Source organism: Lissotriton helveticus, chromosome 7 (assembly GCF_964261635.1).
Source record: "Lissotriton helveticus chromosome 7, aLisHel1.1, whole genome shotgun sequence".
In the NCBI taxonomy this organism is placed as follows: domain Eukaryota; kingdom Metazoa; phylum Chordata; class Amphibia; order Caudata; family Salamandridae; genus Lissotriton; species Lissotriton helveticus.
This window is the reverse complement of record NC_136068.1, coordinates 753870725-754159082: the sequence shown is the minus strand read 5'-3', so window position 1 is coordinate 754159082 and position 288358 is coordinate 753870725. Positions and strand designations below refer to the sequence as shown.

General features: G+C 44.1%; 2 long non-coding RNA genes across 4 annotated transcripts; both read right to left on the bottom strand.

The window, feature by feature from the left end:
* Positions 1-54987: 54987 nt before the first annotated feature.
* Positions 54988-58807, bottom strand: LOC144767018 (uncharacterized). Its single transcript, XR_013598026.1, has 4 exons — positions 58742-58807; positions 57639-57743; positions 57290-57416; positions 54988-57039 (listed from the first exon to the last, which is right to left on the bottom strand). It is a non-coding gene; the product is annotated as an uncharacterized LOC144767018 (long non-coding RNA).
* A 100407-nt stretch (positions 58808-159214) lies between these two features.
* LOC144767017 (uncharacterized) lies at positions 159215-277343 on the bottom strand. Of its 3 annotated transcripts, XR_013598025.1 has the most exons (8): positions 277241-277343; positions 271215-271396; positions 268120-268269; positions 226364-226421; positions 221487-221544; positions 171514-171638; positions 166239-166425; positions 159215-159538 (listed from the first exon to the last, which is right to left on the bottom strand). It is a non-coding gene; the product is annotated as an uncharacterized LOC144767017 (long non-coding RNA). The 3 variants fall into 3 exon arrangements; XR_013598023.1 differs by lacking the exon at positions 166239-166425; XR_013598024.1 differs by lacking the exons at positions 166239-166425; positions 271215-271396; positions 277241-277343 and adding an exon at positions 268583-269649.
* Positions 277344-288358: the final 11015 nt, after the last annotated feature.

Genomic DNA, 288358 nt, shown 5'->3' with positions numbered 1-288358 from the left:
TGGCGTAGGTATAATGTAGCGCAGGGGTTTACAAAGTGATGCATATACCTAGATGCGTCACTTTGTAAATATGGTGCAACAAGGCACATTTTTTACGCTGCTGGTGCGTCACAAAAAGTGATGCACCGGCGGTGTAAAAGTGACGCACGGCCTCATAAATGAGGCCCTAAGAGTTTAGCGCAGAGAAATGGCCACTTTCTAGAAGTGGTATTTCTAAGCTATTAATGACAAATCCACCTTTACCACAAGGGAGGGGTTGTCATTATGAATCCAGTGATAGTAAACAGTATGAGACTGCTCCATAAGCCACTACTGCAACTTCAGCCATTCCTCCATGTTAACCTAGGAGAGAAGCACAGGCCTTGACAAGCATATTTAAATGCCAAGTTAAATGACAGTGAACTGCATGCTCAGGTCCTGCATTGGCAGGCCTGAGACAGGTTTGAAAGGCTACTTATGGGGGTAGTACAATCTGTGCTGCATTGCCATTAGTTGCATTTGAAGTATGTATGTATGTATGTATAAAAGGTTTTATATCGCGCACTATTACTGGGGAGTATCCTGGCGCGGCGAGAGAGGCAAAGACAGATGACAGGGATCGGTTTAGAAACTGGTACTGAATAGGTGGGTTTTTAGATTCTTTTTGAATTGGGCTACTGTTTGACTGGAGCGCAGATGAAAGGGGAGGGCATTCCAGGCGCGAGCAGCAACCACAGCGATGGACTGTCCCCCTAGTCTTGTTCGCTTAAATCTGGGAAGGGTCATTCTAAGTAGGGAAGATGACCGGAGAGCTCTAGTGGGGACATACAGAGTGAATCTTTTCTTTAGGTTGGATGGTCCTTGGTCATGAATCGCTCTGAACGCCAGTACCAGGGTTTTAAAAAGGATACGTTGTGGAACTGGGAGCCAGTGGAGGTCGGACATATGGGACCGGACACTCTTCCATCTGGGGACGCTGCAGAGGAGGCGTACAGCGGCATTCTGAATGACCAGCAGGCGTTTGGTCAGATAAGCAGGAATGCCGCTGAACAGGGAGTTCGCGTAGTCCAGTCTTCCCAAAATGAGAGCTCGGGCAACAGTCTCCCTCGCCTCTCTAGGGAAGTACAGGCCCTGGGTATATTTTACAGGTAAATACACATAAGCCAATCAGGTATACACCAATTATTAGAATGTTTAGGAAGAGCGCACATGCTTTAGCACTGAATGGCAGTGGTAAAGCGCTCAGAGTCCTAAGGTCAACAAAAATATACAACAGGAAGGGGGAAGCAAGAGGCAAAAAGTTGGGGGAAGACCACTCTAAGGATGACAGGTCTAGTGACTTATACAAGTAGGGGGAATTTCCAACTTTTGCAGAGGGTTGCAATGAATATAGGGTCTGTATACGACAATTCTTTGTCAATAGTAGACAGATTATGCTGTCAGATCAACCAGCTGCGCAGCACTGGTTGAGCCGAAATCCAATTAAATGTTATCTGCATTGTTGATTTTAGGATTTGGGAAGAGATTGACCTCAAATTTATAAACATTTCTGATGAAAACAGTCCGGCCACACACATTAGGATATTGCTTCATTGCACAACCTCCAAAGAGGTTAACAAAATCTAACGGTCTCTACGAGGAATAATTGCAAGCAGTGAAGATACTTTGAAGTACGCATAAAAACATATTCACTGGGGAAAGCACTGGGAGAAAAAGTTAGTTGCTAAATTGCTGTAAAAGTATTGATGAAATTGTGGATGTGTAATAAACTGGGTTGCTTGCAGATGCCGCCTCCCCCGCTGTTTGTCCCCATTTGAACTGCTAGATGCTTTGGTAATTGATCTGAAAGTGTGCTGGGCCCTCCTAACCAGACCCAGGACTCGTGCTCTTTACCTTAAAACTGTAAATGTGAATTGGTACACCCACTTGGCAAGTACTTTTACCCCCCATTTAAGGCCCTAGTATATGGTACCAGTGGTACCCAGGGCAGGGATGTAAAAGGGGGACCAGGGCTGCAGCATGTATTGTGCCACCCTCAGTGTTCCAAGTAAACCCAAAGGCTGCAGGTCTGCCATGTTAGCCCTGCTCAAGCATCTTGTCTGCTCGAGTTTGATCCTGCACACACCATGCGTGACAGGGTCACATCACTGCATTTAATGTATGTCAGTCACCCCTAATGTAGACCTTCTATAGCCTAGGAGGAAGGGTGCATGATATTATACATGTGGAAATATATTTACAAGCATATATTGCCCAGTAGTAACATTCTAAATGTGATGCTGCCACATGTGACTGGGGATCCTTCGGATAACATGGGCTGGCACGTGGGCATTACCTATATGTCATAATGTCCCGGCCGAGTTCTTTCATGTTTGGTGTCAAACACCATGCTTTCTGACATGATTGTGGTGTAGAAACTTAACCACCATGTACCTAGGTGGCACTTTAGACAGTGTCCACTAAGTTAACCCAGTGTTCTCTTGCCTTGTCAGGCTTTTTTGAAACTTTGCCGCTAAGACGGAAGTCTTACCTCATGGGGAGTGTGAACTGCTCCCAGAGGTCAGAGACAAATTACCTGAGTGAGCAGGAATTTACACCCCACAAAGGATGGCTAGTGATTACCACTGTAGGGGAAACATCCTTTACAATGCAACTTTTACCACGCAGTGCTTTTACATCGCAACTTTTACAATGCAAACCATTACAACGCATTGCGCTGGGGGGCGCTCTAGGATAGGGAATAGATTTAATTTACTATCCAACACCTTCCCTACTATCCACGGGGACTGCAGTTGGAATAGTAAATTAAACTATCCAGCACCCCTCAACACTATGCGTTGTAAAGGCATGCGTTGTAAAAGTTGCGATGTAAAAGCATGCGTGGTAAAAGCATGCATTGTAATGTCACTGTAGCAGTGAGCCTCAAAGGCTTCACTGGCACCACTGGCCAAAGAAACTGTCCCCCACTTGAGGACAAAGCCTCCACCTTCCCCAGGCACTGCTTTTCACAGGCAGGTGGGGAATTCCCTATGCATGAGGTGTCCATCTTCACAAGGCTGACCACACTTCTAGAGCTGGCAGCTGAGGGTTATGACTCAGGATGTTTCTGGTCATCTTGAATTTAGGTTAGAAACAACGTTCTGACTCGTCTTAGTGACATACATCGAAAGGATGTCATCACTACTGGGGCGGATTAGCCACAGGACTAGATGTGCATTGGCTGCTAATCCTCACACCCACTAACACCCCCTAAATCCAGGTTTTAAGGGGCACCCCAGACAACAGAACCTCAGATCTAACGTGATACCAAGAAGAGACCTGTTTCCACAACAAGGCAGGACTCCACAAAGAAAGACGCTAAGCTCTGTACCTGTGGCAGCCACCCTGCACCCACTGGATTCCGACTCGACCAAGGCAAGAGGCCAGTTCCAAATGGAAGGTGAACTCCTCTGCAAACTCCAAACTTCACGGGAACTCCCTTAGGCTAGAGGAACTAGCCCCCTGCATGCGGCAGGCACAAAATGCAAAGTCCACAAACTTGAGTCCTGTTCCCTGAGCCGTCCAGCATGGATTCTCAAAGTCCTTGCGTAGTTGTCTTCTGGGAACTGTAGTCCCGACCCTCAGTAAAGCTCAACCAACCACCCATGTGGCTCCATCTTCAATATCCTGCATTTGTTTTAACCCTCTCTTGTCATGCCTGCCAGCTCCTGTGGCCGCAGATCCAGTCCAGTGCCACGGATAGTCAATAGTACCACTGCACCTGAGTCCCCGGAACCAGGTAGATCGGATTAATCTGGAGTTTCCTGTTCCAGGGCTAACTCCTTGCTTGAGTTCCAAAGGGTTTTGCTCAACTCACCCAGCAAGTACCTTTTTGCAAAGGTGGCAGGTCCAACACTGCAAGCCTGATTGATAACTCCGTTTGACAGCTAAAGGGCACCTTTGCACTCCACTACCCTGAGCCAGGTAAAAGTGTGCTAACTGTCATGAACTAGTTTAGGGCCTCACAAGACCTTAACTCTGAGCGTGTTCCTAAGAACTCACTCTTAAAGTAACCAATTGCATATATGTATTTTTCCCATTGACAGATGCGGCGATTGAGGCTGCGGATGTATGCTGCTCTTGTTACTTATTTTAATAGCTGAATAATAGCTGATTTTAAAGTGTGCTTGTAACTAAGCGTGTGATGTATTATTTGCTCTGACAGTCTGTACTTCTTCGTAGAGCATTCTTACCTGTGTGTACATCGCTCCTGGCCCCGTTCCGCCCCGGCATAGTGCCGTTTGTGCGGAGGGCCGTCCTTTCGAGCGCCATTTCCGGTTCTCAGCACCACTTCCGCCCTGCACCTACACATCGCAGGTTAGCGGTCTAGTGGCTCACTTCTGATTTTTATATCATGGCGACCTGGCGGAAGCGCAGCGGACGAGCGCAGCGGACGAGCGCAGCGGGATCGCCGACTTCGCGCCGAAGTCGAGCCTAAGTCAAGCCCGTCTGCGCCCGTCCGCGGCCGGTCGCGTCCTGCGGCCACATACTCTGCCCAATTCTTTACCTACTCCTCTGCTGACCTTCTTACACTTCAATATGCAGTGCCCCTACCACTTCGCGCGACCAGGGCTGCCCAGGACTGTGGTATCTTGGTCTCCCCTGACTCTTCGGTTCCTGCGATTTCCCCCCTACGCCCTAAGCCTGTATCATTGCATCACTCTACACAATCACCAGGGACTTCCCCCTTGACCGTGCTGTACCTTAACACCCGGTCTATGGTGAAACACCAGCTTGAAATTTTTCATCTACTAGATGACAGTGCCGTGGATATTCTACTTCTATCCAAGACCTGGCTGACCGATGATTCAGTTCCTGACATTCTCGCCGCCATTCCTACTGGCTATTATATTTTGCAATCTAACCGTCCAGTGGGACAAGCTGGTGGGGGGGTTGCAGCTATCATCCATACAGAGCACACCTTTACCACCCTGGCTTGCACTGCGATCCCCAATACACAAATTCTTGCAATCAAATTTACCTCCATTAGATCTTCTTTTATCGGTGTTCTTGTGTATAGACCCCCTGACTACATGCCCTCCTTTCCACAACAGGTCGGTGTCCTCATTTCCCAACTAATCATCAATAACGCCAAAGTTATCATCATTGGTGACTTCAACTATTGGCCCTCTGACCCTCGGGAAAGTCGCTTATCGGAGGAATTCTCGGACCTCCTCTTAAGCATGAACTGCCGTCAATTTATCAAGACACCCACTCACTGCAAGGGTCACATTCTGGATCAGGTCTGGACGGTAAACCTTGAAATCTCGCCTCCTTTAGTGATTCCCTGCTCCTGATCAGACCATTATTTCATTTATTTTTCTTTTGACTTATCTACCCCCTGTCGTCGTCCCCCTTCGACTAATGTTCTTGCCCGTAACTGGAAGAAAGCTAATTTGACTGAATTTCACTCCATGTTGGCATCTACCGCTCCCTTGCTCTCCGGCTCAGTAACTCATCAGGCCTCTGCCCTTGAACAATGGTTGCTGTCTGCATGCAACTCAGTCACCCCTTTGAAAACTATAAAATCCATGCGCCCTCATGACGCCCAGCGGTGGTTCACCGATCAAATACAACTTGATAAACCTGCTCTTCGCCAGGCCGAGCGTCGTTGGCGACGCAACTATGACCCTCAACTTAAGCTCGAATTTGTGAACCGCCTAAAAACGTACAAATTTTCCATCCTCTCGGCCAAGACAATTTACTTTTCCCACAAAATTATGGAGTCTGCCTCTAAGGCAAAAGACATATTCTCCATAGTGAACGAGCTTTCCCTTCCAGACCGGGTCACCCCTCCCCCCTTACCCACTAAGGTTCTATGTGACTCTTTAAATAATTATTTCTTGGATAAAATCATCACTATTAAAAAACAATATTCCCCTGCCCCCATCCCCTCTTCTGTTTCCTTTACCACCCAATAATCCACAGCATCTAGACGCCTTTCCCCCTATTTCTATTACTGAGTTTCACAGGCTACTGCATAAAGTTAGTTCCGGCTCCCCCAATGACTGCTGCCCTCCCCAGATCTTCAAAGAAATCTTCCTGGCCTGCCCTGACCCTGCCTTGGCACTCCTTAACAACTCACTGGCTACTGGAGTAGTTCCTGACTCCTTTAAACAGGCAGTGGTGATATCCATTTTAAAGAAATCTAATGCTGACCCTACGGTCCTGAGTAATTACAGGCCCATCTCTCTTCTCCCCTATTTAGGAAAGATCTTGGAGACCTATGTTACGCGCTGTCTGAGCGCCTTCATCGAGTACTCGTCCTTTTTAGATCCCCAACAGGCCGGTTTCCGCCCCCTTCATTCTACTGAGGCGGTCATTGTGGCTGTTATGGACACTCTAAGAACAGGTGCTGATAATAACATCTCTCAAGCCCTCGTCCTGGTGGATTTGTCGGTGGCTTTTGACACGGTCGATCATTCTATATTGATCGACCGTGTCATTAATGCCGGCATTCAGGGCATAGCCCTCGATTGGGTCAGATCTTTCCTAGACAAGCGCTCCCAAGCCGTACATCTCTCCACTTTTTCTGCTCCTCTCTCTCTTCTCTCCTGCGGAGTCCCTCAGGGCTCCGCTCTATCCCCTTTGCTTTTCAATCTGTATATGCAGCCCCTTATAGTTTCTCTTCGCAAATCCTCTGCAACAATTTTCAACTATGCGGATGATTTGCAGCTGATCTTTCCTATAGACACCTCTCCTGCCTCCCGCATTAGTTTTCAAACCACTATGTTAGACATCTCGAACTGGATGTCTCATAGCCAGCTCAAATTAAACCCTACAAAGACTGAGCTGGTGCTGGTGGGTGGATCCGCCAACCCATGGAATGACAGCTTCTGGCCCCACTCACTTGGGATCCCCCCGCCCTGTCAACTCTGTGAAAAGCCTCGGTGTAGTCATCTCTGGTGACCTCTCTATGAAGCCTCAGATTAGTGCTGTAACATCATCCTGCTTCTTCCACCTTCGCAGGATACGCAAAATCTGTAGATTTCTCACCAGAGATGCACTTATCCTCGTCATCTTGGCTCTTGTAATGTCCAGAATTGACTTCGCTAACACCCTATATGCAGGGATCCCCGCTTACCAGCTCCATAGGCTGCAGCTGATACAAAATCAGGCTGCTCGCTTAGTATTTCATCAGCCTAAGCACCAGCACGTCTCGCCGCTATTACGGAGCCTGCATTGGCTCCCGGTGGCCAAACGTTGCACTTTCAAACTTGGCTGCACAATATTCAAAGCCCTCTCCAATCTTGCGCCCGCCTTCATTTCCTCTAGCCTGAAGCGGTATACACCCACGAGACACCTTCGCTCTTCTGCTGACAATCTCCTGCTCATCCCTCAAGTCCGTCGCAAGAAACATGGCGGCCTCCGCTTCTCTTTTTTAGCCCCTAAATTCTGGAACTCCCTTCCTTCCTCTTTCCGCCACTGTCCTTCCTATGAGTGTTTTCGTAGGACACTGAAGACTTTCCTTCTTAAGTTGGCATTTGAGTAAGCCTCTGCCCTCGCCCTCCGCATCTGTTATGAGCGCCAAGAAACCGCTTCGGTGAACGTGCGCGGTATAAAATATTTTAACATAACATAACATAACATTGACCGCAACATTTAAAAGTACTGATTTATTTAATACTTTTAAATTGATAACACCAGTTATACTGGATGTATTGATTTTATTTTGGTGTCTAAAATATATAAATATCAGAGCTATTTTTACAAATTGGTGTTTGATTTCTCTTCTTGTCAATTACTTGTTGTCCATGTTGGTGATGTGAAATGCTTAACACATGTTCCTCTATGTAGCCTGTCTGCTCTTTGCCACTCTCCCCGGATTGAGAGAAGGATTGAGAGAAGGTGTACTTGGAGAGTACACGAGGACATTATGTTAGAAAATTATATGCTGTTTTTTCAATATGCTCTTCACTAATATTTTTTTCTTCTATTTAGGTTGCGTGCAGGGCCCATTATCAGGAAAAATGCACTCCTGGATAGTGGGACATTCTTTCATAAAGTGGGCAGCGAATTTTTCAGAACAACAAATTTATGGCAGTTCCCTTGGACTTCCAAGCGTTGGGCATGAAGTGTTCTGGAAGGGTAAAGGTTATATGCGGTGGGCAGGTTTGTTTCCTATTTTATCCAAACTGTCTTCTTCTCAGGTTTTTCCTGATATGCCAGTCATCCAATTGGGGGAAAACGATTTAGTGTCTTTTACAGGTTTGTCTCTCATTATGCAAACGAAGCTGGACCTCGCCGTTCTCAAGAACAATTGGGCTGGCACATGTTTAATTTGGACAGAATTTATATATAGGAAACACTGGAGAGGGGCAAGGAGTCACGCCACAGTGGAAAAGGCCACATGTAAGCACAACCGGGCTATGAAGGTATTCTGTTAAGTCATGGGCATTAAAGTGTTGTCACATAGCAACATTACAGGATCTGAGGGCCACTTATTTCGAGACGATGGTGTTCATTGATCCCAACTGGGACAGGCGTATTATTTGTTGGAACTGAGGAATTTGCTCACTAACTTATGGAATGAAAATTTATGGTGCAATCAAAGTCTCTAATGTTTTTTCCTTTTCAGCAATCTGTAAGGTGGGGCCAGAAAAACTCTTAGGTTTTCCTGAGTGGGGCTTTTTGGGGGGTGGAAAGTCTAGAGTGGGCTTATCCATCCTTTGGGGGTAAGGGGGAAGGACAGAACGCAGGGGAGGGGAAGAAAAAAGATGGGGTTTGCAATTAAATTGGATTTATTCTGGAAGATTCGTTTGAGGTGTTTGGGGTATTTTTTATTCTCAAATGTTGAGGAGTTTTGTGAAGATAATTCGGGGTATTTTTGATGCCAATGTTGTTTATAAAGTTGTTTGCCTAAAGTGATGAAAATGTACCTGTCTTAACAAAGTGGCCTTTTTTGCTATAACAAGAATTAGTGGGTTGTGATTATTGCATGATGGGGACCCAGGGGGAACATGGCACGAGCCGGCCTCCCCCTGGGTTTCTTCGCATGGTGGAATGAGCCACGCTCCACGATAGGTGTAGGTAGGGGAGGGGGCAGGTTTTAGGTAGGTTATATATGAGGGAGGCTTTTGGCGGAAAGACACTTGTGGCGTCAGAGCCAAGGGTGTTTATAGACCTTTGTTGAATAAAAAATGAATTAAAAAAAAGCCTTTCTCGACACTCTAAGACAGGTAATGAATTTTCCCTACCTTTTCTTCAATAGAGGAGCTTTTTGGGGGGTGGATAGTCTGGAGCAGGCTTATCCATTCCTCGGGGGTGAGGGGGGAAGGACAGAATGCAGGAGAGGGGAAGAAAAAAGAGGGGGTTTGTAATTAAATGAGGTTCATTCTGGAAGATTTGTTTGAGTTGTTTGGGGTGCTTTTTATTCTCAAAGGTTGGGGGGTTTTGTGAAGATAATTCAGGGGATTTATGATGTCAATGTTGTTTATAAAGTTGTTTGCTTAAAGTGATGAAAATGTACCTGTCTTAATAAAGTGGCCTTTTTTGCTACAACAAGAATTAGTAATTTGTGATTATTGCACGATTGCCAGAGCAACGCCGACCATGAGCCTGCCAACACGCTCACAAAGGACAGGCAGAAGCAGCAAGACGTGCTGCAGACGAAAAACAGAGGCACCACAATGAGATCAGGCAGATGCTACGTGTCTGCCGATCTCCCGCCAACACAGCACCGGGCCGCTAAAGAAGTGCTGCGCGCCCCTTGGTGACACAAAATGAAGACTTTTCCAGGACCTATACCCTTTTGTATGGGGGCCATCTTGTATTGGGAAAGAAAAGTCAAGTTTGGTAATTTGGTTGTACATGCATGGAGATAAACTCATACTGTGAGAGGAAGAAAGGTGAGGAGGTAATATCTGACTACATGAGTGATTATTCCAGTGCTAGATAAAGAGCTGTAGGATGAAGCGCACCACACTATGTGAGTGAGGGCTTCAAGCACCTTTTGAAAAAGTACAAAATGCTGCTTGACTACACTAACTGTTGTAGCCGTGAATAAATATTGTGGGCTGTTATTCCCTCTTTACTGTAAAAGGTGAGTCCTTTTGACAAATTGTTTGAACAATTCGTACGAAAACAATGTTCACCCAAATATCGATTAATTTTGCGCCTGTGAAAATACCATTTAAAACCATAATTTCAGTAGGGTTTCATGTCTTCTTGTTGAGGGACAGAAAAAAAAGAATTTAACATGATCCTTTTTTTAAATACTCTCCAATGAGAAGAGCCAAAAACTTTGCTTCAAGTTTTTATATGTTCATTCCTTTTACTTGGAAACCATCCACCATGGAGTCCAGCTGGGCTACTTCTGAGGAAGAATGATTATGGAGTGAAGTCATATGTTTGACAGCTTCCCTGTGAAGAAAACATACATAAATATTTGGAGCCCAAGTTCGAATATTTAGGACTTTATTTCCAAAATGTTGCGGGGTTTTGTAACTATGAAATGGAATACTTCTTAAGTGCCTTTCCCAGTCATTCTGTAAGCCTCGAAAAAGCCACTGAACAGCTGAGCCTCTGGCTTGCCAAGCTATAAAATAACCTAAGAGACCAAACAATTTGCAACACATAAAAATGGGAATTATTTTTGTTTGAAGTCAAAATTTGATTTGAACAGCAGCAAGATACTTCAGCAGTGTCCAAAAATAAGATTTAGCTGCACTCTGGACCCTATGCAGATGCAGTGTGGTGTTAATTACCCCCATTGTCTTATTAGGATTGGATTTGGAGAAAAAGCATCTGCTCCAATAGCAACCTCAACAACAATGAACATTTGCCCTTGTGTTTCTCGCACTGTAAATTTCTATCCTTGTTTTGATTAGTGACACACTCTTAAATATTTTATAGCCTCTCTCTGGATTCTTAAAAACTGAGATAATTAAGTTAATTTAAATAAAACACTTTATTTCTGGTTTGCTTGTTGTTGATTGAGTAACATTAATTTGAAGGTTAAGTGCTAACAGTAGGATGGCCAATTGTCTTGACCTTTGATGGAGAAACCATTTTTTGGGGGAACATTTTTTTTATATGCTCTGTAAAGTACTTGATCATGGACATTAGCAGTAAATGTTCATGAACAAAGCATTTTACATGGAATTTAGAATAAGTTATGAGGAGCACAGCTCCATAATTTGCTACAGCATGTCCTTCAACATGGTTTGTTAAACTTCCCACTCTGTTGTTATCTTATTTTCCCTATAAGGCACCCTTACAGTTCTTAGTTTGCAAAAGAAATGTGCCAGGGCCCCCTTCATAGGCCAATGCAGCTTGCACTACCCATTGTCCCTGCAAGCGCTGCCAATGACAGTATCAACACAACTAATAAGTATTACACTCCTGTGAGTGTGACAACTTTGACTATTCCTGGCCCCTAAAGCTAAAAGAACAGTGTGGGTGGCAAGTATTAGCCATTTTAAAGTATATTTAATTAATAAACAACTGTTGTTGTGCACATCTCTAAATTAGACAAACAGCGCCACCATGTGGCAGACTGCTTTAAAGTGCCAATGTTGACAATTAAATGCTGGTGCCTAGCACCAGAAAATACTGGCTCAAATGAAGCACTGCCCTTACTCCCACATTGGCTTTTAAGACAGAGCTCGAAGGCCGATGTAGAAAGGGTGAGCCAAAAGACCATTGTCAGTCATAACTATTAAGCAGGCTGAACTAGCAAAACATACGCATATTATGTACCAAGCATTTTGACGAAAAATATCAAACAAGACGAGGTGACCACGGCCGAACTAATGAAGAAACCCGATTCACCCCAAACATAGAGAGATTTATAAGCAAATTGGAGTATTACAGAACATTAGCATACTGACAATTACATAGATAAGAAGACTTTGATTCAGGCGCGCTGCGCCAGAATCCCCCCAAATAAGGACCACATGTTTAGGTCAATCAAGTCAAGTCATCTTTTGAAAAATGTAAGCATTAATTTGAATTATAGATGGTCTTCTGTTGAAATTTGAAATTTTCCGCTAATTGTTTGTATTTTTCTGAATAACTCAGATATTCGTGCATTGTAAAAGATTTGTTTTGGGATCCACAAGGTGGGTTGCGAGTGATTGATAGTATGATGTATGTATGAATGTGGTAATGAGTCTGAACACTAGTATGAATGTGTCACTATATGTGAGTATGAAAGAGGAGAAGCTGATGGAAGTGTGTTGAAAAAGGGACACAAATTAGGTTCCGAAAAATCTTTCTATGGGGAATTTTGGATTGGGTATATTGTGTGCAGAAATGTTGTAAAGATTTGTATTTTGAAAAAAACCTCTTTTTGAAAAAATAAATTGATTAATTCGAACTGAAAAAGCGGTTAAAGAGAGAATGCTTTTTTTCATTCCCTCTTTTGCAAAACTAGAAAATAAGTAGCAGCATTGGCAATTTCTGTTGTTCTTTTGTTATAGTGGCGCGGCCTTGCTGCGTGGTAGCCAAACCCTTTCATTAATAATCAACTTTCTTAAAGTGGCATTTTCAGAATTGTAATTTAAAATTTGACTTCAACATTAGTTTGCATTTTAAATTAGGATTTCATAGACACTACACTTTAATCCAGTTATACATTCGCACACTTATAACATGTAATAAGGCAACTCCAATGTTATCCCATAGGAGAGATAGGCCTTAAAGTAAAAACGATTTTAAAAGTGTTTCACTGCCAGGATGTGTATAACTTAAAAATACATGTGGTGCTTTTTAAATGCATTACAACCTGCCCTCCAAACTGTCTAGGGCGTACCCTATTGGTGACTTATATTTATTAAAAAGCAGATTGGGTATGAGCCAATATTGCCGGGTTTAGAGGAGAGAGCTCATCCACTTTAGAGCTGGTTAGCATTGGGAAGGTGCTCAGAGTCCTAAAGCCAACAAAAACGAGGTCAGATAAAATAGGAGGATGAAGGAAAAACGTTTGGGGGTGACCCTGCAGAAAGAGCCAGGTCCAACAATTCACTATTAGTGTAATAAAGAATACAGAACAATTATCTGGAATATGACCCTCCCTGGCAGCAGTGGTATGTATAAAATGCTTTAAATGTATGTAGCGTGAATGCTTGTAGGTGAGAGTGATTATGTGAGAGAGAGTGTGTGTGTGTGTGTGTGAATGTCTGTGTATGTGTAAGCACGTGTGTAAGTGAGTGAAAGTAAAGGTCAAATTGCATGTGACATCACCTCCACTACCCCAGGCATTTTGGTGCATTGACGTTCATGGTATGTGTCTGTGTGTGTGCGCATGTGTGTGCATGTATGTGTTTGTGTGTGTGAATGTGAATACAGATTGCTGCATATTGTGGGCATCCTTGGCATGATAGCCATCCCAATACACTGCTGGAACAGAACTAAATGTTGAGCCATTGTTAGAACTCATGAGAGCCGTCAAGTGAATCTTCAGCCAAGGTAATTTGGGGAATGTTTTGATGGCATATAGAAAAGGTACTTGAAAGAGCAGCACCTTTAGAGAGGCAGACATGATGTTGGTCGGGGGCAAAAAATGAAATTCCCCTCCGGTGCTGTTGAACCGTTGAGCTCCCCTAAAGGACAGTGTGCGCCCTACATATGTGGTCAGACAAGTTATCTATGACGTTAATATGTGCTTTACATACAGTGCTCTAGGCAAACACCAAAAGTGGATATTTTTCATTGTATATAAAACACAGATGTGTGCCATGCCTATTTCGAATTTCCATTATGTTAATCATTGGAATGACAAGGCCTTGTACGAATGTTTGGTTGGTGAAGTGGTAAATAAATAGTGATATGGTAATGTGTGCATTACATATTTGGTTATGCTGAAGTGGCCATGGTCATGTGCTTTAGAGACTTGACAACGTGGAAACTATCATGGTTATTTTGAGTTACCTACAGAGCAACATGGAAAGTCATACAAGTTTGTGTTTCACAAACAGGGGAATTGTGGAAACTGTTGTAGCTGAGGCAGAAGAGGTATACCATAGTAGGGGTATTGTGGAAACTTTGCAGTACCTGAGTTATTTGAAGATGTGTTATGAAATCTGCTATGCCTTATGTATGCTTTACCCACACAGGGATCCTCCCCGATAGACTGACACTTGAGCAGCGATGTGGAAAATGCAACAGCATTCTTGCTAAGCTGACACTTTAAGGAGCATGTTATTTGCAGCCTCGAATGCTGAAGCAAAACTCATATTTTAGATGTGCCCTGACAATGATTGTCATTTTTTTGCAGTGGAACACAGTATGTCGCATAATCACTCTGGTGGTTCAAATATATTTACAAGAGCTGTGTGTCAGGAGTATAATTTTCTCACAGGCACTGCTGCAGACAATTACTTCTCATGGGCACTGAGGCAGACTTTTAGGAACCTATCTTAAGTGTCTCTGCGCACTGTTGCTATTTGCGGTTGTCTAAGATTCACACCGCTAAATTTATGTACACATATAATTCACACCTTATAACTTTCAAATTGAAAAGTTTATCAAAAAATCATCAACAAAACCAATCAAAACTTTGTACACATTTCTTCTGAAACAATGTTTTTACATTCAATACATGATTGAAAAAATTAAACAGTAAGACAAAAATCCTTCAAATCCTTTTACATGGATGACTTTTCTTTGAAGCCCAATGCATTTCAAGCTCTTGGAGCTCTTCCTCAGGGGCCTGTGAACTGAATTGTAATTATCAATTACTCTCCTGATATATTATGAACAGAACACCAAATGATCATAAGGTACAGGGTTTACAAACAACTAGTGACTCAAAATCGTGTTAATAAAGTTAAAACCCAGATTGCCCACACCTCTGAAAATGTGCAGAGAGGTGAAACCAAAGAATAATAAATGAAATAGAATTAGAAAGGAAACTAACTCACTGGTATCGCAGTCACCAAAATCTTCAATCTAAATCATGAAACAAACATGAGAATCACAACATTGCTCCCTCGATTTCTGCCTCTGAGATTGTACCTGAGATCAGCTCAACGCTCGCTGTCACGCCCCTTACCTTACGTTAAACTCTCAATGCTGAAGCGGCATATTCTACACTTGTGTCAATCTTCCTCTTTCTGCAAAACAAGGGAATCACTCAAATACGGGTTATGAAACCCTTCAAAACAAATTACTTCTAATCTGCCGTTTTTTCTTTCAACCGCTTACCTCTATAAGGTAGCCTGAAATTCCCAACTTCCGCTCGATAGCTCGTTTCTACACACTGACTCCTAATCGGTTCTCCGACCAGCTGCACTTAATCTTCCGTGACCTCGCTACTTTCACAACGTTGAAACGTGAACTAGAAACTAACAGAGGACTTAACCAAGATGCTGGTGGACACTGAACCACGAGCGCCATGTTAAAGGGGTTAAAATCGGCGAAAAGCATGTGAAAAAAAATGTAGAATCTAAATTCAAACACCCAAAAAGAAATAGTGAAAAGAAATAGTGAAAAGAAGTACAGTACTGAAGACTAATAGCATTTCCTGCAAAATTTTCGATATTCAAAACAGTCTATTTTAAATACATGCATCCATCTAATGCAGATACAACAGGTGAAGAGGCCTCATATGAAACACGATAAATCTACTTTCTCATTTAATCCTTTTGGTTCCTGTGTGGCCAAGTACCTTATCCAGTGTATTTCTCTTTGGAGGAGGGATCTGGTTAGATCCACCCCCTCGTATGTTTTTACGACTTCCAATATGGAGAACCTGATTTGGGCTATGCTATGGCTGTTCTCATTCCAATGTTTTGCTAGATTACTTTTCACATTTTTGTTTCTTATTGTGCTTTTATGTTCTGTTATTCTCATTTTTAATTTTCTCTCTGTTTTCCCTACGTAAATTTTACCGCAGGGACACTTAATGAAGTAGATTACATTTTTTGAGTTACAATCCCCATCATAATGTAGTTCCACTTCTTTTCCAGTTTGTGGATGGTGTAACTTTTTGCCTTCAATCACATTCGAACAATGTACACAGTTTTGCATTTCTTCATTCCTCTGTAGGACACCTCTGTTTCTCTTCTGGGAGTCATCAGTAATTCTTTTAAGTTCTTTGATCTGGTGTACGCAAATATTGTTTTTTTTATCAAAGATTCCATTAAAATCGTCTTCGTTCTTTAGGAGATCCCAGTGTTTATTGATAATTGTTTTCAATTTCTGTGACGAAGTGGAGAATTTTGATACGAACACATGCCTGTCCATAGTTTTTTTAAGTTTCTGAGTTAATAGATTTTCCCTGCTGTATGTCTCAATCCTACTTTTTGCTTTTGACAAAATTTCATCAGGGTAACCTCGTTCTTTATATCTTTGATGTTGTACAATGAGATTCTCTTTAAGATCCTCCTCATGTGAACAGATTCTTTTGATCCGCATGTATTGTGATACTGGTAGATTGTTTTTTAGATTCTGAGGATGAAAACTTTGAAATAATAAAGCATTGTTCACGTCTGTGTCTTTTCTGAAAACTCTCGTTTTAATCAGTGAATCTTCAATATTAATCACAACATCTAAAAATGGCAATTCTCTGTCGCTGATAACATGTGTGAATTCGATGTTGTCTACACAATGATTCAGTCTACTTATTTCAAATTCTAGACTTTCTTTTGTTCCGGACCATAGTACAAATATATCGTCTATAAATCTGCGATATAAGATCACATGTTCATTCCAGGAGTTGTTCGTGTAAATATGGTCTGCCTCAAATTTTGCCATAAAGGTGTTAGCATATGCCGGGGCCCCAGCAAATCCCATGGACGTGCCATTCTGCTGTAGAAAGAACCTTGATGACCATTGAAAATAACTATGGTATAAACAAAAATGTAACAATTCCAAAATGAAAACTTTTTCTGCCTTTACCGAAGGTTGTTGTAGCAGAGCCCACTCCACGGCCTCCATTCCGGATTGATGAGGAATAGAAGTGTACAACGACTTCACGTCAATTGTACACACCAAAGTAGAACGTGTGAGTTGGATCTCTTTCAGGGTCAGTAGAAAATCGTTAGTGTCTTTTATATACGACGGCCATTTCTGTACAAATGGCTGAAGGAATTTGTCAATATATTGACCCAGTGGTTCAAAGACTGTCCCACATCCAGTCACAATGGGTCGCATAGGTGGATCTTGTAAGTTTTTATGCACCAAACTTACAAGATCCACCTATGCGACCCATTGTGACTGGATGTGGGACAGTCTTTGAACCACTGGGTCAATATATTGACAAATTCCTTCAGCCATTTGTACAGAAATGGCCGTCGTATATAAAAGACACTAACGATTTTCTACTGACCCTGAAAGAGATCCAACTCACACGTTCTACTTTGGTGTGTACAATTGACGTGAAGTCGTTGTACACTTCTATTCCTCATCAATCCGGAATGGAGGCCGTGGAGTGGGCTCTGCTACAACAACCTTCGGTAAAGGCAGAAAAAGTTTTCATTTTGGAATTGTTACATTTTTGTTTTTACCATAGTTATTTTCAATGGTCATCAAGGTTCTTTCTACAGCAGAATGGCACGTCCATGGGATTTGCTGGGGCCCCGGCATATGCTAACACCTTTATGGCAAAATTTGAGGCAGACCATATTTACACGAACAACTCCTGGAATGAACATGTGATCTTATATCGCAGATTTATAGACGATATATTTGTACTATGGTCTGGAACAAAAGAAAGTCTAGAATTTGAAATAAGTAGACTGAATCATTGTGTAGACAACATCGAATTCACACATGTTATCAGCGACAGAGAATTGCCATTTTTAGATGTTGTGATTAATATTGAAGATTCACTGATTAAAACGAGAGTTTTCAGAAAAGACACAGACGTGAACAATGCTTTATTATTTCAAAGTTTTCATCCTCAGAATCTAAAAAACAATCTACCAGTATCACAATACATGCGGATCAAAAGAATCTGTTCACATGAGGAGGATCTTAAAGAGAATCTCATTGTACAACATCAAAGATATAAAGAACGAGGTTGCCCTGATGAAATTTTGTCAAAAGCAAAAAGTAGGATTGAGACATACAGCAGGGAAAATCTATTAACTCAGAAACTTTAAAAAACTATGGACAGGCATGTGTTCGTATCAAAATTCTCCACTTCGTCACAGAAATTGAAAACAATTATCAATAAACACTGGGATCTCCTAAAGAACGAAGAGGATTTTAATGGAATCTTTGATAAAAAACCAATATTTGCGTACACCAGATCAAAGAACTTAAAAGAATTACTGATGACTCCCAGAAGAGAAACAGAGGTGTCCTACAGAGGAATGAAGAAATGCCAGAACTGTGTACATTGTTCGAATGTGATTGAAGGCAAAAAGTTACACCATCCACAAACTGGAAAAGAAGTGGAACTACATTATGATGGGGATTGTAACTCAAAAAATTTAATCTACTTCATTAAGTGTCCCTGCGGTAAAATTTACGTAGGGAAAACAGAGAGAAAATTAAAAATGAGAATAACAGAACATAAAAGCACAATAAGAAACAAAAATGTGAAAAGTAATCTAGCAAAACATTGGAATGAGAACAGCCATAGCATAGCCCAAATCAGGTTCTCCATATTGGAAGTCGTAAAAACATACGAGGGGGTGGATCTAACCAGATCCCTCCTCCAAAGAGAAATACACTGGATAAGGTACTTGGCCACACAGGAACCAAAAGGATTAAATGAGAAAGTAGATTTATCGTGTTTCATATGAGGCCTCTTCACCCGTTGTATCTGCATTAGATGGATGCATGTATTTAAAATAGACTGTTTTGAATATCGAAAATTTTGCAGGAAATGCTATTAGTCTTCAGTACTGTACTTCTTTTCACTATTTCTTTTCACTATTTCTTTTTGGGTGTTTGAATTTAGATTCTACATTTTTTTTCACATGCTTTTCGCCGATTTTAACCCCTCTAACATGGCGCTCGTGGTTCAGTGTCCACCAGCATCTTGGTTAAGTCCTCTGTTAGTTTCTAGTTCACGTTTCAACGTTGTGAAAGTAGCGAGGTCACGGAAGATTCAGTGCAGCTGGTCGGAGAACCGATTAGGAGTCAGTGTGTAGAAACGAGCTATCGAGCGGAAGTTCGGAATTTCAGGCTACCTTATAGAGGTAAGCGGTTGAAAGAAAAAACGGCAGATTAGAAGTAATTTGTTTTTGAAGGGTTTCATAACCCATATTTGAGTGATTCCCTTGTTTTGCAGAAAGAGGAAGATTGACACAAGTGTAGAATATGCCGCTTCAGCATTGAGAGTTTAACGTAAGGTAAGGGGCGTGACAGCGAGCGTTGAGCTGATCTCAGGTACAATCTCAGAGGCAGAAATCGAGGGAGCAATGTTGTGATTCTCATGTTTGTTTCATGATTTAGATTGAAGATTTTGGTGACTGCGATACCAGTGAGCTAGTTTCCTTTCTAACTCTATTTCATTTATTATTCTTTGGTTTCAGCTCTCTGCACATTTTCAGAGGTGTGGGCAATCTGGGTTTTAACTTCATTAACACGATTTTGAGTCACTAGTTGTTTGTAAACCCTGTACCTTATGATCATTTGGTGTTCTGTTCATAATATATCAGGAGAGTAATTGATAATTACAATTCAGTTCACAGGCCCCTGAGGAAGAGCTCCAAGAGCTTGAAATGCATTGGGCTTCAAAGAAAAGTCATCCATGTAAAAGGATTTGAAGGATTTTTGTCTTACTGTTTAATTTTTTCAATCATGTATTGAATGTAAAAACATTGTTTCAGAAGAAATGTGTACAAAGTTTTGATTGGTTTTGTTGATGATTTTTTGATAAACTTTTCAATTTGAAAGTTATAAGGTGTGAATTATATGTGTACATAAATTTAGCGGTGTGAATCTTAGACAACCGCAAATAGCAACAGTGCGCAGAGGTTAAGTGTCCTAGACACTTAAGATAGGTTCTTTAGAGTAGGCACGGTTTGGACAAACGTGCCACCTCGGCAGCACGCTTGGAGTAAAGGAATAATCAATAAGCAAGTTTGAATAAAATTTTTTTTTAAATTTCGAGTGCTCCTCCCATCTCCTATTCATTTTGAGACTTTTAGGAAACCAGGGGCATATTTATAACCCCTTTGCACCACTGTAGCATCCCGTTTTGAGACGCTCCTGAGGTGCAAACCTTGAAATCATATCTTTGAGGTCACTTTGCATGACTTTCAATCAGGGCTGGACTGGGAACCGAAACCGGCCCTGGCAAACTGCTCAGTCAGCCCCCCTGGGGGGGGGGGAGGGGTTGCGGCTGAGCTGTTTGTTAGGGCCGGTTTCGGCTGATTTTGTTACAGGGGGCCGATATTGGCAGCCCCTGTTAACAAAAATGGCCCCCAGGGGCCTAAAACCGACCCCCAATCTGGCGGTCCACCAGGCAAACACCCAGTGCCCGCTACGGCCAGTCCGGCACTGCTTTTAATGACCTCATAGATATGGAGTAAGGTAAGGCAGCACAAATCACTGCATTGCCTTACTCTGCGCTAGGCAGGCACTCCATTGTGGTTGCAGTGAGTGTTTTCACACAACACCCATGGATTTTGATGTTTCCTCTTATTTACAAGACCATGTAAGCCTGGGAATGTGCCAAAACCTTACGCCTCCTGAGGTGAGGCGCAACAAGGAGAAATAACTTTATTTCTCCTTGTTTATTCCTCTTCCTATATATGGTGTATTTTGCAACACACATAGAAAACGGAACACGGCTCAATGGATTGTTTATGTGCAGGAAGATTCCAGCACTTCAACAATCCTGTCAACACAGGCACCCTTGCGCCATGGTACAAGGGTGCCTGCGTTGGTGCTAGGCTACCGAAACAACGCCAGTGCAGGGGAGTTGGACAGGAATGCACTGTATTGAATAAATACGGTGCATTCCAACCCTTCACCTTGATGTAAGGCAGCACAGCAGCAAGGTGACTTGCTGTGCTGCCTTACGCCAAATCCCCATAAATGAGAGTGCATGCACTTTCCAGCTATATCCCTCTTGTGCTTCTGCCTACAAATATACACCTCCCTGGCACTGATGCCTACTTTGTGTCCTGCAAGCTCTGTGTCGTGTGCTTCTTTCCCTTGTCAAATTACAGTCCCTGTGTTTCTTTCTCGACTGAGTGCTTCTTGCACACCCTTCGTGTTGCTTCATTCCTGCGCACCTCTTTCTTCACTACCAACGGAGCCTCAGAAGGTGGAAGTGAGACGCAGAGACTGCCCTGCAGCCGGTGCAAATAGCACTTCGACTCCATTCAGCATTCTAGCAGCTAGTTTCTCAATGTAGATACTTCTGAACAGACGAAAAGGCACATATTAGCCTTTTTAGTTTAACTTCACTTTTCTGTAAAACCCACCGTTTTTTCTTCTTCCGGAGGACGTGAGTAAGGTGGGGATTTGTCCAGCCTGTCCTGAAGAAGAAGCGTATGCTTCGAAACATGTCGACAACACATACATGAGGTGATGTACATTAACATACAAATACCTCACTATCACCTTTTTAACAGTATCAGCACGGGGGCCCATTAAAGTTTTTTGTAGTCCTCACGTGCCAGGTATTTTTTAAACTGCACATAGTTACTTTTTCAGACCACACCACTCACTTTAAAAACACACTGAAACCTCACACGCACCACACATAGCCATATATTAAAAGTGCTCCCACGTAGTCGCCGTGTAGCAGCACGCCGCATCCTGTAGAGGGGTGCTACGACCCCAATGATGAAGCATGACACCAAGGGTCCTTTTTGTGTAAGGGGTATTAAAAGAACACAGTGTGCTGCCCACCATTGTAGGGACCACCAATAGAACATCTAATAGTGGATTATATTTTGTTTGAATCTTCTCTTTCTTCTCCTTACCCTCTCCACGTTGCTAACCAGACCTGCCCACTTAACGTTGCTCACACAGCATACCCACCTGCTCAAGCAACAAATTGCTGTCAGCCCCTCTCCCATTCCCGCTTCTTCCGTTTAATTTTTTTAAATGTATCGATCCATCTTGAATCGGAAAATAAAAATAAAAAAATATGCCTGCAGGCAATTCATAGGCACACATCTAGGGTGAACATGTATGCCCCTACAAAATGAGGTGGCTATCTGCTTCATCGCAGCGTATTTATTTACTTTTGACTCTGCTGCATAGCATGTTGGCGGCAGGTCAGGACTGGCCATAGCAGGCACCGGGTGTTTCCCTTTTGGGCCGGAAGGGTGGAGGCCGGTTTTGGAGCGGTGGGGGCTGTTTTTTGTAAGTGGGGGCCGGTTTTGCAGCAGTGCTGGAAAATCGTCCCCTTGTAACAAAAAGCGCACGGAGCAGCAGTGTTTCCGTCAGCACCCCATCCCCTCACCACCTAGGGCCAGTTTGCAATCCCTGTCTGGCCCTGGTTGCCGGTGCTGTACACCATGAACAAAAACCCTAGGCAATGCCAATAGGTCCCAAAGCCGAGGCCTATTGGCCTTTCTAATACTTGTTAAATCAGAAGTTCTCCTGTTAAGTACTGAAATGCAAAAGTAATCTCTGTATCATGAGCCTGTGCTGCCCCCTGCTGTTTTGCTGCTTTCTAATATAGACCTTTAGGTTTTTTTATTGAGTTCTTGTTACTTCATAATCGTTGTATTTCCTCTGCAATAGTAAAGGAAATGATTCACTGTCACAAACATTGGGCGTATTATTATTGGTATAATATTCTACAATGCCTTTACCTCTGATACAGAATTCTGAAGGGCATTGCTACCTCGTGTCTGAGTTTTCAGTGTACATTGTTCCACATCACATATCAAGTATTGCATGTGTTTCTATAAACGCGAAAGTGGACATACTAAAGGATTTTTAGTTCACAATTTGTGATGGCCACACCGCAGTGTGGTGCGCATGGTTAGCATGGTGGGTTTTATGTTACTGCTTTGTACTATCCTGGTCAGAGAGAGCTTGAGGAAGTGATGGGCACTGTGCAGCAGCATCCGACAACAGCTGCACCTGTGGCACGGCTCTTAGGCCCTCATTATGTGTGGCCTGGTTAACTGCAAGCCCCTGTTGCCGTACATATCCAGTTAGGAGTTTGGCAACCAGCACTGCACCCCAGCAATTTTACCACAATACACGTTGGTGGGTCTAAACTTAGAGACAAGCTTACCTATAAATGTTAGTCTACACAACAGGTCACTTGGAATGGGATGGCTGCGGAACACCACGACGCGTAGCCTCAGGTGATCGGAGCCCCGCCCCCCGGTAATGGCGGATCGTACCTGGTGTGTGTGCGGGAGGCTGATGTTCTCACCTCTCGGCTTCTGAAGAAAAGATAGTGGCAGTGCGGCAGAGCTTGACTCCGAGGAATTATGCAGAGGAGCTCATTTGTTCCCCACGGTATTTGCTCTCCCGCCTGAACATTTTGAAGCGCTCTTTACAGATTAAGATCTCCTACCAGGGAGGTAAGGAGAGGCGGGCGAGAGAGATTTTGGAAAAGGGGGGTGGTGATGGACAGAGTTTCTGAATGATGCAGAATACTCTTACCAAGTCAATAGATCTTGGTTTTAATCCATCACCGTTTTTTAGCTCACTGCACCATCCCAGCTGAGAACCTGGCTATATGCAAATTAGTCTGTTCCTGTCCCATTGCATGATGGGAACAGGGCAAACCAAACTACCAAGCCAATTCTTATACTGGGAAGGAAACACGCTTCCGGGGACCGGTTTCTGGCATCACAGCCTTCTTCGGCCCGGCTTGCTTGAATCCTGATGGTGCAATGAGCAAGGGACTCACGTCTGAGTATACCCTCCCACACATAGTGTGGATAAAACCAATTTTGGAAAAGGGGGGTGGTGATGGACAGAGTTTCTGAATGATGCAGAATACTCTTACCAAGTCAATAGATCATGGTTTTAATCCATCACCGTTTTTTAGCTCCCTGCACCATCCCAGCTCAGAACCTGGCTATATGCAAATTAGTCTGTTCCTGTCCCAGTGCATGATGGGAACAGGGCAAACCAAACTACCAAGCCAATTCTTATACTGGGAAGGAAACAAGCTTCCGGGGACCGGTTTCTGGCATCACAGCCTTCTTCGGCCCGGCTTGCTTGAATCCTGATGGTGCAATGAGCAAGGGACTCACGTCTGAGTATACCCTCCCACACATAGTGTGGATAAAACCGATTTTGGAAAAGGGGGGTGGTGATGGACAGAGTTTCTGAATGATGCAGAATACTCTTACCAAGCCAAAAGATCATGGTTTTAATCCATCACCATTTTTTAGCTCACTGCACCATCCCAGCTCAGAACCTGGCTATATGCAAATTAGTCTGTTCCTGTCCCAGTGCATGATGGGAACAGGGCAAACCAAACTACCAAGCCAATTCTTATACTGGGAAGGAAACAAGCTTCCGGGGACCGGTTTCCGGCATCACAGCCTTCTTCGGCCCGGCTTGCTTGAATCCTGATGGTGCAATGAGCAAGGGACTCACGTCTGAGTATACCCTCCCACACATAGTGTGGATAAAACCGATTTTGGAAAAGGGGGGTGGTGATGGACAGAGTTTCTGAATGATGCAGAATACTCTTACCAAGTCAATAGATCATGGTTTTAATCCATCACCGTTTTTTAGCTCACTGCACCATCCCAGCTCAGAACCTGGCTATATGCAAATTAGTCTGTTCCTGTCCCAGTGCATGATGGGAACAGGGCAAACCAAACTACCAAGCCAATTCTTATACTGGGAAGGAAACAAGCTTCCGGGGACCGGTTTCTGGCATCACAGCCTTCTTCGGCCCGGCTTGCTTGAATCCTGATGGTGCAATGAGCAAGGGACTCACGTCTGAGTATACCCTCCCACACATAGTGTGGATAAAACCGATTTTGGAAAAGGGGGGTGGTGATGGACAGAGTTTCTGAATGATGCAGAATACTCTTACCAAGTCAATAGATCATGGTTTTAATCCATCACCGTTTTTTAGCTCACTGCACCATCACAGCTCAGAACCTGGCCATATGCAAATTAGTCTGTTCCTGTCCCAGTGCATGATGGGAACAGGGCAAACCAAACTACCAAGCCAATTCTTATACTGGGAAGGAAATAAGCTTCCGGGGACCGGTTTCTGGCATCACAGCCTTCTTCGGCCCGGCTTGCTTGAATCCTGATGGTGCAATGAGCAAGGGACTCACGTCTGAGTATACCCTCCCACACATAGTGTGGATAAAACCGATTTTGGAAAAGGGGGGTGGTGATGGACAGAGGTTCTGAATGATGCAGAATACTCTTACCAAGTCAATAGATCATGGTTTTAATCCATCACCGTTTTTTAGCTCACTGCACCATCCCAGCTCAGAACCTGGCTATATGCAAATTAGTCTGTTACTGTCCCAGTGCATGATGGGAACAGGGCAAACCAAACTACCAAGCCAATTCTTATACTGGGAAGGAAACAAGCTTCCGGGGACCGGTTTCTGGCATCACAGCCTTCTTCAGCCCGGCTTGCTTGTATCCTGATGGTGCAATGAGCAAGGGACTCACGTCTGAGTATACCCTCCCACACATAGTCTGGATAAAAGCGATTTTGGAAAAGGGGGGTGATGATGGACAGAGTTTCTGAATGATGCAGAATACTCTTACCAAGTCCATAGATCATGGTTTTAATCCATCTCCGTTTTTTAGCTCACTGCACCATCCCAGCTCAGAACCTGGCTATATGCAAATTAGTCTGTTCCTGTCCCAGTGCATGATGGGAATAGGGCAAACCAAACTACCAAGCCAATTCTTATACTGGGAATGAAACAAGCTTCCGGGGACCGGTTTCTGGCATCACAGCCTTCTTCGGCCCAGCTTTCTTGAATCCTGATGGTGCAATGAGCAAGGGACTCACGTCTGAGTATACCCTCCCACACATAGTGTGGATAAAACCGATTTTGGAAAAGGGGGGTGGTGATAGACAGATTTTCTGAATGATGCAGAATACTCTTACCAAGTCAATAGATCATGGTTTTAATCCATCACCGTTTTTTAGCTCACTGCACCATCCCAGCTCAGAACCTGGCTATATGCAAATTAGTCTGTTCCTGTCCCAGTGCATGATGGGAACAGGGCAAACCAAACTACCAAGCCAATTCTTATACTGGGAAGGAAACAAGCTTCCGGGGACCGGTTTCTGGCATCACACCCTTCTTCGGCCCGGCTTGCTTGAATCCTGATGGTGCAATGAGCAAGGGACTCACGTCTGAGTATACCCTCCCACACATAGTGTGGATAAAACTGATTTTGGAAGAGGGGTTGGTGATGGACAGAGTTTCTGAATGATGCAGAATACTCTTACCAAGTCAATAGATCATGGTTTTAATCCATCACCGTTTTTTAGCTCACTGCACCATCCCAGCTCAGAACCTGTCTATATGCAAATTAGTCTGTTCCTGTCCCATGCATGATGGGAACAGGGCAAACCAAACTACCAAGCCAATTCTTTTACTGGGAACGAAACAAGCTTCCGGGGACAGGTTTCTGGCATCGCAGCCTTCTTCGGCCCGGCTTGCTTGAATCCTGATGGTGCAATGAGCAAGGGACTCACGTCTGAGTATACCCTCCCACATCCTCCTAAATCGGTTTTATCCACACTATGTATGGGAGGGTATACTCAGACGTGAGTCCCTTGCTCATTGCACCATCAGGATTCAAGCAAGCCGGGCCGAAGAAGGCTGTGATGCCAGAAACCGGTCCCCGGAAGCTTGTTTCCTTCCCAGTATAAGAATTGGCTTGGTAGTTTTGTTTGCCCTGTTCCCATCATGCACTGGGACAGGAACAGACTAATTTGCATATAGCCAAGTTCTGAGCTGGGATGGTGCAGTGAGCTAAAAAACGGTGATGGATTAAAACCATGATCTCTTGACTTGGTAAGAGTATTCTGCATCATTCAGAAGCTCTGTCGATCACCACCCCCCTTTTCCAAAATCGGTTTTATCCACACTATGTGTGGGAGGGTATACTCAGACGTGAGTCCCTTACTCATTGCACCATCAGGATTCAAGCAAGCCGGGCCGAAGAAGGCTGTGATGCCAGAAACCGGTCCCCGGAAGCTTGTTTCCTTCCCAGTATAAGAATTGGCTTGGTAGTTTGGTTTGCCCTGTTCCCATCATGCATTGGGACAGGAACAGACTAATTTGCATATAGCCAAGTTCTAAGCTGGGATGGTGCAGTGAGCTAAAAAACGGTGATGGATTAAAACCATGATCTCTTGACTTGGTAAGAGTATTCTGCATCATTCAGAAGCTCTGTCCATCACCACCCCCCTTTTCCAGAGGCGGGCGAGAGAGGCCACGCCGCCGGTTGCAGCACTTTGATGCTTGCGCGCTGCATGTTTCACTCTTTGGCTACATACACATGCGAAATGAGAAACCCAGAGAAGGTAGGCTAGAAAGCCCCAGCCTGGATTAGTCCCTCAGCTCCGCTGAGTGGACGTGTGACAAGCTGAAGGAGGGGACGTGCAGCAACTAGGCCTGTAGTTGAGTGGGAGCGTGATAATACAGTCTGTGGTGAAAGGCGGCATGGCATTTTAAAACAGGAGCCTGCAGAAGACTGGAGGTGAGGGACAGCAATCTGCGAGGGCTGAGATGGAGGGGCCCTGGGGCCCTATGGCTGCAGTGCAACTGAGGCAGTGGGTGGATGGAAGCAGCATGAGAATGCCGACTCGAAAGAGTTAAAGAGGCTTTAATGGTGGAGGCCTCCCGAACAGCACAGAACAAGCCCCGGCTCAAAACAGCGGAGACAACGAAAGCTGCCCCCCACCCAGTTGGGAACGGGTGCTCCAGGATACCGAGGCGCATAGACTGGGAGGTAGAGGGGGCAAACAATCTGCAACAATGAGGCCTCAGAACCTCTAGGACCTGGAACAAGTGGGAAGGAAGAAGTCGAATCTGGAGTCAACAGATACCCAGCGGCAAGAAAAGTGGAAAGCATTGGGGAACTCGTGCTAAAGAAGGGGGTTACCTTCTACCCCGGAGAGAACAAGAAAGATAAGATTCTGTAGAAGCAGACCCAGGAGGGCCTGGATGGAGGACAGAGCACTGGCCTGAGCCGAGGTCTTGGCACAGGAGTTCGAGCTCTTGCTGCACCCTTGCTGGCTGCTTGCTGGGGGAGGAAATCAACATAGACTTCTCTGCAACATCTCTGTATTTGTTGGCTCTGCTGTTAATCGGCAACAGTTCTGACTCTGGCCTCAATTGTTGGTCTGCTCCCGTAAGAAGCCTCGGCACACCTCGCTTTGACAGGCAATAGTTTAGATACTGGCCCCATTTGGCTTTTTTCATGCAAAAGTGCCTCCCCCTGCTCTTTAGCAGTTGGCTATATGCTGGCTTTATCCTGATTCAATCTCATCTTGCATTTTGGGAGAAGTAGTGTGTAGAAGGTCGTTGAGAGCACCATCAGGTGTTCCTGTGTAAATATTCTTTAAGCTCTTTCTACACTATCCTGAGGTGCTGTGAGGAGTGACAAGGAGGCGCCAGTATGGGGAAATTGCTTAATACTCACCTTAAAGCTAAATCTCGTTGAGGTCAGGCAAAGGAGGTTAAAGAGGCAGCCACATTGGCCTGTAAGGAGAATGTCCCGAATCTGCTTGCCCTCGACTTGACTTTTGAGAGTTCAGAGAAAGAGGAACTACCCTCTGTTGCTTCCTCGGATCAAGACTCCGTAGCGGGCTTGGTGGATAAGAACATAGCTACAGCTATGCCTAAGCTAGCTCCACAAGAGATCTTGGGGTCTGAAGGCCCCAAAAAGGCGAAAGCAACAAAAGAGGCAAAACAATTTGCATTATTTCTGAAAAAATCAACTTTGCAGTCCCTTCACCTGGCTCAAGTCCCGCCCTCAAACTCTCTAAGGAACCTTCAGGTGCCATCTTTCCATCGGCTCTAACAACACCAGTAGCAGTAGATTTGATCTCTTCGAGTTTGATTAAATCGCAAGCGAATCTGAAAGCTGGTCTCACCGCAATCACTGAATCACATCCGAACCAAACGGTAAACAGTCAAAATATCGAGTAAAAAATATCGAATGGACATAATATCGAGTTTAAAATATAGAATGGACAAAATATCAAATGGACAGAATATAGACATCAAAAATATCGTTTTTAAGGTAAGTAATGTTATATCGAATGTTAAAAATATAGAAAGTTAAAACATCGAAGTATACAATAGAGGTTATTAAAATTATCGAATTTTTAATAATATCACATTTTTTATAGTTTTTTTATGTTATTATATGTGTGAAAAGTGTGTATTTATGTTATAATTAATTTTAATTAATGAATTTTTTATTTTTTATTTTTGAGTAGTTTAATTCTGTAGCGGGTTGTGGGTTTATAGGGGAATAGAGTGGATAGTAATTTATAATTACTTAAATATGTAAATGTATTTATTGGCATTCATTTTTAATTAATTGTTAATTAATTTATATTTGGTAATTAATTAAATTTCAATTGGCAATTAATTTTAATTAATTGATTAATTGCTAATTATGTTTATTTTACTAATTTATTTTCTGTAGCGGGTTGTGGGTTTATAGGGGAATAGGGTGGGAAGTAATTTATTTATAATTAATTAAATAATTCAATTTATTTAATTGTATTTAATTTCAATTAATTGTTAATTATGTTTTATTGATTAATTAATTAATTGTTAATTTGTAATTAATTTGGATTAATAGGTAACTAATAGTAATAATTATTTTTAATTTGTAAATTTAATTGATTAATTATTATATTATATTAAATTGGTAATTATTTTTAATTAATCTTTTATAGATATTAATTTATATATTTTAAAATACAATATGAAGTATTTACTTTCCCTACTGTTGCACCCACTGGAGTGGAAATAGTAATTTTTACCTCTACGCTATCCAACGCTTTCCCTACTGTTGAACTCACTGGAGTGGGAATAGTAATTTTTACCCCTACTCTATCGAACACTTTCCCTACTATTGCACCCACTGGAGTTGGAATAGGAATTTTTAACTCTACGCTATCCAACGCTTTCCCTACTGTTGCACCCTTTGGAGTGGGAATAGTAATTTGTACCCCTACGCTATCCAACGCTTTCCCTACTGTTGCACCCACTGGAGTGGGAATAGTAATTTTTACCTCTACGCTATCCAACGCTTTCCCTACTGTTGCACTCACTGGAGTGGGAATAGTAATTTTTACCTCTACGCTATCCAACGCTTTCCCTACTGTTTCACTCTTTGGAGTCGGAATAGTAATTTTTACCCCTACGCTATCCAACGCTTTCCCTACTGTTGCACCCACTGGAGTGGGAATAGTAATTTGTACCCCTACGCTATCCAACGCTTTCCCTACTGTTGCACTCACTGGAGTGGGAATAGTAATTTTTACCCCTACGCTATCCAACGCTTTCCCTACTTTTGCACTCTTTGGAGTGAGAATAGTAATTTTTACCCCTACGCTATCCAACACTTTCCCTACTGTTGCACTCACTGGAGTGGGAATAGTAATTTTTACCCCTACGCTATCCAACGCTTTCCCTACTGTTGCACTCACTGGAGTGGGAATAGTAATTTTTACCGCTACGCTGTCCAACGCTTTCCCTACTGTTGCACTCATTGGAGTGGGAATAGTAATTTTAACACTCTTGCTATGCTACGGTAAAAATATTGTATATTTTTTAATAATATTATGTTAATATATATATATATGTTTTAAGAAATAAAATTGTATTTTTTTTATAACTTAAATTAATTATTTAATAATTTTAAGGTTATTTAAGTATTTTTAAGTATATTTTAGTTATTTAAATTTAATATTTTTTTAATTTTACATTGTTGTTCAGTGTGGAGCCAGGGGAGAGACACAGCCACGACGGCGGACACCATGTGCGGGAAAGACACAACACTGGGCGGACGCAGACATTGGGTGCCTGAGAGCCGTGGTGGCGTCTAGAGAGTCCCGAGGAGTCGGCTGCGGCGGTGACCGGGAGCTTCGGAAAACAGTTCTTTTCAAGAATCTCTCTCCTACGGCTTGAACAAAACCGGATCGATCCTCACCCTTGAACACCCATGGACAAATCTGATGAATTCGCTATTTCGTGAAACTGGGCTGATAGAACTTTACTGTTTCGCCGGATGACTCCAAAACACACCTGAACGGTTGATATCCACTGTTGTATCATCTAAACTCAACTTTAAACAAAAGGAAAATATGAAGAAGCTGGTTAAATAGCTGTCCGAATACTGATAATACTATTTCCCATATCGGTACAAAGATTGGAAGCGAGCTATCTTCGTTCAGCTGGTCCCAGGGAGATGCAGAGGGACTCAGGTCCAGGGGTAGATCAGCAAGCCCAATGAGCACCAACAACTGACCGTCCGTCCGCCAGTGAGCGTCTGTTGCAGGCCCATACGATTGGGGCCACTCGACTTTGTGATTAGGTCTCCTCCAGAAGGTATACTATATCTATAACACTGATTTAGGGTACGGTATGATCTACATGCATACATTTACCATCCCTACATGAGTAGTTAAGGATTCTTTGGTGCTGATGAAATGCTATGATCTTCGCTAGAGGTTTTGTGCTGTTGCGCCTTTCCTGCTGTTCTCTGTGGGTGACATTTGCTGCAGGGAGAAAGGAGCAACAGAGGAAGTCCCTGAATCCTTAACGAGCAATATCGAGGGAGCCCGCAACGCCATCTCCCCACCGCAAGGACTACGTGTCCCACAAGACCTGGGAACTGACACCTGAGGCCAATTAGCATCGGCTTCATTACCTCTCGCCACACCCGCTTCGCGGGTGCCGCTTCGCGGGTGCCGTTTCGCTAGAGGTTTTGTGCTGTTCAGCCTTTCCTGCTGTTCTCTGTGGGTGACATTTGCTGCAGGGAGAAAGGAGCAACAGAGGAAGTCGCTGAATCCTTAACGGGCAATATCGAGGGAGCCCGCAACGCCATCTCCCCACCGCTAGGACTACGTGTCCCACAAGACCTGGGAACTGACACCTGAGGCTAATTAGTATCCGCCTATTACTCTATACTACTGACTGCACTACCCGCCTCGTGGGAGCGTGCCGGGAGAAGCCCGGGACAAGGGCGGGACCGTCTTTTGCCGTCCTGGGCCGGACGAGGCTGGGCTGGGGCACCCCACCTTGGTCTGTATCCTTGGAACTGTAATATTGATTTGTAAGGTCCATTTCTGTGGCGTGTTTGGTTCAGAGTATAGTTTCCCTTAGGTGCTATGGCGTCACAGTTGGTTAAAGGGGGGAAGGCTGGCCTGAAATCCATCACAGGTAGCCTTATGGGGACACTGGACAATTATATTACGAGGGTTTCGGTAGCTCTAGACCACCAGATAGTCAACGTTTAAAAGAGGCTATCATCTGAGCTTTTTACTAAACGGTCCTCCCTGGGTCCTATCCAGCATTGTTTAACGCCTGAGAACCGTATTAGCCAACGCTTAAGTGACCTTGGTTTACCAGAGTCTAGTATTGAATTAGATTCCCTTGTGAACATCTTAGAGAGAAACAACTCATCAGTTATCCATTTGGGGTGTACTAAACAAGCAGAGAATCATGTTAGTACGTCATCCCCAATAGGTTTCTCTGCATGCCCCTTAAGGGATTCACCGACGCAAACAACTCGAGTTGTAGGTAAAAGGAAAAGAAGAGGCGGTGGGTTGAAAGGAAAAAAAGCTAAAATTCAGAAATTAGCTACAAAGGGGGTTCAGTATCAGGGTTCAGGGAATCCAATAGACCTTAATATAATAGCCCAGACCGATCCCATGGCAAAACCCCCACTTGTCTTGCAGGGTAACGGGGTTCATTTGGATCATGTTGAACATCTGATTCGCTCTCTAATACTCCCCTTGATTGAGAGACTAAAGTCAGTCGCAGCAAGTTTAGGTGAATTAGAAACAGTCACTAAGGCTAATTTCGATATGTTAAACTCCCTAGTTGAGACACAGAGAAAGCCTCTAGAGCGTAATGTCACTTCCAAACTAGTAGATACTAGGGCTGCTCAAGTACCCTCTCTTACACAGAAGGCAAAAAAGTCGGGTACCGATAATGTTGTGAGTTTGCCGGACGCAGGGGGTATAAATATGTGTATGACCAACAAGGGAAACCAAGGGGCTCCGAAAACATATCAGGAGACCCGGACTGATCTACAAGGGGCCCCGACATTACATCAGGAGGCCCGAATTGAATCACATAGATTGGGTTCCGGGCACTTATGGTCTGGAAAAATGGATATAGGCACATGTAATCAAGTGACTCTAGATCTACCCCCACAATGTGCTCCCCTTGTTCTGGTTATGGCCAATGTACCACCTCTTCGTGCCGGTTTAACTGAGGAATATTGCCAGTTAAAGAACAAGGCTACCCATTGGCTCTCAAATAATCTGGAATCTGGCGAGGAGGTGGGACACAATATTCTTATGGCCCGCAGGGTAGCATGGCTGGGGAGTTCAAGGAAGAACAGAGAAGGTGACTGTGTAGTCTTAAATTTTAATAACACAGTATCAGTGGCTAGGCTCCTCTGGGAGTATGAACAGAATTTTCAGCCAAGGGGAAATGGTATTGAAATCTTGCCCCTCGGGTTCTTCTATAAACCTGGGCCCCATGGGGCACCTACACATAGTAATTTTACAAGACGGAATCCCATCAATCAAACTCGCACCACAATGGGTCCTGGGGGGTGGCATATATCCCATCAGAAGCTAACAGGTCCATGGGGTAGAGGGTTCCAAAGGGGTCTAGGTGAAGTGGAGGTCACGAACAGATTTAATGTATTGTCCGGGCGTAATGAATGTGATTGACTTGGATCAATCCAAGTTGACTGCACTCGTCTACATGACTCTGGGTCTCCTGACAACCCTGCTACCCATGTAGTTAGAAATGAGGGGAATATTAATACCTTGGAAGTGGTGGGTCACATCACTGATCCTGTGACTCCAACGATAGGATCCTGTAAAGGATCAACATATCCTGACATGACCAGTGTCGGGAGACTACTGTCATGGAATATAGCGGGATTTAGCCATAAGCAGGATTCCCAAAATTGGATGGATTTTATTAATAGCTTCGATATATGTTTATTCCAAGAGACATGGGTGTGTGAACCTTTATTTCAACAAGGATATTTGAATTACTCTGTACCGGCAACCAAAGGTCCAAAGGGTCGCCCCATGGGTGGATTAACTATTTGGGTACGGCAAAATCTACCCATTAAGGTTAAAGTGGTAGAATTGGGCAGCAAGGACATCCAACTGATAAAACTAGATATGGGTCTTCAAGGGCATCTCCACATATATAAAGTGTATGCTAAGGGGAGCAAGGGTGGGAAATCCGAGGTCTTAGTGGCTTTGGCTTCACTTGTGGAAATCCACTCTTTGGATAACAGTATTGTTATTGCCGGCGACCTAAATCGCACATTTGAACCCCTGGATATCTCTGATGATTTTGTAGGGAGAGTAGAGGATATGTAATGGGGGGTCCCTAAAATCGATCTGGTCCCTGTGAAACGCTGAACAGAGGATATTATATGTTTAAATACCATCTGTCTAGAAAAGGGCCTTAGGGCATTAAATGGGAGAACCAAGAGCGACAGGGGGGGGGCCTGTACCTTCGATAATGGACGCAGTAGAAGCAGGATAGACTATGTCCTGTGTAGTCTGAAACTTTGGTAATCAGTATGTGATATGGAAGTCAAGATGAGGATTGAAAGTGATCACAATCCATTGTGCGTAGAGCACAAATGGTGGTCACCTTTAATAGTGAGCTTAAATGATGAATTGAATGTCCCTCTGTCTGTTCCAACTAACGATATGCGCAGGTTAAAATGGCCCTGCGTATTAGCCAATCTTGAGTCTATGGCCAGTATAAATATTGAGGTTGACAAGGCGATAACAGCCCTGGAACACGTGAATTTAGTAATTCCAGGGTCAAAGGAAGTAACGGTTATTCACAATAATCTTTTTCTCACAATCAAGTCACATTTTCAGAAGGCATGCAAGAAAAATAAAAAGGTACCTGACAGGCCGGCAAAATGATATAACCTTCAATGTAGGAAAGCTCGGCTATCCCTGGGTCTGGCCATCAATAGTAGGAACCTGGTAGCAATCAGAAGTGCCAGAAAGCTCTATCAGGATAGTATATCCTCAGCCAAGAAATTGTGGGATGAGCTGCACTGGTCTGAGTTGAGAGAAGCTTGTAGGGCAAAAGACTCCAGACTTTTCTGAAACATTGTTAAATGGGGTAGGGGTGGTGCACCAGACTGCCCCAGTAACAGTGTCCCGTAGGGGGCTTGGGTCAACCATTTTAAACCCCAATACGCTGAAACACTACCGTGCAGTGAGAGGGTTGGGATTACGGCTGTGTATTTTAATGGAAACTTTGTTAGCCTCAAAGAGGTAGAAGTGGCTTTATATGCCGTGGCTAGGGGCAGAGCCCCGGGTTTAGATGGGGTCCCGGCGGATCTTTTTATTAATGACAAGGATCACTGGGCAAAATATATCTTCCTCCTGGTTAATGCTATTGCCCAAGGGGCTATGGTACCAACATCTTGGAAGGGTGCGATCATCATACCCATATACAAGAAAGGTGATCGGTCATTGCCCGGGAACTACAGACCGATAAGCTTGATTGCTACCATCCAAAAGGTGGTGGGGAGGATGATCGTAAACAGGCTTATGGATTGGGTTGATGAGAACAATGCCCTATCCCCATACCAAGCTGGATTCCGGAAGGCCTCCAGTACAGTGGACCAGGTGTTCTGCTTTACCTTGCTGCGGTGGGGAACGGTGGTGCTGGGCGAGGGTAGCCTGTATGTTGCTTTTGTTGACTTGCGGGCTGCCTTCGACCTGGTACCAAGGAGAACGCTATGGGTGGTCTTGAGGAACCTGGGTCTACCGGAAGATTTATTAACCATCGTTATGAGGTTATATGAGGCTAATTTTGCCAAAATCCAGTGGGGCAGGAATGGAGAAGTTACTGCTGACTTCCCGGTAGAGCGGGGTGTTCGCCAAGGCTGTCCAATGGCTCCCTTGCTTTTTTCACTATTTATTAATGGGATAGTTGCTCGTATGTTGGAGTGGAGAGGTGTGGCTCACTGGTTAGAGGCGGCAGACCTGTAAGCAGAGAACGGCCCGGGACCAGGCTTCAATTCCCGACGCGGCAGGGTCTTGGACCAGTGTCAACGGACTCGATAATTCTCGCCTCAGTGCCTACTCTAACCAGGGAACACACTCGGTAACTCTGGGCATTAAGCTTGCCTCATCTGTACAACGGCCCCCCACAGACGCCGGGGATGCCTGGTTTCACCCTGGAGATACCCAGAAAGGGACCATCTCACAAAGAAAACCAGGACGGGTTCCCCAGCGGTCTACAGCGCCAGGACACTCGGGTAGAATAACAGTGCGCTTTACAAGTATCCCACATTTACATTTTACATTTACATGTTGTCCGTTAGTGTAGATGCGCCCTCTTTGGCGGGCATCAAAGTTCCAATTTTGATGTTCGCCGACGACACCCTAATTTCGTCTAAGACCCCAAGTGGCTTGCAACGTGCTCTTCATATCTTTGATGATTTTTGCGGGGAGCACGGTTTGGAAGTCAACGTGGCTAAGACTAAGTTAATGACTGTCAACTGTCATCGTAGTTTTAGACCCAAAATATCTATGAACAATTGTTTGTTAGAGGTTGTCAAAGCTTTTACCTATCTTGGCATTTACATAACGGATGATTTGAGATGGTCACAGCACATCGATATGGCGGCCCTAAGACGTAGACAAATATCTGGAGCTCTGGGGGTGGAGCATAGAAAATCGAAATCCAAGCCAATTAAGCCAGTTTTGGAGGTTTACGAGGCCAAAGCTCTAGGGTCTGCTCTGTACGGCGCAGAGCTGTGGGGCTTTGGGAAGCTCCATTCAATGCAGAAATCGGAAAACAAGTTCCTTAGGGCAGTTACTGGCCTTCCCAAAAGTACCCCATTGCTCCCTCTTAGACTTGACTTGGGGAGGAAGGCAGGAGGGGATTTGGCGAGGTTACGCCCTGTTCTATATTGGAGACGGCTTTGGACGACTCCGGAGATCCATCATTATGCGGAGGGGTTCCTAGCAGTAATAAAAGCAGATGTCTTCCATAGAATAGGATGGGTAAAAGAACTTAGAATCACGCTTTGTGAGCTTGGTCTCCAAACCCTATGGGACAAGCCTTTAGGAGAAGTCTTTCCGAGTCAAAAAGCATTGAAAGGGCTATATTGGGATTATGCGGCCCTGCGAGATTGGAGAAAAACTGCTGCTGACTCTATGACTGGTCGTTTCTTGGAAGCTAAATTGTATCCTATGTTGGAAGACTACTGGGATAGTATAACAACGCCAGGGGACAGGAAGCTCCTATTCCAAATTAGAACAGGTGCGCTCCCTCTTAGATCGCTTACAGGGAGGTGGAGGAGTTCTTCCAATATAGAATGCCCTGTATGTGGAGCTTCAAAAGAAAGCATAGGCCATTTTTTATTTTCCTGTAGGGCTTATGTCATCCCAAGACGACTTTGGCTAGCCCCAGCGTGTAGAAATCTAGGTACTACCAGTAGCCTAGTGGCTCTGAGAATCATTTGCACCAGCACTTTCATGCCCCTGGTTATAGCAGTCGCTAAGTACCTGAGATTGCCATGGTCTAACAGACAGAGAATTGTTGCCAAGAGTTTGCCCCTTCAAGCACCCCTTTTAGCAATCAGAGTTACTAAGTAATTTTTTAGTATTTATATTGTATTAATTATGTATTTTATCTTTTGTTAATGACTGTCAACTAAAAATGAGGTATTTATCTAATGTGGTTTTAATATATAAATGTATGTATGTGCTTTTATGAGAAATTTACTTGAATAAAGCCTCTTTTGACTTTGACTTTGATATTTTTACAAAGTACATATTTTTAAACGATATTTTTGAAGTCGATATTTTGGAGTCGATATTTTAAATGCCTATATTTTTGTAGTCGATATTATGTCAGTGATCCGAACCAAACACCCAATCAGGCTGAGACAACATCTCTAACTCTGCCGCTCAATCAGGAAGGGAGCCAAGGGGGACATTCAGAGTCTGTGGAGATCCAGGAGAATTCCGATGTTCCAGATCTGACCGTAATTACATCTTGTCCCCCCAGCACAACTTCGACTCCTCAAGTTAACTCACTGCTTCAGATCCAGGCTCAGGCCCCTTACGAGAGACTCTACCTTCAACTAGAGCAAGGTCCCCTGAGGAGATTTTGGAAGGGAGCTCTTCTCCGGCTGTGGACCCTGCCCATATTATCTCTAGTTCTAGTTCTAATCCGGAACTAACTGGTGAATTTCAGATGAGTGTCAAAGACATGTTAAACTTAATCCTGGAGGAAGTCCGCGAGTTGAAAAGAACTCAGAAAGTCGAACTTGCCTCTATTCATCAACGTCTAGAGAAAATTGAAGGCACAATGACATCCATCCCAGTTAGGTTCCAGGAGGCGGAAGTCAGGATCTAAGCCTTAGAGGACCAGATGACGATCATAATGGGTGAGGCCAAAGCGGCGATTAAAAGCAACCATGCCCTTGAGAACAAACTATAGGAGTTTGAAAACCGCTCTCGGAGGGCCAATTTCGGATAGTTCGAATTCCGGAAGGAATTGAGGGCTCCCAATCCTTGCAGTGGGTAAATCCATTTATCAAACAAAAAGTCATCCCAGAGTTTGAAGGTGATCTCACCATCACTAGGGCCCATCGTGTTCCTGCCCGCCCGTTTCCGAATTCCACGCTACCACGGACGATTCTGTTAAATTTTGCAGACTATCCCATAAAAGAGAGGAAACTGTCTAAGGCAATCCAGCAGAGACCATTTCCAGTGAATGAGACTGCAAAATGTCGCATTTTCTCCGATATGACAGCTGTGGCAGCACGTAGGAGGAAAGAATTTGTGAAGATGCTTCATTTATTTAAAGCTAATGGGGCACAAGCATCCATTGCCCAGCAGTCCAAATTCAGGGTCCTGGTGAAGGTCACATTTTTTATGTTATATTATTAAAAGAGATCTCGCAGGGCCCTGAAGTCTAGGGGGAGAGCCCGTTTGTTGTGATAACCATAGGGGCAGGGACACTGGGGGTTAGGGGTGCTGAGCAATGCTTACCCGTTGCTTCTCTCATTGATAGGTCCACTCAAGGCTATAATGTCATTTAGCTACTATCTGATTATAGTAGACACTGTATTCTTATTGTGCATGCCTGCTTGTCTATATATTCAATTGGTTGTTTTTTTACATTTTTGCTGGGAGGGGATCAGGGGCAAGATCATCAAGTGTAATTACATGACACCCAGGTTAGGGGGGGTGAAATGTGGTTGGTGTGGTTGGAGGGGGGGAGAGTCCACATTTCAGGGGGGTGGGTCACAAGGGGCAGGTGGAGAGCATAAGGAGTGAAAAAATGAAGTCCTTTTTTGTTTTTTGATTCCATTCAGGTCTTATACTCCTGTTTTGATAGCGTGACTCTTGGTAGGATGTTTAAGGGGCTCAAGACTGGCTTTAGTTTCAACCATGGCTAGTAAAGAACTGCTGAAAGTGGTATCTCTTAATGTTAACGGTTTCAATAACAAAAAGAAAATGCGGGCAATCAAATCATGGATTAATACCGAAAACCCGGCAGTGATTTTGTTACAAGAGACTCATATACCAGCTGTAAAACTGCCCGAGTTTTCGATGTTCAGATCCTGGGCTGTCTATAGGGCTTTTTCTTCAACCTCAGCCTCCCATAGAGGGACAGCAATATTTTTAAGCAAAAAACTTCAAGCAGAGGTTGTTAATTTTGACATAGATCTGCACGGGCACTGGTGTTGGGTTACCTGTTCTCTTAGACAAAGTAACAGACCGTTAACGTTTGTCAGTATTTATGCCCCGGTTGAGGATAATCATAAGCCCTATGAGGATCTTTTTGAGTCCCTAATTCAGGTTCCTGGGGAGTTGGTTTTGGGGGTGATTTTATTATCTTAATGAACCCCAAAATAGATTTGTCTGTGAAGGGTAAAAAGCAGTTGAAACCTAAATCCTTGAGAACTCTGCAACATTACAGAGCAACCTTGGATCTTCAGGATCCTTGGCGTATGGCTTTTCCAACCAAAATAGCGTAAACTTGCTGGTCAGGCAGATTTCGTTCTTCATCACGGATTGATTTTTTCTTGGTTTCACATAAGTTGAGTTTTAGTCCACAAAGATTCCTATATAATCGATTCTCTGATCATGCCTTGTTGGTTCTTGAGCTATTTTTAGGTAACGGCACTAGGTCCCCTAAACGGTGGTCATTGAATAGACTATATTTGAATGAAGAGGACTGGGTGAACTTTATGGGGATAGAGATGAATGAGTTTTTTTCACGAAATATTGAGTCTGCACCTTTGAGTGTGGTATGGGACACACTTAAGACCTTCATTCGGGGGTTAATTATTGGCAAAGATGCAGAAACTTTAAAAAAAATTAAGGAAGATAAGAGAATCTTGGAGCAGAATATCCAAGTGTCCTACTCTGCTTTTTTAAGTAACCCCTCCATCTCTAATCACCGGCAGTTGGATCAGGCTAAGCGTGCTCTCAGTGCTAATTATTACACTCTGAGGGACGCCTCCTTTCAACAACAGTTTAATGATTAACTTCCTCGTGAGACTACGCCACGGCGTAGGAAGTTCTGCATTCTAAACCAGATGACTGAAATAATAAATTGGTGACGCGGACTAAGCACGCAGTATCCAACTTCTTTTTCGTGTCCAAGCCTTAACAAAAGAAGGAAACTTAAAGATCCAAATTCCTCACGTACCCGGTGTTAATAGACGATCAAGTGGACGCTCAGGGGTTCATAATTGTTTTAAAGATTGAAGGTCCTGAAGATGGCCTTAAGGATTTTACAACAATAAGGCCGAAACGTCGACTTATAAATCCACATCTTTTCAAACAGATTTATTCTGCACAACGTGATTTTTGTTTGTAATCAGCAAGATTCGCTGTTATACATCTATAAAGAGTGGATCACAACGCAACTGGATTTTAAGAACAATTAATTTACTTCTTGTCCATTTGTATATTGTTGATTTATTTTCTTTTTTCGCTGAAGATAAAAATAATGTACCCTGAATGATGAAAACTTTACATAAAGTTAAATTTCTTTAAATCTATTCCCCGTGTAGCTTTTTTCCTTTCCTTGTGAGTATTTACCACTGTGTCAAGATTGAAGTGAGGAAATAGATTAATAACAGGTTTTAATTGAATTAAATTGGTCCCAATCGTAAAAGTCTAGATCAATCAACCACCTGTAACTTAGGTATCAACAAATTCCCTTGTTGGCAAATCTACTAAAACAAGTTTCAGCCCAAGCTCGCAAGGGTTTATTGGGTCACCCACCTCGAATATAATCTTTTCAACAACATCGCCAAAAATCTTATGAGGAAAGCAATTTTATGGGCAGGTTCTTAGCTTGACAGGTTAGGGAGCAAGCCGCCTCAAATCAGATTAAGACACTGAAATGCCTCTCAACTGCCTCATGCATAGACGACCCAGTTAAATTTGGGGAAATAATGCTACGGCATTATGAGTCCATCTATGGTCAACACCAGACCGTGGATATGACCTTCTTAAAAGACTTTCTGCAAAACAACCGCCCCCTAACACTTTCGGATTTTGAGAAACTCTCTATGGCAAGTCCCTTCCCTATGGAAGAGCTGGAGGGCGTTATTAAAAATCTTCCAAATGGGAAAGCCTGTGGCCCGGATGGGTTTCTGCCAGAATTTTTTTAACTCTTCTTTAGCTCAGTGGTGGAAATGTTTCTTCGTTTGGCGAATTCTATGCTCGAAGGGGGGGGGGAATACCAGAGTCCTTTAGACAAGGAAACCGTTATATCGTACATAATTATATAACATGTATTCCAGCCCTTCTGCCTCTAGCTGCTCAGCCAGAGTGTGTCTTGGTATTAGAATGTTGGTGTGCCTGTGATGCGTGGAATGCCTGGGTGACTGAGTGGGTGAATGTGGCAGTTGGAGATGGGCTGAGCAGCTAGGGAAGCTGCTCCTGGTGGGGCTGGTACCACACTAGGCTGGCTGGAGTCATCTAATATGTAACCTGATCTGAAGACTGAATAAACAAGTCATGAACATACTACCTGGCTCCGGGTTTCTTTCCACTAAGGACACAACATAATTTTGGCGACAAGGACAGTCTTGAACCCTTGTGACTCTTGGTTCAGCAAAGCAACTAAGTAACAAAGAAACTAAGGAACTAACAGAGTAACAAAGAGATCCTACAAGCAACTTCAAGTAAAAAAAGAAGGTATTTCCAGGCAACCCAGCACCAGCCCCACCAGTGTCCTTCCTATGGACAGCCCCTACGAGCAGTGTCACCACCAACTGACACTTCAGCCTGGGAATACATCTGTAACTCTGAGCTGGTGATGTAGCGCAACTACAACTGATTTTGGGTGGTCCAGCCACAGCAATGAATAGTGAGTTGGTTGAGTAGTTTATCTACAGCCTCATCTGGAGTTCCAGCCACTTGGTAAAGTACAAGATTGACTGTGAGTTGGATGGGTAGCATCTCTACAACCAGATGTAGGCGTACCAGCCACATCACGCTAAAGTGTGAAGAGTGTCTTTTAATTAAAGTGACTTAAAAGAGTTCATGGCACAATTTTTGGGATGTCCTTTTCAAAAAGCACCAGTTGTCTGTGTTCCAGTTACAGCGCTCTACAGAGCCTTCAGTGTCTTTAAATCTTTGGCACTATGTGAGATGTCCAGACATCAAGCGTAGAGACTATTTTGAATTTATAGTCTTGTAGAAGTAAGAATTTACAATGTGCAATGGCTGCACAGAGAAAGTGTGCTGGTTGGTGCTTACAAATGACAGTTGCAGTTACCCTTAGTGTCTTCAAAACCTCAGTGACAGTGACATAGTTAATAGTTTTCTAAAATGCTGTCTCTAACGTTAGCTGTCACCACTCTCTGTTTATCTGCCTGTGATAATGTCTCTGGAGAAAGTTTGCTTGCAACTTGCACTACGTGTTTCTTGCGGTAGTTACTGCTTATTTTATCAAGGTTCAGCCTTTTATCAATAAGAAGCTCCTCCAGCGGCTCATTGTCAATAAAGTTTGCGTGATTCATAACAGCTTCATTGAAGAGGTATGAAGCCTAGTTTCAACGTGGATGTTTCAACGCAATGTGTCTCTACTTGCTCATCTTATGCAAACGTTTCAGGTAATGTTTCCTTTTTCGAACATCTGATGGGAATTCTTCGTCGTGTCAAGACTATCGGAGACCACGTGACGCCAGGACTGGGATAGTTCTTTACCAGAACTTGTTTTGGAGTGATGATCCTTCGTTTCATGTATGTCGAAGGAAATTTCCTTTTGTTTTTCCTCCATTGTACTTTGTTCTTCACTCAGAGAGTATGTCATTTGTAAGAGAATGTCTTTACAGGTATTACTTTGGGTGTACTTTTATCTTCACGACATTTTAGTTCACACTTCAATGTGTTTTGGGCTTTTATTGTAATGCTATTTTTCAGGTGTGGTGAATACATGTCTAGCTTTTTTGCTTTGTGCTGTTTGTTTTCTCTACTGCAGGGAAAGTCTTGCCACATCTCGGGTGAGAGATCACTCACCGGCGTGTTCATGTGTGTCTATTCTTAGGTGTCCAAATGCTTTTGTACAAATATTTTTTAAGAGTGTGAGGTGTTTCTTGTACAAGCTTTTTGAGTAGTGATGCCACTGGTTATAGTAGGTACAGTTCCTCCTACATATTTGTGTATTACTCCTTCTTGGGGTACGTAACCTTCACGAGGGGGTTTGGGTCAGTTTCCCTTATGGATGCTTTCTATGGGATAGTTGTGTTACTCCTTCACGGGGTAGGTAACCTCTACGAAGGGGTTGGGACATGGGTTAGTTCCCACTTGTTGTACCTAGGTTAACCCTATGAGGGTTGGATGTGGGTATATTCCCTGTAAGTTGCGCGCAGTACATCTGTACTTTCCTTTTTGGTTGGTGTTTTGGGTGACGACCCATTTGTTCTTGTTTCCCTACACATGGGATTGAGTTGTAGGTTACTTTACCTTTAGCACTATTCGTGGTATGTTTTAGGTCATTGTGCTTCATGTCACAGAATTTATGGAACTTAATTCAACGTTCTGATATTTGTTATATCTTCTCATGAAGGGGGATGGGGGAGTTTGCAATTAAATTGTTTTTATCTTTATCGTCGTTCCTTTACTGTATATGGTTCTCTTGTGATGTATTATTATCATCGCTGTATTCTTGAGATTAGAAATTTGTTCTTTAATGATTCTATCTTCATTGATGCTTACTTTTATTGCATCCTAGCGATTTGAAATTTGTGCTATTGTTGATCTTTATTACTTTTATGATTCCATCTTTGAGATCTGTAATGTAATTGTAATGTGATGTAATAGTTTTCTTTTGTTTAAAGAAAAAGAGGTAATGTTATATCCTACATAATTATATAACATGTATTCTAGCCCTTCTGCCTCTAGCTGCTCAGCCAGAGTGTGTCTTGGTATTAGAATGTTGGTGGGCCTGTGATGCGTGGAATGCCTGGGTGACTGAGTGGGTGAATGTGGCAGTTGGGGATGGGCTGAGCCGCTAGGGAGGCTGCTACTGGTGGGGCTGGGACCACACTAGGTTGGCTGGAGTCACCTAATATGTAACCTGATCTGAAGACTGAACAAACAAGTCTTGAACATACTACCTGGCTCCTGGTGTCTTTCCACTAAGGACACAACATAATTATAGTCAGCTTTCCGAAAAAAGGCAAGAACAGCAAGTATCCAAACTACTATCGGCCGATAACGTTGCTAAACTCTGACTAGAAAATCGTTACTAAATTGTCGTCACTCCAGTTCAATCATCAGGCAGCACAATTGATACATTTGGCCCAGAACTGTTTTATCGCTGAGAGGCAACTAGCATTTAACACACACTATCTATCGGAGGCGTTAGATTATTTTGAGACTCAAAGGATACCCATGTTAGTCCTTCTACTAAACGCCAAGAAGGCTTTTGACCTTGTTGTTTGGGAAACCTTGTTTAAAATTCTAGATCACTTTGGTATCTCTTCAAAGATCACGGCTCGATTCATAATTTGTACAATAATGCGGAAGCTAATGTAATTGTTAACAACTCGGTGGTCGGACGGGTCAAAGTAAAAAGGGGCACAAGGCAAGGGTGCCCTCTGTCACCGGTTTTGTTCGCCTTTTTTATCGAACCATTGGCGATAGCTATGAGAAACTGCCCTGATAGTGGATACAAAACATAACATCAAAACCATGAGCCATACTGGGGTAATAAAATCTGGTGTGGAATTTGGGAACCAACACATAGTAAGAGACCCTACCCAAAACAGCGATGTAGAGGAAGAGATAAGTAAGTTAAGTGAAGAAAAATATGACAATGAAGCAGGCCAAAAAGAGGAGGCACAACGCGCAACAACCCATTCTAAAGTCAAGTTAACAAAAAGACAAAGAAAGCGCGCTAGGAAAGGGAGGGCACAACTTAAATTCCAACCTTCAACAGACATTCATATGTATCCCATCTTTCACCATACCACCTCTAAGAAAGAGAAACCAGCTTTTGAAGTAAACACTTCAAAGCATAAAGACAAGCCCCTATACCAATCAGCCCAGTCAAGTGCAGCGAATGGAAATAGCCTGATTACAGAATCACCAACCCGCCCCACGTCCACAAAATCAAAACACACACAAGGGAGTAAACATTTGAATAGCCAGACAAAGCAACAAAAAAAAACATACAAACTCAGGATAAAGACAAGACTCAAGATGAGGTTGACGAAAGGGCTTTAATCCAAGAGGCCCGTGTAAATCGGATAGTAATGATTCACCAGACAGACGAAACACAAATATCCCAGGTTAAACCAGCAAATCAAGACATGAGGTCTCAAAATGACCCAATCAATGCAGATATTAAACAAAATATAATAGACAAAAATAACCAAAAGCAATCCATAATAAGAGTAGTTGAAAAGGAAAACATAAGAACACCAATAAAAATTAATTCAAATGAAGACGGACGAACCTGCAGTATTCATCAAGCAAACAAACAAACAGCGTGCACTCAGATATCCCAAAAGACGAACATTGACAAAAACACAGACAGGATTAACGAACCCATCATCGCAGACAATAAACAAAATATAATAGACAAAACTAACCCAAGGCAATCCATAAAAAGAGTAGATGAAAAGGAAAAGATAAGAACACCAATAAAAATTAATTCAAACGAAGATGGACAAACCTGCAGTATTCATCAAGCAAACAAACAAACAGCGTGCACTCAGATATTCCAAAATACGAACATTGACAAAAACATGGGCAGGATTAACGAACATATGACCGATCATAAAAGAACAGACAATTCAAATGAAGAAATAACAATGAAAACTCTGAGTCGAGGGAGAAGAATAAATGTAAATGGTGAAACAACACAAGACACAAAATCAGAAGAAGAAAAAAAAGCAAAATTGAGTTCACAAGCAGAAACAAACTGGCATTCATCCCTGAATACCAGACAACAGGGGGCCGAGACTTCTTGAACAGAGGTAATATAATGTGGCTACTAAGAGAAATCCCAGAACTGGAAGACATAGTATCGCAAGATCCTTAACCACCTGGTCGACTAAAGACATAGTTGATAGAATACTCGCAACGAGCATGTCTTTTGAAGCCTGGGGCATAAAACTAAGACGGGAAGAACGGAAAAAATATCCATTTTCACTTTTAAAAAACATAACCATAGGTAAAAAGAAAATGGAAGAGGGGAATACCCAAAAATCATGCCTAAAGGGAGCTCGTTCAGTAACTCCGCAAAAAATATCGCAAAATATAAGAAGACATGAAAAGGCAGTGGTGCAAGGTGGCGCTCAGGAACAGATTACTGATTGGTCCTGGGTGGCATCGGTTTTGAGCAATAAATGTCCCTAACAAGTCTAGATATTTAAAGGAAAATAGAACATCACAACCACGGTTAATAGTTGACAACGATAAGGAATCCAGTGCTGCAAACCCACATATGATCAGCCTCTGTTCCTGGAATGTTCATGGTTTTAATAGTATGGGGCATGACCATGAAACTGCAAACTTCTTGGATCAACATGACTTAATATTGCTACAAGAAACTTGGAACCTGCGCCAAGTTTCCATCCCGGGTTATATCGAGTTCCACGTCCTCGCCGAAAAACTCTCAAAATGTGGTCATCCGAGAGGAGGCTTATCAACGTATATGCCCAACAATACAGATGGCAAGCGGAAGAAGTAGACACTGGGGCAAACTGGACACAAGCAATAAAACTTACGGAGAATTTGGACTCAGGTTCATGTATTTGCAACCTATTAGTGCTTAATGTTTATGTACACCCGGATAAGAAAGAGAAAAATGAAAAGCTGATAACACTACTAACCTTGATCAGGGCTTTGCAAAGTACTCATGAGTCGCATTCCATGATTATTTCAGGGGATTTTAATAGCAATCTAACAAAAGATGACAAAATAACTAAAGCTCTCAGAGAACAGGGCCTTCTAATCGTGAACAAGAAAGATAATGGGGACAGTGACATACCTACAACCTTTGTAAGCGGCAATCGGAAGTCAACAATAGACTTCACAATAATGAGCAACAGCTTGATATCGATGGTGAGCTCATTTTCGGTGGGGCAACGAGTGGAAAGCGATCATTTTCCTCTAATCACCAAAATAAAAATGTTGGTCGGCAAAACGAAAAAACAAAACACCGTCATTCAGTATACCGAAAAATTCAATCTAGTAAACTGAAATGGGGAGGGAAGGACATAAAACCAACAATGGATAAATTAAAAAATGAACTGCTCAGATTAACATCGGGAGAAAAAGAAAACCCGATAAAAACATGGGAACATCTATGTGAAGCAGTAACAAGAAACCCCCAATCACAAATCAGAGTTCGAGAAGAATCAATACTGGGAAAAAGCCTTGGTATAACATTACCTTGAGAGAGAAAAAAAGGAAAATCGCACGAGAAGTCCGGAAGCAGGTACTAATGATAAAAAGTCGAATAAAACCAGATAAGTCAAAATTGAAAGTCATGCGGAAAAGATACAAGATCATGCTGAGTAGCACAAAAACATCGTATCAAGAGGAAATGTGGACAAAATTACTAATTGCTGGGAAACACAAAAATGAAGAAGTGTGGCTCAATGGTTAGAGCGGCAGACCCTGATGCAGAGGTCTAGCCTGGGACCAGGGTTCAATTCCCCGCCTCGGCGGGTCTTGGGCTAAAAAATTCCACGGACCTGATAATTCTCGCCTCGGTGCCTATTCCAATCATGGAGTCCCACTCTGCAACTCTGGGCAATAGCTTGCTTAATCTCCACAACGGCCCCCACAATGCTAAGGATGCCTGGCCTCCACCTTGGGGGTGCCCAGGAGTGGACACTTCACAGGGAAAGCCAGGATGGGTTCCACAGCGGTATTCGTACAAGCGCCTTGAGACCCTTGTGGGTGAGTAGTGCGCTATACAAGTGTCAATTTACATTTTACATTTTTATCATTAACAAACTGACAAAGGGTAATACCCTAAGACAGAAGGCAGGCATTGGAGAAAGTAAGTGGATTCAGCATGTTAAAAACATGTTTATTGACAGGGTGGATGGTCAAAACTGGCCCTGTATATCAGAGTGCAAATTATGAACTAGAAACTACGAACATGCGGGAACTATCTTAGGAACAGGACATAATCCACCAGAAGAAACTCTGAAGCTAACTTCGGGCTGTGGAAATGGGAACATAGGGAAATTTGAAAACACACTTGCTAATAATTCAGAAAAATTAGTAGACATCGTGCCTGACACCCTAGTAACAACAGACCAGCTCAAAGCTATAATAAATCACCTGAAGAAAGAGGGTGCAGCGGGTCCCAACGGGCTTCCAAACTCTATCTTCAAACATTCGCCTGAATTCTGGGCAGAATATTTAACACCATTCTTTAATTCAATTTACAACCAGAATAAACTGCCTAGATCCTGGAACGGGAGCATAATTCACCCCATTTTCAAACAAGGTGATCATAATGAGCCAAGGAACTATAGGCTGATTTCGCTGATGGATATGGAGGCAAAATTATATGGGTCATACTTACTATCACTCCTTCAAGACTGGATGGAAGACACGAACATAATACCAATGTTCCAAACGGGTTTCTGGCCAAGGACCGGCACATTAACAAACTTGATAACCCTGGCCCTCCTGAAGGAAAAAGCTGAGAAAAGGAAGACGAGACTGTACGCTTGTTTCATAGACTTGCGAGCAGCCTTTGACAGGGTGAACAGAATCCGTTTATGGGAAAAACTAAGATGATGGGGCATCCCGAAGAAGCTACTGGAGGCTATTTAAGGCTTGTATAGTAACACCTGGGCTCGAGTCAAATTGGGAGACGGTAGCAGTGTAACGGCCGAAATCAGAACACAACAGGGCTTAAAACAAGGCTGTGTACTGGCCCCAAGCTTATTCAACCTTTTTTTGGCAGACATCGTCAGCCATATGGAGGTCAGGGAAGGCCACCCACCCTACTTGTCAAAAATTCCAATCCCCTTCCTGCAGTATGCGGATGATATTGTCGTTCTGAGTCAAACGCCAATAGGCCTGCAATGGATGATTGACAATTTGGTAACTTACTTGGAACACGAATGTTTGGAACTGAATAAAGACAAAACCAAAGTGGTCCGCATCGTGGATCCGAAAAAGCCAACATTCAAATGGCACGCAAATAGTACCCCAATAAAGGAGGAAACATCATACAAGTACCTAGGTCTGAAATTGGGACGAGGCCAAACGAACAAAGAACACAAAACCGATCTAAAAGCTAAAGCACAGTCCCTGATCTACGCATACCGGCAATTACAAAAAAAACTAAGTTGCCCAAATTATACACACCTGCTAAAAGTGATAAAAGCGCAAACCCTACCCACTTTGTCATACGCATTGGTCACCTGGTGTGGGAAAGAAGCGGGGCTGTTAAACAGCTTACAAACAAAGATATACAAGGCAGTCCTAAACCTGCCAAAATCGTCAGCTCCGGCGCAGGTTCATCTAGAATTTGGTCTTCTGAATCAGAAGTTTCACAGTATGGGAACCTTTGTGAAACTCTGTCATAAAATACGCATGTCAGAAGAAGGTTCACTGGACAACCTGTGCTGGAAAGAAATCGATAACCAGCAGAAACTACACGCGCCGAACAGTTGGGGAGATTTCTTGTCCCAATCCTTGAACTGTATAGGAATTGAAGAAACTTGGGACATGATGCCAGATAGACATACCTCTGACAAAATTGCAACCAACGCGGTCAAATGGGAATCCTATCTGGAAGATAAAATAAGTACCGCAAAACGACGACACGGGTGGACCGTGATAAACTCATATTCCGGGATAAAGCCACAGACTTATCTGGAAAGCCACTTCAATAGGTTCCTAAAACAAAGATATATAAATCATCGACTAGGCATACAGTTTTCAAAGGACTTATTACCATCCTGGAAAAATTGTCACACTGACCATCATTGTCGTCTATGTGGATATCACAATGAAACATTAACTCACTTACTATGTGTTTGCCCGGCACTTAAGGATCTGAGGAGACTGCTTTTAAAGAACATTTTTAACAAACTGAACATTCGGACATGTAGGCATGCTGTAATTCGATGGCTAGATGGATCATCTCCTATGTTGGCTTGCAGGGGGGTTAAATATATGATGAAAGCACAATCTCTCTTACAGCAAGCTGTACAGGGAAGTATAGCACCAAATTGAAATATATGATATTTATTTTCATATGGCCAACAAATCCTAATAGTTAACATTTACACATGTGTTTTTAACGTTCTATGATGATCAAAATGCATTTTGTAATAATTTTTAATAATTTTATACAATAAAAATTGACTTGACTTGACTGCCCTGATATCCGTCCCCCTATTCCATCTATGGCAAAATTGAAATTATACGCCGACGATATCATTAGTATTATTAAACCAGAAATAGACGTTCAGGCCAAAGTCTTCCAGGTATTTGAAGACTTTGAGGCACTTGGGGGGTATCGCATTATAAAAAGAAAGACCGAAATGTTACAATGCGCTGTTGCAGGTTTGGATCTGCACCCCGATATCCTTGCTTGCGCCAACACTCATCCTAAAAGATATCTTGGAGTATATTTCTCTGAAAGAGTTTCCGATTTATATCATCTAAATTTTCTTCTGCTTTTGCAGAAAAATCAGGCCTTGTTTTCACACTGGAACTCTTTGCCGTTATCTATTTTGGGCTGGGTCGCCTTGGTTAAAATATCTGTTCTTCCTTTGTTTAATTTTTTGTTTTCAACCATTCCTTGTTGTTTGTCAAGCGCCTTTTTCACCCAAGTAGAGTCTATGTTTACATCTTTTCTTTGGGCAAAAAAAGCATCACGTATTGCACTCAGGACTTTATATGAAGAACAGGATCAAGGAGGCTTAGCCCCCCCGAATCTCAGGGATTATTACTTTGCTTATTTTGCTCAGTATTTGTCTAGATTTAAATCTCAACCTCAGTCAAACCTTTCTATTAATTTCTTTATGGAATTAATGTGTAAGGTGAGTCAAATCCATTCCCCATTGTTTATTTTCCGACCCCCTAAGCGGGTTCGCTATAAATGCCTTCATTGTTTTTTTAGAAAACAACAGGCACTTTATCAAAGATATTCTATTTGAGTAATTAATTCAACCACTTTACTAGCTGATATTTTACCTTTAGCAGGGATCACACAATCCTCAGAACTCACTCTAAAATGGGCATCGGTAGGATTTTGTAAGGTTTTAGACTTTCTGAAGAATGGAAAATGGCTGACCAGGATCGAAATGGCACATTTAATAGTCAATGACTTTATTCTTTTGGGGTCATATAACATCTTCCTTAAATTCCTCGCTGAGCTAGATGTCTCTCAAATTAGCGAACAACATCAGCTAACTAACAAACCTTTAGAAGATCCCTCTGTGAGGAAACCAGGGGCATGGAAAAAGCGCTTAGCCTCAGTCAGGGCCCTAGATCTTGGGCAGAAGGCTATTAAAAAATGGAAGGATTGCGAAGACCTAGAAATCTCAGCTAACCTGTGGTCATCTATTAATAATCTTAATTTTAACACGCTTAGAGGTGAGAATTGGCATAGGATGCTTTTCTTTAGCAAATGGCAACTTCATCGAACTCCTTTATCTTTGTCGAAAATGTATGCCAATCATCCACCACACTGCTTTCGTTGTGTGAATTTTCCTTTAGCCAATTGGTCACATATAATGTTACAATGCCCTATGATCCAGAAATTCTGGAAGGATATCTTTTGTTATTTGGAAATCGAATGTGGCACTCAATTAGCAGTGAATGATTTGTTAACTGTTATTGGTTACGACCCTGACCATTCCCTTTCTCACCACTTGGTTAAATTTCTATATATTGCAATGGCAGTAGCCAGATCACTTATACTGCAAAGGTGGCGCACCACTGTGATTCCTTCTGTGCTCAAATGGGCCCATAAAATGAAAGCAGTTAGAAAAAGTGAATGTACTTATGCACTACGTGTGGGGGGTCTTAGGAAATTTGGGAAAATATGGGCTACATACTTTGACTGAGATTGAGAGGGGGGATTACCTTATTTATTTGGTTAAAAAACTTCTTCGTGGGCTTCCCTGTATTTATCCCTGACTTTATAATGCTTTGTGTATTATTTAGGATATTGTGGAAATTTTTTGTTTGCCCAAAGGTCATTTTTTCGGATGGATGTATTGGTTGTAATGGATTTAATGTATTGTTATTTTTGGACTTCAATAAAAAAAACAACAAAGAAAAACAGGTCACTTGGAATGAGAGCTTTAGCAAGAATGACTGTTCCACTCTGACCTTGTCGGCCAGGAAGGCAGAGATCATGCAGCGAAAACAGGAGATCCTGTCTGACACATGTCAGTGCCATTTATGCACCAACTGAAGACTGAATCTCAAAACATTTTTAATTTGTGCTATTGCATGTTATTAGTGGTAACCAGTGCACTGCTTGGTGAAAACACATTTTACTAAATTTTCCAGAAATGCAGATTTCTGGTGGTGTTGATATGTGCCAAGAATATCTGTGTTTATTTAAGCAAACGGACTGCATTTGAGGGTCAACAGCACCAGGTTACAATAAAACACCATAATAACACAGCAACAATACAGCTCGACGTAACAACATAACAAAACAAGGTAACATTACATCCACCACAAACAAACAACACAAAAGCATAATGCAATGCTCCAACAAAGTACAACACAACGGTACAATGACACAACGTACCAACACACTGAAACAACACACCAATATCTCAACACATTTCAGCCTAACCTTACAACTGAACTGTGTTAGGTTGTGTTGTATGTATGTCTTGTGTTGCGCTGCTGTGTGGTGCTGCTGTTTTGTGGTTGCCTTTTTGTACATTTTTAGGTTTTGCCTAGAGAGTGCATGCACTGTCTCTTCGAGACATTTTGCTTTCAGTGGGTTTGGAGGCGATCCACTACTTTACCATTGCTTGACTATATCATCACTTTCATTTGCTTGCTTCTTATTGGTCAGCTGTCAAATGCTTCCTTCCTTTTCTTGTGTTTGTCCCTCCCATAGAGCATGGACACTTTACATGTGTCATTCCACTGCTCATTTTTTTGGTGCAAATTTTATGGGGGGGGTTAAGCACATGGTGTAAGAGGTGCACTGTAGTTCAACTCTCCATGTGTAGTTTTGGGCTCTTCAGTAAAGTGGTAAATCACGAGATCGAAGAGGCTAATTGAAATTCCGGCAGGATTTATTTCATTTTCCCATTCTAGCCTGTGGCTGCGCTTGCATTAGCAGACAGATATTATGATGAAGCATCAGATGCTGCATGTTGCATATTTCTGCCTGTGCACCTGTCCCTTGGGAAAACATCCTCTACCACGATGGCTTTACTACGCGCTACGTTTACAATGGTACACTTACCACGTAAACGTCTTTTCCAAGTGTATGCCGTCCACGAACGACTTTACAACGCAAGCTGCGTTGGATTGCACAGGCACATCTTCTTCACTGGAAACCCTTCTACGACTGGTCTCATGTCTTTTAATTTTGCAAATATTTACCATTATCTATATGAAAATAGTAGGCTAACCTTTAGGTGGGGGATATTCGGGTATTAGGTGGGGTAGTGTTTTAATACCTGGTTATTTTTTTCTGGGTTGAAAAAAAATACCTGCGTATTATAATTTGAGTGTTATTCCATTTTTTATGCAAACATGAACACTATTTTATAAGAAAATACATACATAGTGTTTTAATACCCAGGTATTTTTTCTGTTCTGGTGGAAAGAATCCATAAGTATTACATTGTAAGTGTCTATCCCTTAATTTTGACAAAAATAGAACAATACTCAACATCAAATTACTACGCTAACCTTTAGGAGTGGGATGCTTGGGATACAGGGGTATTGTGTGGGGTAGTGTGTTAATACCCAGGTATTTTTTTCTGGTGGAACAAATCCCTGAGTATTAAATTGTAAGTGTCTATCTGTTAATTTTGACAAAAAAAAGAACAATATTCTCTAAGAAAAAAATCCATGTTATCCTTTAGGAGCTGGATGCTCGTGATATAGGGGTATTGGGTGGGGTAGCGTTTTAATACCCAGGTAATTTTCCCCTTTAGGAAAAAATACCAGAGTATTACATTTATTTGAAAAAATGATTTACAATCAATTATCATAAAAAAAATAGATCAATGCAATTGTTAATAACATTTTGGACATTTTAAATCTTTTTAAAAAATATATAAAAATGAATATAACATTAAAAAATGAAAAAAAGCAAATAAATTCAGCCAGTTAACAGTGAAAAGATTTATTTGTTGAGTAAATATCATTTATTTAAATATTTTTCCAACAATGTATCGGTTAATTTATAAAGAAGCACAACCAATATTTAATTGCAAACTCAAAAACATTTGTCAATCTTTTCTTAATATGATTTATTCAACTGTTTAGCGATAAGTATAATGGATAAAATAGTCCATTTTAATTTTAATAAAAACTTCTTAGACGCACACTGTTTAACGTTAGTTTCTGTAGTTGGTGGTGCCTCTCAGACTGCAATGGCATGAAGACGGGGTGTGGTTAGGATAAGAACTTTTTTTTCATTACATTATAACATGGGGTACATACATTTACTGTAAGGAAAGATGTGTGAGATAAAATCAAACACTGTGGAGAGTATGTTTTTTAATTTACAATACCTACACTTTAATCCCCATGCAGGTTGCCGTAACATACACACTTTGGGACAATTAATTTTTGGCTATTAAACTGTTAATAAAAGCAATCTTAGATGAACACTGACAGATTCATTAAACCATACCTTGCCTAAGTTTGAAAATTTTGAAAAATTGAAAATTAAAAAAAGTGCTTCAAAATAAAAGCAATGAACCACAATTGATGTGCCGTCAGTTCTGAAAAATGTAGCAAGTTGGCAAGACTGCAAAATAATTTTTTATTTGGAATTTGGGTAAATTTGAAAAATGCCAATTAAATCTTTTGGAAGTTGTGTAAAACAGGCGATTAATTCACATGGTGATAATGGTCGATAGAAATTAAGAATATAAGCAGTACTTTCAAGATAGTCAGATGTGCCCATTAAAGGAAATTGTTGAATTTTAGATTGAAGCCTTTCACACATCTCTTTGCTACGTCGTGACACTCGAGGATTTAGAGTACCTGAAAGTGACTGAGCCATCCTAATTTCTTGGAAACTTTGTTCTTTTTTCAAAATTTCCAAGAAATGATAAAAGTTTGGATGAATCTTACCAATTGATTTATTAAAAGAGTTATGCCATCCTTCGATGGAATTGTTTGTTTGCTCCTCCCTCTAAGCAAGTTAGGTAGCAGTTCCACCACTCAATGGGGAACCATGGCTTCCTCCTGCGAACTGACCTACTCAGATGGCCAATCCAGGTTCCCTCAAAATAATTTAAAAGAGGTGCCAATTTCTCTTCATTTGTTGTAAAATAATCTGATTGAACAATTGTAGTGTAGAAGTCATCTACACATTCAGGAGGAACAAAACACAAAGCTGTTATTTTTTAAAGTTCATATTGAAGTTTGCTGTCTGACACATAATCTTCTGCTAAGAGTGTTTTCTGAATTGTTCTCCAATTCGCCTGGTAAAAGTGAAAAAAGCATCCTTGTATTTGGGTTTCAGGATATAGTTTAGAAATAGTATGTATCATTTGTATCTCAAAATCAATGATTACTGTCCTAGGACTTTTGTTCAGAGTTTTGGATTTTATAACTGATAAAAACTCAGCAAAAGTGGAAGATTGTCCATCAGGCAGCAAACCAAATACTAAGGGGACAGTTGTGTTGTTAATATTGCCATGAATAGTATAAATTCGGGTAAAAGGATGGTGTGTAGACTTAAAAGTGCCCTCCATCATTCAAATTTCAGTATTTTCAAGGATGGCCAAATTACGTGCTGTAGAGAAGATTAAAAGACTTTTAGAGGTTAGTAAAAGTGACAGTCTGGGGTATGTTAGTATTGGAGCAAGTTTGTGGTCTTATTGCATGTGGATTGATGGCCTGTTTTGTTCTTTGGATCATGCGCCTTAAATTAGGGATTGTGGGTATATTACTGGCCACATGCATGGGGATGTTTTGCGCAACTTCCCGTAAAACTGAGCCACAGGGTTCATTGGAGGTGGCAGCCAAAATTTTTATCTGCTGTAGATTTTCCCTAACTTCTATCTCCATTGCAAAGGCAGAGCGGTTATGCTCTGTGGACCTCTCCACTATGACCCAGAATATCCGCTCTGCCTTTGCAATGAGATGAGAAATATTCTACGCACCTCCAGTGACTCCTGGGCTCAGTTAATCTTTCTTTGCAGTAAATGTAGCCACCAAATTTCAATAACCCCGCTTTGATTGTAAGTAACTTGCTCGGCGACTGGAATATACTGAGGATGATTCTGTAAAAAAAGGATGAGGAAAAGTGAGTGTAAATTTTAAGAAGCTACTGTTGTGTTTTCGCAGAAGTAATGGTTCCATAATAGAATTGTAAAAAAAGAGGTTAATTTAAAAAAAGAAAAGAGGCGAGAGAAAGTTTAAACAACACATTTTAAATTTGCAAACCTATTTATCGACAGTTTTATTTTCCTGATATTGAAAAGTTAATTATTGTACTTTTTTAGTAGACAAGTTAAATGTTTGCCCTTGTACCTGAGGTTTGCATTTCTTAGATCTTTGGAGGTGTAGTTTTGTTTTCAAAAGTATTTTTAGATGAGCTGCTTTTGCTGGTACTCTTTTCACCTCTGATAGGTATTCCTGGTATTCTTCATAGTGGTAGCTGGAATGAGAAGTATCAAGAAAACAATTAGAAAAGTTTGTTTAGAAATGTTGTTTAACCTGCAAAGTAAAACAAACAATTTTTAAGTTAGTTTAACATTCTCAAAATTTTCAATATTACTTTAGAAACCCTTAATGTTTAAAGATCATCGGATTTCGATGGTTGCTCCTGCTGAAAATAAAAAATGTGTTAAGGAAAAATATGAGGTTGTATCATTTGTACCTGAAGATTTTTTGTTATTTTTTTATGTTTTTCTCAGCAACTGATGTTTCAGGTTTCACTTCTTTTTTCCCTCAAGATTTATAGAAATGGCTTTCTGTGAAATTCCTGGTAAGAAAAACAAACATGAGGGTCAAGTACATGTTTCAAACATACTTTAGAACTATTCCATTTCTTTGAAATAATTTACTGAGTAAAGATAACTTACTTTGGCTTTAAAATCTGTTTCAAACACTTTCCCTGAGGTAAGTACTCTGCGGAGTAAGAATATAAAACCTGGCCCCCAGACACTGACCAACACCTTCCCTGAGGTAAGTACCCTACGGAGTAAGAATATAAAATCTGGCCCCCAGACACTGACCAACACCTTCCCTGAGGGAAGTTCCCGGCGGAGTTGGAATATAAAATCAGAACCCCAGACACTGACCAGCACCTACACTGAGGGAAGTACCTGGCAGAGTAAGGATATAAAATCTGGACCCCAGACACTGAGCAACACCTTCCCTGAGGTTTGTACCCTGCAGAGTAAGCTTATAAAATCTGGACTCCAGACACTGACCAACACCTTCCCGGAGGTAAGAACCCGGCGGAATAAGAATATAAAATCTTGCCCCCAGACACTGACCAGCACCTTCCCTGAGGTAAGTACCCAGCGGAGTAAGAATGTAAAAACTGGTCCCAGGACACTGACCAACACCTTCCTTGAGGGAAGTACCCACCTCAGATACAAATTCTATCACTGTCTCTCAGTTACTGTACAATATAAATTAAATAAATGGTATTATTTGAAAGACAACCAACCTTTCTCTGATATGTTCTTACTCTGAGAAACCTTTGACAGGAGACTGAATAAAATACAGTTTTTTTTCCCCATAAAAAAATTGTCCAGTACATTTTTGTAGTACAAGTAGAATTTTGCCCCATGCTCACTGACAACATTTATTCCTTTGGCATCTTCACACCCTCTGCTACATGTACTTGTATATCATATGTCACACACTTAAGTTGTGAAAATAAATTCCAAAGTACGGTTTTTAATGTTACAAATATGTTTTACATTTCACTATTAAAACCAATTTAATACAACGATACATAAAAATCTTTACCTTGCCTCTCTGATCTGTAGATAACTGTTCTTTCTATGAACTTGCCACTTTTTAGTCAAAAGTCCTGAAATGTATAAATAACAAATATTTTTTTCAAATACGTTACAGGGAATAAAATATTGTTGCTTGACTTCTTTCAGTGAAATCAATATCCTTACTTTTGTCACTAGATGGCAGTGTTGCTCCAAATGAGAAATTATTTTCTCCGGTCAATGACAACAGTGTGTTCCCTTTAGATGACGGCGTCGGCGAACCACTGATGTCAAAAAGGTGGATGGCCCTTTCTTTATATATGTTTTTAGGAGGGTGAACCACAATTATAAACAAAATATGTTTCGGGATCGACTTTTAAAAATAAGTAAAAACGTGACTAAATGTATATTTTAAATTACAGTTTGAAAATGGTAAGTGACCTTTGAAAGGTATTTCTGCCATCTTACTTGTAGAAACGTTTGTAAAGGTCACAGAAAGTGATGAGAGACAAACGTACACAATACTTACATGACATTGGTCAGTTAAAGAAAAGGAATATGTTAATTACAATGGAATGCGAGGAATGGGCCGTTTTATGTGTTTTGATGGATTACAGCAACAATAAGAAGCGTGGTAAAAAGCAGCGTAATAAATAGCTGCGTGGTAAATGTCAGCATGGTAGTGGCTCATGCGTAGTAAAGTATGCGTTGTTCTGCCATGCGTGGTAATAAATTACGATGTAAAATCATACAACTGTGTCCCATCACTTCCAGCTTGAAAACCATATCACTCATGAGTCAGCTTGTTGAGCACAGCCCATGCTACTGCAGCGTTTGTAGTTCATCAAGTGTGGAGTAGGAAGGGAAACAATATTTAAGATACACTGGAAGTGCATTTTGAACCAGATACAACATGTAGCAGACCTTTTTATAGCAGAACTTCTCACATGAGCTGGGGTTGGGCAAGCTTGCGATACAAGTTGGCCGCCCCGCTAACGCGCTGAATAGCCTGTTTTGACCATGAGCAATATTATGACGAAGGCTTGTTTCGTCATAATATGTGTGGCAGCTTGACAACCCTAGCGATTCCTTTTAGGACGTTTTCTGGGAGGTTTTGAGTCAATTTCTCTTCAGCTGCTCTTCTCCAGTCTCTCAGTTCCAGTTCTGCTGCAGTTCTTGTCAGGAAGGCGGGATTAACTTCAGGAAAGGCCATGGCTAAAGGGTAAAACACTCCCAGAACTGGTATTAGCTGCTGCACATTCTTCTTAAGTTGTGAATATCATTTTCTTTGCTTATATATTTCTAATTCAAACGAGGCTTGATTTAAATATAGTTAATTAAGCCAAAATGGAAGAAAAAAATTTCTTATTGGAAATAATAAGTGTAAACAGACTACATCTCTTGCACCAGTAAAATCAAAAATTATTGATTCAAAAGATCCTTCATTATCTACAGTGTTGGAGGAATTACAGGCTCTGTGTTTCAATGCTGTCTCTATTGCATCAGAAATTAAAAATAATCGCAAAGACATGGCTATTTTTTCAATTAAAGTTTCTGATAATGCTATAAAAATTCAAGATAATCTATCCAAAATTGACAGTCTAACACCTATGCCAGCAAAACTTTTGTCAATGACCAATCTACTATTAGATTTAAAAAATCGTAATCGACAATATAACCTTTGCACCTTTAATTTACCAGAAAAGGTAGAATGGCAGTATTTATAGAAGTTATTGTCTGGTCTTTTACATTTAAAGCTTTAAAGTTTTTAGAGAAATTAAAATTGAGAAGACACATAAAATTCCTCCTCATGGTAAACCTCATCATCACAAACCGCAACAAATGTTTTTTAAAGTTTTGTGCCATCATCATTTAGGGGCTCTTTATGATGTCGGGCTGAAAGCCTCAGGACCGACCAACTTGTTGTGACTGCCAGATTATGATGCGACCGGATTCCCATTGTTTCCTATGGGAGCTCATGTTATGCCCCACAACCATCCGTAACACAGGCTCCTATGGAGAAATGGGGTGAGTGCGGAAAACCATGCACCCTGTCGCAGCACCCCACGGTGCCTGCCACAAGTACATGGATTTACAGGGGGTCCCTTAGGTACCCTCTCAGCCATCAACCATAGGCAGGCCCCCCAAAGTCACTTTCCAACAGCCTTTCTGTGTCAGACAGGCCGCGGAAAGGCTGTTGGAAATCGGCATAGTAATCCAGAGGGAGGAAACGATGTCCATATGGGTGTACAATGTGGTTCCGAATGACATGAATACTCCGTGAGCCGGTCAGAACCGAGTCGGAATGACTGCATGGTTTACGTTCTGCCTGCGAACATCGTTATCGGGCGGTCAGAATGTAAACTGCCCAAGTTGGTCAGAAGGGCTCTGATGCGGTCGAGGGGAATCCGAGTGTTGGAGGAGGCTTTCGCCTGACATCTTAATGAGCCCCTTAGTGACAGGAAAGCAGCAAGGGAAATTCCATCCTTAACGGTGAATGGTAAAAAAGATCTTTATTTATCAAGACTTTGCTAAGGAAACTGTTAAAATATGACAAGAATTTACTGATCTTCGACCAAGAGTAAGAAGTTCCGGTTGTATATTTGGTCTTTTTGACCCATCTACAATGCGAATATGAAAATATGTTTTTTCCAAGTCATTTCAACATCTGGAAGAACTTCTTGCTTTCTTAGAACAACAATCTACATTTTGTATGGAAACGAATGGACCTGATACTTGAATCCTGTGCCATCATTTTTCCTTATTATAACTTGCCTTTCTTCTAATACTCAGCTTTGAGGGTGTTTTCTAGGTAGGCCATTCTTGTTGTGCATGCGCATGATTCAGCTGTATTATTATGTTTTTATGTTCTCTTATTTATGTTTGTCCCCGTCTTCCCTTTTTCTTCTGTCATTTGTTTTTAAAGCTACTTTTCATTCTTCTACATTTTCATCATCATTCCTTTTCTTTCCTCTCTACTTTCATCTTTAAATATGGGTAATATAAATAATATAAAAATTGTTTCTTTGAATGTTGAAAGTTTAAGACATCCTGTTAAACATCTTAAAGTTTTAGATTACTTAGCAAGACAGAAAGCAGACATTTGTGAGCTCCAGGAGACTCATATTGATAAACAGTTTTGACTTATATGAAGAAAACGTGGGTTGGTAATGTTATTTCTTCTCCTACAGCTAATAAAAAAAGGGGTGTGGCTATTCTTTTTGCCAAAAGATTACATCTAGGTATATTGAACCAATGTTCTGATGCAGGTCGTTATATTATAGTGAGGATTAAAATTGATAACACAATTCTTCATTCAATTAAGGTAAATGGTTCGACAAATTATTATCGACATTTTTGGTCTCTTTTTACTTTTAGGTGCTCAACTAGAATGTTCTTCTTATCGCTGGGGTACATTTTAACCTCATATGTGATCTTTTATTGGATATTACATCACAAACTAAATATCGTCCACCAAAGCTTTGTTCACTGTACAGTCTTTTTTTAAAATTTTTAAGTTGGTTGATATTTGGTAGTTACATCACACAAGAGAGAAATATTTATTCGTTTCCCATACATTAATTCTTTCAGTTTCGATTATACATAACATAGATATTTTGGAGCACACACTCATTTCAGTTGTTCCACAACTTAGCACAACTCAGCATGCTTAATCCAGATGGCGAAAGAATACCAATATTGTCCTTAATGAAAATAATAAACTAAAACTTTTGTCAACACTTCATGATTATTTTACTTTTAATCCAGAAAGCTCTACATCCATTGTACCTCGATTGAATGCATTTAAAGCATATATCAGAGTGGTAACCATTTCTCTTATGACCCATGATAATAAATCTTTTAACCTTAAACTTAAAGATTTGGACAAACGTTGCAAAATTTGAAAGACTCTTTACAACACCCAATGATCTCAAATATAAAATACAATTACAAAAACTTTGTTATGAATTCAATTCAACATTAAGCAGAAGGGCTGGTATAAATCTTTCTAATAATAAAGCTAAATTTAGATTTCTTGCTTATGGTTCTCGAAGATCTTTGGCAAATTATCTGCATATTGAAAATGATAAAAATCAAATGAATGCAATTTATGGTTTGAATGGGAAGATTGCACTATCCTAAAAAGATATAGTTAATGATATTTTAAATTATTATTCAACCTTACACAATAATCCTCCTCCTGAAGATTTGTCACTTATTGATTGTTTCTTGCACAGGTTTACCAAAAATATCACAAACAGATAAAGATGTTTTAGATTTGGCTTTTTTTCAGTAGAAGAAATTGATGTGGCTATCAAGTCCCTTAAATTGCATAAATATTCTGGTCCAGATTGCATTCCAGCTAAATTTTCGATGGAATTTTCTTTACAACTCATACCTCATTTGTTTATGTTTTTTCCTATTTTAGTTTCTCAGGAAAAACTTCTGGGTCTTTTTCTGAGGCAATGAATATAGTTCTTCCAAAACCTAACAAATATCCTACTATTATTTATAATTATCTCCTTAATATATCAAGATTGAAACTCAAAAATTCTTGCAACCAGGTTAACCTCTGTGTTGGATTCCATTGTACATACTGATCAATCTGGTTTCATGAAACATAGATACTCTGTAAATCATACTATAGTGTTATTACATGCTATTGATGCTATTGAAAAAGGGTCTTCTTTATCCTCGCATAAAGTATTGGCATAAGATGCGGAAAAAGCTATTGACAAAGTTAATTGGAAATATTTATGTCATACTAATTCATGTTTAATTTTGCGGATTCATCTATTCGTATGATATCAGCACTTTATTCTAGCCCATTTGCTCCACTTTTCATTAATGGTCAAATCTCTAATCAATGTTTCCCTTTTAAGGGGTACTAGACAAGGTTGTCCCTTCTCTCCTTTACTTTTTATTCTTGTTATTGAACCTTTACTCACTGCTATGAGAAACTGTATAGACATTAAGGGTATTAATTTTAACAATGTCATTATAAAAACTTTAGCCTAAGCTGATGATGTGCTTTTGTTTGTTAATATTCCAGAATCTTCCCTTCCTCCTTTATTTGATCTAATTTCCCATTATTCACAGATTTCAGTTCATACGATAAATACTAACAAAAACTTAAGTTTTCCCTCTAAATGTTCATTGCACCCCTGATATGTTACCCAAAAAGGAAATAATTTGGCAAAAGGAAAAAACTTAAATATCTTGGTATAATATTTTCCCAAAAAATACCTGATTGAATAGGACAAATACAAGTTTTCTTTTTGTAAAACTGGAAGCAGGGGGCTACAACCTCAACCCACTTTCTGGTTATATCGAATTACCAGTCTTATCCAGTCCTCAAATGCCCAGGAAAAATCTATATTTATAAACATATGTTTATCAGTCCACTCTCTACAACAGACCCTGTACTGCAAAGGTGTGTGTGAATAACAAAGAAATTATGTGAAGGTGAGAGTCCCTCACATGCGCTTCACCAGAGGAGCTGCTGGTAGGTTCTCACCAGTTTGCCCATGTTTCTTATCATCGGTATGAATGTAAATTTGTCTCAAAATTTTGGAGGGAGATTTGGGATGTCATTAAAAAATATTCAATTTTTCTGATACTCTTTCGTATAACATATTGATTGGTAAATCGGTTGCTCTTTCCACAAATATATGAGATTTTTTATTGTCCGCTGCTTTTAAATCTATTACTGCAAGTTGGAAAGATGCTTCTTTATTATCACTTCATAAATGGAGGTCATGGATAATTTTCACTAGAAGAGGTGCAAATTTGTCTTTATTAGGTGTGATTCATAACAATGTTAATTATCATTCATTTTGGAATCTGATTTATCATTATATAGCTTAACATTTATAAATACATATTTTTAATGAGTTATTTATTCTTTGATGTATTAGGAATTTAAGGTTAATGTAAGTAGCTCTGACGTTTGACATTTATATTGATGATGACAGGTATTTTTTGCCCTCACTTTTTATTTAATTTTCTGTTACATATCATATCGTTTTATAATTGTTATTTTATAGGTGCAATTTTTATATTAATGCTTATGCTGGAGATTCTTCTATGAGAACCTGGTTTGGACCTATTTTTGTATTGTCTTTGTTTTAATAGAAAATTCAATAAAATATACTGAACACAAAAAATATTACTTCTCCCCTGAGCTGAAGAGCTGAGTCCCAATGGTGATAAATGCGGGTGCCAATCTAGTAACAAAGGAGTAACAAATCCTACTGCAGGACAGGAATGTGGGGCTTATTTACAAGAGGCCTGTGCTGCCGGATCATCCCGACGCGTAGGCCTCTCAATCATATCTATGAGGCGACACAAAGCCGCCCTGCGTGACTTTGCATGGTCTCATAGATGTGGAGTTAGGTAGGCAGTGCAAAGCGCTGCTTTGCCTTACTCTGCGTCAAGGAGGCATTCCATGGGTGTTGCACTCATAGATTTTGATGCTGCCCATACATACAATGACATAAAGCAGGAGCAGCGCCAAAACCTTACGCCTCCCCAGAGCAGGCCTAAAAAGAAGAAATGTTTCCATTTCCCCTCATTTTTCCTCTTTCCATGTGTGTTGCATTCTACAGCACAAATAGAAAAGTGTCCCTTTCTGCTAAAAAAACAATCATTCATACAATGCAAGGGTGCCTGCATTGGCCAAGGCAGCTAATTGAGCACCAGCGTGGTGAAAGAGGACTGGAATGTGCTATATCTTATAGGTACGGCACATTTCTGCCCTTCTTTTCTTTGGATGCATCACAGAAAAGTGACTTTCTACACTACCCTGGGTCAAAAAACGAGTAAATAAGCCCTGTGGTCTCCTACTCAAACCTCAGTGCCCCCTGATTTGTCAATAGAAATAGCAAATACTTAGGGTCAACTGGGCCCCAGTGTCACAGAACCTACGGCCCAGAGCTAGATGCATATCTGAGCAGCTATAATGCTGATCTTTTACAATTGATTAAGGCCAAGGAGACTCCTAACAACTGCTTCAGATATTGCAGCCAGCGCTTTTTACTTTTTTAAAGCAGTGCAGACATAGCTAAAACATTGAAAGAGCTGAGAGCTTTCTTGTAGGTGAGATCTATTGGCTTTGCAATGCTTGTGTACCGTACTGTCACTTAGTTGTGCTGTTGTAAACATGTGTTTGTGTGTATTTGCAGTGTATTATATTGCTGTATTTGCTGTGTCACTGTGTTCTAATGTGTTATTATTCTGTTGGTTCTGTGTTGGTTTGTTATTTTGTGTTGTGTATTTTTGGTTTGCATTACTGTAATGTCTTGCACTTTTATGTATGTTTCTACGTTGTAGATGTGTTATTATTTTGTGTTGTTGTTTTGCATTTAGCTATATCGGTAGAGAGGTATGTTCTTTTATGTGCCGGTGTGTTTTTACATTTACACCATTGTATTTTAGTTGCACCTTGCTTGTGTATTGTCAATGTGTTTAACTATTGTTCATCTGTTGTGTTTCCTTCTGTTGTTGTTGTTTTTGCTGTGTTGTGTTGTGTTTTGTTGTATTCTCTATACGCTATATTTTGCTCTATTGTGTTGTTCCGTAGTTCTTTCAGATTTCAAAAACAGTTCTTGGTTTCCAGGCAAATTCAGCACATTTCACTAAAGTTAGAATGCCAATCAACAATTAACACCTGCCAAAGATTGAAATATATCAGCACCCCATCACTTCAATTATTTAAGGGACCAATCAACACAAAATTGTAGCCATGCCCTACATTAGCCCCTTCCACGCTCACTTTGGAATGGAGTACATCAATATTTGGTGTGGGCATCCACAATCTGATAGAACCGGGTGGGAATTTAGGGCCACGATCTGACAACTTTAGAGATTATTCAGCTTTCCTCTCTGTACATTGAAAGGAACCATCACCATGGTTCTTTTCAATGTGCAAAAAGTTTGATGGACGGCCACTGGCTGTTTTAACGACCCTTGAATAAACTTTTCCCAAGTTTTTGTTTTTCACATAGAAACTCCTAAAGTGGGAGTTTGCTTTTTAAAAACAGAAAACGAATGACACCCCCTGTCCAAGCCCTGGGACATTTATCCCAGGGTGTGGGGATCATTCGTTTTTTTTTACCCTCACAGCCAGAAAAAAAAGACATTACAAGCCAGATTGATGAACAATTGGCGCAGCGCAGCGAGTCACCTTGCTCTGCTGCGTCACTGGGAAAGGACAAGGGTACACTGGGGCTTATTTACAAGCCCATTGCGCTGCCAGTGCATCACTTTTAACATTGAAAAAAGTGAAGTACGGTGTAAAATATTATCCAAGGACAGTAATATAAATCCAGAGACAATAAATATAATCCAAAGGTATGTCTTTAATGGAGCTTGTAAATCAGCATCCACATTCATCCCTGTGCATCTCTTGAATCCCTCCTGAACATTCCCCTAGCTTTGACATTCCATTTCATCTAACATTATGATGTCGTTTATACATCATTACATTCTCGCCCCTCCCCCCTAAAATAAGTAAAATAATTCAAAAATATAATTTTTAAAATAAACAACCTAAAAAAAAAAATATATATATATATATATATATATATATATATATATAATATATATATATATTTATATATATATATATATATATATATCAAAATTGTTCAATTAGTCTTTCAGGTCTTTTTTGAAATTCTTTCTGATCTTCTTTGTATCCATTCATCTTGCTGATTATTTGGTTGTATGTTTCTTTGTTCACTGTTTAATGCAACTTTTTTAAAGAAAGACTTATTTCTTGTTATTAGTCTCCTATCATTTTCTGCAGTCACTGCTGTGCCATGTATTTTTGTAACTTCTAAAGGCATTGGGTAAAATCTAGTTTGTGATTTTCTTACTTGTTGCTGTTTGACTAAAACCAGATCACCAATTTGATAATCTTTATTTTGATAGGTTTTTCCTTTTTCTGCATAGTATTTCATTTTTTCCTTTGCTTCTTAATCCTTTTTTAGCACATCATCATGACTCAGCTCAGCTCGTCATGAGCGTCGAAAAGGTTAATAACAATAACAAAAGCAAAAATGAAACAGTGGTTGAGCGCACAGATCTTCACCACTGTTGCTACGTTGTTACAGCAATCACACAGCAGACACGTGTTTCGTCGCTTTACGACTTTTTCAAGGCTGTTAATAAGATGATACAACAAAGTTTCAGGTATTTTAAAATAATTCCAATTATTAGAAAGGTTCATAACAACTTGATGTTTTTAGTATATCCTTTATCCCATCAAGGTCCAAAAAATAGGATGAAAAAGAATTTGAAAAAGGTGAAAGTAGTTGAAAAAAAGGTTGACACCTATGCATGTGAAACAATATTTGTTTAGTACATGCTCAAAATTCATGCAAACGCAATTACCGGGAAAGAAAAAACCCTTTAGAGTGTGAAAAGACAAAAAAATCGTGATGTTTGTTAGCAATAGAAACCATCAATAAAAATAAGAAATACCTTGAAATGTACGTAGTAATTATCTATGGTAAGATAGTGCCTTATTGTTAATCCAAGAAGCGCAGGGTATGGATAAGATTGTCCAGATTCCTGTATTAAAGTTGAGAATGGACCGACACTGGGAAAACACACAAAAGTATGCATTAACAATCCCCACTGTGCGTGTCCAAAACAAACAACTATTGCAAAAGGTTGGCCAAAACTGAATTATAATCACTAAAAAAAACATTCGACATCATGCCCCATAGTACAGACTTGCCTGATAGACCTTTATCGACATGTCTTGCAATAGCACTCTATATTTCTGCATTAAGCACCTTGTCTTCCAATGGGATACAACACACTTGTGATATATTACACTAAGGCCACTTCAGAAATATACTAATGGAAATATACTTTCCATTAGTCTCTTCTTAGTCGGTTTTAAACGTAACATATTACTTAAAATCTCCTTGCCTCCAAGTATCAACGCCCTGCAACGTCCTGCAATTCCGAATTCTATTACATGATTCCTATCACTTAACATAGTCACATTCGTTATATAAAACGAAAATTCACTTACTCCGCCAACAACGTATTCAAGGCTTGGTCCACATGGATACAGCGGTTATTGGACAAGCTCCTTGGGTGCTTCTGTGGCTGCCCAGGCGCAATAGGCCCACAGTGTGTTATTTTTCAGAGACCCTAAGAACCATTTTTAACATATGGGATGCTCTCACCAAGAGTAGCATCCTAAGGACTTCCCCGTCCCCATCACGCCCTTCTTGGGCAACCCAGACTTTTCTCCAGGGACTTTTAGAGGGAGGCTTGTACAGTGGGACAAATGGGGTTGGAGGATGCAATGGGACCTCTTTGAGGGTGTGAATATCAAAATGTTCTGAAAATGCAAACAGGATTTTCAATTACAAGAAAATAAACACTTAGATTATTTGCAGCTTCTCCATTGGTCCATGCATCTGACCAGTAAACTAGCAGACACTCATTCTTTAACAGAGTGGGAGACACTATTCAATACCTATGGTGGCCCACAAAGGTTTAGTATCTCCCATTTATACTCCCCTATCTAAAAAGGAGTGGCTCTTTATGACACTATGGTCGAAAACACTTCATAACGTCATTCCTAGGGCAGCCTGGGAGAAGTTATGGTCTGATATCCCCTCACTTCATAGGAGTGTGCAGAACAAAGGAACGACGTACAAGATCATGACATTGTGGTACATCACAACAATTAGAAAAGAATCCCCCGGCAAGCCAGGGGATTCTCTTCTAATTATAATTTTTGCCCTACCCCAGAAACTGTTATCCCATATGCAAGGGGTCCTATTTTATATAATGTGGTATGCACGCCTGTTAAATTGAAGCAGATCTATGGGATGGAGGGTTTGCGGGTTGGTGGGCGATTATTCATATGTGTGGTAGTCGTGTCCCAAGCTGACGTGCTATTAGGAAGAGATTCTTAGTCAGGGAGGTGATGGGATACCCACTGAACCCTGACCTCTCATTTGTAGTTTTGTGGGTTTGCCCAGTGGAAATGGTGACATTACCCAAAGCGGACTGGAGAATAATATTCAATATGCTCCTCGCTGCGAAGCAGCTCCTAGCGCTGTGCTGGGAGGGCTCAGATAATCCCTCTCTATACAGGAATGGACTGGCGGTCTGTGGACATTAATTGTCATAGAGAAATTGACATGGATCCTTGCCAATATGGACTATAGATGTGATATACAACAGTACTCCTTAGTGTCTGATTTCTCAGGCAATGGCCCGGAATGCAGCTGTATCAGAACTTTAGGTGCTTACTTTTGGTGCCCTAGGGATAGAATCTGATAATCCGCTCTGTGTATCTTTATACTATTGTGTACCTAGTGTATGAAGCATAACTCATCCTGGTCTTCATTGTTCTTACTATAGTTTGCTTCATTAAGCCCAGCTTCAATTTGCCTGCAAATGTGCTGTGGGTTACAAAGGGGCGAGGGCTCCCCCTTCCCTGCTTGTCCTTATATGTTGTCAAATGTAAAACTGAATAAAACAGATTGGGAAAAAAAGAAAGCTTTAACTGGGATGACAAACGAATGTATGACGTTACAACGCATACATTTACAACGCATGCCTTTACAACGCATACCGTTACATTGCATTTAAGGTAAGTATTGGATAGTATGGGGTAAAAATTACTATTCTAACTCCAGGGGGTGCAACAGTAGGGTAAGTGTTGGATAGTGTAGGGGTAGAAATTAATATTCTAACTTCAGGGGGTGCAACAATAGGGTAGGTTTTGGATAGTGTAGGGGTACTATGCATTGTTATGGTAAGCGCTGTAATGGTATACGTTGTAATGCCTGCGTTGTAGTGACATGCGATGTAGTGTCATGCGATGTAGTGTCATGCGTTGTAATGCCTGCGTTTGTAGTGACATGCGTTGTAAAGGATGTTGCGATGTAATGACTGTGTTGTAAGTGTAGTGTGATGTAATGGTTGGGTTGGAAAGGATGTTTCCCATGACAAACGAGGTCAAAGGTCTCAAATTATTGCTAATGCTACTTTTTTGAAAGGCTCTCTAAATTTAGGGTCAAATGATGCATTACTCGAATAATCTTTAATAATTTGTATATTTTCCATGGCGGGTGATGTGAGAAAGTGGATTATTAGTTAGAGGAGATGTGAGTCCACACCAAGTAATAATGTCACAATTTCGTAGCAGGTCCAGTTGGGTCTCAATAATTTAAACCAGAGCTGAACCCTTGGTAGCTGTAGCGAAAAGCAGGCAGCTTTAACCTTGGAAAAATGTGTAAAGAATGTATCAGTACCAAAACAGATAAAAAGTAGAAAACACAACACAGTAAAAATCCCACTTCACTTTATAAAAATAAAGTAAAATTAATGACCAAATAATAACTAAAATGACAAAAATCAGATGTAGGGAACTGGTTATTTGTTTGAGCTAGAGTGAGTCCAAGTCAAAAGTTAAGGCTAACCATGAGCTACCACCGGTCGTGGGCAGGAATCAGGCACCAGGTTTGTCACAGTGTCAAGTTTACATTCTAACTTAGAAGATTTTCCGGAGAAAAGTCCTTGTTGATGGGTCATCGGCAGGTCGAGCTGAAGTCTGGGTCTAAAGAAGGGCACAATGACGGTGCACTAGTCAACTTCAGTTCCTTGGTGGTAGCCTCAGCTCAAGAGATAAACTCACTGTGGTCGCCATTAACAGCAGACGAAGTCCATAATATGAACCCAGATAGGTCTTATGAGTGGTCCCCTACTGTTTGATTTTGTTAGTGAAGCCTCTATATGTTTGGACTTCTAAACTTTTCTGAAAGTCAGAATCCTTTTAGCGAGGAAAACCTGCAAGTTGCATCTGACAGGTTATTCGATGCTGGCAGTTATGGCTTTAGTGTAAGTCCCAGTATCCCCTGGTCCTCTGGAGGAAACATTCTGAAGATGTTTCTAGGTGTCCAGTTTTGCAGGTTTTAGGATCAGATGAGTACACTCTAACACCAACCAAGGGTCTGGGACGTCTTGAACACTACATGAGGATTATAATTCATTCTCCCAGAAGCCACTAGAATAGTCCAGGGCAAATCCAGTTGGAACTCATTACCTGGGCTCTTGGAAATAAGGCTTCTTGCAGCTTTTATGGCTCTGTAGCTAAACAGGTCAGACAACTGACCCTTGGAGTCCACTTCTCTGTCCTGGGCCCAAGTGGGAGCAGGACCACCCTTTAGGGTTTCTCTACAAAAGTTCAACAGCAGGTGCAGAACTTCTTCTTTCTTCCATAAGTGTTCTGAAGAGGGAAAAGGGTGCCACATTTATGTCCAGTGCCAGCCTGCAGTGAGGAAAAACTACAAACCTCTCTCTAAGCAATGGGGTAAAGGTTCCCAGGGGTCCCTTTACCTACTTTGTTGCCCTTCCTGTTACAGTAATCTATCCCACAATGCCCCTCTCTACCTCAAATCAATACGGCTGTGCATTTATTCCCTTGTGCAGAGCTCTCTGTGCCTACCCAGAGGTGTAGCTATGACAATGAGCAAACCCTTCCTAAAGGTCACTGAAAACTGGTTCTGTGGGCAGCCCCTTTCTCGCTTGGTTGTTGCCTGGCTGGCTAGCAGGACAAGGAAGAGTGAAAGCCTAGGTGTGAGTTACATCTGTTTGTGACGTGGTAGTCAACTTTTGAAATATAATCAAGGCCCTGGGCACAGCCAAGATAGCCTTCTGTCAGGGGAGAAACATCCGCCCACACCAAAGCCCTTTGTCCACTGCCTGGAACAATACACATCTCACCACAGGACAGCCATTAACAGCGCGGTGACACTGAACATTGGCAGAAAGACACATTTGGCTTAGGCAGGAAAACGGCAATTTCCTAAAAGTGGCATTTTCAAATTAGTAATTTAAATTCTAGCTTACCTATTAGGTTGGATTTCAAATTACTAGCAATTTGAGTCCTTGAATCACTGTTCTAGCTATTCCCAAACTGAAGTTATGTATTTTAAGGTGTTATAATGCAATCCAGGGCTCTTCTAAGGGTGAGCCAGATTTGCCACAGTGAGAAACAACTTTAGAGATTTTCCAGTGCCAGGACATGTAAAACGTAAGAACACATGTCCTAAGTTTTAAATACTAATGCACCTTCTCATCTGGGGATTTAGGGCCTATCTTAGGGGTGAGTTATAAGTATCAAATAGAAAGGATTAGGCCTGACAAAAGGTTTATTTTTTCAGGTCGAATTTGCAGTTTTAAAACTGTGCCCTCAGGCTGCTGTGGCAGACTTGAAGACATGTTTTGTATTGTCACTCATTTAGTAGCCCAATAGGTATCGCAGCTCACTAGTGAAGTTTAACTAGCAGGCTCTGGGCACACTAGGGACTTGTAGATAAACTAAATGTTCTAATGTGGTTTACGGTTTTAAGAGTCAAATCACATGCAATGGGGCCTGGTTAGCAGGGTCTCAGTGTGCATAGTCTACCAACCAGCAGCATCAGTCCAAAACAAATGTGGGTGATTTTCTCTCATCTGACTATTAATCAAACTTATTAAATAATCTTAGGCATCCACATACATGCAATTATTCTATTTATTGGTAATAGTCATGGGTGAAATCTACAATGAAAAATTAACAGGTTCCACCATAGAGTCTTTAAATATTTGTTTTAATGACTTTGACAAATCTCCCACACTCACAATACATTTTAAACCTTGTATTTGTCAGGTAGTGTTTTTCCTTCAGAATGTTTCCATGTTCCAGTACTTTCATACATGCCAATTGGTCTTATAAAACTCCTTGTACTTCAGTTGTACCATCATCTATAATTGTACCTTCTGGTCTATGCAAAACAGACACTGTGATGTGTGTCATGCTTGGACAGAGATAGTGTAAAACATGTTGACAATGATATTCCTCTGTGAGAAACTTGGTTAGTGGTTGAAGGGGGTGAAACCCTACTCAAGCAACAGCTGTAATCCTTGTGAGGGTGAACCTCAAACACTCACTAAATAAACCCACATTACTGGTATAGTTAATCATAGCTCTTTGCTTTTGTCAAACTTTAGGCCTAGGACATAGTAGTGTATACTTTGCTCATGTTTGATTTTTGTCCTGTGCAAAACATATTGTTCAAAATAAGTTGTAAATAAAATTGTGATCATGCTGATTTAATTTTGTGTCCACTTTAAACAAATACATTTGTCAAAAAGTAATGTTAGTATCAATGTTGTTGTTTGTTTATTATAGTTTGCAAAAGTTGTATTTTTCAGAATTGTGGCTTAAAATTAGACTACAGCATTAAAGAGGATTTTAAATTACAATTCCATAAACAACAAACATGACATTTCTACCTGTTCCCAAATAAAAGTTAGCACCTATTAAATGTAATATGGTAATCAAATGTTATCCTATGGCAGAGATAGGCCTCACAGCTGTGAAAAAGAAATGTGTGAGTTGATAACTACCAAAACATGTCAAATGTGTGCATATCCAACCTTTTAAATATAAGATACCTTGCCCTATGGGCTATTTAGGGCCTACCCTAGGGGTGACTTAAAAAGGGAGTTTTAGACTTGGCAAAAGCTTTATTTTGCCCCAAGTCTAATTGGAATTTTAAAACAGTGCACTGGCTGAAATGGCAGGCCTGGGACATATTTTAGAAGGCTGAGTAAGTGGTTGCATAATAAGTACTATAGACCCACTAGTGCCATTTAATTTACGTTGTACCACATTACTAGGGACTTATATGTAATTTAAATGTGCCAATCATGTGTAGGCCAACTTTACCATATTTTAGAGAGTGAGCACAAGCGCTTTAGCACTGTTTAGCCGCAGTAAAACACATAGGGCCAGATGTAGGTAAATGTCATTTACCGATTCGTAAATACCGAATTTTACCGATTAGGTATTTACAAATTGGTAAATGCTATGTAGGTATTTTTTCAGATTTTTTTACCGAATGTGTGATTGGGTAATTACCGATCGGTATTTAACGATTCGGTAATTGATTCCTATGGGCCTTGAGGCCCATAGGAATCAATGTCAATTACCGAATTGGTAAATACCGATTCGGTAAAATTACCGATTTTGCAAGGGGGAGAGGGTGTCACTTTGACACCCTGTTGCACCCCTGATTCTGGCTTGTGTGCCATGTGACACACTACATGCCCTTAGGGCATGTCTGTGTGCCACATGGCACAGGTGTACATGCACAGATGTGCATGTACACAGGAATTCGTTATTTACCATGACATAGTATGTCATGGTAAATAAAGAATTCTTAAGGCCATGTGGCACTGTTTCCAGTGCCACCTACATGTAGATTTACCGATTCGGTAAATTTACCGAATCTGTATTTTACAGAATCTGTAGATTTACCAAATCGGTAAATTTACCGATTCTGTAAAATATAGGCCCCCTACATCTCAATCACCAAATACCGGTAGGTAACGGCCGAAATCGTCCGTTACCAACCGGTATTTGGTGACCTACATCTGGCCCCATAGAGTCCTACAGCCAACTAAAATGGGTTCAGAAAACAGGAAGGGTTAAGGAAAAAAGTTTTCCCTTTTTTGCTGTTTTGTAATTCTTGAAGATGCCATTTCCCCTACATTACCACAGAAATGTATTTACTACCACCAGCATATGTTCCTGGAGATATATTTGGTTCCTACAACCGAAGATTCACCAATTAAGTCAGGTAGCAATTATAAGGGACCAAAATGTCACCATCCCCTAAGGGTGAGACCCTTCCAGTGTTCCTCATTAGCCTTACTCTCAATACACTGTTACCCGTAATTTGTGGACATCACAATTCTTTGTATTCACCATATCCCAGAATACCATTTACCTTTTTGTTGAAGCTCTCTCACATTTTGGCAAAGTGGCATAGGACACATCATGCCCTAGTTCTGGTTGTTTATGCCTCTCTGTAAAGTGAGTTCATTTTTAAAACATCACACAGCATAATTGAGACTATCATTATGTTTGCAATGCACAGCATTAAGACTTTTATGAGAGAAAATCATGACAGACTTCGGTGAGTCCCATTAGGAGTCCTTTTCAACTCAACATGTCAAAGTCTGTGTTATTGATTCCCCCCACACACACACAATAAAGGAAGAGTCCAGATATGATATTAAAGAAGTTTGAAATAATTTATTTCTAGATTAATATGACATTCAAGAAGTTTGAAATAAATTCATTTCTAGAAAAAGACCATTAAAAACAGGACGCAAATGTAATCAAGGAATTCAAAACAAGCTTAAGTTTTGATTGTGGACACGCCTGCATATAACTCATGTGCTACACCATGGTCAAGATCTGATACCTATTTAATGTATTGAAAGTTTTTTTCACATTGCTCAATGCGGCCAAAATGTTACTGTGAAGTATGTTTAATAGTTTTTTTTATTTTTTATTTTTTATTGAAGTCCAACAATCATGATACAAATAGCATAATACATCCATAAAAAAAGATTATCTTTAGGCATAAAACTAGAATTGCAAGATTAAATAAGTACTATACAAAGCAGTAGAAAATCAGGAACAAATACAAAAGACAAAGAAAAATAATATTAACTTTTAAACATGGATAAGGCAGTGACCCCTCATGAATTTAATCAAGATATGTCGCCCACATTTTTTCGAACTCCCTAAGCCCCCGACGTAGTGCATAAGTGCATTCACTTTTCTTGACCGCTTTCATCTTATGAATCCACTCTAACACAGAGGGAGTCAGATTGGTATGCCCCCTTTGCAAAAGAAGAGATCTGGCTACGGCCATAGCTATGTATAGAAATGTAGCCAATTGAACAGAAAGGGAAAGATCTGGATCAAAACCAAAAATAATTAACAACTAATTCACTACTAATGGGATGCTACAAACAGTTTTCAGATAACAAAAAATATCCTCTCAAAACCTCTGAATCTTTGGACAATGTAACATAATATGTGACCAATAAGCTGTAGGGTGGTTAATACAACGAAGACAATGAGCGGATTGATTGGCATACATTTTGGAAAGGGCAAGAGGAGTTCGGTAAAGTTGTCATTTACTAAAAAACAGCATCGTACGCAAATTTGCACCTCTTAATGTGTTATAATTCAATTTATTGATAGCTGACCACATGTTGGCAGAGATTACGAAGTCTTCCTGATCAGACCATTTTTTAATTGCCTTCTGTCCAAGATCCAGGCCTCTAACTAAGTCTAGATACTTTTTCCAAGCCCCCGGTTTTCTGCCTGGCACATCCTCTAAACGATCATGGACTAGCTGATGGTGTACAGCAATTTGAGATACGTCTGGTTCGGCAAGGAATTGATGGAGGATGTTGTATGACCCCAAAAGAATGACATCATTAGCAATCAAATGCGACATTTTGGTCATAGTCAACCTTCCTCCATTCCTCAGAAAATCTGAGACCTTGCAAAAATCAGCTGAGACCCATTTTGCTACAAGTTCTGAGGATTGTATGATCCGTGCCAATGGTCGGATTCCAGATAATAGAGTGGCTGAATTAATTACAGGGATAGAATATCGTTTAAATAAGGCCTGTCGTTTTTTGAAAAACCATTGAAGGCACTTATAGCGAACACGCATAGAGGATTTAAAGATTGTCAAAGGGGAATGGATCTGACTTTCCTTTCACATTAAATTTATAAAACTATTAATAAAGAGATGAGATTGTAAGTGAGATTTGAATCCAGTTAAAAAATTTGCAAAGTAAGCATAATAGAAGTCCTTGAGGTTCGGAAGAGCTAGGCCTCCCTGATCTAATTCTGCACATAAAGTGCTAAGTACAATATATGCTGATTTTTTTGCCCAAAGAAAGGTTGTAAACATAGACTCTACTTGGGTGAAAAAAGACCCTGATAAGCTACATGGGATGGTCGAAAACAAAAACTTAAACAGAGGCAAAACAGACATTTTAATCAAAGCCTCCCATCCCAAAATAGATAAAGGGAGAGAATTCCAACGTAAAAACAATACCTGCAATTTTTGAAGGAGTGGTATAAAATTCAGGTGATATAAATCCCTTATATCTTCAGAAAAATATACCCCTAGCTATCTTTTAGGATTAGTATTGACACAAGAAAGGATATCGGGGTGGAGATCCAAGTCAGCTCGACCACATTGAAGAATCTCAAGGGAGCGACCCTTGACCTTGCCTAAGTAGGTCCCTCTCCCCCGCTGCAGCTCCACCGCTGTTATGCCGCCTGTGTGCTGCCTGTTTTGCTGGTTGCTGCCTATTTTGCTGTCCTGCTGCTCTGACCCTGAGGTCGGCCCCGCCTCTGTTTTGACGCTCTGCCCGGTTTGTCTGCCCCCTTTCGAGACTGTGCCCCTTTCTTACCTCTGTACCCGGTTGCTGACTGTGCCTGTCCTCTCCGGTGCTCCTTGTCCCCGCTCCCCCCTCCCTCGCGCCCCGCTCCTCACCTGTTCCCGACGGTGATTCCCCTGCGGCCCGCTCCCCCGGTGCTCATTCGCTGCCCTTCCTGCCTCCCAGCTGAGCCTCTCTCCTCACCTTCCCATAAATGGCAGCCGCTGCCCGGTAAGGAGAGTGACCTTTGACCTTGCCTAGGTAGATCGCTCACCCCGCTGCAGCTCCACCGCTGTTTTTCCGCCTGTGTGGTGCCTGTTTTGCTGGTTGCTGCCTGTTTTGCTGTCCTGCTGCTCTGACCCTGAGGTCGGCCCGCCACTGTTTTGCCGCTCTGCCCGGTTTGTCTGCCCCCTTGCGTGACTGTGCCCCTTTCTTACCTCTGTACCCGGCTGCGTGACTGTGTCTGTCCTCTCCGTTGCTCCTTGCCCCCGCTCCCCCCTCCCCTCGCGCCCTGCTCCTCACCTGTTCCCGCCGCTGCCTCCCCTGTGGCCCCACCCAGGCCGATGCGAGGCCACGCAGCGGATGGGCGCAGCAGGGGCCGAAAGTGCGCCTAAGGCAAGCCCGTCTGCGCCCGTCTGTGCCTGGACCGCGCCCAGCGCCAGAAGCCCTGGACCACGCACCAACCATGAAGCCCGCATCCAGTACGATGCCAACACCCTCATCGCACTCAACCACGGACAACCACTCAGCTGCCATACGGCCACCCCTAAGCGCACCCACGGCCCCTTCACCTGCTGGAACTGCAGCTTCTCCTGCATCAAAGACACCAAGATACCCGCCATGATGGAACCCAACCAGCTCCGATGCATCCTGCTCAACACCCGCTCCACACGCAAACACGCCGTCGAGCTCTGGGACCTACTCGACACCACATCAACAGACATCGCCTTCCTGACCGAGACCTGGATGAACGAAGCCTCCACCCCAGACATCGCAGTAGCCATCCCCGACGGATACAATATCACCCGCAGAGACCGTGCCAACAGAGTCGGAGGAGGAATCGCCATCATCCACAAGAACACCATCAGGGTCTCTACAAACACTGCCGACACCCTCAACACCGCCGAACACATGCACTTCCAGATCCACACGGACCCCAAGACCACCCTAAGAGGCACCCTCGTCTACAGACCACCCGGACCCCGTCCCCAATTCTGCAACTCCATCGCCGACTTCATCAGCACGCACGCACTGACCTCCACCAACTACATCCTCCTCGGCGACCTGAACTACCACCTGGAAAACAACGACAGCAATTCCTCCACCCTGATCGACAACCTCACCACCCTCGGAATGAAACAGATCGTCACGACACCGATCCATATCGCTGGCCACACGCTCGACGCCATCTTCTCCTCCAGCCCCCACGTTACCTTCAGCCACACTTCCGAACTCACCTGGACCAACCACCACTGCATCCACTTCATCTTCCAAAAACCCGTCACACATCACCGCACCCTGCAGATCCCCCGACATTGCTGGGGCACAGTCACCATATATCTTTTATACTAGGATGTATTAGACAAGTAACCTCTTTGATAATGTTTTCTAGCTTTTAGGAACTGATTTATTCTGTTCTCCTATGTAAATGTGTTTTGCATAACTGCTCAAATTAATAATATGCACTCAATACCCGCTTACAGGTGGGGGGAACACCGTTGGGATTTCTTTTCTTTTCTTTTCTTTCCACTTGGTCTCTGATTCGGTTACCTATGGATAACTTATTTGCCATTGACTTTATGGTTTCATCACCTTTCCCTTCCAACCCATTAATATTTCTTTATCAAGCTTCTTATAGCTTAACGTGACCATTGTATCTTTGTTATATATTATGAGTTGATAGGATACCACGCTACTCGTTATAGGTGTTTAATATTATAATAGGTGCGACTGGAATACCTTCGCTGGGTTTGTCAATCACGATAGGGTTATTTATGATTCATTCTTAAGTTTTTTAGCGAACATAATACATTTTCAGATTTTTGACCAGAATAATAATCGACTCTTGAATCATAATCTGTGTTTTCTTTACACTTAGTTTTAGTCGGACGTCTATATACAGTTACATCCTACATGATATTATATTGATACACGGCAATAATACTGAGTTTGACATCCACATTACAAGATGGAGGATGCACTCACTCGTTATGCCGTGTCCCACATTTATGGATTATGTTAGTCCGTCCCTTATGTTAACTACATCGGCAACTTAGTTAAAGAGGTAACTCAATATGGCGCTGATGTAAACCGCCGATAGTTGCATAGGAGCACTTGGCCCGTTCTCCGTACTCGGAGGTAAGTTTATTATCATTTAACAGTTGCTACCACACCTTACCGGGCTTTTAATCTATCCTGCACCCTTTATATAACTGTTTGCTTCGCAATACGAGTTTTACTTTAATGGTTTATATTTTACATTTTATTTCGAAATCTGACATCGCTACTGTGGGTGTCTTGCTTACCGCTTATTTCGGGAGTAGATTAATCTGTTATTCCCTGCATAATCACTTGGAATTGATTTTAGGATGATTGAGTATGGATATATAAATATACAAGAGCAACTTGTACCGTGTGTCTCCTTAGGTTGCTGGCAATACTGATTTTAATACGGAACGCCTTTACTCTATGAGGCTGTTATTTTATGCTTATGACCATGGAAGGATTGAAGACCGACATTACATACTGAAAGAACACTGACCCCCCGTATTATATTTGGAAACTTACACTTTATCAGTGAGTTCTTCCTTTTCTTCTACATTTATACTGATTAGAGATGGTTTTTATAGTTAATTGGCAAAGCTCATCCATGAGGATAGATGCAATTTAGATTTTTGTTTTTTTTGTATCTCATCTAGTTCCCTCCGGTGTTTTACGTGGACCCAAGTAGGCCCACTGTATTTGTACTTTGACTTACTGAATCCAGTCTTAGATGAGCTTTTCTTCTTTTTTGTTGTGATTTTTCAGTTTTTCTTTTTTCTTTTCTCTTCTCTCTCCTCTTTTCTTCCCTTATTGGCTTTGCTTTGACTTATTGCACGGTTCGGATCACTATGGGTACACACAGCACTTCTTATCCTTCAATGGAATATTGAAACTTTCCCTTTACACATTATATGGGTCTATGACATGACTATCTTTACCCTTACTAACCTTGTGGTCTATGTACAATGTTACAAACCCTGGCATGTTGTCTTTTGGTCATGTTATTTAGGATTGCCTATTTCTTCACTTGGTTTTCTATTTTGGCGTTCCTTTACCTTACTTCAATTGGCAATTGTAAGAGCCTATATATATTATTGACATGATGTTTTATGCATTTGCGAGTTATTATGACTCTCTATAACATGTTAATGCTGATGCATTACAGATTGTTAGACTGTATTTTCAACTGGAGAATGAGGTCACAGTATGTTCTTTTAATATTCTGACCCCAAAGTCAGGCCACTTTGTTTCTTTGTATCAATCTTTACGGGTATCATGGTGTCACCTATAAATATGTATTTTTAGAACGGTTGATTTTTTCATAATGAACAATTATCTTTGGATTTACACTTTTGTGATCATGTGTATTGTAATATTCTAACCCTGAGGAAGTCCGTTGGTTACCATACCAGGATTAAACACGTGTTGGCGGCTAGTGTTTGTTCATTTGAAGAAGATTGAAATAAATGAAGATGACAATGAGGACTATCGTCTGATTGAATTGAATTGATGGACTTTAATACTTGGCTTGAAGCTCAGGATATACTGTTTGTTTTTTTGCCTTACATCTGTGTTTTATCAGTGTCTAATCCGTGGAGGGTGACCAGGATCTTATCCTTAGAGCTGAACATATTATGGAATTCTACCTGTGTTTCTTCCCAGCGCAACTTAACACTCATTCATCTGTCCCCTTTTTTGTTGTTTAAATTTTGAGTGTGCAGCAGGGGAGTCACTGGCAACTGTGCCAACTACTATTTAAGATGTGTTCTAGAAATGATCGTAACAAAGTGGCTGATGATTTGTTTTAAAGTCTCAAGGCTGGTGCTTCGGTTAATAAAGCCGTGGCACAAGGCACAACCAAAGTAAATGATGGGTTAAAATCAAAATTTATAAGATTGGAACGCCTGAAGAAATAAGAAATCAGTAAACGATGAGACGGAGCTACACTTAAGGAATATCAAAGACTAGATAGAATTCCACGTGGGCTCCGCTCACAACTTTTTCCCACGTACGATGATCTGGAGGAGGATCTTCTTTTAATATGGGAAAAAGAACTTACAGATAATTCTATGAGGTTGATGAATCTACTTATAGAAAACTCTGATAGAAAAGTCACTAAGACTATTCAGGAGGTGGACATTTTGGAAAAGGAGATAGCAGATTTACAAAAGGTGGAAGGGACTAAAAAGAACTATGAAATCTTGAATCAGATTTTAGACAAGTATGAGGAGGACATCAAGCAAAGAAAAGCACGTAAACTCAAACGTGACGAACTTGATTATACCACTGGCAGGGTCTTTACCTTTGCTAAGCGTTTTGACGCATTGGTCAACAGCGATACGCTTAGCAGGGATAAAAAGATGTCATCAACCACTAGTCTCAATACTGTATCCTCCAGTAGTATATCTGTTAGTGAAGATGAAGGGGCAAACAGTGCAAGTAAAGAATTAGCTGCTGGAGGCTTATCCTCTTCCTCATCTTTTTTAAAGGAGGTACAGCGCATTCGGATTGGCAATTCGAGACAGCGGGACCAAAGAGGGGAAGGCACTGCAGATCTAAGAGAGGTAAAAGGGGCGGCCGCAAGTGCAGGCGAGAGAACACAGTATCAGACCAGGTCTTGGAAGGCAAACCAGGGGAGATGAATACCTCTAATGATATCGAGATAATTAACTTATCAGATAGGGATCTCTCTGATGACACAATGTCAGCACTTAGGAAAGGTTTGAATTCCTGCCCTACTGGTATATGTGATGTAATTGATGTCAAGTTCGATGTCTACAAGTTTATTAGACAACTTTTTTGCAGCAAATGGTGGTGATAGAAATCAATCTTCTAAAACAGTATTTGGGGATGTAACTATTCATGATGTCCAAGCACCTAAATTATTACTCTCCATTACAGAGAATGAGAACGATCCTATCACGCTTCAACATGTTTTACAGGAACTAGACTGCTGTACAAATTTCAGTAATGATAGTGGACTGAAAAATAAATCCAAATGGACTCCACATTTAGCCAGTAGTAACAATATAGATGCGTTCCACAAAATCATCATTCAGGAACTAAATATACTAGAGGGTAAGATCAAGAAATCGAAACTAACACCTCACGTTAATAACTTGACATCACATGGAAAATTGGCACTTAAAGCATTGGCAGAAGATTCCTCCCTTGTAGTGAAAGAGGCTGACATGGGAGGGAATGTGGTCGTTATGGATAAATCTAAATACGATCAAGAAATTTACAGTCAATTACACAATGAAGTCTGGTATGCTGAATTACCATCCAATCCAATTTTTTCAATTATAACGAAAATCAATGACTATTTGAAACTATGCCATCATGAAACTATTTTGACTGATGATGAATACAAATATCTCATATTGTACCAACCACGTTATCCATGCCTATACACCTTACCCAAGGTGCACAAAGATGCTACCTGTACCCCCGGTAGGCCTATACTATCAGGTGTAGGAGGGCCTACAGAAAAATGTGCAGAGTTTGTGGATATTTATTTACAACCATATGTAGTGGGTCTTGCCTCTTACATCAGAGACACAAAGGATGTTCTCAATATCCTAAATGACTTCACCTGGGAATCAGAAATGATTCTGGTGACTATGGATGTTTCACAACTATATACCAACATTGGGCATGATAAGGGTATTCTAGGACTAGAGTATTTCCTATATAGAAGACCGGTGGAACTTCTAGATCATATGAACATGTTACTGGCAATGTCTAAACTTATTTTGGATAACAATGTTTTCCTTTTCAAGGACAGATGGTATCGCCAGAAATGCGGTGTGGCAATGGGTTCTAGATTTGCGCCGTCTTTTGCCTGCCTCTATATGGGGTGGATGGAGACGGTGCATATCTGGGGCCCAGGGGGTGCCTGCTGGCATTCATATATCAATTATTATGGAAGATTATTGACGATCTCCTGTTCATTTGGACGGGTAGTGAGACACAACTCTTGGAGTTTTTCTCATATATGAATAACAATACATATAATATGACCTTTACCATCAATTACAGTAGAACGGAAATAACTTTTCTTGACTTAACATTATATGTACATGATGGCAGATTATGTAGCAAATTATTTAGGAAAGAGACTTCCTGCAATGCTGTATTACATGGCAGTAATTCACATCCGAAATCCCAAATCAATGCAATCCCCTATGGGGAATTTTATAGAGCGCGACGTAACTGTAGCGAGGACACTGAGTTTTTGATTTGTGCTTCTGACATTGAGAATAGATTTCTGTCTAGAGGTTACAGACATGATGTGGTACATAGGGCTAAAAGCAAAGCCCTTAAATTAAAAAGAACTGATACACTCCAACACAAATCTAAGTCTATTGCACCTAAAAAACCAATAAGATGAATCACAGGCTATAATATCTGGTCAACACAGCTTTATCAGATTCTAAAAAAATATTGGTTCATGCTCACCTCTGATCCCTCCCTGAAAGAACATATACCATCCCACCCATCAATTACTTACCGCAGGGGTGTAACAATTAGAAATATGATCAGTCCCAGTTACCCCAAAATCATACATAAACCATCATGGTTGGACACCCTTAATAAGGGTTCTTTTAGATGTGGGAACTGTAGCATGTGCAGACTATCCCTTCATGGCACCCGTTCGTTTGAATACAATGACTCTGGTACTTACCACATTAGAACACACATAGATTGTAACACCACCTATGTCATTTATGCCATCCTATGCAAATGCAATAAGGTTCACATAGAAGTACCATTAGGAGACTTAAGGACAGGGTTGCCGAACATTTCAGAGCTCAAAAAAATAGGGAAGATAGGGTTCCAATAACAGCAATGCACTAAATGTACTTCTCAGACTGACCACCTATCAATGACATTTCATGGCATAGAAATGGTTCCCAGGGATGACAGGGGTGGGAATCGTGAATTAAAATTGAGACAGGAAGCACGCTGGATCATGCGGGTTCATGCAGTCGAGAGGGGACTAAATTTTGATGAGGAATTGCAGTACTTTTTAGGCTGATGATACACTAGAATGCAATTACAGGTTATTATTTACATCTGATGACTACTTAATGATATCCCGTGTTGATACCAATATGTATTCCTCTCTATCTACAGTCACCATACGAACGTCATCTTTTGGTGTACTGTTTACTAAGGGATCGATTGTATTATAACCTAATAATGGATATTTCCAAAGGACTATATTTATATCTTTTATACTTGGATATATTAGACAAGTAACCTCTTTGATAATGTTTTCTAGCTGTTAAGAACTGATTTATTCTGTTCTCTTATGTAAATGTGTTTTGCATAACTGCTCAAATTAATAATATGCACTCAATACCCGCTTACAGGTGGGGGGAACACCTTTGGGATTTATTTTCCTTTCTTTTCTTTCCACTTGGTCTCTGATTCGGTTACCTATGGATAACTTATTTGCCATTGACTTTATGGTTTCATCATCTTTCCCTTCCAACCCATTAATATTTCTTTATCAAGCTTCTTATAGCTTAATGTGACCATTGTATCTTTGTTATATATTAAGAGTTGATAGGATACCACGGGACTCGTTGTAGGTGTTTAATATTATAATAGGTGCGACTGGAATACCTTTGCTGGGTTTGTCAATCACGATAGGGTTATTATGATTCATTCTTAATTTTTTAGCGAACATAATAAATTATCAGATTTTTGACCAGAATAATAATCGACTCTTGAATCATAATCGGAGTTTTCTTTACACTTAGTTTTAGTCGGACGTCTATATACAGTTACATTCTACATGATATTATATTGATACACGGCAATAATACTGAGTTTGACATCCACATTACAAGATGGCGGATGCACTCACTCGTTATGCCGTGTCCCACATTTATGGATTATGTTAGTCCGTCCCTTATGTTAACTACATCGGCAACTTGTTAAAGAGGCAACTCAATATGGCGCTGATGTAAACCGCCGATAGTTGCATAGGAGCACTTGGCCCATTCTCCGTACTCAGAGGTAAGTTTATTATCGTTTAACAGTTGCTACCGCACCTTACCGGGCTTTTAATCTAGCCTGCACCCTTTATATAACTGTTTGCTTCGCAATACGAGTTTTACTTTAATGGTGTATATTTTACATTTTATTTCGAAATCTGACATCGCTATTGTGAGTGTCTTGCTTACCGCTTATTTTGGGAGTATATTAATCTGTTATTCCATCATAATCACTTGGAATTGATTTTAGGATGATTGAGTATGGATATATAAATATACAAGAGCAACTTGTACCGTGTGTCTCCTTAGGTTGCTGGCAATACTGATTTTAATGCGGAACGCCTTTACTCTATGAGGCTGTTATTTTATGCTTATGAGCATGGAAGGATTGAAGACCGACATTACATACTGAAAGAACACTGACCCCCACGTATTATATTTGGAAACTTACACTTTATCAGTGAGTTCTTCCTTTTCTTCTACATTTATACTGATTAGAGATAGCTTTTATAGTTAATTGGCAGAGCTCAGGATCCATGAGGATAGATGCAATTTAGATTTTTGTTTTTTTTTAATCTCATCTAGTTCGCTCCGGTGTTTTACGTGGACCCAAGTAGGCCCACTGTATTTGTACTTTGACTTACTGAATCCAGTCTTAGGTGAGCTTTTCTTCTTTTTTGTTGTGATTTTTCCGTTTTTCTTTTTTCTTTTCACTTCTCTCTCCTCTTATCTTCCCTTATTGGCTTTGCTTCAACTTATTGCACGGTTCGGATCACTATGGGTACACACAGCACTTCTTATCTTTCAATGGAATATTGAAACTATCTCTTTACACCTTATATGGGTCTATGACATGACTATCTTTACGCTTACTAACCTTGTGGTCTATGTACAATATTACAAACCCTGGCATGTTGTCTTTTGGTCACGTTATTTAGGATTGCTTATTTCTTCACTTGGTTTTCTATTTTGGCGTTCCTTTACCTTACTTCAATTGGCAATTGTAAGAGCCTATATATATTATTGACATGTTTTATGCATTTGCGAGTTATTATGACTCTCTATAACATGTTAATGCTGATGCATTACAGATTGTTAGACTGTATTTTCAACTGGGGAATGAGGTCACAGTATGATCTTTTAACCCATTCCGCGCTCATGACGAGCTCAGCTCGTCATGAGTTACGGCGCTCGTACGCTGATGACGAGCTGAGCTCGTCATGTAACGCGGCTTTTTGAAAAACGCAACGCCCAGCGGGAAAACCGCTAGCGCGCATGCGGTTAATATTCTGACCCCAAACTCAGGCCACTTTGCTTCTTTGTATCAATCTTTACGGGTATCATGATGTCACCTATAAATATGTATTTTTAGTACGGTTGATTTTTTCATAATGAACAATTATCTTTGGATTTACACTTTTGTGATCATGTGTATTGTAATTTTCTAGCCCTGAGGAAGTCCGTTGGCTACCATACCAGGACGAAACACGTGTTGGCGGCTAGTGTTTGTTCATTTGAAGAAGATTGAAATAAATGAAGATGACAATGAGGACTATCGTCTGATTGAATTGAATTGATGGACTTTAATACTTGGCTTGAAGCTCAGGATTTACCATTTGTTTTTCTGCAAAGTCACCAAGGAACTACTACAAACACACCTCGCACTCAACCCACCGACCAACCCCACCAACCCCGAGGAGGGGGCACACCCTCAGACTCTGGATGGAAGACTGCACCAACACCCTAGCCCCAATGAGACAGCACACCAACAGAGACACCAGCCAGAGAGCCAGCTGGTTCACCCCGGAACTCCTAGCCTCTAAGCGCTCCTGTCGGAAACTGGAAAACATCTGGCACAACGAGAAGATACCCGACAGCCACGCAGCCCACAAAGATGCCATCCCCAACCATCACCACCTCATTAGGACAACCAAAAAGGCCTCCTTCAAAGACCTCCTCGACAACAATGCACACAACTGCAAGGAGCTCTTCAACGCCGTGAAGGAACTCTCAAACCCCAGCTCCTGCACCAACGACATCCCACCCTCCCAAGCCCTGTGCGACGCCCTCGCTGCCTTCTTCCACCGCAAGATCACCGACATCCACGACAGCTTCAACCCGCGGATTAACCCTGCCGACCACACCGGACCCACCGATCCCCGCCGACCACAACCTCCTCACCACATGGACCAACGTGAACACCGAGGAAACTATCAAGGCCATGAGCACCATCCACTCAGGCACCTCATATGACCCTCTTCCCCACCACATTGTCAACAAAGCCGACAGCTCCATTGCACCCCACCTGTGTAACATCATCAACCTCTCATTCGAGACCGTGACCTTCCCTAAGAGCTGGAAACACGCCGAGATGAACGCCCTACTGAAAAAACCCAAAGCGGACCCGAGCGACCTCAAGAACTTCCGGCCCATCTCCCTGCTTCCGTTCCCAGCAAAGGTCATCGAGAAGATCGTCAACACCCAACTTACCCGCTACCTAGAAGACAACAGCATCCTCGACCCCTCCCAGTCAGGCTTCCGCAGGAACCACAGCACCGAAATCGCCCTCATCGCCGCCACAGACGACATCAGAATCCTACTCGACAACGGCGAGACAGCAGCCCTCATCCTCCTGGATCTCTCCAGCACCTTCGACACCGTCTGCCATCACACACTACGCACACGCCTCTAAGACACAGGAATCCGCCACAAGGCCCTGGACAGGACCACCTCCTTTCTCTCCGAAAGAACCCTAAGAGTCCGCCTCCCCCCGTTCCACTCCAGAATCACCAATACCATCTGTGGTGGCCCGCAAGGATCATCCCTCAGCCCAACGCTATTCAACATCTACATGGCACCACTCGCACGCATCGCCAGACAACACGACCTCAACATAATCTCCTACGCCGACGACACCCAGCTGATCCTCTCCCTCACCAAGGACCCCCTCATCGCCAAATCCAACCTCCACCATGGTATGAAGGCCGTCGCCGACTGGATGGAAGAAAGCCGTCTCAAACTGAACACGGACAAGACGGAGATCCTCATCCTCGGGGCCAACCCCGTAGCCTGGGACGACTCCTGGTGGCCCGCATCTCTGTGCACCCCCTTGCACCAACCAACCATGCACGCAACCTAGGATTCATCCTCAACTCGAAACTCAGCATGACCAACCAAGTCAGCGCAGTCTCCTCCACCTGCTTCTACACCCTCCGCATGCTCCAAAAGATCTACAGATGGATCCCGACAGACACATGAAAAACCGTCACCCTCGCCCTCGTCAGCAGCAGACTCGACTACGGAAACGCCCTCTATGCCGGAGCCCCGTTCAAGCTCATCAACAGACTTCAAAGAATCCAGAATGCCTCTGCACGCCTGATACTCGATGTCCCGCGCCGAGACCACATCACCCCCCACCTGAGAAACCTGCACTGGCTCCCCCTCGACAGAAGAATCTCCTCCAAACTCCTGACCCAAGCACACAAGGCACTCCACAACACCGGCCCCGCCTACCTCAACAACCGACTCTCATTCTACGTACCCAACAGGAAACTCCGCTCTGCCGACCTGTCACTGGCCACCGTCCCACGCATCCACAGAACCACTTCCGGGGTGCAGGTCCTTCTCCCACCATGCTGCCAATACTTGGAACACCCTCCCTCTCTTCCTACGTCAAACTGAAGACCCGCAGACGTTCAGGAGACTACTCAAGACCTGGCTCTTCGACCACTAGCAGCGGCTCCCCCCCAGCGCCTTGAGACCATCAGGGGTAAGTAGTGCGCTTTATAAATCCTCTGATTGATTGATTGATTGAATCTCAGTTTTACTTTTATTAATACGTTATCCACCTAAAGCCTTGAAATCTTCAAAAACCTGAAAAACTTTAGCCTAAACCTCTATCTCAGGTTTAATAATAAGCATGATATCATCGGCATATAGCTTTATTTTTGCCATAGACTGAATTGGAGGATGAATATTAACACAATTCCTAATTGCTATTGCCAGCGGTTCAATAAAAAAAGCGAATAAAACTGGCGACAAAGGGCACACTTGCCTTGTGCCGCGTTTTACTTTTACCTGCCCTACCACCGAAGTGTTGATAATTACACTGGCTTCGGCATTGAGGTAAAGAGTATGGATCAGGGCCGAGATTTTAGAGGAGATGCCAAAATGTCCTAGAATTGTAAACAATGTCTCCCACACAACAAGGTCAAAAGCCTTTTCGGCATCTAATAAAAGGACTAAAGCGGGTATCCTCTGAGTGCCAAAATAGTCCAACGCCTCAGTTAAGTAATGAGTATTGGTGGCTAACTGCCTACCGGCAATAGAACCATTCTGGTCCGGGTGAATCAAATGTGCTGTGTGTTGATTAAACCGGAGCGAAAGCAGCTTAGTGACAATTTTGTAGTCCGAGTTTAACAATGTTATCGGACTATACAAATTTGGGTCCTCACTGATCTTACCTTTTTTTAGAAAACTGACTATGTTGCCTTGTCTAAAGGATTCTGGTATTGCCCCCTGATCCAACATAGAGTTAACCAAGCAAAGAAAAAAATCTGCAACTGAGCTATAAAAAAGTTTTAAAAATTCAGATGGAAACCCATCCGGGCCACATGCTTTGCCATTCGGCAGGTTCCTAATGACTTCCTCCAGCTCTTCCTTAGTAAAAGGGCCAGCCATGGATAGTATTTCTATATCCGAGAGCGTGGGTAGATCATTATTAAGCAAAAAACTATTCAGAGCGGACGAATCCACCTACTGTTGTTGGCCATAAATGGACCCATAATGCTGTAGCATTAATTCACCGATGGGTCATCTATACAAGAGGCGGTTAGGGGACATTTTCACATGTTAATCTGATTAGAAGCAGCCTGCTCCCTGGCCTGCCAGGCTAAAAACCTGCCCGTAAAATTACTCTCCTCATATGTTTTTTTACGGTATTGATGAAAAAAAGCTTCACTCTAAGTATAGTAATTTGAGCTGAGATCGTGTTTAGCCTGGTCCAGTCGACGCTGGTTAAACAAAGAGGGGTTATTAAGGACTGCAGAATATGACTCTTGGACCTTCCGCTCCAAGATTCTTTTACTTTCTCAGACTTTTTTAACATTTTCTGCTTCTTTTCCAATAATTAACCCCCGAATAAAGGCCTTAAGAGTGTCCCAAACCACATTAAGTGGTGCAAACCCACAATTTTGCAATAGAATTGATCTCTGTCCTGATGAAGCCCACCCATTCCTCTTCATTAAAATATTGTCTATTTAACGACCATCTTTTAAGGGTCCAAGCGGGGTCTCCGACTGGTAGCTCAAGCACCAACATAGCATGGTCAGAAAATCCATTCTGAAGGAATCACTGCTGAGAAAAACCCAGCCTCCGAGAGACAAAGAAAAAATCAATGCGTGACGAGGTAGGGAATCTACCAGACCAGCAAGTATATGCTAATTTCTTTGGGAAGGCCACCCGCCATGGGTCCTGTAGGTCCAGGGTTGCTCCATAATGTTGCATGGTCCTTAGGGTTTTAGGCTTCAGTTGTTTTTTAGCCCACGCTGAGGAGTAAGTTTTAGGATCCATTAAAACATTAAAGTCGCCCCCCAGAATCAGCTCACCCGATACCAGAATTAGGGATTGAAACAACTCCTCGTAAACCATAGGATTATCCTCAACTGGGGCATATACACTGACAAACGTTATTGGTCGGTCTCAGTCTCTGCCTAGAGATGCAGGTAACCCAGCACCAGTGACTATACTTATCTTTATCAAAGTTACTACCTCGGCCTGAAATCTTTTGCTTAAAAATATTGCAGTCCCTCTATGGGAAGCTGAGGATGAAGAGAATCCACTATAAGCAGCCCAAGACCTAAACATAGAAAAACTGGTAGGGTCCCTACCAAAAACCCCACAGGAGACATCAGACCCATCGGGGATGCAAGCTCTTGTAAAGGTGCAAATGGGGGTGGGGTCGCACACTACTCACACACCAGCGGGATCAGCCCTGAGGACTGTGGTAAGTGTAGTCGTGTTCCGCGATGCATCTTCTTTCGATTCTCTGCTATCTTCGCTATCTTCACCATCCCTGGAAACGTGTTTCGGGGTATTTACCCCTCATCAGCAGGGATTAGGCCGTGTTCTGGGGTTGCCGGTGGCTGCCAAATATTGCCAGGTTTAGGACCACTCATGCGCGCAGGTGCGGGGTCCCAGGCTCATCAGCCAACTGCCGAGGGAGCTTTAACATTACAAATGGGGTTGGGGTCGCACACTACTCACACACCAGCGGGATCGCCCCTAAGGACTGTGGTAAGTGTAGTCGTGTTCCACGATCCATCTTCTTTCGATTCTCTGCTATCTTCGCTATCTTCACCATCCCTGGACACGTGTTTCGGGGTATTTACCCCTCATCAGCAGGGATTAGGCCGTGTTCTGGGGTTGCCGGTGGCTGCCAAATATTGCCAGGTTTAGTACCACTCATGCGCGCAGGTGCGGGTTCCCAGGCTCGTCAGCCAACTGCTCGAGGGAGCTTTAAAGGTAAAGGTGTCTGGGCCAGAGGCTGAGTTGGTAATTTATCTTGAGGAGTTGATGTTGTACTGAGAGCACTGGAGGCGATAACGACCTGTCCTGGTACAAGAGGGATTTCTAAGGATTCCGCGATTCCTGGATGCCCCACTTGTCTCCCTTCCTGAGTGGACAATAATGTTAGAGATGTTGATATGTCCTGATTAGATGTTTGGCCCAGGGATGTCTCTGTGACTGCAATGAGACCAGTTTCCAGATTTACTTGCGGATTAACCAGCCTCGAAGGGGTCAAATCTACTGCTACTGATGTAAGAACTGATGGAGACATAGCACCAGAAGAGTCCTTAGAGGGCTTAGTGACAGAGCTAGAGCCAGGCGAGGGGGCCTGCAGTGTTGCTTTTTTTAGAAATAATGCAAGTTGTTTTGCTTCTTTTGTCACTTTTGCCTTTTTAAGCCCTTCGGATCCTGAGGCCCCATGTGAAGTTATTCCAGGCATAACTGTGGCTATTTTCTTATCGGCTACACCTACTGAGCCCGCCTGATCCGAAGATGTGATAGAGGATGGTTCCTCTTCCTCTGAGCTCTCAATAGTTGATTTAAGGTCCAGCAGATTTGGGGCATTCTCTTTACAGGCCAATCAGGCTGTGTCTTTTACCTCCTTAGCCTGAAGTCGGTGAGTTTTAACCTTGAGGCGGGCGTTGAGCAATTTTCCCATTCTGACTGCAGTCTCGCCGGACCGCCTCCTTACCTTCCTTACTGCTCCATTCAACTCCTCGAAGTAGTGTAAAAAGTGCTGAAAAAAAGAAAGAAAAAAAGAAAGTATGTTCCTCCTTTATTTATGCAGATTCTGCCAATGAGGCATGACATTTGAAAAAAACTCCCGCACACAGCTTCTCCCAGGGTGCAGCGTGAAATTGAGCCCACCGTGGATCCAACAAGATACAGACTGCAAAGGAGAGGAAGAGGCACCATGTGGAAGAGTCACAAGGCAAAACAAGGTGAAGCCAGAATCTATCCTGTTGTGAGTTGTAGCTAATTATAGCTGGCATACAGGATGCAAAGATGTTCATTAATATTTATAAACAACGGAGGCTCACTTCCACACACGACGTGCAACCAGCGTGTTAAAGGCTGAGAAGGAGCAGAGGAGGCACATTAAAGGGAACCAGAGTTTATCCTGTTGCCGGTTATGGAAAGGCATGCAGAATGCAGGATTAAAAAATGAGTATTTACAGCCTATGCCCAGACCTCGGCGATAAATGGCTGTAATAAGATGAAGAGATGAAGGGCAGCGCTCGTGCATCAAAGCGGCTGCTGCCGCAGCCGCTGTGGCCTCTCTCACCTACCTCTCCGGCGTGTTATGTCGATGCTTGGCAGAGCGTAGCGCTTCACACAATCAAGCGCGGCAGAGTCTCAAACTAGTCTCAATCTGGAAAAACAAACATTGCCGTATGGGAAAGGAGCACTCCGCTTTTGCAATACTGCTCGGACCCAGGCACAGCCGAGGAAACTGCAGGTAAGAAACATGACAACGCCAGCCTCCTTCACGAACGCCAGACAGAATCCACCATTGCTGGGAGGCGGGGCTCGGATCACCTATGGCTACGCGGCATGGTGCACTGCAGCCATCCTACGTGGATAAGTATGTTTAATTTTTAATAATTAAATGATAGTGAGAGAGCGCCATTTACAGTGAAATTCGTAGGGGTGCAGCATATGTACAAGTAGTCAGCACCCGCATATATAGAGGACTTTTAATCATGTTTAGATGCAATGTATGACAAGGTACTAAAGTAAATTGGCATTAGAAAATGTGAAGAACCAACTTTACAAAGTGCGAATCCATGCTTACTGCAATGTAGAGATGCTTTGAAATGAAATCTTTCATTATTGATAAGAGTGTTTAATTGATTTACTAATGTGCCTTCAGATTGACTAAATTGAAATGTATAATCATGTTTTATGTACTCGATAATTAGTTAAATTAGAACCAATGCATTTGTCGTTAAGGTTGGAGGCCTAGTGAACCCAGAGAATTGATAAATGCGAAACGTGAGGCCTAAAAACCCTAGCAGAGGCCTAGTTCATGAAAATGGCACAGGCCTGTACGAAAATGTCTTGCTTAAACATATAAACGATAGAAATGCTTATGAAAGAACTTTTTAGAAGATGTTGCAACATTTGTAGACTGTGAGCTATTTGCGTGTATTTCTTTGCAGGTGCCTCATCAAGCAGATAGTAGAGTAGAAGGGCCCATTGTGTATGAGCGTTAGGATTCTAGACTCAGACATGGAGGAGTAGACCAGGAATTTACAGAAGCGACTTGAAAGGATGAAAAGCCTGAGACCCAAGGACGTTTGAACGGACAAGGATGGACCAGTGCCATGCTGGAAATTTCCAGAACCCAACACCTTCTGGAGGGGCGTACCTGAAGGCGTGCCATTCACATTGTGGGGTTTGGTATTAGGGACAGTGCCCCGAGGGTGGAGGCAGAGCAGACGAGCTGAGGAGCTAGAGAGAGCGGTCGGATGGGCAAAGAGCGTAGTTGCAAGTCGAGAACTATAGTCTTAGAGAGAATGTGGGCGAACTTCTTTTGGAAGTCACCACGGCTGACACCTTTTGGATAGGACAGGCTGTTGTTGAGTAGGGATGTCACCTAGCATAGTGTAGGGACAGACTAATCTGAATTTATGTCTATTATCCTGATGAGTACCAGAACTCAAGTTATAGCAATCATGTTTAGTCTGATGATCCTGGAATTGATTCTGGTCCTATTCATTAGCCGTTTGAGACTTTTCCGTTGGAATTTAGTAGCTGTTTATCTTTTGAACCTCTTGCTGTGGTGCCTGTATCTCCAGTTATTTTTGGTTATGTAATAAACCTTCTAAATTCAGTCTTTAGTCAGTGGTTCTTTGGGGAAAGCAATTGAATATTCTGAAATTGATTTGTTTAGTTGTGACTAGGTTGCCTAATTCACTCTATGACAGGTAAAAAGGTCCAGTCGACCTTTGACGGGATTCTGGAGAATGGTAAGCAGACTCTAGAGAAAAAAATCCCGCCTTCCCAGTTGGTAGCAGTGTAGGATAGTTTATTTTCTGGAGTAAAGGTAATCTAGAAATAGGTTGAGATTTCCCCGAGGCCCATAGAGAATAAAATGGAGAGTGTCCAGAGAATCGCGGATAGAGGATGGCGTTCCATGGAATCTGACGGAGAGTAACAGTGCGGCAGAAAGCAGCAGGTCGGAGGAGAGTGAGTATGAAAAGGGTCATGCGTTGTTAGATTGCGGTGTCATGTTGTATTGTATATGTATTGTCTTGCGGAGTTGAATGCCTGTAGCGTGAATGAGGACAGGTTGTGAGCGCGCGCAACCGGTGAAAATCTTAAGCTCGAGGGGAGTTTAAGTGGTTCGCATGTATCGAACACCCAAAGTAATTGTCGACCATTGTGAAAGGGCGTCATGAGGTACCATTGATCGCCCGCAGGACCAAGATAGGAGGGACGAATGTGTTAGTATGTGGGTAACGGACGCTGGTCGGAAGTTATCGTGAGCTTGTAACCTATCAGTGTGGCGATTGTCCGGTCGTTCGCGGACAGACATTTGCCAGTTGGTGACAATTACAGGTAGACTGTGGCCGTACAGTCAGGGTTGCTTGGTCGGAAGTAATCATTTTCAGTGTGTGAGTGGGACGCATACGAGACCGCGAGAAGAACGGAGAGAGGAGGGGAACTGCTGCGAAACGGAGGAGAGTGACGTCAGTTGAAAGCGATTATGGCTGCATTGCGACCTTTGCCCAGACCAACACAGTTTGAAGCACTAAATGCATGGATCAGGGCAGCCCACGACAGGAATAGAGATAGGAGACAAGAAAGAGTAAAACGCTTGTTAAGGGCGGTTCAAGAAGCGAGATGGGATGCCATGGAAAAGAGATGGAGGGTACAGGCCATTGTAGGGGATAGGTTGTATCCGTTGCTGGAAAGTGCAGAAAAAGAGTACAGAGGATGAGGAAAGCGAGACAGACGACAGCCTGATAGAGAGGCTGTTGTCGGAATGGCCACCCCCATACAATCCAGAGTTGCAGGGAACGCAAACATCGGCAAAGCACTGGGAAGCCCCAGTAGGGGAAGGAGGTGTTCCAATGGGGAACGGATGGGAAACCCCAGGGGACAAGTTTACCCCAGACAAGGGAGAAAGGGCACCCCCACCCTCCCCAGTGTCGAGAGTAGTGGGAAGGTTTACAGTACAGAAAGTTAGGGTAGAAGAGGGTGTCCATTCTCAGAAACTGCCAGATGCCCTGATGGTACCTGTTACCATAGGTCCTATAGTATCAGTGTACAATCCAGAACAGATACAAGGTGAGAGTCCACCAGGGATGGGGAGCGAGAGGAGTGCCAGTGAAGGCAGAACTGATGTGGCTGATGGGTGGAAGACGTTACCCAGACCGGTAGAACGGAGCACCCCTTTGGTGGCATCGGCAGACTCCTTGGAAGAGAGAGGGGGTTGGAGGGGATCGATGGATCTGAGAGGACCGAGGCCGAGGTCGATGAGGGAGCTAAGGCCAGATTTGAGAACTTGGGAAACAATTGTGGACACCCAGAGTGACCGATCAAGGAATGTGTTTGGGTCAGTGAACGAAGAGAATAGGATGGGTTCTCACTGTGCAGCTAGAGAAAGCAGGCAGGAATGGGAACACGGAGGCTTGGGAAGCAGGGGGACGTCTCACCACTCCTCCGGAGACAGGCGACAGGAGTGGGACTGTGAGGGTTGCGATGGTAGAAGGGTTCCTCCTAACACACCTGAAGATAACAGAAGAGAGAGTCAGGATTGTGGCGGAAGGGACTCTAAGGAAACTTCTAACCAAGTCACATTGAGAGCGGCAATAAAGGCAAGAAGGTTAGATGTGCTGAGACTAAAATCAGAAGTAGAGGAGATAGTGGAAGGTACACTCCCACTAGAAAGGATTGAACTTTACGAACCAGATGAGCTGTTGTTTGTGGCAAAGGATGTCACTCGGAAGGCGAGGTCAGCTCATGAGAAACTCTCTGAATTGGCAAACAAGTATATGGTAGACTTGACAAAAACTAAAGCCCTACAGGGGGCCACAGGTTACAGTACTCAGATCAAGATCTGGAAGAAAAGAGGGTGATCGGATTAAAAACCCATATTAGGGAACTGATAATGGGAATCCGGACATGGTCCCAGTTGGAGAAATGGGAGGAAAGGTGGTCAAAGAAAAAGACAGTTAGACGGAGTGTTATTGAGACATCCCCGGGAGGAGGGTTGATGCACGCTGAAGTGTACCCCTTGCGGGAGGTGGCTCATGGGGGATATTTACATGTACCTTGGAGCAGGGGAGATCTTGCTGCCTTTACGAACACATTTCCAAAGTTGAGAGAGAGTCCAGTGGAATGGTACAAGCAGGTAGAGAGGTTCGTTAAAATTTCTAAGGTGCTGTGGATTGATTTGAACACTCTGTTTGATATTGTGGTTCCAAGTGATTTGTGGATAGCATGCAAGGTCAGTGTCGAATGGCCCACAGCGGAGCCAGAGAGAGATAGTGCCACGGTCACCTAGGGTGATGGCAAAGTATGAGCAGGCGATCACGTGGCTAAAAACTAAAGTACCACCACAAGACATCGATTGGGTAAAGATAGATCGTACCAGGCAAGAACCAAAAGAGACGGTGCATGAGTACTATGAGAGGCTATTGCTGATTTTCAAGCAGTACAGCGGATTAGATGTGATGGATCCGAAGGATATGGGACAGTTCGTATCCAAGTTTGTGCTGGGATTGAGGCCTGATATCTGCCTTATGATACAGCAGCATTTGATCTGTTGGCAAAACAAGCCTCTAGATGAGATTTTGAGGTATGCGAGGTACTGCAGTGATGAGATAGACTCGAAGACAAAGAAGCTTAAGGATAAACTGATGCTAGTCCAGATGCAAGCGGGAGGACAGGGTCAATCAGGAAATGACACCTTGGGGAGGAAATCAGGGGGATAGAAGAGGGACAACGAGGAAGGTCTGAGACCTAGGATAGATATAGCGACCCTGAAAAAGACGACCAAGTGCCATCTATGTCATGAGGTCGGGCATTGGAGGCGCGAGTGTCCCCATAACCCTGACAATCAAGTACAGGAGGAGGAGGAGGAGGAGGAGGAAGTTCAAGCTCCTCCGGTACGGAAGGTGACAGTGACCAAGTTACAGGGGACGAAAGGGGGGACTTCAGCCCCTAGGGCTCCGGTTCCCCAACCACCGAAGATTTCAGCAGGGAACAAGGTATACCAGCAGATGCCTTTCATAGTTGAAGGGGACGAGTGTTATAATTATGACCCAGTGACAGGACGGTACCTGGATGGGGAAGAGGGTTGTACCCTTGGAGCCGTACTGGAGGTAGATCAGAGGGGACCCTTTGTAGAGGCTGACGTAGACGGACACCCCACCACCTTCTTGGTTGACACTGGTGCTTCCAGGTCTACTGTGCGGTCCGCAGTAGTCCCCAATTTGCCCCTTTCAGGACAGACTATTCAAGTGGTAGGAGTAGCGAACAGAAGAATGACGAACCCCCTGACTGAGCCAGTCCCGATAAAGATCGGAAGTTTCAGAGATAGACACCAGTTTGTAGTGTGCGATTCCAGTCCCGTATGCTTGCTAGGAAGAGATCTTTTGTGTAAACTCAATTGCACCATCTATTGTACCCCCAAGGGAGTAGAATTGCAGACAAATGATGACGATGCTGATTTTAAGGTTGCAAACACGCAAGTGTGCATTGAATTGTACCCTGCTATAACTGTGGATGAACTCCCATGGGATTTGAGAGATTCAGTCTCACCGGAGGTGTGGGACTTTACGGGGGAGGAGATCGGACTGATCAAAGGGGTAGAGCCTGTCGGAATTCAAGTGAGACCAAATGCTGAATTCCCGAGAACACCTCAGTGCAAGTTGACCCGAGAAACACTTGCAGGTAAAAAACCCGTGATTGAGTCCATGATTAGACAAGGGATCCTGAAGGAGGTTATGGGCAGTCCCTGTAACTCTCCGATAATGGGTTTGCAGAAGCCAAGTGGCAAGTTTAGGATAGTGCAGGATCTGCGAAAGATTAACAGCATAGTTGTCCCATGCTGTCCCGTGGTGCCGAATCCCTCAGTAATATTGTTTCAGATACGGTTCCAAGCCGAACGGTTTTCCTTGATTGATTTGTGCCAAGCTTTCTTTTCTATCCCACTGCATGAGGACAGCCAATTTCTTTTCACATTCAAAATAGAGAGTCGCGTCCTAACATGGTGCCGTATCCCCCAGGGGTATACAGAGAGCCCATCGATCTTCAATCAATTGTTGAAAAGGAATCTCGAGAGTCTGGTACTGCCGCAGAACTCAGTTCTCGTACAGTACATAGACGACCTCCTTGTTGCGTCAGACACCGAAGATGCTTGTAGGATTGATACCATTGCCTTGCTGAACCATTTGGGAGAGAACGGACACAAGGTGTCCCCCAGCAAGTTACAGTACTGCCTGCAAGAAGTGCAGTATCTGGGTCACAGAATAGAGCAGGGAAAGAGGAAAGTGTCGCCAGACAGGATCGAAACGATCATGAGAATGACCGGGCCCTCGACCCAAAGAGAGGTTAGAAGGTTTTTGGGCATGGTTAGCTACTGCCGACAATGAATTGCTAACTTTTCCCTGAAGGCGAAACCATTGCAGAAACTGACGCACTGTCAGAACCCGACAATTGGGCTTGCAAATATGTAGTTCAATATCAGTCCAAGATGATTCCATTATTCCTGTCTATGTTACATGGACAGATAGGGTCCGCGCCTGGAGGGACAAAATGGCTGCCACAGTGGCCGTGATGCTGTGAGGTTGACGCTCTAGTCGTTTAGCCTCGTTTTGGTTCTGAGAGTACGAACGGAGCGCGAGCGCTAGAAGCTACACTCTTCACCTGAACTATTAACGAAGGCGAACCTATGTGCTGCTCTGGTGAAATCCTTGAATCCCTTAGTTTCCAAGAATTCCTGTTGTAGTACTCCATTTGTGTTTAGCGCAAGTGTTGAGGAAATAAGTGTTACGGCGCATTAATTCAAGCGCGTAACAATCCTTTCCTAAACCCGAGTTCGAGTTAAAAGTTATGAAGTAACTCACGGAGGCATCGTTTGAAGAGTAGGAGTTGAACCGAAGAGGCGGCTGAAAGAAGTTCGATATACCGCATTTACCTGAGGAGAGAGCATATACCGCATTTACCTGAGGAGAGAGCCTAGTTTTGAAACGCTCACGGAAACAGGAAGCTAAGTAGCAATCACTTGTGTTTGGCCAAACTGAAGAGCTCAAAACGTAGTGCAACGCAGAATGTCTTTGACGAAAAAGGGCTATAGTATAAAGTTACTTAGTGAATAGAAGATGATAAGAACTGTTACATGAATATTGAATAATTCTGAACTATTGTTAAAAGAAGGAAATAAGACATCAGTACTCACCCAGTCATAGTCCTTGGCCGAGGCAGATGAATTCCTGAAAGACAAGAAAAGGAGAAGGCTTGGTCAAGTGCTATATCTAATAACAATAATTCCCCAGAACCCCATTACAGTACTCTCAACTAGTTAGTGAAGTAAGTACCTCTTAGATAAATAATAAAACGGTAAATAAACAGTGTAGCAGAAGGAGGTCATTAACGCATTCGCTATTCTTTCTTGACTATATAGTGACAACTGACTAGACGAGAAAAAGACAGCAACAACAACTAAAAGAAGGGAAGCCAGGTCCAGAATAATAAGGGTGGGTTAACAAATATAATCTTAGAATTAGTAAGTTAGGATAAGGAGTGTAGGGAATTAATGGTGTGTTACTTTTCTAGGTTTCCTGACATGCAGACACCCAGAAGGAAGTAGTCTGAAGGAACCTTTCCGGACCAGTCTCTTCTCTGTTTATTATTTTATCCACACCCCCTTCCCTGAGGATGATGTAGGGAGGTTCTGTGCATACCTGCTGGCATCGTCTTTGGGGATTTGGGTATTAGCATCTCTGCTCCTGTGTATGAAAATCAAGAAGATACCAGGTAACTTGCTTGGAGCCCTGACACGCACAAGGACGTGAGTGATCCGGTACCATGGGACTCAGACTGTATGATGGCTTTTCTTGAGTTGAGAGAGGACTTGTGTCGGGCTACGGCTCTGGGAATGCCCGATTACAATAAATCATTTGCATTATTCTGCTGTGAGAGAGAGGGATGTGCTTTAGCAGTTTTAGTGCAGGATCACGGAGGAGTCCGTAGACCAGTTGCTTACTTTTCGGCTACCTTAGACCCAGTAGCCGCAGCGTTGCCCGGATGTCTCAAATCCGTTGCTGCAACAGGTGTCAGCATTGAAAGATGTGAAAGCATACTGATGGGATATCCACTGACAGTGCATGTACCTCATTCTGTGGAATTGTTGATGACCAGGACCAAGACGCAGCACTTGACCAACAATAGACTCACACGCTACGAGCAGGTTATACTTGCTGCGGAGAATGTGACTCTCAAGAGGTGCTCTGTCTTGAATCCTGCTACCTTGTTGCCATTACCAAATGATATAGAAGATGATTGGGAAGACCATGATTGTCTTGATGTAACTGAACTATGCACCAAACCTAGGCCGGATATTTTTGATGTGCCATTGACGGACCCCGATGAAATTTACTTTGTGGATGGCTCATGCGTAAGAGACAATACTGGTCAGTTGAGAGCAGCATTTGCTGTCTGTACTATTTCTGGAATAATTGAAGCAGCCTGCCTGGAAGGAGTACACTCCGCGCAGGTGGCTGAGATAATTGCATTGACGCGTGCCTGTTTGGCAGTCAATGGGATTCGAATCACCATCTTCACTGACAGCCAATATGGATTTGGGGTGGTTCATGACTTCGGTCAATTGTGGTCTCAGCGGGGTTACATGACATCATCGGGCTCCCCAATCAGGAATGGCGAATTCATCAGGTTATTGCTGGAGGCGTTGCAAGGTCCTGCAGCAATAGCAGTGGTAAAATGTACAGCTCATACCAGAGGCACTGACTTCGTGTCAATGGGGAATAATTATGCTGATGAAGTTGCACGCTATTGTGCGGAGCAGGGATACTCCTTTACTGAACAAAACATTGAGGGACCAAGGGAAAGGACTAAACTAAGCATGATGCTTGAGGTGGCAGACACGTGGGAAGAGTTGAGAGACATGCAAGGACAAGCGTCAGATTATGAAAAAAGGGTGTGGGAATTGGGTGGCTGTGTCAAGGGAGACTTGGACATGTGGGTTTCGGCTGATGGAAGAGCTGTATTGCCGAATGAGCTGGTGAGTGCAATGGCACGGCAGATACATGGCCCTGTGCATCTGGGAAGGGATGCGATGTTGCGTGTGTTCAGGCAAACGTGGTACAATCCCAAGTTTAGACAGGCTGCGGAAGCAGTATGTCAGAGATGTGTAACATGTCAACAGATAAATGTGGGGAAAAGAACACCAGTTACACTGAGTCACATTGGAAGGTCCGGCGGACCTTTCTACAGGATGCAAATAGATTTCATCAAAATGCCGAGGTGTAATAGCCTCAGGTATGTCTTGGTGATTGTGTGTGTGTTTTCTAGATGGGTTGAGGCATATCCCACTCGTAGGTGCGATACACTCACGGTAGCCAAACTATTGTTGAGGGAATTGGTGCCACGATTCGGGGTTCCGACCTCTTTGGAATCGGATAGAGGAAAACACTTTAATAGCGAAGTTGTGAAGATGCTCTGCTCTGCCCTGAACATTGATCAAAGACTGCATTGTAGCTACCGTCCAGAGGCGTCTGGCATTGTAGAGCAGATAAACGGGACTTTAAAAGCCCGAATGGAAAAGGTGTGCTCATCCAAGTCCCTGAAATGGCCCGATGCACTGCCGTTGGTACTAATGAGTATGCTAGTACCCCAGACAGGAGAACAGGGCTCTCGCCACATGAAGTACTGATGGGGAGGGCTATCAGGCTGCCATCTATTCCTACAACTGCTTTGCTGATTCTTGATTACTGTAGGGGACTTTCTGATGTCATTCATTCTGTGTCCCTTCAGGTGCAGGCTGCTGAAATCCCGGCTTCTAGCGACCTTTGTCACGACCTGTGTCCAGGGGACTGGGTTTTCGTGCGGAAACACGTCAGGAAAAACTGCCTGGATGTGCGCTGAAGAGGACTTTTCCAAGTTATCTTGGTAACAACGACATCCGTGAAGGTTGGTGGCCTGCCAAATTGGGTCCATGCTTCTCACACCCGACGAGTTCCAGCACCCGCAGAAGGAACAGCTCCTCTCGTAGACGAGAACTATGACGAAGAAGAAGATCCAGCAGAGGCGACAAGTCAAGCTGTGGGGGTGCCAGTGGAAGTTGGGGACTCCCCTAATCAGGCTGTGTATGACCACGACGACAGTGACACCGAATCCGCCCCAGAAGAAAGAAGTGGCGGAGAAGGGGATCTGAGTGCAGAAGAGCCTGACAGTGGGGACGAACAGGGTGCACAAACGAGAAGCCGACGAGCAAGAGGTGCAGAGGCTCATTGGCCTGAGAGACGGAGGCGAAGGAATGTGAGATTGGCTTCCGAAAGAGAATTTGCCCCTGTGTCCGAAGAATCTGATCTGGAAGGGGAAGAACAAGGATCTGAGCAGGGGGGTCTGAGAAGGTCAAGAAGAGCGCGAGTACCTTGCCGAAGATACGCCACTCCAGAGTGGACCTACCCTTTCGCAAATGCCAGGGGTACTGAGGTCCGGGAGGGTGAGGTCAGTGGCGGTGACCAGCACAATCCCCAATGTTAAGCTGGAAGTGATGTTGTTGGTACCTGGACTTGAAATTGAAGGTATACTGACACTCACCATTCCTAATCCCCCTCTCCTGAGCAAGATACGTGATTTACTCCTGGATAGACTGATATTTCCTACCTTTGTTCTGGACATGCCAGCCTATGATGAAGTTGTGCTCCGCATGGAACTTTTAGATTATGTATTGCAGGCAATTGGATCAAGTATAATCATAGACTATTGAGAACTTTGAACTTTGAACTTTGAACTTTAAAGTTGCTGAACTTCGAATTTGCTTTGAAAGACTTTGAAAAGACTTTGTAAATAGCTGTTAAACTTAACCTAGAGCCAAGTGGAAGAAGAACAAATTTAGGGACTTTCCACAGAGGACGGAGAAGGGTTAGGGCTGTCTGTTGATTGAAGCAAAAGAAAAACCAAAACGGGACTACCAGATGTGGTTCAAGAGACTCGAATAACAGAGAAAGAGACTTTGGGTGCTTTCCGAGAACGAACTGCTTTGTGCTGAGACCATGGTGCCTGGAAACCCGAATCGTAGAGCCAAGTGCATAGTAGGCACCCTTTTAGCAGGAGTGATTCTCCTTATAGTTATAGTAGTTTCAGTTTCCTATTTTGCACCACACGAACAAGTAGAGAAGGCTGAGGGGACACCGACACCTACCACCCCTAGCCAGAAGGAAGAAAGAGAAAGAAGGGAGAAGGCCTTGCTGGCTGCAGAAAATCGTAGATTACATACAGATCTGTCTAAGGGAAATTTTGGGCAGAACGCATACGCAAAGCTGCTGTATGAATACATTGATGCGATGGATGCAAAGGACTGTTATGTGTGTATGCAATTGCCAGCTTCAGTAGATGAGGGTATTAGATACCATCACCTTCCATTGACCTATGGAATTTCATGTAGTTTATTGATTAGCATATTGTATGGGAGGAATCATTTCGAATATTATTTTTCAAATTATGATGCTGTGTTACCAGAAGTCCCAAACTACAAGCACTTGAATAAGTGGGACTATTATAAATCAGAAGACAGACTGGGATATTTTTTCATCCCCACACAGGAGCTAGACACCCCGTATGCACACCGACACAATTTGACTTGTTCATTGTCAGAGGTAGAAAAGAAGTTCATTGAGCAGGTAGAAGATAGGTACTCGAAGCAAAAACAGTTGCGAGATTCAGGACAAGGAAAGGTAGATTGGACGGAAGAAGAGAAGAAGCACAAGTCAAGGGGGAGTTATGGTCCGATAGCTCTAGATGAGGTACAGAAGGGGAAGCTGTGCCTGCACAGACCACAGACATATTATGAGAACGTCTATGTAGGTCATACTACCTGTGAACACACCTTCACATTGGAGCATTATACCAAGGATTTCTTGAAGAGCGCGGTGCAGGTGATCCCTACGGTATATTTTGTGTGTGGAAAGAATGCGTACGTGAGATTGCCAGAGAAGTGGTATGGAACGTGTTGCCTAGCTATTATCTTCCCCAAAATTTACCATACTGAGGATTTTGCTCTCTTAGAGGGAGGGTCCCAGAGGAGGGTGAAGCGGGGGGAGAGTGCTGGAGCAATAATTGGAGATGTGTTTGGAGCAGCGATACCTATGTTGGGAGTCATCTTGAATGACATCAAGATAAGGCGGTTAGCAACTGTAGTGGATGAACTGTCAATGAATACCGCCAAGTCATTAGTGTTGGTTGAGGGTGGGATGTTGTCGATAAGGACAATGATTTTACAGAACCGTCTTGCCCTAGACGTCATCCTAGCAAAAGAGGGCGGAGTGTGTAAACGTTTGAAGATTCAGGAATGCTGAACTTATATACCAGACAACTCTAAGGATCTGGAGACATATATAAGCAACATTACTGCTATCCATTATGAGATTGAGGACTTGACCCAAGAGAATGCGTGAGAGACCGTTGGCAAGGGATTTGGAAAGGTTGGAAACTGGTTTGCCAACCTAGGGAAGGGTTTCCTTGGATTTGTACTGAAACCCCTCATCATAGCAGTGGCATGTGTGATTGCCTTGTGGGGTTTAGTGAGGTTGTACAAATGGTACAGGTCGAACAAGTCGGCGAGATCAATGAGAGCGCAAGAGATGCGAATGGAAAGGCTGCAAGACAATCAATACCGCAGTTTGAGAGCATTGGAGATGCTCAAGAGAGGGAAAATGGCCAAAAGCTCTGTTTAGTTTAGTTCTTGCCCTGAGGATGATGTGAGGGTGGTGATGGCACAGGTCATCAGAGGGGGGAACTGAGAGAGCGCCATTTACAGTGAAATTCATAGGGGTGCAGCATATGTACAAGTAGTCAGCACCCGCATATATAGAGGACTTTTAATCATGTTTAGATGCAATATATGACAAGGTACTAAAGTAAATTGGCATTAGAAAATGTGCAGAACCAACTTTACAAAGTGCGAATCCATGCTTACTGCAATATAGAGATGCTTTGAAATGAAATCTTTCACTATTGATAAGAGTGTTTAATTGATTTACTAATGTGCCTTCAGATTGACTAAATTGAAATGTATAATCATGTTTTATGTACTCGATAATTAGTTAAATTAGAACCAATGCATTTGACGTTAAGGTTGGAGGCCTAGTGAACCCAGAGAATTGATAAATGCGAAACGTGAGGCCTAAAAACCCTAGCAGAGGCCTAGTTCATGAAAATGGCACAGGCCTGTACGAAAATGTCTTGCTTAAACATATAAACAATAGAAATGCTTATGAAAGAACTTTTTAGAAGATGTTGCAACATTTGTAGACTGTGAGCTATTTGCGTGTATTTCTTTGCAGGCGTCTCATCAAGCAGATAGTAGAGTAGAAGGGCCCATTGTGTATGAGCGTTAGGATGCTAGACTCAGACATGGAGGAGTAGACCAGGAATTTACAGAAGCGACTTGAAAGGATGAAAAGCCTGAGACCCAAGGACGTTTGAACGGACAAGGATGGACCAGTGCCATGCTGGAAATTTCCAGAACCCAACACCTTCTGGAGGGGCGTACCTGAAGGCGTGCCATTCACATTGTGGGGTTTGGTATTAGGGACAGTGCCCCAAGGGTGGAGGCAGAGCAGACGAGCTGAGGAGCTAGAGAGAGCGGTCGGATGGGCAAAGAGCGTAGTTGCAAGTCGAGAACTATAGTCTTAGAGAGAATGTGGGCGAACTTCTTTTGGAAGTCACCACGGCTGACACCTTTTGGATAGGACGGGCTGTTGTTGAGTAGGGATGTCACCTAGCATAGTGTAGGGACAGACTAATCTGAATTTATGTCTATTATCCTGATGAGTACCAGAACTCAAGTTATAGCAATCCTGTTTAGTCTGATGATCCTGGAATTGATTCTGGTCCTATTCATTAGCCGTTTGAGACTTTTCCGTAGGGTTATGTTTGTATTAGTACCTGTTTATCTTTTGAACCTCTTGCTGAGGTGCCGGCATCTCCAGTTATTTTTGGTTATGTAATAAACCTTCTAAATTCAGTCTTTAGTCAGTGGTTCTTTGGGGAAAGCAATTGGATATTCTGAAATTGATTTGTTTAGTTGTGACTAGGTTGCCTAATTCACTCTATGACAGGTAAAAAGATCCAGTCGACCTGTGACGGGATTCTGGAGAATGGTAAGCAGACTCTAGAAAAAAAAAATCCCGCCTTCCCAATAGTATTGGGAAAATTGTCAATTTCACTCTTATCTTTGCCTACCAAATTGTAAAACAAACAAATCATAATGACTGAATATGAAGCAGTAGAACTTCCTGGGGAAGGAATACCAAAATAGGACATCAAGTGTAAGGAGTGCATACACCACTGCTTCTGCACTACTTAAGCAGGGACACGCTTATAGAAAATAGGCACATTGAAAGAGATTTTAAGAGGTCAGTCGTCAGAAAAGCGTATGCAAAGTTTTGTCTTTGTATTTCTAAGGATCATTCTGTCAATATTGCTCATGAAAATGAAACCTCAAAGAGAACTCCATGGGGCTTATTTTCAAGCCCCTTGCGCAGCCAGTGCATCACTTTTAATATGGAAAAAAGTAAAGTACAGGCGGTGCGAGGGGCTTGTAAATAAGCCCCTGTGAGAAGCTGGCTTGGTATATGGTGCACACTTATGTAAGTGGGCACCCTGCACCAATCCAGACAACCCTTATGTTGATTTTAGTGGTCTTAGCCAACCTTAGATGGCTGTTTAAGTGGTAGCTGTGGAGAGCAGCCTTCAGGCTTAGTCGAACAGGAGTGTAAAGCAGCTTGTTTTACCAGAACGTAATCTTATAGGTATAGATTAAGTGAAAAAGAACAACACAGTGTAGTTATAAATATTTGTATTTATTATAAGACACTCACTAACACATACAAATGTCTCTTACTCGGAGATATACACAAAGCACTTAATACTTTGCAGAGAAAACAGATAAGTAGTACAAAATTCACAGTGGTTGCCAGGGGGAAACCAAACCCTATACTAAAATAGTGGTATGTGAACTATGACCCAAGTCAAGTCTATACCCAGAGGACGTAGAAGTGCTGGGGACCCAAGGAACCACACAAGGTAAGTAACCAGGAACCCCACGGAGGCCATGTGCAGAGTGGGAACATTACCGCAGGCTCAATACAAGTCAATGGGTAAGTCGCAGTTGCAATTTTAAAGAAGGTCCCTTCAAAGTGGACCCTGAAGCAACCCTGTGGAAGACAGAAGGTTGGAGAGCCACTGCACCCTAGGTATCAGGATACCTACACAAGGGAAGCCAGGTGCATAGGTAAGAAGAGGCGTCAGAAACCACAGTTGAACCCAATAGAGGACTTCAAAAAGATGCCGCGGTTGGAGAAGTTGTAAGTGTTCGGTGAAATCCAAAGGTGGAATCAAGATGAGAAGTACCCAAAAGCAAAGAGAACAGAGTCTATGCCACTCAGGAGTGACCAGGAGGCACGGAAGACGAATACACACCGATGTTGGGTGTTGCAGAAGAGCTGATAGGGACCTTGGAGTTGCCGCTGTGCGGACCAGGCAATGCTAGGGAAGACCAGGAGCAGTTCAGGAGCTGTTCCACGTTAGATGTCAAGAGTTGAGGGGTCGGTGTCTGTCAGGAGCACCAACAAGCCTTGACAACTGCAAACAATTTGGAAAGCAAAGAAAGAGCAGTGTCGGGACCAGGAAAGTCCAGGTGACTCACCACAAGCAGGGACGTCAGAGCAGGCCCGGAGCATTCAGGGGAGCCTGCTGAAATCAAAGAAGGCCCTCAAGAAGACCTACAGGTCTGAAGCACTGGAGTTGCAAGAGAACCTTGAGCAGCTTACCAAAGATGCAGACCCACTATGCAAGTGATGTGGTGAGGACAAAAATCTTGCTCACAGGAGAGGCTTGAGGTTGGGGCTTCTTGGAGCCCGAAGATCTTGGTGGAATGGAGTCAACAAGCCTTTGCAACAGCAAGTCAAAGCGATGCACAGGGGTTCAGTTCCTGCGGCTCCGACAAGGAATACTGGCCTCAAAATTGGTGAGATGTCAGGGCAGGACTCAGGGGTGTGAAGAACTACCACCTGTGTTGCTGAGCTTTTTGAAGTCTGTGGGAGCCCAGGATCAGCAGACCAGTCAGCTTAGTTGCAGTGCCTGCAGATGCAGGGAAGTGACTCCTTCACTTCAACTGAGATTCCTTCAGGTGTCTTGGATGTCCACAGTTCTTGGAAGGTTCCTGTATGCAGCACAGATACGGACGTTGCAGAAGATAAGCAGGGTGACGAGACCAGGAGTAGCAGGAGTCTTTCCAGTTGCAGTCTTGATGCTCAGGGAGAAGTCCAGTGAAGTCCAGAGTGCCCAGGCAGTCGAAGAAGAAGTGGTGTCTTGAAATGAATCTTGTCTTGTTATGAATCTAGGGACCCACCTACAGGTAAGCCCTTAAGTACTCTAAGGATGGGGTTGGGACAATTCAGGATTCCCTCCCATGGAGGGGTTGGACAGTGGGGAGGATACTCACATGGCCTTTGTCCAGTTTCGCTCCAGAGCGGGAGCCAACAGCTCCCTGAGTTGGTTTGAACTGAACTATGCAAGGAGGATACCATGTGTGCCCTTCAAGCAGACTGAGTGGCACTGGCAAGCCCTCCCACTCGGCCCCAATACACTAAACCCTGCCTGGGAGGTGGTCACACCTCCCTGTGACACGATATCTATCATTCTGCCTACCCCTGATTGAGCTACTCAGCAGCAAGAAGGCAGAATCGTGTCTCTGGTCAGCAACAGCCATGTTGTGCTGTCCGGGTCTAGGAGACAGGTCCCGAAAGTTCTGAGGTCCTCCCGGAGGAGCTTTACAGTGCACGGTGTGGGTGGTATGATTCTGAACTTGGCAGCCAGTTTAGAGATGGTCATCGCGTAATGATCCATGGCTACTCTATGTATCGTAATGGCTGATGTAGGTGTATCCCGCAAGTGTACACTCACACTTAGAACCGAGCACCCTGCCTTCTGGGTTGAAACGCCTGCTTGAGGGTTTGTGGGAGTGAGCCTTTTCAGGGGCCCGCTGGTGCAGGGGTTTGCCCTTCTTTGTCCTTAAGTCCTTAGATTAACAAAATAGAGATTGGCACGGCAGCTGTAATATGAAAGAAAATAGATTTATTTACCTCTCATGAGGGAGACTACGTCAACACAGTACCCTCAGGTCACTGTAGGAGGTCATCCAAGGAGTACAGAAATCATGGGCCTTTTATGGCCTGTTTATAGCTGAGTAGGCATGAAGTCACAAAAAGAGGCGGTACAAGTATACACAAGAATAGCTATTCACATATATGGACAACTGGAAACTACTTAGTCAACAGAGTGGGAGGAGTAACAAAAACCCTTACATCAGTTGGAATAGCCTGACTGTTACACACTAAGACAGATGCATTCTGGCAGCTACTGGCCTTTCTGAGCATGCGCAAGGCTCTGGCTCAGTGCTGAAAGAGTTCATTATAGTTGATGACTCAAGTGAAATACACGGGCAGTGAAGGCAGGAGAAGCACATGGCGAGCACAGGGCTAACTAAAATGGCTGACATAACCAAAATGGCTTCAGCTCATGCTAACAGCGATTTCTGCCAGTTTCCACAGACAACCCTTTTAGCATTAGCTGAAGACATCTCTATGATCTAGAAGGAATACAGAAAATATCTTACACATCTATTCTTATCATATTGCTAACTTCTTGGTCGTTCATATTCTTAATGTTGCGCCTGGTCGGTATACAAGTAGAGACACAAAGGGAACAAAACAACAAAGAAAATGCCAATACTGATCACCTATTTGTATCATTTCAACTAAGGGTGCAAGAACCATGAAACAACACATCCAATAAGCTCTTTAGTAGCTTTTATTTCAGTAGCAACAATTTTTTTTTAAATATTTCAAAGGGAACACATTACTACATGTGATGGACAAAAAATAATAATGAATTGTGAAAAAACAATTCAACAATAAAAATCAATCCACTTACATTCACATACTTCCAAACAACCCCATTCACTCTCCACACAAGCCATACACATTCAACCTCCTTGGTGCAAAAGGTGTAACAAATCGCCACCTGGTAAGCACCCAAACTGCCAAACAAAGCTGTGGTTGACGTAAAAGAAGTCAACCACAGCTATACAATGTTTACACCAATGTACATCCAATGAAGTATTTACATGAATTGGGCACAACACAACCAAGCCTAATCAAACAGAACCAATGTTTAACAACAATAAAACGTGGTCTACGTGTTTCAAACCCCTTTGTTCATGGGATTCTCATCAGGACCAGAAACCACTGAAAAAAAAAAAAGAAACATATGACTGTTGCCTATTCAAATCAAAAAAGCGCTCACATCTCATAAATAACCTCAGCTCCTTCTTACCTATTCTGACAAAGCCAAAATATCAGCTGTTCAAATGAGTAGGGCTATTGAAAGTAACTATAGTGGGAGAAGGGTGGGGAGGGGGGGTGAGGGACAGAACAAAGCAAAAGTTTGTCATTGCCTAAATTTGTCAGTCAGCTTACAACTGGAAAACATTCCAGATGCTCTTTGTACTTACTTGGTAAATACCCACTCGGGCAGTTCTATAATTAGCTTCACCCGATGATCTAATGTTAAGTGGTGATGGCGTCCTGTAGTAAACAGAAACCAGAACCACAGGCTTAGCTTCACTAATGTCTTGAAAGCAAACTAATCACTCCTTATCCTCCCAAACACTTGCTAGCGTCCATATACCTCTGGCACCATCCGGCACTTGAATAACCCGGCTCTGTATTATGATCCTTTCTAAAACATATGCTTCAACAGTCCTCCATAAATGCTGTCCATAGGAGGGTAAGAAAACATTCATTACACTTCTGGTAGCTGTTTAGTTCTTCCTAATCGCAACATTTCCCATCGCCGGTCGGCTTACTGATACTGGGGCTGGGTTCCCTTTCCAAACACTCGTCACGCTAAGATTCGAGAGCGTAATACGCAAGCTGTGATCTTGCACGTAAGTACGCAAGAATGTTCCAGGCGTGTCTGGGTACTTTAGTTCCTTGATGCCACGGTGGGGGCTAACAAATAAATCATACTCGTGGCACTCAAGTACTGCATTGAGGCAAGCCTAATGTCAAAAACAGATGATCTTAGTCACAAACCCCATTAGAACTCGCGAGTGCTACTCCACTCGAGCCTGTCGCCATGGAAACAGCAGTAATGCTGCTAATACTGCATTCTGGGAATTGAAGTCCCTAGTGAGAGGTGAATCCCCAAGTGGCTCCTCTGGATGGCCGGACTCACTGGCTATCTCAATTGCAGGGGCATAACATTTGGAGTGTGCGTGTGATAGAACCAATGAATAGAAATGCCCTGGACCTTATATGAACAAACAGGAGGGAAAAGGAGACATCCTCTAAGCGGAGGAACTGCATGGTTTATTGCTAAACGTGATACGGGAAGACCTGACAAGATGTCACATGACAACTAACTAAAGCCTTTGTAGTAGACTGGCATCATAATTTGTATAATTCTGATATCTCATTAAGACTTGACACAGCCATGTCGAATCTCACAATGAGAAGGGCTTCTCTTTGCGACAATTTCAATTCCAAATCACCCCCTCGAGGGTCTCATTCCACTCTTGAAATTATCGTCCATCTCAGGTCTCTTTCCGTATGGGATTTCTTCTTCCAGTGATTCACAAGAGGAGCTGTTTCAACATTGGTCCTAATCCTAGACTTATGTTGAGATATTCTCTGCCATATCTCCTGATTTGTTTTACCAATATATAACATCCCACACGGGCATTTTATTCTGTAGATCATGTATTTGGTGTTGCAATTGGCAAAAGCCTCATGTTTCCAATGTATACCCCGATGTGTAAAAAGGGATCTTTCCACTGTTAAATCGCAACAGACGCATGTACCACATTTGTGGTGTCCTATGACTGGAGTCATGCCCATTAGTTCCCTCAATGTTGGTTTTGGATCTCCTTTAGCAGAGGCTCTCACGATGTAATTGGATACACTGCTTTCTTTTTTGAAGGCAAACAATGGGAACAAAGCATCGGGCCACATTGTATGCATAGACAGCATGACAGTAGGATCTCAAAGAATATACATAGAATTGTCAACTGTTTCCAGCCCCAAGTAACAAACAATGTCCCTAACCAGCCAATTAAACTCCAAGTTCCTATATTGGGATGAATTTCAGTGATTGTTTTAGGCCAATTGGAAATAGCCAACAGCACATGTTGGATGCAATGTCTACATAAAAACATTTTTAATAAACCTTCCAGTGTTCTCCTTTTTGAGGGCTAGGGTACCAATGATATGTTCAGGAGGAGGGTAGAGTAGTATTTATCAAAGTGTGCTCAAAACATTTCTCTTGCAGAATAAACAGTAATGCAAATATTATAGCAGATAAACATATTATCACAAAAACTATTTTTGCTTTGGGGGACCAGGAAGACCAAATGGGGCCATGGGAATTAGGACGAGGAGCCGCAAAGGGCTGCTCCTCTGCTCCTCCTCAAAAATGGGACGACCAAAGGGGTACATTGCTAAAAAGTACTTAAAGAATAGAAGCCGCAGTACAACCAACCAGAGGGGAGTCTTCTCCCTGTGTCTGTGTGAGCCTCACAGGCAGGCTCTTATTGTTCATCAAGTGTTCACTTCTCCCATGTTGGAGCTGCACAACTTGCAACTCAAGACAAAAAAATTATGGCTCAGTTTTAAGAGAAAAGGTTTTTCTTTCAGGATAGGGCAATCACCTTCCAGGGAAATCACCCTCAACAATCCTGTACAGTGTCTCAGGCAGTGCACCAGTATTGTTCACTTTAATCGAACAGCACCAAAGGCACTGCACCTGTACCCTGAACTCAAATCCTTCCCTAACTCCTGTGTCGCTCCTCTGGCGCACTGCTCTTTTGTCGGGGCCACAGATTATACCCAGTGCAGACTTTCATTCACTTGGGGACCAGGGCTCAGAGGTCTGATGCTGGAGTATCTGAAGCAACCCTTGTTTCAGAGAGGGTCACCTCAAGCAAAGCCTCCTTGCCGTCCTTGTCGGTATGTGACTCTCTCAGCTGGGAATCAAATGGATCAACGCAAGGGATAAATTCTCCATCCGTATTTTTGACCCCATCTTTCGCCCAAGACAGTGGTAGGGGTACATGCTTCACGTCGCTTTTATGGACCCAGTGCTTCCGGCCTTCTACCTACACTGCGGTCCTATTTGCCAGCAACGCCTGTGCTGGTTTCCTTTACCTCGTCTCCAAGCTGGATAGGAGCTGACTCCCCAGGCTGGATCTAATGTCCAGGCCCCTCTGGCAAGGGTTGTAGAGCAGCCGATATCTATTGGTGAACAGAACAAAAGATCTTTAGACAAGGCATACAAATAATCTATCAACAGAGAGAATACTCTATTTCAGAAAACTTCTTTAGTCTCGGGGCGCCCCATACATTAGCAGGGCACCTAAGAACCACTTCATGTATCTGAAAGTAAAAAGCAACCTGGACCTATTAGCGAGTATAAAAGGAACTTTTGGTGAACTGACAAGAGTAAAACGTTACATGATTTGATTTGTTTCTCCCAATCCCAAGCAGCCAAGCAAGTCTGAGTTTATTTACTAAATTCTGAGGGAAAATGAAAAACAATACAGACATACTCTGATTCTTACATTTGTGTATTCCTATATTATTCATCTGAAAAACCTAAAAAAAAAGGGAATTATTAGAACAAGCATTCTTTTGTGATTCTTGTCTTAACATGCTTGTGTTTCGTAAGTCATATAGTTCACTTCACTTCTACTTATGAACCTTCCACTACGTGTACAGGACTGCAGACATTTCTAAAAAATAATGTTTTACGTAAATACACCTACATTTTATGCTTAGGACCATCCTCTCATGTTATATGCACGGCGGGAAAATAAAAAAACTGCTAATTTAACAGGGATCCTTGCTACATTATTAACTAACAAAACCGCAACATAGTGGATACATGAATTTCTCCAGCAGAAGCTGTTTGGCAAACAAACTCCTATAAAGCAATATTCTCCTTCAAAATGTTTGCTAAGGATCACACAGGCGTCTTTCCTAACATTGTGAACCCTGTGCATTCTACTTTTCCCGATCTGGACTATGTAACATCATTTTCAGAGAAAAAAACCTATTCAACAGCTCCAAAGAGGGTTGTCAGCTCAATTACACAGACTAACTAATAAGAGACTAGTGATACCTTTGTAAAACTGTATACAGCATGAGAATGACATAAACAATAATGGTGTTATAACCTGAGATTTGTAAACAAAACCCACCTATATATAGTTCCCCTTGAAGGTCAAATAAGGGAACATCAATCTATTCTACCCATCCTTTCATACTTTCATCAGTTTACAGACAGGAGGGGCTTGAACCTGGCGTATTTATTTATTCATTTTATTAATTCTAACAATTTGTTCAGACAGTATTGCTTAATAGCCAATTAGACGTGCACTGGTGAGGTGCCTTAGTCTCTATTTATTTAAGAACATAGTCACAGCATCCTGTGGAATGAATGAGTAAAGAGAGCCCAACCTATAGTCTCATGGCCGTTCCTAGACATCTTAAACAGGCTCGAGAGAGAGTGAGAAAAAGAGAGAGAGAGAGAGAGAGAGAGCACAACAACAAGCTGCCCTGCGTACTTTCCAAGCAGAATAGCTCACAATAATACGCATAATAGGCACATAAATAAAAAAAGGAGAATTTTACTTAAATTTGCTTACCCTTAATTTGCCCAGGAGCTAGTCTCTTTTCCCCCCTTCGACAGTAGGTCACCTAAACAGGTGACCTCCTGTCGACAATATTTACCCCCCTTTTTGGCAGCTGGGCACAAATAGACCTGTAGGAGATAAATAGCTAGGGGAATCCATATCAAGGAGGCCCTATCCAATACTATTGGACTGTGCCACTTTGTGAATTTTTGTGTTCAAGCACATTGAGCTAACTAGAATACAATAGTAACCAACTACCAATCCAATCCCTTTAGCAATTGTACTAGTTTAACATGAGGGCGCATGAATGCAAACTGAATTTTATTGCCTCCTTATTTTAGTCCTTGCACAGTAATCTTTAAATTGAAACCATTATTTCTATATACATGGCAGAGCTGTTCTCTACACAGGGCCCACATACGCTACTGTGTCTCCTTCTCTCTTGTGACTTTGTAGAAACTGCCTGGTCTTTTGCCAAAAATAATAAGCAAAGCTTCTCTCTCTCTCTGCGCTGTCATCACCTCCTTCAAAATATTTTCCAATATTGAAGTGCCAGAGCAAGCCTTACCCTTAGCCCTGTTAGTTTGCTAAATCCAGAACTCGACCTCTGACACTTAAACCTGCTGTCCCTTGTCTGTGCAAGGCTATCCCCACCTGGCCTTTACAATTCAAAGTAACTCTCGAGAAGCACGGCTGAAGGACATTCCTGCTCCGTGCCTGTGTGCTGATAATTTAAAGGTAGGATGCAACTTTTGCTCTTATTTTTGTTTTTATTCCTGTGCAAAATAATATTGGCATTGTTAGATAAAATAATATTCACTCTTTTACTTTGGTGCAAAAGCATATTTTAACCAGTTGAAGATAGAAATCTTAATGTGCACATTGAAATCTGAATACATACGTTGCACAGGGTAATTTTCATATAGTGATAAATACTATTAAATGTTCACAATGATGTTATTACACATTATAGAGATCATGATAAAACAAAACGATTTTAGTGCAATTACTTTTAACAATTTTTTCATGTGGTCATTTTTTTTTTTTAATAACGATCATTATTCCTTTTGTTGTTTCCACATATGAAAAGCAAGCCTTATTCATTTCCGTTTACCTTTAAACACATGTATTCATAACACTAAGCACAGAAGCCTTACTGAAACATAAAAAGTTTGTAACACTTTTTAGAGGGCAGTAATTATTTACCATCAGATCCACAGATGTGCTTTATTAGGAAAGCAACAGGAAAGGAAGTACTTACTTTTTATCCTTTCTCTTTCATCCAAAATAATGAAGCTGTATTTCTAACTTTCAAAATCAGTAGTCTTTAATGCACGTGCCTTCATACCATGTTGTACTAACTTAAAGCCTAGTTGCCACAGCGTTTATCTGTAGCTTATGAGCCATGTGTTATTTACTCAGCTGTGTTTCAATTCAATTTATAAGTCTTTATTTCGATTTTGTTTTAAATCATAAAAGACATTTACAACAACAAGTCATGTTCAATACTTAAGATTTTTAAATTTCTTTAAAATTACTCTCCTTAGACAGTTAATAACAACCACTAAACACCGCATGAGTTATTGGCCATCCAACAATAATTTAACACATAAGTTACATAGATAAGAACAAATATTAATTAGATCTAGTTAAAAAACACATTATTATACAGTTATTTTTTAAAAACCATTTCTATAGTTAAAATACGTTTTTAAACTTTATAAATTCATCATTAGACACATACTATATTTTCAGGTGAGTTTAACCCATAAAAGAGACATTAGGGAAAGGAAGTACCACTAAGATATCACTGTAAGCTCATTTTACGGGACCGAATGATCCACAGCCAGTGAATAAACTTAGCGCCAGCTATAACCACAGCCTGGGAATTATTAGTTCGAAGGATCCTGACAGACTCACAGCCTGTTTTGAGACCTAGCTGAACACAGATGGGTTTTATCCAGGATAATCTAGGGACCTTGTATTCAGGGCAGGCACACAGGATGTGCCCAAAATCTTCCCGCTGGGTGGGGCAGAAAGGGCAGGCAGAGCCTTGACCACCGCACCACCTCGCAGTGAAGGTATTGAGTGGTAGTGCCCCTACCCTGAACTGATGGTATTTCTTCCTGTACCCCGGGATGGTAATCCAATCCCAATAACCCTCAAAAGCTGGAGAGTGTTTCACTCCAAGAAATTCCGCCGTACGTGATAGTTCAGTACAGCGGTCCAATCTTTTTACCTCGAGCATGTTCCAGTACAGGTCTCTAAATGTTTTCCTAGGTGGAAAGGTATTCCCTAATGGGTCATCCCACAATGGGGATAGGCCCATGGCTGAATATATAGCTTTTACCTCCCTCAACCATAGAATTTTGTGAGCCCTCTCAGCATCTCTAACCTCGAGGAAGACTCGTGCATACTGGGAGAGTTCCGGGGTGACCCATAATCTCCTCCAGTAGGCAACTGATCTATATCTGGCCATATCTTTGAGACAATAAATTCCCAGGTCGTAGCGAAGAGGAATCAGCGGAGTAGAAACCAGGAGACCTGTAATATTGCGCAAGAATTTACTTTGCGCACCGTCAACTTTTTTAAATTACTAAGTCCCCACAGTTCCGCTCCATAAAGGACTGCCTCTCCCACTTTCACATTGTACATTTTTAAAACCTGAGTAATTGGCCTGGTATGTGACAAGTAAAATTCTTTAGTAAGTGCTCTCGATAGTTGGGCATGCTTTGTGACCAACTGGTTTGTGTGGTATCTCCAATCTAGTCTAGATGATAAGGTGATACCCAAATAAGTGAATACTTGTGTCTGTTCCAGTTGGACCCCATCCATAACCAGTTTCCCTTTAACGTATCTATTTTTATGTAAGACCATGAACTTAGTCTTAGTTGTGTTAATGACAAGTCCATGGTCATTGCAGAAGACTTCAAAAACATCAATGGCCTTCTGAAGGCCCTGTTGTGTTTTTGAGATTAATAACGTATCACCTGCAAACATCAACAGGGGGATCAGCTTGCCATCCAGCTTTGGTGCATCAGTAGGTTGCTGTTCATAGTAGCTGATCACCCTGTTGATGTACAGTGAGAAGAATGTAGGGGCTAGCACGCACCCTTGGCGGACTCCCCTTGCAATAGGAAATTTGTCAGTTACACTCCCCTGCTGATTCCAACGAACTCGGGCAAAGTTGTCATCATGTAGTCTAATTAGGAGGGACAGGATATCCAAAGGCATACCCTGATCCTTCAGGGCTGCCCACAATTTTGCACGTGGCACCAAATCGAACGCTAATTTAAGATCAATGAAGGCTGCAAACAGCATACCCCCCCCAGGAGCACTATTCGCCAGTATATTAAGACAAATCTAAAAACTTGGTCAACCGTACTGGTATGGCTACGGAATCCGGCCTGGAGCGGCGACAAAACATCATCAGTTTCTATCCAGGCCTGGATACGCTGTAATAGAAGCCTCGCCACCACCTTTTGTATGCATGCTAGAAGGCTAATTGGCCAGTAATTTCCAGGATCCGAGCACTCCCCCTTTTTAAAAATTGGGATGATCTCGGCACCCTTCCAGGACTCAGGTATAGGTGGGCCCATAGCAATGCCATTTACTAACAGGTGGATATAGAAAGCCCAAAGATCCTTGTCATGCATAAAAAGGTCTGCTGGGACTGAGTCTAAGCCTGGAGCTCTAGCTTTTGGGATATTGTTCAAGATCTTTATGACATCTGTTCTGTTAAAGGAAAGATGATTTGTACCCTGGGTTAGATTAGAAAAAACCTCAAAACCATCACCATCTTTGTCAGTAGACGCAAACTGGGATGTGTAGTGAGAAACCCAGGCATTAGGTGAAACATGATTAATAGGTTCACCCCTTTTAACCCCCCTTCCCCATTTGAGCATATCCCAGAAGAAGCGCATTGATCTTTCGCTACTGGCGCTCAACAATTCCTTCCAGTATTCTTCGTCCCAGTCACGTTTTGCTTTATATTGAGTTTGTTTATACATGACTCGGGCAGTCTTAATCCTAACTATGTCTTTGGTTTTAACAGCATTTGATAGGGCCTTATACGCTACTCTACAGGTCTTGCCATACCATTGGTCTTCCTTCCTCAGTGGCCTACTCTGTTTTTTAGCCACCCTTTTAATAAAAAACATCTTAACTGATTAAAACAAAATTCATGGATTAGGCCAGTATTAGATACAATGTCCTCCACAGTAGAGTTATTCTGGAGTTCCTCTATAGCCTGGAGAGTCAAATCCCTCATAGCAGCAATACTTTCTTCATTCATTGCACAATTAGCCTATCTTACTCGTCTATAATCATTTGAGAGGGCTATTTCCACACAATCAGGTTGGCCCTCGCTATTGGTTAGGTCAAAAAGCCTAAATGATAGGAGTAATGGGTCGTGATCGCTCTCTACTCTTTCCACTATTCGCATAGCCTCAATGCTGGCCCAATTCTCTTTATTAGTAAGGATATAATCTATACGGCTATGGGATACAGCGTTATTAACGGTAGATGCGCCCCGTTTATCAGAACCCGTTCTTGTTGTAATACTTTATTCGACGCATGCATCATAAAAGTACAAACATAAAAATACATATATAGATTTCAGGTATTACAGTCCTTCTAAAAACGTTGCAACATTACAGACGATACAGACTAGGATAAAATAGCATAATTAAAATTCATACTGAATCATGATCTGTGCACGAACGAGACAACAACCTTAGCCGGATAATCCAAGCACTTGCCAAAAACTTAGCAACCCCACATACAATGAACATGCAAGTGGTATTGGAAACAATAATGCGAAGGGCAGATCTATGGTCCCTGACTCCTAGCTTTCTACAGACTGGCTTCAACCATTTATCTATAGCCTGCTTGTAAGCTTTACATGCAAAGAGGAAGTGGCCCAAGGATTCTTCCGGACAAGGACAACCTGGGCATTTCTGATCCGCTTCCCTCCTGTCTTTCCATCCTGCCGTGAAGTTTTTAAGAGGGAGAATGCCATATCTAAATTTCAGAAATAAGGTTCTGTCTCGAGGGGTCTGTATAAAATCCAAAAAGGGTTCTAACTTTATAACATGCTTATGTTCGAAAGATTTCTCAGTAAGGAACCCCAGTTTGGGTTGAGCAGAGCCTTGGTCTCTATCCACTCCCAAAATAGTGTTTTCACTGTTTGTTTTGGTGGGGGGGATTGGGAGGCCCAAGAATCGCTCAATCCTAGAGATACCACAAGCTTCTTCAGGTTGTTTAGCCACTTTATCTTATTTGAAACATTCAAGCTAATTAGCTCATCCATTACTAAGGCATATTTTGCCAGTTCTGGTGTCCTTCTGAGGCGCACCCAGAATAGTAATGGTCGGAGTTGGACTATTTCAGAAATAGATCTTTTGCCCAAATCAGCAAATAATGGTTTCAAAGGGGTCGCAAGTGGGAGCGAGAGTAGGTCTCTCATAAACTTGTTCTCTGCCACCACCAAAGCTTTAATATTCTCAGTGCCCCATAATTCGGAACCATAAACCGCAGAGGCTAACGCCTTCCCCTCATAAACCACTAGGGCAGGGGCTACTGGTCTACTGACTGAAAGACGTTGATTCCTTAGGATGGCACCGGAAGCCCTTTTGAGATTTAAAACCATTTTGCACAGGTGGGATTCCCAATTCATTTTGTTGCCAATTCTAACTCAGAGATAATCGAATTCATCCACTACCTCTAGGGGGGACCCATTCAAAGAAAGATGGACTTTCCTATTATTTCCTTTTGCGGACATAACCATCAACTTCGTTTTTGCAGTGTTTACTGTTAGCCCACGGTCTTTACAGAACATATTAAAATGATCAAGGAGTTTTTGCAGGCCCTTGGGGGTTTTGGACAACAGGAGGGTGTCGTCAGCAAAGAGAAGTGTGGGAGTTTTCTCCCCAGCAAGGACGGGGGCATCCGCTGGGTCCTCTCTCAGATATTCCACCACCCCATTTATAAAAAGAGAAAACAAGGTCGGGCCATCACACAACCTTGCCGCACCCCTCTGCTGACGGGGATCCTCCTGGTTAATTGCCCCTGGTCCCCCCAACGAATCTTAGCGTAGTTTCCTTCGTGGAGTTTAACTATGAACTGCAACAAATAACTAGGGAACCCCAAGTCCTGAAGAACCTCCCAGAGTTTAGTGCGTGGGATAACGTCGAAATCCGTTTTCAGATCTATAAAAGCCAGGTATAAACTCCCCCTGGCAATAGACACAGACTTCCAGAAGACCGCACAAAATCTAAAGACCTGGTCCATAGCGCCTACATTGCGCCTAAATCCGGCCTGGAAGTGGGTCATGATATCGTTTTCCATTAACCACATCTCTGTCCGGTTTATGATGACCCTGCCAACTACTTTTTGAATAGTATCAATTAAACTAATTGGTCTGTAGTTGGCAGAGTCCTCTCTATCACCTTTTTTAAATATGGTAATAACATCTGCACCCTTTCATGATTCCGGTACTGGATGGCCAGACTGGATCAGATTCATAATCTTAGATATGAGGTCTGCCCATATTTTGGGTTCATTCAACAATAGATCCCCCGGGAGGCCATCAGGACCGGGCGCCTTTCCCGGAATTATCTTAAGGATGGCGTCTTGATTTTCACGGGGTGAGAAAGACTCTTCATTGGCACCAAACTCTGTGCTAGTCCTGCTCAGAGTACCCATAGCAGGGAATGTTGATTGGCCCTCCACACTGTCCTCGCAATATAATTTTAAAAAGTGAGAGTGCCATTGGTGCTCGGTTATGTGGTTTAAAATTGGACCAGCCCCTCATCTATCAAGGGTGTTAATTAATTTCCAAAAAAGAGTGGAGTTTTTCCCAAGGGCAGCCTCCTTAAGCTCCAGCCAATGCTGCTCCTCCCAGTCCTTTTTGGCTGTCGCTATGCTTTTATGGTAATTTTGTCTGGCAGTTTTGACTGCTAGAGGGTCCTTACTTTTTATAGCCATCGTAATGGCTTTCCTCTTTCTCCTGCAGTTAGCTGTATACCAGAGGTTACCCTTATTTAGTTTATGATGTGTCAATAACGTGCCCTTGACTTTTTTGGTAAAGAACTTTCCAATTTCCTCTGTTAGGTTCTTATACATGGCTGAAAAATTAGACCCCGTAGAATCGGGGGCTACTGGAGCAACAGATGCCAGGTCACGGGATTTGGCCATAACTAAGTCTTTAATACTGTCAAGTTGCCCTTCTTCACACCTAACTGCATTCCACTTGAGCTTGCGATTGCAGTTTGAAGGAAAAACATTTTTAGTGGTCATCTCTAGAGTTCCCCTTTTGCTGATCACGTCTCCCCAATGAATTATCATGCATAGAGGGTTATGATCACTATCCGTTCTTTGTCTAACCTTCATATCCACCAGGTTAACCCACGACTGCGTATCCAGAAGGATATAATCAATCCGTGAGGGGCATCCTAGCCTGTTGAAAGTCATTGCTCCATCACGGTCAGAGACAGTTCGCCCATTTAAAGCCCGTAGGTTATGTTCCAAAACCAGAGCATTTAGCTGGATTGCTCTCGTAGTCCATTTCTTAATGGGAGTGAGGGCTAGTGGTGGTATGATTTGACTCCTAACCTCGTTATTTAAACCCATTAAATCTTCATCGTCCACAGGCTCAAAGGTACAGTTAAAGCCCCCCCCCACCAATATTTTGGATCTCGACGGGAGGGACGATATCTTTCTATCTAGCAGCTCTAATATAGGTGATGCTTGTCCACCCGGTAGACCTCTTGCATATACACAGAAGAGTTCTAATGTATTATACCCATTCTTCCATTCGTGGCACGCAGGCCATGCTCAATACATAAAACTTTAAGTTGCAGAAACGGCCTCTGTCCATCTTTTGATAGGTGGTATTATCAACTGAGGGATATTCCAGATGTAATCCTCTTCCAGCATGAGGTCTATGTCATAACTGTCTAGAGGTTCAAAACAACAATTAAAATCTCCAGCTACAATAATATCACCCTCTGAGCAGTAACGCTCAAGAAGAGCATCTAATTGATCGACTGCTTCAGTAGGTTTACCACCTGGTAGCCCCCTGGAGTAAATATTAAAAACAAATACATCTTTATAATCAGGACATTTAAATTTGATTAACAAAATGTCAGGGCTATTAGTAGCCAATTGGGAAATAGAATACTTATTATCCAGCTTTACCCATGTAAGTAGGCCTCCTTTTGGTCTCCCCCTCAAACTGGGACTAGCCGGAATATAAAAATGTAAATATCCTTGCTTATATTCCGGGGTCACCTGCCATGTTTCCTGTAAAAGGATTATATCCCTGGTATCTAGAAAAGCTAACCAATCCAGGGATGTTAGTTTACTTCTCAGCCCTGCCACATTCCATGAGACCAGGGTGGATGCATGTGAACGTTTAGAGCTGATGGATTGAGCAGAGGCTCCAAAGCCATCCTTGCACTCCTTTAAAATGATATCCCCACAATTACTGACTTTTACTAGATTATAAATAGGGTCAGTACTACTTTTTCCTGGACCGTTGGACCCAAGGAGAGTGGGATCCTCTGGCGAAATATGTGCCATGGGGCAATGTTCTATCACATTACTAGGAGGCCTTACTTCCTCATGGTCCCCTTCCTTAGCTTGAGGGAGTCAATCATTACAGTCTAGTGAATTAAAAATCTCAAATCTATTACTTAATGGAAGAGTACTACTTAAGGGGGCAACTAGTGGGAGACCCTGGCCCTTTGTGTATATTCCTAATTCGGAATGTGGACGGTAGAAGTAGCCCAATGGAAGGACATTTACAGAGTCCTGATGAATCCTAAATGATCCAGTCTGTCTGAGAATGAGTCTGACCAATTCAGGTGAACTAAAGTTTACAATAACGCAGTCCCCCCGCATTCCCTTCTTTGAATGGCCCAACCAGGATACGAACCATCTTAAAATTAGCATGTAAGTGTTCTCCCCAGACTGTTTTATTACTCAGAAAGTGTAAGGCCTTATTTTTCAATGTTGACCAGTGCTCTACCTCACCTTCTGGAAGCATTGGAACATTAGCCAAGATGACAGTATAAGGGCAAGCCTCCGGGGGTAGATGAAGAGTAACTTCCCTTGAGGAATTATTCGCATTTGGGAATAGTCTCCCACTCGAGACTTAACTGGGGGATTATTGGTTGGTGTTACTACGTGAAGATCCAGAACTATGGGTACTTTAGTGCTAATAATCTTTAAACTTGCTGGGTCATTGGTGTTGGAAAGGCGACCCCAGGGGAGACAGAAGGTGTCTGACTGCCTGCCCCGAGACCCACCTCTCTGTATGGAATAGGCCGAGCGCCGTAGGGAGGCCTCCTTAGCGAGGCTCCTCTCCTACAATCGTAACAGCTGAGCAATCACACTACTTACAGATGGACACCACACAGGAGGAATATTCACAAGAATCTTTATATAAGCAATTAAGGCAAGTTCTTGGCAGGTTAGTAGGCAAGGATCGAGGGATCCGTAAAGTCTTGGTTTCGGGGATAGGGGGTAGCGGGACAGTCTTGGCACCCACTGGTGCGTGGATAGTTCATGGGGTCAGGCCGCGACAGCGTCAGCAGGGCCTCGATGATAGTTCAGCTCGGTCAGGCCGCGACAGCGTCAGCAGGGCCTCGAAGATGGTTCAGGTCGGTCAGGCCGCGACAGCGTCAGCAGGGCCTCGAAGGTGATTCAGCTTGGTCAGGCCGCGACAGCGTCAGCAGGGCCTCGAAGGTGGTTCAGCTTGGTCAGGCCACGACAGCGTCAGCAGGGCCTCGAAGGTGGTTCAGCTTGGTCAGGCCGCGACAGCGTCAGCAGGGCCTCGAAGGTGGTTCAGCTTGGTCAGGCCGCGACAGCGTCAGCAGGGCCTCGAAGGTTCCAGGTGCAAGAGTTCGGATCAGGATCAGCCGCGACCAGGTCAGCAGGGCTTCGACTCCAAGATACAACTGAAGTCCTAATCCAGGGCTGGCCCAGATATAGGACTGGAGTCCTTTGATGTCCGGACCCTCGCGCCTGGGGGTCAGAGGGGCCGGGATGAAGGTGTCCAGACACCCAGCAGGGGGGTGGAGCCAGCGCCCAGGAGTCTGGAGGGCGATCGATACCAGGCGTCCGGGGACGGCTGGAGGCCATTCGAAACTCCCCTCCTCCGGGATCCGCCAAGTGGCCACTCTACCACCTGGGAGGATCTTGGTGCCTCGATGTCGGGGCTTCGCTGAGGCCGGGGCCAGGGATGGCTGCGGCCACGTGTTTGGGACGTGATGGGCCCAAGATGGAGTCGGGCCGGTAATGGTGGCCTGGCATGGTCCAAAAAAACAGTAGGAGGGAGGTAGAGTATGAGGGTAGGATTCTTACTCCATGGGCACTGATACATAAACAAAAGGAATCCTACTCACAGTGGAAGGGGAGGGTGTCTACCACAGGTGTGGGGACAAACAGTGTTTTGTTAAATACCCCTCACACACCAACAGGCCCCTTGGTGTCATGCTTCATCATCGGGGTCTTCGCACCCCTCTACCGGGATGCGGCGTGCTGCGACCTACGACTACGCGGGAGCACTCAGGTGGACTATGTGTGGTGTGTGTGTTGCAAGTGGATGGGGTATTCAAATGTGAGTGGTGGGGTGTAGTGAAGGTTTAAAAAGTACATGGCTCGTGGGTGTATAGGAAAAAAGTTTATTCACAACCCCGGGCTGGTACTATTAAAAGAAGTGCAGGTCGAGGTAGTTATTTGTCGTGACTATGGACATAACCTCTGGTGTGCGTCGACATGTTTCGGAGCGTGTGCTCCTTCTTCAGGACGGGGGCACAACTTCCCCACCTTACTCACGTTTTTCTATGAATAGTGTAAATTACAAAAAGTGCAAGACTATATACTGTGACTTAACACTAAAATAAGGCTATAATATGCCTACAGCGGTTTGTGATCATGCATTTGCATGACCTACAAAGAGAAAAAGAAAAAAATGAAAATTAATATGGTTACCCTAATTGGGGTGGCTCAACAGGTGCAGTCACCTGGAGCACCATATGGCTTATTGGCCCTGTAAAGGAAAAAGACAAACACAACACACAACATAGATGGACACACATAATGTTGTTTGAAACAAGCTGGTCATTAAGCATGAGCGCAAAATCCGCTCCGATCGCGGATTTTGCGGATTTTCGGTAAATCCGCGATCCGCGAACTCTCGCGAATTTACCGAGAATCCGCAATCCGCGATCGGAGCGGATTTTGCGGTCAAAAGTTCAAACCTAAATAATTTACGATGGCGCCGGCAAGCTGCCAGCGCCATCCTCAAATGGTTACTTAATTAGCTTCGACAGGAAGCTCTAACAGATAAGATAAAGCAGGGGCTCGAGCGCCTGCTTTATTTTATCAGTTGGAGCTTCCTGTTGAAGCTAATTAAGTAACTTTTGCAGGATGGCGCTGGCAGCTTGCCGGCGCCATCGTAAATTAGTTACATGGTGTGTCTTTCTTCGTGAATAAATATGTGCCCTAGTTGAAGCTTAAATTCAGTGACTCATTCATCAGCCCAAAAATAATCACGTGGCTTTCACGTGCGCAATCCCCGTGCTGTTCCTGTGACCAGGGGTCTCTGACCTTTTGTATTCACACAAGGGGCATGTGCGCTCGCATGGAAGCCCCTTCCGTTTGGCCCCGCCCACACACTCGAGGTGTGCACCCGCCCGTCTTCCCGCCATTTACCCACTATGATGGACATTTCACTCAAGGGACCCCTGCGCACTTCGGCGCGATTGCATAGTAACACACACTTGGTCGCTGGAACTAGTTGAAGCGCAAATGCAGTGACTCATTCATCAGCCCAAAAAAAATCGTGAGCGTTGGGAGGCTGGGCAGATGTGCCTTCTTCCCAAATATACCATCGGAAATCCGCTGTGATGCTGCCCAGAGGCATTTGCATCTTTGGCTTTCACGTGCGCAATCCCCGTGCTGTTACCAGGGGCGTCTGTCTCTTAATCTGCTGCTCTGATCGGTCTCTGACCTTTTGTATTCACACAAGGGGCATGTGCGCTCGCATGGAAGCCCCGTCCATTTGGCCCCGCCCACACACGCGAGGAAGCCCCGCCCCCAAATCCGCCAATCCGCAAAATCCGCGGATTTTGCGGATCCACGATCCGTGAATCCGCAAATTCGTGAATCGTGGATCCGCAAAATCCGCCCATGCTTACTGGTCATACTCAATGTGAGAAGATGTCTTGCTTCATGAGCATTCTTGGACGTCAGGGGTTGATTGCTATTTTACAATCTAAAGAGACAAAGGATCGTTTTCAGTTCTTTACTCACTTTTCGGATGGGAAATGGTGTTTCTATTGATCAATACTCACGGTCCCGGGACAAATTCGCCTCCGTGCTACCCCACACGCTGCTCCGCTGGTATGGACTTGAGATGGCTGGCGTGCGGTATTTAAGCAACCTACCCCTAGGTGGCTCCATGGTCGTAGGCTAATTGTCGAACATGCCTAATGCCCATACATGGGTAATCCGTTCTATTGGTCGACACACCAATTATGGTATGTCCGGTGTGGCGGATAGCGCAGGTGAGAATGGATAGCGCAGGTGAGTTACCAGGTGTGGTTATCAAAGATGTGATGGCGCAGGTGAGATACCGGGTGTGGTTATCAAGGATGCGAGGGCGCATGCGCAGGTGAACCGTGGCTTTTGCAGACTTAGCAGCATTCTTGTCGTTGGAGAACGCATGCGTGGAAGATCCATGATTTGCGCATGTGTTTGATGGCCGGAGATTTCAGAGTTTTTACTCTGTGGGGGGCGCATGCGTATTCGATAGTTTTTCCAAGTTTTTTTTTTTTAAAAGCGTGACATTCACTGGGGGCCTTTATAGTTCATACGGGTCGATGAATTGTGATTAACTGCTCAGTTGGCCCCAAGGGACTTCATCGTTCAGACCATCGGAATGGGTGCCCAAACGGAACACCCAACGTTGTTCTTTCTGGAAGAGGCCTGTTTCATATGGCAAATGTTTGATCACAGTCCATTTAAGATCATTCACACAGTGCTGTTTTTCCAGGTAGTGTGTTGCCATTTTTGTTGTGGACTTTTTGCATCGGACATTGCTTTTGTGTTCACCCATTCTTGTTTTTACCGGCCTCATGGTCATGCCCACGTATTCCAACCCACAGGGACAAGTGATCATATACACCACATTTTTCGTGTTACAATTGGTGAACTGTCGTTGCTCCCAGGTTGTACCATTTCTGAATGTTAAGGTGTTGCTTCTCTGCGTGAGATGACAACTGCTGCAATTCCCACAGAAGAAATGTCCCTGTATCCCAATTGTGGTTTGTCTCGATGTGGTATTAGGTTTAGGCCTTGTGTGCACCAGAAGGTCTTTGAGGTTCCTTCCTCGACGGTGTGCATGCATGGGTTTCTCCAGATTTAGGCTGCCACAGTTCAATATCCGCCAGTGCCTGTTTATTATTTTAGAAACCTCTTTTGATATTGTGGAGTAAGTGGTGACGCATATAGGTCTTTTTTTGTCATTAGGGGTTGGTGGTTTTTCTTCCAAGAGTGCTCCCCTATGGTTGTTCCTGGCCCTTTTCATAGCTTTATCAATGATTTTCGGGGGATACTGTCTCTCTAACAGTTTCGTTTTGAGATCACGGACTGTGATTTAAATTCGGTCAGTTCTGTGCAGTTGCGTCTCAACCTCAGGAATTGTCCATATGCCAAATTTTCCCTCAGATGCCTGGGATGAAAACTATCATACCTCAATAGGCAATTCCTTGATGTCGGTTTGAAATGCGTGGTGCTCTTGAGTCTGTCCCCTTCCGCATAAATGTTAAGGTCAAGGAATACAATGGACTGGTTGGAGATAGTGTTTGTGAATTTGAGGTATGCATTTTGATTGTTTAGCCAATTTTCAAAGTCATTGGTCGTGTCTGTTTCTCCGTCCCAGATGATAAAGACATCGTCTATATACCTTTTCCAGGTGTTGATGTGGGTTCTGTATGGGTTATCTGAATGTAGTATCCTGTTTTGCTCCAGATGGTGGACATATAGTCCAGCTAGGCTCGGAGCAAAAGTACTGCCCATACTGGTGCCATGGCTCTGTAGGTATATTGTCTTCTCATATTGGAAAAAGTTTTGTTGGAGTGCCAGGGAGATGCATTCAAGGACTAGGCCTCGCGGTGTTTGGTATTTCCACTGGTTGGTGAACAGTACTTCTTCAATTATCTGGAGTGTCTCATCATGTGGTAGGCTAGTATATAGACTTTCCACGTCTAGGCCCAGCAGAAGTTGCTTCGTGGGGTCGAAACTTTTATCCTCCAGTAACTGTAGGACTGATTTCGTATCCTTCAGGTAGGTGTCCGTAGATTGTACCAGTGGGCGTATGAAGGCATCTGCAAATTTCGAAAGTGGCTCAAGGATAGAGCCGATCCCTGACGCTATGGGTCTCCCAGGTGGATTGTTGATGTTTTTGTGGATCTTTGGGATGCAGTAAAAGTATGGGATTCGTGGTGAAGGTTGTTGTAAAAACTCCGCTTCTTTTTTGCTTAGCCAGTTGTGGGCCACACCTTCCTCTACCATACTACCAATCCTGACGCGTAACTGGATAGTTCAAGGGGTCAGGCCGCGACAGCGTCAGCAGGGCCTCGCTGATAGTTCAGCTCGGTCAGGCCGCGACAGCGTCAGCAGGGCCTCGAAGATGGTTCAGGTTGGTCAGGCCGCGACAGCGTCAGCAGGGCCTCGAAGGTGGTTCAAATTGCTCAGGCCGCGACAGCGTCAGCAGGGCCTCGAAGGTGGTTCCGCTTGGTCAGGCCGCGACAGCGTCAGCAGGGCCTCGAAGGTGGTTCAGCTTGGTCAGGCCGCGACAGCGTCAGCAGGGCCTCGAAGGTGGTTCAGCTTGGTCAGGCCGCGACAGCGTCAGCAGGGCCTCGAAGGTTCCAGGTGCAAGAGTTCGGATCAGGATCAGCCGCGACCAGGTCAGCAGGGCTTCGACTCCAAGATACAACTGAAGTCCTAATCCAGGGCTGGACCAGATATAGGACTGGAGTCCTTTGATGTCTGGACCCTCGCGCCTGGGGGTCAGAGGGGCCGGGATGAAGGTGCCCAGACATCCAGCAGGGGGGGTGGAGCCAGCACCCAGGGAGGCTGGAGGGCGATCGATACCAGGCGTCCGGGGATGGCTGGAGGCCCATCGAAACTCCCCTCCTCCGGGATCCGCCAAGTGGCCACTCTACCACCTGGGAGGATCTTGGTGCCTCGATGTCGGGGCTTCGCTGAGGCCGGGGCCAGGGATGGCTGCGGCCACGTGTTCGGGACGTGATGGGCCCAAGATGGAGTCGGGCCGGAAATGGTGGCCTGGTATGGTCGCCAGACCGGCGGTGTTGGTGAGCAGGGTCCGCCGGGGTCCCAGGGGGGAGAGCCGTGGGTTGCCAGGGGGGCTGCTCTCGTCGATGGTTCGTGTTCAGGGGGTCGACGGAGGACTGATGTCGTCCCAGGCCCGCCAGGCGGGAGGGGTAGGACCACGCCACGAGGCCGAGTCCAACACATGTCCCCTCCAGCTGAAGGCGGGGAGAGTCACCCATCTTCCTGGGGATTCTCCTCGTCGAGGCGGAAGAATCGGGACAGGCCGTCAGCATTGGCGTGGTCGTCGCCAGGGCGATGCTCCACAGTGAAGTCCATCCCTTGGAGGGGGATGGACCAGCGCAGCAGCTTTGGGTTTTCGCCACGCATCTGCATCAGCCACCGCAGGGGCCGGTGGTCAGCTTGGACCCGGAAGTGGGTGCCGAAGAGGTAGGGCCTGAGTTTCTTGAGGGCCCACACAACGGCGAAGGCCTCTCTTTCAATGGTACTCCATCGCTGCTCTCTGGCCAGCAGCCGCCGGCTGATGAAGGCCACAGGATGGTCAATCCCCTCCGGGTCAATCTGGGATAGGACCGCCCCGATGCCATGCTCCGAGGCGTCGGTCTGGACTACAAACTCCCGGCTGTAGTCAGGGGCTTGGAGCACAGGGGCGGTGCACATGGCTGTTTTCAAAGTCTCAAAGGCCACCTGACACGTGGGTGTCCATTGTACTTTTTGTGGCCGGTTCTTCGAGGTCAGTTCAGTGAGGGGCCCCACAATGCTCCCATAGTTCTTGATGAATCGCCGATAATATCCAGTGAGCCCCAGGAAGGCCCGGATGGCTGTCTGGGTGACCGGGGGCTCCCAGGCCACGATGGCGTCAATCTTGGGTTGGAGGGGAGCCACGTGGCCGCTCCCCACTTGGTGTCCCAGGTAGGTCACGGATCCTTGACCTATCTGGCACTTGCTGGCTTTCACAGTTAGTCCGGCCCGGCGGAGGGCCGTCAGGACCTCCCAGAGGTGCTTCAGGTGCTCGGCCCAGTGGAGGCTGTACACTGCAATGTCGTCTAGATAGGCAGCGCTGAATTCTTCTAGCCCCGCCAGCACTTTGTTCACCAGTCTCTGGAAGGTGGCTGGGGCGTTTTTCATGCCGAAGGGCATCACCTTGAATTGGAAGTGGCCATCGGGTGTGGAGAATGCCGACCGCTCCTGGGCGCCGGGAGTGAGGCCGATCTGCCAGTACCCGGCTGTGAGGTCGAAGGTACTGAGGTACTTGGCGGCTCCCAGGCGGTCAATTAGTTCATCGGCCCGGGGGAGGGGATGTGCGTCGGTTCTGGTAACAGCATTCAGTCCCCGGTAGTCGACACAAAACCTGAGTTCGGGAGGGGTGCCAGGTGCGGTGGCTTTGGGGACCAGGACCACTGGGCTGGCCCAGGGACTGTCGGAGGGTTTGACCACCCCCAGGGCCAGCATCTTGGTAACTTCTGCCTGGATGCAGGCCCGAACTCGGTCGGGAACTCGGTAGGCCCGGTGTCTCACTGGCTGGCTGTCCCCGGTGTCGACATCGTGGACACACCACTGGGTCACCCCGGGGGCGAGGGAGAACAGGTCCGTAAATTGCCCCAACAGTTCTTGGCAGTCTCGGCATTGCTCGGGGGTCAGGTCGGAGGAGAGAGAGATTCCCTCGACGGAGCCGTCTTTCTCAGCGCACCTTAGGAGGTCGGGCAGGGGCTCGGAGTCCTCTTCGGCCCCATCGTCGGTAGCTAGCAGCAGGCTCAGTTCTGTGCGGGCAAAATGAGGCTTGAGCCGGTTGGCGTGTAGAACCCGTGGGGGGTTTCGGGGGGACTCCATGTCCACGAGATAGGTGACAGGGCTCTTGCGCTCGATCACTTTGAAGGGGCCCGACCATTTGTCCTGGAGGGCACAAGGTTCGACCGGGGACATGACCCAGACCCGCTGGCCCAGCTCGAACTCGATGGATGAAGAGTTCTGGTCATACCAGCGTTTCATGTCCTCCTGACTGGCCTCAAGATTGGCCTCGGCAAGGGCCCGGAACTTCCGAGTCTGGCTTCGGAGGGTCAGGAGGTACCGGTAGACATCCGGCGGTGCGTCTTGGACTGTAGTTTCCCAGCCTGCTTTGATCAGGCTGAGGGGACCTCGGACAGGGTGCCCGTACAAGAGTTCAAAGGGGCTGAAGCCCAGAGATTTCGGGGGTACCTCCCGATAGGCGAACAAGAGGCAGGGCAGCAGGACGTCCCATTTGCGGCGGAGGGGCTTTTCTAGGCCCTGGATCATCCCCTTGAGTGTTCGGTTAAACCGCTCCACAAGTCCATTCCCTTGGGGGTGATACGGGGTGGTGAATTTATACGTGACCCCGCACTGTTGCCACAGGGACCGCATATACTTTGATATAAAGTTTGTGCCCCGATCGCTCACGACTTCTCGGGGGAACCCCACTCTGGAGAGGATCTCCATCAGCGCTCGGCCCACTACGGGAGCCGTTATGGTTCGTAGGGGGATGGCTTCGGGATAGCGGGTGGCATGGTCCACCAGTACGAGGATGAAGCGATGCCCTTGCGAGGTTCGGGGGTCCAGGGGCCCCACGATGTCTATCCCCACTCGTTCGAAGGGAGTAGTCACTACTGGAAAGGATTGGAGCGGGGCCTTCACCTTCCCTCCGCTCTTTCCGCTGGCTTGGCATGTCGGGCAGGTGCGGCAGTGGTTATGCACATCGTTGCGCATCTTGGGCCAGTAGAAATGGGTCACCAGGCGGCTGTAGGTTTTGTCCTGCCCCAGGTGCCCGGCGAGGGGCACATCGTGTGCCAGGTTCAAAAGGAAGTCTCTGAATCGGAGGGGGACCACCAACACTCGGCTGGCCCCTAGCTCGGCAATTTTCTGTTCACTGTATAGGAGGCCGTGGTCCCAGTAGACCCAGTGGGACCCCGAGGTGTCCCCAGCAGCTTGGGCGGTGGCTTGCTGTCGGGTCCCCTCGAGGGAGGGGCAGGCCTTCTGTTCTTGCCGGAATTGTTCTCGGGTGGGACCACCCTCTTGGCGCCATTGGGCTAGTTCGGGGATGTCGCTGAGTTCGGCGCTGCCTTCTTGGTCATGCTCCGATGGCTCGGGCTCGGGGTCGGATTCTTCATTGACTGCGGGCGGTGGGGGCACGGGCCACTCTGGCTCTTCAGTCGAGGTGGCCTCGGGTGCCGCCAGGGCCCGGGCAGTCATGGATAGGGTCGTCGCGCAGACCCACTCTGGTAGTCCCATCATTCCTAGATGCTCTCTCCTATCGACTTGGGCCCAGGGAGAGCTCTTGAGGTCGTTTCCAAGGAGGCAGTCCACGGGGGCGTCGTCCCGGACGGTCACTTTGAGGGTGCCCGACACCCCCCCCCACTCGAAGGGGATTCGGGCCATCTGACACAGGGTTTCGGAGTTGTCGGCGGCCCTCACGGGGCATCGCACGTTTGGTATGATCTGTTTGGGGGTCACCAAGTGGCAGCGGACGGCTGTCACACTCGCTCCCGTGTCTCGGAGGGCTTCGGTCCGTCGTCCGTTGATGTGGACCCACTGACGGTACTTTTGAGTGTTCCTCGGTAGCGGGGCCTGGGGGACCATGTCTCTTTCGCCCAGGCACGCTAGGGCCATGGCGGCCGGTTCATACTCGGTCTGATCTTCGTTGTAGACCTCTTAGTCTTCTTCTCCCCCTTCCCCCAGGGCTGCAGCAGCGAACTGGCGGGTCGGAGGCCCGGTGGTGCCGGGGCGCTGGTTCATGGGGCAGAGGGGGTCACTGGCATAGTGACCGGTCCGCTGGCATCTGTGGCAAGTAATGTTCGGGTGGGGCCCCGGCCGTGCTGGTGGGGGCCCTCTTCTGGTCAGGGATGGCGAAGTGTTCTTCTGGGGGGACCCCCAAGGCGGACTCCAGCCCGGGGCCGACGTGAAGTCTCGGCTCCAGGTCTGGCCTCCTCCCCTGCCGCCACGCTGGCGGGGGTGCCCCTGGCCGTTCTGTCCCGTTTCTCCTATCGGGGTCCGGGGGACCCGGGTGCTCACCCATCGATCAGCCTCGACGGCGAGTTTTCGGGGCTCGGTCAGCTTACTGTCGAGGAGATGCTGCCTGAGCTCGACAAAGCAGTTGTTGGAGAGGTGCTCCCATACGATGAGGTCGAACAGCTGATCGTAGGTGGACACTTTGCTGCCCTTTATCCATCCTTCCAGGGCCCGGCTATAAAAGTTTACGTACTCCACCCACGTGGTACCGGGAATCTTTTTGCAGTCTCTGAACCTCTGTCGGTACATCTCGGGGGTGAGGCCATACCGGGTGAGCAGGGCGTCCTTCATGTGGTCATAGGAGGACATCACGTCCTCGGCCAGCTCTAGCAGGGTGTCTCTTCCTTCGCTGACGAATCTCCCCCATAAGCCGGCACCCCAATCTTTTCGCGGGATGCGGTGCCGGTCATGGCAACTTCATACGCCTTGAACCATTGCTGGATATCGTAATTTTTGTAGTATTCCTTGACGATATCCTTGGGAATGTGGACCTTCGGGTCGGTAGGAGGTGGAGGGTTCCGGATTACCGCGGCGCCAGCTTCTTCGATCTTGGCCTTGATCTCTAGTTCTTTGAGGCCACGCTCGTGTTCGTACGTGAGCTTTTTTTCGTCCAATTCTCTTTGCCTCCGCCTCTCTTCCAGATCTCCCTCTAATCGTAGTTGTTCAATGGCCATTTTCTTTGCTGCTAATTGAAGCTCTCCATCCAGCCGGAGTCGGGCGAGCTCTAGTTCATGGAGCCGACTCCTCTCTCGCTCCCGGGCATCTTCGTGGGAGAGGCCCGGTTCTTTGTTGGCGGTTCTTTCTTCCACTGGGGCTACGACTGTACTCAGGGGTACTTCTAGGACAATGTCCTCGTTGGCTTGGGGTGGGGTCGCTCCGGTCTCCACCCATGTTTGTAATGCGTCTTTAAAATCGTCTTTTGTGCTTAGTCCGGTGGTAGCGATACCTAGGCTTTTGCAGAATTGTTTGAGCTCTTTATGGGTGTACTCCTCTAATAGTTCTTTCTGGAATTCTGCGGTTGTTCCGGCTTCTTTAGTAGTCATCGTGGTTGTGTGTCTCTGTTAGTAGTGGCGAGTTACTCGCTGTGCGATTTGCGCGGGCTCGGATCCCACCGCTGCCACCAATGTTGGAAAGGCGACCCCAGGGGAGACAGAAGGTGTCTGACTGCCCGCCCCGAGACCCACCTCTCTGTATGGAATAGGCCGAGCGCCGTAGGGAGGCCTCCTTAGCGAGGCTCCTCTCCTACAATCGTAACAGCTGAGCAATCACACTACTTACAGATGGACACCACACAGGAGGAATATTCACAAGAATCTTTATATAAGCAATTAAGGCAAGTTCTTGGCAGGTTAGCAGGCAAGGATCGAGGGATCCGTAAAGTCTTGGTTTCGGGGATAGGGGGTAGCGGGACAGTCTTGGCACCCACTGGTGCGTGGATAGTTCAAGGGGTCAGGCCGCGACAGCGTCAGCAGGGCCTCGATGATAGTTCAGCTCGGTCAGGCCGCGACAGCGTCAGCAGGGCCTTGAAGATGGTTCAGGTCGGTCAGGCCGCGACAGCGTCAGCAGGGCCTCGAAGGTGGTTCAGCTTGGTCAGGCCGCGACAGCGTCAGCAGGGCCTCGAAGGTGGTTCAGCTTGGTCAGGCCGCGACAGCGTCAGCAGGGCCTCGAAGGTGGTTCAGCTTGGTCAGGCCGCGACAGCGTCAGCAGGGCCTCAAAGGTGGTTCAGCTTGGTCAGGCCGCGACAGCGTCAGCAGGGCCTCGAAGGTGCCAGGTGCAAGAGTTCGGATCAGGATCAGCCGCGACCAGGTCAGCAGGGCTTCGACTCCAAGATACAACTGAAGTCCTAATCCAGGGCTGGCCCAGATATAGGACTGGAGTCCTTTGATGTCCGGACCCTCGCGCCTGGGGGTCAGAGGGGCCGGGATGAAGGTGTCCAGACACCCAGCATGGGGGTGGAGCCAGCACCCAGGGAGGCTGGAGGGCGATCGATACCAGGCGTCCGGGGACGGCTGGAGGCCCATCGAAACTCCCCTCCTCCGGGATCCGCCAAGTGGCCACTCTACCACCTGGGAGGATCTTGGTGCCTCGATGTCGGGGCTTCGCTGAGGCCGGGGCCAGGGATGGCTGCGGCCACGTGTTCAGGACGTGATGGGCCCAAGATGGAGTCAGGCCGGAAATGGTGGCCTGGCATGGTCGCCAGACCGGCGGTGTTGGCGAGCAGGGTCCGCCGGGGTCCCAGGGGGTAGTGCCGTGGGTTGCCAGGGGGGCTGCTCTCGTCGATGGTTCGTGTTCAGGGGGGTCGACAGCGGGTCGACGGAGGACTGATGTCGTCCCAGGCCCACCAGGCGGGAGGGGTAGGACCACGCCACGAGGCCGAGTCCAACAATTGGGCTTTGAACCTAAGGGATACTTTGGCAGTTAGTGCTGGTATTTTCTGAGCCCCTTTGGCGGGCAGACGATCGTTTCTGAGATGATTTTCCATTAGATGTAAATGTAAATGTAGTATACTTGTAAAGCGCACAGCTGCCCCAGCAACGGGGCGTCCCGGCGCTGTATAACTCTGGGGAACCCGTCCTGGCTTTCCCTGTGGGATGGTCCCTGCTGGGAGTCCCCAAGGTGGAGCCAGGCATCCCCGGAATTGGTGGGGCCATTGTGGAGATTAGGCAAGCTAATGCCCAGAGTTGCCGAGTGTGATCCCTGATTAGAGTAAGCACCGAAGCGAGAATTATCGAGTCCGCTGACCAAGGTCCACGACCCTGCCGCGTCGGGAATCGAACCCTGGTCCCGGGCCGACTTCTGCTCTCGGGTCTGCCGCCTCTAACCAGTGAGCCACACACTCCACGAGCCTACATTCTATCATCTCAAGTTTTTTCATAACCAGGCGAAGAAGGGATCCAAATAGCTCCTTCAAGTGCCCAATCAAGTCGGACATCGTTCCTTCAATGGGGCCATTTGAAGGAATAGGTTGTGTATCAGGCCTGAAATGAGGGACTGGGCGAAACATTTGAGGGATAGAATTTTCTAAATTTTCACCTAACCCACTTGCAGAAGTTTTATTTTTTGCTAATTTTGCTTGTTGAAGGCTACCCTTCGGGGGGCCCTGAGCTTTTCTTTTCATAGGTTGGTCTTTCTTTCTAGCCCCAGGAGGTAGTCATGACTGCCTAGTACGTGTAGAGGGAGGGGAGGGTGTGGGGCTAGTTAACAATGGACCATCTAAGTTAGAATTTTGTAAAACTGCCTCACTATCGTCCAGAGTGGGCGAAACCAACACCTGTGGGTAGCCAGGGTCAGGGCATATAATATCGGTAGCATCTGGGGCCGTGGCCAAGTCAGGATTGGAAACCTGACTTTGTAATGGCTCCAGTGAGAATCTCCTCTCTACTAGTGCTATCTCCTTGTCAATTTCCAGTTCTGCCCGTTTCAGAAAAGCATCCATTGTCCCAACACCACCACCACCCCTTCGAATAATTTTAGTCATTGTTCACGAATTAGGAACCGCCTTCAAAAGCCAGAATAATGTACCACCCAACCACACAACAATGAAAACAAATCGAATCTTAAATGAAATGAACATCAATACCAATAGGTCAAAGATAGCACGATGCGTCCCGTCCTCCTCCGTCCCCGGACGGCCGCAGATGGCCCGCCCTTGTCCCGGGCTTCTCCCGGGCGAACCCGCGCGCGTCCCGCTGCGCGTTGGGCCGGTGCCGATTTTAAAGGTCCCAGGGGGCGGGGCTTCCGGCCGGCACCTCACGCGAGACAGCACTGCCTGCTGGATGTTATAGGCAATGATTCATAAAGTGGGTGGTGATGGACAGAGCATCTGAATAAAGCAGAACACTCCTACCCAGTCAAAAGATCAGGGCTTGATCCATCACCGTTTTTTAGCTCACTGCACCATCCCAGTTCAGCACCTGGCTACATGCAAATTAGTCTGTCCCTGGCCCAGTGCATCATGGGAACAGGGCAGACCAAACTACCAAGCCAATTCTTTACTGGAAAGGAAACAAGCTTCCAGGGTTTTTTCTTCACCGGTTTCTGGCATTACAGCCGTCTTCGGCCCGGCTTGCTTGAATCCCGATGGTGCAGTGAGAAAGGGACTCATGTCTGAGCATACCCTTCCACTCCTATAGTGGCCAAAACGATTCATAAAGGGGGTGGTGATGGACAGAGCATCTGAATTAAGCAGAACACTCCTACCCAGTCAAAAGATCAGGGCTTGATCATCACCGTTTTTTAGCTCACTGCACCATCCCAGTTCAGAACCTGGCTACATGCAAATTAGTCTGTCCCTGGCCCAGACGGCTGTAATGCCAGAAACCGGTCCCCGGAAGCTTGTTTCCTTTCCAGTAAAGAATTGGCTTGGTAGTTTGGTCTGCCCTGTTCCCATGATGCACTGGGCCAGGGTCAGACTAATTTGCATGTAGCCAGGTTCTGAGCTGGGATGGTGCAGTGAGCTAAAAACAGTGATGGATCAAGCCCTGATCTTTTGACTGGGTAGGAGTGCTCTGCTTAATTCAGATACTCTGTCCATCACTACCCCCTTTATGGATGTTATAGGCAGGCAGCGCGCGGTCCGCGGGTGACTCCAGGCACGGGTGGTCAGCGGCAGCAGCAATCCCCCAGCTCTCCCCCAGCAGGCAACAGGCAGCAGCGTTCTCCTCTCACGGCGCAGGCTCCAGCCAAAACGAAAATCTCCTCAACTTCCAGTCAGGTTAGTGGCGCGTCCCGCTGTGAGTTGGGCCGGTGCCGATTTTAAAGGTCCCAGGGGGCCAGGCTTCTGGCCAGCACCTCACGCGAGACCGCACTGCCTGCTGGATGTTGTAGGCAGGCAGCGCGCGGTCCGCGGGTGACTCCAGGCACGGGTGGTCAGCGGCGGCAGCAATCCCCCAGCTCTCCCCCAGCAGGCAACAGGCAGCAGCGTTCTCCTCTCACGGCGCAGGCTCCAGCCAAAACGAAAAACTCTTCAACTTCCAGTCAGGTTAGGCGTTAGCTTCTATGCCTTTTTCAGGAGAAAAAAAAACCTTGCTGTATTTTAATGTCCTCACAGAAACTCCAAATAGTTGATAAACCATTCATTCCCTCCGTCTATTCTGACAGACAGCTTCCTTCGGACAGACAGCTTTGAGCAGTTATTAAAAGCTCTCGTTCTAGCGCCAGGAATGAGCACGGTTCATTCTATTTAAAACCCAGGCATTCCAAGCCAGTCAAAATCTATTGTTTTACAGTGTGGTACAAAAAGGACGCTTTTATTTTCAGTAGAAACCAATTACTCAAATAATGTGAATTCCTTTTAATATTTGATTTAATGTATCTAAGGATAATGCTGTAACATTTTGTATTGAGTCCTAGTTGTGGAAAGCACACAAATTCTTTTTTTTTCTTTCTGTGAGGCCTATTTTTTCCCCATTGAGTGTTAATTCTAATTTTGTGTTTTACCACTGGGGCGATATAATAATTGAAGGTTCAGAAATCTATACTTTGTTACTGCTTTGCTTTTAATAGTAGCGTGCAGCTGTTTAACATATGTTATATAATTCATTCTTTGAATTTCAAAGTGTAATTCTTCCAATTGCATCTGCAGAACACAATGACGACAATAAACCAAATTGAGCTCATTCCAGACATTTTCAAGAAGGGGCCACACACTCAGAACACACAACACTCCTTGCTAAGTGATCCAGCGGCCTATAGAAAATATATCATAAACAAAGCTATCCAACTTCATAACCTATAAACAAGTTTATACACTATCTCATGGACCCATTTATAAACATGATATATTTGGGCCTACTGAATCAGGTGGTCAGATTAAATCTATATACACCTTATTTACAAACTATATACAATTTTATACTTCTGCAGAAAGAATGTTATCATTATAACAAATCCTAATTATTTAAACGACCACCATTGGCAATGGGATCTAGCTAATAGTAACCTGCACTTCTGAATAATCAAGACCAGCTTGTTTGTCAAAAGTAAGATTTTATTTACTAAATTATGGTATTTCAATTGTAATTTTATAAATGCAATTTTATTAGCATTAAGGTAAGCAAAATTGAAAAGAATCATGAGAAAAATACAGTTTAAGTAAGTGAATCAAAGTTTAAGTAAGTATTTAAAAGTTTAGCATTTCTAAAGCCTAAGTCCCTAGCTAAGCGATATAAATAGAAAATAAAGTAAAGTTCTTTGAGGTTTCTTACGTGCTCCACGCAAAGTCCAGCAGCACTTCACCCTCATCGGAAAGTCAGAAAGCAGCAGCCAGCCCATCCCTAAGGGCATGACTTTTTATACCTTTCTAAGCTAACTAATCTAAGTAAAGGAAAGTTTTTCAGAAAACCACGAAGTCCCATTGGTTGAGAGTGACAAGTGACATGTCACCCACATTTCAAAACTTCCATTAGGTCACATTTCTTAAGGACCATTGTCTTTTCCAAACGTGACTAGGAGCTTCCTTGGTTTGCAACAAATGTAAATCAATGTTCTCGTAGCGTTCATTTCACTTCCGCGGATGCCAAGTTAGAACTGACAAAATTATTCTTTTCCTTCTGTTTATGACCTTGGCCACGTCCGACAAAATGATGACAACACGTCAGATTCGTTCAGTGAATGCAGCTTTGACGAACACTTTTTCAGAATGGGCTTCTCGTGACTTTTGCAGAAGTAAAATTCAGCTTTTTAGCAAACTCGAGTAAACTAGGCCCAAAAGCAGGCAACTTATGCTTTCTAGTATAAAACAAACACAAGAAAAGTATTAATGTAAGAAATAATGTTGATTCTGTAACCACCCTTTGTTTTCTAAATGATTAACCCTCCCAATTAGTCTAATGTTACCTAGAAATTGCAAACAAATAAAGCAGCATTGTATATCTACCAGTCTTTATGAATCCATGAAACCTTATATGCACCTATAATAGTAGAAATGACACCACATAAACAAGGAAAGCAAAAATAAGCACATGCCTCTTTTAGGTTTGCTGCAGTTAGTAATGACAAAAGCGAAAACGACAAATTATTTTATTATTTTGCACGAACAAAAAGATGCAACACTTATGCACGTTTATGAGCACACATGTTAGTCCCCCCATGTGTAAAGTTTAATCTAGGTTGTATTAGCACGACACATCACAAATCATTAATTTTATTATTCATGTTATGGGAAATGTGACTTAGCGAGTTTAAACAGAATTCTGTTTTCTATCTCGCTCCATCAACTCCCTCATCTGGTGATTAACAAATCACCACACTACCACCCAAAATTTGGTAATTTAAATTTCTAAGAAAATGATTCAAATTCATTTGAGTCAGTAATCCTAAAAACCTGTTTCTGCATAATCTTTGGAATTAGCATAACGCTCTCTATGCAACTCCTGTAATTCAATTTCCCTTTCTTCTTCCTTTCTAAGTTTATAGATCCTTTTCTTTTCTTTCAACTGTTTCTTTCTCTTATGCAACAAACAACCTAATTTCGTCAAAATAAAGATGAATATTATTATAATCAAAGGTGCCAAAATCTTGCCAAGAATTGAACTACCAATGTTATGAAACCAATTTTTTATTGCTTGGAATCTTTTTGAAAGTTTCCCTGTAAAATCATCTTCTTCTAAAGGAATTATCTCTGAATGCATTTGTGTAATATTCTTAATGTACATTTCAATGTTCTTACTTTCATCAGGTATATATGTGCAACAATGTTGTACATGTAATATGCCACAAACTCCTCCCTCTTTTGCTAGGAGTATATCTAAAGCAAGGCGATCTTGAATCACCATTGATCTGATTGCAATTACTTCAACATTCACTAATTGGAATCCATCAGCTGTGTCTGTTGATAATCTGTCAACAATTGTGGACAATTTTCTGATTCTCCCTGCATTTAGGGTTATACCAACAAAAGGTATTACTGCTTGAAAAATATCTCCCAGAACTTCTGTGAAGGTTTCTCTTTTGACTCTATTTACATAATTATGAATTTTGAACAATCCTTCTGAATCTCTGTCAACATGAAACACTTTAGGAAAAACAATTCCCACATAACAAGTTCCATACCAGTGGTCTGGAAGGTTGTAGTAGGCTTTGTCACCACAAACAAAATAAATCCCAGGAAAGATTGGATCTTTTCCACCTTTGAATCCCCAACCTCCCAAAATCTGATAAGTATCTTCACAGTTACTTGCACCTACAAAATAATTATCAAAAAGTGTATTATCTCTTCTAATGCAAAGCTTTCCACTAACTGGTTTATCTATGTGAATTGCAACATTTTCAAGCATTTTATCATTTAACTTCTCGTCCTCTTTCTGCCAGAACCTGGACTTAGTCTGCTTGACTAATTCATTTCTTTTATAAATTGCTCTCCTCTCTTCAACCAGGTTCAAAAATGTCTTTCCCTCAGCACTTAATTTGCAGGTTAGATTATTCTTGTAAGCATACTCATAAGTGAGTTCATTAGTAACAAGGAAAAATTCCCTCATCTGTTTAGCCTTCTTATGCTTATTTAAAGCACCCTCAATCTTTATATTCGCAAAAATCTCGTCAAAATCTGAATAATAATACTCTAAGCGTCCAGTTTGATAAAATAAGCTAGCTAATACACTGCATGTTACACCATATGTAAGAGGAAGCATATTATATGTCACTCCCTCAGAAACAGAAGCAGGTAATTTTACGCACACGTAACAATCTTTAGCGTCCATTACCTTTACATATTCACTCAAAAGCTTTGTGAATGTATTGCTTGAAAAATCACTAATAGATTTATCTTGATGAATATTAGGCTGATGATCAATAACTTTTGCAGATGCACTATGTTTAGTTTGACTAACTAAAGCTTTGCTTGTCATGTTAACTTTGTGTAGTTCTCTGTTCATCTCTAAAGGGATAATCACAGCTAAAACTAACCAGAGCAGAATTAAAATGAGCAGACACACCAGAGTCATCTTACAGCATCTCTTGAAAACAGAACACCTTGAAGAGCTCTCCTTAACATAAGGCATTTCTGGTTAGCTTTTTCTCAAAATAAAAACAAAATTTATTTTAAATTTTCTAAGAAACAAACTACAAACTAAATACCCCCCTTTTAAAATATATATATTTTTTTTTTTAAAACCCTAAACAAGATTTCTTCGACCTTATGTCATACATAAGTTTTCTTCAACTAAACAGTTTTTCTTCGACCTTATGTCAGCTAACAAATTTTCTTCAGCCTTTTGCCAATTTATATTTTCTGTACTTCAATCATTGTCACTAATTTCTTCGATTTCGTCTTCTTCACTACTACCATAAATGTCAATTACTGGTGGAATTACTAAATAAGTCCACTCAGGAGACTTGTATTTCTGGTTTGGCCTTATTATCCTTTTTCCTTTTCTCGACACTACTTCAATTTTTCTTCCAACTCCAACTTCTTTTCCAGGACTCTTTTGACTACTGATTTCTTCAACTTGCTCTTTAGGTTTCTTGATCAACCTAACTCTCAATCTTCCACCAGGCCAGTAGTCTGCTTTTCTCACATATTTCTTCTTTGGTTCAGAAGCATTTGATTCTGACTTCCAAGCCCTTTTCTTTCTGTTTTCACTTTCACCATCCACGTCGCTTTCTTCAGTTTCGTAGTCTGAAATTTCAATCGACTCAGGAACTTCTCTATTCGGCAGTTTTACTCCTTCAGGAACACCTCTCTGATTTCCAATACTGGTACTTGGTAATTCGTCTTCTTCCTCTTCTTCAATTACCTCCAACTTCCCAGATTTTGGATTTCTGTTCCTTACTTCAGAGCTTGACTTCTGCTTTTCGATACTCTCCTGGTCTGAAACTTCTTTCTGTTTCGCTTCTCTGTTTCCAACAGAACTGACTGAATCCTCAGTTTTCTTTCCTTTTAACAGATTCTCTTCACCTTCAGAATCTATTTCAATAATTTCCAAGTCTTTTCTTGTCAGTTTACCATTCACAGGTACAGGTTCCAGATGTCGACCTTCTTGTCGATCTTCAGAATCTGGATTTGTTTCACCTTCTACTTCAGAATCAGAATCATCTGTAGTATCACTTTCAATATCAGAACTTTCAGGAGTTGGTACTGGAATAGTATGACTAGGATGAATCCAACGTTTCAATCCTTTGCATTTTACTGCATTAGTAGTAATCAGAATTATTTGTCTAGGCTTCTGCCATCTAGGAGCCAGACAATTTCTTCTTCGATGTACTTTTGTTCTGACCCAATCACCAGGTCTCAGATCATGTGTCAAAACCTTTTCATTTGATTGTGCTTCAGTTCCCACCTGATTAGACACAGAAGTCACTATATCAGATAACCTTTTACAGTAATCCAAAATAGCACTGTCATTTATGCTCAACAGTTTACCTACAGGTACAAAAGCTTGTCTCATAACTCTTCCCATTAAAATTTCATGAGGACTCAAACCTGTCTTTTTATCTGGTGTACTTCTTAATGACATCAAAACAAGTGGAAGAGCATCTGTCCACTTTACACCTGTTTCAAGACACATTTTTCCAATTCTGTTTTTAATTGTTCCATTAATTTGTTCAACTACTCCAGATGCCTCTGGTCTGTATGCACAGTGTATCTTCTGCTCAATGCTCAAAGCTTCACAAATTAACTTCATCAATTTGTTATCAAAATGGCTTCCTCCATCACTCTCAATAGTGACTGGAAAACCGTATCTTGGGATAATTTCTCTGAGCAGCAGTTTTGCTACTGTAATTGAATCACAATGTCGTGTAGGAAATGCTTCTACCCATCTTGAAAATAAACAAACAATTACAAGAACATATTTTAAGCAATTGTGTAAGGGCATTTCAATGAAATCCATCTGTAACCTGGTAAAAGGTCCACCCTCTCGACCAATTACTCCTGTCCCCACCACTGATTTTCGGTTTGGATTCATTTGTTGGCATGATAAACACCTTTGACAAAAAGATTCTGCAATTGTTCTAAATTTAGTATTGAACCAAGTCTCTCGGAAAAGTCTGATCATAGAATCTCTTCCAAGATGAGCTGGACCATGATATAATCTGGCCATGTCAGCAATCAAGCAATTTGGTAATACTACTCTGCCGTCTTTGTAAACCCACACTCCATCTTCATCACGTGGTCTACAATCTGATCTTAACCACAGATCTTTTTCCTCATCATCTGCTTCATTTTGTAAATCCCTAATCTCATGCCATGTTTCTACAACTGTTGTTAGCATTAATGAATTTGAATCAGATTCTTTACTCTTTTCCCGATTGTATGCACAACCCTTTCTTGCACAGTATTTTGCTGTTTCATCTGCATAGGCATTGCCTTTTGAGATATAATCCACTCCTTTTGTGTGCGCTGCACATTTGACAATTGCGATTTCTTTCGGCAATTGTATTGCTTCAATTAATCTTCTAATAAAAACTGCATTTTTAATTGGTGACCCTGCTGATGTCATATAACCTCTCTGAGACCAGAGTTGTCCATAATCATGCACAACTCCATACCCATATTGACTATCAGTAATGATGGTAACTCTTATATCTTTTGATATTTCGCATGCACGAATCAAAGCAATCAGTTCAGCCACTTGTGCTGAACGAATTCCTTCCAGACATGATGCCTCTTCAACATCTGCAACTGTACAAACTGAATATGATGCTTTCAAGACACCTCCTTCAGTTCTCAAACATGAACCATCTACAAAGTAGACAGCATCTGATTCAGTCAAAGGTCTATCTTTGATGTCTTGTCTTGGTTTAGTGCAAAATTCCATAACATCTAAACATTCATGTTCTATTTCAGTGTCATCAATAATTTCAGAATCAGGCAGTAATGTAGAAGGATTCAGATTCAAACATCTTGAAATCGAAACATTATCTGCCCCTAGTATGATTTTCTCATACTTTGTCAATCTGCTGCTTGTCAAATGCTGAGTTTTACCTCTAGTCAGCAATATTTCAACTGAATGAGGCACAAAAACTTTCACAGGAAATCCCATAATAATTCCTTCACTCTGCTCAAGACTGATACTTGTAGCTGCAACTGCTTTCAAACAACCTGGTAATGCTTTTGCAACGGGATCAAGAACTGCAGAGAAGTATGCAATAGGTTTCTTTAAATTCCCATGTCTCTGGATCAACACAGACAATGCACATCCTTCTCTCTCACTACAATACAGTTCAAAATCTTTCTCATAATTTGGCATACCTAAAGCAGGAGCTTGGCATAAGCTCTTTTTCAAGTTCTCAAAAGATTCCATCTCAGCTTCGTTGAGAATAATTGGATCTTTTATATCAGACTTTGTCAGTCTCTGTAGTGGTTTCGCAATTACTGAGAATCCACTTATCCATTGTCGACAGTAACCAACCATTCCTAAGAACATTCTGACCTGTCTCTGTGTCCTTGGAGGTTGCATTGCTTGAATCATTTTTATTCTCTCAACTGTCACTTGTCTTTTTCCTTTTGCAATTCTGTGACCAAGGTATTTTACTTCTTGTTTGCAAAATTGTAATTTTACTGGGGACACTTTATGTCCCTCTTCTGCAAGGCGATTCAACAGTATTATTGTATCTGTCACACAATTTTCTCTTGTCTTAGCAGCTATCAACAGATCGTCAATATACTGTACCAACGTAGACCTACCAGGTAAGTCTAGGTTTTCTAAAGACCTTTTTAATAATTCATTAAATATTGAAGGACTTTCTGTATAGCCCTGAGGGATTCTACACCATCCGAGGGTCCTACCTTGGAATCTGAAAGCAAAAATTTCGTAACTGTCTGGATGCAAAGGAACAGTAAAGAATGCATTGCAAAGATCAATGACAGTATACCATTCAGCATCATGTGGAATCTGATATAGAATCACTGCTGGATTTGGAACTACAGGGCAACATGGAACAACTATTTGATTAACCTTTCTCAAATCTTGTACGATCCTAAATGTTCCATTTGACTTTTTAACTCCCATAATTGGTGAATTACAAGGACTACTCTCCATTTCTTTTAATACACCTTGTTTGATGAATTTTTCAATTATAGGCATAACACCTTCAATTGTTTCTGCTTTCATTTTATACTGTGGAATGTTAGGAAATTCTATTCCCTGTTTCAATGTAATTTTTACTGGATCTACATTTTTCATTAGACCCATCTCATTCCCAGTAAAATCCCAAATTTCAGATTTCACCGTTTCTTTGAGCTCTTCAGGTAAATCTTTCTTTTCAAATGCAGGGAACAATTTTGATTCTTCTGTTTCCATTAGCATCATTGTCATTCTATACAAACCATCTTCCTCCATTGTTTGTAACTCAACTCCATCAGGAGAACAATATATTCTGCAATTCATTTTACACAGAATATCTCTGCCCAATAAATTTACTGGACTACTATTACAAACCACAAATCTGTGTTTGTCTCTGTAATTTCCAATTTCAACTGGAACTGGATCAGTCAAATCAGTTTTAATTTGTTGATTGCTTACTCCAACAACTTGGATGGTATCCCCAGAGAGAGGTAGGTTTTCAATTTCCACTGATCTAACAGTAGAACGGGTAGCACCAGTGTCCACTAGAAAAGTGATGTCTACATCATTAACTTTCCCGTTTACAAATGGACCAGACTGGTCAACCTCAAGAGTGGCTCCAACAACACACTCTTCCTCCTCTCCCGGGCACCGTCAGCAATAATCATCAGAATCGCTGTCTTGGCTTTCTGTTAACAAAAATTGTTGTGAAGCATTTTGCATTTGTACCCTCTGCTGCTTTTGCTGTTTTTGTGGTTTTATCACCTGTTCATTTCCCTGAAATCCCACACTTGAATTATATTTTTGAACCCCCCCACAATTTGGAAATGGTGGTTGTGGCAATTGATCCTGACGGTTATTCACCTGTTGCTGCAACTGTCGTTGAATGTTTAACTCGTTTAACCCCTGTTGCATCTGTAGCTGTTGCTGCAGGTCAACACCATTCTGCATCTGTGGATTCAATAAGGGATTCTTTAAATTTTTAGGAGGTTTAGGACACTCGTCTCTCCAATGTCCAAATTCGCCACAATTAAAACAAGGTAATCTTTGTTTCATCTCCTCAATTTTTGGACTAAATTTTCTCGGAAAAATATTACCTTTAAGCTTTCCTTGTATCTGGTTCGTATTTCCAGTTTGAACAAAATTTGTGTTCTTATTACCCATGCTGGCAATTTGTTGCTCAGCCACCTTTACCTGAGCCCACATGGCTTTTTCTTTGAGCTTCTTTTGTCTTACCTCCAATTCATCACTGCAATATTTAGCTTTTCTCAGAATGTCATCCACAGAAAGTGATTGCCATCCTACAATGCTATTCCTGATCATGTCTGCAATTTCAGGTTTCAGGCCATAAACAAATCTATAGACAAAATGACTCATATCCCTTTCATCCAGCTTTTCGTAGCCACTGTATTGTTTAAAAATTAACAGTAATCTCTCATAAAATGAATGAACTGATTCTTTTGTTTCCTGATTTGTCCTTTCTATTTTAACCCAATCAACTTCTTTGGGTGGAATTTTGTTTTTCATCCAAACAATCACCTTTTCATAAAAATCCATTACAAGAGGATTCGGAGCACCTGTTTCTTTGATTCGTTCAGGTTCTGTTTTTGGCCAACTTATTGATATTTTGCATTCTGTCCAAAGATCTGATGGAACGACAATGTCGTAAAATCCATCTAAATCAATCCACAGAACTTTTGAGACTTTGATAAACCTATCTACTTGTCTATACCATTCTATTGGTTTCTCCCTCAATTTTGGAAAGTCATTTGTGAACAGCAGTATGTCCTGTCTTGACCAAGGGACATGAACATATCCTCCACCTGCAATCTCTCTCATTGGAAATTGTTTTGACAATTTTTCCAATTTCTCCTCTTCCTTCTTTTTCGTCCATTTTACTCTCCACTTATTGAGTTCTCCCAGCTTTTTGATGTAAACAATCAAATCTTTTATATGTAATATTCTTCCCATTGAGTTCAAACTCTCAATGTCATTTTCTGAAAAGTCTAATCTGTAATGCTTTGCAAAATTCTTTTGTTTACTCACATCGATTTCGAGTTCCGCTGCTAGATCTTCTAACTGATCATATTTATTCTTTGTTTTCCACTGAATACTTTTACAAATGAACAGTAGTTCATCATCTCGATAGTAATTTAAACTATCAGGACCAATAGTTCCAATTATTAATTCTTCAATATTTGCTTTCAATTTAGCCACATCAAGTTTCGGTGTGGTTACCCTGGCTTCAGGACTCCCTACATCTGATATAGCACCCATTGGTGTTTTTGGAGATAAATCCTCATTAAAGGTTAAATCTGGCATTCTTGATCTCGAAGAGTTTATTTCAGATATGTCTGAATAAAATTTTTCAGCAGCTTTCTGAATTTCAGCATTTAAAGGAATAGTCAATCCTGTCTTGTTTGATTCTCTTTGGTCAAATACAGGCTGAACAGGACCAATTGTTACTGGAACTGTCACAGCTTCCATGCTTTTTGTCATTCGTCTAATTAATTCTTCCTTAGATCTTAAATATTCAGAAGAATCAACAGCCTCAACATTTCTTGTCTCTCTTGTATAATCTTTTGGAGCTTCCCTTGCTCTTGGAGTCATTGAAAAATGTCTACCTTCATTTCGAGCGTTCTCAAATTCTGATCTTCTAGGAGTTTCAATAATTTCACAATTATTTGGATAAAGTTTTGGAGCTTCATTAATCGGAGGTGCACTCGGTGAAGTTTCTGTAGAAACCACCGGAGTACACCATGATCTAGGAGGTCTCAAAGGCTGATTCTTTCTAGCTGTTGTGTATATTTCTTCCATAACTGCATCTTCAGATTCACTTTCTATAGATTTCCCAGCAGGAGTACCCATAACCATTTCCTGAATTAAATATAATCCTTCACTCATGTTTCCCTGCCTCCACATTCGCAACCTGTCTTCATGAGTATCTCTTCTCCAAGCAGGAGATTTAGAAGGTCTTTTAATTCCACTAGCTTCTCTTTGTAACTGATACATCTCGTCTTCCCACTCAACTAAAGCTTCAAATTGAGTTGGTCTCGGTTTTGGAATAAGAGCATTCATTTTCTCTCGTAAATTTCTCAGGACCTTTACATTAAATGAACCATCATCAGGCCAAGTTAAAACACCATCATTCTTTGTATAGCGTTTCCAGCTATCAAACCATAAAACAGTATGATATCCATATTCACCTTCCATGTAAGCAGCAGGTGTTTTATACTTATGAAGTAATTTACCACCCCGCGTTTCGATTTTCTTGTCAGGTGAAAATAAATTTTTAAGTTTCTGAAATAATGTTGGCTTTTTCTCAACATGTTTAAAATGATAACTCATTTTTAAGAGTTAAATTTAATTCACAATTTAGTTCGTAAAATATTTCCGGGATGTTCCGCAAAGCAACCAATCCGTGCGCGAAACACACCAACAAGCCAATGACAGTTGAGCTACGTCACTTTTCTGCTCAACTAATAAAAATGGAGTTTTTCTGAAGGACCAATCAGCTTACAGCTCGTCAGAAACTCAAGAACCAATCAGAGTACAGTTTGTGACGTAGGTTACCCAATCCCAGCGCGGCTCTGTGACGTACACAGCAGCTGCGGTTTCTCGTTTCTCACTCCTAGCGCTTATCCCTCCTTCACAAAATCTTTTCACAGCGCCATTTTAAGAGCACTTTTCAGTGTAAATTAATTCTTAAACAATGACAATAAGGACTCATCTGTTTGTTTCACTATTTAGGATAGTCTACATACATTCAAGTATCCACACTTCGGAATAGTCGGCGCTATTCACACTAAGGATAATTCTCAATTGTCAGTAGAGTAACTCTTACCCCACCCTTCTAACACGTAAAATTATGAACTCGTTTTCCTCTGAACGCACCGCGAAGTGACAGTTCGAAAGTTCCACTTGAACATAAATTACAAATCAAACTCGCACTTTCGCACGGAAAATTCCCTAAATTCAAACATACATGAAATCCGTACAGGACTCTCACCTGTTTATAGAAATCATGCACCGTTAGCAAAATAACGACGTTATCCGTACAGGACTCTAACCTGTTTATAGATATAAAACATGTACCCCTACAGGACTCTAACCTGTTTATAGGTAATCATGCACCGACATTACTCTACCCTTCACTCAAGCTCGAATATACCTAATACTCTTATCACAGTGAGTTTTATGGAAGGCGCTTTGTCCCTATTCTCATGCTGCTCTAATTTCCTAGGCAATCCTCACTATACAAGATTCACACCTAGCCCTAGCACTGTGTTGCACGGCGACAACACTTGTGGTACACGGCGATACCACTTGTGATACTCGGCGATATCACTACAAACAGAACAGATGATTTGCGTGACTAATTTCTTGTCACACAATCTATACCGGTATAGCTTACATATAGCACGAAAAACAAACTTAACATGTGTTAAAACATCGATCCTATTTCCATACCATAGCACTTTAGTAATCCTTAGCAACCAACATATTACCTTGGTTACCCTTAGCAACCATCAATTTCTGCTACCAGAGAATTGATCCAGCGGCCTATAGAAAATATATCATAAACAAAGCTATCCAACTTCATAACCTATAAACAAGTTTATACACTATCTCATGGACCCATTTATAAACATGATATATTTGGGCCTACTGAATCAGGTGGTCAGATTAAATCTATATACACCTTATTTACAAACTATATACAATTTTATACTTCTGCGGAAAGAATGTTATCATTATAACAAATCCTAATTATTTAAACGACCACCATTGGCAATGGGATCTAGCTAATAGTAACCTGCACTTCTGAATAATCAAGACCAGCTTGTTTGTCAAAAGTAAGATTTTATTTACTAAATTATGGTATTTCAATTGTAATTTTATAAATGCAATTTTATTAGCATTAAGGTAAGCAAAATTGAAAAGAATCATGAGAAAAATACAGTTTAACCACTTGGCTGCTAAGGGTGTTCGATGAGCTCCATTGACTTTCCATTGAAATCAATGGAAAGTCCATGACGAGTTACCCTTGTCATTAGCGCTGAAGGGGTTAAGTAAGTGAATCAAAGTTTAAGTAAGTATTTAAACGTTTAGCATTTCTAAAGCCTAAGTCCCTAGCTAAGCGATATAAATGGAAAATAAAGTAAAGTTCTTTGAGGTTTCTTACGTGCTCCACGCAAAGTCCAGCAGCACTTCACCCTCATCGGAAAGTCAGAAAGCAGCAGCCAGCCCATCCCTAAGGGCATGACTTTTTATACCTTTCTAAGCTAACTAATCTAAGTAAAGGAAAGTTTTTCAGAAAACCACGAAGTCCCATTGGTTGAGAGTGACAAGTGACATGTCACCCACATTTCAAAACTTCCATTAGGTCACATTTCTTAAGGACCATTGTCTTTTCCAAACGTGACTAGGAGCTTCCTTGGTTTGCAACAAATGTAAATCAATGTTCTCGTAGCGTTCATTTCACTTCCGCGGATGCCAAGTTAGAACTGACAAAATTATTCTTTTCCTTCTGTTTATGACCTTGGCCACGTCCGACAAAATGATGACAACACGTCAGATTCGTTCAGTGAATGCAGCTTTGACGAACACTTTTTCAGAATGGGCTTCTCGTGACTTTTGCAGAAGTAAAATTCAGCTTTTTAGCAAACTCGAGTAAACTAGGCCCAAAAGCAGGCAACTTATGCTTTCTAGTATAAAACAAACACAAGAAAAGTATTAATGTAAGAAATAATGTTGATTCTGTAACCACCCTTTGTTTTCTAAATGATTAACCCTCCCAATTAGTCTAATGTTACCTAGCAATTGCAAACAAATAAAGCAGCATTGTATATCTACCAGTCTTTATGAATCCATGAAACCTTATATGCACCTATAATAGTAGAAATGACACCACATAAACAAGGAAAGCAAAAATAAGCACATGCCTCTTTTAGGTTTGCTGCAGTTAGTAATGACAAAAGCGAAAACGACAAATTATTTTATTATTTTGCACGAACAAAAAGATGCAACACTTATGCACGTTTATGAGCACACATGTTAGTCCCCCCATGTGTAAAGTTTAATCTAGGTTGTATTAGCACGACACATCACAAATCATTAATTTTATTATTCATGTTATGGGAAATGTGACTTAGCGAGTTTAAACAGAATTCTGTTTTCTATCTCGCTCCATCATAAGGCAAGCCATTCTTACACAAAAAGCACAGTCGCTACTTCACCAGCATCACCACCGGTGTCAGTCCATAAACCACATAGACACTCAAACAAACAATCAACCCACAAATCAACACTTACGACAAAAACAAGAGGCTGCCCACAAACTGTACTCAGATCAAACCATTTGTAAATACCAATTGTAAATCATATTTACAAACAAAAGGACTCTCACAAATAGTACAGAGACTGCAGCAAGACAAGTAAACAGCCCAAAGACGGTGCCATGTTCAAGAAGACAGGCTCTAGCCCCAGACCTTTTCCAAAATACACTGAATTACCAATTGAGCAGGCGGAACACTCAGAAGCGCTCCGTATCACCATTTATGAATTTAGTGTGTGCGTAGATCAGGATCCTTTTTTTAATATATTTGTTCCACAGTGTACTATACATTATGGAAGAAATGCCATATTTAATGTACATAAACCTGTTAGGTATCCCCTCTAGGGGAGCCGGCTGAGTACTTGCTAAATCCATATTGGTACCACCAAGACAGCAACACATCCTACGAAGTGCACTAGGAGCAGGCATGCCAAAAATATTACAATGAGATATATATTTATAGTCATTTATCCTAAGAATTATCCAAAAGTAGAGAAAAATCTCCTCATTACCTGCCTTTATTTGCTGCAGCAAACAAACAAACAAACCAGAATCTTGGCCAAGCTAATACAAAACAAGAGTGTCGCATCGCGACCTTACCAAACAAAAGTCTCCAGCTTTCAACTGTCAAGCTCTGAATCGACCTAATGGTCACTGTGAGACGAATGCCAATGGGATCTCAGTCGGGGACCGGTCACCACCTGGAGGGTCAAATTGGGAAAGTTGGAAAAGTACTTTGGTCTGCAAAGACAAGGGTCTCCTCATGCAGTGTACATCCTCAGCGAGATTCCAAACCTCGATCCAGACCACTCCTTTGGGTGACCGCGTCTCCGATGAGCCCCACTTGACAGGTGCCAATTTGTGGGAGTGAGCCTTTACAGGGGCCCACTGGTGCAGGGGTTCACCCTTCTTTGTCCTTAAATCCTTAGACTAACAAAATAGAGATTGGCATGGAAGCTGTAATATCAAAGAAAAAAGATTTATTTACCTCTCATGAGGGAGACTACGTCAATACAGTACCCTCAGGCCACTGTAGGAAGTAGTCCAAGGAGTACAGAAACCATGGGCCTTTTATGGCCAGTTTATAGCTGAGTAAGCATGAAGACACAAAAAGAGGCGGTACAAGTATACACAAGAATAGCTATTCACATATATGGACAACTGTAAACAACTTAGTCAACAGAGTGGGAGGAGTAATAAAAACCCTTCCATCAGTTTGAATAGCCTGAAAGTAACACACTAAGACAGATGCATTCTGACAGCTACAGGCCTTACTGAGCATGCACAAGGCTCTGGCTCAGTGCTGAAAGAGTTAATTAGAGTTGATGACTCAAACGAAATACAAAGGCAGGCAACAGTGAAGACGGAAGAAGCACATGGTGAGCACATGGCTAACTAAAATGACTGCCATAAACAAAATGGCTTCAGCTCATGCTAACAGCGATTTCTGCTAGTTTCCACAGGATGACTTATAGGTTTTAAGTGCAGTGATCTCAGATATAAGGAAACCTATATATGTCGCAAGTGGTACTAGCACCAGCTTACACAGGCTGCAATGGCAGGCCTATAGTTCTATAATGCATGGTCTCCCATGGGTGGCATAAGACATATTTCAGCTCATGGCAGACACCAGCTTTACCTATGCCTTGGGTACCTTAGTACCATATACTAGGGACTTGTAAGTGTACACCAGTAGCCAAACTGGGGTGTGCCTAGGTACTCACTATAACCAATTTAGGGGAGAGAGCACAGAGACTGGGGTCCTGATTAGCAGGATCCCAGTCAGACTAGTCAGAAACAGCATAACACCAGGCAAAAAGTGGGGGTAACCATAAAAGCAGCTCCTACTTTCCTGCATCTCCCATATATTTTAAGCTGCTGCCTATCTAAGAGTGATGTACTTCTTTTCTCAAACCTTCAATTGTCTGCTTCCCACTGGTCTACTTGAGCAGACGCACTGAACCAGGTGGAGAACTCACATAGGGAAATAATGTCCTTGAAACAAATACAATGTCCCTGGTGTAGAGAAGGCCTTTGACCACAAGCCATAATCCTTGAAAAGGTGCCACCCTATTCGAGAAGGAGACACCGACCTCACAAGTAGTTCACACTGCTAATTTTCTATTTTCATGGCAAGAGTCATTATCATATGTGAAGGATTTGGCTGAAGACTCACACCAAAAAGGCATAATACAACATGACATCTCACAGGGTTCAGAGCCTTGCAAGTGGCTGGGGCATTTTATGCCAATAAACACACTTGGGAGTGCTAGAGATTAGGCATAACACTAAAGCACACCATGGCCAGGCTATTGTGTCTTATGAGCCACACTTACAAATGACCAATCTCCTTAAGGGGAATAACAACAGTGGACCAATCACCCTGAGATTCAATCCCCAGCTATAGAATAGTTTGTGTTGCAGAAACATTCTCATCTCAGACTCTTATAACAAGAGAAACTCCTTACGTGGAAAATTGCCTATTTGAAATTGAATCAACATCCTTTTTGTTGACTAGCTTTAAAGGAAAATGAACTGCATAGCCCCATGACCATTTCATGCATTCGTTACCATGTCCTCTCAATGTGACAAGACCAAGCTAGATCTAGTAGTCAGAGTTGCATAATACAGCAGACTATTTGCTCCAAGGTTTGTGATCTTATGAGAAACTTCCTATAGTGCAATGAAGAACTTGATATGGTTAATAAGTAATTAATCTATAGGGCACATATTCAACTTAAAGCGATGTTTGATGTGTCATTGACCATCCATTGGTTATCCATCCCGGCTTTTTAATCTATGAATATGAGTACTACAAGTTTGTAATTTACAATCCTTGATTTGTCTATTTTAAGGAATCAAAAATTAGAAAAGCATTTGCCACTCACAAAAGGAGTTCTGCAACTCATTCCAAATCACATGTAGGAAGAGGCTTGAAATGGGCGTCCCCTCCCAATTACATTCCACAATGACATGAATCAAATAGTTTGCGACCACAATTGGCTAGTAGGGAGGTTGTCCTATGGACTGCATCCTGTTTGGGAACTATCTTAGTCTGCCACGAGGGAGAGCAGGCAGTGGTTCAAGGTGCCACTGCATACTCCACCCAATCCCTTCCTAAATTTGACTCATTTTTTTAAAGCCACCCCTTTATATTTAATGGACATGGGCTGCTTTAAAAAATGCATGCAAAGAAGTCTTCTTTTCCCTGCATGCCAAATTCCTGCATTTGGGGCCAATCGCAGGGGAGGGTAAATTGTTGTTTTCCTGTTAACATTTATAATGCTGGTCATTTTGCAACCCTCTGGAAATGCAAAAGTGTGATGCAAACTCTTTGTAGGTAGGGCACATCACAAATTGCATTCTTTGTACACCCTACTTTGTAATCAGAAAAAGGATTAATACATCATGCTGTATGTTTTCAGAAGTATTATCTTTGATTGGGACAGTTTGAGAGGAGAAGGGTCTGATAGCTTCAGCTAAGCTTTTTTGTAAGGGTCCTAAGGAGCTCTTGCTGTAGAGCAGGCTAGCTCCTCAGTTATAATATGGACCTCATTTAGTGATGTGTGTTTGAATTTTTGTCAAAAAATGTTTCCCCTTTGGGTAAATTGATAACAACACAGCAGTTAGTTTCTACACCCTTTCATACATATATATACAACTTATAGGCAACAGACCAGGAGTAATGGAGTATAGGTGATAAGTTTACAAAAAAATGCACATTTTATTACAATATCATTAAAAATAATAAAAACACAAATTATACACATCAAATCATTACAGACTGTGGGAAAGACAATAAGGAAAATAATTCCAATTTTAAAAAGAGATGAAAAACGCTAGTTGGAAGGATTTTAATCAAGCTCCAAATCGTAGTTCTATCGAAAAAGGAGTAGTTGTATCCACTGACTTAGCGTCTCAAAACTCAAGTTAGCATCAACGCGTTTCGGTTTTGGCAACTTATACTTTACGGCCAACACCGTCTTCAGGATTAAAAATAATTTCCCACACATACATAGTATATCTGAAAGAAAAGGATATATACAAATAAATATATAGTACATAAATAAATCAAATCATCATAAACACCAATACTCCTGTGTCAATTATATACAAAAAATATCACATTACATTCATGCAGACATTCATCCAGCTTTTTTACTTTCTAACTTGTTTCTTATTTTCTTATGCAGATTTGTGACATAAAAATGTCTGTTTCAAACACAGAGTGGATAATCGCTCAGGATTTTATTGTTTTCAAATTTGTGACATTGCAGTGTCTGTGCTCAAATGTATGTCCACAATGACATACTCTCCATATTTTATGTTGATTATCATGGATATTGTGGGATTTTTATTTGGGCAATATCTTACCAACATACCATCTGGCAAGAACCACAATAATGTATTTTATGCAAAATTATACACATCTAACAAAAAATGTCTAGCGCTAATCATAGACAGTATGAAGATGTTATTTACCTCATCAGGGGTCATGAACTGACCTCAAGTTCCTTCACGGATATATCAATAATATTCACCATACGAGGTCCTATATAATTTAGTTCGATGGGATGAGTTCATATACATAGTGTCAATGACCATGTACAATCCACCGTTCTCTATAGAGAAACGAATAATATTAAACTCTCTAAAGTGTATCACCTAATAAGAGTTTAATATTATTCTTTTCTGTCTTTTGGTCTTTTGGTACCCTACCCCTTTGGATTGTGGGTCCCTCTCTTTTATTAGAGATAAGGTATTTGAATTTTTACCATTACCATTTCCCTGCTCCCTTGACACAACATGCTCATTAAAAAACTCCATCAAAATCACGACCAGCTCCGACGTTAACCTTAACACCGCCGAACACCTCCACTTCCAGGTCCACACTGACCCCAGAACAACACTAAGAGGCACCCTCATCTACAGGCCTCCAGAAACACGTAAACAATTCAGCGAGGACATCACTGACTTCATCAGTCCACATGCCCTCGCCTCCGAGAACTACATCCTACTAGGAGACCTCAACTTCCACCTGGAAAAGAAAAACGACAGCAACACCACCACCCTTCTGGACAACCTGGCCAATCTCAGACTCAAACAACTTGTTGACACCCCCACCCATGCAGCCGGACATACGCTAGACCCAATCTTCACTTCCAGCAAACACATCTCCTTCGATCGCACCACAGCTCTCCTTTGGACGGACCACAGTTGTGTCCACTTCAGCTACAAAACCACCTCGACCCACAACCCCCCACAACCTTTCCCTGAAGAAAATGGAACAAAATCACCACCGACCAACTCCTCACATCGCTCAACCAAAACCCACCCGCCCTCTCACCGGACCCAAACCAAGCGGCCATCAAATTCAAACAATGGATCACTCACAGCGCTGACGAATTAGCACCCTTGAAAAACCATCAAACCAAACAAGACAGCAAAAAGGCCCCCTGGTTCAACGATGACCTTAAGAAATCCAAGAAACTATGCCGTACTCTCGAGAAAACATGGAGAAAAAACCCAACCACCGACAACATGACCACCTTCAAGGCAGCCACCCGCAAACACCACCAGTTGATTCGATCCAACAAGAAATCAGCATTCAAGAATCGACTCGACAACAATGCCCATAACAGCAAGGAACTATTCAACATCGTCAAAGAATTTACCAACCCCACCGCAGCCTCAAACGACATCACTCCCTCCCAAGACCTCTGCGATTCGTTATCCTCCTTCTTCTACAACAAAATTGCCGACATACATAACAGCTTCGAAAACAGTCCCAACGAACAACCCTCCCCACCCCCCTCAGAACATATACCGTCCTCTAACATTCTCAATGCCTGGAACCCAATCACCACCGAAGACACCATCCGCCTAATGAATTCCCATGTCCCCACCACATCTTCAACAAAGCAGACTCCATCATCGCACCCCATCTCCGTGATGTTATCAACTGCTCCTTCAGCTCTGCTACCTTCCCAGAAAGCTGGAAACATGTCAAAGTCAGCGCCCTCCTGAAGAAACCCACAGCAGACCCCTCTGAACTCAAAAACTACCGCCCAATATCCCTCCTCCCGTTCCCGGCTAAAGTCATCGAGAAAGCAATCAATAGCCAACTCGCCACCTTCCTCGAATCCAACAACTCCCTCGATCCCTCACAGAACGGCTTTCGAGCCAAACACAGCACCGAAACCGCCCTCATCGCAGCCACAGACGACATCCGAACACTACTGGACAACAGAGAAACAGTGGCCCTCATTCTACTCGACCTCTCCGCCGCCTTCGACACAGTCTGTCATAGCACCCTCATACAATGCCTCAATACCATCGGAATACAAGGAAAAGTATTGGACTGGATCATCTCGTTCCTCGCCGGAAGAACCCAGAGAGTACGACTTCCCCCATTCAAATCAGAGGCTACAGAAGTCATTTGCGGTGTACCACAAGGATCATCACTCAGTCCCACCCTCTTCAACGTTTACATGAGTCCACTCGCATCCATCGCGCGTCAACACAACCTTAACATCATCTCCTACGCTGACGACACCCAGCTGATCCTTTCCCTCACCAAAGACCCTAACTCTGCCAAAACCAATCTTCACGAAGGCATGAAAGAAGTAGCCGAATGGATGAAAAACAGCCGCCTAAAACTTAACTCAGACAAACCGGAGGTGCTCATCCTAGGATCATCCCCCTCTGCCTGGGACGACTCTTGGTGGCCTTCGGCTCTGGGCACAGCACCCATACCCACAGATCACGCACGCAACCTGGGCTCCATCCTAGATTCCTCACTCTCGATGTCCAGACAAGTCAACGCCGTCTCATCCTCCTGCTTCAACGTACTTTCGTATACTCAAAAAAATCTTCCGTTGGATCCCCTCCGAGACAAGAAAGACTGTCACCCACGCACTAGTCACGAGTAGACTGGACTACGGAAACACCCTCTACACCGGAATTACAGCCAAATTACAGAAAAAACTCCAACGCATCCAAAACGCATCAGCGAGACTCATTTTAGACATCCCTCGCCAAAATCACATTACCGGCCACCTGAAAGACCTCCACTGGCTCCCCGTCAACAAGAGAATAACATTCCGTCTCATCTCCCACGCACACAAGGCCCTCTACAAACTAGGGCCCGAATGCCTCAACTCTCGACTATCCTTCTACACACTCACCCGCCAACTAAGATCCTCCAATCAAGGCCTCGCCGCAGTTCCGGGCATCCAAAGATCCACCATGGGAGGTAGATCCTTCTCCTACTTGGCGGCCAAGACCTGGAACTCACTCCCCACCCACCTCCACCTTACACAGAACCACACCTCCTTCAGAAAAGAACTTAAAACCTGGCTATTCGATAAATAATGAAACCCATCCCCAAGCGCCTTGAGACCCTCTGGGTGAGTAGTGCGCTATATAAATTCTTGAACTTGAACTATTTGAATTGGCCTTAGGTGGCAACTGTCCTCAATTGAGGTCATATTTTGGCAGGGTCAAGTAAGAAAAGTATTATAGCTCCTGGTGAGCCAGGTTCTTGGGGAATAAGGAGCACAGAGCACATCGTTAAGGCCATCCACACTTATTAACACAAGCTTCTTTAGCAAGAAATGCTACACCATCTTTGACCTTTTCACTAACTCCACCAGAGACCTAAATGTCTTTAGTCAGGAGTCAGTGTTGTACCCATATTTTATACGGCTATACCTTCACATGTAAGATCCATATGAAGAACTGCAGACCTTTGCTTACAAGGACACAATTCCAATCACTCACTTCACACTGTTCCTGGCTGCAGACTGCAAATTATTATTAGTTAGCTGCTCACTAACACACACTGAAGTATGTGCAGTGTTGTGTGAGTTAGCGATGATGGAACACTTCTGGCTCTAGATGTACTCCGTAGAGCTGTGACTCAAGAGTTAGAGTGAAGCAAAGTGAATGCAAGTTTAGAATGTTGAGTTTGCGGTTATACGCAAAAGAATAAAGATTTGTTATACTAGTCATTAGTAGGTACCCAGGCTGGTGAGAACGCTACAACTGACAACGAGATAGGGGGAAGATCACCACTGTTCTTACAAAAAGTTTGCTGTATTCGAGCAAACTGCTCGTGCATGCCACGTGTACCTCAAGTCGGAGTCTTGAATCGACTCTTGGCATATGTGGCGTTAGAGCGCAGCAAACACAAGGAGATGATGGGCATAGGTCTGAAACTTTTCAGACACTCACCCCCAGTCACAGATCTGGGTTGAATCCATCATCGTTCTTTAGCTCACTTCGCCACCTCAGTTCAGACCCGGCTATATGCAAATCAGTCTTGACCCTGCGCCTCATGGGAACAATCCAGCCCCAATTGCCAAGGCAGGTTTTCCCTGAACTTGAAACAAGCATCCTGGGACCAGTTTCTAAGTAACAACCGTCATCAGCCAGGCTAGCTTGAATCCAGTGGCAAACACAAGGAGATGATGGACGTAGCGCTGAAACTTTTCAGACACTCACCCCCAGTCACAGATCTGGGTTGAAACCATCATCGTTCTTTAGCTCACTTTGCCACCTCAGTTCAGACCCAGCTATATGCAAATCAGTCTTGACCCTGTGCCTCATGAGAACAGTCCAGCCCGAACTGCAAAGCCAGGTCTACCCTGAACCAGAAACAACCATCCTAGGACCGGTTTCTGGGTAACACCCTTCATCAGCCAGGCTAGCTTGAATCCAGTTGCAAAGTGAGTAAGGGACTCTTGGCATATGTGGCGTTAGAGTGCAGCAAACATAAGGAGATGATGGACATAGGTCTGAAACTTTTCAGACACTCACCCCTAGTCACAGACCTGGGTTGAATCCATCATCGTTCTTTAGCTCACTTCGCCACCTCAGTTCAGACCCAGCTATATGCAAATCAGTCTCAACCCTGTGCCTCATGGGAACAGTCCAGCCCGAACTGCCAAGCCAGGTCTTCTCAAGGGCATATTTTCAAGCCCATTATCGCCGCTTCAGCAGCAGTTTCCTGACCCTAAAGCGGCAATAATTTTAATGCCGTTCTTGATAATATGTCCCGAGGTCTGGAGGAAGTTCTCATGGCTGCAAGAGCTGAAGAGTGTGCCGATCAACAAGCTGCTAACATGGAGGCCTGAGGTGCCCAGAGTGAGTCAGACATGAATGTGGAAAGTAGGCCAAAGCACGAGGCAGAGTGACACAGAGTGATGTCTCCATGAAAGAAGAAATTGTGCTTCAGGTGTGGATTTTCATTTCCAAACTAGGGTAAATGTCCCCCTCATTGGACAGATTTACGAAGGCTGTGGGAAGGAGAACCGTTTAGTAACTGTTTGCTAGGCGAAAGAAAAGGAAAAGGAAAGTGTGTCATGGCGTGAAGACAAAACCGATACACAAATGCTTCCGAAGCAAAGCTCAACGCACACCCACAAGGCCAAGCTACCATACCAATTGAGGCAAATCGACACCAAAGTTGATCGTCATCTAAATCATAGTCAAAAAGTTCTTCAGTATCAACAGCAAAGTGAAAGTGAAGACGATGATTGTGCAATGTTGATTTTTAACTTAGGAACATGTGTGCGTGTTGGACGGGCAAATTGTGAAGAAAATTACCACTCAAATAAAAGTTGTCATGAAAAAGCACCAAAGTCGTTCAAACATTGACCGAAAATGATATTGAAAGTAAACAGTTGCTCAATACCTTTTATTATTGGCAGTGCTACACTGATAAACATAATGCTGGGGAGAAATACAATGAACTGTCTCTAATGCCACGACTTAAGAAATCATAAACTAAAATGTAAACATGGGCTGCATTGATACCATTAAAAAGTCAAGGTTCATTTGAAGCAATGATGAAACATAAGAAAACGGAAGTAAAAGCTCCCAATCGTGTATTTCATGGTAACGTCATCACATGCCTGTTTGTTCAGCATCAGCACAGCTGCTGATATGGGACTGATATCAGTTAACAATAACATGAATGCTCATCATGAAATAGTAAGTCAATTCCCTTCATTGTTTTATGGGTTAGGAAAACTCAGAACTACGGCCTGATTTAGATCTTGGCAGATGGGTTACTGCGTCACAGCGGTGAAGGATATCCTGTCTGTATATATATATATATATATATATATATCCAACTCCTTCGTTTGGCGCGAAGCATAGGTGGCCGCTTGCAGCGGCGGGCCAGGACGGGAGCGCCACTCCCTACGATTTCAAAGCACACGTTCTCCAGTCTCTCAAGAACGACGTCCAGGCCAGCTTAGTTTTCAAAACCGGTGTTTATTTCACAGCCCACTCAACGTTTCGGGAACCACTTCCCTTGCTCACGAGTGATCATGTCTGTTTACACCCAGTGTTTTAAGGTTTGTCATGTGATCAGAAACAAAATAAACATAGTAAACAGACTCCCATTTCATTCGTTCTATGGAGCTGAGAAGACAGACTTCTATGCTTTGTCAGTGGGATGTGGCATATTTTAAATAAAATATATTTATGCGTCCTTCAATTGTGACAATAAAATTAATTAAATGAATAAAATAAATAAATTAAATTGACCACAACAACGAAGCTCATGACTTGCTGCTATTTGGCCTTTGTTTCCCGTTGAATGGTGACATACTAGTATTTCATCCAGTCTCGTGATTTTTAAGCCCCAGTGGGCTAAACCCAAGCATTGCATTTCTGTACATTAGCATGATTCTGCATACTCCAAGTTGACTCACTCGTGGTAGATCACCTCAGATCCTACTGCTCACGTCGTGAATACTGCTCTGATACTGCCCCAGTGGGCATTTGAATCACCAGTTTTCATTCAGTTTCAACTCATTTGTCACTTGACGCATTGTGCCACACTCTTTCTGTGCTGCCTTAGCTGTCTCACACTCTCCCAAAATAAACGATTATAGGTACCTGTAAAAATAGATAAATACAGTGATTACAAATCAACTTTCTTAGTGTTATCTTCCTACCAACCATTAAAAACAACAAAATACTTTGAAGCAGCCAGACACATTACTGTTAAGTCCAATGCAATAATCAATCACTTTCAGTTTCTACCCAAGGTTACCCAAGGTGTACACTCAGAGCCTCATCACTATTATGTCCCAGGGGTTGCATAGTATGGTACTTAATTATGAACCTTGACTCCAGTCTCCTCAGTTCCTGCATTCTATTCCCACCCCTCTCTTGTAGGTATTTGATCTAACACTACAAATGATAGGAGGTTACAATTACCTTGGTGGTGCGTTGCAAAATGCCTTGCCCCAGGGTACTGTTTGTCATGATTTTTTATGGCTCTTAAGTGCTGCAACACCCTATCTTTGGCAGGTTTGATAGTGCTCCCCACATACCATTTTTTGCAGGGACATTTCAGGGCATATACCACATACTCTGTGTGGCATGAGACATGTTTGGTAATTTTGTATGGTTCACAGTCATTGGACAGTTTGATTTCTTTGACACTATGGCTAAATTTACATGCCTTGCACCGCCCACATACAAAAAATCCTTGGACTGGGTTTTCATTCCGTTTTTTGTGTACCACAAGCGTTTGACAGATTCTATCTTTCAGAGATGCCGGCCTCCTATATGTTATCTGTGCGTGCTCTTGGATGCCTGCCTTAATATCCTTATCTGTCATCAGGGCACTCCAGTATTTATTGATGGCTCCTCTGACTTGTTTAGCTTGGGGATTATAATCTGTAATGAACCTTACTCCCTCCTCATCTTTGTCACTCGCTTCTGTAATTACAGAATTTTTATTCTTCTCCATTACCTTGCGTACAGCTTCACCAATGCATTTTTTGCTATACCCCCTGGCTTTAAATCTTTCACACATGGTGTATTTTGTTGTTTTTAATGGTTGGTAGGAAGATAACACTAAGAAAGTTGATTTGTAATCACTGTATTTATCTATTTTTACAGGTACCTATAATCGTTTATTTTGGGAGAGTGTAAGACAGCTAAGGCAGCACAGAAAGAGTGTGGCACAATGCGTCAAGTGACAAATGAGTTGAAACTGAATGAAAACTGGTGATTCAAATGCCCACTGGGGCAGTATCAGAGCAGTATTCACGACGTGAGCAGTAGGATCTGAGGTGATCTACCACGAGTGAGTCAACTTGGAGTATGCAGAATCATGCTAATGTACAGAAATGCAATGCTTGGGTTTAGCCCACTGGGGCTTAAAAATCACGAGACTGGATGAAATACTAGTATGTCACCATTCAACGGGAAACAAAGGCCAAATAGCAGCAAGTCATGAGCTTCGTTGTTGTGGTCAATTTAATTTATTTATTTTATTCATTTAATTAATTTTATTGTCACAATTGAAGGACGCATAAATATATTTTATTTAAAATATGCCACATCCCACTGACAAAGCATAGAAGTCTGTCTTCTCAGCTCCAGAGAACGAATGAAATGGGAGTCTGTTTACTATGTTTATTTTGTTTCTGATCACATGACAAACCTTAAAACACTGGGTCTAAACAGACATGATCACTCGTGAGCAAGGGAAGTGGTTCCCGAAACGTTGAGTGGGCTGTGAAATAAACACCGGTTTTGAAAACTAAGCTGGCCTGGACGTCGTTCTTGAGAGACTGGAGAACGTGTGCTTTGAAATATATATATATATATATATATATATATATATATATATATATATATATATATATATATATATATATCTATATATATATATCCCATAGGATATATTGGGATTTATACTTTGGAGGACTGAATATCCGTCACTACTGTGCCGGAATAACCTGTCTGCCAAGATCTAAATCAGGCCCTATGAAAGTACAATTACACATTAATTAGGGTGCCCTGCCTGTCACTCAAAGACACAGACGAACTGCATTTCATTTACAGGAAGCTGTTGAAAAAGTACTGGAATCATTGCTCAAACATGATATCATTGAACGTTCCACCGGTCCAACGCCCTGGGTTTCTCCCATAGTGGTAGTGCCCAAATAGGACAGTGAAGGAGTTGTACGCATCTGCGGTGACATGGGTCAAGCAAACAAGGCAATTGAATGTGAAGGACATCCAGGTTCGCACATCGCTGACATGATAACACAATTGAATGGAGAGAAGGTCATCTATTGCCTTTATCTGAATAAAAAATATCATAGGTTGGAACTGGAGGAGAGTGGCAGTTACATTACAACCTTTTCTACACATATTGGTCTGTTCTGATAAAAGACTAAGTTTCAGTGTGTCAAGAATGATCTGATTAGCCACATTATCCCTGTCAGGATATCAACGTTCCATCTGGGGCACAAAGCACATCCCTCTCAATTCATTATCCTGCCTCAAAGGGACAATGATCTCTGATATGACTGTTGTCAGCTTCTTGTGCAACTTTTGGCATGGTGCTCGGATCTCTAGGATGCCTGCATCAATGGTGTTGCAAAGACAAAATGTTGCATTGTATGTTTTCATACACCAGTTAATTATGTGTGTGCCATGTGTGCGCTGGCACAGAGTGATGTCTCCATGAAAGAAGAAATTGTGCTTCAGGTGTGGATTTTCTGCTACCACAACCTAGTATCACTAGATGAAGGCAGACATTTTATTAATTAACCCTTGACTTTTGCTCACCTCATGCATGGGTAACACCACCTTTAAATTAAGGACGTAGTATTATAAAATGTTTCGACACATAATGTCCGTACTTTAGGTTCCCACACACAATATTCTGTTAATTGCCATCCTGCATATATTTATGTTTCTATGACACAACTTTGAATATTGGCAGATGTAAGCAGCTTGAATTGGACCACGTGCACACTGAGTCGTCATATGAAGATTTACATTTTATTTTTGCACTTGCAAATTGATTTCACATTTATTTAGCATAGTTTCAAACCCACCATCGACACGTTTCCGGATGCTCAATTATTATACTGTTATCCCACATTTCCAGCTCTGTTGTGGCCCTCTAACATGTACCTCTGTTGGCCCTGGCGCATAAGCTATGGGGCATATTACCAACAAGTAGCAACGATTTTTTTATCGTTGCCTATCGCTGGATATGTTAGCGGAGAAAACATGCTATTAGCAACGTTTTTCTCCATTGTGCTAAAATATCCAGCGACAGCGGCAAAATGCGTGAATATCCCTGAGAATACAGCGATATTCACGCATTAGCGACGAAATGCTCTTAGCCATGTTATCCACCTCCCATTGGATAACATGGCTAAGAACTGGTTTGAGCAGGCGTTAGTTTTTGGCGATAGCGGGAATATTTCCATCGCTACGCCTGCCTTGCTAATAGGCGATAGCGACGTTAGCGACTGCTTTCAGTCGCTAACAGGTTGGGTACGCCCACTTTGCATGTCATTAGCGATAAATATCGCTGACATGCAAAGCGGGCCCCAAACCGCTCGCTATCGCCTAAAAGCTGTCGCTAACATCAGTTAGCGACAGCTTGCTAATAGAGCGATAGAATTATCGCCGCTTAGCGGCCGAAAACGGCCGCTAAACCGGCGATAATTGTCTATCGTCACCCTTGGTAATATGCCCCTATTTCTTCTTGCGCTTAGTGGCAGTCACTCTGCATAGGAGAAACCCTCCCTTTGTATATATTCTTCCCCAGTAAGTGGCAGCTTTCAGAACAGAACTTTAAAATGGTGTACACACCAGGTACAGCCATGTTTTGCCGATTATTTTTGTGGAATTCCCCATGCTGAAAATGGCACGAAAGAGATATCGCTGATGATGGCAATATCATAGTTACGGGGTCGCCTGTGTGGCTGGAGACATTTTAAGAATGAATGATATGAAGCGGTTCTGGATGATACTGGGTTGGGCCAGGTTGATGAGTACTTGAGAAAAGGTTCGCCAGAAAAAACCTTAATGATGACGTTTTACCATATTATAATTTGAAGAATGAATTGCCATGGGTAGATGAAATACAGTATAGAGGAGAATTATTGATGGTACCTTGTAGGTTTTAGGAGAGAGTATTATCTCTTGGTCACCTGGTCACAAATGTCATCTAACAAGGAGTGGGGCCTAGCAGAGAGTACACGTGGACTGCTGGTGACTAGGAATCGATAGAAGATTGGAGGAGAAGGTGAAGTTTTGTATGAACTGCACCTGCACTTGGAGTGGTAAATCGCTAAAGACTGAAGTATCCTCGTGAAATTATGAGCGTTAGTGTAGGGCCGTGGAAGAAGTTGGAACTAGACATTTCCTGTCCCTATGAGGTGCTGGGAGGATAGCCTAAATACGTGATTGTTGCTACCGATCGTTTACCCAATGGCTGGAAGTGGAAGTTTGTTTCTCAGCTCAACACGGCAGAGATGGCCAAGTTTTCAAAAAGGGAAAGTTTTCCTGATGAGTTGGTAATGGATAAGGAAGATGAACATTTCTCATGAGATTAAGTGTTTCTTGAACATTAGAGCATCAAACGTGTCTGGAGATCAGTTTACTTTCCTCAGAGCTATAGAATAGTGGAAATATGAAAAACTTTGTTCACAGGGAGCTTGCAGCTGGCTCTTTGTGGGGGAAAAGATTGGAGTAAGAATGTGGAAAACATGTTGTTGATATATCTCACCACGCCTCATGTTTGGCAGAGCAGAGACACGTTAGGAAGGCAGATTCACTGTTGAATTTGCTTTTGAGGCAGAAGAAAGAAGAAGGGGCAATTGGCGGGAAAGTGCACAGAGAGTTCAGCAGGCCTGACTCAGATTGGCGAAACACTTTCACCCGGCCTCTACTAACGCCAGTTTGGGATCAACACGTTTTTTAACTGCGACCCCTATGCGACCTGGTACAACCTCTGTGAATTGTATTGCAATCTCTGGCTCTCATTTATGTTTTCCAGAACAAGGCAGTAGTTTTTCCTTCACCTCGTACTAAAAAACCCTCGTTTTAAAGACGTATATAAAAATGGCCTGTTAAAACGCTGAACAAATACTTTGATATTCATTTGTTTGATTTTCAGAGGCAACCTAAATGGACAATAATAGTAAAACGCAACTGTACCTTTTGATTTTGAGCTGCAGTTTCTTCAGAATTCTCTAGCCGTCATCATATGCGTAGACATCTTCAAAGATTCAAACCTGTTTCCCTTCATTTGCACTGTACTTTCACTGCTGGGTCATCCTGGTCTGGAGAATAGTAAAAATGTGTGTATTATTTACTATTAGTGTAACAAACAATGCATAAGGAGCTGGAATAGAACCTGATCTTCAGGTTTGGTAAGTAAAATACAATATTAGTGTCCTAAATAATTGTAAAATTTCAGTAATGTATAATTGCCTATGTAACCACTAGATGGCGCTCCGTAATTAAAATCCACATTATTGCTCGCTGTACCCGTGCCTTTCTACGGTCCTCTATTGAAATCCTGTCGTAATCACACATCCTGTTTCACCATTTTATGTATTTATTTATTTAATGAAGTTTTATATAGCGTGTACTTTACCTAAAGGTGTCAGAGCGCTTTCACAAAAGAACCAGATAAGTTACAAAAGGTACACAAGATAGACTAAACACGCTATTAAACAACAAGCACGAACAGACGTCACGTCACCTATGAGCATCATCAACATGGAACCAATTCTATCGAATAGACTTCTGGAATGGATGATGCTTTCCTCAGTTTGAAAAAGCCACGATGAAAAAATATACAACGATGTTTTACGGGGGGCGCAAATTTTTACATGCAATCCACAATGACAACAAAGAAAGTGACATCATAAAACAAGCATTGGAAATGCAATAGGTCTCGCATTAGAAAAGTTGGAGTTATTGGTCTTGTAAATGACATATTTTATTTATTTGTTGGTTTTTAAAATTGCTAAATTGATGGCTTTGTCATTTACAATGCCAATAGTTATAACTTTCGCGAATGTGACACCTATAGCATTTGGAATGCAACATGTTTTGTATTTACGTGACTTAGATGGCAGCTCTGGTCGTTAGGCCACATCTCTAGAGAGCAGGAGAGTGCAGCAGGGGAGAGAAGCACAGCAATGCAATAGGTCTCGCATTAGGAAAGTTTGAGCTATTGGTATTGTAAAGGACACATTTTTTATTTATGTGCTTGTTTTGAAAATAGCGAAATTAATAGCTTTGTTATTTACAATGCCAATAGTTTTAAATTTCGCAAATGTGACACCTATTGTAACACAATATGTGTTGTGAGGGTGGGTGAGGGTGAGGGGTTGAGGGTGAGGGGTTGAGGGTGAGTGAGGGTGAGGGGTTGAGGGTGAGTGAGGGTGAGGGGTTGAGGGTGAGTGGTTGAGGGTGAGTGAGGGTGAGGGGTTGAGGGTGAGTGAGGGTGAGGGGTTGAGGGTGAGTGAGGGTGAGTGAGGGTGAGGGGTTGAGGGTGAGTGAGGGTGGGTGAGGGTGAGTGAGGGTGAGGGTGAGGGGTTGAGGGTGAGTGAGGGTGAGTGAGGGTGAGTGAGGGGTTGAGGGTGAGTGAGGGGTTGAGGGTGAGTGAGGGTGAGTGAGGGTGAGTTAGGGTGAGGGTGAGGGTGAGTGAGGGTGAGGGTGAGTGAGTGAGGATGAGGGGTTGAGGGTGGGTGAGGGTGAGTGAGGGTGAGTGAGGGTGAGGGTGAGTGAGGGTGAGTGAGGGTGAGTGAGGGTGAGGGTGAATTAGGGTGAGTGAGGGTGAGGGTGAGTGAGGGTGAGGGTGAGGGGTTGAGGGTGAGTGAGGGTGAGTGAGGGTGAGGGGTTGAGGGTGAGTGAGGGTGAGGGAGGGTGAGGGTGAGGGGTTGAGGGTGAGTGAGGGTGAGGGGTTGAGGGTGAGTGAGGGAGAGGGGTTGAGGGTGAGTGAGGGTGAGTGAGAGTGAGTGTGAGGGTGAGGGGTTGAGGGTGGGTGAGGGTGAGGGGTTGAGGGAGGGTGAGTGAGGGTGAGGGGTTGAGGGTGAGTGAGTGGTTGAGGGTGAGGGGTTGAGGGTGGGTGAGGGTGAGGGGTTGAGGGTGGGTGAGGGTGAGGGGTTGAGGGTGGGTGAGGGGTTGAGGGTGGGTGAGTGGTTGAGGGTGAGGGGTTGAGGGTGGGTGAGGGTGAGGGGTTGAGGGTGGGTGAGGGTGAGGGGTTGAGGGTGGGTGAGGGGTTGAGGGTGGGTGAGGGGTTGAGGGTGGGTGAGGGTAAGGGGTTGAGGGTGAGTGAGGGTGAGGGGTTGAGGGTGAGTGAGTGTGAGGGTGAGGGGGTGAGGGGTTGAGGGTGAGGGTGAGGGGGTGAGGGTGAGGGGGTGAGGGTGAGTGAGGGGTTGAGGGTGAGGGGGCGAGGGTGAGGGTGAGGGTGAGGGGTTGAGGGTGAGGGTGTGAGGGTGTGGGGGTGAGGGTGAGTGAGGGGTTGAGGGTGAGGGGTTGAGGGTGAGGGGTTGAGGGTGAGGGGTTGAGGGTGAGGGGTTGAGGGTGCGGGGTTGAGGGTGAGGGGGTGAGGGGTTGAGGGTGCGGGGTTGAGGGTGAGGGGTTCAGGGTGAGGGGTTGAGGGTGAGGGGTTGAGGGTGAGGGTGTGAGGGTGTGGGGGTGAGGGTGAGTGAAGGGTTGAGGGTGAGGGGTTGAGGGTGAGGGGTTGAGGGTGAGGGGTTGAGGGTGAGGGGTTGAGGGTGAGGGGTTGAGGGTGCGGGGTTGAGGGTGAGGGGGTGAGGGGTTGAGGGTGCGGGGTTGAGGGTGAGGGGGTGAGGGGTTGAGGGTGAGGGGTTGAGGGTGAGGGGTTGAGGGTGAGGGGTTGAGGGTGAGGGGGTGAGGGTGAGGGGGTGAGGGTGAGTGAGGGGTTGAGGGTGAGGGGTTGAGGGTGAGGGGTTGAGGGTGGGTGAAGGTGAGTGAGGGTGAGGGTGAGAGGGTGAGGGGTTGAGGGTGAGTGAGGGTGAGGGGTTTAGGGTGAGTGAGGGTGAGGGGTTGAGGGTGAGTGAGGGTGAGTGAGGGTGAGGGTGAGTGAGGGTGAGGGGTTGAGGGTGGGTGAGGGGTTGAGGGTGAGGGGTTGAGGGTGGGTGAGGGTGAGGGGTTGAGGGTGGGTGAGGGGGTGAGGGGGAGGGGTTGAGGGTGAGGGGGTGAGGGTGAGTGAGGGGTTGAGGGTGAGGGGTTGAGGGTGAGGGTGTGAGGGTGAGGGGTTGAGGGTGAGGGGGTGAGGGTGAGTGAGGGGTTGAGGGTGAGGGGTTGAGGGTGAGGGGGTGAGGGGTTGAGGGTGAGGGGTTGAGGGTGAGGGGGTGAGGGTGAGGGTGTGAGGGTGAGGGGTTGAGGGTGAGGGGTTGGGGGTGAGGGGTTGGGGGTGAGGGGTTGAGGGTGAGGGGTTGAGGGTGAGTGAGGGTGAGGGTGAGGGGTTGAGGGTGAGTGAGTGTGAGGGTGAGTGAGGGTGAGTGAGGGTGAGGGTGAGTGAGTGTGAGGGGTTGAGGGTGGGTGAGGGGTTGTGGGTGAGGGTGAGGGTTTGAGGGTGAGTGAGGGTGAGTGAGGGTGAGGGGTTGAGGGTGAGTGAGGGTGAGGGGTTGAGGGTGAGTGAGTGTGAGGGGTTGAGGGTGGGTGAGGGTTAGGGGTTGAGGGTGGGTGAGGGTGAGTGAGGGTGAGGGGTTGAGGGTGAGTGTGAGGGTGAGGGGTTGAGGGTGAGGGGTTGAGGGTGAGGGTGGGTGAGGGGTTGAGGGTGGGTGAGGGGTTGAGGGTGGGTGAGGGGTTGAGGGTGGGTGAGGGTGAGGGGGTGAGGGGTTGAGGGTGAGTGAGGGGTTGAGGGTGAGTGTGAGGGTGAGGGGTTGAGGGTGAGTGTGAGGGTGAGGGGGTGAGGGTGAGGGGGTGAGGGTGAGGGGGTGAGGGTGAGTGAGGGGGTGAGGGTGAGGGTGAGGGGGTGAGGGTGAGTGAGGGGTTGAGGGTGAGGGGTTGAGGGTGAGGGGTTGAGGGTGAGGGGTTGAGGGTGTGAGGGTGAGGGGTTGAGGGTGAGGGGTTGAGGGTGAGGGGTTGAGGGTGAGGGGTTGAGGGTGAGGGGGTGAGGGGTTGAGGGTGAGGGGTTGAGGGTGAGGGGTTGAGGGTGAGAGGGTGAGGGGTTGAGGGTGAGTGTGAGGGGTTGAGGGTGGGTGTGGGGTTGAGGGTGGGTGAGGGTGAGGGGTTGAGGGTGAGGGGTTGGGGTTGAGGTTGAGGGTGAGTGAGTGTGAGGGTGAGGGGGTGAGGGGGTGAGGGTGGGTGAGGGTGAGGGGTTGAGGGTGAGGGGGTGAGGGTGAGTGAGGGGTTGAGGGTGAGGGGTTGAGGGTGTGAGGGTGAGGGGTTGAGGGTGAGGGGTTGAGGGTGAGGGGTTGAGGGTGAGGGGGTGAGGGGTTGAGGGTGAGGGGTTGAGGGTGAGAGGGTGAGGGGTTGAGGGTGAGGGGTTGAGGGTGAGAGGGTGAGGGGTTGAGGGTGAGGGTGAGTGTGAGGGTGAGGGGTTGAGGGTGAGTGAGTGTGAGGGTGAGGGGTTGAGGGTGAGAGGTTGAGGGTGAGTGTGAGGGTGAGGGGTTGAGGGTGAGTGAGTGTGAGGGTGAGGGGGTGAGGGTGAGGGGTTGAGGGTGAGGGGTTGAGGGTGAGGGGTTGAGGGTGAGTGAGGGTGAGGGGTTGAGGGTGAGGGTGAGTGAGGGGTTGAGGGTGAGTGAGGGTGAGTGAGGGTGAGGGGTTGAGGGTGAGTGAGGGTGAGGGTGAGTGAGGGTGAGGGGTTGAGGGTGAGTGAGGGTGAGGGTGAGGGTGAGTGAGGGTGAGGGTGAGTGAGGGTGAGGGTGAGTGAGGGGTTGAGGGTGAGTGAGGGTGAGTGAGGGTGAGGGGTTGAGGGTGAGGGGTTGAGGGTGAGGGGTTGAGGGTGAGGGGGTGAGGGGTTGAGGTTGAGGGTGAGGGGTTGAGGGTGAGGGGGTGAGGGGTTGAGGGTGAGGGGTTGAGGGGTTGAGGGTGAGGGGTTGAGGGTGAGGGGCTGAGGGTGAGGGGCTGAGGGTTGGGGGTGAGGGGTTGGGGGTGAGGGTGAGTGAGGGGTTGAGGGTGAGGGGTTGAGGGTGAGGGGTTGAGGGGTTGAGGGTGAGTGAGGGTGAGGGGTTGAGGGTGAGTGAGGGTGAGGGTGAGTGAGGGTGAGGGGTTGAGGGTGAGTGAGGGTGAGGGTGAGTGAGGGTGAGGGGTTGAGGGTGAGTGAGGGTGAGGGTGAGTGAGGGTGAGGGGTTGAGGGTGAGTGAGGGTGAGGGTGAGTGAGGGTGAGGGGTTGAGGGTGAGTGAGGGTAAGGGTGAGGGGTTGAGGGTGAGGGTGAGGGTGAGTGAGGGTGAGGGTGAGTGAGGGTGAGGGTGAGGGGTTGAGGGTGGGTGAGGGTGAGGGGTTGAGGGTGGGTGAGGGTGAGTGAGGGTGAGGGGTTGAGGGTGAGTGTGAGGGTGAGGGGTTGAGGGTGGGTGAGGGGTTGAGGGTGAGGGGTTGAGGGTGGGCGAGGGTGAGGGGTTGAGGGTGGGTGAGGGTGAGGGGTTGAGGGTGGGTGAGGGTGAGGGGTTGAGGGTGAGGGGTTGAGGGTGAGGGGTTGAGGGTGAGGGTGAGGGGTTGAGGGTGAGGGTGAGGGGTTGAGGGTGAGGGGGTGAGGGTGAGGGGTTGAGGGTGAGGGTGAGGGGTTGAGGGTGAGGGGTTGAGGGTGAGGGGTTGAGGGTGAGTGAGGGTGAGTGAGTGTGAGGGTGAGGGGTTGAGGGTGGGTGAGGGTGAGGGGTTGAGGGTGGGTGAGGGTGAGGGGTTGAGTGTGAGTGTGAGGGGTTAAGGGTGGGTGAGGGGTTGAGGGTGAGGGGTTGAGGGTGGGTGAGGGTGAGGGGTTGAGGGTGGGTGAGGGTGAGGGGTTGAGGGTGGGTGAGGGGTTGAGGGTGGGTGAGGGTGAGGGGTTGAGGGTGAGTGTGGGTGAGGGTGAGGGGTTGAGGGTGGGTGAGGGGTTGAGGGTGGGTGAGGGTGAGGGGTTGAGGGTGAGTGAGGGTGAGGGGTTGAGGGTGAGGGGTTGAGGGTGAGTGTGAGGGTGAGGGGTTGAGGGTGAGTGAGTGTGAGGGTGTGAGGGTGAGGGGTTGAGGTTGAGTGAGGGGGTGAGGGTGAGGGGTTGAGGGTGAGGGGGTGAGGGTGAGTGAGGGGTTGAGGGTGAGGGGTTGAGGGTGAGGGGTTGAGGGTGAGGGGGTGAGGGTGAGTGAGGGGTTGAGGGTGAGGGTGAGTGAGGGGTGAGTGTGGTAAATAAATAAATAATACCCTATTTTTGACTAGGCTTATAGCATAACAGATAGCTCAATAAAATAAGAGTCAAGATTCGAGGTAGTAGGAGTTTGTGCAGGTTTATTACAGCATAAGGACAGGATCAGGACAACCTGCATAGAACAGAGGTGACAGGGCCCAGCAGGACAACTGGGGCCCAGCAGGGGAAAAGAGGCCCAGCAGTTGCTGGGGCTAGGTCTGGGATGAGCGCGCTCACACTCAATAACAAAACACAGGCATATATACATAGTGCAAGCACATAGCATTACATTGCAGTAGGCGTAGCAGTGGGTGGAGCAGAAGGCGTAACGCGTAGCAGTCGCGAAAGATAACAGTAAAAATGGGTGTAACTGGGAGTATACTTAGGCATGTGATGCATACGTAACAGAATATGTCATGAATGGGCGGAAACATAGGAGGGGGCTTCCTAAGGAGCCGGGACCTCTAACCTAATGGTGCTCGAAAACTGGCAATGACGTGTTACTAGGAGAAGCTGGGGGCTATGAACTCTGTGCTAGGAGCAGAGACTAGAGTCTGGAGGGTCGGAGCGACATGTACCTAAACCCTATCTGGTATCTGATGTTTAGGGAACATGTTGATATAAACTAGAAGTCATGAGGGGAAAAGCTAACTTGACTCTAAGACTGGACCATGCATTATTCTACATGAAGTGCGTGATGAGGAATATTAAATGACCATTAATACAGTATTTCCCTAACATGGAGACGAGAAGGCTAGACAATGACGGAAACTATTGATGCAGTTCAGTAGCTCAGGAATGCAGAAGAGAAGGACTGAACTGATAGCTGGAACTATAACATACTTTTGGCAGACTCAGAGGCAGAGCCAAGCTGCACCGGGCACTGCGAGGCAGGAAGTAAGTGAAGGGTCGAGGATACAGGTGGGGGCTGTATCGCTCCTCAGCGAGGCTTTCAGGAGACAGAAGCTGAATCCAGGGTCCGGGCCCTTTTGAGGCCTGGAAACGGAGATTTTATAATGGAATAACGTGCACACTGAGAAACGTGGCAACATTACTTTACATAGGCCTGATATTCGTAGTATTCACGAGGACTGGAAAATGACATACCAGAGGTGGACACAACTGGAATTGCGTCTTTAATCGGACATGGGGAATAACATATGCATATTGGTCATGCACACATAACATATGATGGATGAAGCGTAGGGACACAGAACATGGCAAAATTTACTTTTCCACATTCCCTCCTTGTCACTACGTTTCCATCAGGAAACATCAATATTCATGATACCATCTATCATTTCATACAGTACCATTTGCTCGTCTCGAATTATCCTGGAACGGGATTTAGAACGGGGCTTGGGACTAGGAATACAAGAGGTAGCACACATGCTGCAAATCGCAGGGCCACATTGTATACAGAGGCAGCAGCTGAATATGATCGCTACTGCAATACCTAGAAAGGACAGGACTTTCCATCCCCATGCGGAAATTATATTCCAGAACCAACCGGACCATGTCCAGGTGCCTGGGTCTTGATGTAACAGATGGGCAATTTTATGGAGTCTGGTTATAGCTGAATAAACAGACGGCGCGTTATTTGGAATGAAAATGCAGCAACTAGATCCGATGACTCTACAGGCCCCGCCCCTATCGGCCAGTATGACGTCAAGGACGAGACGATTTTGCAAAACGACAAATCTCATAGCAGATTGTTCTTCGGTTAGGTTGCCTAGAGCAGAGGCAGTCTCATTTACTACAGCTTCAAGGGTTCTTGTTAACCTACGGATCAGTTTACTATTCTGGACAGGTCCTACAAAGAAGAAGAAACCTTTATTGAAATCTGTATACTGTTCTAGAGTAGTTTCAGTATAATCGACAATTGGGGACTCCCTTCTATGTCTAATGTGTACTAGATGTGTGTTTCTGTGATAATCAGATGGGGCTAGAAAAACAGGTGGCAGTAGGAAGGCAATGTAACAGGTTCCCTCCCAATCGAGGGGCAGACGAACATATGCGGTTTGACCACAGATAAAATAAGAATGACGTGAAGCTTTGAAAACAGATTTCCCACTGTCACTATACTTGATAACAGTAGTACAATCACTATGACCTATGTGTACAGAACCATAACTACGGACACATAATTCGCCTTTGACTGGTAGTACTGAAATAGCAGGTAAGTCTGGAGTAGTATCAGACTGAACATTCAGGACCATGAAATTCGACGAATAATTACCTAAATTATATACTTCGTTTTCTAGATCTAAACCTGTTCTGTGGGGGAGACCTTGCTTGTCTGGAAAACATGTACTGTTAAGAAAAGACATATCTGTTGAGGATGACGTTAACGTGGACCATGCTCCACACGAACCATTATGTGAGAATGGATAAGGAAACAGTGGCAGAACTCCCTTCGGTGTCTGGAAAGGGGGGAGTCGACCACACACCCAACAATTAGTGGCATTGCTGGTCTGGTGTGAGTAATGTAACATACGGATAAATGTGTTGTTGCGCATAGCGAGGCGGTAAGAATATTCGTGAGGAGGCAGATCACTAAACGTGTGCTCTACTGTAGCATTAGTAGACATATTTACATGAGGAACTGGTAAATACAGGAAAAATGCGTAGCTGGTGCAGGAAATCATTATGCTGAGAAACAATATGAAACTTAGAAAAACGATACATTGAAGTGAACTTCGACTGACTCTCTCACTATGGGGGTCTATTTTATACATGTCAGAAACAATCTAACCGTTTCACCTAGGGGAGGACTTATACAATCAAACTGACTGACTTATTTTACTAGACCTTAATTTGAGCTTATACTCCTGTTGCGGAGTTTTCTCTAACAAGGGAGGGGTTGTAATAATGTCTTGTGCGGGACAGTCCTTTAAAACAATGTTCTGGCAATCTTTCGAATCTTGGGAATCCTTGGAAATGTTTTTGGAGACTGGTTTCAATCCTTTGAAAAGTTTTACATGAGAAAGGTGGACCCACCCCTTCCTGCCTTCCAACTTGACGGCAGTACGGGTGGTCAAGAGGACCTGGCGTGGCTCCTTCCAACGTGGTTCCAGCGGACTTGATCTGTCGAAATTCCGGACCATCACAAGGGAGCCTGGAACGATCTCGTGCGGTGCCACCTCGGTATTGTCTGGAAATGCGGCGGCAACCTGTGAACGACATGAGTTGAGGGCAGACATCAAGGAAGCTAGGTAATCTGTCAGCATATTACATGAAACATCGGTAATACTTCGGGGTCTAGGAGTACCCCACATGTTAGGGGGGCGGCCGAATACGACCTCATACGGGGACAGACCTGATCTGGAATGTGCGACCATGCGCATATAAAACAAAGCGACTGGCAGAGCTATTAACCAGTCCACACCTTTGTCTTTACAGACTTTTGCAATGCGGATTTTCAGAGTCTGATTATGTCTCTCTACGAGACCGGCTGCTTCAGGATGGCGTACACAATGGAACTTCCACTGGTACCCTAACAAAAGGGAAACGTGTTTCATGAGTTCAGATGAGAATGGCTGGCCGTTATCAGAATATACGACTCTAGGGAGTCCGTATCTAGGGAAAAATTCACGAACCAACTGCTTGGCAGTGGTCGCGGCTGTGTAATCTGGGACTGGATATGCTTCTGTCCACCTGGACAAAGCGCATACTACTACAAGGACATACTTGAAACCTCGACATCGCTCCATCTGAATATAATCCATCTGGAGGACCTCAAAAGGGTGGTCAGGGGGCTGGAAACCACCTTGTTCCACCGGGACACTTTTACCTGGATTAAACTGACAACATATCATACAGGTACGGACTTTCTGCTTGGCTGCAGCTCGTAAATGCTTGTTGAACCAAATGTTCTGGATACTGTCTAACATAGCTTTTTCTCCTAAATGTGCTGGACTATGTGCGGTATTGATAATGACTTGAACCATAGAATCGGGGAGAAACCATGTGGCTCTACCCTTCGTTAACCATCCTTGATCTGTCTGGACCCCTCCTTGTTCAGACCATTTCTTGATTTCATCGGGAGTAGCATGTAACTGTATATCTATGACATCTTGTGTAGGGTCCTTAACTGTCATGCATGTAGTCGGATCTGGAGTATGTGTCATGTTAACTGGAATGTCTGGAGTCTGTGCTGTAAGCTTGGCTGTGCGGTCTGCTAGATCGTTACCTTGGGAAATAATGTCTGTAACTTTCGTATGTGCTTTGCATTTCATGATAGCAATGGATGTCGGTAAATGTATGGCATCTAACAGGGCTTGAATAAGGAGACCATGCTGAATCTTGGTTCCATGAGAAGTCATGAAACCTCTCTCCTGCCAGAGTACTCCGAAGTCGTGTACAACTCCGAATGCGTAACGTGAATCTGTGTAAACATTAACTTTCAGGTTCTTGGCGTGTATACAGGCTTGTGTCAGAGCAACTAGCTCTGCTGCTTGAGCGGACAGGGTGTCAATACGGTGTGTTTCAATAACTTCAGTGTCAGTAGTCACTGCATACGCGGCGACTAGTTCTCCTGTACTAGTTCTCATACATGAACCATCCACATAAAGTGTCAGGTCAGGATCTGGTAACGGAATGTCTGTCAGGTCTTGTCTTGGCTTCGTCGTAATGTTGACTACTTCCACACAGTCGTGTGGGTCTGGATTTGAATTAACTGATGGTAACAGTGTAGCAGGATTCAAGACGTTGCAGCGTCTAATTTCTATGTGTGGCTGGAACAGTGTCAATTCATAACCTGTTAAACGTGCAATTGTCAAGTGCTGAGTTTGTGTTCGGTTTAAAAGAACTTCTACTGAATGCGGGACTTGTACTGTCAGGGAATGCCCTAAAACTATGGAATCACTTTGTCTGATAGCTAGTGCTGTGGCTGCAACTGACTTGAGGCACGCAGGCAACGCCTGGGCGACTGGATCTAGTGTGCTCGAAAAATAAGCACAGGGCTTGTATTGACCTGCTTGATCTTGTGTGAGAACAGATAATGCTGTACCTTCCCGTTCAGTAACGAAAAGTGTAAAAGGCTTACTGTAGTTCGGTGTAGCTAGAACTGGAGCTTGACATAGGGCTTTCTTTAACTCGTTAAAACTAAGTGTATGTTCAGATGTCCAAGGGAGGACAGTCGATACGGCTGCCTCCTGTGTCGTTAACTGTATCAGTGGCTTGGCTAGAAATGCATACTGGGGAATCCATTGTCTACAATAAGAAGTAAGGCCGATAAAGGCACGTACCTCCTTCTGGGTTCTGGGCTGGGGAAGACTCGCTATTAACTGGATACGGTCGGGTGTCAACTGCCTACCCCTCTTGGACAGCAAGTGTCCTAAGTATACCACTTGCTGGACACAGAATTGAAGCTTCGAAGGTGACACCTTGTGCCCCATCTCGGCAAGGAAATACAAAACTGTAAGTGACGCTCGTTCGCAGTCACGTTCAGAACGGGCTGTGATCAGTAGATCATCGACATACTGGAGCAGGGCAGTGTCAGTTGGCATGTGAATATTGTCTAGCTGTCTCTTGAGCGCTTGACTGTAAATACTAGGGCTTTCTGTGAAACCTTGAGGAGCGCGTGTAAACATATAGCTCCTTCCATTTAAACAGAATCCGAAAAGAAACTGACTGTCTGGATGAATTGGAACACTAAAAAATGCATTCTTGAGGTCTATGACACTGAAAAACATGGCTTCGGAATCAATGGCTGTTAACAGGGAAGAAATATCTGGGACAACTGGGTACTGAGGAATAATACATTTGTTAAGCTCTCGTAAATCAATCACTAATCGATATACTGGGGGTGCATTTGGATCAGTACGTTTCATGACTGGAATGATCGGAGAATTACATACATTGGAGTCAGTTTCTACAACTACTCCTTGAGCCATGAGCTCGTCAATAATTTTGGATAAGGCTGCTACAGCCTCAGGTGGCAATCTGTACTGTCTGATTCGGGGTAACACTACACCTGGCTTGAGAGTCACACGATGGGGTGTGATTTGCATGTAACCTACATCAGTTGGACCGTGCGCCCATAAATGCTGTGGAACATTAGACAATCTCGAATCAAAATCTCGTAATACATAGTGACCCTTAAAGTCACGTAGGAACAGACGTATTCCCTCTGGGGAACAGCAAATAACTGCACCTAACTCTTTCAGTGTCTTAATGCCTAATAGATTTTCTGGACATGACTTAGTAAGTAACAGATCAGTAGTACGGGACAATGGACCTACATCTAGAGTAACTGGCTTAGATATTTCATTAACTATTGGTTTTCCTGAAAATCCAAGGGAAACATTTCTTGAGCCTGAGAGCGGAGCCCCTGGAACTTCGGCGTGACTAATTGTGGTCCTACTTGCCCCTGTATCAATCAAAAACTTTCTGTCTTTCCCTAATACTTGACTGTGAACATAGGGACCTTCTTGATCTACAGGTATCTCGATGAGAGGCAAGCCTACCTCCCTCTCTAGGCTGTTTCATGAATATGACTGGTACTCTGGATACTCGGACTGTGCATACTGGTACATCTGTGACGTAACATGCTGTGTTGCAGCAATAGGCTGCGGTGCGGAAACTGTCTGTTGTGCATTCTGTGACTGAGGAATCTGTGAAACTTGTTCTTGTCTTGGCGGACGTGGTCTTTCTTTAGTCTTACCGGTAGCTATGTTGTGTTTCAGAACTGCACACTCGTTTATAAAATGACCTGGCTGTTTACAATAATTGCAGTTCCCTTTAACGGGAGCTGCAGGATGACTGGCTTGATTCGGACCCCTCTTCTGACTGTCTTGAGGAACAGATTGTGCAACTAGCACTTTCATTTTCGTGTCTTTCATACGTTTTCTCTCGTGTTCTTGCTCTTCTCTGATTCTATTCTGGTGATACTGGAGCATCTGGAGCATCTGGGACGGAGTATTTGCTTGCCAGGTGCTTTCGACTTTCAAAACTCGATTTTTAATTTGTGGACTTGAATTCTCGACTAATTTAGTAACGAAAAGATGAGGGTATGACTCACTACTTGTCTTGAGACCACTGTTGATACTGAAACATTTTTCGAATCTAGAATAAAAATCGCTAATATCCTCGTCTTGTTTCTGTTTACAGGCTGAGATTGCGTCCCAGTCTTCCTTCCTAGTTGTCAATAATCTGGGTAAAACTTGAATCAATAATTCTGGTAATTCTTTACATTTATCTCCAAGACCGGTACCTGGTACTCGTGCCTTGTCTTCAGCTTCTAGAGCTGTCCAATCGATCTTTTTCTCTCCCACCTCCCATTCTTTTTCTTTTAACTTTTCATACACCCCTGCGGGTAACAGGACCTTTAACATTTTAATGATATCTGGGTAAGTGTATTCTCCCATACGGAGCATGTCTTTTAATTCTCTATGGAACCCTGCTGGATCTTTGTCATGACAGGGAATTAATTTCTTCATTTCAAGAAGTTCCATCTTTGAAATTGGAGTGTATACAAACACTCGTTGCATTACGCCCCCCGCCCCTTGGACTGGGTGGACTTCTCGTAACGGATTCTGTCTGTCTATGTAGAATGGTTTACTTTCTGGGGGTGAAACATGAACAAAATGCGGGTTCAGGAACGTTCTATATTTGTGGCGCTGTTCTAGAATGACACTAATTAAATCGGTACCTAGACCTCTCCATCTATACTGGAGTAACTCGTTCAGGACATCGTGTAACGGACCTGGATCAGAATGTTGACCCTCATACAGAGTGATGAGGTGCTGGATCATATACATACCCACCAGTCGTTGCTCGGCTGGGGGCAGTTTCAGAAACATTTGTGCCACTATTTCGTCTGGAAAAGTGGTAGAATCAGTAATCCATCGGACTGCTGATCGGGCTAGTTCTTGTTCATGCATGGTACTTAATTCACTGTAACCGACTCGTGATTTCAGAATGTGATCGGTAGCTTGAAATACTTGTTCTAGAGAACCTCGTTCTGGTGCTAGATGAAAAATAGACTTGGGTTCTAGACGTAAATGGCGATCTGGAAATCTGGATTTTCCTACATACGCTATTCTGGCGGGATTCTCGTTCTCTTCCTCTTCAGGATCAGAGATACTTTCTTTCTCGCTTACTTGTGCTGCTTTACGCTGGTCGTGTAACCTTATTATTTCTTTACGAATTTTCTTGTACATACTCTCCATGGCACTGACGGTCTTGTGCTTACCCTCGGCTATATTATCACTCCACCTTGTCAGGATTCTCATTTCAGCGGGATCTTTAGACGGGTAATCTTGTTCTCTTATTAGACAATTGATCAGGAACTTTAATATCATGAGCTGAATCTCGGCTTTCCTTTGAGACATAATCTCGCCAATACTTTCTGGATCATCCCCTGTACGGATGAAACGATATATTCTGTCTAGATCTTCTTTCATATTCGGCAAGGTGACTAGATACTCGGTCACTCTCCTTACACGTAAGGAATATAAAACCATAGTATATTCGCCTGGAACTGGATCATAGACACATTCGTTAAGGGCTTGCCTGATTTCTGTAACAGACTTATTACTTTTAGGAGTACGCTGTGATGCTTGAGCATGTAATTCGAGTGCCGATAAACGCTTGTGTGGCGGCGGGGTTTGAGGAGTAGCTCCTCCTGCGGCCCCTAGACTGGAGTCGTCTACTGAGGCTCTACGTCCTGGCAGAGTGGGAAATGGAACTGTAGGCTGGACCGGGGGTACCGTAACAGGTACTCCGGTGTCTGGAGGAGCGGGAAGTGCCTGATTTACAGGGACTAGCGGAGCGCGAACAGGATTTGCATATTCTGGGACTGTGTCGTCCAGATAGGACGAAATAAAAATATCAGCTGCGGTCGGTTTGTGACGTAGCTTGGTCGGAACTAATGGTGGCGGGAAATTACTGGATGCCTCTGGGGTCGCTTTTGGCAAACCTTCGGCAAGGAGAGGATACATACCCTTAATAAGGGCATGCCTCTGTCTGTCTGACTGTTCGGCTTTGACTTGTTCACCTATCTCGATTAATTCTCTTTCTTGGGCTCGTTCTTGGGATTCTCTACTTAATTCTGACTTTCTGACTTCCTTTTCCGTTCTTCTATGCGCTTCTTTACGCCATAACTCGATGGCATCTTTCTGTGACTGTCTGGCTTTCTTTTTCCATAATGCTTCTTCTACTCGCATGATACATTTCTGCATCCCATGTACCCGATACGGGCCATCGGTACTTTTCTTCTAACTGTTTGGTATACTCTACCCATAAATCTAGATACAGTATGGCGCTTATGCCATGTTTCTGATACATAAAATGACCTGGACTGTCCCTAGGTGGGACAGGAACCGCTTCCTCTAACAGACCCTTTCTAGTTTTTAACTGACGTAACTTGGGAAATATAGGCATGACTGAACTGTAATCTGGACACAATACAATACACAATAAAAACACGAAATCACATCGCACTCATACCACAACAGTAAATTACATGAAGAACATTATAAATAACAGTTCGAACAGAATATTACCTGGAATACTGAGAACAGAAATAGAACAGATTCTCTTGAGAACGGAACAGACTAGAGTTACTGGATGCACTGCTGTAACAGTACGGAACATGCCGGTCCCATAAAGGGACGCATCAGGACCCGTATCCACCTAGGTGAACACTTCGTTTGTGAGTCTGGGCACCACCAACCCACGGACCAGGAGTCAATTTAAATTGGTCCTGTCTAGATACTACCCCAGCAATGGTACTCACCGGGCAGCACGGAACGGAAGGCCTCGGACTGGACTGGACGACGGACGACGAACTTCGGACTTCGGACTTCAGTTACAGGTGGGCCTCCGGATACCTTGGACCTTGGACTCTCGGCTTGGGCTCTGGTCGGGACTCGCCGCGTTCCTCCACCGTCTCGTTCGGATGCTGAACCGCCTCCTCCGTCTCCTCCGTGGGCCTGAGGGATACTTGAGCAGAAATATCTGCCACTGCGCAGAAGAGTTCCGTCACGACTGCAGAGGGTCAGGGGGTCGGCGTGGCTTCACCGACGCGTGGGGAAAGGGCTAGTCCCTATTCGGGCGCCATTATGTGGTAAATAAATAAATAATACCCTATTTTTGACTAGGCTTATAGCATAACAGATAGCTCAATAAAATAAGAGTCAAGATTCGAGGTAGTAGGAGTTTGTGCAGGTTTATTACAGCATAAGGACAGGATCAGGACAACCTGCATAGAACAGAGGTGACAGGGCCCAGCAGGACAACTGGGGCCCAGCAGGGGAAAAGAGGCCCAGCAGCTGCTGGGGCTAGGTCTGGGATGAGCGCGCTCACACTCAATAACAAAACACAGGCATATATACATAGTGCAAGCACATAGCATTACATTGCAGTAGGCGTAGCAGTGGGTGGAGCAGAAGGCGTAACGCGTAGCAGTCGCGAAAGATAACAGTAAAAATGGGTGTAACTGGGAGTATACTTAGGCATGTGATGCATACGTAACAGAATATGTCATGAATGGGCGGAAACATAGGAGGGGGCTTCCTAAGGAGCCGGGACCTCTAACCTAATGGTGCGCGAAAACTGGCAATGACGTGTTACTAGGAGAAGCTGGGGGCTATGAACTCTGTGCTAGGAGCAGAGACTAGAGTCTGGAGGGTCGGAGCGACATGTACCTAAACCCTATCTGGTATCTGATGTTTAGGGAACATGTTGATATAAACTAGAAGTCATGAGGGGAAAAGCTAACTTGACTCTAAGACTGGACCATGCATTATTCTACATGAAGTGCGTGATGAGGAATATTAAATGACCATTAATACAGTATTTCCCTAACATGGAGACGAGAAGGCTAGACAATGACGGAAACTATTGATGCAGTTCAGTAGCTCAGGAATGCAGAAGAGAAGGACTGAACTGATAGCTGGAACTATAACATACTTTTGGCAGACTCAGAGGCAGAGCCAAGCTGCACCGGGCACTGCGAGGCAGGAAGTAAGTGAAGGGTCGAGGATACAGGTGGGGGCTGTATCGCTCCTCAGCGAGGCTTTCAGGAGACAGAAGCTGAATCCAGGGTCCGGGCCCTTTTGAGGCCTGGAAACGGAGATTTTATAATGGAATAACGTGCACACTGAGAAACGTGGCAACATTACTTTACATAGGCCTGATATTCGTAGTATTCACGAGGACTGGAAAATGACATACCAGAGGTGGACACAACTGGAATTGCGTCTTTAATCGGACATGGGGAATAACATATGCATATTGGTCATGCACACATAACATATGATGGATGAAGCGTAGGGACACAGAACATGGCAAAATTTACTTTTCCACATGAGGGTGAGGGGTTGAGGGTGTGAGGGTGAGTGAGGGGTTGAGGGTGAGGGGGTGAGGGTGAGGGGGTGAGGGTGAGTGAGGGGTTGAGGGTGAGGGGTTGAGGGTGAGGGGTTGGGGGTGAGGGTGAGTGAGGGGTTGAGGGTGAGGGGTTGAGGGTGAGGGGTTGAGGGTGAGGGGTTGAGGGTGAGTGAGGGTGAGGGGTTGAGGGTGAGTGAGGGTGAGGGTGGGTGAGGGGTTGAGGGTGAGTGAGAGTGAGGGTGAGGGGTTGAGGGTGAGTGAGGGTGAGTGAGGGTGAGTGAGGGTGAGTGAGGGTGAGGGTGAGTGAGGGGTTGAGGGTGAGTGAGGGTGAGGGTGAGGGGGGTTGAGGGTGAGGGGTTGAGGGTGAGGGGTTGAGGATGAGGGGTTGAGGGTGCGGGGTTGAGGGTGAGGGGGTGAGGGGTTGAGGGTGCGGGGTTGAGGGTGCGGGGTTGAGGGTGAGGGGGTGAGGGGTTGAGGGTGAGGGGTTGAGGGTGAGGGGGTGAGGGGTTGAGGGTGCGGGGTTGAGGGTGAGGGGGTGAGGGTGAGGGGGTGAGGGGTTGAGGGTGAGGGGTTGAGGGTGAGGGGTTGAGGGTGAGGGGGTGAGGGGTTGAGGGTGCGGGGTTGAGGGTGAGGGGGTGAGGGGTGAGGGGTTGAGGGTGAGGGGGTGAGGGTGAGTGGGTGAGGGTGAGGGGTTGAGGGTGAGTGAGGGTGAGGGGTTGAGGGTGAGGGGTTGAGGGTGAGTGAGGGTGAGGGTGAGTGAGGGTGAGGGTGAGGGTGAGGGGTTGAGGGTGGGTGAGGGGTTGAGGGTGAGGGGTTGAGGGTGGGTGAGGGTGAGGGTTTGAGGGTGGGTGAGGGTGAGGGGTTGAGGGTGGGTGAGGGTGAGGGGTTGAGGGTGGGTGAGGGTGAGGGGTTGAGGGTGAGGGGTTGAGGGTGAGTGAGGGTGAGGGTGAGTGAGGGGGTGAGGGGGTGAGGGGTTGAGGGTGAGGGGTTGAGGGTGAGGGTGTGAGGTTGAGGGTGAGGGGTTGAGGGTGAGGGGTTGAGGGTGAGGGGTTGAGGGTGAGGGGTTGAGGGTGAGGGTGTGAGGTTGAGGGTGAGGGGTTGAGGGTGAGGGGTTGAGGGTGAGGGGTTGAGGGTGAGGGGTTGAGGGTGGGTGAGGGGTTGAGGGTGAGGGGTTGAGTGTGAGGGGTTGAGGGTGAGTGTGAGTGTGAGGGGTTGAGGGTGAGTGTGAGGGTAAGGGGGTGAGGGTGAGGGGGTGAGGGTGAGTGAGGGGGTGAGGGTGAGGGGTTGAGGGTGAGTGAGGGGTTGAGGGTGAGGTGTTGAGGGTGAGTGAGGGGTTGAGGGTGAGGGGTTGAGGGTGAGGGGTTGGGGTTGAGGGGTTGGGGTTGAGGGGTTGAGGGTGAGGGGTTGAGGGTGAGGGGTTGAGGGTGAAGGGTTGAGGGTGAGGGGTTGAGGGTGAGTGAGGGTGAGGGTGAGTGAGGGTGAGGGGTTGAGAGTGAGGGTGAGTGAGGGTGAGTGAGGGTGAGGGTGAGGGGTTGAGGGTGGGTGAGGGTGAGGGGTTGAGGGTGGGTGAGGGTGAGGGGTTGAGGGTGAGTGTGAGGGTGAGGGGTTGAGGGTGAGGGGTTGAGGGTGGGTGAGGGTGAGGGGTTGAGGGTGGGTGAGGGGTTGAGGGTGGGTGAGGGGTTGAGGGTGGGTGAGGGGTTGAGGGTGAGTGGGTGTGAGGGGTTGAGGGTGAGTGAGGGTGAGTGTGAGGGTGAGGGGTTGAGGGTGAGTGAGTGTGAGGGTGAGGGGTTGAGGGTGAGTGAGGGGGTGAGGGTGAGGGGGTGAGGGTGAGTGAGGGGTTGAGGGTGAGGGTGAGGGGTTGAGGGTGAGGGGGTGAGGGTGAGTGAGGGGTTGAGGGTGAGGGTGAGTGAGGGGGTGAGGGTGAGGGGTTGAGGGTGTGATGGTGAGTGAGGGGTTGAGGGTGAGGGGTTGAGGGTGAGGGGGTGAGGGTGAGTGAGGGGTTGAGGGTGAGGGGTTGAGGGTGAGGGGTTGAGGGTGAGGGGGTGAGGGGGTGAGGGTGAGGGGGTGAGGGGTTGAGGGTGAGGGGTTGAGGGTGAGGGGTTGGGGGTGAGGGTGAGTGAGGGGTTGAGGGTGAGGGGTTGAGGGTGAGGGGGGCACAAGTCCTAACAAGGAAGCAAAGCAAACAGCCGGAGAAGAGAGAAAACGGCAGGAATCGAAGTAAAGAGGAGGATGCAAGGAGAGGTACAGAGGGAGGTAGCATAAAAGGAGACACGGCCGGCGGCCGTGAAACTGAAAGTACGGCCGGCCGTGAATAATTAGGGGATGAGCGCACGCTGAGAAGCTGCCTTTGATGTGGTAATGCGAGGCAGGCAGGCAGGCGGCTGGTGGCATTGTGCACGCGCTTTTTAGGGCTTGCGCTTGCGCAATGACCTAAAAAGCACATGCACTTCAAGAAATCGCCAGTGGAATCGTGCTTGGGTAAACGCTGTTTAAGCCCCTATAGAGCTTCGCCAGCTATGCGCATGCGCACAGCAGGCGAGCCCTAAAAAGATGCCATGTCCTTACATAATAATACTCCCTTTAAAAGTAAAAAAAAAAAAAATTAACATAATCACAATGGCATGTGGAAAGAGAATTTTGGGGTTTTATTTTTGAGAAATCACATGAATTTTTCCACATAGCAATGTGTAACTAAGCTCAGAAATGGCTGAAAGTGGCAATAGTTTTAACAGCATGGGGAACTTGGTAATTACATTTTTAAACTGTTTTGTAGTGATCAAACAAACTGTATTTGGGTATATTCATTTAAGCATTTAACTTGCTGTTAATGTGTATTTTGCTTCATGCAGGTGCTCTTTGTGCAGCTTCAAAGCACACATCGCGTCACTTTTGCAACTTCGGGGGAGAGGAGGTGGCCTAACGGCTAGGGCGCTCGACCTCGGACCTGGAGGAACTGGGTTCGAGTCTCGGTAACGACGCCAAAACCTCCTGTGATTCTGGGCAAATCACTTAATCTCCCCGTGCCTAAAATGAAAGTAACTGGAAAACGTAAAAATGTAACGTAACTGGAAAAATATGTAAAGCGCTCTGATACCTGATTATTCGGTTCGGGTCTAGTTCGCGCTATATAAAACTCTGCAAAAAAAAAAATAACTTCCTTAAGTAATAAAAGGGATAACGGGTTGAAGTCCTTCCTCTGTACATCAGATAAGGGTTAAACATAACCTCTTCCTGTGTCACTCACAAATAAAGGCGATGCTGCCAGGAGGATGGAAGTCTACGGACTGGGGTCAAGTTACAAAGATCACAGGGGCAAATTTACAAGCCCCTTGTGCCACTTTTGCATCACTTTTAGCACGGGAATAGCGACGCAAAAGTAGCGCAAGGGGCTTGTAAATCATCCCCACAGTGTTTATAAATGCAAGCAGCTCTTAAGCTGGGGCACAAGGTGACGCCTATCAGCCTCCAGCTCAGGGTGACAAGTATCCGTTATAAAAATAGCAGGGGGCTGTGTATGCCCCCTTCACCTCCCAACTTGTGACTGGCATCTGCTATCTTCGTTTCGGCTGATCTGCCAAATAACAGAGTTTCTGGATGAGAACCGATGTACAGTGAGGGATTGGTTTGGAATGTTCTGTTAAAAGCACCATTCTGGAGGGCAGATTTACAAGCCACTTGCGCCACTTTTACGTCACTTTTAATATACGAAAAGTGACGCAAAAGTGGCGCAAGGGGCTTGTAAATCTGCCCCTGGGTGTTTTAAGAGCACCATCTCCATTGATCTGTGGCTAATAGGGTGTGCCTCGTTGATGGTGAAATCTGAAATGCCATGTGTTCTGTAAGCTTTTGACTACTGAATAAGTGTCCCATTGTCTGTTTTCAAAAGCGCGGCTGTGCCCGTTATGTCAATTTACCACCACCACTTACTATAACTTGTATATTGTCTCTCTTGGTGACTTTCATTAGGATAAACTCGCGTCAGCACTCCAGAGCGTTTGTGGTGGTTCAGTCCTGCAGGAAGCCTTCTATATTTCAAAATATTTTTATTGAAAATAAAATTTGCATATCCATAGAAAAGACATTCTTAATACTGTACTGGTCTTGCAAGATTGCGGCCTGGCGGGGCCTGAGAGAGAGAAAAAGGAAAGGAGAGAGAGAAAGAGGGGGGGGGGGGGGGGGGGTTGGTTATCGTTCCAGGTATGCGTCGAGAGCTTCCCACATATTCTCCTTGGCTGTATGATTTGCCGCCTTTTGCTTGGCGGTGATATTATCTGCCCCCCTGAGGAAGGTTACCCAGTTGAACCAGCGCTTGAAAGTGGCTTTGCTGGTGTCCTTCCAGTCACCCAGAATCGTTTTCACTGCAGCCGTTAGAAGGACATCGACCAGGTCTCGTATTTCTTTAGACTGGAGTTCTGTCGCTAGGAATGCAGTGGCTGCCCCGGCTAGTCCTCTCTGTATCTTGCTACCCGTTATTGTGTCTATGACGTTGTAGACCTTGCCCCAGAAGGCTTTGACTTTGGTGCACTCGAATAGCATGTGAGATAGGTCTCCCGTGGCGCTCTGGCAGTTCCAGCATGTGCTGTTGTCGCTGGCTCCAACCCTCCCTAGTTTCGCTGGTGTCCAGTGCAACCTGTGAAGTAGCCAGAATTTGGTTTGTGCGAGCTGTGGTGTGATTTTGTTTTTGGACGCTGTCGTCCATAGTTTGGCTCTTTCCACTTCGTTCAGCTGTCTCTGTATGGTCTCCTCCCAGAATGCCAGCGTCTTGTTGTTTAGGGTAGTGGTGCGTGGTGTGATTAGCTTGTAGATTTGTGCTATTTGGTGGCCCGTCTTGTTTAAGTTTTGTGCGTATTGTATGATGGTGGGTGTTAGTTTCGTTAGTCCTGCTTTGGTGACAGCTGCTTTGATTTTGAGGAATTCGTAGAACTCCTTGTTAGGCAAGGAGGTCGTCTGCTGTAGTGCCGTGTAGGTGAGTGGGGTGTTCCCTGCTTCTAGTTGCGAATGCGTAGTGATGCCTCTGCTTCGCCATGTCATGCTGTCCAGTGTTTTCCCTTTGTATGCAGGAAGCCTTCTAAAGTGATGGGCAGCACTTGCCTGATGTGAAGTGATGCTCTGGGGGTGTCTCTGACTTGGGAGTATGGGTCGGATAGCGTTTCTCGCAGTTTTCCCCCTAAAGTTGTGCAGGTTGCTTTTGTAGCTAGTTGCAGGGGAGCTTCACGCTGTGTTCATTCTGCTATTTGAATAAATGCTAATATTTGGGGAGTGTCAGCACCAAGAGATATGCTAATCAGTCAGGCTCAGCCTCATTTTGCAACTTAGGTAGTATTAGAGGTCTTCTTCTCAGAACATCTGTGGGGTCTGTCAAGTCAAGTCAATAAAACTTTATTTGGTCACGTTCTGGTCATAAAAGCTCAATTACACAGGAAGAAAGCCATAGAAATAGAATTAAAAACTACTGTACATTTGCAAATATCAATACATAATTAGAAAGTTCATCATAAAAATGCAAAGCATTTCTTGTTCAGCCAGATAAACCTAAATCATTACTGTGGGCAATCCATGTTTTTCCTTCTACGTTCTGCTCCCGATAAAAAGCTAGCAACCCCATAACATATCAGTGGGGACGAGAGCATTTGCAAATAGATCAAGGCTGGTCTCACTTTTGCAAATTGGCAAGAGGTAAAATATGGTTAGATCGTAATTAAATTGGCAAGAGGTAAAATATGTTTAGATGGTAATTCGTTATAAAAACCACAGAAAAATATCAAATGCACCAAATCTTGTTCTGAAAAATGATCACATAAACAAGGCTTTAGGGTCCCTGCCTTTGAGAAACCCCTGGGTACTGTAAGAAGCCAATGAACGCAATAAAATCTACATCTAGATAAAAGGAAATGATAATGCAGATTATTGACAAAAGACCAAAATAGTTGATCTAAAATCGCAGGGCTTAAAATCACATAGGGCCATATGTATCATAGTTCCGTTTTGCGAATTCCAAATAGCGATTTTTAAGGAATCGCTATTTAGAAATCGGAAAACGGTATGTATGTACAAAATCGCGTTTTATAGCGATTCCTTACCATTCCTAATTTGCGATTAGCAAATTGCTAATCGCAAATGACCCATTCATTTCTATGGGCCAGGAGGCCCATAGGAATGAAGGGGCAATTTGCGATTAGCAAATTGCTAATCGCAAATTAGGAATTTTTTCAAGGGTGCAGGGGTATCTCAAGAACACCCTGCTGCACCCCTGAAAACGACATGTGGGGGCATATGGTGCACATACATGCCCTAAGGGCATGTATGAGCGTCATATAGCACCTTTGGAATTTAAATAAATTGCTTATTTTAAAGAATTCGAAACTTACCACCAACTTGAAGTTGGTGGTAATCTGCGAATCCTTATGGGCATTTTTGCATAAATATTTCTTTGATACATTGCATTTAAGGAATCGCATATTTTGCGATTCCTTAAGTGCAATCGCAAAATAAGGAATGGCAAAATTTGCGATTCCTTATTTTGCTGAGAAAATGTTTCATACATGCCATTTAGCTAATTAGCATTCGCAAAGGCTGAAATTCGCCGAATTTCGGCCTATACGAATGCTAATTAGCTTGATACATATGGCCCATAGTGACTACATGTGGGTTTGCTAAGATCCTTTGTTTCCCTTTCCATCCTTCAATTGGTTAGGAATAGATTTTTTTTATGTCTTTCACTTCCTCGAAATGCAGCTGTCTGGGTTGATTAAAAAGCTCGGGATGTCCTAGTGTAGAGAGCTGTTGAGAAACGTAACCTAACCAGGGGATGTCTAAGGCTATATCTAGCTTCAGACAGTTCTCTTAAATAATTTGGTTTAAGGTGGGCTTTAGTCTGGACCATGTTCCTAACCACCATATCAAGGGGGCCACTGCAATACAATCTGAAATGCAGCCCTGTCTTAGTTCTTCAATCACCATAAAAGCAAGGGTACTTTGGGGAGGGGGGGGGGATAGCCAAAAGTATCCATAGATATTTATTTTCGGGCCCCTTGTAGGACATTGACCTCCTGGTAACCCCAAACCACACTGCCATATGTTGTCATGGGGGCACATTTCTCATTGTAAACCTTCAAGATCGGCACTAAGGGTTTACTCCCTAATCTTCTGGCAAAGTCCAATGTTGCCAGTGCTGCCCTTGCTAGCGTATTTTTCTTAAGTGTACGCTGTGCCACCCAAGTACCTGTTTATCCAAATAGCACACCCAGGTATGTGTAGCTGCTACATTGGACAACAACCCCACCCTTACATATGGGTGAGTTTTTCTTGCGCTTTGAATTGCCAGATGACATTATATGTGATTTAGTAAAATTAACAGAAAGGTCTAAAGTGACCATAAAATTGATAAAAGAGTTAACTGCGTCATCTGCAAATAAAAGGGCAGGGATGGGCTTAAGACCTACTCTTGTGTGTCCATACTTGCATTACAGAACATGGCGCCTACATTAGTTATATAGAGAGTAAATAGGACCAGTGCAAGGATACATCCCTGCCTTACTCCTCTATTTACCTTCCATGAATTTGTTAAGCAACCATTTTTGTTGTAGAGGCAGTTAAATTAAAACGAGACCAGTGTAAGGGATTGTAGGCCATGTATCTCAGTACTTGGGACCACCCGTGCTTCTTGTTAATCACTCCCCAATATACTGTGTGAAACTCCATCATGGGCAACACTTTTGTCCTTGCTTCTTTTGGGACATATAACGCTTCCCTGGGGGCCCGGCCAATATGGCGGTTGATTATTGAACCCATGGTGTAACTGCTGACCGCTGATTATTGGCCCTGAGACATCATGACCACCCAACTGGGCAGAACCCTGCCCTACCTTCAACCCTTGTGGTTCCAACCCCTTACCATTAGTTACATGACTAGAGAGGCACTCATTTCGCTGGTGCAACAGTGATTCAAACTTGTTCATGAATTGGCTCAAAACTTCAGTAACTGGATCTGCAACAACTGATGCCGTTTGTTTTTTAGGAGGCTGTACTGATCTTTTGCTTCCACCTCTTTTCTTTTTTATCGAAGGTTCCAGCATAGATACATTCTCCTCTTGGTTGCCCTGTAGTTCCTCTGGCAGAACAGCTGATGGAGTAGGTACGGTCTCATTTTTCCCTGTAGTTGGAACTGAGCCATGTGAAAAGACCGGGCTCTGGGGCGAGTTAGTCAATTCCAGAGAAAGTCTCCTTTACGTCAGGGCAATTTCGTTGGACAGAACACTTGCTGCCTGGTCAGGAATGAGTCAAGAGTCGTTACGGCCGCCCCCCACCTGCCCTGGTGTTGTGAAGTTAGCAGGCTAGTGGTTGTGGGTGGAGCTTAGGGGGTGGACAGGAAGAGGAGGAGATCGGCGAGGGGAAGTTAGTTAGAGTAGGGACAGGAGACAGTCTGGATGCATGAGAATAAAGCTCCAGTATTGATGAGTACTAGTGTCTGTGTTTATTGTAGCAAGATGCTACAACTGGCGACGAGGGTGGGATAACCAAGCCCACCGCCTGCTGACCCCGACTGAGACACCCTGTCCCCGGTGGTGCAGAAAAAAAAAAACGCTGCCGAGAATTGCGAGCTGCTGCTGCCCCAGGAGAAGAAGCCAGCAGCAGGCAACCCTGCCCCCCCCCCTCTTGAGGGAGCTGAGAGGAGCTGTGAATCCGAGCGCTGAACGGCTCGAACAGGAAGAAGTGGAGCGCGCTGACACGCGACCCCGCCAGAAGCGTGAGCTTTGGCAGTGCAGAGATCGGGAGCCTACTCCGACCCTGCTGCGCACCCCAAATTGAGGGAGAAGTACCCCCAGCGTCGAGGACGATGTCCGCCACGACCGCCCAGCGAGAGCGACTGAGCGCCGGGAGGTCCGGGCCTGAAATCCCGCCGACGGTGAAATCCTCACGCTTGATGCGTGTAATTCGGCAGGCCGCCGCGAGAAAGAAAGCGGGAACGTGCAGAGCAAGGCGGGAGCCCACCCCAACCTCACCTGGTTGCTGTGGTGGCCAAGGAAGAGTGATACCTGGAGCGCGCTGCCCCTGTGCTGCCCTGAAATTGCTGGCAAGTGAGTCTTGAGTGACTGAACCCAGAGAGAGAAAGCCTCGTGTGACTGCATTGACGGCGGCCATCTTAGAGTCAGGCGCTCGTCAGGACAGACCCCTTAGGTTTCAACGAGCGGCCATCTTGAAGTCAGGCACTAAGGAAAAGAAACGAGCATTGGCGAAGAAACAAGCATTGGTACCCAGAAACAAACAAGCATTGGCAAGGAAACAAGCATTGGCGCCTGGAAATAAACAAGCATTGGCAAAGAAACAAGCATTGGTACCCAGAAATAAACAAGCATTGGCGAAGAAACAAGCATTGGTACCAGAAAACAAACAAGCATTGGCGCCCGAAAATAATCAAGCATTGGCAAAGAAACAAGCATTGATATCTGAAAAGTACAAGAACTACAAAGATGTCCGACGATGATAGAAATCCGCCGCCACTGGCTGATGTCAAGCCCAAGGTTCCAGGTGGGTCGCACCTGCGAGCGCCCGAACCCCTCAAAGTGACCACTGGGGGAACCATGGGCCCCAAGTGGCAAGAATGGTTCGAAGAATTTGAAGATTACATCGAAGGTTCAGAAGTGATCGAAGATAAGAAGAAGTTGATTGCCTTGCGCAACTTGGCGGGGCGGGAGATAGTTAAAATAATCAAAGACCTTCCTGACGCAGAGGCGGACACCTATGACAAGGTGCGTGACGCACTAAACAAAAGATTTCTTCATAAAAAGAATGTCGACTATGAATGCCATACATTTCACTCAGCTCGTCAAGGGAAGGAGGAACCAATGAGCGCTTTCATGATGCGGCTGAGGAGACTAGCCAAGCATTGCGCATTTGATAATTTCTCAACAGATGCTGCAATTAAGTCGCAAATAATTGATGGGTGTCACTCCGACCAATTGAGGAGACGTTTATTGAGAAAGGAACACAGCCTCGACGATATAGAGGAGATGACACGAATATTTGACCAAGCTGAAGAGTATGCAGCAGACATCGAAACAGGACACAAAGGGAGCCGCGAACAAGTACGACGCGTGCACGCCAAGAACGAGTATCGAAGGAGCTCGAGAGACAAACACTGGAGGTCACGCCCGTCACCACGTCGAGAACAATCAAGACATCAGCGGCGAGAGCCGTGGAAGAAGGAAAGGAGATCAGAAAACGTGAGGAAATGTTACCGTTGCGGGTATGACTACCCCCATGTAGACAGCTGCCCTGCCATGGGTCAAAGATGTCGGAAGTATGGTCGAACAAATAATTTTGAAGTGATGTGTGGGGAATACAATAAGGAAAAATGAAGTGGTGCCACAAAGATAGCTCAGCCTGATTCACGAAGAGGTACCCCGAGAACGTCCCAATCCGGCACCCGAAGACACCATGCACGAGCTGTCCAAGACCAAACTGAACAGTCTTCTGGGTCATCACACTCCAGCCGAGAGTCACGTCGGTCCAGGTGGGAACGGAGGTCACCATCCCAGGAATCTAGACCGTCATCCAGAGACTCAACATATACCATTGAATATCTGAACCTAGCCGCAGATCCAGATCAGCTTAAGACATATCCCCGGCTGGACATCAAAGTGGGCAATCATGACACTCAATTTGTACTAGACTCAGGTGCATCCCTGAACTATATTCCAGTCACCGAATATGAAAGAATGAGGCCGCGTCCTCCGCTGACCTTTGCACCAGTCAGAGTCTTCACATGGATGGCTAAGAAGCCCCTTCCTTGCCTCGGGAAGTTCTCGACGACCCTCCAACATGAGGACACAACTATCCCAGCGGTCATCCTTGTCATTAAAGGCCCGGAAGCGGACTGTCTGCTGAGTCTCCCGACAGCTGAACGTCTTCACCTAGTGGAGATCCTTTTCAAAGTCAGCAGAAACCAAGATGTGACCCGCCAGTTTCCCAGACTATTTCAAGGACTAGGCAAACTAAAAGACTGCCAAGTACGACTGCATATTAATGAGCAAATCAGACCCGTCGCTCAACACCCTCGACGGGTACCATTTCATCTCCAAACCGCTGTGGAGGAAGAACTCCAGGACTTGCTAGCTGCTGATATCATCGAGCGCACTGAAGGTCCAACGCCGTGGGTGTCCCCAGTAGTTATCGTTCCCAAAAAGGGCACAGCCAACAAAGTCAGACTCTGTGTGGACATGCGCCTGCCTAACACCGCAATCGAAAGAGAGCGACATCCGGGGCCACACTTGAGTGATATGATCTCGGCTCTAAACAGAGCAAAGACATTTTCCAAGTTGGACTTAAATAAGGGGTACCACCAGTTGGAATTAGAGGCAAAGTCAAGATACATTACCACGTTCGCAACCCATCTGGGGTTGTTCAGATATAAGAGACTCAGTTTTGGGGTTTCCTCCGCAGCCGAAATATTCCAAGAAGCCATTCGACAGGTCTTTCAGAACATTCCCAATACCTTCAACTATAGTGATGACATCCTTGTCTATGGTTCTGATCTACGAGAGCATGATATCGCACTCAATCGTGTTTGCCACGCACTACTAGAAGCAAACCTGACTCTTAACAAAGAGAAGTGCGAATTCCACCAGGACACACTAAAATTCTTTGGGCATATCTTCTCAGGAGCTGGCATGAAACCCGACCCAGACAAGATTGGGACTCTGAACAACACCAAGAGTCCCCAGGACGTCAGTGAGCTCAGATCATTTCTCGGAATGGCCAGTTATTGCGCTCGCTACATCAGGGACTACGCAACAATCAGCCATCCTCTTCGCCTACTGACCAAACAAGGTCAGCCGTTTGAGTGGACTCCCCAATGTGAGAAATCCTTCAAAGAGATCAAAAAGGCGGTAGCATCTGCTGATCACCTGTCATATTTCAACCCACAAAGAAAGACTGAAATAACTGTGGATGCCAGCCCTGTTGGACTTGGTGCCATCTTGGCACAATATGACAACGATTCAGATCCACGTCGAATAATTGCATATGCGAGTCGTAGCTTGACCGACCCAGAGCGGGCATACTCGCAGCCCGAAAAAGAAAGTCTTGCCGTAGTGTGGGCATGTGAACATTTTCATGTCTTCATATATGGAAAACATTTCACTTTAATAACAGACCACCAAGCTCTTGTCACCATTTATGGAAATCCACGATCCAAGATGCCCCCAAGAATTGAAAGATGGGGCCTAAGGTTACAGGAGTACACGTTCACCATCATCCACAAGCCGGGGAAGTCAGAAAACCCGGCTGACTATATGTCCAGACATCCAGCTACATCGTCAGTCTCTAAATCGTCCATTGCGGAAGAGTACATACATTTTGTGACTGATCAAGCTCTTCCTCCCGCTATCCCACTGGACGCCATCCGAGAAAGCACAGCACAAGATGTTATCCTGCAGAAGGTCCTGCGCAGGATTCGGCACAACAGGTGGAGGCATGGTTCTAAGGATGAAGAGACTGATCCTGTCCTTAAACAAGAAATGCAGGCCTTTCGACATGTGTGCAGTGAGCTGTCAGCCACCACTGATGGCATAATACTGCGAGATCAGAGAATCGTGATTCCCACTCAACTGAGACAAGGTGTGGTTGCACTTGCCCATGAAGGACATCGGGGTATTGTGTCAACCAAACGCGCATTAAGAGAGCGAGTGTGGTTTCCGTATCTCGACCAAATGGTCGAAGCTACCTTGAAGGATTGTCATCTTTGTCAACTTACAAGCAAAAGTGACCCTCCAGCACCACTGACCATGACTCCTCTACCACCTGGAGTGTGGCAAGAAATTGCTATTGATTTCTATGGACCCCTGGCATCGGGCAAGTACGTGCTGGCCATCATTAATGAACACTCTCGATACCCCATTGCACGCTTTGTGCCGTCTACAAATGCCGCAAGCACTCTCAAGGTACTGGACGAAGTCTTTGCGGCCTGGGGAGTTCCCTCAAAGGTAAAGACGGACAACGGACCCCCTTTCAATGGAAAAGACTTTGCAGCATTTGCGAAACACCTAGATTTTCATCATCGTAAAATTACACCCCTCTGGCCACAGGCTAATGGAACAATTGAAAGGTTCATGGCCACGCTCAAAAAGACTTTTCAACATGCGGCAACGGAAGGAAAAGATCTACAAGTCGCCCTTAACGAGGTCCTCCGAGCTTACCGGACGACTCCTCACGCAACCACGGGGAAATGCCCGGCAACTCTCATGCTGGGGCGTCCCATGAGGAATCGTATCCCAACGTGGGAAGGGGCCTTACGACCATCATTGACACCCCTTCAAGATCATCAAGAAATGATGAAGACAGACCACCACAGAAAAGACAAAATGAAGCTATATGCAGATCACAGGAGAAGAGCAAGGTCACTCTCGTTACATGACGGAGACCGGGTGCTTGTCAAGCAGGAACAGCAGAAAAAGACCGACTGCCTGTTCAAGGATGAACCATTACTGGTCATGAAAAGGAAAGGAACTATGGTGACTGCTGAATCAGAGCAGAGACGAATCACGAGAAATATCTCGCACTTCAAGAAATTGCCGCGCGATACCACCGAAATCTCACTGAGTGAAATGGACACTCCCGATTCGGAAGAACCACCTTCAGTCAGGTGTGAGAACGCTGGTCCAATAAATGAAACACGGAGTGACACTACCCTGAGAACAAGATCACCACGACCTCATCGTGACATACGTCCACCCAAAAGACTTATTGAAGAAATGGACTAAGAAGTCAGTGTGTCTATTTGTTTTGTTACAAAGGGGGGAGATGTTGTGAAGTTAGCAGGCTAGTGGTTGTGGGTGGAGCTTAGGGGGTGGACAGGAAGAGGAGGAGATCAGCGAGGGGAAGTTAGTTAGAGTAGGGACAGGAGACAGTCTGGATGCATGAGAATAAAGCTCCAGTATTGATGAGTACTAGTGTCTGTGTTTATTGTAGCAAGATGCTACACCTGGCATAGTTTGTTTTCTCTTAACCACGTCTTCTGGCTCTTCAGACAATTACACCACCACGATATACCTCAGAGGAGCCCCGTCCAGCGATAAAAGGACCTTGCTGATGAACTTAGTGGACGGCCCAGCCCAGCCTCCTCCGGGCCCGGACGGGCACTGTGGGAGCCCTGGATGGTTTCTGAGCGCCTCCTGGCACGAGTGGAGTACGTCGGCGGCGTCCTTGCAGCAAAGCGGGCTGGGGGTTGTGGTTCCTGCTCCCCGCGGTCAGAGCAGCAGCAGCGGCGGGATATGCACACATGGGTTCCCCCGCAGTCACGGCAACTGCAGCAGGTAGCAAGAACGGGGTCTATTGCTCCCTGCTTGCACATGACATAGAAGTCATGTTGCTGTAGTTGAAGCACCCACCGTTATATCTGGTCTGGTGGCAGTGAGTTTGCCATCTATAAAATGAAAGAGAGATGTTTTAGGTTTGAGACCAGTGTCAAACTGTGACTAGTAAGGTTTTTTTTATTTTGTAGTGAATTCCTTTGTTTAGCTTGCTTCAATGCTATATTTGCAGGCTCTGTGGCCTCATAAGTAAATGTAAGGAGCAAGTGGCTTCTTAAATGATACCTAATTACAATCAGATGTTTTGTGCTTTGTGGATCTATGCATGAGTGAATGTAAAAATGAGTCAAAGTGCAGACAAATGGATGAGTGAATGAATGAATCGATGAAGGAATTAATGAATTGGCAATTAAAGGATGAGTGATTATGTGTATGGATAGGTGAATGAATGAATTGCTGATTTAAGATGATTGAGTGTTCATATCGATAGGTAAATGTGTGATTGGCTGAATTGGTGAGTGGATGAATGGATGGATGGATGGACGGACAGACAAGTGCATGAGTGCAAGGATGGCAGAAGAGGTTATGAAATAGCTTGCATGGGTGGGTTAATGAGAACATAAGATGTTGAGTGAGTACACAGATGGTCAAGGGCATGGTGCTTGGGGTGCAACAGCCACACTCCAGTAGGAAACTGATCTGTTCTCTCATTGCTGTGCACTTACTCATCTGTGCAGCCACTCATCCATTCATCTAATCATACACCAAATCAATTATGCTTTCATCAATTTATTCATTCATACATTTTCTGTTTCTTGCTTTGTTCAACAATTCTATCTACACAACCACACACCTGCCAGTCAACGAAGAAGCAATTTCACTCATAAAATATCAAGAATTATTGATGTGGTCCATTCTTGTTTACAAATGCAAAAAGAACAAATGATGGACAGAATTCTGACCAATGTCATACATTCACCCCAGTACAGAGATATGGGCCTAAATCCATAATTTTTTTGTTCCCCATGCCATTTCAGTTAAGACCCAGCCATATGCAAATCAGTCTTGAACCTGATCCCCATGGGAACAGTTCAGCCCGAACTGCCAGGCCAGGTCTTCCCTGGACTGAAAACAAGCATCCTAGGACCAGTTTCGGGGTTTCACACCTCATCAGCCAGGCTAGCTTGACCCCAGTGGCATGGAGACCACGGGCCCACGTCTAGTCATATCCATCCCACTCTGGGTGGCAAATGCAAAAAGAACAAATGATGGACAGAATGCTGAACAATGTCATACATTCACCCAGTACAGAGATCTGGGCCTAAATGCATTGTTTTTTTTGCTCACCATGCCATTCCAGTTTAGACCTAGCCATATGCAAATCAGTCTTGACCCTGTTCCCCATGGGAAAAGTCCGGCCCGAACTGCCAGACCAGTTCCTCCCTGGACTAGAAACAAGCATGGCTGGTTCTTATCTGGGGTGGCATTGTGAGCAAAAGAACGATAGATTTAAGCCAGATCTATTGACTGGGGGGAATGTTTGATGTGCTCTGCATTCTGTCCATCGTCTGTGTGTCTTTAGAATTCTTGTTTACATACATCTTCCTTTTGCTGATTCCAAGTGAATGAAGAGGGATTGTGGTGAACACATCACCTCCATAAACATAATATGTCTATCTTCAAAAATCAATGCCTCAAGACGATGCTCTCTGGGCACATTACAAATGATAATCTTATTGCTAAATCTGTAGTCATTGGCAAATAAATGAAATAATAACTCTCTGAGTTCTAGAATCTTTTACTATAATGTAAAAATATTGCAAGCTTGTACATACTATAGAAGAAGTATGAAATGTATCTATTGAACAACAAAAGCTGAGATACTCAATGATGACAGCTCCAGAAATATTGAATCTCGAAATAAGCTTCTGTTAGTATCTTTTCCAGAATGGAAAACACTGGTTCACAACATTTATCAAATAAGCATAACATTTCGTCATAGTTGACATTGCTTTGGAAAAGAGTCAACAGAAAACCACAACCTGTTCACCTGATTCCTGGTTTACCAAAGGACTGGCTGGAACTGGATACCCCCAATGCTCTCCTTGTAATCCGTAAACTCATCCATCCGCTGAGCCAAGTCTTCGTCCAAATAAATGGCTAAGCTTACCAATACTTCTCCATGGAGCATTCAGAGGGAATGCGAGAAGTCATAACGCTATGACACAGCTGCCAAGCATGTGTCAACTCCAGTCTTATACGAGAAAAATGTTCTAAGAAAACAGGATCACTGTGCTGAATGACTACCAGAATAAATTTGACACTAGTATACTGACTATGGGGAACATCCATCCAATACATTAACATTTGCATTTATTTTTAACCCAGTGGCTGCAAAGCAGACATCTTCAAAAAAGGCAAACAGATGAAAGTAATAATAACACATCTGTTTGCAGTTCTACTTTTCAAAAACATTACTTCCAAATGTGGGGATTTAAGAGTTTTTACCATTTTTTAGGTGTCCAGTAGTATATATGTACAGAGGCTTAGCTGTCTGGAAAGCATCAGTGTCGCTTTTTGGAATGCTCAAGACAGATCAGGGTCTGTGTTGGGAAGTTTGAGATCTTTTGAGTCTGTGGGATCCCAAAGAAGGGGTCATGGGTGCAACATTCAGAAAAGGAGTTCCATCCCTTAGACAAACTAAGCCTTCGAGACAACGGAGTAAGTGGAGCTTAGCTCCATCTTGTCACTAAGGTCAGCAAATTCATTGTCTTAGAAAAACAGGTGGCGCACACCATTTCTGAACATGGCTTTAAGGTAGCCATCTTTCCAACTTTTAATTGGACCTGATATTTGGGAGCCAGAGAGCATAAAGGCAGGCCCTGATGGAGGATTATGTTGTAAAGGTGGGATGATGTCCAGTTTACAAGTCTGTTCATTGGATTTTTAGGAGCTAGAACCAAGCGATCAAGGATGGTGATACCACTATATAATGCGAAATCTTGGGACATTTAAGCCTGACTTGCTTTGTCCTATAGAATCCTTCCACATCGGCAGCTTTTACATGTTAAAGTTATTGTTCAGAGAAATGCAGTCCTACTATTTTGCTACTCCACAAAATCTGGTTCAGAATAGATGAAAATATAGTTATTGAACGGCTTGCAGAGATTAGATGCTTGCAGTGGCAATTCAAATCAATTCAAATAAACTTTATTCAAAATCTTTTTTTTAAAGATCCATAAAAGTGCATTATAAAAAAGTTATATCATAGAATATTGAAAATAATTCCTTACATTATAATTCAAAAATGTCTACAATAAAAAGATAACTAAAATCCATCCCTAAAACTTCATATGATATCAAAAAGATAAAAAACTCATCATCCACATCCTGAATTTCATTCACCTTCGTAGACCAGTTTATACAAATGTACAAGTGATTTCCTTCTTTTTCATTGCCTGAAGAATATAGCCAGCGACTGCTCGACAGGCTATTTCATTTTCAAGATTACATATGAGTCATTGCATCCTTAGAAAAATAACGTTTCTCAGTTAAACAAATTGATCATGAGAATGTCCGTATAATGTTTTCTTAAAACCTGAAAAAGAGCATAAAGTGTATCATAGGCTAAGATACTTTCCTGTCTCATGGGCACCTAGGGATAGTTTTCTTCCATATTTCATCTTTTGGGAATGCCACAGGTTGGTGTAAGGTGCCCAACCGGTATCTGGTCAAATAAAATCTTTCTTGGACATTTGTTACTTTTACTAAGTATTCTGGTAGGTCTGATAGGGATAAGCCAAACACATATCTTAACACATTTGTTTTTGTTTGCTTCTCTACTATCTCTAACATGGCCTTGTTTCTCCAAGAATAACATTTTTAAATCTTTGTTGCCATATGCAAAATGCTTGCAGGGGTTGTAACTGACAGATCTTCATCGATATCTTTTAGTAACTTGTACATGTAAGCTAACCATGGGATTTTTCTGTGATGTTCCAGGGCTAAACAGTCCTCTGTTTTTTCCCTGGTGAACTTTGTTCCCTTCCTGCACCAGATATTATACCAGGAACATATTGGTCTTACATGTATTTCGTCTACAACATAGGATAGATTTGTTTCTCTATGTGAGATATAGACCTTGGTTAGGCTAACAAGCGACAAAAGAATGCATTTTCACAAGTTTGTAAAACGGGAACTTTGGCACTACCCCACACAGTTGCCCCTTATGTTGCAACTGGAAGACACTTGCTGCTATATAATTTGAGGATGTCTCGTATAGGTTCATCACCTAACTTACTGGAGAATCTAAAAATGGCCCCCACAACTCTAGTTAATTATAGTTTTGTTGATTTCTATGTGAGGGTCCCAGTTGCAGTTATGAGAAAAAATGACACCCAAATAAGTGAATCTTTGGCCTTCAGCCAATTTAAAGTCCCTCACACGGGGATGTATGACGTTACAACGCAGGCTATTACAACGCCTGCCTTTACAACGCGGTTTTTACATCGCAAACCTTTACAACGCATTGCGCTTAGAGGTGCTGGATAGTGGTAAGTATAATTTTCTATTCCAACTCCAGTCCCAGTGGACACTAGGGAAGGTGTTGGATAGAAAATTAAACTTATTCCCTATCCTAGAGCGCCCCCCAGCGCAATGCGTTGTAATGGTTTGCGTTGTAATGACCGCGTTGTAATGGTAGTGCGTTGTAATAGTTTCGTTGTAAAGGTTGTTCACCCTCACACTGTGGTACTTTTTCTTGACCCTCCCCATCCACAGACCATCACAAATGTTTTAGTCAGATTTCATTTTAAATACCATTGCTCTTTGTATGTGACAAAGGCATTGATTAGCTGTTGTAGACCATTTGCAGTTCTAGATATCAGAACTGCATCGTCCGCATAAAGAAGCAGAGGGGTTGGGCATTGGTGTTCAGCTCGTGTAAAGCTGTGTCTATCCCATTGATATACAATGAAAAGAGAAAGGGTGCAAGGACACAGCCTTGTCTGATGCCCCTAGAGACCTGAAAGCTTGCGGTGCTCTCGCCATCCATCCAATATCTTACTTGTGCAGTCAGGTATGAAGATATATTGCAACAGAAGCAACATTATGTCAACGGGAGCGCCCATTTCGGTCATAGTTTCCCATAATTTAGCATCATTTACACAGTCAAAGGCACAGCTTAGATCAGCAAAGCAGAGATGGGTATGTTCTTCCTTAGTTAGCGTGTATTTACCAATAAGGAGGTTCCGATTAATATACTATTCCACCGATTCTATATCCCACCTAAAGCCATATTGGGAGTCTGTTAGGGTATTGTTGTCCCAAGCCTAAGCCTTCAATCTCTATTGAATACTATTCTCCACATTATCTTAACAGATGAGTCCAGAAGAGATATAGGCACAGATCTATTCTACATGAGTTGATGAATTTATAGATGACCCCTACATCTGTTCATGTTGTAAGATATCAAGAATGTCTGCAGACTCCTACCTTAATCTCACCACTGTCCTTTGTTCATTTGTCATATACAAAATACTGCTTAAATAATGCTGGCAGAAGATAGTTCTGAATTAAATCATGCATAAAATGTACATCTGATATCCACACAATGATCAGTTATGAAAGCTGAAGAAGTAAAGTTTCAAATGTCTGATACCTTTATAGTCCATTCTGCATTTCCCAATTTATATATGAATTTCATTCATTAAAATCTCCATTTTAATACCTTGCACACATTTGGATAATTTTTAATATGCCTGCAGCAGTCCAAGTATATAAGGACATGTTTCTGCAAGTAATCCTCTCTGCAGTATACGCTTGACAGATAGAACAAGTTGCGGCTACTTATTTAAAAAAAGTCTTTCTGGGTTTCCTCAGTGAAGTGACGGCTACTGCAACAAAACACCTCTGTACCAATGACCGTATATAAAAGACAACTGACAGGAATCCAACCAAGTGCTCTCAGCTTTATCCATCATCATATCTTATCAGTCTAATCTCCATTTTGCCATGGCATTGAGAAGGTCCGTTAATGCCTTTCAAGACTTTTTATGCCTTAAAATGCAAATGCACTACCCACATGTGTTTCACTGTAATGAGTAGCCAGTGAAAATGGGCCTTTCTTTTTCACCTAATAAAAGTATTGGACTTGACCCTCACTGCAAGGTCACCCCCCAAACCTTTTGCCTTCACCTCTCCTGTTTTCGGAACTCACTTTTGCTGCTTTTTGGGATTCAGAGCACTTTGCCACTGCTAACAAATACTAAAGTGCTTGTGCTCTCTCCTTCAAACTAGTAAAATTGGCTTACACCCAACTGGTACATTAAATGTACTTGTACGTCCCTAGTAAAGTGGCATTACATGTACCCAGCGCCAGTAAATTAAATGTTACTAGTGGGACTGCACCACTTGTAATGACACCCAGGTGACGTAAGTAGTGTGTTTCAGCCATTGCAGCCTGTGGGCAGTTTTGAACTGTCATTTCAGCTAGGTAAAATAAACCTTTTGCCAGGCTTAAACATTTCTTTTTAATATAAATAAGTCACCCCTAGGATAGGCCCTAAACAGCTCAGAGGGCAAGGAGCAGTGTATTTAAAATGTTGGACATGTACTTTTAAGTATTACATGCCCTTGAATTGAAAACTCTTAAATTCGTTTTTCACTTCTTCAAAACCTACTTCTCCCATAGGATAATATTTGGTTACTTTATTACATTTAATAAGTGATAAGTTTTGTTTGGCAACAGGTAAAAATATCATTTTTGGTCTCATATGAAATGGAATTTAAAACTCTCTTTAATGGTAAAGTGAGATTTAAGTCAAAAGTCTGAAAATGGCACTTGCAGAAAGTTGGCATTTTTTTTTGTACTAACCATTTGGTGCCTGCAGCCTGTGTCCTGGGTTGCATGAATAGGTATAATTGGCAGTTGGTCTTTGTGTATTCCTCCCAAACCGTGACACAAAGAGGGACTAGGTTTTGGCACTTCAAAAGAGCTGCCTTAGCACACATACAAAGAACTTCACACTACCTTTTTGATACACCAGACATCTTGGGACCCTGAAAGGGAAGAAAGGAGATTACAGAACCAGATGTGGGGTAAAGTTTATACGTTTCTCACACTTTAAGAGCCAGATATAAAAATTGGACCCTTCAGTAAATTTCCGGACCTGTGGAAATTACAGAAGAAGGATTGTCAAGGAGACAGCGCATTTACGGCTGTGCAGGCTGCGAGCCGACCAAAGAGCCCACGGGAACAAACATTACCGGGACCCATGTGTATTTTTAATACAGTGCAAGTTTGGAACAGTGTGTATTTTTAATACAGGGCAAGTTTGGAACAGAAATACCCATATTTAATCACGGACAATACCTCAGCCCATCGGAGAAAACTCACAAATCTTCGGAGTTTGTCTTTTAATACAACGGACTCATTGAGACAGTGGGAAGCTGACTACCCCTGCCTTTCCATTATTTCATGATGGCACTGAGGGCTTGACGCCAGAGATGATTAACGAGCACATTGTGCTTATCCATTAGTGACTGTCATCAACCCAGGAGCTACTTAGGAGCTCCTTTAAGACTTAAGTCAAGTGTCCACATATTGGATTCCTTTGGAACGGTATTGACAAGGCTACACACAGTCTATCTTGTTTTGTTCTGAAGAAGACCCGTGTTTGATGCTTATATGTAGCACAGATACACAGGGATCGAAACGTCGATGCATAATTAGAAGCATTCCATTCCATTTTGACCAGTAAAATTGATCATGAATAACTCTAGGTCATGGTGAGAATAACTAAAAATTTTTACTCTTTGCCTGAATGTTAATGTTGTTTATGTATGTACCCAATGGATTTGATGTGATTTATGCATACTAAACAATTTATTTCACCTTGTCTCACTTTTTGCACTAGATAATATTGTGTGCATGACCGTTTTTTTATGATGATATAAGAATCTTTTTGCGTAAAATAAATTACAGAATAACACAAATTAGTTTGTGCTATTTACTTGGAGTATGTGTTTAGACAGATATGTATAACATTTACTGACATCCTAATGTTGAAAGGGATAAAAAACTTTGAAGTTATTTTGCTTTGAAAAGTGTGTTGTGGCAGAACTACTGTTCGTTTCATGTAATTGCACCCAGGTTCTGCACTGTACTGGGTACCCCCATTGATTAATACTGATATTATAACAAAAACATGGCGCAGACAGTTCCATTTCCAATATATAGTAGGAAGTCTAACTGAGTACAAGTACAGACGGTGATGTAGAGTGATGTAGGTTGTATAGTGGTCAGGGGTATGCAAGGAGAATCTCTTATCAGGGGGTCTGAGAAGGAAGGGGAGGTAAGCCTATACCCTAATATGTTGCCCATCTGGAACATATTTTCTTGTGTTTCTGGGGGCTGCCTCTGGCTTATAACACAGGGATCTCTGCACCCATACATCTGTCTAGGTCCTTTCTCCACCCCCCTAATGTCGGATGGGATGCCTTCTTCCATAACTGGGCAATGTTGTGCTTAGCAATAGTGAAGGCAAGGAAGAGTAGGCTCTGTTTGTACCGGTTCCCTCCTATCCCGTAAGTGCTATGAAGTAGGAATACCTTCGGGTCGAATGGGAGATTCCAGGATAATACCCTACCCAAACAGGTTGAGACCTTGTGCCAGAAGGGCTGTGGTGCTAAACAGCTCCAGACTGTAGGTATAAATGTTCCCTCTTCCCTTTCGCAGCGCAGACATAGGGGGGATTGGATGACCCCCATCTTGCAGAGACGGGATCGAGTATAGTATACGCGGTGGCTTTATTGTCATTTTGGTGTCAAATAATTTATTAGATTTTATTCTATTTTTCCAAATTCATGTGAGATTTTTCTTGTGTTGTGGTTTTACTTGATTACTGTTTGTATGTTGCATAAATACTTTACGCATTGCCTCTATGTCACTCCTGACTGCTTTTGGGCCAAGTTCCAAGAGGGTTAAGCACAGGTTAATTTAGTGACTTTTGTCGTTTACCCTGATAGGGACTGTGGTTTTTGCTTGAGAAGGGTTAACACCCCCTCAACCAATAACCCAAATTGTCACATTGGTGATCAGTGCTTTGATTCAGTACTTGTGTTTGTGCAGTGCCACTCAGTGTTTTTGTGTAACACAAAAGTCCCAGCATGAATTATTTGATACCAGATTCAACCTCCTTTTAAATTCTCCTTAATTGGTAATTTCTGCTTTTTCCAAATCAGATCCATTCTGCCTGACTGTCTGTGTCTGTGATTCTACATTGCAAGTATGAAATTTGAGCTCAACAATCTGGAGAGCCACACTGCAGCTGAGCTCAGAGGATCCTGCAAGGGGACTGGTCTCCCAGTAAATAGGAGCTCCAAGAAGCAGGAGCTCCAGAAGATCCTCAGCACCTCAGAGCAGACCACTATTAGCAAGCTACATCAGAGGAGGAGGAGGTTATGGAGGAACAGGAGGAGGACCTGGGCACAGGTTCAAAGCTGCAGCACTCAGAGGAAGAGGCACCTCACCCCCGGAGTGCAGTTCCTTGTCAGGGCTAGGAGCAGTGTATCTTCCAACACTCTGTTCCCAGAGGAGGAAGACAGAAGAGCTGGGTTCAGGCTACAGCTGGTCACACTAAAATTAGAGACAGCCAAGGAGGAGGCTGTTCCCAAAAGGGGGGCAGTGGAGGCTACCTGGGCCCTTGAGGAAAATGAACTGGCACTAGAGAAGGAGAAAGCTGAGACTGAGAGAGCCTTGGGGTGACCCTGAAGGAGGTGAACAATAAAGTAAAGTGAGCAACAGAGTTCAGCTGCAAAGGTGGCAGCAATCCAGTGTCCAATGGAGAGGTGAGAGAAAGGATACCCTACGACCTGGTGCTGGATGATATGGATAAATGTTTTTTGTCTATGTTGTAGCCCTTAGAATGCGTCAGGGCCCAGAGGAGATTTGGGGAGTAAGCATGTTAGATGTGTCATCCTTAGGGTGATCTCCCCCACCCCCCAATTATTTGCCTATTGCCTCCCACATTTTGCTGTACTTTTTGTTGGCTTTAGGACTCTAGGCACTTTACCACTGCTAACCAATGCTAAAGTGCACATGCTTCCCCCCTAAACCTGGTTATATATATGTATACACAACTTGCATATTTATCTTACTTGTAAGTCCCTTGTAAGGTGGTGTACCATATAGCCAGGGCCTGAAATCTAAATGCTTCTAGTGGGTCTGAAGCACTTATTGTGTCTCAGGTCTGCCATTGCAGGGCCTGTGTGTGCAGTTTACTGCCACTACGAAATGGCATTCAAAACCACTTGCCAAGCCTCAAACTCCTCTTTTAGTACACATCAGTCACCCCTAAGGCAGGCCCTAAGTGATCCTAAGGGCAGGGTGATGTGTAACTAAAAGGCAAGACATGTACTTTTATGCTTTACATATTCTGGCAGTGACAAAGAGCTCAATTCACTTGTCACTGCTGTGAGGACTACTCCTCTCCTAGAATAGCTTTGGTAATTCCCTTATACATCCTTAAGTGGTAATTCCTGATCAGAGAGGAGTAGCTTTATTATGTTTGGTATGATTGAAATAGTGATGATACATCCTCTTTGGTAAAGTTCTATTTAACACTACTATTTTAGAAACACCACTTTTAGAAAGTGAACATTTCTCAGCTCTTAACTTTGCTCTATGTGCCTGCAACCTGCCTCCAATATACTTCTGGCCTGGGGACAGCTACATGTTGCACATACTCTCTAGACAGCACAACACAAGAAGGGCTAGGTGTGACAGGGGATACATCTGTATTCATCTACGTACTGACAGCTTTCCTGGGCTGGGAGCGTTAGAGGTGGTTTGCACTTACATCTGAATAGGTTGATTTAACCTCTATTGGTAGACTGGAGCCAGGGCTGCACCGAAAAGGATCTTTGGGCACTTTTGAAATCACCCCTACATCAAAGGCACTTTTGAGTATAAGTATGAGGGCTCTGCCCTATGCAAGTAGTACACTACTGGACTGGAAAGAAACTGGAGTAAAGGCTGCTGCACTGGAAGGACTGCCACTTTGCTGTGCCTGACTGTTTCCAGAAACTGTTGCCCTGATTTGCTGAGCTGCACTGCTGCATGCTGACCTCTGCCCTGCAAAAAGGAACTAAAGACTACACCCAGAGTGACTCCAAGGGATTGCTAGCTTGTCTCTTGTCTTCCCCCGAGGTTTAAGGGATATCAAAGCCCTCATATTTGCATGAACTGCCTACTCCTTGCAGAATTACACTGCACCTGATTACAGTAGACCCAGTGTATTGTGCTTTCCCTTGCAAGGCTTTGTGGTTGTCTGACTCTACTGCAGGGGCCGATTAAGGGTGGTGAGCCCTGACTGACTGGAGATCCGATTTGACAGGTTTGTTGGTGATGTGCTTTTTAAGGATTCGTGCGGGCTGCCAAAGCCGCACTGTTGAGGCACGATCCTGCCTGTGTGTCAAAAGGACTTGTCAGGTACTGATATGCCCTTTCAGGGGATCAGACAGACCTTACTCCATGCTGCAGCCCCAGCAGATGAGCCTGCCTATAGTGTTGGTGAATACTCCACTCACCATGAGTTTACCAGCACCGGCGGTGCAAGCCCTGAGTCTGAGGTCTGCCGGCACTAGCAAGAAGAAGGTGGACCCTCACTTTGCCGCAGATTGCCCCCACCCCACAAGTACACTCACCACTCACACTTACTGGAGGACCCAAGTGGTCCCAGTGTTTTGTGCCCCAGCGCTACCCGCAACGGCTGCATTGGCCTCGCACCACCCATGAATCTCCCAGCGGCACCCTAAACCTCATCAAAGAAGTACACTGGCTTTTCTGTGAAGAAAGACCTGGACAGTCCTGAGTATTTCACTGTGCCCCTCACAGCTGGGTATAATCTTATTTTACTATTATCTAAAACTTGACCAGCGCAGTCCCGGTATTGCTGTGTTGCACTCCACACAGCGAAGTGCACCTACCTTGTTTTGAGTACTTGGACCGGACCCGAGCAGTCCCGACCTGCATTGCTATACTGCGCTCCTCCCATTTACTGGACACATCCTTTTCAGTACTCACAACAAAGCTCACAATTGTATCACATAACTCAAAAGAAATTACTGTAAAGGCTTTAAAACAAGTCTAGCTGATTGTTATAAAAGTAGTGTTTGAATGTCTGTAAAACTGAATAACTCTTAACCTCCTGACTGGATTTTTATCATGTTGTGTTACTGTGTGTGCGTATGTTGCACAAATACTTTACACATTGCCTTTTAGGATCACCCTGCCTGCTATGTGCCAAGCTACCAGAGGGTGAGCACAGGTTACTTTAGGTGTGTAACTAACTTACGCTGACTAGAGTGGTGGCTTCTGCCTGAGGTGCATGCCCTAGCCAACCAGAAGATACCAAGTCTAGAGAATTCTTAAACTTCAAAGCTGACATCAGGTATAAATATTGCCCCTCCCAATCAACTCTTCAGTACACTCCTGGACCTGTGGATATTACAGAAAAAAGGACCTCCCTGCTAAAAGAGGACTGCCCTGCTGCTGGGCCTGCTGTCTGAGGAGGAAAACTGGACTTGCTCCCTTCAGCCCAGGAAAAGTGAATCCATGGGTCAACTGGCTGACATCCTGTTCTGAGCTGCAACAGGGCCTGGCTTAACCCTACTGAGCTCTGCCAGAGTGAGTCCCTGTTTTCCAAGAGGCACCACCTCAGGTCTTGGGCCCCTGGGTGGCATTAGAGTTTATTCCTCTGATGAAAAGGTAGAAATCTGACCTGAGGTTTTTTCCTCTTCATGACCACAAATGGGCTTGTTAGTTTCAATATCTTGCCCCCCGAAATGACTGCCAATGCAAAGCTCCAGTGGACCCAATACTTCACACTACATCAACCGCCAGAGATGACTGGCAACCACGACCTGCAATTCGCACTACAGCAACAAGAGCTCCCGGTGCCTACCTAGGCAAAGCTCCAGCAACAACCATCGGCGATGCCTGACAGGATATTCGCACAACAGAGACGACCAACTGCTACACCCGGCCTGCTAAACTAAAACAATGACCTTCCACAGCGCTCTCCGCGCGCCTCATGGATTCCTCCACCATGAACTGGACTCTTCTCTAACGGGCATTCAGACGGTAACTTTTTCAGCTGGACTAACCTGGTACATGTATCCATCTCACACTCCATTGCGAATGGCCTCAATTTGTGGCTTCCTCTGGACTAGCATGACCAGATAACTGCAAGTAGCGCTTGGTTATTTTGAGCTCTATACTGACCTAAATCTTTGAAATTGCTTATCTCCAGTTCTAATGATGGAGTGTTTGTCTTTTTGGTGTTAAATAATTTATACAATGTTATTATATTTCCCTAAATTAGTTTGGGATTTTTCTTGTGCTGCGTTTCTACTTTATTACTCGTTTTGTGCTGCAAAAATACTTTACGCAAGTCAATCCTGACTACTTTTGAGTCAAGCAAACAGATGGTTAAGTCTAGGTTAATTAAGTGACTGTCGTACTTCACTCTGACAAGGATTGTGGTTGTTGCTTGAGAAGAGTTAAAACTAGAGTGGGCGGAACTCACGAAGTTTCACCCCGTGGAATTCCATGGAGGTACAAAAAAACTTGGCGAGATTCCGTGGAGTCACACCAACGGGCGGTTAATCATTATGCCGTGCTTCTCGCACAGAAGGCACCGCTTCTGAGTTGGTTTTGCTGGCTCTCGAGTAGATCTTATACTTGAGCAGCAGATTTCTCACTATGAATGGCTGCATACATTATAAAAATCTCACCGAGTGCCCTCTGAGCAACTCGAAAATCGTCAAACAGCCATTACATCGCATGCATTACAACGCATGTGATTACAACGTGGTTGTTACAACAACCACATTGTTACATCACAGTACATTACAACGTAAGTCATTACAACGACTAGCTATAGAGAGTGCACTAACCCAAGGAATAGTATAATTACTATTCCAACACCTCCCTACTGTTGCGCGCACTGGAGTTGGAATAGTAAATTATACTATTCCTAAGTCCAACGCTCCCCCTACAGCAAGTCCATTTAACGACCTGCGTTGTGATGTACTGCGATGTAACAACACGGTAGTTGTAATGACAGAGTTGTAATTGCATGCGTTGTAAACGCATGTGATGTAAGGTACTATATTCCTGAAAATCATGCTAGTAGATGCTAATTTTGGCTCGCACACACGAACTTACCAATGGCCGGTCATGCATGAGAAAATGTGCGCCATGCAGCAGTCAGCAGAATTTGGCTGAAACTGAGGGGCCCAAAACTACGCAAACTCAGCCCCTGGAGCGGGATTTATCGCCCACCATCCACTAGGTAACACTGCCTTCAAACAATAACCCCGTTTGTCACACAAAGGTTTTTAATGACTGCTGTACAACTAAAAACAGATTATTAGGTAGTGGAATGGGCTAAGAATTAAAAATAGAAGAATCTAGGTAATGTAAGCATTTTTAATACCTTAACATTTCCTTCAAATATTAATGTCAGGGGTTATCATCTCCTGCAATTGTATGTGTACTTTTCTAAATGTCATGTTATTTCCCAACATTATTTGTGTCACTGTGGGAGAGAGCCCGATACTGCCCGCCTCATACATGGAATAGATTCACCGCCAACAGCTCGGAGAATGTCCTGAACCTGGAGAGGGGACAAAAGAGTTAAACCCATCTCAACCTCTCCCATGCAGGAAGAAGGAGGGGCTCAGTCAAGAGAGCACTAATCAGCGAGCCCGCGAGGAGGTGAAGAAGACCTCACCCTAAAACAGAGCGCATCGGAGCTAGAGATCGAGAGGCGGGAGCAATGGAGGATGCCAAAGAAGGTCCTCGTGAGACGCCAATGAACGAAGTAGCTGAACAGAAAGGAGTTCCTGAGACCGAAGAGGAGCCAATCAATGAGTGGAGCAAGGACTGGTGGGTCCCCCCCCAGGAGGAGCGCAGCAGCAGCCGCAACTCCAGAGAGCTGCGGCTGCATACAGGAGGGGAACGTCACTAAGAAATATCTTAAGCCCCAGCTACCCTACACCACTAGAAGAAGTTAACTGGTTGTCAGAATACACAAAGGGTTTCCATGGCTATGGCCAGTGTATGGCCTGCAAATGGGCCATCACTAAAAAAACTAAATTTCATGGCCCAAATGGCAGAAGCTACGATATCAGGACCAACATAAATTGCTTAACAAAGTTTGTTGTGTATGCCATTGAATGTAAATGTAAAAAGAAATACATTGGCAGCACTATCAGAACATTGAGAGAGAGGATTGGGGAACACATACGGGCAGTCAAACAGGGTGATATGCGATATCCATTGGTTGCACACATGCCTATTTGCCCTTCACAAACAACAAACAGACATTTTGAATTCTACGTAATTTACCATATTCCTAGACACCCACGAGGAGGTAATAGGGAACTAACATTACGAAGGAAGAAGGCGTTTTGGATATTGAAGCTCAGAAGTACTGAATGTGGGCTTAACATTAACCAAGAATTACACTATTTCTTAGGCAGCTGAGACATAAATGAATATGGCATAGGCTCTCGGTATGTCTAACTGAAACATAGTTCAGTATTCTGTGTATAAATGTGCACTACACATGGATAACGTGCTGGGAAAATGTCCAAACAGAGGAAATAGTTATGAATAATGTAACACTGTGTGTAACTAGGCGACCTTTCTCTTATCTTTTCTTTTGCTTGCAATAACGTGTACTACATGTGAAGATGATTTTCATGTTTTAAATAAGTCTAAAAGATTAATTGCATGCATTTGGATAATGTTAAGATTGTTCTAACCTTAACGGATGGAGAGAATGAGAAATAGTCAGTATGGTCTCATAGTGATACCCTATCTGGACACCAACATCACTGCATGGTAAAGATATATCACGATGTGCACGGAATAGTTAGAATGTAATACTATATAAGATAGATAGTACACAAATTTTGGAGTTTTTATGTTGGTACCCCTAAAAATTTGGGGTCCTCATATTACTGATAGCTTTAAAAAGTATGCGTACAACGTGGTTTATCTACCTACACATAAATTCATAAACTATGACGGTCTCAACACCATTACTCTTGCCATCCTCATGTTGTCATTTGAATTTAAGATATCATTAACAATTTGCAGGTCTTGAAAACATACACTTATATTTAACCTTGTTAATAATAACGAAGGAGTTTGCAATTGCTCACTCAAAGATGGCGGCCATCCGAGCCCGATTGTTTTTGACAGTCCTTTGTCAGTTGTAATAGATACAGAGCGCGTCATCACATTCACGAGTACGTAGTAATACGGGACGGAGATCTGTATAGAGGCATACTGTCGCGTGTCTTTACTCACCGAATACGGTATAGAGTCAGCGTGGGGTGATGCGGTTTACAGATTGAAGAGATTAAACTTGGAGGTAAGAACAGGAAACGGACCTAGGAGGTCGGGTTGTGGTTAACATTATATAGAGTAACTAACCAGGAGACGGGGTAGTTAAAGGGACGGCATTAAAGGACAGTTCTAATATTGTGGTAGCTATGGTATTAACATTAGATTCATCTCGAGATTGAGGAAACTTTGAATGGAGTACTTTATAAATATGCCGATCACTTTTGGAGATATAATGACGGTTAACCTTATCATGATATGCAGGCCAAGTACACCTTATGTTTTCATACTGTTAATATGAATTTGACTAGACAAGATTTACTTAGGGATGGGGTAATGGAATATCTAAAGGGCTTGCCCTTACGCATAGAAATTAGAGTATTCACAATTATGTAACAGAGCTCTCCTACAGCAAAGGATTTGGGATAACATGTGGAATGTAGAATAGATAGCCACACGGATAACTAGAACTTTACCTAACACGCAGAATTAGAGGTGGACAGGAGACTGTACTTCAGTGTTAACTACCGTGGACGCATCACATACTACAGAACCCCAATGTGGGTCGGAAGTATCACCACATCACAAGTAGGTTGTTTTTTGATTAAGGATTAAGGATGGTTCTAAGAATACAGATTGTACATAGTGAGTGAGAGCAAAATGACTAAAGTGCTTAGGACACTTGTTTTGTCTTTATTTTTTATTACAGAAGTAACAGACTTGAAGCATATAGGTATTTATTCTGGATCTATGGTTTGTGGTGCGATGCGTGTGGTTTACTCGCCATCTTCACATTTGCCACTACTTATTGATAGCATGATAGTTCCGAGTTATCACAAAATATATGGCACTTATCGTGCACGAATCACTACAGAGCACTGACGTCTGAGTTATGAGGATAAAAACATGTCACATATCAATGGACCTATGGGCAGTAAGGTTGCACCTGTTTCTCAGATGAGATACAAACCTTTTTAAGCTTCTCTCTCCATCACATTCGGGTTATAGCCGTCCTCTTTACGAGAGGGACTTCTTTGAACAAAATTAGAGATTGACGAAAAGCTACACTACATGCTCAATTGGTACGGCCTAACCTTGTGTTGGTAATAGCGGTTTAAGATCAATAACGTGCAAATATGTTGTAATGGAATAAGGTCATTATAAGTACATAGGCATTTTATGTTTATATTTATACAGCCTTGAAGAAGTCACGGGATTACACCCCCAAAAGCGACGAAACACGTGTTGGCTGTGGCTGTTTCAACTGATACACAAGAACACAGGAATAAACGAAGAAAAAAGAACCAGACGGATTTGTGGATTTGTCTCAAGAAATGTTATTACATATTATCTCATGTGTTGTATACAATAGGGAAACCATTTTCTTACTTATCATGTGCTAGGGACCTAAGGATACCAGGTTTACTTAAGCAAGAGTTTTGTTTTTCCTCTTTTCATTCTTTTTCTTCTCCTTCTTCTCTCTTTCCCTTGTTCTCTCATATTTTATGTTATATGACCTTGTCTGGCACAGTGTGGGGGGAGTTGCCTACCGCTATTTGTGCTTCCTACTGTTCTATTTATGCTGCCTACTATTTTCACAGTGTGAGTGAGAGGGAGAAAACTACCCCCTGACAACATCAACCATCTCCTTTAACACTACCCACCAATCACTCCTCCTTCCAGAGTGTGCGAAACTCACTCATGACACCTTCTTGGGTGTGGTGAAGGGCGCTATTATAGATCTACATAAATCAACTGTGGTACTCACCGTCCTTCTGTCCTTTTCCCCCCAAGCATCCTGGGGTTCCCCATCTGGAAGAAAGAACCTGTGAATGAGACAAATGAAGAAAGAGTGAGCAAGCTGAAGAATGTAGGCACCCAGCGAGAGAGAGAGAGAGAGAAGGAATTATAATACAGATCTTGTATTATCTCTGATCAGTGAATAAAAGGCAAAATTGCAGAACAAATAAAGCCTCCTAGTTTCTATTTCCGCCCACCCCTCCAACATGTGGTGTCAGAAGTGGGATCTCAAGAAATGGAGGCAGTTATGCATAAAATGCTAGAAGGTCAAGAATAACTAGGTACAATAATGGTGACGTTCCTAGCGGTAGCTGAGGAGGACCAAGAAAAAATCCACAAAATCTTCACTGAACAGAGTCACACCCAAGAGTTAGTGATAGAGAAGCTAGTGGAGACTCTTAGTCAACAGAGGGATCATACCACCCTTCCATTGGTGGCTATGCAAAGGTATGTCAGCGGAGAAGATCCGTATTTCTTTTTCTACAACGTTGAGAGAATGGGGAGGGCAGATGCATGGCCTGTGGATAATTGGGGACGATATCTCGGCCCTCTTCTCTCGGGGGATGACCCCATATGAAGAGGTCAGAAAGAGCAACCTAGAAAGAATGGGAGTGCACGTAGAGACTTATAAAATCCGTCTATGACAAATTCAAGAGAGATCCCAAGAAACCCTGCAAGCCAGTATTATAGAGTAGGATATATGGCGGATTGTTGGCTAAAATCCTCAAGCTCTACCAAGCAGGAGATCATGGAAAAATCTATCTAGAATAGTTTCTATCTTCCCTCCACCCCTCCCCCATTTAAAAATGGGTCCGGCAACATACCCAACTCACTTTGGAAAGAGCTGTGGAAATTGACAATGTTTTTAGTCCGGCACAAGAAGCATAAAAGGGCCGGGAGGAGACACCATGGAAACAACTGGGAGGAGAGGCTGTGTCTAAGCACCAGAGAAGTCTCTTCATGAAGAAATCGGAAACTGTAACCCTATCACCAGGACTAATACCAGTGCCAACAAGACCTCAGCCTACTCCAGGACCTCAGTACTTTTACTGTGGTATGTATGGACACGTTGTCAGGGTATGCCCACAGAAGGAGGAACCTATGGAAGTGGGGCTAACAAGATCCTTCTATTGTGCCTCAGAGAGCCCCCAACACCCCCCCCCCCCCTTATCACTGGCTGGCATCGATCAATGGGGAACTCCCAGAGGCACTGATAGACACAGGGTGCCTCCAGAGTGTCATGCAGCCACAAGCTGTCCCAGGAGGAGTAAGGGCCACCAGGTTGTTGTGAACATCCAACATGTGCATGGATACCAGAAACAATATCCCACTACTGTAGTATGTGTAAAACATGAACAGTCGGTTGATCCGGTGCACCTCAAAATAGGGCTAATCCTTAAATTACCCAAAACCTTAGTTTTGGGTAATAATTATTCCTACGTGGATAAACTGATAAGAGAACAGTGGCTTGAGTGAGATGAATGGAGGAAGATGGCCTCGTTTTCTCACAGTCAGATCATGAATGGCCCCAAGGAAAGCCCAAGAAAAGTAAAGGACAGAGAAGAAGAGAAAATAAAACTGAGCCCAGATCGCTCTCGCTCAAACAGAGAAGTCGTATATGTGGGAGCACAATTGAGGCTTCTGTATTGGCCAAAGGGAAGACCCCATCCTTCGAGAAGCATGGAAAGGGGCAACTCCCAATGAGGATTCCCAAGAAGTAGGTCCCCAGTTCATTGTAAAGAATAGATTATTATACCGAAAAGGGGGAAAAGACCTCACCCTACAATTATTTGTACCCCAACCGTACAGAGAAAAGATCTTGTTCCTTACCCATTGCCATCTACCTGGGGGCATTTTTTGGTGGGGATATGACAGAAAAGGCAATCCTAGAATTGTTTTACTGGCTCAGGATATACCATCAGGCACACAGGTATTGTAGAGAATGCCCCATATGCCAAAAAAACAGTCAAAGCCTTTCGATGAAAGTTCCATTAGACCCCTACCAGTAATAGAGGAACGGTTCTCCAAAGTGAGAATGGACATAATCTGACCCCTTCTTCCCTCACGAGGTTAACACTGTTATGTCCTGTTCATGGTGGGCTATGTCACTCGTTTCCCAGAGGCAATCGTGTTAAGACACCCTAACACCAATCAGATAGCAAAATCTATGATCAATGTTTTCTCCTGAGTAGGGTTCCCGGAGGAGATCATAACTGATCAAGGAACCCCTTTCGTCTCCAACTTTATGAAACAGGTTTGCCAACAGTTAAACATAAAACAGGTACACATTGCCGTTTACCACACACACACACGAATGGGGTGGTGGAAAGGTATAACACTATTCTGAAAATAACTGGGAGGTCGGAAAAACATGACCCCATATATCAACAAAGCATAGATCCTGATTTACCTGGACACTGTCAACAAGAACTAAAGGAATGTTTACTTCCCTTACAAGGTGTGTTTTTCTTAACCCCTGCAAAAACACCTTTAATTAACCATGCCATTCATAGGACTCCAAGCAAGATAATATGACTACGGTCTTATCACATCCCGGAGTCTAGGTGGAAGGCCATTGAAAATTAGATACAGCAAATGTTAGAAATGGGGATACTTGAGCCCTCCAACAGTGAATGGTGTTCACCTAATGTCATAGTGCCCAAACCTGATGGCTGTATACGGTTTTGTATTGACTTTACAGAGGTTGACAAAATATCCCAGTTTGATGCATATCCGTTACCTAGTGTGGATGAAATGATCGAAAGACTGGATAAAGCCCAGTATATTAACACCTTAGACCTGTGTAAAGGATATTGGCAGATGCCTTTGCAAAACAGGATAAGGAAGAAAAAGCATTGTATACCCTAGGAGGGATATACAAATTCTGCATGCTGCCTTTTGAGTGGCCCGGAGTATCTGCCACCTTCCGGGGACTTATGAATCTGATCTTCAAACCGTATGCTTCCTTTTCTGCAGCTTATTTAGACAGCATAGTTATATACAGTAATTCTAGGGAACAACACCTGACTCATCTCAAGAAGGTGATACAGGCATTAAAGGAAGGAGAGCTAACCATCAACCCGGGCAAAAGACGTCTGGCTGCCTGATCAGTAAAATACCTAGGGTATCTCTTAGGTGCAGGATGTATTAATCTACAAGAGGAGAAAGTGTTAGCCATCTCCAACTTACCCTTCCCCTGCAGAAAAAGGAATACCCTCTTTTTCCCAGATAGCCTCCCCCTTAACGGATCTCCTGAAGAAAGAGAGAACAGAAAAAGAGCTCAAACAGCCCTCAACAGGGGCCTTACAAACCTTCCACCAGTTAAAGTAATCCCTGACGACTAAGTCTGTACTTCTCTGTCCTGATTACATCAAACCCTTCATATTACAAATCGGCATCTCCGAATACAAATTAGGGGCTGTCCTATCCCCAAAAAATTCGAATATCAAGAAAAACCGATAAGTTACATCAGTCGGAGGCTGTTTCCACGAGAGAAAAAAATATGCTGCAATAAAGAGGGAAGCCTCGGCCATTAAGTGGGCCTTTGACTCCCTCAGATACTACCTTGACGGCAGGGAATTCACCCTACACATTGATCATGCTCCACCAGAATGGCTCTCCCGGAACAAGGGACATAATGACAGGATATTGTGTTAGTTTCTGGCCTTACAGCCTTTTCGGTTCACCACCCAGCATAGAAAAGGGAAAGACCAGAAAAACGCTGATGATCTGACTAGATACCCATTAGAGCCATTTGTTGCAAGCAAGCAAGTTAGGGGAGGGGGATGTGGGAGAGAGCTTAATATTTCCTGCCTCATACCTGGAATAGGTTCACTGCCGACGGCCCGGAGAAAGGCCGAACCTGGAGAGGGGACAAAAGAGTTAAACCCTTTCCAACTTCTCCCATGCAGGAAAAAGGAGGGGCTCAGTCGAGAGAGCAACATTCATCCGAGCCCGTGAGGAGAAAAGAAGACCTCGCCCTGGAACAGTGCGCGTCGGTGCTAGAGGTTGAGAGCCGGGACCAGGGAGCACCAGAGGATGCCGAAGAAGAAGGTCCTCGTGGTACGCCAAAAAATGAAGGAGCTGAACAGGAAGGAGATCCCAAAAATGAAGAGAAGCCGATCGAGGAGTGGGGCGAGGACTGTGAGTTCCCCTGAGGAGGAACGCAACAGCCACTGCAACTCTGGAATTTGCGGCATGGGCGGTGAATGACCGGGGACATTCCTCACAATAAAAACTGGGAAAACAGGGAGCAGTTGGCGGGGAGCCTGGCAGACCTACGCGCTGAGCACAGCTGTACATGCATGAGCAAAAACAGGATGAAGTACTCGCCTGTGTACAAACAGGCACATTATTGAAGCATGAGCACAAACGGGCACATTATTGAAACAAGAGCACATCCGGTAACAGAAAACTAATACTTGACATAGGGCGCCTCTCCTGCTGGGCTTGGTCAGAACTCAGAGGAAGAGGGCAGAGTCCTAGGGAGCCTGGCAGGTTTACTTAAGCAAGACTTTTGTTTTTTCTCTTTTCTTTCTTTTTTTTCTTCTTCTTCTTGCTTTCCATTGTTCTTTCATATTTGATGTTATATGACCTTATCTGGCACTGTGTGGGGGAGTTGCCTACCGCTATTTGTGCTGCCTCCTATTCTATTTATGCTGCCTACTGTTTTCACTGTGAAAGTGAGAGGGAGAAAACCACCCCCAGACAAGACCAAACCATTCCCTTCAACACTACCCACCAATCACTCCTCCTTCCAGCGTGTTTGAAACTCACTTGTGACACCTTCTTGGGTGTGTTGAAGGGCACTATCATAGATCTACATTAATCAGCTGAGGTACTCACCGTCCTTCTATCCTCTTCTTTCCGAGCATACTGGGGTTCCCCACCGGGTAGAAAGAACCTGTAAACGAGACGAAAGAAGAAAGAGTGAACAAGCTGAAGAATTCCGGGAAGCCCAGAGAGAGATGACATTTTAATACCGGTCCTGTATTATCTCTGATCAGTGAATAAAAGGCAAACTTGTAGAACACATAAATCCTCCTAGTTTCTATATCCGCCCATGCCTCCTACGGCCACATTTCTAATGATTTGATTCACAAATATCGTGGGATTACCCATTTTTAAACCTATTTTTTAAAGTATTGATTAACAACTGTGTGAGAGGTATATCTTCAATTGTATTACAGCTGATACATCTACAGATATTTTCCCAAACCTGCTAGTTCATCAAAGATGGAACCACTTTACATCTCGAGGAATGCCACAAATAAATATAGGTACAAAAGGGGGTGGTGATGGACTGAGCATCTGAACCAATCAAACACTCACACCCAGTCAAAAGATCTGGGTTTGATCCATCACCGTTCTTTAGCCCACTCTGCCACCCCAGTTCAGACATTGCTATATGCAAATCAGCCTGACCCTGTGCCTCATGGGAACAGTCCAGCCCGAACTGCCAAGCCATGCCTTCCCTGGACCGGAAACAAGCTTCCGAGGACCGGTTTCTGGCATTGAAGCCGTCTTCAGCCCGGCTTGCTTGAATCCAGTGGCAAAGTGAGCAAGGGACTCACGTCTGAGCATACCCTGCCACACTTATGGCGGCCAAAGCGGTACAAAAGGGGGTGGTGATGGACGGAGCATCTGAACCAATCAAACACTCACACCCAGTCAAAAGATCTGGGTTTGATCCATCACCGTTCTTTAGCCCACTCTGCCACCCCAGTTCAGACATGGCTATATGCAAATCAGTCTGACCCTGTGCCTCATGGGAACAGTCCAGCCCGAACTGCCAAGCCATGCCTTCCCTGGACCGGAAACAAGCTTCCGAGGACCGGTTTCTGACATTGCAGCCGTCTTCAGCCCGGCTTGCTTGAATCCAGTGGCAAAGTGAGCCAGGGACAAATAAATATAGATCATCCATATATGGCAGCAGTTTAGCTTCTTTTCCACACACAATGCCACTTATAGACATTCTGTCATATCTACATTTGTTTTCTAAATTCTGGTTTTAGTCTGTTTTTAATCGGAAATAGTCACGCTCTGACTATTGTAATTTTTGTGGCATCTGTTGTGCTCAAGTACCACGTCAGTGGACTCAGTTGCAGAAGGAGGCATACATAAATGAGCTGATGCAGATGTAAACATTGTCTGTTAATGGGACACATTTTGCATACACAGTATGTACATGAGGCTAGAAGTAAACAGACCCATAAAATTATGTCAACACTAATATTTAACGTGCTAGGGAGCTGAAACCTTTTCCGCATACATAAAAAGTCTTTAAAAAATGAATCCAGATGTAAAAAAAAGAAGGCAACTATTCCTATTTCGTAGCTTCCGCTAAGGATCTACAGACATTTGCCAATATTTAGCATATGGTATGCATTTTAACTGGAAATTCTGTGGAATGATATATTTAGCAACTTATTTTTATTATAGTGACTCCTTAAGTACTGTAAACCTCAGTATTGCTTGAGACAATGATTCACGTGAGGAACTGTATGTACCATGACGCCTTTCCATTTCCAGTGCTTCTATACTTTGGAACTTTTACAGCTATAAAGAAGTTGAATTGTATGAGCAATGAAACTGCGCATGATCTCTCATAACCGCTTCTGTGAAAAATAGTTCATGTGCGACCGAATTCTTAAACCGCTTTAGTGGCCCCACCTCAAGGATGTTGTCTGCCATTGGCTCCAGGTGTGAACCAATACCTGTGTTCGTTATTCCTTTTTTAAGAGGTGCTGAGGTGAGGCTGGCACCTGGGAAAGATGGATGTGAGGGAAGCAGTGGTTTCAGGACTTTGCCCTTTGCCTTCGTTCTATGAGGTCCTCTCGAGGATTACCTCTTCTGGTGCCACTCAACCTGCTGCAAGTGTCTCTCATGCACTGACCACCTATGACAGATTGAAGTGCATTCTATACATATTCTGACCTAAGGCTGATCATTTGGGAATATGATGTAGGTGAGAGCAGCTGGATAGTGGCTTTCTGCTCAAGTCTCAACACTTCCAAGGCCATGGCTTGAGACCCTTGGTGAACCGCCCAGCTTCATCAGCAATTTAATCAGCAATTCTAAGGTTATAAACCCAAGATCTCTCAAATTCAATCCAGAGGACCCAGCAGACGGATGGGCATCCTTCTTCAGGCATATGTATAATTTACTTTACGTAATGGTTCAGTGCACACAGCAGCTGTTCTCTGTAGAGTCACAACAGATCCTGTTTAATTCTTTTTTACAATTATGCAAAATAAGGACTTATTCATACATTCGGCACCTGATCATCTTTCTGTTTTTTAACTGAAGAACTATAGGTAGGATACAGAGGCGCAGGTATCAATGTTGCAGCAGGGCCACCGGTCCCCAAGAGCCAGAAGGGCTCATTTCACCCAATCACAGTAGTATTTTAATATCCATCCAGGATTCAGCTGCATGTTTTTCGCGCCTGGATTACGACCCATGTCACTAACGCTATGCCGCTGTCAGCACAGAGAATAAAAAGAAGACCATTACTAAATAAATAGGTATCAATCAATGTTTGTTTGCCTCGGGGCCTCAACCTGACAAACCTCCATTGCAGCTCTTTATCGGATTAAATTAAACATTTGCAGACGGTGCAATGCACCTGAACTGCCCGAGGCAAGTTTATTTCTGGGCATTGAATCCGTGATTCAGACAGTGCGAGACGTGTCTCCTGTACATTGTCATATTCCCGCCCTGGGGTTTTATAGTTTAATCATTTGAAAGGTGGGTTGTAGAGATGACAAAAGTACGTAAACAGCAGCAGGTCCCGACGGGCAGGAACGGCTGCAGCTGTGGAAAGAAGCTCAAAGACGTGCTTGCGTTTGAATTACGGATGAGACAGCCAGGTGAAGACTATGCGAGCACGAGACCTAATCAAACGCATTGAAAAGTTCACTCAGAGTCCTGACATCTTTTGATACCAATGGCATCTGTAAATGCAACTTAAAACCGCAATGAAGCGTTCAGGGCCTCACACAGAAGTCTCAGAAAGCTACCTGAGCTGCCAAGGTGTCTACTGAGTGGAGGAGAATCAGAACCTAAACGCACGCACACACACCTGATCCACATAGGTGATTAGGCATTCTACCCGAAGTTCTGAATGCATTTAAAATATATGGGCCCTCATTTATGTGGCCTTGCGTCAGTTTTGCGCTTCTGATGCGTCACTTTTTGTGACGCATCGGCGGAGTAAAACATGCCTCCTGTTGCACTCTATTTACAAAGTGACGCATCTAAGCACTTTGTAAACCCCTGTGCTACATTATACCTGCGTCAGGTATAATGTATGCAGGGGGGCCTTCCCCCGTAAAAAGCCTCGTAGAAGTGCCGCAGTGAAATCTATGAGATTTAATTGCGCCATTTCTAGGACGCCGTTGCGTCAAAATCTTGCGCCTGACTCACAGCAGGCATACGACTGATGCAGGCCCTTTCACATGGGGCTTGACCCATGTGAAAGGACGCATTGCTGGAGTTGCATCACTTTTGTGACACACTCCAGCAATGCATCACTTTTGCGCTTACTGATACGTCAGAAATACTGACGTATCTGTAACTGCTTGCGTCATACATTAAATATGACGCATCAGGTATGTCGCAAGGAGTGCGCACTGAGAAGTGACGCATCGCTGCTTTCACGCAGTGATGCGTTATTTCTCATAAATGAGGCCCATGGGGATTTGTCGATAGGTCAGTGACTCCAAAGGGTTTCACATTACCGGCTCATAGTCATATGTATACAACCACACAGAGTTATGCATGATCTTTCTTTATAAAATAGGTCTATGCGAAATAAAGTTAAAAGTGAAGTTACAAGTCCCAGCATTCACAATACTGTTAGCTGAAAAACAGGACCGTCACCCACCGGCAAGAAGCTTAGTGCATTAATGAAAAGAGCAGAGTACTTGGCAGGACTGGTTGCATACACTGTGTGTGCTACAGGGTAGGGCCATCCAAGGTGCGCATAGAACTCGCCTGCTTCAGCACACGTGAAGCGAGAGAGAGGTCAGATAATTAAATACATTGATCATAAATACAATTAATGTGTTTCAATTTCAACATTGACTGCAAAGATATGGGGAAGGTTACTACTTTAATTTAGTAATAACTTAATGAAATGCTTTTAAAGGATACTATTTGATTGTTAAATTAAGCAAATTTAAATTATTTAAAATAATATAAATACAACATTATAAAGTGAATTTAAAAGTTTGGTCACAGGTATAAAATTAAATTAGTTAACATATAGTTGAAATTAAGTACTAAAGCTGTGTTAGAGGCCTGTGCTAGAGGCATAGGGGCATATTTACAAGGGAATGGCAGAGCATGGTGTTAAGCACAATATGCCAATGCCATGCTCCGCCATTCTGAAAACACTAGGGTGCGCCATATTTACAAAGATACAGTGCACCCCTGCATTTCCCCTAGCGCTGGCGCTAAATGCAGGTACCCTTGCACCATAGTGCAAGGGTGCCTGCTTGGAGGGAATGATGGTTTATGTGCAGGAAGGTGCCCCTTCCTGCGCATAAACCATCACAAATGGCGATTTGTAACTTCTATGTGTGCTGATTTGTGCAGCACACATAGAAGTTGAAAATTGTATTTTTTTAAAGTATTGTTTATGTGCAGGAAGAGACACCTTCGTACACAAAAACAATCATTCATGGCGTTTTGCTGTTTCTATGTCTGCTGCTCAATTCAGCACACATAGAAACATCAAAACGAGGAGAAATTAAGCATGTCTCTTTGTTTCGCCATGTTAAGACCAGGTTACCCCAGGTGGTACAGGATAAGGTATATTCTCAAGATAGGAGTCTCAGGTTACAGGATCACTAGCAACTGTTAGTATTTGTAAAGTAAGTATTTGTTTGGGTAGCAACTAACAAGCCCCACCACCAAGCAACATTTGGGTACATGAAATATGCCCCATAATATGTAAATGCAAGAACGGTTTGGGCTGAAACGCAAATATCCAACACCAGCAAAAATAAGTAATGTCTGGGTGTGTTTACTATTCATCCAAGACACGTAACAATTAGAATGATTTTGAGTGCAAATCAGGTACACCATCACCAGTAACTGCATGTCTGTGTGAAACCCAGTACAAGAAAAAGCAAGAATAATTTGAGTGCAATGCAAATGTCCATCGCCAGTTGTCATGTAGTTCCTAAGAGTCCCCCAGGACCTGCAGGTTTTGGATTACCTAAACTGAAGGCTTGGTGTACCAACTGCTACTAGACAACCCCACAGGATAAGTCAGCAGTTAGACCAGCTAGCTCTACAGTGCCACTACCACCCCCCTGTATTCTACAGTGGTGTAGGTAGTCTCTGGCAACCACTGAACATGACAAACCTGATTCCTCAGGGATGGTGGAAACCGGTACAGTACTTTTCGATCAGACACTCGTGCTTGCTTTCTCTCAGAAAATACACAGGATAGTGATTAGGACATTTCAATAAATATTTAAATATTTATTGGTCCAGCGACAGCCTTGTGTAAAACACATGTGCTGCGACAATCAGGAGACAGAAGCATACAAAAGATATTGCTAGTACCAATATCGTAAATAGTAGATACATTTCTACCATAGTACTAATAAGATGAACAGAAGCAGTTCAGATGAAAATAGTAACACTTGCATATTCCTAAAATGTGTGCCCTAAGTAATTTGCCTAAAGGTACCTAGCCTAACTCGGATGTGTAGGTGTATATGCATATAGCTGTGTGTATCTGTAGCCAAGAAACAACTAGGGATGAACCAGTCCCCTCACCTGATGGTTGGGAATGAAGGACCCCGTCTCTGCATCGAGGATGAGAACCCGCAAGGGATGTCAGCCCACTGCTTGTCGGAGATTCGGCATGCAGGATCCCGTCTCAGCTTGGAAGGAATTCTCCTTCAATTTGTAGGGGTAGTGAGGGTCTTTTATACTAAAATGATCACTCCAGGGTTTTTCCTAGAATCAAGTTGTGCGATCATGCACAGCTGGCTGTTGGCCAAGGATGAAAAAAAGTGGTGACCCTTAAACAAAATAGATCTGCCGTGCCTGGGGACATGTTTATGTAAGTCAGGTACAGGGAGGTACAGGGATTCTGATAGAAGACTAAGAGCCTAGTGTTGAAGAGACATGAGCAAGTTATTAGGGAAAAGGTCACCTCTTTAGAATCGTTATAGTCATGTGGACGGGATAATGTATGTAAACCGGGGTATCTCTGCTGAAGACCTTGCAACCTGGAGATCAAAAGTTTCTGGGGCTGAAGGTAAGGCTACATTTTGTTGAAACACCATGGCTTTCAGTCTGCTCAGCGAATCAAACCTAAAGGAAAAAAGGATCTGCTTCTGATGGTTACCCCCACTTTATGCTTGATGTTACACTGTTATTGACTAGTCTGACTGGGACCCTGCTAATCAGGACCCCAGTCTATCTGCTTTCTCCTTAAAATGTTATCAATGTACTTAGGTACACTCCAAATTGGATACTGGGGTACCCTTGTCAGTCCCTAGTATATGGTACACATCTCTCTCCTCCTGGCCATGGGAAAAATCGCCGAACGAATTGTTAATTTCCAACTGTCTCTCTTTTTAGAGACCAACAATCTCCTGCGCCATTCCCAGACAGGGTTCAGACCGGGGCAGGGTACCGATACCGCACTTCTTGCCGTAGTCGAAGAGGCACGAACCATCGTAGACGCAGGAGGATCAGTGGCAGTGATCCTCCTCGACTTAAGTGCCGCCTTCGACACGGTGGACCACTCCATTCTTCTCCACCGACTCAGCTCAGCTGGAGTTTCTGGTACCGCCCTGTCCTGGATCAAATCCTTCCTGGGGGGTAGAACCTTTCAGGTGTCCGACGGACCTGTGCTGTCCAAGTCGTTCTCCCTTCAGTGTGGGGTTCCTCAGGGCTCCTCCCTGAGCCCCACACTTTTTAATGTCTACATGTCCCCCCTAGAGGACGTCATTACCCCATTTGGTATAAAAACTGTCATGTATGCTGATGACACCCAATTGGTGGTCTCTTTAAACCACTCAAGTCAAAGTCTGGACAACTTGGCGGACTGCCTAAATAACATCCATTGCTGGATGTGCGAATCTCGCCTCAAGTTAAACAGAGAGAAATCCGAGATTCTACTGCTGGGCAACCCACGCAAACTCCCAATGTCCCTCTCTTGGCCTCTATGCATGGGCTCACCTCCTACCCCGAAGGCAGAAGTCAAGAGCCTGGGGATCTGGCTAGACCAGGAGCTTAGTTTGAAGACCCAGGCCAGGAAAACCTCTGGCATTAGCTTCGGTCTCATCCAACAAGCACGAAAGATCCTCCATCTTCTCCCCTTCCAATCTAGGAAAATGCTTATCCAGGGTCTGGTGAACTCTAGATTGGACTACGGAAATGTCCTGTACCTAAGAGCTCCGGCCGCAACCTTAAAAAAACTGCAATATGCCCAAAATGCAGCCGCCAGAATTCTTACAGGTACCAAGTCCAGATGCTCGGCCAAACCGGCCCTCAGAAGTCTCCACTGGCTCCCGGTCAAAGAAAGGGTCACTTTTAAGGCCTTATGCATCACACATAAGCTAATGCACGGCAAAGGCCTGCCAATCTTGAAATCCCTCATCAAACCCTACCACCCTAACAGACAACTCAGGTCTGACTCTCTCTCCCTTGCCTGCATTCCAAGAATAAACAGAGCTCGATCAGGGGGAAGATTGTTTTCCTACAATGCCCCTAAACTGTGGAACTCTCTTCCGCTGTCCATTCGAAGAGAACACAACTTACTCACTTTCCGCAGGCAACTAAAAACTTGGCTCTTTCCATAAACCTAGCTCTCCCCCCTCCCCCTCTGGAATAATAGGTTGTATGCCAGCGCTGGGACGCCCCAGGGTAGCTACGCGCTTTAGAAATCTAAAAAATAAATAAATAAATACCCAGGGCATAGATACCATAGAGGCCTCCCATGGGCTGCAGCATGTATTATACCACCCATGAGAGGCCATGCAAAATGGAACAACAGGCCTGCGACTGCCGCCTGTGGAACCTGGTGCTTCCACCACTTACTTTAGATACAGGTTTACTATATCTATAGGGCACTAGACTTAAAACCTACCAGTCACTCCTCTAGCAGGCCTTGACAATCCTGAAGGCAGGGTGCTGGGTTTTACATGAGAGGGGGTCCTTACATGAGCAGAGCTCCTCTGCAGACCATTCTCCCAGGTTGTCGCGGACGCAGCCAGACATATAGGTAGAGGTGCATTATATGCTCGCGTAAAATGCTATCTCGAAAACAGCTGCAACAAAACATGTTGTGTTTGGTATCAAACACCTCGGAATCATACCTCCACACCGGTAGCCGGTGAGGGAGGTATGATTCCACCCTTCTGAAGTAAGCTACGTGGGGTCACTGGTCTTCCCAGTATCAGCCTTCTCAACACGGGCATCTGCCAACCAGAGACACATTTCTGCCCTCCTGCTTCTGAGCCAATCTCGAGCAGGGGAAGGCAGGCCAATAGGCATCATGTCACAGGGAGGTGTGATCACCTCCCAGGCAGGATTTAGTGTATTGGGGCTGGGTCGGTGCCCTTCGAAAGTGCCTGAAAGTCTGTGGCTGGAATTGCCCTCACTGGCATCATCCCCACCACCTGCCTGCCCATGTCCAGTCGCCTGCAGACTCTGCACTGCAGTGGTGACTTGCTCCAGTGCCCTAGCGACATCCTGGCAGCATTGCACAATTTGTATTTGCATCGCTAATGATCGATGCGACAGCTAGGAGGTGGCATTCCCAATGATGTGGTTCGAGCGTGTGTACGCTGACAGGCGGGTCAACAGCTGGCGGTGGCGGCTGTGGTTGACATCCTGCTGGGATACCAGGACCTGGCTGTTTTCCCGGACAGCAGCCGTCATGCTTTCCATGTTGTCACTGAGCTGTCCCACATTACGTGCAGTCTTGGCAAGCTGCAGGTGGATTGCTGCCAAGTGACGTGCCTGCTGTTGATGTACAAGGAGCATCCGACGCTCAATAGACAGGCCAGGTACCCTGCCGGCGCGTGGTGTTGTGTTGCGCGGCTCCCTCACCAGTCCGCAGGACTGTGTACATACAGTGGCTGTGCACCTTGTCTGCTTCCGTGCTGCAGCTGTAGTTGCCAGTGCCACTGGCATTAAGTATGGGCAAAATTTGGGAATTCTGGTTCATCACAGCACCCACTGGTTCACCCCTGCCACCCTCTGGTACAGCACTGTCACCCTCTGGTTCACCACTGCCACCCTCTGGTTTACGACTGCCACCCTCTGGTTCATCACAGCACCTCTGGTTCACCCCTGCCACCCTCTGGTACAGCACTGTCACCCTCTGGTTCACCACTGCCACCCTCTGGTTCATGACTGCCACCCTCTGGTTCATCACAGCACCTCTGGGTCACCACTGCCACCCTCTGGTTAACCACTGTCACCCTCTGGTTCAGCACTGCCACCCGCTGGTTCACCACTGCCACCCTCTGGTTCACCCATGCCACCCTCCGGTTCACCACTGCCACCCTCTGGTTCACCCCTGCCACCATCTGGTTCATCACTGCTACCCTCTGATTCACCCCTGTCACCCTCTGGTTCAGCACTGCCACCCTCTGGTTCATCACTGTCACCCTGGAAACGCCTCCTAAAAGTGGCTGAGTGAAATCAACAAGATTTCACTCAGTCTCTTTTAGGCCAATGCTGCGTCAAAACCCTGCGCCTGCTTGAAGCAGGCGCAAGGCTTGATGCAGCATTGGGGAGATAGGGCCCCCCAGAGCATTGCTGGAGCTGCGTCGCAAGCGCGACGCAGCTCCAGCAATGCGCTGCTTTTACGGCACAGATGCGTTACGCATCTGTGCCGTTTTTGCCACATGGTGCGACGCATTGTAAATGTGGCGCACCATGGGTGGCGGAGCTGCGGCGCACAATAACTGGCGCATCCCTGGGGATGCGCCAGTTATTGTAAATCTGCCCCTATACATTTAGCCAACGAGGGAGCACTTACTGATTAGACATTAGAAAGTACTCCAGTTGAGTAGAGGTATTGCACAAAAAGGTGGCATCTTCGTGGACAAACACGCAGGGCGGGATTTATTCTGCCCCCTGTTAGACTTGTTTTTTGTGCCCTTCTGCCCTCTGTTAGACTCGTTTTTCCCTTGTTTTTCTGCCCTTCTGCCCTCTGTTAGACTCGTTTTTCCCTTGTTTTTCTGCCCTGCCCCCTGTTAGACTCATTTTTGTGCCCTTCTGCCCTCTGTGAGACTCATTTTTCCCTTGTTTTTGTGCCCTTCTGCCCTCTGTTAGACTCGTTTTTTGTGCCCTTCTGCCCTCTGTTATTCCCTTGTTTTTGTGCCCTTCTGCCCTCTGTTAGACTCGTTTTTTGTGCCCTTCTGCCCTCTGTTAGACTCGTTTTTGTGCCTTTCTGCCCCGTTAGACTCGTTTTTTGTGCCTTTCTGCCCTCTGTTAGACTTGTTTTTCCCTTGTTTTTCTGCCCTTCTGTCCTCTGTTAGACTGGTTTTTTGTGCCCTTCTGCCCTCTGTTAGACTCGTTTTTCCCTTGTTTTTCTGCCCTTCTGCCCTTTGTTAGACTGCTTTTTGTGCCTTTCTGCCCTCTGCATCACCACATCATGACTCAGCGCTACCCCAGCATCACTCAGCACCACCACATTATCACTCAGCACCACCACATTATCACTCAGCACCACCACAGCACCACTCAACGCCACCACAGCATCACTCAGCGCCACCACAGCATCACTCAGCGCCACCACAGCATCACTCAACACCACCACAGCACCAATCAGCACCACCGCAGTACCACTCAGCGCCACCACAGCATCACTCAGCACCACCACATTATCACTCAGCACCACCACAGCACCACTCAGCGCCACCACAGCATCACTCAGCGCCACCACAGCATCACTCAACACCACCACAGCACCAATCAGCACCACCGCAGTACCACTCAGCGCCACCACAACATCACTCAGCACCACCACATTATCACTCAGCACCACCACATTATCACTCAGCACCACCACAGCACCACTCAGCATCACCACAGCATCACTCAGCATCACCACAGCATCACTCAGCACCACTACAGCATCACTCAGCACCACCACAGCACCAATCAGCACCACTGCAGTACCACTCAGCACCACCACAGCATCACTCAGCACCACCACAGCACCAATCAGCACCACTGCAGTACCACTCAGCGCCACCACAGCATCACTCAGCACCACCACATTATCACTCAGCACCACCACATTATCACTCCGCACCACCACAGCACCACTCAGCATCACCACAGCATCACTCAGCACCACCACAGCATCACTCAGCACCACCACAGCACCACTCAGCACCACCCCAGCATCACTCAGCACCATCCCAGTATTACTCAGCACCACCATAGCACCACTCAGCACCACCACAGCACCACTCAGCACCACCACAACATCAATCTGTGCAACCATTCAACAACAACTGGTTCAAATATGTTCTCTCAAAGTTTCAAACTGTATTACAAATGTCACAAAAAGATGTTAATATTTCACTTCTGTTCTTGGTTTTCGTCACAATAAAATACAATGAACATAATCTTCACAAAAGTTATTTACAAAAGTTTAAGCTATTGCCATCATAAATTAAAATCACTTTTATTTAAGTATTAATTATTTAAAAAAATTAAAAGCCATTGTAATTTGTAATATCAATACAGCTAAGTCACGTAAATACAAAACATGTTGCATTACAAATGCTATAGGTGTCACATTTGCGAAAGTTATAACTATTGGCATTGTAAATGACAAAGCTATTAATTTAGCTATTTTCAAAACCAACACATAAATAATAAAAAAGGGTCATTTACAAGACCAATAGCTCAAACTTGCCTAATGCGAGACCTATTGCATTGCAAATGCTTGTTTTTATATCTGTCAGTGCTTCCTGTTGAGGTTTAAATTTCGTGACTGGCGCCTCATTGCCTACTTGTAACTATTCTCTGACCCTGCTTCAAGGGTCAGAGCAGGGTCAGAGAATAGTTGCAAGTAGGCAACGAGGCGCCAGGAAGCACTTACAGGCTTACAGCAGCAGGTGCCCAAGTTGAAGTTAATTTCTTTGTAACCCTTTTGTAAAAGGTTACAAAAAATTAGCTTCAACTTTTGCACCTGCTGCTGTAACCCTGTAAGTGCTTGGCTGAAAATGCGTCCCCGCTAATTCGCGGATTTTACCGCGATTTCGCGAGATTCGCGGATCGCGAAATCGCAGAAAATCCACAAATTCCACGAGCGGCACGATTTTTCAGCCCATGCTTAACTGGCATGGGTGTAACTGGGGGGGGTTGTGGCGCGCCTGTTGTTGCAGGGGTGGTCCTGTCCACAGGAGCAGGTGGTGGTACCACTGCTGCTGGCACTGGCTGTGATAGTCCTGGTTGAGGGTTAGGATGGCCCTCTCCCTCGGTGTCCTCGGGATTGTCCTCAATGTGAAGGGCCTCACTATCGGTGCTGGGATGTTCTGCGCCACCTGTGATGTAAATGGGACGGTGATTAATGACATGTTTCTTGCACATGGGAGGTTGCTACATGCATGCAGGCTAGCATTCCCTGACTGGCTTTAGGAATGACTCTCACTGGACAGGTCTGGCTATATGGGGCTAGCTGGAAAATGTGGTCACACTACAAGTCCCACAATGCAATTGGGCTTTTCTGGTGTGCATGGCCTACATGACTGGGGTTTCTAATGGGTAGCTCGGGAGTCATGGCCATTGTTAGGGGACAGGGTTGTAGTTGCATGGCACTTACCTTGGGATTCTTGGGTGAGTCGGGAGGAGTCCAGCCGGGTCACCCCCACGCATGCCTCGGGATTCAGGGTGTCTTCCACAAGGTACTCCAGTGGGGTGTTGGGTGGTACAGTGGGCTCGCCTCCTCCGGCGCCCAGTCGCTCCACCAGCCTCTCAGCAATTCTCTCCTTAGCACTCCCCCTGAGGTCATACCACCTCTTTTTCAGCTCTTCTATGGAGCACTGGGTCACTCGCACTGCATTTACTTTAGCGCGGATGCGCAGCCAAATGCGCCTCTTCTCCGCCTCTGGCGCCCTCCTTGAATCCTTCCCAAAAAGCCGGTCATGGTCTTTGGTTACTTCCTCTATCAAATATTCCAATTCCTGCTCGGAAAATTTGATTTTTCTTTTCCTTGCTGAGGCACTGCTCCCTGCTGCTTCCTGGGACATTTTCTGGGGTGGTTTATCTCCTGATTTGCAGCTGAAGGTGGTCTGTAGTGGAGCTCTGACCACTGCTGCTTCCACTTTCAGGATAAGTGTGCTGAATGAGGGAGGGAACTGCCTGCTACCTGGTTGTGATGTCATCACTGTGCTCGAAATGCGACTTCCCGTTTTTGCGATCTCGCAATTAGCGAGATCGCAATTTGCGATCTCGGTACTTGCGGGATAGCAATTTCTACACTGAAAAAGGCTGAATCTGCGATTTTATTTGCGATTATAGCAAAATCGCAAACGGCTATTGCGGTCGATTGCGATTCTCTTTATTTAATCGCATTTCTTCATGAATCCCATTCTGCGAATTCTGAATTGCGATTCGGTAATTTTCACAATTTGGAATTCACAGAATGTGACTTTGATGAATCTGGGGGTAAATAACTTCCATTCAAAAGTAATTCAAACACAGAATGAATCATGGCATCTGGGGAGCCTTTCAAGTAACAAGAAAAGTTTGATTTTGACGCATTACATTTCCATGAAGCGACACTTCTTTTCAAACTAAAGACCCACTTAAAGCCTTCCTACAGTCTGTACCACTTAAGAAACTCCAGTGTTCTTATTTCTGCACCTACATCTATACAGTAACTCCTAGGTCTCCTGTATGAACCCTTCACCCAATGCTTCATACCTGCCTGCTTGGATGTATCTAAGACAGTATTGAAACTGAAATGTTGTGATTGGCAGTGTGAGATAGCCATGAATTATGGCATTTGGTTTAAACAAAAATATGTTTAAATGCCAGGGTGCACTGTTCAAAATGCCCAATAAGGTGCTATGAGTTGAAGTTTACAAAGTATTAGTAATAATGTTTCAAGTTGAATCATATGTTAACCTTGAATTTTTGAACCATGTGATCCACAAATGTCATCATTTGTATACCTGCCACTGCGTGGTTAATCATAAAACATCACCAACACCGTCATTTATACTTGAATAAATGCAAATTTCAAACAAGAGAAAAACACATAAAAAACATAAAAAACAATGATTCTTTCTGTATATGCAATTTTTATATTAGAAATGTAAATGTTCCAATATTCCATCCTTCAACAATGTGTCCAACATTTCCCAATGCATTTCGGTGGAGGCACCTTCATCAGGGGCACACTGCAAAAATATATACATGTATGTGACAACTTTTCGAATACATAAAATAAAAAATAAACCAATGAGTTTCCACTTTTTCAATATACACTTTCTTTTGAGTTAATTAGCTTCACCAGCTCAAATTACTGTATTTACCAAAGTTTCCAGGTGATAATAGTGACCATTGTGCACATAACCAAAGTGTTGTGCCATTAATATATGTAACTGGGGAGTGCAAAGAGTGCTATTTTCAGAGAGACACGCAGTTATTGTGTTTGATAACCCAAAGCAAATCAAGGTTGTACGATGTGCTGCCAAAAGTTCACACGTGTAAGCATGCCAAGTGTTCGAAAACCCTTCAAACTTCTGGCTTACCTATTGTCTTTTAAGCACAAGGGAGATATATGGATACTGCGTGATATATCCGATGTCTGTGAGAATAATAGACACCGCTTAAACCATACTCCTTGTTTCATCATGAAATCAAAGCGCAAGTACCATTATTTAAAAAGACTTACATCTTTAGCTGCCGCCACAGTCTGATAACATTTGTGTGTGACCCTTTCTATCTTCGTATGCCATAGAAATTGCGACTATCTGTAATATAACGTTCGCTTCAGTAAGGGTTTCTGAATTTGAATGTCTATGTCAGTGTATGCCACGGCGGTACCCCCGCTTGTCTTACCTTCCGCTAATCTCGTATCACCCGAATGTTGCGCACGAACAACAAGAGTCTGTTGTCTAGCTTCATGCTGGTACGTAGGAACGCGGAAGTAAATTGAAAATGCGCGCGAGTGAGAATCAACAAACTCGCTACAGCATACACAAGAACGGGTGATACGAGATTAGCGGAAGGTAAGACAAGCGGGGGTACCGCCGTGGCATACACTGACATGGACATTCAAATTCAGAAACACTTACTGCAGCGAACGTTATATTACAGATATTCAAGTATAAATGACGCCGTTGGTGATGTTTTATGATTAACCACGCAGTGGCAGGTATACAAATGATGAAATTTGTGGATCACATGGTTCAAGAATTCAAGGTTAACATATGATTCAACTTGAAACATTATTACTAATACTTCAACTTATAGCACCTTATTGGGCCTTTTGAACAGTGCACCCTGGCATTTAAACATATTTTTTGTTTAAACCAAATGTCATATTTTACCTGACAGGGGCTAGTCAGGGATCTCCAGGGTCAGCACCCTATCCTTAAATAGATAGATTACTAGCTTCGATAAGCTAAAAACAAATTCTTTGGAAACACAAGGTGTGCAGGTTTTCAAACTGTTGTTAATAGTCATGAATTAACCATACTGTAGACAGTGATTCTGCTACAGTGGAAGGTAACTTCTCTAATTTTTCAATGAGCAGCATGGTGTATGTTGCATATCTGTGTGCCATAGTCAACTGTCTGTCGGTCAGATTGCAAGCCAAGAACAGATTTGTGCTGTTACTGTATCACCATGGCACGTGGCCTGAACACAATGGTTGCAGCGTCCAGCTTAAATCTTGTTCCATTATGTCAGTTGATGAGAATACAATGTTGCTCAGTGAATAAATATGTGACGATAGTGTGGTCATACATTGTCTACCACAGCCACTTTTTCGGTCCCCGGATGGATTTTATGTCTATCGTGTCCCTCCAATAGTCGAAACCTTGTTTAGACAGTTGGGAGATAAAAGGTGCTGAATATATGAGCATGGTATTTGTCAGCATCATTTCCTTCGCAGTTGCACTAGTCTGTACTAGCCTATAATAGTATGACATTGGGTCTGATGTACTGAACCCTGAAAAGTATGCAGATTTCTGTCCGAATGTGGCAGAACTACCTTTCAGTGGTGTTGGGAAATGATCCCATTGATAAGTGTTTACAGAGCGTGGAATACTAGTTCTGTGCAAACGGTGATGACCATAATGCTGGTAACAAAACATACTATTGTAGTCTTCATATAATTCCCGAGAGGCTCGAGGGAAAATGGCGTCCGCTAGTTAGTAGCAGTCGCAGGCTCGCATCTCTCTCCCAGGTGTATACTAAAGAAACGCAAATGGGTGAAGGATAATGCGGATTAATGGTATGTAGGGTGTTACTAACCTCCGTTTTTGCGGTTTTGTGTGGTCTTGTCCTCAAACTCGGTGCGGAGCCTTCATTGCGGGGGGGATCGGCGATCTCGGCGGTCACGGAACTCGGCGCTCAATGCGCAGAGGTGGCGGTCGGAGGAGAGGCGGCGCCTCGTAGAGGGCAATGGTCTGAGGCAGCAGCGCGGCTAGCACATAGAAGAGGCTTTGCTGTGAGAGTTTGACTGCAGTAGAGCTCGGCGCCCGTCTTTTTGTTTCCAAGTTTGTTTGCTAGGCAGACTGGTGCCTTTTAAGAGTTTCCCCAGGCTATTGAGAAAAGATTTCAAGGTGACCTGAAGAGCTCAAAAGAGGAACTTAACGCATGGCGTACTCCAATGACCCCAGTAAGGAGAAGGGGGGGAGACTGGGGGCCTAAATTAAATCTTGAACGCGGAGTGGAGAGGCAGGAGAGACAGGACAGGGGCTTGTACACCGGGACAAACAGAGTCAACAGATATGCGCTCAGGAGCAGGGACATTTGGGGTTTAAATAAATCCCCCCCTGAAGTAATTAATAAAGACCTGGTGTTGTCAGCGCCCTTGGCGATACAATTAAAATCTCAAAAAGAAGTGAAAACTACTAACACCACCCTGAATCCAAAGGCCACTCCAGGTAAAACCCCCTCTAGAAAAGATCGTAAAAAACATCTAAATATAAATTAGGAAACATTCGAGTTACTTCGTCATTAAGATCATATTTTAAGGTTCAGGCCACACAGTCCCCCCATAAAGGAATTAAATGACCTGCCAGGACTTATCTTGGACCCAACAGCGAATGAAAATAGTCCTTTGAATCAACAACAAAGTCTACAACCACTACACCAACTCCGGAATACAAACGATAAGGGGGAAAGAAAGGAATTGGATCCAATACCCGTAGAAAACCGGTATGAAATACTCTTGCAAGAGACCAATGAACTTGCAAATAGTCCGTTATCTTCGTCTTCCCTGCCCAACTTGGAAAAAACGCCCACTGGAAAAAAAGGGGGGTATATCTGAAGAATCAAGTTCATTAGGCATTCTAAATACAGCATGTGATAAGGGAGCTACCTCTCCCACTGAGAGTTTACTAACTACTCTGCTCGCAGAAATACGAGATAAGTTCGCTATTTCTGAAAACAACCAATTAAAAATACAAACAGTCTGTGAGACTCTTGAATCTAAAATGAATGCTATTTCTGAAAGAGTTGGGGCAATTGAATTAGCTTTTGAAGATCTAACAAAGCGAGTAGATAAGAATACCCAGGATATTTAAGCATTGAGAGGTGAGGATAAGACCCTAAGAGAGAAATTGGAAAGTTTAGAAAATGCCACAAGGAGGAACAACTCCAGGCTCCTGAATGTGCCAGAAGATGTAGAAGGTGGAGATATAAGGTCATTTATAATTAATCTCCTTACAGAGCTTCATGCAGATATTGACAAAAAGACTCTTGAAGAAGATATACAAAGAGTTCATCGGGATCCTTTCTCTGAAAAAACCTGTGAAGAAAAACCCAAGGAAGATCCTGGTTAATTTTAAATCGTACATGCTTAAAGAAAAAAATCTTGGCAGGAGGTTTAAAGGGCGGATGTATAAGAAGGCTGGATAGACATTCCGCATCAGGTCCGATATATCCCACATTACTCAAGAAAAGCAATGGGAAAATTGGGTTGTATGCGGACAGCCTTGTCATTTACACTGGTAATCTAGAAACTTTGTACACAGAAATTTGGTCAGAGATAGAGAATTTTGGAAAGGTCTCAGGATACCTTCTTAAACAACAAAAACAGAACTAATGAAATGGAACATGAATTTTATGAGTATTTACACAAAAAAGGAAATAAGGTACCTGGGAATCCAGATAGTCCAGAACATCGATAAAATAGCACAAGTAAACTTTGAAAAAGTGACAAAGAAAGTAAGCTCTCAATTACAATCCTGGGGGGCACTATCTCTTTCTTTTTTGGGTAAATCTAATTTATTAAAAATGTCAACACTTCCAAAATATATGTTTTTGTTTAACATCATTCCTTTAGAGTTTCCAAAGGTTTGGTTTAAGAAGGTGCAAGGGCTCTTTTCAAGCTTCATATGGGGAAACAAAAGCCCAAGAATAGCTTTAAAAAAACTTAGAAAGAGAAAAGAATATTGAGGAATTGCAACTCCTGAATTGTATTTGCATCTGTGCGCTTTCTAGCTAAAAAACTTTCGGCAATTAATGATGGAAAGTTCTACTTTTTCTCCTCTTTTTAAATCTCTAACAACTGACTTTGCCCAACAAGCTGGGTGCTTCCTTTTAACATTTGGCCACACAAAATGTTTTAAAAAGGTAAAATTGAAGATTTTGTTATCTGCAGTAAAGCTTTGGTCCCAGGTGAGACGTCTTTTAAAAATACCTTACTACAATGACATTACCCCAGTTTGGGACTCTCCAGGGATGCCACTGTGTTTAGAAGATGCCCTAGCGGATCCTTTGAGGAGTTGCGGGATCTCAACCTGGGGGCAACTTCTATTTGAGGCGGAACTTATTTCTTGGCCTCATTTATCGGTGATCTGTGGAAATCTGGTCTCGAAGTTCAAGTATTATCAATTGCTAAGCTGAACAAAATCTTCAGAAAAAGAGCTAAAAAGGAACTTGAACGTGGCACTAAAGATATGTACTCGTCAAACAAAAATAAAAGAAGTGGCAGAGTGGTATTGGCTACTTGTTCAAAACGGGGAAGAGGAGCTGGCCTCATTTACAGAGATATGGACAAGGACCTGCCGGATGCAGACCTCAAAAATATTGGGCAAGTATCTATGTCTTCTCTATGGTCTTGTATAAATGCTGCACCTTTAAAAAAGAACCACCTTTTTACAATTCCCAATCCTAATCCTAATTTGGCCAGCAGCAACTTTAATCACTGGATTCAAGATTCCCTCGATGCAGTACTCCCCAAAGAAACTATTCAATACAAAAACAGGCAGAAAAATGCCCCATGGTTCTTCTCTAAACTGAGAGACTTAAAGCAATCCTGTCGAAGACTAGAGAGGAGCTGGAGACAAAACTTCTCACTAAGAAAGAGGAATATAGGAAAGCAATTAGGCAGTACAAAGTCGAGCTCAAAACTGCCCAAGCACTTTTCTATGAGGTGAAAATTAACACAGCTGCAAACTCGCCCAAGGAAATATTTCACAGAGCAAAGTCACTTATCACTCCCCCTCAAAAATCCCCATCACTAGAAGGAGCACTTACACGTTGCAATAATTTAGCGGTTTTCTTCCATTAAAAGATTCAAATAATGTACTCATCTTTTCGTACTACAATGCCTAAGGCATGGGGTAGCGACAACAGGCATTTCTACTCCTTTACCCAATTGCGCGTTAGAACAGTTCTGTCTTTTAGACACTGACTCACTGGATTGTGTAATTTCCAAAGTGACCTCAGGCTCCCCACTGAATCCTGCCCCTCCGCAACATTTTGTCTCAGTTATTGACTCCATCCACCCAGTTGTCCTTGATGTTTTGAACTCCTCAATTACCTCTGACAAGGTTCCTGCATCATGTGCGATGGTCAGGGCTCTCCTGAAGAAGCCCAGTCTGGACCAGTCTAATCTGTCCAACTATCGCCCAATTTCCCTTCTCCCTTGGCTGAGCAAATTGATTGAAAAACAAATTAATAACATCTTGGTTGAGTATTTGGAATCCAACAACCTGTTATGTGTTTCTCAAACAGGTTTCCGTCCTCAGCATGGGACGGAAACAGCCCTGCTGGCGGTGACGGAGGAGGTGAGGAGGCTGTTGGACCAAGGAGGACCGGCTGCCATCATCCTTTTGGACTTCAGTGCCGCGTTCGACACGGCCAATCATACTATCTTGGCCGACCGACTTAAAAGTATGGGAGAGTCGGGCGCGGCACTGACCTGGTTCCTATCCTTCCTCAGGAACCATTTTTTTCAGGTCTTCGAGGGGGATGTGGTACCCTCCATGCTACCTCTTAGCTGTGGGGTTCCACAGGGCTCCGCCCTGAGCCCCACGCTTTTTAATATTTACATGAGTCCTCTGGGGGAGATTGTCCATCCATTCGGCATTAAGATCATCACCTACGCAGATGAAACTCAGCTATTGGTATCTTTAAATCACGCTGAGGGGTCGTCTAGCACCCTTGGCCCCTGCCTAGAGGCGGTGGCCAAGTGGATGTAACTCTCATGCCTTAGAATCAACGGGGACAAGACCGAAATTATGCTGTTGGGCAATCCATCGTCCTCTGTCCCCACCACCCTGTGGCCGGCTTGCCTGGGCACTGCTGCACCCCCAAAGACACAAATTAAGAGCCTCAGCATGTGGCTCGACAGCTCTCTCGACTTCACCCACCAGGCAACCAAACTTTCAGCCTCTTGCTATGGACTGATGTGAATGCTGCATAAAATCATCCCCCGCCTCCCATTCCAGGCAAGAAGAATTATGGTTCAAGCCCTTATACTCTCTCGCCTAGATTACGGGAATGCCCTATATCTCGGAGCCCCACAGGCTACGATCAACAAACTGCAAGTAACACAGAACTGCGCAGCCCGCGTGCTCTTTCAGACCCCGCGTTGGCAGTGTGCAAGACCAGCATTGAGGAAACTTCATTGGCTCCCAATTTCAGCCAGGATTCAGTTTAAGGCTATGTGTTTGGCCCACAAAGCCAACTGGAAGACTGGCCCACCAATCATGCACCCTCTGGTCACCTCCTACCTCCCTCGCAGAACCCTGCGTTTCAGGTCTCTGTGCTTGGCCACCACCAAAAAGATATGTAAAGCGAGATGGGGTGGACGCTCCTTCTCGTATAATGCCGCAAAGATTTAAAACTTTCTCCCCCTTGCCCTCCGAGAGAACAATAATCTTCTGGCCTTCAGAAAGCTTTTAAAAACCCATCTGTTCGGGACGCCTTCATAGCACTGTGGCTTGACCTTCTCTGTTTTTCTATTAATCAGCGCTGGGAGGCTTCAGGGTAGTCATGCGCTATAGAAATAGAACTTCAATTCAATTCAATTTCAATTCAATTCAATTCAAGGCTTACTGCCCCCCCCCCCCCGAAAATATCAAAAATGGGGATCCAAGAGATTAAGAAGTGCCATAAATGTGGAGAACGGTACAAAAGGGGTTGATGATGGACGGAGCATCTGAACCAATCAAACACTCACACCCAGTCAACAGATCTGGGTTCAATCCATCACCGTTCTTTAGCTCACTCTGCCACCCCAGTTCAGACATGGCCATATGCAAATCAGTCTGACCCTGTGCCTCATGGGAACAGTCCAGCCCGAACTGCCAAGCCATGTCTTCCCTGGACCGGAATCAAGCTTCCTAGGACCGGTTTCTGGTTTTTCAGCCGTCTTCAGTGAGGCTTGCTTAAATCCAGTGGCAAAGTGAGCAAGGGACTCAACGTCTTAGCATACCCTGCCAACTTATGGCGAGCAAAGCGGTACAAAAGGGGATGGAGAAGATAGAGAAAATGAGGTCCATATGTTCTGGAGCTGTCTGTGATACATTCTTACTGGAAAAAAGTGGGTAAGACCATATCAGATATTATGGGGCTAGATATAAAATTGGCATCTATGTCTATAATTTCCGGGCTACCCCCAAGGGAGGTAGATGGATGGGTATTAACAAAAAGCCATAAAGCCCTTTTCTTCACTTTGATACTATTAGCTCATAGAGACCTTTGCATTAAATGGATTTTGCCCTGCCCCCCACAGAAGAAGAATGGATTCATTGCATTCAGAGGGTATCCTCCTTAGATCAATCTGGTACATTTACTAAAAAGACAAAATACTGGGAAATATGGGATGAATGGGTGGAGGCAGGCGCTAGTCACATATAAAGTTTTTTGTAATGGGCTTTGTTTTTCCTCCATTTCTAACTCTGATAGGTGGAGGGTAAAACTTTTTTTTGGTATTGTTTCTTATTTCGGTGTTATAATGATTTGGTTTCTATCCTCTGTAAAGAGGGAACACAGTGGTCTATTGATAATTCAAGATTAGGGTTGGAGCCCATACAAGTAATCGAAGGTGCGGTTCTGGAGATACGTGGTATCTATCTCCCCTTTGGGGTTATGACTAAGCATGGGCGGATTTTGCGAATTGGCAATCCGCGAACTTGCGTATTTACGGATTCGCAATCCGCAAAATCCGCAAACTCTCGCGAATTTGCGGATTTTCTTTTTTTTTTGTGTTCGCAAGGATTTCTGCCAGTTTGCGAGGGTTCTGTGCCAGTTCGCAATTGCGAACTTACTTGTCGGCTCGCAACGGCCGCGACTATGTTGTTTCTACATCTGTTTCATCATCACAGGTTCACAGCACCCTCTGTTTCACCACTGCCACCCTCTGGTACACCCATGTCACCCTCTGGTACATCACTGCCACCCTCTGGTTGGTTTATCACTGTAGATTATGGGGGTGAAAAAAAGCAAGCACACCTGCTCTGCTTCAACTGACATGAATTAATTTGGGGTTGATTAATGAGTCACTGAATTTAAACTTCCAGTCTGGCTGGCACCTGCTTCCTTATCTGTAATTTGCTTTCTGTTGCAGTGCAATTTTTTTTCACAGGACCTTTGTGGCCTATAGTTGCAAGTAGGCAACTGAACTCTGAAGGGGCCCCTCAGGAAGCACTACAGGGAATGGTTACTAATGATAAGATTGAACTTTTGCACCGGCTGAGTGCTTTCAGTTTTGTCTGTAATTGCTTTCTGTTGCGGTGTAATTTTTTTAACAGGACCTTTGTTGTATACTTGTAGCTATTCCCTGAGCCTGCTGTGAGGGTCAGAGCAGGGTCATAGAATAGTTGCAAGTAGGCAAATGAACTCTGAAGGGGCCCCTCAGGAAGCACTACAGGGAATGGTTACTAATGATAAGATTGAACTTTTGCACCTGCTGAGTGCTTTCAGTTTTGCAAAAATCCAAATATCCAGCAGCATCCACAAAAAGTAATCCTTCCAGGTCAAGATCCAAATCAAAGTGACCAGCACATGAAGAAAGCACTGGGAGGAGCCTGGTGGACAGGAACAGGAAGTTGGAGACTGTGGGGCACTTCCTTCCTCCCACCCCCCAAAATGGACTCCTTGCAAAGAAAAAGTGCAGGCAAATGTCAACCTGAGGAGTTATTCTGATAAAAATCATAATTTTCAAGGTTTATGCTGCCTGCTGGTGGATTTCTTGTGCGAAATTGCTAATTTTGCAATCTCGCAATTGCGAGATTGTCACTGCCCGCCGCATCTACGTGTTCGCAAGTGTTTACTCCCGCAAAATTATATAGTATTCTAGTTGGCAAGTGCGACCAAGCAAAAAAATCGGCTTCGCACGGATTGTACGAATTTTCGGCAAGTTCGCGAGAGTTCGCGGATTGCGAATTTACCGAAAATCCGCAAAATCCGCGAGCGGAACGGATTTTACGCCCATGCTTAGTTATGACCAGGCCGGTAAAAACTACCTTTAGATACTTGAAAGGGTCAGAGCAACATCTTCTTGATTTTGGTGAATATTATGGTTAAATGAGGTCTAAAAAAATACAAATCCTGGTAGGAAAATGCAGCAGATTGTTCAAAATCTGAAAGCATAGTATTTACAGTCTCAATGTCCCAATCATAAGAGAGTTAACTCGGGGTAATGAAGTCTTTTATTGAAATTTTGAATATGTGTTGAATTTTCAAATGTTCAGTAGGACCAAATGAAACTCTATCCTATACTATACCATCCGGTACTGGAATTGCTGAAATGTTCACTAGGGACAAGTCTCTCTGTTCATGGTGTGATGACATATGTGGTTTCAGGATCAAGTTCACAAGTTGTACTGCTGAGCATTGTGGGATTTAATGTCCATTCAGTAATAGGAAAAAAGACAGTTTATATACCAATCCAAATTAACAGGAACAAGATCCCTAATGCAAACCAAAGATGCAGCCAAGGTGATACTAAGTAAGTCTTTTTCAACCAGATATAGAATTGTCAAAGTTGTTCATTTTTCAAGATAGGTGGGATTTGCTTAGGTTAACTTGGATCTGAAGAAAAGTCATCGAAGTTGATGAGGTAGCCAGACACAGTTCGATCTATCTTTGAGAGTTCAGCAATGTTTGAAGAACTGGATGGTGCATCTTGTGAAGGCACATTCATCTAAAGTTCATTTTTGGGCAGAATTGCAATATGCATTTCAGTTTCTTTTGGATGTTGTTCAATTTCAACATGTGTAATTTGTACTCCGTTATTGGCTACTCCGGCATCTTGCACAGAGGAGTCTTGGAACGTTATTAGTCTTTCCATCTGTACTTCCTGTATAGTAGTGAGAAGAGCTCATCGGCTACTCAGGACTCCACATGGCCTGCTGTTGAGAATCGGCCACATAGTGTGGTTTGATCAGATCAATGAAAACAAATCTTTTTTACTGGCAAGAGGTGGGATAAGTACTGTTCTAGTTCCTTGAAGAGCCAGGACAGGTATAGGTGCTCGGTAGAATTGCCCAAACTCATCCTTGTCCACAATCTTTTCTTTGACCAGGTCCCCAACCTTTGGGACCTAGACAGGTCTTGCCAGAACCGGTTTTACTTCCCCAGTGGCGGTGCTTTATACTTGGACAATATTTGTAATGCCCAGAATTCATTGAGTTCCTGTAAAAAAAAACAAAAGATCATTCAATTCAAATGGTTTTACATTCGCCACTGTGCTGGCACAATCGAAATCAGGTACCCACATTCTTGTCCCAAACAGGATCTTATAGGGGGTACATCTCCAAAGGATCCTCTGGATCCCATGTAGGTGATTGACCCAACTAGTGCCCGCACATTATACCCTTGCTGTTAAGGATTGCTTTAGGTCCCGGTTTTTCCGCTCCACCACCAAAGTTCCCTTGAGGTGGTAGGGGGAGGAGTACCACAAGGCCACGCCCATACTTGCCATGACTTCCTTGTAAGCCAGAGAGCTAAGCGCAGGGCTACGGTCTGAATGAAACATGCCAATTGCATATTGTCCGATGAAGACTCACAAATCCATTATAACAGTTTGAGCGTCAGCTGAGCGCTGAGGCCAAACCCATTAAAATCTAGAGCAGGAATCTACTGCCACCAAGATGTACTTGTAAGCCCCATCTGAATTTAAGGGGCACAGTGATCCAAATAGGCACATGCGAGAGGTCTGTCAGAAATGAGTAATGGTGTTTGTGGTAGCCGTGCTACGGTGGAACCTTTCATCTGCTGATAGATGTCGCACTTCAAGACATAAGCCTTTGTTTGCTTAGACAAACTTGGCCACCAGAATCGCCGCTTTAGTAATGAAACTGTAGCTGTGACTCATGCGTGTGCAAAGCCCAGACCCTTGTGTGCAGCTAGAATTAAACCTAATCTGCGATCTGTGCTTGGTATAACTCTATCCCCCACTCCTGGAATTTGAGCATACAGTGTGTTTTGTGCATCTAATTTATAAGAATATTTGAGTGGAAAGCCTTTTGGAACAGCAGAGCCATAATTCGATGCATTGAAAGCTATCAGTACATCTCCATCTATCCTTGTGCTAGAACGAGTGATTGCAGCAACAGCAGCAGTTCGCACTGTTGCCTTGGCGGCTTCATCAGCCAGTGAATTCCCTTCAACGTGTATGCCAACAGACTGGTGACTGAAGGTGTGAATAACTTGAGCCAGTGGCAGGCATGCTTTCAGCTTTGCCACTTGTACCCATAACAATTTATGCTTAATTGTGCAACCCGTGTAATCTCTAAACCTATTCTAGGCCCAGTAATGAAGATATTCAATGTACGACTGCACACTGTAAAACAAATTGCACATTATCGATGTGGGAAAATCCAGATCCGTATTCTGTAGTCCCAATATCAGGGCTTTCAGCTCTGCCAACTGTGCTGTACAATCTCCTAGAGATTGTGTAATCGTATTGCTGGGATGGAACTTGCCGTTCGGCATACGTCCCTTCACTATTGAGCATGCAGCGCTATATTGCTGTTTACTTTCTATGGCAGGCTGAGCAGATCCATCAGTGTAAACGATGTACTCATATTTCTCTAGAGGCAAGATTTCATTTGACAGAGGATATTCTTGTTCGTACTGCAGGACTTGTGTTTTTCAACATAGAATCGTATCTTTAATCTACATGTCTTGAAGTGAGAAAATCATTGTATCCATCGCGGATGTAGTGCTTTTACATTTGGAATGCTCACTTTGGTAACAGCTTCTAAAGTTGGTAACTGGGTTACAACAATTATGCGTTTCCCCTGTGCTAGTGCTCCTTCTCTCATGAACCTCACACAAACGTGGCGGTCATCGCGTAATTCCAGTCCCTACACACCGCACACGACCATGGCGGTGTCTCACTGAGTGCCTCCAATTACTGCAACCAAGCTAGGACTCAAAAGTGCCTCCCCACCGCCGATGCTCCGCCTGGACATGGCCTGAATCAACCCCGGTATCTCCTAAGCACTGCAATTATTTGACAACCCTATCTTGATGATGATCCAGAGTCATTGGATCGAAACTCTGTCGACCCTTCAGCGCGACTAAAGGCGCAGCCTTAGTGGTTCAAACAATATCGTTCTCAATTCTTTTGTCAACAGCAGTAGCGGTCGGCAGTAGGTGTTTCTGTAGGGCGGTGACGTGGGCAGAAGGAGGGGCAGGGTGGGGGGGAAATAATGCATGGATTACGGAGTTTTACAGGTAAGTAAACATTTAAATTAATAAAACCAATTTCGTTGCGCACACAGCATCACCAAATGTGATGCAGTGAGCGCAACGAAATTCGTTTTATTAATTTAAATGTTTACTTACCTGTAAAACTCCGTAATCCATACATTATTTCCTCCCACCCTGCCCCTCCTCCTGCCCACGTCACCGCCCTACAGAAACACCTACTGCCGACCGCTACTGGTCAACAGTACATTTATGTCTGGAACCACCCCAATCACTGTACATTATTGCTCACATTTTGCGCCGTTCTTTTTCGCTGTTCACCATTTGTCACTTGCTTCGCCGATTTCTGTGTCACTTTCACATTCACGATTCAGAAAAGGGGGTGGTGATGAACAGAGTGTCTGAATTAAGCAGACCACTCTTACCCAGCCTTGGTTGTGGAGAGCTTTGTGTGCGTGGGTGAGGAGACGGAACGTGATTCTCTTGCTGACGGGGAGCCAGTGCAGGTTTCTCAGGTCTTCGGAGATGTGGTTGTGTCGGGGGATGTCCAGGATTCTCAAATATATGATGCTGGATACACATTCTAAAAATCTACCAAGAGTCTCCTGGTTTGTCCTCTCGTGTAAAGTTTTTTACTTACATACCTAACCGTCCTCCTTAACTACACCAGTTGAGATATTGTTGTTTGTTTCACTTTCTCTCACTACAGCAGTCTGTACTGCGATAAATATTTTTTCAGTTGTGGCAAATCGCATTTCAGCATTTGTGTATAAATGCAGTTTGCATGCAATTGGAACTGTCTCACCTTCATTGAAAGTGTGGTCAGTATATCCTGATATTAGAAATTCATGCTAGATGCTTGAACATATCTGTGTCTGTCAACTAGTGGTCCTGTTTTAAGAACTACAATAGTCATGTATGAGTTTTCCCATACCTTATTAGATCAAAAAATATTGTAACTATTCACATTGTTTTAAATTGTGGCAAAACCGAAAATGTATAAGAATTTGTAGAGATAACGACTAGTAAGTCGCTCTTCTATTTCTATGTGGTTAAATGTCCATAGAAAAGTCTGTCGTTTGTTTTGACAACCCCTAGTAATACAAATACCCGTGTCTGACGAGTTTCCACGTCCGGGGGCAGCGCCAGCACCAGACGCGGAGTTCGCCATTCCTTGCGGGTAAGAAGAAACTGACGACGGCATTACACTCGTTTTCCGTGCTCCGCATAACGAGGGCACTTAACGTGTAGACGAAAACCGCTCCTCTACCTTTCTCTTTCTAACTTTCAGCCTGGGACTCAGAGGTCCTTTTCCCCCGAGGACACGCAACTACACGACAAAGAGGTAAAGCCGACGTAATGGGTTCGCTTTACGATTGTGGCATTAAGTGCTTAATGATGTGTCCAAGTAACTTATCTTAACTTTACCGGGTTGAAAATAGAAATGTACAATTCTTGATAACGATGTTGTATGTGATGGTTTTTTAACAAAAAAAGGACAGCTAGAACCACCAAATCATTTCATCATTTAAATCATAACGCTATGTATGCATGAAATATGTAGTCTAATGTAAATCGAATGTGCATGAAAAATAATTGTGTCAGTCACAGCACACTATTTCACATGATTAATTTCTCCACCGTAATTCGCCAAAGAGTCTCCTATTCTATCCTAATATTCAGTGTAGGAACAAAAAAGATTTGTCTACATCGAAAATAATCACAAATTGTGAGAAAAGACTGTATACACATAAGGGTGCATGAGCCACAGTAGAACAACAATACACATTGTATATATTTGTAAATAACTGCTATTTACTTTTCAGGTCCAATAGAACCTCCAGTAACACATGACAGTGAAAGCAATTTGATACACTGACATACCACACAGAAAGGGTGTGAGTATAATTTTAATTTTGTATTTGTCCTGACGAATGCTCCATAGACCCGGCTGGGCCAAGAGGAGCAGAAACATGTTGACCGTGAGTTTTGAAGTGATATACTAGGACTCAGTAACTTGGTCCTATCGTATACCCATATATAATTTTTTAATAACAGACCATACCCGCCTCAGAATAAAGTGAATATTAGGTATAGGTGTGTTTCTTAATATCAACCCTCGCATGTGGCTTCACCTTTTCTCTGGACACTACTGCGCTATTCCAGAGCTGACCTCAGGCTTGAGGCAGGCATATAGCACAAGAGATGACCCAATGATAAATGCCATAACGTCTATGTGGGGCGGAAAATCATATAAACCGCATCACCTCAATACATAGCGTTTATGAGGGTTATCTTCATGACTGTGTATAACGCAGTTACAAGTGTCTTAGTCCACTGTTGATGAATAAGATTATTCTGGGGAACAGACTAGACACGAAATTCCTCCTCCCTAACTGTTGATTGAAAAACCTGTTAGCAGTATGTCATATCTATATGTTAAGTTCTCCCAAAAGAGACCTTTAACCTTTCTCGAGATGTCCTCCTCTATATGAAGTGTAATTTCATATAATCTATGCGGGACACTAAATCTCATATCAGGAGTTTCCACCATGATGTGTTCATTCAGTACTGCTGTCACTAGAAAACCCTTCAGGTTCCGGCGAGCTATTGTTGCTTCTGACGCACAATCTAGCATCGTCAGAGGCCATTCCCCGTTCAGAAGCTGAATCCTTAGTAACCTGGCCATGTCTGATTTTTAAGCCAGCTACTTTCTTCTTTTTGAATTGATGTTTTGCTCTAGGTTGATTTTCCTGTTTGATAATGTAATCTGAGTTTCGATGTATTTCCCTTTTTGTCTTTGGTCGATCTTCTTGCTGTTCTTCTTATCACCTGTCCCTCTCCGTGTTTTTTGATGAACCCTGAAAGGAACAAAAAGAACGTGTATGAGTGTCCTGATACCGGTCAGGTTGCTCACCTTGCCCCCATCAGAGCAGTGCTCAACTTGGCTGCCAGGTTGATTACCAACTGCAAACGCATTGACCACATCACACCTGCCCTCAAATCCCTTAAACGGCTCCCCATTTGTTAATTGCACAGTTTTGATTATAAAGCAGAACAATATTGACACCTTCACACTTTTAAAGGGCATATGAATGATTCCATGTGTGTAAGGTGCATACACACATGGAATGATTCATATGCCCTTTAAAAGTGTGAAGGTGTTAATATTGTTATGCTTTATAATCAAAACTGGGCAATTACAGAACGCTAAGCTTTTGCCTAAGCCCTTTTGTTTGTTCCCTTTAATTGTTCCCTTGTCTTGATTCTTGTGTTATAAATGGAGTACAGGCTTGTGCCTGTCTTGTATACTGTGTGTTAATTATGTTTTACATTGACTGAAAAGTAAACACTAAGACCTCTGCCTGACTGGGCATGTCATTTTCAAAATATAGCAACGACTTTGTCTATATTCATTGATTAAGTATTAATGTGTGTAAGGGACCACTGTTGCCTTAATAATACTATTAAAAAAGAAAGCCACCCTGTCTCGCACCTTCTCAGGAACTGCGCCTAGCATCTGGGATGCTCTTCTGATTGACCTTCGATGCAACCCTTCCTACTTCGGCTTCAAAAGAGACTTCAAACGACTTCTCCTCAACAAATTCTTAAGTCAATATTTTCTTTCTTTTCTTTATATTCTTTGTGCAACTGAACAGGCTATCTTCTCTCTTTCCTGTAGACCTTTTCATCTTCCCTGTATGCTACCTTTAATCTACTCCTGCCATTGCTCCCCCCCCTGGTATCTCATCTATTTTTATCGACCTTAACTTCCGGCCTGTTAGCTCTGGTGTTGTGTCCTCCCTGGACTTTGCTTATTTGTCTTGTCCTCTCTTATGTTAACCCTCCTCTCTTACCCTACAATTGTGTTTTTGTTATATTTTATTGTCTGCTTCTAGATTCCACCTCCCCTATTTCATTTAACTGTATTTAATCCTTGAATCTTTATTACCTGTGCCTCTCTCCTGTTCTTTGATGGTGAGATTCCCTTCTACGTGATTGTATTCGCTTGGAACTACTGTAAAAATGTTATTGCCTTTTCCTTGCATATGTGAAGCGCTCTGTTAGGATTTACAAATTATGAACCGTTACCGGTTACTTGCACAGGAACAGAAGATGCTAGTTCCCAACTCCCTCCCCAGGATTCCTCGGAGACTGTATTGCAATCACGTCTCCGATTAACCCCAAAGGGGGAAGGGGGAGTGGATAAAATATAAAACAACTGATTCCTTCGGATTTTCCTGACTGGCTCTTCTCGTCAGTCCGATCAACAGACTAGCTCTCAAAAGAAACCTGAGGAAACTAACACAGCACAATTATTTAGCACCCTAATCTACTCTACACTTATCTATGTTTATTTTATCTGACCTTTTTTATTTACCTACCCCTAAGTCTTCCTGAACTAGCTTCTCTTCCTGATAGTTGAATTCTGGTTGTATTTTATTAATTCTTTCTATTCGGACGTTGACTAACCTGTAAAATACATTAACATTTAAGTAAACTTTTTATGAGGCAATAATCTAATTATTATTTATTTGTAGACTCACCTACCATTTTTTTCAATTAAGATGTCTTCTATTTTTTTCCTAACTGAATCTTTAATTATATCTTAACCATCTGGTTATTCAAAATGAGGTTAGTTGAGAAATGTTTTTTTTCTCTGTAAAAACTTTTGCCTACTTATTAGTTAAATGTAATTCACTACCGATATTTATTTGTTTCTTCTTTTCTTTTTTTCTTTTTTGTTTCTTCCTTCTTTTGGTTTTTAGGTTGCAACAGTGCAATTAATTCAACCAGGTAAGTAGAAATTATTCCTTATTCTCAAACTTTATACAAATTGTCTTTCTTCTTTTTAATTCACCAAATAGAGAGAGTCACTTAGCTTAATTTTCTTTGCTCTCGTGTTCTCTTTTCCTTGTTCCGCTAGGGTTAACTGAAGACGGAGCTCAGAGGCGGGAAGAGTCACGGAACGAGGAACCTCCCAGACAACTTCTTCTAGCCTCCAGATGCCGGAGAATATTTTGGGGCTGTGAGTGAGGAAGCATACTGCTCTGCACAGGCTCAGGTACCAAGGGAATTGCGGTCGAAATATTTTCACGGAAATGCTAAATATTCTGGGAGCGAGGGAGAACTGAACCGCACTCGAGAAAAGCTTCAGTGAAGTGCACGCTCGTTAGAGCGAGCGCGCTTCACCAAAGCTTCCACAAAGCTTCCACACGGGTGTGGAAAAATATCTAGACCGCTGCAGCGTTTGTCCAGTAGCAGCCATCTTGGAATTCCTTTTCCACCACATTGTGCCCCAAGAGTGACGTTTCATGGAGTTCGATTCTTTCTTCATTTTACATGAGTTTAACAAGGCACACACTGAGTCTAGGTCAGGTGGTGAGAGGCCCAAGTATAAAGGAGGTGCTAGGTCACATGTTTTAAATTAGTAGGATGTTAGGACGCATTGAGTAACAGTTCTCTATGCAGTGAGATGTTCCAAAAAAGACACATGTGGCAACAAGTCCTGAAAGGTACGTGTCAAATGGAGTTTAGATCTGGCACGCTACATCGGGGAATACGAAGGAGGCTTAATAGTTCATGCACGACAATGATGTGACGAGGGGGTTTGTTTAAAATTAAGTGGGTTTAACAACTGAGCCAGAAGTAAGTGTGTTTTCCAAACAGAGGAGTGGTATTAATATGCATAAAGGTTTAGCGGGAAAGATTTGATAACAAGCAGGGCAATGTTACTTGTTGACTGTAACTGATTTGGTGTTTATGCAGGGGTCTGAAGTCACGTTCTAATTGTAATATCCTTTTATTGGAGTGAACCTCTGAAGAAGGACTTTTTTAACAGTCCGAAATGCATTGGGTATTATGTGACTTGCTACCAAGGATGCATCTATGTATTCTGACGTGTACAGAAAAAGGCTCAGATGAGCATATCTGGGATATGAGAAGAAAAGAAATGCATTTTCATCTCACGTGTGAAAGAAAGTTAAATAATAAATGAAGCATTACCAATTTGCTCGAGTTCCTCGATTGCTTTTGTCATAAACAGAAAAACATTGCATCATCAATTGGGACGATCCCATCCTAAAGCTGTGCACCGGGTTCAGCAGTGAAACTTCGCTACTGTTATTCACCACACTGAGTCTGCGATATATATTGAAGGTCCAACAGTCCTGACACGCTCTGATACCTCCGGGTCTAGCCAGCGCTATACAAAACCTTTTAAATAAATCATGATTCCTAATGTTGTACTTCTTTTTAGAGGACTCCCTTTGGAATTCTTTTCTGAATTTTTATTTTTAGAATTTTTGTTTTCCCATTTATTTTAAGAAGCGGGTGATTGCTTCGAGTTGTCCTTGTTGGAACTACCTGCCATTTGTGGCTTCCGGGCTTTGGTTCCCAAATTATCTCTACCTAATGCAGCATAGGTTTTTCAATACTTTTTGGTAATTCTCTCTCCTTATTTCTAGGTGCTATTTCTCTTAGGCGGCTGTGTATGGCCACTGCTTCTGCTGCCTCCCCCTTTATATTGCTCAGCATGATTGCAGAGACTTGGGCAAAGTTACCCATCAGTTTCATTCTCAAGTCCAGGGCAGGTCCTGCCCAGTAATCGTTCTGTATCTGTTTCAATACATCAGGAACAACTGCTAAGGAAGGGGTACCATGCACTCTGACGTAAACAGCAGCAAAGATTGTTCCCCAAGTGGTACAATCCTCGAGGGAACCATCCCCATTAGCAAGCAAATGATTAGCATTCTGTATTTTTCTTGCGGCCCCGTAAGGGGAAACACTGCTTCAAGCTGGGTATTTTTTTGTGCTATCCAGAACTGAATTTTCTCCCATTTGGAAGGTATTGTCCCTGTCACTGGTTTTAGTGTCTGTGGTTGAATTGGAGGTATTGCGTCATGTGGACAAGCTGGAGCATGTCTCGCAGGTTGGACTGTCAATGTTCGCATGACAAACTAGACAATGTGTCTGTATAGCCTGACTATGTCTTTGTATATTGTACGGACTTCTTCCACTAACAGTGTATCTATCTGTGGATGTAGAGTATATGTCGCTATGACCTGGGTCACTACTTCTATGCTGAGCGGACCGAGTCTCACAACAGATGTTGTGTGTGGGATGGCGCCCTTAAACCAGTTTTTATGCTGCTGGTAAGTTAACAGGACTTCAATGTCTTCGTATGTAAGGTATTCATCCGGTGGTTCAACTACAATGTAAGTTTGGAACAATTTAGTCACTGGATTTACCGGTGGGAACTGAACCCACAAATAGAATACCTCTGATCTGATCACCTTGTGTGCCTCAATCAGGAAGGGAATACAGCCACCTGTTGCTGGTACACCGTGTTGTAAAGGTTTTATAGTTACTGCATGTCTGCAATTCACTGTGATGTTAAGAGCATCTGCAAGTTCGTCTTCCCCCGGCTCCTCACGGGGTCAGTCATTTTTAGAAGAGAAGAGAAGTTAAGAGGTAAGGTTTTGCACAATGTGGGGAACCTTTTATCCTTACAAGGTTGCTAAACCTTCAGCCAATACACAGAGTAGATCTGCTCAGCTGATGCGGATTTCTCTCCCCACTTCAGTCATCTCTGAAAAACGTATGAGTTGGGCTTTCTGAGAAAGCACAACTTAACTACTAAGCTTTACACTGTAAATATAAGAACTAAATCAACGTTGGGCGCCATGTTGTGTAGTTCCTGGGAGTCCCACAGGACCTGCACGTTTTGGATGACCTAAACTGAGGGCTTGGTGTCCCAACCACCTCCGGACACCCCCACAGGATATGTCAGCCATTTGACCAGCTAGCTCTACAGTGCTATTATCACCCCCTGTATTCAACAGTGGTGTAGGTAGTCTCTGGCAACCACTGAACAGGACAACCCTGATTCCTCAGGGATCGTGGAAAACAATACAGTACTTTTCGCTCAGATACTCATGATTGCTTTCTCTCAGAAAATACACAGGATGGTGATTAGGACGTTTCAATAAGTATTTATTGCTCCAGCGACAGTCTTGTGTAAAACATATGTGCTGCGACAATCAGGAGGCAGAAGCATACAAATGAGTTTTCTAGTACTAATATCGTAGATACATTTCTACCATAGTGCTAAAAAGATGACAAGAAGTAGTTCAGATAAAAACAGTAGCACTTGCATACTCCTAAAATGCGTGCCCTAAGAAATTTGCCTAAAGGTACCTAGCCTAACCTGGATGTGTAGGTGTATATGCGTTTAGCTATGTGTATATGTTGCCAAGAAACCCTTAGGGATGAACCAGCACGTCACCTGATAGTTGGGAGTGAAAGACCCCGTCTCTGCGTCGAGGATGGCAACCCGCAAGGGATGTCAGACCACTGTTTGTTGGAGATTCGGCATGCAGAACCCAGTCTCAGTTTGGAAGAAATTCTCCACAAAAGTGGTCAGTCCAGGATTTTTCCTAGAACTATATGTTTTTAAAACAACCATGGATGTTTTGAAAACCATCATAAATGTGTTGAAAACAATCACCAATGTTTTTCTAAACAAGTGCGATCATGCACAGCTGGCTGTTGGCCAAGGATGAAAAAAAGTGTCGACCTTATACAGAATAGATTTGCCATGCCTGCGGACATGTTTATGTATGTCAGGTACAGGTTTTCTGATAGAAGACTAAGAGGCTGGTGTCGAAGAGACAGAAGCAAGGTATTAGGTAAAAGGTCACCTGTTTAGAATCGTTATAGTTGTGTGGATGGGATAATGTATATAAACCGGGGTATACATGATGGGATGACACAGCCACATAAATGTAAGTATGGTTTGGGTTGAAGAATCCCTGCCCTGTTACTAGGTACTGTAAAAATTGATTGGGATGCATAACCATGCCCCAGCTCAAGTAAAAGTACGAAATATATTGGCGAAAAACATAACCCCCACAACAAGCAAAAGTAAGTATCATTAGTACAAGGTGCAAAAGTCACACCCTATAAGGTTTGGATCCAAGAATAGCACTAACATTTATACTAACATGGCATTCCGAACACATTCAGACAGCAATTCAGCAAAGCAAAATAAATATGTTAACTTGCCATTTCAAACACACGCAGTCATAACCATAAATAAATAGGCATCAACACATGAATAGCACATAGAAATATGCTAACACAGCATCACAAATGATCTCAAAATGCCATAGATCTATAACTAGCAATAGCAAGAAATGTTGACAGTCAGTCCCTTTTGATATTAAATATAGACCAGCAGCAGACATATACTGGTATATCAGCAACATTTCACTATCATTCTTACGTGATCTAGACATCCCAATGGCAACGGTGGTGTAACTGATAGAGAAATACTGGCACCCTCCCAGAAGCAAATGCGTCCCAGTTGCTGCATCATTCTTCCCTGTTAGACACACCTCCATCCATTTCAAAAACATATCCACCCACACCAACAAATATTTCAATCCATTCACTGAGAAGCAACATGCATCTGCGTATTCATCCTCGCTTGTGTAATATCAGATGGTCCCTGCTCCAGTCTTGTAAGGGAAAGGAACATACTGTGTGGGGACACAGGCATCTCATCCTGGTAGGCCCATACTCTCTTCATTATTCGGATCACATCCATCATCAATCCACCCTCTTTGTTCATCTGGTGTTAGAGACCATTGTGCTTCCTTTACATTAGCTTGCAACAATTGTCTCTGAATGAGCTGTATTTTTGGAATGCTTTATTCATTAGTCCCATCTACACTGGCTGTAACATGCTCTCATTTAATGCTGTGTCAGCGATGGTATTACCTTTGGCTAATTTAGTATTAGCTCCTGTGTGGGCTTCACATTTTATTACCGCTATCCTGTTGTGTAATAATTTTGCTTTTAACAAGTTCCTTACTGTAGGATTATTTTCAATAAGGCACCCTGCTTCTGTTGTGAATCCATGATACTTTCATAGTTGGTCAAAAATAAGAACTGCAATGCATAATGTGAGTCAGTGTAAATGTTAACAGTTTTACCCTTGACTAGTATTCATGCTTTTGTTACAGCATACAGCTCATCCTATTGGGTAGATGTTTCAAGTGGCAGAGCTGCACTTTCAACTTTGTTGTCTGTTATTGCTATGGCATACCCTGCTCTGTAATTAGTGTGTATCAGCCTGCTGAAGAAACCATCGGTGTACCACTCATATAGTCTGCCTTTTTTAATGGTGTCTAATCTTGGTGTGGTGCCGGTCTCCTCAATCTCAACACCAACATACTTAGGGATCTTATCTGTCTCTAAGAGAATGGATCTCATCAGAATAACCTATTGCAGCTGATACTGTTGCTAAATTAACAGGTGGGCATCTTATTATGATATTACAGTTAGACAACACTGTGCCATTATAAGCTGTGTGCCTGCCAGCAGAAAATGTTGTGTCGATTCAGACAACAACAACAAACGTACCAAATGCAACCGCACCAAATGTGGCACCTAGACAATACAAGTATAGTCCAACACAATGAGAGCCATCCTCTCCACCATCACAGATGCCGAGCCCCAATCACTGCAGAAAGTAAAGTCACATAGTTGTGTCCCACAGGCCTTTCTTTTCCAGCTATGTCAGCACTCCATTGGCAATAACACATCATTTGCAATGTCATTTTACTCTGAAACAGAGATGGAAAGGCAGTTTGTTGTCAGACAGTCCCTATGATGGTGCAGTACACAATGTCTCTGTAAATTTCTTGAAACAGTTTGCAAGTTCATTAGTCATAGCATCTGCATTCAGGGACCCATTGGTTGCAGCAGTTCATTATCTTCAGGAAGGACATCATTCCTTTCTTGGTGGGCAGGAGCTGAATGCCCTGAATCATTTTTATTCTGTCAGGTGGTATGCGGCATGTACCTTGGAATATCTCATAACCCAGGTAAGTCACCTCGTTTTGGAAGCACTGGCATTTTGATAATGAGGCGTTGTGTCTTCTCTTCTGGAGGTAGTTCAGCAGAGCTAAAGTATCTTTTTCACTGGCTTTTAAGGGCCTCAAGTGAGGAAGATGTCACAAGGAGGTCATCAGCATACTGCAAGACAATGCTACCACCTTCCAGGCATAGGTGGTCCAAGTCTCTCTTTAGTGTCTGCGCATTGACCTTGGGACTCACAGTGAATAAAGTAATACTGGGTGTCTTTTAGTGCGACGGAAAAGAGGCTTTCACTCTGTGGATGGACTGTATTGCTAAACCCCACTGAGGAGAGAAACATATTCTGCCTCTACAGGTATAAATGATAATATAGTACTGGTGTCAGGCACAACAGGCTCTAAGGGAACCACAAGTTCATAAGGTAATCACTTTATGGGTACAGCATGTTTTCACCACCCTATTTTTTTTTTTTACATCACTTTATGGGGAGGGCATTTTTCCAAATCTCTTGGTTCCCTAATTCTAGAACCTTATTGTTAGTGATCTGTACAGCCATTTCCCTTTCATATTTATGAACCTGCAGTCTAACAGCATCATTCATCATCTCTCAACACATCCATAAGTCCGCTACAGGGGGCGCATACCACACATGAATCCTTACTGAAGCTGCAAGCAGTAAGTGCCCTGTTCAAACCTATCTTTAGGTATTTGTGAGTAATTTCCATTTATTCAAAAAAATATACTACTACAAAAATGTGTTTCAAGAGGGCCATATTCATTTATATTGAAATTGTGAAAGGTATCCCGTTTTCTCCCACCTTAGTGGAAATACAAGATTCTCCTTGGGCGTGTCTGATACCCTCATCCTGAAACACTGTGCAACAATAACACTGATACCCTACTCCTATGTACTCTCTGGTATCTACTCTGTGCCCCTTGATAATGTTATTCAGTGGGATAAACCCCAGCCTGCATATCTCCTACAAATATATTATTTCTCAAGAAAACAGGCATATCCACATCTTCTCCTAAAAGAAAATGAAATACTTCCTTTAGCTAATGTTACCTAAAACAGATCTGTAGGTAAATTACTAATGACGATATCCTGAATATTATTAACATGAATTGAGCATTAATTTTACCCTAATTTTCCTAAGCACATGGCAGCCTCAGACATCATCAGAGCTAAGTTTATTTTAACATTAAGCAATTTTTAACTGATAAAATCAATTTTATCAGTGATCTGCTAACAAAACGTGTTTAAATTAAGTACTGTCACAGTGGCTAACTTCAGATAAAAATATGCTCAAACCCCCTGCATTTTGCTTTCAACACTGCTAGTTAATGCTAAATACAGAAATTGGCCTCTGATCCTTAAACCAGTTGTCCCCTGTCTGAGCAAGGTTATCCCCATGTGGCCTTCACAATTCAAAGTAACTCTCCAGAAGCATGACTGCGGGTGCCCCCGTGCAGATATTTTGCTGATATTTCAAAGGTAGTGTCTAACGTTTGCTGTTTTTATTCATATGCAGTGTTGTGTGCTTTCTAGCACCTAAAGAACTGGCTCAAAATGTTAGTTTCAGAATGCCACAATGAACCCAGAATTCTTGTGCATAAAGGAATTCAATGTAGTTCACATGTTTCTAGAGCTACTCTCTTTGCATAACTTTTAATAGCCTTTGTATTTGAGACTACAGACATTAGGCCAGACCAGAAATCATATTTTAAGTGTGTCACTAATTAAATACAGTAATATAGAGAAACGAATACTCGCCCTTTTTCTTTAGTACACAACATATTTACCCATTTAGACATTGAAATCTGAATGCACATTTTGCACGTGTTGATTTTTTACATTGCTAAATTGTATTTATTTTTTACAGAAGGGTTCTTAGACATTATAAAGATCATAAAATGCTAAAACAATTTTAGGGCAATGAATTTTAATAATATTTTACATGTAGTCATTATTGAATAATAATCACTAACCCTTTGGTTGTTTCTACGTATGAAAAGTAAGTTTTATTCCTTTCCGGTCCAGGGAAGCCATTGCTTTGCAGTTCGGGCTGGACTGTTCCCATGAGGCACAGGGTCAGACGGATTTGCATATGGCCATGTCTGAACTGGGGTGGCGGAGTGAGCTAAAGAACGATGATGTATTAAACCCAGATCAGTTGACTGGGGGTGAGTGCCTGCATTGTTCAACACTCTGTCCATCATTCCCTTTTGTTTTGCTTTGTTCGCCCTAAGTTGGCAGGGTATGCCCAGACTTGGGTTCCTTGCTCACTTTGCCACTGGATTCAAGCTAGCCTGGCTGATGACGGCTGATTAGTCAGAAACCGGTAACAGGATGCTTGTTTCCGGTCCAGGGAAGACATGGCTTGGCAGTTCGGGTGGACTGTTCCCATGAGGCACAGGGTCAGACTGATTTGCATATGGCCATGTTTGAACTGGGGTGGTGGAGTGAGCTAAAGAATGATGATGGATTAAACCCAGATAAGTTGACTGGGGGTGAGTGCTTGCATTGTTCAACACTCGGTCCATCATCCCCTTTGGTTTTGCTTTATCGTGTTCTAGGACTCATAAATCCTGTCTGACAATTAATGACACAGGGCCCCTATGATGCTATCTGTTTCAAAAGGTATCTATTGGACTGCTATTTAAATACAAGTCTCCCAGCTGTCTAATATGACAGCAATAAGCTGTATTTGAATGTCCTCACAGAAACCCAAAAAAGGCAATAAACCACTCATTACCTCCTTCTGCTCAGTCAGACAGCTTCCCTCGGACAGTCAGCTTGAGCAGCTGGTGCTGGGACTGAGCTCAGTTCATTCTATTAAAAACCAGGCATTCCAATCCAGTCAAAATATATATTTTGCAGTGTGATAAATGGGAAGACGCTTTTATTTTAGCAGTTCACCCCTACAACAGCCGTTTTGCACAGGAGCCTTTTGAAACTCTAGGCCTGAGCGCGAATTTTACTACTACTTGACTTGGCCTATGAAAGTACTTCCCAAGCTCTAAACTCCTATTTTTTTACTTATAAGATACCCCTAAGATGCTAGGTAGCTGATAGGCTGTACTAACAAAAGGTTGGGCATCTATTTTTAAATTTTGTTATATCCTAGTTGTGTAAAACACACAAAAACTTGTTTCCATTTAAGTGCCTTTTTAGGTAACGTTAGTTTTAACATTAATATGTTAAAATTATTATTATTATTATTATTTAGTATTATATAGCTTTAGCTACACCCAAAGGTATCAGAGCGTTTTATTTGTTATGAGATAACATTTACAAGAGGTACATAAAACATGAACAACCCTTCATACATCAACCATATACATAAACAAACACAAAAACACAAAAACACAAAATTTCTTCTATGAAACACAGGACAATGTATGCAAAATCCAATCTCTTTTAATATGGAATGCTAGGCCTTTCTGCCTTGAGTTGTAATTCTAATTTTTACCATTCTGGGAATATAATAATTTAAGTTTCACACATCTATACTTTGTTGCAGCTACACTTTCCATAGTAGCGCGCAACTACTTAAGAAATTTTATATAATTTATATTCTTACCTTAATTTGCAGGGCTATCTGGTGATGATTTGTTTTGAACTTTCTCTCCTGCCAGTTTTTAAACAACTTTCTAGTAGGTTTACCATTAATTTTCTCCAAAATCCACTCTCATTAAATGTGGGTTTTTTACTCACAATGTGCACTTACACCCTGAAAGAGAAATACAAGAGGTTTCATACAAAGGAAAGGTTGTTAGGTAGTGAATAGAGGTAGTAAAAAGAGGAACATCAAGAGTTATGGACCACTCAGAGACATCACATAAAACAATTTTGCTTCTCTAATGCAGTAAAGCTCTTATTTTTCATACAATTCAAGGAAACATTTCAAGGAAACATAGTGTCACGGTACTGTTGAAGATCAATGTACTATTTAAATGCAGTCATTCATCCATGACATACTACGCATATTTCAAAATCATTTCCCTGCGTTCCGGTGCAAACCGCAAATCAGAAACTCCACTCACTATATTCTGGGGGGGGAGTCTTCTTCTGGGGAAAATCAATATCCCATTGTTGCACAGGCTCTTCTGCAGTGGTCCTTATAAGACCCTGAAGGGCCAGCCACTGGTCAATATCTATTGACATAAAGTAACTTAGTTACTGATCAGTCCCCTGTATCACTACTTCTTAGATGTTTAGCTACACATACATTACTCTCTAACCAAGGCTCTCCTGCAGTGGAAGCCACATATCAATTAATGTATTGATACAGAGAATATGCCAATATCCTCTACAGTGCCCTGCTTTAAAATGCCAGTTAATGCCCCTTTTTATTAATACTATGTGTTAAATACACATTTGAAAGACTGAAAGGTCACTTGCAGCAAAGCAAGCTAGTTATTTATCTTACAGCTCACTTACCGACTGGTGACATCACAGTCCTCCAATGTCCCACTTTTTTCTGACACCATTCTGATAGGGAAATACTGGCACCCTACCAGGAGCAAATGAAGGAAACTCACCAGACATAGCACGTTGGCTCAGAAACAGAGTCAAATGTATTTATTGGTACCAAACGCATGCATAATTGCTAATTAGCAAGGAGGAAGTCAGGTCTCCTGCCTTAGGGGCTCTCAGACTGCTTCTTCCCAGAGTGACTGGTTTCTGGGTGCTATATACATTTAGTAATGCCATGTCAGTGGAACTAGAATAAGGCACCAAGCCAAATATGGCTAACAGGGATGTGCAAAATCTGCACCATGCCAATTATAAACAGCTAAATATGGGCACACCAGAAAGGCTGGCTCAGCACTGTGTAAGCAACTTGCACAACCAGATAAGGAAACTATCATGAAGTCAGGACAAACAAAGTGACCTCTAAGGGGGTTCAGAATAGCTGTTGAAGCTTGTACAGTCAAGGTCAGATAGTAAGCCCTTTGGAGCTCCAGGCCTCATGTTAGTGTGATATATCTAAGCATGATATCTTTGAAGTGCATACACATGAATTTATATGGACATATATATATATATATATTTTTTTTTTTTTTTATTTTTATTTTTTTTTTTTTTTTCAACAGTAACTACCTTGATACTTCACAGAAAGAGTTTCAACTGCTGCAAAAAACGAGCGTTTGCAATGCAATATGTCTCGCATTTACGCAAGTTTAAGCTTTTGGCATTGTAAATGACAATGCATTTTATTTACGTTTCAAAAACCAAAACATAACTAAAAGGCATTGTCATTTATAATGCCACTAGCTCAAACGTGTGTAAATGCAAGACCTGTTGCATTGCAAATGCTTGTTTATGATGTGCGATGTAAAAAAAACTCTAGTGGTTGATTTAACAACTATTGCCTTGTAGCGCACTAATATATCTTGCTTTGATAAAGTTTAAGTTGTTTATTACTTGTTGAAGACCTCTTGTCTCCTTTAGTTAAAAATAAATACATTCAGTAGAGGTGGATAAGTCAACAATTCAACAGGCGAGTCAAGGGGTTCTGACATGCCTCTAGGCGCTCGTGTACAAACCCAGCACTGAAAATGTTTGCCACGCAAATAGTGCAACAAACATCATGTAAAATTGTGATAAAGCCTCTTCAGTTTAAAAAGAGAACCTCACTGGTGATTAGCTGCTTTTTATAAATAAATCCCTGATTGACTGAAAAGAGTGTATTTCTTTCACATGCAAGAGTGTTTCACTTCAGTACATCAGATATCACCACGTTGAAAGAAATGTATTTAAAGTGCTAGTTTGTAAACATGGAATCAGAAACATTCATGCTCCACGCCCTCACCTGACGACAATGCCAAAAGCCCCATTCATCCAGAAGTTGGCTCTATTGGAACGTTTACTCTGCTTTGTATTTGCCCACGTTTGACTCTAGAGTTGCACATTAAAATTGCTTGAGTCTGTGTGTCAGTAAGAATATTGGGAACTCACCCTTTCTAGCAGCTCTCACTACAATCCAATTTCAGGGGCGGTGGGTGAGATTTTAAAGTGGTGAGGTGCAAACTAATTAGCAAACAGCACCGCTAGCGAGTGAGCGCAGCGAGCGAGCCCGGACCTCAAAAGGGGGGTTTGGGGGGTTTCCCCCGCCCCAAGAAAATTTTGAAAAAAAAGAAGAAAAATCGTGCATTTTCAAGCAAATTTGAGAAAGCAGGAAGGTTAATAAACCAATTGTGAAAGTGCAGTTATTACATTAATAGATGACATAACATAGGTAGCTGCTTATTCAGTATTACCACAGAGCTTCATACATTCTGTCCTATTATGCTCAGGTGCTGAATTCAGACTATAAGACTTTCATGGAAATCTCAGCTCTAAGAGTAGAAGAAGTTACACAGCAGTGTAATGGTTGCCAGGTTCGTTCCGCAGGAGCGTCAGGAACTTGAAGAAAAGTCCACAGTCTTCCCCTACGGCCTTCCGACTCTATTAGACTCTAGAGTAACGAATGGCACGCAAGGGGAAAACAGGGAAACAAAACAAGGAAAGGCAGGGGAAGAAAAACAGTCTTACAATATACTGAATATTAGACTCTAGAGTAAAGAATGGCAAGCAAGGGGAAAACAGGGAAACAAAACAAGGAAAGGCGGGGGAAGAAAAACAGTCTTACAATATACTGAATATAAAAGAGGCAGCGCAATGCGCTGTTACCGTGATTCTGGTTGAGCTGAGCTTTGTACACACTTCACATAGGTCCACGCAAGTACCCCAAAGATAAATGGTATAAAGGTTTTCGCAATTTGCCAAGGGGAAAGGTTTGATAGGCAACACAAGCAACGAATCGTTCACCCTGCGGGAGACAGGTCCGGCCAGTGAACAAAGGTTGTCAGGTGCTGAAAATGAAAAGATAACAATTTATTTTTGAAACAGTAGGGTAATGAAACAAAGACTGTGGGGGAAAAAACATAACGCTCCAATTTTTTCCTTGCAATTTGCATGCAGCTCTTACATGACAGTTAATAGCTCGCCCTGTATGTTAGGATTTTAACTTAGGAACTGCAAGTAACAAAAGGATCTCTCTGAGAAAAGCAGTGACTCACTGACCTATTTACATCATATGCAGCTAGTCAGGTGTTTTCTACCCCGGGGAACATTGAAGCTCGTGATGGTCTAATGGCGCTACGTGGTGTTATTAAGAAAATCAAAGGAAGAAAGTGTTTTTTCATGATTCCTACCACATGCGAGCCTGCATCTCATAGATCAGAGACCAAAGACACAATCAGGCAGGTTGAGGTGAAGCAGCCATTTTGCATGCGCTTTTGGAGCACAATTGTCGATTTTTCTGCCTTTTATTTTACAGACCTGTGTCTCTGTGTTTTGTTAGTCATACTGTGCAAAGTGCATTGATTTTGCTCTTTTAATATAGTAAAACGACTGCACCCAGTCTAACACAGTAATGCACTTACATTAATTTCACTCCAACCACATGTTCCCTATTAACGTAACCTGACATTAAGCCTAAATTGGAAGATGCCAGAGCAACAGTTTAGCTTTCACGAAGTGTTACTCAAACACTATGCCACGCATGGAAAAGCATTACCTCAAAGCATTTTGTGAAGCTCTGTTTAGTCACTGATGATGAGTCTGGTAAACAAAACAAACAATAACCATGTGCACTCAAGCCTAAAGTGCTGCCTGAAATATGCCAATTCAATCAATGTCATGCTTGCGTTATCTGCACATTCACGTCCACCAGATTCTGCCGGGATCACTTTGACTGTGGTATTGACAACAAAGAAAGTATGTAGAGAGAGCATCTACAGCTCATCTGTGGATGTAGCCTTAAGGCTAAAGCTTCTAACTTTAGCGCTGGGGAACAGGGTTCGAGCCTAGGTGTGGCCTCACCGTTCTGGAATTTTGGGCAAATCATTTAATCTACATCGCCTACCAAAATAATGAATGTGTCCTTGTGTAAGGTCCCTGGTGCTCATGTGAAGTGCTCTGATATATTTGGGTCGATCTCGAACTATATAATAAAGCTGCAAATGTACACAATCTGAAAACCCCTTGCCCAGGTTTGTCACCATTCTGCCAATCTGCCTGGTGGGCATCTGTGCCAGCATGTCAGCAGAATGTACACATGGCCTCCTGCCTTTTAAAAATGCCCATATCTTTAGGTTCAGAAATTTACACAAATATTATTCTACCCCCACGGAGCTGTGTGCTCTAAAAATTGCATAAACTAGGCAGATCGGTACTACAATATTCTCATGAGGAGAAACCAATTTAGTTGCATCCGGGTATGAGGTAATTTAGCCTAGATAACTGGTGGCTGCAAGCTAAGCGTAGTCAAAATAGTCGCGAGGACGTCATTATCCGAAAGCACACGCCTTACTGCTGCTTCCAAGGGCTCTCGGGACTTCCATGCATGTGGATGCAATCAAGGCCCACCTGTGTTGCTAACAGCTGCACAAAAAACAGAATGAAGGTATGCACACCTGATACCACCCGACTACCCACCCGACCCCCAGCAGGCTCTGGACATGACATCTGGCAGGTATGTGTGAAGCTGCCCCCCCTCCTACCCCTCCCCCGGGCACTCGCCTACCTATACAAAGGGAGGTTTTCCGTTTGTACACATTGTGCGAAGACTCTCGCCTCCCGCTGATGGGCCATTAACACTGATTCATGGCAGCAGGTGGGGGGAGGGGGGAGTGGGGGTGAACGGAGACACCAACGCTGTGCAGAAGTGTGGCACTACATTCAAACTTTTTACCTCTTCAATCTTCCCAAATGTAGAAACTCCTCCACCGAAACCCACCGATTCTTTTTTTTTTTTTTTTTTGGCAGTGCTTCCTATGCACTTCCACCCTCAAAATACGCTTACTCCTGCCTGTACCAGGAGTACATGTGTTAGCTTTCCCAGGATGGGAAACTGTATGCAAATTGTTTTTTTTATTTTTTATTTTATTTTTAGTTTTTATTACGTAACAAAACCAAAAGCATACAGTCATACAGAGCAAGACTCTTGAAAACATAATAGGCAGCCATACAACAGCTCCATTTCAAAAGTTTCACAGCCGTAAAGCCAACAACCCCGTATGGGGCAGGCGATGCACCGTGCAATATGTCAATATCACCAACATTATTACAAAAAAGGGGAGGCCTCTTCTTGGATAGTATTACGGATGTCTCAGCAGTTTTCTCGCTACCTTCGGCGTTATTTCCATACCCCCTCCCTCAATCTATCCATCATCAAGGCTCCGGCACTCGCCCACCCCCCTCCACCTGTGTCAGTTTCATGGGCTCTCGGGGTGCTCACTTTGCCTGTAGGAGTAGGACCGGACCTTCCCTAACTCCCGCACTCAGTTCCGATTATTTCCGTCAAATCATGTTCATCATTGTGTGTTGCATCGTGTTGCACTGCTTCTGTAGGACATTCATGACAAAGAATGATTGGCCTCTTTGTCTCCCTATTTTGAGTGAGATTGGGGGGAGTTGGTGCTAATGCTAATTTGAGGTTAAGAGCTGTTAAATGCTGTTCTCTTCCTTCAGCACCCACTCCTTGGTTTTAGGCCCATAATTGCGGCGTGCGTAATTAACATCAGTTAACACTGCATGGACAGGGCATTAACCTCTGTTATTGTCATAAGCAGCGTTGGACAGTAGGGCTTATTTAGCTTTCAAGACAGCCAAGAATGCTAATATACCACCTAGGGTAAAGAGACAGATTGAGACACTGAGAAAAGAAGAGCAAATAAAAGAGGCATAAATCATGTATTGTATTACACGAATAATGAGGTGAGAATTAGCAGAATGAAGGGACTCAGGGAGGGCAGGGAAAAGACAAAGACCTAACACGCTGTTTCCGAACATTGGTTAACAATCGCGCTGAGCAGTGACAACTGATCGTGAAAGAGGGGGCCGCGTGACTGACACACTCGACTCGACTGACTGCTAGGGTTTGATCTGAAGGGCAGAAGGCGCCTGAACTTTTCTCACGTTTGCCTCATTAGCAGGCAGCCCAGACCGCTGCTTTCACTTTTTAGGAAAGTCAACATAACCTTGCATGTATGCTAAAGATTTCAGCGGAGATGATGCTTTTTAATTTGAAAGCGATAGATTCGGGGGAAAAAATATCGTTAGGCTGCAAGGTAGATAGATATATGCATGCGGACAGACTACTAGGCACTGAAATTAAAAGATGGGCTGACACTGACAGGCGATCTGAGCGGCAAAACTTTTTCTATGAGTATTTGTGTCTTAATCCCGTTTCAAATGTGAATTACTTATGAATATCAAATCTGATTTACTGAGCATTTTAAAGTATTTGTTTCTTATTTCAGGCTTAGGTGTGATTGACAAATTTCCAGGCGTAAGAAATGCTCCTTTGGGGGCAAAACAAGTCTTGTGACTCACAATGTTTTTTCCTTTAGATAAATATGTCTTACTCCTGAAAAATGCTTGCATAAACAATTAAACTAGAGTAACACACAACTACTCGGGAAATGTGTTGTGAGTTAGATCCAGGGTAACCAGAGAACCTCTGATGTAGGGGCTTGAGTGACAGACATCTACTCTACCTAGTACAAACTTTGGTTCTGCTAGATCCAGCCTCAACATGTCAATTTTTGGAAATTGCTAATTTTGGTTCCAATCTCAGAAGTCATTTGGGCGCCTGAAAGGAACTTACACACTCAAATGGAACTTTTTGACAAGGTCAAATCCGTTTTTGGGATCCATTGACCCAAATTAGCTTAGCTATTTGCCCACCTCAGTTGAACTCACCTGTGTAAATGGCCTGATATACGAAATCTGCAAAACATACACTTACAAGTGTAAAAAGAGTAATCACACCTACTTGCACGTGGAAGTAAATCTTCTCCCCGGAGCGTGGTAATGGGATTCCAGGGCTTGTGAGTGTCATAAACATGCGTTTATGGGGATTTGCAAACCATTTCATGGCCCTCTGCCACCATGGACACGTTTATAAATATCATGTCGTGAAGTGCAGGAGTAAATCAAATTACAAGGTGGGAAAGAACACCCCTAAACATTATGGGTCTATGGGCAGGGGTTTACCAGTGCAGAGCAAAGAAAACAAATGTTAGCAAGTCCATTTGTGCTTGATAATAGAGCAAATAAACAAATGTATACAGCAAGCATTGGCCAAGTGGTCTAGATTTGTTTTTAAGCTGACGTCTTCTTAGTTGAAATGGCCCAATATGGCTGTGTCATGGTTGGGTGCAGGAACAGACTTAGATGAACCCATATGCATAAATGAAATATTTAAGTGCACGTGTGCACGAATACAAACACACAATCAGACAAAACACTCTCTGTCTCACACTCTCTTTCTCTTTCTCTCTCTCTCACTCTCTTTCCCTTTCTCTCTCTCTTACTCTCTCTCTCTCTTTCTTTTTCTCTCTCTTTCTCTCTCGCACTCTCTTTCTCATTCTCTCACTCTCTCTTCCTTTTTCTCTCTCTCTCTTTCTCTCTCACTCTCTTTCCCTTTCTCTCTCTCTTACTCTCTCTCTCTCTTTCTCTTTCTCTCTCTCTCTTTCTTTTTCTCTCTCTCTCTTTGTCTTTCTCTCTTTCTCTCTCTCTCTCTCTCTCTTCTCTCTCACTCTCTTTTCCTCTTTCTCTTTCTTTCTCTCCCTCACTTTCTTTCTCTTTCTCTCTCTCTCTCACTTTCTTTCTCTTTCTCTCTCTCTCTCTCTCCCTCTCAGTGCAATCAAAAACCATAGTCTAAACTACCTCAAGCACACACCTCAAACTGCGCAACGCACATCCCAATCCTCTCAGAGGGCATGCACCGCAATTGTAAAATAAAAAAAATCCTCTGAAGTGAAGGCCATGGATTGAGAACTGAATTAACATAGTTCATGTGTTTCCTTTTCGGATTATTGTTGGCCTCGTTGACCCTGTGCTCCGTGGATTCTGAGCCCCGCACGGTCAATATAGCCCCCCAATTCATCCTCCTCCCAGGCGGGATGCTTAGTGTAATTGTCTGACCGTCAGGGAGTGAGACCTCGAACGGTTACGATTTACTCCGCTGTATTCCATGATTAAGAACTTAGAAGTTACTCTGAGTAACTTCTTAATCATGGTTACTCTGCAAGAACTTTCTGTTAATCCCCCCATTGCCGGGGCTCTTGGGTCGGAACTGGTGAAGTGTCCTGGCCCGGAGCCAGCACCCGAGTCCCCGAACCACCTGCGGGCTAATTGCTGCGGGTGCCCGGCCCTGCGGTCTGCCAGCTAGCAGCTAGGCTTTTTTATGTTCCGTTCAGAGTCTCCAGTGTAAATTTTTTGGGGAAAAATCATGTTGTTTTATTTTGACTGGATGTCAAGCGCGAGCGAACTCAGTCATTTGAATTAATTGATGACGGGATGCCTTGTTGTACGGCTGGTCGGATTAGTAACGGCGGGCATTTGTGTCGTGTACGTCTGTGTGGGGGGGCGGGCGGGAATGATGAGGCGTACAGGCCTGTGAGGGCGGCAAGTGCACAGTCAGACAGTTCAAGTTCATTGAATATATGGTGTTGACAGTGGGCGGGATGAGTGAAGTACTAGTGATGGGTGATATACTGAGGCGGCCTAGGCCTCTCTGGGTGCAGCACAAGGCCGGCCCAGTAGCGTGGCAGCCGCAGCGCCGTCGTACTTCTAAATTATTATCGACGACTGAAGAGGAGATTAAAACAATTAGTCTACATATCATTTACTTTTGATATACTCACTAAAAAACTACTGAAGTTGAAATCACACGACGACGGGTCGACAGACGGACTCGAGAGCACACAGGCTGGCTGATGCACACAAACACGAGGCGAGAGTCACCACCCACCCAGAGAGAGAGAGTAGAGAATAGATTAGAGAACAGGTCAGCAGCGCCGCGAAATGGCCAATCACTGCATCATGACTGAAGTCGGACACAGTGATTGGCCACGGCTGAGCCACCCACGCGCGGCATCCAATAATGGATTGCCCTGCGCGCGGAAAGGGAGTCGGCTAGGGGGTCACATTGAGTGCTCGCCCTGTCGCCCTTTCTATCGCCGGGGGCTGTTGCCTAGTTAAACCCAGCACCCCCCTGGCCACTCGCTACGCAGGAGAACAACAATGCGCATGCTTGGGCTAGTTTCAGCCCCAAGCTTCTCTTGCGCACTCGTCGAGCCTCGTCGTCGGGACACCGCTTCTGCTGCAGCTGAGTCAGTGACGTGGACTGTCACTCAACTCAAGCTGCACAGCAGTCTGGACCAGCCTCCCTGCCGCAAAGCACTCCCCCCCGACTCCCGGATACGCCGGGTGCTGCCCGGATCCCTGACAGCCTGGACATGAGGATGATGAAAATGAAATATTTAAATTTTCTTGCACAGTCGCCGGTCCATGGGGGCTAGTGGGGCTACGCCCCTACGCCCCAATGGACGCACCGCTGCTGTCCAATTTATGGCTGCAGCCTGAATCTCGCTGTGTGGGCGTAGAGGCGGCTCGTTTATCAGGTCACTCACCAGCGCCGTCTGCAGCAGTGACTGTGGCTGTAAGGGCACCGGCTTGCAGTCTGCATGTTGCTGCTCGCACACCAGGCGCAAACGGGCTTTCAGTGGCCCGGGCAGTACAGCTTCAGATGCTGTCATGCTCTTGGCAAGGCCAGTGCACCTCCATCCCGATCGGTCTCAGCAGAAGGCAGTCCCCACTGCGATGCGGGGCGAGGTGCGTGATACAGTAGGAATAGCCGCAGGTCAGGCATACACGCCCGCCACTCTCCGGCGCAGTCCAGACACCACAGGGGCCTTATTTATGAAGGCCTTGTGCTGCCGGTGCGTCACTTTTAAAATGGGAAAAAGTGACGCACCGGTAGCGCAAGGCCTTCATAAATAAGGCCCCAGGGCTCTCAGTTGTCCATCCTGGGCTGCAGCTTCTCCACTAGTTTGGCGATGGTAGTGCTCTTGTTCAGCCTGGTCTTCTTCCTGTACCGACACAGCATACGGGGCACTTGTATTCCCTGACGCCCGTGCTCCAGTGTTTGCCAAGACAGCCCATGTTGAAGGTGTGCCCGTACGGGAGGGTGGCGGGGACCAAGAAAAGGTTATAGCAGATGGAACAGTCCAGCTCACTGTCCATTTCTTTGGCCGAGGTAGTCATGTTCAGCTGCCAGAACCAGGGTTGAGAAATTGACACTGAAAGTAAACAGAAAAGTTGTGGCTGGCTGAAACTAAACTTGCCCATGCCGGATGTGAGGCATGTCTGACAGGCGTTAGTTTCCACATGCTCCCTGTGTCACCTAACATTGCAAGTAAGGGTTCATTGAGGCAGGATGTTACGCATCGCAGGGCGCAGTGGCCTCGGACGCTTTGTAAAACATGTTGTGCTCTATTGAAACAAGCATTTGCAATGCAATAGAACTTGCATTTACGCGAGGCCTATTACATTGCAAATGGGAGTGCGGGCAGGCGAGAAGGCACGCACTGCGGGAGGGGGGGCGAGAATACAGGGATGCGGGAGGAGGGGGGAGGCATGGGAAGAAAGTAGTGCTCACAATCTAAAAAAACATGCTGTGAAACACTCTAAGTAAAGGGGCCAGTAGCCATGAAGGCTACAAATGACACCATGGCCGTCATAAGGAGGAACTAACAAGCCTAAAACCAATCAGAAGGCACCATTTAAGACACAAGCCAATGAATAAGATGGGCAGAGAGTTGGCGGAGCTTCCATGGAGCTTCCACTCCATACTGAATACTGCATGCCTCGCAAAGCGAGCAGCGCATGTGCACTGCCGCTATAGGCTCAACCTACAAAATGGCATTCAAAGCTATGCACATCAGCATAAGTGATCTGTGCACTTGTGTAGGACTGTCAGTTGCACTAGACCTGCAAAAATGTTTTCTTCTTCTGTCCCCAATCCTCACAATGACTAAGAGAATGCTGCTCACGAGGTCTGTGTTGCTGTGAAAACAAAACGTGTCTGAAGCGAGACATAGTAGCTTCAATAACAAAGGGTTGCCAGGGAATCAAACAGGAACCTCACAACACTCCGCCCAGTCCATCGGTGGCATTGTTGATAAAGATGTCCCGGCTCCTCATGAAGAGAATGAAAGAAGAGCGCAGGCAATTGTTCACCACTGTTCTCCTGAAACGCTTTTCACTTTCTCTGTAGACCTTTCATCTGCAGGAGTGTTGGTTTTATTCCAAATGTATAGCTGATAAATTAAAGTAGGTTAAATGCTAAAAATGCTGACAGCTGATTTACTTGTTTGAAATATTTATGGAAAGAAGGATGAACATCCTAAATTGCAGGCTGTCAGCTGTTAAAAATAGTTTGCCTTAGAGCGTTTAATTTCCTTCATGTTGCAATTTTAAAAGCATACGCTTCCCTTTGTCTCTTGTAATGGTTCAATACTCCTTCAGTTACAATATCACCTCCTATCCTGTTCCTGCAGTAGTGCTGAAGTCTTCAAGCTCGGTCCTGTCTCCGCTCATCGCCATTGTGTTGTTAATGAAGATGTAGGGTATCCAGGAGTACAGGGTGAACCAGGATAAGGTTTATTCTCAAGATAGGAGTCTCAGGTTACAGGTAGAAGGTGGTAGTAGGGAAGCAGGAAGGCCCCACCGGGAGGAGTATCCTTGCTGCTCAGCCAACGCACTCCAACCATTCTAATACCTCACAGTCAACACTGGCTGACCAGCAGCGGACATGAGTGAGGACATGACCAGAGGAGAATCCATGGCATATAAATGAAGATCCTTAGACACACACAAATTAAGGGGTAGGAGGAAATGCCCCACTCCGTCCTCCCTAATATACTTCTACACACACATAGACATGGGGCTTTGTAAGTACTGTTGCTGAAAAAAGGAGGGAATACCCACAGGTGTTGTAATACTGCCCTCACCCACAGAAATCTGTGGCATGCTTCATCATAGAGCTGCTGGCACACCTTCGCACAAGCCAAAGCAGGAGGTGGAGCAGTAGGGAGGAGAAGACCAAACACAACATAAATCAAGGCAAAGACAAAGTGCAGGATCAAGTGAGAAGTGCAGAATATGATTAAAAATAGACCTCAGGATCTCCCAAACAAACCCTTTAATGATGGATTCCCTGGTCTAATTAAAAGGTCATTCCAGGACCAGTGGATGGTGGTATAGTGGGATATAATGCACCACCTACCCCTCCACTCTGCAAAATGTCTACATGTTTCAGCCGTCTAGCATGAAATCCCCGGCTTTCATCAGGACTAAGATAGATCCCTTCAGAAACTATCCCTGCCTCCTTACTTGTGGAGTAGAGGGTAGTCAGATTCTGAGTAAATGCTCAGGACTATCGGAAGGGTAACTCACTCTCGGTGTGTAACCTGTAAGAGATGCGAAATGTATATACATCAGCCAACTAGATTAAGTGAAAATGGTGGTGAGTGTATTACATATATACATAGGTGAAAGAAAACGGGTTATGCCCCTCTAGTATAAAGGTGCGACTAAACAAGGGTTCTAAAGTTAAGATTTAGGCACCACACAACAATGTGCAGGGTCCATTATCCCGTGAGAGCGTAAGCTTTGCGCTCTTTTTATGCTAAAGCATGCTTAAAAATGCAGGAACATTGTCACTCTGTGCTGCGACACCAACACATACTCGGCTTTTCTTACCGAGTTTACTTTAAAACAGTGCTTGATCTGGTGGGGGAGAAAGGACAGCTTCCTATAGTCACACACTGTAAATATGGAGATAAAAAAGAGAGATGATCATGCATATTTATCACTGATGCATTTGAATAAGCGTTGAGAGGAAATCGTAGCTGGAGGACACAAAAGAGGCCGGCTGAGAGTCCGACCAGACAATGCGAGTGGTGACATGAAACGGCATGGAATAGGTGTACCAACCTTTAATAGAAGTGAAGATTTCAGCAGCCATTCAAGATCGGTAAACGCCAGAAGACACCCAGAGCCCCCGCACTCACTTCATCAAGGTGAGCTATAGCCCTAAACTGTAGTCTCTCCCAGTGCCATGCAGTTACACTGAGTTTGCCGGCAGGGAGAAATAAGACGGCTGCACCCATCTACGTCATCGTGTGGCTGGTGCTGATAGGACGTAGCGTGCCATTAGTGCTTGTGGCAGCTACAGCGCTAACCCCAGCCACCACACTGTGAGGATAAATGGAAACTAGGGTCCGTTGTACTCATACCAGTTAGTATTGGGTACAAGATACAGTTGTCACAGTGTGTAAGGAGAGACACACCATGGAAGCCAGTTTTCTACTGCACATCTCTGGTATTTGTAGGGAACCTAACACTTGTTAGTTAACGCTCATAGTTCCAGTAAGCTAGGTGATGTACAGATAAGTGATTGTGATTGCTGCCATGTACCCAGAGTACCACCTGGTAAGCTACATAGTATGGTAATTAGCACTCGCCATAGTATCACTGGGATTGGGGTGTGCGCCGGTATTTGGGCTATGTACAAATTCCTCCGTTCTTAAGGTGTAGATCGGAGTGGTGGAATGAGTCCTGGCTCCATGTTTGAACATTACTTGTTCAAGTCTGCACATTGAGGTGAAGACTTTTGAACAAGCGGTCATACATAAGGTGGAGACCCTCGCAAGACAAGAAGCACTCCCCTTCAAGAACCTTACCAAACAGGAGAATGAGGCTTTAAAACAACTGAAGAATAACCCAGGCATTGTGATCAAACCGGTCGATAAAGGGGCAGCGATCATGATCCAAACGAAAGCCGCCTATGTAGCTGGGTGTCTGAGACTCGTCTCAGAAGAAATAGATTACAGCATTCTTCGCAATGACGCCATCGAGGACATTGTGCAGCCAATCACCTCCACTGTTGAAGAAGCAGTGATTAATGACTAGATTACAGTGTAGGAAGGGAAATATCTGTGCCAAGAAAACGCAGTGACTCCATATTTTTACATCCTCCCAAAGGTACATATAGCTACAAGACCACCTTCCGGTAGACCCATTGTCTCTGGTATAGGTTCGGTCTTAGGGCCATTGTCACAATTTTGTGATTTCTTTTTAAAACCCTTGGTACAGGACATGAGAGCTTACCTCAAGGACACTGTGGATGTCCTTAACCTTCTGAAGGACCTTACTTTTGACCCAAAGAAAGAGCTCCTGGTGGGTCTCGACATAGAGTCCTTATACACAAACATACCGCAGAGAGAGACACTGTTTGTGGTGGAAGAATCTGGGAGTTCTGTACCCCGAGGCCGTTCATTTTGCATCTCGCTGAGATAGCACTGGCGAAAAACTTCTTTGAATTTCAAGGCACTCATTACCTTCAAACCCATGGTACATCTTTGGGGAGTACCTTTTTCCCAAGTTTGGCAGGTCTCTATGTGGCACATTTCGAAGAAGAATTCATCTACTCCCCTACCAGCCCTTGGAGGACGAACATCCAGATGTGAAAGAGCTGCATTGATGACGTCCTTCTCATCAAACCGGTGGATAAAGGGGGAGCGATCGTGATCCAAACGAAAGCTGCTATGAAGCTGGGTGTCTGAGACTCCTCTCAGATTAAATAAATTACAGCACTCTTCGCAATGACCTGATATTGTCCACGTGAGGAATTCAGCAGTGAGGACTTGGCTCTGTATATCTGCCGTGCATAGGAAGGCTTCTAGTCTTGTGTGTACTTTGTGTACTAGGAGAAGTAGGAGTAGTCCTTACATCGAGGCCCGCAGTCCCCAGCAGTCCCCAGGCTTGTCGACACGTATTGAATACTTGTGAGGCGTGCGCTGCCTGGGAGCCTCACAGTGGAGGGTGGGATCAGTCCATGTGTATATCGTCTATGCTATTAACTTCTTCACTGTGGCGCAAATTCCGCCACAGTGCTGGGGCATTCCATTTGCGGTGTGGCTCAGACAGCCCCCGTGACTCATGCTGGCCAGGGGCGCTATGACCACTCGGGTGGAGCTCCCGGTATAGGTGGTCCCACCGGTACTTGGTGTGCTCTCTCTAGGGCATAGAATCTCAACATGCCACTTCATCGCGTAGCCATTTTTTGAGGTCATCCACCATGCTAGGCCCTTCTATTTTTTCAGGTAGACCTACTTTCTGGAAATTATTCCTGCGCGATCTATTTTCAGCATCTTCTGCTCGAAATTCTAGCATGCGCACTTTCGTTTCAAGGATTGTCGACAGTTTCTTCATTGCCGCTATGTCCAGCAAGGACTCCACTAGTTGGGGAGACGCCTTGCGGGAGGAGAAACCTTGTGTGCAGCTTTCCCTCTGCTGGATTAAGGAACTTTGGAGGGGAAACCTCGCGGTACCCGCTGCGCGGGTCCCGCTTCGTTAGCGCGTCGAGGCGCTTTCCTTGTGGACTTCATCGCCGGGGGCAGGAGGAGTAAGCACAGGGCTGCGAGCGCCAGGTGAGGGACAGGGACTCCATTGCCCAGGAGTCCCTGCGCTGTAACCACCTCCACCTGGTCGCTCTCCCTGTTTGCCCCGCCCTGACCGCTGAGTGAAAGGCGCCGGTGAGCTGCTGCTTCTGTGGGAGACGCCTTGCGGGAGGAGAACCCTTGTGTGCAGCTTTCCCTCTGCTGGATTAAGGAACTTTGGAGGGGAAACCTCGCGGTACCCGCTGCGCGGGTCCCGCTTCGTTAGCGCATCGAGGCGCTTTCCTTGTGGACTTCATCGCCGGGGGCAGGAGGAGGAAGCACAGGGCTGCGAGCGCCAGGTGAGGGACAGGGACTCCATTGCCCAGGAGTCCCTGCGCTGTAACCACCTCCACCTGGTCGCTCTCCCTGTTTGCCCCGCCCTGGAACACCTTCTCTCTACAATAGGAGTAGTCCTTGCCGCTGCGCGGGAGCGCGCGGGAGCACGCGCGGGAGAAGCCCGGGACAAGGGCGGGACCGTCTGTGGCCGTCAGGGGCCGAAGGAGGCTGGGCTGGGCCCACTTTCTTTCGCCTGCACCCTTTTTTGATACTAACTGAACCTAGGATTAGGCCACGGCCATGCCCTCACCTGCACCATGTGAAACTCCATCGAGGGTGGGGGGAAGTAACACTGGGACTCTGGATAACTATTTTAAATCGGCAAAGGGCGAAGGGGGAAAAGAAAGCTCCTTAGAGAAGCGAAGGGCAGAGCGTCGCCGCTCTATAGAAACTATGAAAAGCAGACCCCTCAGCGAGATAATCCCTTACCCCATCTCCCAAGAGGAAGGCACCCTTAATGATAGTCAGGATCCATCAACTCAAGATGGTGTCCCCCTATTATTAAGAGATAGTATTACCATCCTCGGTGCATTGTCCGAACAGATCATGGAGGCCATCCCACCCTCAGCCACTACCGATATGACTGTTGATTTGGTTACCCAAACTCCTCCCACAGATAAAATTAAGAAAACTAAGCCCAAGCAAATTGTAGTGGCAGAATTGCATGCCCCCCCACCAAACAAGCGTAGAAAGAAGACGAGGGGGGACAGGGGAAAACCAAAATATCCCATTTAGACTTTGGCAAAAAACACAAGCCTGCACCCACCCCCACCCCTGTCAGGGCTAGAGAGAACGTGCATATCGATACCCTTCCCAATGATGCAAGCACTATCACTGTTGTTACTAACAGTGATTTAGGGGTTAACCCGTCCATTACAGCTCCCCCCATTACATCTTCAGGGAGTATAGAATTCTTACTCCATTCACTCTTGCTGCCCATTAGCGAAAGCTTGAAAAAAGTTGAGATCAGGCTTACTATCCTAGAGGCAACTCTAACCACTCTGAACACCTCGGTTAGTAAGCAGATCAGAAATATGGGGCCCAATCCACCCCTAGGAAACTGCCCCAACAAACAAAACCCTCCATCTAACACAGGAGATTCACGGGGTCCTGATGTAGGAGCTCTGAAGGGCACTGCCACTGCCCCCCCTCTGCAGCCACTTATGGCTATCCCTGTTCGGACCCCACGTAACACCTTAAATATCATGCCTTCTCAGATAATAGACCCTGCCCTCCACAGCCTAGAGCCAGGCATAAATCTTGGGTTCCCTCCTGCTGCTAGTAATTCTTCTCCCCCTCCTGTCCAGCCCATTCAAAGACCACGGAGACCAGATCTGCCACCGGAGGCAAACAGCCTTATGGTGGTTTTAGCGGGTGCCCCCCCTTTACAAAGGGGTGAAAACGAAGATTTCCAATCTCTCAAGAAGAAAGTCATCAAATGGCTGAACTGGAATAGACCCCTACCACCACATTTTAACAATGAGATTATTATGGTCAGAAGGGTGCCATGGTTGGGGAATACGAGGAAAACCATAATAGGTGACTGTATAATGGTGACCTTCAGGGACCCTGGTACTGTTTTGCATATTTGCGCAGGGTCAAATAGATCATTGGACTCTACCATACAGACCCTGCCAGTCTCCTTCTTTTTTCCACCCATTCGCAGCATGCACTATGACCCGCCGCAAGGCAATTGGACAAGGGTGGAACGGAGACCCAGACACAAAGAATATGTCCGACGTTCAAACTACCAGTTACCTGAAACACCCTATTTCAACTTCAATCGCTTTAACTGTTTGAGCGGGCTTGATGGGGTTGATTGACTGTCCTCCAATGATTTTGCGACCCTGGACATTGGCCCCTGTGATCCCATTGAGCCATCTGGATTCACCGTTGACAATGTCTCCGATGTAATAACTGGCGTAACACCTGGAATTGACCCCTCTCACTCTTCCACCCCGGCAACTCCCGTCATTGAGCATTTGAGACTAATCTGGTGGAATGTGGCCGGATTAGCTAATAAACTGGCTGCTCAAGATTGGGGAACTTATATTGAGTCTAGGGACGTTTGTATGTTCCAAGAAACCTGGGCAAGGGAAGACTATGGGCACCAAGGCTATCAGTCATTTTACATCCCGGCCAGGTGGGAGGGCAAAGGACGCCCCTCTGGTGGGCTCGCGACCTGGGTGGCGTCCCACCTAGGCTGTGAGGATACACGGTTACCGATCCCCTCCGACGATATCCTTGTGGTTCTACTGTCCTGGCCAAATCAAGCGAAACTCGCCCTAATAAACATCTATTCTAGGCCAGTTGGAATTGCCAGGGAATCGTCCACCATAGACGAACTCTCGGATTATTTGTCCAATATACCGAGAGATCTACCCTATGTAGTGGGAGGGGATCTAAACTCCCACTTTGAGCCACTGCCAGGCCTTCTAGAGGGCTTTCCAATAGAAGAAGAGGTCAGGTGGTCGGTGCCTTCGGTAGAAGCTCCCCCTCCGAAGGCATGGACTCCTGTAGCATTGCAGATCACAGCTCTTACCCTAAAGTGCGGAATTAGAGCCTGTAACGGGCGTATTAGATCTGACATACCAAGCAGAACCATCTATAACAGAGTGGGAAGAGAATCTCGCTTAGATTATGTCCTGGTACAGATAGCGAACTGGCCAGCTATTCGGGATTTTAGGGTTATGGAAAGGCTAGATAGCGATCACAATGCCCTTGAACTTGACCTCACTCACCCCGGCCTTCAAACCTGTACAATGTCTGGGGAGGGGAACATACCCGAACTTCTACTGGAAAACAACAGGAGAAGAATTAGGTGGGAACAACTGGCCTCGAGTGAGGAGAAAATTCCGAGGCTCTATGCAGGGTTGATTCCCACTCTAGAAACTGTGGGAGATCTAGCTACCGGGGTGGGCAACAAAGACTCACAGGTCAAATTATATCAGGCCCATGAAGACCTCATAAAGGCAGCGGCCCCCACCTTCTTCAGTAATGCACAGAATCCGAGGAGGGGGCAGCCATATAAATCCTCATGGTATAACACAGCCTGTAGAAGGGCAAAGGGGGAACTCCTTAGATCCATTAAGGAGGGTCTAGGTGGAGAGCAGTTAAGAGAAATGAGACGGGCATATAAAAAACTAATTGCCCACGCTAAAACCGAATGGGAGGAGAATCAATGGGAAGAGCTCACTAAGTCCTTAGTAACAAAGGATCATCGAATGTTCTGGAGAATAGTAAATGGGGGGTCGGGGAAACTTCTTTCGGCAATTGAGCCAAATATTGCACCAGAGGTGTGGCAGGCACACTTTCAATCCCTTTATAGTTCTGAGCCTGGAGAACCTACTAACGACTCCGGAGTTGGTTGGCCTGATTATGAGGGGGATCCAATAAGATTGGACGAGGTCAAGGTCGCAATTGCAGGACTTACCACGGGAAAGGCGCCAGGATTGGACGGCCTACCCGGGGACCTGTTCAAGCAGGAGCCCAACATCTGGGCCCCCTACCTTGTCACCCTGTTTAATGGAGTTCTTAGCGGCATGGAAATTCCCAGTACTTGGCTGGGGGCGGAGGTGGTCCCTATATTCAAAAAGGGCTCGCCTCTTCTTCCAGCCAACTACAGACCAATCAGTCTAATTGATGTGCCGCAGAAGCTGTTTGGTAGGGTACTGTTGAACCGGCTTCAGGATTGGGTAGAAGAGCTGGGTGTTCTTAGCCCGTATCAGGCGGGATTTAGAAAGGGAGTCTCCACAGTGGACCAGGTTTTCCGATTGAATATTATTTACTGGAGGGCAGCGATATTCGAGGGCGGCAGCCTATACACAATTTTTGTGGATCTGCGGGCCGCCTTCGACCTGGTGCCTAGAGGGAAACTTTGGAGCGTTTTGGCTGAGATGGGCGTTCCACCTGATATCCTGATAATCTTGCAGAGATTGCACCATAATAATTATGCTTGAGTGAGATGCGGGAGGTCCGGGGCACTGACGAATAGATTCCCCGTTGACCGAGGGGTTAGGCAGGGTTGCGTGCTGGCACCGACCCTGTTCTGCCTCTTTGTCAACGGGGTAATCGCCCATCTAAATGCCATCGAATATACTGACGCCCCCAAATTGAACGGCAGCAGGGTGCCCGCAATCA